A 283706-nucleotide genomic window follows, 5' to 3' on the forward strand; every position below is an offset into this window, starting at 1 on the left:
CCCTCCCGGGAGAAAAGAAGTAATACATTTCTCTTTAAAAAAGAAAAGGCCACTCAGGTAGCCACTTGCTGTCCTCTGTGATGATGTAAAGGAAGCCAGGTGATTCCCCTTCATGAGGATGGAAACAGCAGCCATGTAAGAGCGGTGTCTGTCTTCTCCCTCCGCTTTCCGCACTGAACAGCGTCTACCCTCTTATTCCGCAACCTTCATTTTATCCATCCACCTGTTATGTCTGTGGTTGACCAGCTTCGTCCCCTTCTTCTGCCATGGGTGACCCCACAGGACAAGTTACCGCTCTTCTTTGATGTTGGGCACTTTGGAAGTCCCTATATCACTTGCAGGTGGTTCTGAAATGATATAAACAGCTGTGACAGCACGAGGTGCACGGGAAATTCACACTGTTCTTTTCTCCCGCCAAGCCACGGGCAGCCTCGTTGTCCAATACAACTTATCAGCAAGTCATCAAGGGGATTAAATCACCTCATGAAGGGGCCGCAACAAACACAGCCTCCAAGGGCATGATGCGTGTGAACTGTTTTGAAAACTGCTGCTCATTTCAGAGATCTCAGATCGTCCAGCCTTTGAATCAGGAATCAGTATAACTCATGATGCTCTTCTCTTTGTAGTCTGCAGAGGACAGTTACGATACTCTCCTGGTTTGACAAAGAAATTCCCACAAGTGTGTGTGTGTCAGTGCATACAGAAAGGTCATTTAGATTAGCATATTCATATCACCATTCCCAGTATCTAAGACTTTCAAAATTCATGGCAGAGCTTAACGTTGGTTGCAGAAGGTGTAACAATTTCTACCATTTAGTTTTAATTTTTATTTATTTCATTTTAAATTTATTTTATGTTATTTACTTAATATTTAATTTATTTTAGTTACCATTTTAAGTTTTAATTATTTTTAATCTTTACCACTTAGTTTTATTTATTTTAAGATTTATTTTATGCCCAGAGAGATGGCTCAGTGCTGAAGAGCACTGACTGCTCTTCCAGAAGGTCCAGGTTCAATTCCCACCAACCATATGGTGGCTCACAATCTTCTGTAATTCCAGTTCCAGGAGATCTGACCCCCTCTCTGGCCTTTGCAAAGACCATGCATAAAAGCAGTATATAGAAACACATGTATACACATTAAAATGAAATAAAATTATTTTTTAAATTTAAGAATAATTTTATTTTTTATTTTTAAAATGTATTTATTTCTAAATGATTTGTTTATTTTTATTTTATGTGCATTGGTGTTGTGACTGCATGTCTGTCTGACTGAAGGTGTCAGCTCCCCTGGAGCTGGAGTTATAGACAGTTCTGAGCTGCCATGTAAGTACTGGGCATTGAACCCCGGTCCTCTGGAAGAGTAGCCAGTGATCTTAACCACTGAGCCATCTCTCCAGCCCCTACTTTACTATTATGAGAGCAAGTGAGCACAGAGACCACAGGCGTCAGACCTACGGGAGCTGAAGTTGCAGATGATTGCAATACATGATGTGGGTGCTGGAAAAGAAACTCAGGTTCTCTGAAGAGCAGGAAGTGCTCCCAACCTCCAAGGCATCTCTCCAACCCCTCTGCGTTTCATTGTTAGGACATTCTTTGTCAGAAGTAACATTTTTTGAGAGTGAGGATATTTTTGTTTGTTTGGAGTTTGTAACAAAATTACAGTTTTCTTTTTATTGTATTTCCTAAAGTAACAGAAGAGCCGGGGATTTGTTTTGAGACAGGGTTTCTCTGTGTAGTCCGGGCTGTCCTGGAACTCACTCTGTAGACCAGGCTGGCCTTGAACTCACAGAAACCCACTTGCCTTTATCTCTCAAGTGCTGGGATCAAAGGCATGCACCACCACCAGCACCCAGCCAGAGCATGGGATTATTTTTTAAAAGATTTATTTATTTATTATATCTAAGTACACTGTAGCTGACTTCAGACACACCAGAAGAGGGCATCAGATCTCATTACGGAAGGCTGTGAGCCACCATGTGGTTGCTGGGATTTGAACTCAGGATTTTAAGAGCAGTCAGTGCTCTTAACCGCTGCACTATCTCTCCAGCCCCGGAGCATGGGATTTTTAAGTCAGGCATGGACACAAAAAACTTTAAAAGGGCAAGAAGTTCAAAATATACAACCCGAAAGGCAAGTGAGGAGATAAGAGTGTGTCTTAGCAAAGGGCATCATGAGGCTGACAGCTCTCACCTACACTAGAAGGTGCCGTGCACACGCAGTGTGGTAATGTGCGTAAGAAGACATGCGTCTGTGGTAGCAGAGATGCCAAGGGACTGCAGAGCTCACCAGGTACCACTGTCTTCCAGAGTGGCCCACCAGCTCAGACCATCCTCCCTGGAGCAGCTCTTCCTCAAACAACATGCCATCTCTGTTTCTAGGGACAGCGATTCAGTGACACGGCCTGAGCAGCAAAGCCACAGGATGAGGTAGGCGTGGTTTGTAGAACCACGGGATGAGGTGGGCGTGGTTTGCCTCACAAAATCCCACATATGGACATGGGTGCCTGACTGGCCAGCAGCTAAGGTACCTAACAAGGCACGAGATACTGGCTAGCCTTATTTCTGCTCAGTGAACTACAGGCAAGCATTGTCCTTTAGTGGGGTCTAGTGACTCCTAGGGTTAAATTCCAACTTCTTCTTGGCCAAGTCCAAGAATTGTGGATTGTGGATTATGGCTCACTGATGATGTATGTTGCCCATTCATTATCTTAGTCTCGCTCGACATGTCAGCCGACTGAAGGACTGTGGGTCCATATTAAACTATGTCTTCTGCCTTCTCTCCCCTTTCCAGACCACCAGGGTAGTCCTAGATGCTAGAACTTTCCCACATGAAGATGATACCAGTGGGCCCGGCTAATGCCTTGATCAACCAAGAAATCTCATGGAGAAACAATCTAGTAGTTCATGGAGTGAGAAATCAGAGGAGATGGAACACACACACTCCACAGGGCATCCGATCAGTCCACAGTCAAGGCAATTAGTTTCTCAGCTTCCAAAATTAGAATTTATGCACAGAGCCTGTGGTGACCCTGGCATTTGTCATTTCTATGCCATTACTACACAGATTTACCAGAGATTGATAAATTCCAAAACTTTCCCTATCACTGGGTGTCAGGGTTCTCTAGAGTCACAGAACTTATGGAATATCTCTCTATATATTATGGGAATTTATTGGAATGAGTGTGCAACCCAACTAACCCAACAATGGGCAGCTGTGAATGGGAAGTCCAAGAATCTAGTAGGTCCCTAGTCCCTCGAGGCTAGGTGTTTGAGCTTGTCTTTTGTATAAACTGGAATCCTGAAAAAAAAAATAGGTTCTAACATTTGCGCTGGCAAGTAAGTGCAAGCAGGAAAATAAGAGTGAGTCTTTCTTCTACCAACGTCCTTATGTAGGCCTCCAGTAGAACGTATGATCTAGATTAAAGATGTGTATCAACATCCACTTGCCTCAGTCTCCTGGGATTAAAGGCATGTACTAACTTGCCTGGGCCTAAATTTTTCATGGCCACTATGTCTCAAGATCTGGATCAAAAGCATGTGTCATCCCATGTCGAGATCCCAGTCAGAAGCCTGTGTCTTCCAGCCTCAAGATCTGGATCACAGGTGTGCCCTCCATTTCTGGATTGTAGTTCATTCCAGATGTAGTCAAGTTAACAACCAAGAATAGCCATCACACCAGGGAAAGCCTCTTGCTGGGTGTCTGGTCCAGGCGACCATCTTAGTTCCCATACAGCTGTGTCCTTTGTGCTTTCCCTGTTCCCCATTCTCAAACAGGTCCCAGACAGCAGACCCAAAGAACGGCAGCACAGTGACTGACTTCATCCTCGTGGGCTTTGAGCAGAGCTCCCCTTCCACACGGGCATTGCTCTTCACCCTCTTCCTGGCTCTCTACAGCCTCGCCATGGCCATGAATGGCCTCATCATCTTCATCACATGGACTGACCCCAGGCTCAACAGCCCCATGTACTTCTTCCTTGGACACCTGTCTTTCCTGGACGTCTGCTTCATCACCACCACCATCCCGCAGATGTTGGTCCATCTGGTGACCAAGAACCACACTGTCTCCTTTGTCTCTTGCATGACCCAGATGTACTTGGTCTTTCTAGTGGGTGTGGCCGAGTGCATCCTCTTGGCTTTCATGGCCTATGATCGTTATGTTGCCATCTGCCACCCACTGAACTATACCCAGATCATGAGCCAGAAGGTGTGTGTCAGGCTGGTGTGTTCTTCCTGGATCTTTGGGATGGTCAATGGTATCTTTCTTGAGTATATATCATTCAGGAATCCCTTCTGCAAAGACAACCACATAGAGAACTTCTTCTGTGAGGCTCCCATAGTGATCGCTCTCTCCTGCGGGGACCTCAAGTTCACCATGAAGTTGATCTTTGTGGATGCCATTGTGGTGTTGCTCAGTCCCATGGTGCTCATCATCACCTCCTATGCCCGCATCCTGGCCTCCATTCTCCGCAGGGCCTCCTCCTCAAGCCATAGGAAGACCTTTTCTACTTGTGCCTCCCACCTGACTGTGGTCATCTTTTTGTACACCTCAGCCATGTTTTCTTACATGAATCCCCGCAGTACACATGGGCCTGACAAAGATAAGTCTTTCTCCCTCCTCTATACCATCATCATGCCCATGTGCAACCCCGTCATCTACAGCTTCCGCAACAAGGAAATGAAGGGGGCCATGGGGCGGGCTCTTGGGAGAGGCAGCCTGGCTTAGGCAGGATCTGCCCAGAGGAGGGTGTCTGGAGAAGTTTCCTCAGTGGGGAGAAGGCTGCTTTTCTCAGCACCTCGCTTTTCAATTCTGGAGAAGCTCTAGAAAGGAACATTTGTAATAGCCTTGCCACTAGACTGACCTAGAAGTTCTTCCTGATGTCTAAGGCTCATTTCTGACTTTATTTCCAGAATTGTTTTTCCCATGAATTTTCCTTAAGGAGGCATGAGGCTTTCCTGAATAGTTCCTCTGTGTTCCGCAAGAGTCTATGAGTATTTAACTCTATCTTGTCTGTATAATTCTTTTACATACCATCCCCTGGGGGAACTTTTTGCACATACATTAAGGAATAAGTGACTTTCCAATCTTTTAATCTGCCATATTAGACTTGGTATTGGAAACAAAGCAGGCATGTAGATTACTGGAATTGATTAGAGGGCCCTGGTAGAATTCTGTGTAACTTCAGCCATCTGAGCTTTGACAGATGCCTTGGTAGTGCATGTCACCAACTACACAGGATCTACAGGTACCTGGGAAGCAAGCCTCCAGCATACTTCTGAGGGATTATTTAACCTCTGATCAGGCCCATGAAGAATTATGTTGATTAAGTGAACTGAGGTTGGGAAATCCACACTACAAGTAGGCAGGACCATTCCTGGTTCTGTATAAAACCCAGCAAGCTAGCAGAGTAAGGTCAGTCATCCACTGTTTCCTGTGTGTAGATACATGCTCAGCTGCTTCAAGCTCCTGCCACTTTATCTTCTCTGCCAGAATGGACAGTTTGCTCTTCAACTGTAAACTGCAATAAACTCCTTTTCTTTTATTGAACTTGTTGGGATATTTTACACAGCAGTAGAACAAGAAATGAAGGTAAATAGTCAAATTGTACATTGCAGGAAGGCAGCCTCCTAGGCTGATGGTTCTGGGGAAACTGGGTGTCTACTTGTGGATATACAAAAACAAACCCCAAATGTATCAAGAACCCCAACATGAGACATGAAACTCTAAAGCTGGCTATTAGGGGGAAAGTGAGGCTATACATCAAGACACAGCTTTTCTGAGTAGAATGTCAGACAACAACCAACAAATGGGACCTTGTGTGATTGAACGGAGTCTGTAGCCAGGCAGTGGTGTCTTGACTTTAATTCCAGCACTTGGGAGGCAGAGGGAGGCAGATTCGAGGCCAGCCTGGTCTACAGAGTGAGTTCCAGGACAGCCAGGGCTACATAGAGAAACCCTGCCTTGAAAAGAAAAAGAAAAAAAGAAAAAACTATCAGTCAAGTAAGAGGTAATCTATAAAGTGTAAGAAAATCTTTCTTAGTTATACAACGAACAAAGGGTTAATGTCTGGAACATATGAAGAACTTAAAAAAAAACTAAACATCAAGAAAGCAGCTCAGTTAAAAAGTAGGCTGTAGAATTGGACAGAGAGTTCTCAAAGGAAAGTTCTAATAATTACATCCTTTCCTACTTCCCTTCCTTCCCTCCAAAGCCTCCCGTGCACCCATCTTTTGAATCCAGGGCCTTCTTTTCATTAATTGCTGCTACATATACATAAACATATTTTCTAAAATGTTCAATGTCATTTGCCAATTCGTTAGGCAAATGCAAACTAGAACTACTTTGAGATTCCACTTCACGCCAGTCAGAATGGCTGTCATCAAGAAAACAAGTGACAGTGGAGTGTGGTGGCAGTGAGTTCTAAGCCAGCCTGGTTTACCTAGTGAGTTCCAGGACAGCCAGGGCTATATAGTGAGACCCTGACTCCACAAGCAACAGGGAAAGGAAATGACCGGAAATAATTACATCCTGGGGAGATCAGACGGCTCATGGAGTAAATGAGCTTGAGATAAACTCTTTTTACTGGAAGTCAGACTGATGGGAGGAGACAACAAACTCCACAAGCTGTCTTCTGCCTTCCTTAGAGACCCTGGCCTCTGCCTTCCCTAGAGACTCTGGCCTCTGCCTTCCTTAGAGACACTGTGGTGGGTAGGTTCTTGTAAACACACACGTGCACAAGAAATAAATAAGAGTAAAAAGTGTTTAAAGAATCAAAACAAAGAATGAGATCAGCCCCTATCTTCAAATGCTGGTGAGGCTGTAGAGAAAGTGGACCCCCTGTTCGCTGTGGGACCGGAGACTGGTGCTGCCTCTAAGGAAATTGCTGCAGAGGTTTCGAAGACACCGAAAATAGAGCTAGCATATGATGCAGCTGTAACACTTCTGGTATCTACCCAAAGGGCTCTGTATCCTGAACCAGAGACTCTGTTCATAATAACCAGAAAATCCTATCAGCCTAGCTGCCCCTCACCCGAAGAGTGGATACTGAAAGTGTAGTACCTGCACACAGTGCAATTGTATTCATCTTTTTAAAAAAAAATGAAATCTGTAGGGGGGGGGGAACGGAATGAAACGGAGAAGCATTGTACTATGGTAACCGATAAACAATGAATGTTCTCAAGTCTTAGAGTCAAAGTTGTAGATTTGTGTAGTTGACTTGGAAGGCCTGTAGGGACCAGAAAGCTAGAAAGGGGCCAAAGACTGTATAATGCGAGGGGAGGGGAGGGGAGGAGAGGGGGAGGGAGGAGAGGGGAGGGGAGGGGAGGGGAGGGGAGGGGAGGGGAGGGGAGGGGAGGGGAGGGGAGGGGAGGGGAGGGGAGGGGAGCAGGGCACAATCGATGTGAAAGTAAAGGGGAGACAGGGAGATCCAAGAGTTGGCAAGTCTCAAGCAGGATGAATACAGGAAGAGAAAGAAAGGGTTAGGAGGATTAACAAAAAAAGCAAGAAGGCAAGAAAGGGTTCCCTGAGATACACTTTGTAGATCTTACTACTTTTTAAGTTAAATAAAAACATTCTTAAATGGGGGGTGGGGGGGCATGCTCAATAGCCAGTGGTATATTTTGAAACCCTGTCTCAAACAAACATAACAGAAGAGAGAGAGAGAGAGAGAGAGAGAGAGAGAGAGAGAGGAGGGTGGACTGGGTCAGGGAGATGACTCATCAAGTAAGGCCATTCCTGGATGTCATACAAATGGGAGAACCAACCCCCTGGAAGGGAGGGTCGCTAGAAGTGACCTGTGCTGCTAATCGGTCTCACCTAAGGGAAAGTAAACTTGTCCCGGACTTTAAGACTATTAGTTGGGCTGGCGAGATGGCTCAGCGGGTAAGAGCACTGACTGCTCTTCCGAAGGTCCTGAGTTCAAATCCCAGCAACCACATGGTGGCTCACAACCACCCGTAATGAGATCTGACGCCCTCTTCTGGTGTGTCTGAAGTCAGCTACAGTGTACTTATATAATAAATAAATCTTAAAAAAAAAAAACCAAACTATTAGTTTATCCACCTGGAGTCAGGTTCTTAAACCCACCCGCAGGCTGAGAGAGAGGACAGCAATCTTCCTCAAGGACAGACCTTCAATAGCTCAGGTCCTGAGAAGACCTTTCCTGGGTCATGAAACTGGCAGTAAGTTTCTAAGACTTACATACATATCAAAGGCCCAGAGAAAATTAGCAGTGGCATGTGTTCTGAAGTAAGTTCTGTAAGAAAAAAGAGGAGAGACTTACAACCCGAAGAACCCTGTCTAAAGTTATCAAACTGAGGGGACCTTCCGGGTCACCATGGAGTCTGGAGTCCTAGCTTTCTTAAGTTTGAAATCCCAATATGCAACAAAGTCTCGGTAAAGGAAAAGCAAGCCAGGAAAGGACAGGCAGAGAAAAGAGACAGTGGGCTTTTGAGTCCGTTTTTGAGAATTACATCACAACCGTGCAACAGTGGTTCTCAGCCGTCCTGATGCTGAGACACCCCCCCCAACACCGTTCCTCATGTTGTGGTGACCCCCCACACACACGTAAAATAATAAGGTTATTTTCGTGGCCACTTCATAACTGTGAGTCTGCTGCTGTTATGAATTGTAACGTAAATATCTGTGTTTTCTGATGGTCTTAGGCGACCCTGACCCACAAGTTGAGAACTGCTCCCCAACAGTCCTGAGCACTTCTAGACGATGAGATTATGAACAGGGCAGGTCAGCAAGAACTGCGTTATTAAAGGACCCGTGTAAAACACCATTGGAGCACAGATAACAACAGCTCAAGGCTATTAAATACATTGGTCCTAAGACCTTTACAGGTGAATCCCTTGATAGTAGGATTTGACGTCAAAAACGGAAGTTCCCAGTAGGTTTTTTTTTTTCCAGATTACACAGTATTTAAAGGGCGTGGCTACCATTCTCACTCCGGTGCCCTTGCCCCAGAACCTACCCCCCTCCTCTTCCGGCACGACACTGCTATTATCCTCTTGACCTCTCTCTCAAGTTAGCAGCTGTGATCACCTACAGGTGACCTGCACACTCCATTGACTTCATCACTGAAAGGGAGAGGTTTATGAGGCCCCTCTTCTTCCTAAAGACACCTAAGTAGTTAATAGGGGAAGTGGGACTAGGGCTATCCAAGGTCAAGGATTCCAAGGAGAGAAATATTTCCTTTAGTAGCTAGCATACCTGCCCCTGGGTAGTCAGTGCCCCTGAGACTGACCTCAGGTAAACTCACCAGCTACACTGCGGTAGAACTTTGTTACTGTCCTTAGCTCACCTAAGGAGGTCCGGAAGAATGCCAAGGAGGTGATGTTAGCTAAACCATGAAGAATTCGGAGGAGCTGTAAGGTGCACATCGGGAAGGGGTGCTGGCTGTTCGGACTGAAATTCCAACACCCCCTCCAAAAAAAATTGATTTCTTGCATATGTGCGTTCAACAAGCATATCAGAAGGTGGGTTGGGGGCTAGGAATTACTGAGAAATCCGACCTGGGGTGACCTAAAACTGTCCTCTCAAACCTCCCAGGTGGAACAGGTCATAAGAAGGGCTCACAAGCTACTGCCTGTGCCAGATGTCCCCTGCTGCTGCTGTGGGCTGTGGTCATCCCCGCCCCCCAGAAGAGAAGAGCTGCAAGGTCCACGCAAAACCAGGCAAATACTTAAGGGCTCCGGAAAGGCTGGATTCAAGAAGACAAGATGACTAGGTGGGCCTAGAGCAGCTCTTCTTAACCTGTGGGTCTCTAATCCTTTGGGATGCATATCAGATATCCTGCATATCAGATATTTACATTACAATTTATAACAGTAGCAAAACTTGTTATGAAGTAGCAACGAAAATAATTTTATGGTTGAGAGGGTCACCACAACATTAGGCACTGTATTAAAGGATCGCAACACTAGGAAGGTTGAAAACTACTGCATTAGAGTTAGCTCAGCCCTCTAATCCTCTGATCCTCCTCTTCTTCCCCGAGGTCCTCACATCTCCCTGCCCAGCTCCACCTGGCGGCAGCACCCAAAGACGCTGTAGGCCTTGACCTGATTAGAACCAGGCAGAACCTGCGACCAATCAGCCTTCCTCAGCCTCTCGGCGCGCCCTGTACAACCAATGAGCGCCGTCTCCTTGACCAACCCTCCCGCGCCGGATCCAGATTTGTCCACCTCTGAGAAACAAGGTCTATTTCGGGATGTGACTGCAGCGGCCGAGGTGGGCAGCTGCAGGATCCTGCCCAGGAGCTCAGGGCGTGGGATACCCATCCAACCGAGTACCCCTCCCCTTTGGCGGAGGCTGGGATGTGGGCGGAGCATAGCCGGACCCTCTACCAATCACATGAAGGCTCGGTAGCTGCCAGTCCAGTCCGAGGATGCGGAGCCTGAATCTCTCCAAGCGATAGCTCCATTTTTAGCGAATTGTGTAATGCTGGGCTGCACTTCCCGCCAGTAAACAACTGCAGTGTCCTCAGCCGCCTTATCGCCCCCTTTCAGTTAACCACCCGAGAAAACCTTCTCACCACGTACCTCGAGTCCCTGGGATCTCTGAGTTCCCACAATGTGTGTCTTCCTTATCTCTGGACTCCCGCGTTGTTTTTGAGTAATTTATTTTTCTATCTACCCAATTAAATGTTCAGCGCTTGGCGCAAGTGCTTTTGACTATACCGGGTGTTGTGACCGTATTTATTCCTCATAAAATCTAGCAAAATCCTGGTACCTTAACCAAACAGAACAGAAGGAAAGCTTCTCCAACAGGACAGGGAAGAAAGTGTTGAGAGCCTTCGCCCCACAAGTCCCCGAGTCTTGTGAAACAGTTTAGCATACAGAAAAATACGGCTTATGTGGGTCATGAAAATTAAACGCTAACTGTAACATTTGTAATACTAAATCTAAAGACCTAGATGTCTTCTGTCTGGCTCTACGACTCCTCGTCCTTGTCATCCAGCCCAGGACTTGAAAGACTGGCCTGTATAACTGTTCTCATTCATCTCTGCTTTCCATCGGGTTCGATCCATGAATGGCAAAGGCGGAACCTGAGGTTGGGTATCTAGTCTCCCCACCTCACTCCACCTCACGCCACCCGGACCCCCCCCCCCGCTTTCTCTTTAGGGGGTTTACTGATCCACACACTCCACCTGGTTCTGTCTCCCAACATCTGCAGCAGAGCTTTCACACTGCTTCTAGATTTTTGTTTTGTTTTATTTGTGTTTGTGATTTTTGTACAGCCCCCCCCCCGGCCTTTAAAAATAATTCTTCTTTAAATTATCCTACCCTAACACAAGACCCGCCTTCCTTACTAGGAAGCAGAAACAATCACCTCAAATAGGAACATCTGAAAGGGACGACAGGGTCCCAGGAGATAGATAAATCTGAGCATAATGTTCACTTGATGACCTATGAAGTGTAGATGCTTTGTAGTGCCTTAAGTTTAACGGCCTACTTCTCAAAAACTCCCTTCCCCCATAGGAGTGGACAGTTGCCATCAAGAAATTCTATATCTCGTCTACCCATCACTACAGCTGACCCTGCACTTTGCCAGGCATACAGAGACAAAAATAAATAAATAAACAAATAAATAGATAGATAGATAGATAGATAGATAGATAGATAGATAGATAGATAGATAGATAGATAAAAGGTGGTGAGCAGAGAAAGTATGTTGAAGTTAGGGGAGACAGAAATAAAAGACCATATCTCCAGAGAAAGAGCCCAAGATAATGCCCCCTCCCCCTGCTTTGTGTCAGCCTTACATGTTTGCACCTTGTGCTTGTGGAATAACTTTACACCCTACAGAAAACTCAGGAAATGTTACCACTCACCCTAACAACTATTAGCAGTCCTCTGTGGGCCCGAGCACCACACATCTCTGTATTTATTTGGAATAACGAGTTCATTTTGCTGTCAGAGTTGGGGGGCTTTTTTTCTGCAAGAATTACTCATTCTGGCCCTTCATCTTTCAGATATTGCTCTGATAGATTGTCATGTTTTATTTGCTCCTCATGAGATCAGATTAGCCATACTCTGATTCATGGCACGCACCATTATTAATGTCTGCAAGTTAAAGCTCTCTTGTTCGATTCATATCTTTTGCCTCTACTCTCATCCTTCTGCTTTTTTGGGAGGTTAGTAATTTTCTCCTGTATATATTTGTGTTTTGCACACATAGTTGCTTTGTGGAATTTTCTTTTTCCCTACTGGGGATTGAGCCCAGAGCCTTGCCCATGCTCAGCAGATGCCTACCGATGAGCCTTACCTCCATTCCTAGACACTCATTTTTCTAGTTCTCCAACGCTGCTGAGATATCTGCCCTGTCCTATGTTTATTTGAGTCACTGCGCATGGTTTTCCAGGTCCATGCACTTTGCCAGATGCTAACATTTATTCTGCCTCTCTTGGCTCACTCTCACAGTGGCATGCCAACTCCAGTGTCATCTCCGGTTCTGCTCACTAGGTTATAACTCTACGTCAGACATCCCTGCTTGATCCATTCTGGAACTGTAAAAAGATTTATCCTATATCGTGTAAAGCTCTACATAACATGTATTCTTAGATGGCTTTCCAAAGACCCTGTAGAACTGCATGTCTGACATTTGCAACTTTGCCAGCTCCTATTTTTGTGGCTTTGGTAGCTCTAAAGAGATAACGCATTGTTGGTTTAGCTCATGTTATATTATTAACTATTTTAATTGAATTTTCATATTCCTATTCGTTTTTCCTCCTTAGTAAGTTGCCAGATCATACCCTTTGTTCCTTTGTGCCAGTGGTCTGACATCCTGTTCCTATTTATTTGCAGGTGTTAATTGTATATTCTAGAATGATATTTTATTCTTGTTCATTTTAGGCAAAGCAAATATTTTTTTCTATTCGACTCTGTCATCAACCCATTTTGTACATGATGTCCTTTGAAATTCACAGATTCCAACAGGATAAATGTGTTGGATTTATTGTTTGCTATAGCTACGGAAGATGGAATGATTATTACTGCTATGATCAGAAATATTTGAGTTTGAATTTGTAGCATTTTTATCTATATAACATTAGCATATTAAAAGGTTAACTAGACCAAGTTAGCCTAGAACTCAAAGATCCTCCTGCCTCTGCCTTCCAAGTGCAGGGATTAAAGGCATGAGCCATCATACCTGACTCAACTCAATAATTCTTAAAAGGGGTGTGTGTGTGTGTGTGTGTGTGTGTGTGTGTGTGTGTGTTCCTCTAAGGAGCAAGAGTACAGTGCCCCTGAGACCAGAAGAGGGTGGCAGATACCAGAAGCTGAGTCACAGGAGGTTATGGGCCAACCAAAATGGGTTCTGGGAACTGAGCTCAACAGCTCTGGAAGAGCAGAAAGCGCTATTAACTGCTAAGCCGATTCTCTAGCCACAGTTAACTTCTTATTATTAAGCTCAGAAAAGTTGAAAATTTGTAAAAGCAGAGTCCTCATGGTACTTTTGAAAGCACTGGTGTATGGGTACCCCTCAGTTAAGTTGATTTTCTGCACATCTCTATATCTGAGTTCTTTAGGTGGGCTCCCACCAGCCATGGCACATACTCCTCCAAGAACAGTCTATTGACTAAGTGTCATCTTTGAACCTTTATTCCCATAGATTTTCCAACTACAAAGATTCTATCATCTGAGTATTGGCATTGGATTTGTTTGTTTGTTTGTTTGTTTGTTTGTTTGTTTGTTTCGCCTGATCTCCTGGGCTAGCAGGGACTCATCCACATGGTTACCTTCAAGATTCTCCTTTGAGGAACAAGCAGACCCAGAGCAGCAACTTCTGCTGTGCCCCCCCACCCTTCTATAACAGCAGTCCTCAGACTTGCTAATTCAAGGTTAACACTGGTCCCTCAAGTTGTGGTGACCTCCAGCCGTAGAGCTATTTCACTGCTACTTCATTACTGTAACTTTCCTTTTATAAATCATGATGCAAATATCTGGCATGCAGGGTATCTGATGGACTATGAAAGGGGGTCCCGACCCACAGGTTGAGAACCACTGTGCTAAGGGCTACAATTTCCATTAAATTATTTTTCCTTTTCCTGTTAGAACTTGGCTTCATGCCCATGTTTGTTCTTGAGATCTGTAATCCTGCCTATTTGTCTGTTTTCTTAGCCTCTGGCACATTTTTACAAAGATACCTCTTCCCTCTCCTTTTATTTACCAAAGTGACTCCTTTTTGAGTCAGGCTCTCTGGGACCTGAGAGTTCAGTACAGAATGCTGCCTTGCCTTCGTAATGGTTAAGCGCCACTTTGCCTTTCTTTCTTTCTCCCTTTTCTTTGGGTATTGTTTTATGACCCTCACTGTGTGGTTTTGTCATCCTCTCCAGGACCCGCTTCTTCTCAAAGTTACCAAATTCGAGGCTAAAGTTCTGTAGATTACAGTGAGCTGCTTCTGTTCCAAGAGAATACAGTCTGTGTCCTGGAGTGGGCGAGCCCTTCTCCCCTGCCAGAACTTAGCTCTGTTTCTTTGGAACAAGGGACTGCTGGCCCCTTTTGACTGCCATGTTTCAGGCAGGAGGTCAGGACGATTGTTTGTTTCTCATTTGCTTGTGATACTTTGTCTCTGTGTGTAAAATGCAAGAATTGTATTGTTTTACACAACATACTTTGTACATCTGTGCAGACACCTATGCAGCTCGTTTAGGGAAGGTTGGCTGGAGGTTTGGCCAAGACCACTCTACTTCCTTTTCCCGGAGTGGGATGCTATGCCAGCTGCTGCTTTTCTTCCCATGTTCTCCCTACTCTGAGTCTTCACAGTACTTCATTTCTATTGTACCTTCTCCTGCCTGCATGCACAGCAACTTTCCCCATATGCCAAGGACCAACCTGGAGAAGGGGTGTCTGGGAGCAGCAAAAAGAAATTACTCAAAGTCAAATTGTAACTGGTAAGTCCCATTGGACATCTAACTTACATATAAATATCTGCACAAACATCAACAAAGTTTCTTTCAGAAAAAAACTAACGATTCTTAGAGGTGACAATGTTTCAGTTCCATCCTCACCTCTGTTTCTCTTAAATTCTTTTTTTTCTTTTTTTTTTTTTTTTTTTTTTTTTTTTTTTTTGGTTTTTCGAGACAGGGTTTCTCTGTGTAGCCCTGGCTGTCCTGGAACTCACTTTGTAGACCAGGCTGGCCTCAAACTCAGAAATCTGCCTGCCTCTGCCTCCCGAGTGCTGGGATTAAAGGCGTGTGCCACCACGCCCGGCTTCTTTTTTTTTTTTTTTCAAGATTTATTTATGTATTTAATGTATTCTCCACTGCACTCTTCAGACACACCAGAAGAGGGTGTCAGACCCTGTTACAGATGGTTATAAGCCACCATGTGGTTGCTGGGAATTGAACTCAGGACCTCTGGAAGAGCAGTCAGTGCTCTTAACCACTGAGCCATCTCTCCAGCCCTCACCTCTGCTTCTCAATTGCTCCCTTTCCTTTTATTATTCAGCCAAACACTTTTTTGAACTATTATCAAGATGCCTTTATAATAAAGTAAATTTTGCTTGGTGTGATGGGGCACATACTTAATCCCAACACCCTGGAGGCAAAGACAGGTGGATCTCTGTGAGTTCGAGGTCAGACTGCTCTACGGAGTGAGATCTTTCCTCAGAAAAACAATGATAATAATGTAAATTCCACTGATACAGGAAACTGTTTTCTCTCACACATCTAAACATCTTTCAAATAGAATGTCCTATATAACCAATGGTAGTTTATAATTCCTGTCAGCTCCCAGAAGTCAGGACACAAAGACACTCCTCAAGCCTGACCTTAGCTATCATTCAAAGTGACGTGACTGGAAGCCCTCAGTTCATCAACCCTCTGGAGAAATACTAGTGCTGTTCAAACACCTACCATAAACTGTCTCTGGCAAGATCAAAGGAAGTACAGCATTAGAGATTAGGAATTGGGCCGTGGAGGGAACACCCGCAGGCAACATTTTCTTCCTAAGAAACTGCTTTGCTAAAACTCAGTATGGCATCTAATAGAAATGCATAGAAAAATACAGACAGGGACAAAAGTGATTCAGAAGTGCCAGGCTCAAGGCGAAGTAATTGTAATTCTGGAGTGACTTTTAGTTATAGTTGTGTACATGGTAGTGATAGTTTAAAGTCCCTCTTGAAAATTAGAAGTAAATGATATTTAAATAAGAATGAACCTTTAAGACCCAAGTGATAAGAACACAATGATCATTCGTGGAAGTATTCTTTCCTTTCCTTGGGGACCCTAAAATGAGGTGCCACTCACCCTACAATACCATAAAGTCCCGGAAGACACCTCAGACCCTATAAGCACGAATACACAGTCGCAGCTCTCAAGGTACCCATAAGTCTGGGAACAGATGGACAGTGTGCCTAGGGTTGAATACACGCAGGCAAGGAGTAGGAAAAGGCAATAAGGGGTGGGGGCTGGAGAGATGGCTCAGCGGTTAAGAACACTGACTGCACTTCCAGAGGTCCTGAGTTCAATTCCCAGCAACCACATGGTGGCTCAAAGCCATCTGTAATCTATTCTGATGCCCTCTTCTGGTGTTTCTGAAGACAGCAACAGTGTGCTCACATACATAAAACAAATAAATAAATCTAAAGGTTATTGTCATACTCACCACCACCCACCCGGTTGCCGCCGCCAAACACAAACAAAAAGCTCTAGACACTTAGAGGGAGGCTGAGGTCACATTTCTTCAGTCTAAAGTGGAATACTAAAGTCAGGAGCTTTACTGAGTACCGGGTAGTGGAGGCATCTCCGGGGAAAGAGAAGCAGGACACTTTGGCCACAGAGTTCACTATTCCTTTTGTTTGTTTGTTTGTGTTGTTGTTGTTGTTGTTGTTGTTTTTCAAGACAGGGTTTCTCTGTGTAGCCCTGGCTGTCCTGGAACTCACTCTGTAGACCAGGCTGGGCTCAAACTCAGAAATCCACCTGCCTCTGCCTCCCGAGTGCCGGGATTAAAGGCGTGCGCCACCACTGCCCGCTTCACTATTCCTTTTGACTTTACCCATCGACTTTACCCATTAAAAATTTTGATGAAAACGGTGAACCTTGCTCTTAGAAATAAAAGCACACATTCATAATTTAAAAAGGATTGTCTAGTATCTCTGGGGATTTTTTTCACTTTCAGGCAGCATAAGGGGCAAACGACCAGGGGAGACAGGTAATGCCAGTAACTAGGACAGAAGGCTCACTTCTGGAGATGAGGTTTGTGCCTGACTTTTCTGGAAAGGAATGGAGGCTCATCCAGGACTGAAGGAGAATTCACGTGGGAACCCTCTCCAGCATGGGTTGGAATGATCTGAGCTTCTGATGAGGTAAGACGGTCCTTAAAGAGTAGCTAGGAAAAGAAATATAGGAATGGGGTTGGGGGAGGGTATGCCCGGCCCTTGGCAGGGAGGAGCTTGACTCCTACACAGACACACACACACGCCATATTTTATATTTAATATAGGGAGCAACGGGGAGCTGTTGCAGATCATGAAGGAGAGAAACTATTCTGGTTTAGGAAGATTAATTTTCAGAGTAGGTAACTGCGGGAGGAGCGAAGTTAGTTTATGGCAGTTGCCTTTTTTTTATATATTCTTCAGATCCATTCTACTTATTCAACTCGCCACCCACCACAGAGCAGGAAGCCAAGCCTTTAGTAGGCATTTGCCAGTCCTGAAGAGAAAAAAAAGACATAAACTCCCTTTGAGGTTCCTCTTGTAATGTCTCTATTCCTCGAAAGGTGGCGCTCTGACAGCACTATTTACAGAGCTGGATTCTTTCTCTAAACACAGTGCTTCCGAGCAGAAAAGCTGTTTTTCAGGAGGAACTCACCTTCTGAGGACAATGTAGAGGAGGGGAGGAGGTGATGATAGCTAGTATGAAAGATTGATGGACAGCCCTTTTATGTCTCAGTATTCCGACCACAGTAGGCGCCCTGAATTCAGTTCTATATTACGCATTTTAATAAGGGAAGAAGTTTATGAAAAAGCTGCCTCTCGAAGCAAGACATTTTATGTCTTGCGAGATATATAGACATATATTTGAGGAGTGCCGTAGCTTAGTTCTAGGAAGGCTTCCACTCATAGACGTCAAGCAGAAAGCATAATCTGCAACACCATTGGGAGTCCATAAATCTGCGTGCTGTGTGGAAGGGCCAGTTTATGTCACAGGGAAGGAGGTCGTTCTCCAAGAGCAGAGTTTAGCTGTACCAGGTGAAAGCTGTAGCGTATTGCTATGAAACTGTATGTGCTTTGTCTTTGAGACTGGGAGCAGATCTCTAAGAGAGGCACGTTAGGTGGGCTAGAGCCGGCAGTTCCAGAAACAGTTGTGATTGGGTTGGCCCCAAACTGAAAAGTTTAACTTGAAGCCATGGAGTTTGATATTAAGTTATTTTCTCTCCATTAAAATGTGCCTTCCAGAAGGGAGGAGGGAGGATCTCAAAGTTACCCACTTCACAAGAGCCACCCGGGAAAGGTGAGATAAACAGTAGCACTTACCTTACAGGTGTATGAGAGACTCTGCCTACCAGTGGGCGGGGAGTCCCACCGATGCTGCTCTTGGGAGCAGCCACCCGTGCTGGGGTGGGCTGTTTGTGATGCCTTGGAGTTACCCATGCTTCTCTCATACTTCCTTCAATCCCAATCCCCCTATTAAACAAACCAATAAACTCACTAGTTCTTCAACCTAGACTTGGGTGAGATGGTTCCTCGGTTTGTCTTTGGTGTCCTATCTGGGGTGAACATCGACGTGCTTGTGCATTCCCGGGTGAACTAAGACATTGCTTACTTAGACTCTCGGGCATCTTTGTCAAACCTCTACTGTTAAAGACTTGGAAGCAATGGGAAGAAGGACTGTAGCACCCGATAGATGCTAATGTAATTAAAATTCATCAAGAAAGTGGTGAATAATTCCATCGAGATGGCCGTTCCAATTCCAGGCAGGAAATACTCAGGAGGCTCCAGGAGGCACGGATGCTGCAAGGGCCAGGCTCAAACGGTCTCTTCTTCATTGGTGCTTTCTGAGTTGAAACATCTCGTTACACTTTACTCAAAGACTAGTCCCATTTTACAAAAGCCTGATCCTTACTCTTAAAGACTAAGCAAAAACAATGGCCCTTTATCTCTAGAGAGAATATATATTTGCAGGCTTGTGTAATTTCCAATGTGTGTTGCTTCCTGAAAAATTCAGCAGTGAGCCCTGCCATGAACCCTGGGTGAGGAACCCCAGCTGAAACTCCCTTATCAGCAGGCTGGAGAAGAGACCTCAAAAGCCAGGGGGAAACAGAGAAGGAAGAAACAGGGGTGAAGGAGTAACCTATGCAAAATCTGTGAGATGCCGGGTGCAGATAAGAAAGGGCAGAACAATTGCTCTCTGTGGGAAGGCTTCTCTCTGGACTTGCCAGGTTGCAGGGAGTAACTTAAGGGCTGAGAACACCTGGAGGACAGTGTGCAGGGGGATAGACCTGGAATCCATGGCTAGAGGCCTCAACCAGAACTTTCTATGAAGTCTAAATGGGCGTTGCCTCAAATGACAGAGAATCTTGACCTATAGGGAACAAAAAAGAGAGCTCACCTATGGAAGAAACTGACGGGGATGCCTACAAGCCCTGGAAACTTCCTCTCCAATAGCAGATCCAAACAGCCATCTGCTCCATGCACCCAGCGCTGAGAAAGGTCTAGAACCAAAGCCTGAACTGTAATCTTTTCCATCTGAGAAGCTGAAAACTGCCCAAATGTGGTTGATTTCTTTTTCAGGATAAACTCAGGCTCTTTGAGGAGCCAAATTTAAAAAAAAAAAAAAAATTAGAGAGATGGTTTCTATCCAAGGCTTCTTTAAATCAAACTGTCTCAGCGTTAGGTCCTGGCTTTGCCACATTCCAGTCTGTGACCTTGAAGTCTTAAATCTGTTTCTGAGCTGTTATGTAAAAAGTAACAACGCTTTCTACCTCACAGAACTGCTGGGAGATAAAATCGGAGCTCAGTAACTGATCACCGCCTTGGTAATGGATGCTGAACGTTGAAACTGTAGCAGAAGCCTAAGTCCCCATCCTCAGCTGGATGCTCTAGCTGCTCCCCTGGGGGCCCAGCATTCATTACCCAAGGACTGCACACCTCACAGCTTTCTCTGGCATATTATGTATGAATACGGGGTTAGTCCACAGTCTTTCTGTCTCTACTTCTCCTTAAAATGAAAAGGTCCATGCTATCTTAAGAAGCTAACCATGCCCTTTTCCTTAATTCTGCCCTCAAGGATAAGGGTTCTTTACGTAGGAAAAGATTATATTAAAGGAGTTTACTCAAAAGGCAAAAGCAGATGGATCTCAGTGTGTCAGAGGCCAGTCTGTTCTACATAGTAAGCTCCAGGCTATCCAGGACTCTGTGGTGAGACCCCCATCTAAAGAATAACAACAGGGAAAAAGGAGGGATGGCACACAGTTGACCTGCAAAATAAAAGCTGGAGGAACGTCTTGATTATAAGCATGTGCCGCTCTCCCGGGGGACTTGAGTATCCTCAACACCCATGTCCATCAGCTCCCACCTGCCTGAATCCCAGTTTGTCACCCAAGGACTGTATACCTCAAGGCTTCCTCTGGTGTCCTCCCAAACAGTTCTCTCCTGGCTTTTCTGTGGGCACCGTTTGTGCACGTGCGTACGCAGAGGCACAAATGCACAGGCACGTCAATAATAAGCGTTTAAAACCGGGGGGTGGGGAGTTGTCCCTGGGTTCTGCTTCGCTAGAGGAGTCATCCCCACCCTACCTTCCCAGGAGAACTACCGAGAAGCTAACATTTGCACAAGACAGCCTAGGAGTCATAGTTTTATTCCTATCATATGCATTGGGAAGAGCAAGTCTTAGGAAGCCAACTCAGTGTTGGAATTAAAAACTCAAACCTGCATGGAACCCTTCAGTGCTCTTTAGCCTTCTCTGTAACAGAAGTAATTTGCATCACACATATCACACACACACACACACACACACACACACACACACACACACACACACACACACCATAGTCGGCTCTCAACCTTTGTTCTGGGGCAGCCTCAGGAAATCTCCATCTCCCGAGGGAACAGCCTCGAGATGATGTCAGTGTTGACTCCCCGGGGAGTACCTTGCCCACATCTTCCACTAGAGGCCTGAGGCAGTGCCTGTGGTTTCCTTAGTGATGTGTCACTTCACTCCAGAAACCCCGGGTAACCCCTCCAGAACAGTGACTCCCACTCCATCCCTAGAACAGGTGGCATGCCTGCTGTACCAGGCCTCTCATTCAGAAGTCACCCCCATGGCTTGCTTCACTGAAATCTCTTGCAGGTGTGGAGTGCTGGCTACCAAAACCCTTGTTAGCCGGGTATTTCCAGGCAGATCTCTGCATTTTCCAGGTCCGCTTTGGATCAAGGTCCAGGGCAGAAGGGAAAGCAGACAGAGCTGGCAAGCTTGTCCCAACCAGGACAAAGTCAGTTAACTCTTTGGGACTGGAAGCAAGAAGAGAGGAGGGAAGGCATTGGTCTCCTACCTTTTCTACTAAGCCCTGATCCACACAGCAGACCCAGAAGCCCCAGCCTTAAATCCACTTAGTACCAGTCAGCAAGAGGGGAGATGGTGCCTTTTTTATTAAGGTTGACATCAAGCAAAGCACTAAGAAAGGATACACAGAGGAGTGGGGGGCACACACAGTCACCACTTCAGAAGGTAGGAGCACATCAGTTAAGGACCCTCAGGACAGCCACATGCTCCGTGCCCTGGGTTGAGGAGTGGGGCATAAAAGGGAAAAGAGCAGAAAGCGCCATGATAGCCTGGGGCTTGCAGACGGTCTGAAGCCCTCTGAACCTAATACTAGAGCCACAAGCCCTGCCCCTGAGGGCTCACACACTACTACACAAGTAGACACACATAACACAAGACATTATGGAGGCAACACCAGAAAGCAGAGGGTGCCGACATATTGACAGGGGGGTAAAAAAAAAGGAACTGAAGTTAAGCAGGTATAGCCAGAAAAGACAGCTTGGGGCTGCAGCACCCCCTCCCCCAAGAGTTCCTCAGATGTCCCCTTAAATCTGGACAGTTGCTGAGCAGTCCTAAGTCTCTGCCTGCAACCTGAGCACTTTGTTCTCTAGGCCCAGGTAAGTGGCCAAGCAATCCCAGGTGAAGTCAGCGACTTGGCAGGCTCGGCTCTGCATGCTCAGTGCCAGAGCTTGAGCTCTTGTGTCTTCATGCACATTAGAGCCAGCTCCTCCCAGCCTAGGGGCCCTGGGAACCCAAGTACCCTGACTCCTAGGGCCACAGTTCCCTCCTCAAGCTTCCGTTACCCGGCAGCAGTTGCAGAGCGATCTGTAAGGGGGAGAGGTTTCCGCAGAGCACTGAATATCTTGGGTTTGGGGAAAAGGGTAAATTTCCTGTTGCCAGAACAGAATACCCCAATTCCTTAATTTCTAGGTAAATAGAGATTATTTGCCAAAGTCCTAGATGACTCCTTTTTCAGAATAGAAAAAGCAGAATTTTATTTACATAATTCAATGGTCCTCCTGTTTCCTAGGAAGAGGGGAAGGGGGCAAGGTAAAGGGGTGGATGAGTGTCCAGAGATGGGCACGTCCTTTCTGGGAACCTCACCTTCCTGCAGTTTGCTATGATGCCTGCTTGGGTGGAATTCGCGATGCTTCCAAAGTCCTTCACCCTACAAATCCTTCTGTGAGGGAGTCTCTCTCCCTGACCTATAAGGACCACGTTTGAAGTGAAGAACACTGCACCGCACTGTTCAGTCCCCTCCGGTTAAGAACTTGGAAACCCAAAGCCAGCGCGGGTAGTTGGTTCCCTGGTGGGGTCTCCCTCACAGAGAGGCCTCGCCCTCCAGCTGCAGCAGGGTAATGTCAGGAAGGTCGGGGGGCTCCACAAGTGGCCCATCCTCCCCAAGGAGACCAGGGCTCTCAGAGCGCTCGCAGTGACTGGTGGGTGTGGCGGGGTTAGGTGTCTCTTTCTCCTCTTCGTCCTCATCTTCATCAGGATCACGACCCAGCAAGCCGCTGTCCCCGATCCCAGGCGAAGGTGTCTCTGGTTCGTAGGGAACACTTGGGAAGCTCCCCTTGCCGCCGGCCACGCCCAAGCCTCCCTGGCGGGGCGCAGTGGTCATAATCTGGCACATGGAGACTATAGCCCGCTGGTTGGCGCACACGTCGTCCGACAGAACCTGGATGTGCGAGGCCTGCTCGTCCAGTGCCCCTCGCATGGCCCTCACGTCCTCAAACAGGGCCTGCAGCTGGGCCTTCAGGTGCTCCATCAGTTCCTTCATACCGCCGTTATACTCCCCAGAGATCACGTCCCCCACGGCGGGCACCGTGGACACCTCCAGAGGCGCTGGCATGTCGCCGCCGTCCTTGGTCATGATCTCCAGCAGACTGTCCTCCATTGAGTGGCAGAAGCGGGCGGTAGCAGCTCTGGGTCGTGTCCAGCCGGGCCTCCAGGGTGGGGGAAGGGTGTGGAGGGGGAGAGGTCCCGGGAGGGACGGGGTGGAGCCCAGGGACACCTAGGCTCCCTAGAGGGGCGGGGAGCCTACGTGAAGAGAGCGGCCCCAGGCAGAGGACACGGACAGGATCAAGGAGGATTGAGAAGAGTCGATGGAACGAAGACCCGTCTAGGGTCCCGGGACCAGGATCTTGGGGCTTACCCAGGGGGCAAAAGTGGCTTGCCCGCTCGCCTCCAGTGTGGTACCTATGTCCCCGCCGCCCTCCCGGCAATCACCGACAAAGAGTGCTCACAGGTCACAGAGGCGCTCGCAGAGGGCTCGGGGTCGAGACGGGGACCCGCAGCGCGTCAGTCTCGGGACTCCCCCAGCCATCCACCAGCAGTGCCTGCGAGTGCGGCTGGAGAGGCAGGGGCGGGTCTCCCGGCGGCACCGCGGATGCTCCCCCGTTTCCAAGGCGACGCACGGCACGTAAATGACGTGTGTCTCCATGGCAACGAGGAAGTGAGGAAGAAAGAGAACAGGGTTCCGAAACTGCAGTGGAGCTCTGTTGTATGGGCTGACGGGCGGGGCAGGGATGCTGCAGTAGCCTCAGAGAAGCTGCAAAGAGCATGTGGCTGCAATGTTTAATAGGACAGCATGAGAAAGCAGTTTGCTGCACGACCCCCACCCCCAAGCCTGAGAGAGACCGTCTGCCTGGGGGGGGGCTTTTCACCTGCTCTCCGCATTCCTTCCTTGGAGGACCTTGGGAGAGCCAGATCCTTCCTCCAGCGGCCCGCAGGACTGGGTAGCGATTGTTAATAATCCCAGGCGAGCTGGCAGCACCAGGCCTGGCGGTGCAGAGGAAGGCGAAGGGAGGCGCGACCGATCTGCTTCTCCCTTCTGCAGCAAAAACCAATTTTCCCTCCCTCCAGAAAGCTCAGGGTGAGATACAGTCTCTTATGGGACCCAGCTGTTTCTACCCAGGTTGTGGGGGGGTTATGAAAATTATGAAGCTAAGTACTTAAATTCGGAGAATGAAAACTCCATAACAACAGATCCCCCTCCCCTGCACCCTCCATCACGGAATCCCCAGCGCTTTAAATAGCGTCCGAGACGCAGAGAGCAGATGCTTGATGTATTTGTGGAATGGCTACTTAAATAAGAGCCACCAAGTACCATTCTCCTCCCCAGGATTCTCAGCCCACACATAGTGGACTTCAGAAGACCTGAATACAATTTCCTTTCAGCCCTTAATGATTGAGAGACCTCAGCTGAATCGTTTTCTTGATGGACCGAATAGTAGTGTTTCTAAATCTGAGTTAACACTGCACCGACGTGCAATTGAGTGAATTACTAGGGCCAGTGCCCCTAGTTCCCATCTTTAGATGCCCACTAACCACCCCTGTCCTTTGTGAAAACTCCTTCCCCTACTTAGAGGGTAGAGCAGGAGAGGAGGAAGAAAATTTGGTTATAATATATTTAGAGATGACGTAGGCTGGGAAGGTAGTCATCTTATAGGCTGTAACACGGTAACATCGCTTTGATAAAAGGAAGCCAAGTGATAAAAACCCCCGAGTTTAGAAGAATCTGGGAAGGAGAAATAAATGAACAGTGCTGTCTAACTATATAAAAAATTCAGTGTGGGTGAGTGTCATTGGTCACCTGTAGTTCAGTAACTGCAAGTGTTTTTGAATTTCCCTGGTTGTATGTCTTGGTGATGAAGAATGTCCAGCCAGGGAAATTCTTGAGGCACCAAAGAACAGATTCATCTATGCCTGTCTTACTGCTGCTGTTAAAATAAAAGCAAATTAAATTATCTTAAAGTGCCCAGGGTCAGAATGTTTACATAAATAACTTAAGACATATATTGGACAGATGTGAGAAATTTGATTTCCCAAAAACAAAGATGAACACACACACACACCATGCAGTATTGTTTTCTAAAAACTAATGATTAATCTTGTTTCCTTGCTCCTTCAACAAATTTGTTGTTGCGCTTGCCTCTGCCATTCTTGCCATACATGGTCAATAAACTTCAGATGATCCCTAAGCTGGCTCATGAAAGAGTAGAACACTTTTTCTTGGTATCCCTCGGCACAGAGAGTTATTCTTTGACTTTCACGGGCTCACCATAACACACGTGCACTCATGTGCAAATGTCTGCTATTTGTTTTGTTTTCAAACTACAGGAGAACTAGAAACAGAGGCAAGATGCAGCTGAGCTTACCCAGAATGACATCTAATCACACTGTAGCAAAGGTTCTCAGAGCTTTGCAGGACCAGTCCTGCTGTCGTCCCTCCCATGGGAACCTTACTACAGTAAGAAAGGACTGGCATGTTCTGCAGGCTTTCTGCCATGGGCCATTCCTCCCCATCTCTTCTGTGGCACCTCACATGAAGAATTCTATCTTGATGGTTCTCTTCCAGAGTGCTCCCTGCCTTCTACCCATGAAGACCGATCCTGTTCTCAGTGAAATACTTCCCACGTTTGCTGCCAAGATAGGCTTACGTCAGACTGAGCCCTGCTCAGTAGGAGCTGGGTTATGCCATCACACAAGGTCCTTGGCCACTATTGTTGCAGGTACTGTGTGTCAGGGCTTTCAACATCAGAATATCATGTCGCTCAGAGGCTCTGACCATGCAGCACCCAGAGAGCACAAGGGGTCTGGGCCAAGAGGGAGGGGAAGTTCTTGGAGAAGCACTGAAGATCATGGGAAGCAGGTGCAGAGGCCCAGGAGTGTGGCTGATCCAGTCCAATTCCAGGTCAGACATTTGAGAGGGTAGGTGGGAACTTGGGGAGTGGGGTGGGAACTTGGGGGTGGGGCTTGAAAATATAGGGAGGAGACATTGGTTATGTTTGATTAAGAAAAACGGATTTCATAAATTCTGCATGAAAATCAGAGATGGGAGAATACGTAGTCTTTGTATTTTAAGGGTGGTATATACAGGGAAGGTAGCCTTCATTAGCTGGTTGGGTTATAAGCTTGGGTCACTGGGATGCCAGACTCTGTGGATGAGTACCCCAGCCACACTACTAAACTATTCAGAAGATCTTGTCATAGTGCGGCCTTAGTCTCTGGGTGTCACTGTAGCTGTGATGTCCTTTTATCTCACTCTGATTAGCTTGTAGGGAGAAGAGACCTCACACTGTAAAGGTAGCCTCCATGATGTGTGCCCAGTCCTAAGTATCACATTCTTAGGAAAACTGCAATTCTGAGTAGATCTTGCTGTTTTCCTGGTCTTCACCATCTGTCTCTGTCTTATACGGCTGGTACAATAAATCTGATAAAGATGCTTTCAGGCTCGGGTGTAGAAGAATACACTAAACAACTGAAAGTCTAGCTGCTACGTGTTAGTCTAAAATCCCCAAGCAGTAATTCCCAAATATAACTTACGAAGCTGTGTTCCTTTCTCAGTATAAGACTGTACCCATTGGTCTTTTTGTCAGCTTGACACAAATTACGGACACCTGGAAAGACAGAACCTCAGTTAAGGTATGGTTGCCCCCAGACTGGAATATGGACATGTCTCCTAGACATTTTCTTGGTTGCTAATTGATGCTTAGCCCAATGTTAGTTAGGGTTTTACTGCTGTGAACAGTCACCATGACCAAGGCAACTCTTACACAGGACAACAGTTAAATGGGGTTGGCTTACAGGTTCAGAGGTTCAGTCCATTATCATCAAGGCAGGAACATGGCAGCATCCAGGCAGGCATGGATCAGGAGGAGTTGAGAGTTCTACATCTTCATCTGAAGACTGCTTGGAGAATACTGACTTCCAGGCAGCTAGGGTGGGGGTCTTAAGCCCACACCCACAGTGACACACCCACTCCAACAAGGCCATACCTCCTAATAGTGCCACTCCCTGGGCCAAGTACATACAGACCATCACACTGATGGTGGGTGGTGTTACCCTTGGCAGGTGATTCTGGGTTGTAAAAGAAAGGGACCCATGCCGGGCGGTGGTGGCGCACGCCTTTAATCCTAGCACTTGGGAGGCAGAGGCAGGCGGATTTCTGAGTTCGAGGCCAACCTGGTCTCCAGAGTGGGTTCCAGGACAGCCAGGGCTACACAGAGAAACCCTGTCTCGGAAAACCAAAATAAGAAAAGAAAAAGAAAGGGAACTGAATCCGAACATGGAAGACAGCCAGCAAGCAGCCCTCCTTCACAGCCCCACTTCAGTCCCCAAGTCCCTGTCCTGAGCTCCCTGCAATGATGGAGTGTGACCTATAAGCCAAATAACCCCACCCCCACTCCGCCCCAGGTTGGCTTTGGTCAATATTTTAGCACAGCAATGAAGAAAGCAACTAGGAGAGAAATTATTGCCAGGTGTGGGGTACTGTGGGACAAGTGAGCCCTGCGACCAAGGGAGCACTGTGATGGTCCTGACCGAGCTTTTCGGAGAGGACGGAAGAAGCATTTGCGACCAAGGGAGCACTGTGATGGTCCTGACCGAGCTTTTCGGAGAGGACGGAAGAAGCACTTGAAACTTTGGGCTGCAAAATTTATTGAGTGCTTAAAGTTTGGTGAGCTGTTCTGTGGGAAATTGGAAGTTGCTGCTAAGAGACTGCAGTTGGCAGAGGCATGGCTTGTGAAGAAGTTCCAGGGGGGAAGCAGAGACTGTCCGGGATGCTTGTGCGATGTTTGGGGTTAGTTATTGATCTGTGCAAGTGAACCCTTTGCTTTACTAGGATAATCCTTGCTGGTTGGCTGCGGCTGAAGACTCAACTATGGTTAATAAAAAATTAGTATCATTGAGGAGGAAGAATTTTCTGGGGTGGGTGTGTTCTTTCCTCCGGGTAATCACACAGAAGAATAATAATCTGTTTCTTTGGGGGCAACTGTTGTTAACAAATTACTTCTCACAGTTTCAGCCTGATTGGAAAGGAATTATACTCGTACCTGTGTGACATGGTGTGTGCACCAAAACCTTCCCTTCTCAATTGTCAGATTCTAAGGACATCTTTGTGTTCCTGAGCATTTAAAACACACACACACACACACACACAGGTCTCATTATGTACCTCAGGATGGTCTTGAACTCTTGATCTTCTTGCCTCAGTCTCCTGGGTTGCAAATGTGCACTATACTAGGCCTAATAGTGAAATGTCCTAGTTAATTAGTTAGTTAGTTAGTTAGCTAGTTAGTTAGTTAGTTAGTTATGTGGGTTTTTTTGTTTGTGTGATAAAAACAGGCCTTTATGTCCCTTGCTCACATCTCTCCCTGACTGTTCTAAAATAAAACCAAACAAGAGCTCTCCACGATGACCCAATAGATGACAGAGGATATAAAAAGCTGCGTCTCCCCAGGACTGCAGCACTGGATCTAATTAAGCACCAAACATGGGTTAGAAAAACAACTTTCCGGGGACTGAGGTTAGTTCTGAAATAGCCCAAGGTGGCCAATCTCAATAAAGCCTCTTGCGCTCCACAGACGTGGCCAGGTCTCTGAGAAGCAGAGGCAAACTTTAAATGAAATTTGCTGCTGACTGTCTGGATCAAGTGAATTAAACTGGGACCAGATTCTCCTCAGAGGGTCATCCCAAGGGCTCATCCAGCCTATCCACCATGATTGCAAGCCCACCTGCAGGTGCTTGGATCGTTAAAATCAACACCACCACCACCCCCCCCCCCCCGCCCTTTAACCAGAGGCAGAGCAGGCAATTAGCCATGACACTTCTTGGTGCGGTAGGGCAAAAAAAGTGTTCACAGTTTCACATAATCAACATTAGAATTTCTAAGGCTTGCGTTTCAATAAGATCTGTGGGACATCATGCCTCCCCCTTCCATATGTGTGGTGGTGTTAGTGTTCAGGGGACATTCTCTTTCATAGAAAAAGGTTGTGGAGAAATGTTCCAAGAAATGGAGATGGAAGGTAGAGATAACGAAACCTACAGCTATATAAATCTGAGACCCCAGATAAGGAAGACAGGAAATAACAGAGAAAACCTTCTTCATGAATTTTGAACTCTGAAGCAAGCTAGCTTTAGTCTCTCTTCCTCTGCAGAGATTCCAGCCATCAGGCAGGGTTTGTTTGTTAATTTCTTTGTTTGCTCTGAGGCAGACTTTCTCTAAATAGGACTGGCTGTCCTGAAACTCACTCTGCAGACCAGGCTGGCCTCAAACTCTCAGAGATCTGCCTGCCTCTGCCTCCCGAGTGCTGCGTTCCATCACACCTAGATTGTACTCGAGATTTTAAAGTTGACTTAGGGTTGGAAGGAAGGAGTAAAAATCCTCCCTCAAGGGGGCCCTGAAAGCCAAGAAACGGATTTGTGTCTGAGTTCTGCTAGGAAAGAAACCATCAAACACAAGCTTACCTCTGAGCTCAGCTCTGTGATATGAGCACAACCTGGCTACCTGCCGGGTAAGCATAAACCCAGACCCGAAGCTATTGTATGTTCTAGGCACAGGGAGTGAGTCGCAGACTCAACTGCTCCTCCACACTTCTCTCCCTCCAAGGTCCACAAACAGTGCCTCATTTCTTGCCTGGCTCTGTTCCTTTCTCACCACCACCGCTTCCCCCCACCCCTCCTCGCCACACAGCTCCCCCCACACACACACACACATTCCTCTCCTTTCACTAATAACAAAAGTCATACAAAAAAAAAAAAACATACACTGGGCCTCTTAACCAGTTCTGAAGACCTCCCTCGGCCTTGACCCTTTGCTGCTTTCTGCCTTGACTCTTTTCCATTCAGCAGGAAGGGAATCGTGGTCGTTTTTAAATCTGGCTTTCATCACCAGTGTCACCAGGGCCCGTGGTTTGTGTGCCTCGTTGTCCTGCTGTGTTCTATTACACAAGTTCACCGTATTGTGTTTTTTTAAATTTTTTTTTTTTGTATTTCTGAGATTGTAATCACATCCTTTCCCCCTTCCCTTTCCTCCTTCCAAAGCCTCCCATACCATACGTCTCCTTTACTCTCTTTCAAGTTCCCAGCCCTCCCTTTTTTTTTCAAATAGGTGTGTGTGTGTGTGTGTGTGTGTGTGTGTGTGTGTGTGTGTGTGTGTAAGCACGACCAGCTCAGTCTGTATACTGTTACTCATCTGTATATTTTCAGTGCTGACCATTTGGGATCAGATAACCAGACAACATGCTCTTGGTGGGGCTTCAGGGTGGGGCCGGATGGGGGCAGGGCAGGGGCGGTGAGAGAAAGGACTTCTCCCACTCTCCCACCTTGTATTTTATCCACACTCTCCTGTTAGGGAGTGCTCCTGCTGATCGGGTCTGGCTGTCACTGACAGTCCCGCTGTGAGTTATCCTGGTGTGTGTCTCCTGGTGTTTATAACACAGATTTATTCCTCTAAACTTTATGCATGGCTGGATTTGCTGAATCACAGTCTTCAGCTCTCCAGTAGTAAACGTTCTGACGATGAACCAATAGAGTGAAAGTTCTCGCAGCCCGCCCTCTTAGTTAGGGTTCCTTCGTTGACTCACTATGACCAAAGCAACTCAGGGAGGAAAGCGCTGACCCAGCTGACACCCCCATATCCCTTTTACTCATCAAAGGATGCGAATGACAGGATCTCAAACAGGGCAGGGACTTAGAGGCAAGAGCTGATGCAGAGGCCGGGGAGGGGTACTGCTTACTGGCTTGTTCCTCATAGTTTTCTCAGCCTCGATTTTTACAGAATTCAGGACCACTAACTAGCCAAGGGATGGTACCATCCATCCATAATGGACTGGGCCCTCCTCCTTACCCTCTACCTCCCCATGAATCACTAATTAAGAAAATGCCCTACAGGCTTGCCTACAGCTGGGTTTTGTTTTAAGTTTTATTTATTTTATGTATGTTGAGTACACTGTCACTGTCTTCAGACACACCGGAAGAGGGCATCAGATTCCATTACAGATGGCTGTGAGCCACCATGTAAATTGAACTCAAGACCTCTGGAAGAGCAGCCAGTGCTCTTAACCCCTGAGCCATCTCTCCAGCTACAGCTGGGTCTTATGGAGGCATTTTTCTTAATTGAGGTTCCTTCTTCTCTGATGACATGAAACTAGCCAGTTACCTGCACATTCTCCAACACTCTGTCTCGTCAGACTTAGTTATTGACTTGCTTTCTATGGAATTCCAGTTTCTCAGAACAAGACTTGTAACATAGCCATACATATTAAATATTGAGTAGTTATTAAATGTTTCTTAATTTACAAGCATAAGAATTTTATGTTTGTCTTTCTGTTACTGACGAAGAGCTTAACTCCACTACAACTGAGGGATACTTCTTGTGCAATCTTAGCCTTTTAAAACTTGTTAACACCTGAGTAAAAGCAAGCTGTTTATAACTATTCCACAGGTAACCAAAACAACTGTGTTCTGTAGATATACCTATTCAGTCTAGTTTTTAACAAATGTGTACATTATTTGTAAAACATCCTATGTCTGAGCCGCTTTCTTTACTTATATGGCAAGTATCTTACTCTACTAATTTTGTGTGCTTAGCCTTGTATGTTCTGGAGTGGTGCACATACAATTAGTTGATTTAGTTATTTTTTTATTTAGTTAGTTTTATGTGTATGAATGTTGTTCCTTCATGTACGTGTACCATGTGTGTCCCTGGTGTGCTCAGGGGTCAGAAGAAGGCATCAGAGCCCTCAGAACTGGAGCCAGTGGGTGTGAGCCACCGTGAGTGGCGGGAAGCAAGCCTGGGTCCTCGGAAAGAACATCACCAGTTCCAGAGTTGTTCTGGATCTCATGGCCTCTTCTGACCTCTGTGACTTGAGCACTGGCCACACACACGCGGTACACACACAGACGTGCAGACAAAACCCCTAAATACAAAAGATAAAATATAAAGCTAGTTTGTAAAACTAGATTTACAGATTAAAAAAAAAAGGCAATCTTGACAATAGTCATTGTGCTGGCATTTATTAGCCTGATATTAACAAAGCCTCTTCAGTACATATTAATACGGATTGCTCTTGTGCTGCATCTTCCTTCTTCCATTTGTCATGTTTATGTTTAAAGAGGGTTTTGTGATTCAGGCCAGGCCCTTTTTTTTGCCTTTTTAATATATATTATATATTTATGATTTATTTATTTTATGTATATGAACACACTGTAGCTCTCGTTCTCATCCCCACCGTGCAAGAACCCCGAGTCAGTATGCTTTCAATGGCTCCTATAACTTTTGCACCTTTGTTATCATACACATTTCATTTATGTGCCATAAAACTCCAACTAAGTCTCAATATATGGATAGCCCTGGTTGTCCTAGAACTCACTCTATAGACCAGGCTAGCCTCAGACTCACAGAGATCCACCTGCTTCTGTCTCTCAAGTGCTGGGATTACAGGCATGTACCACCACACTCAGCTAGTTTCTCTTTTAAAAAGTTAATATCTTTTCAAGAGACTAAAAAGTAAAAATATTTTTATATTTCATCAAAATGTATCACCTTTCTCCCTTTATATTGATTCAAATTTCTACACACTGTAAATTTTCTCCTGCCTAAAGAACTCCAACAGGTCTTCTTTTGTCTCTCAAGTATGTCACTTTCATTGAAAGGTTATCATTTGAGAGGAGTAGTGGTGGCACACAACTTTAATCCCAGTTCTTTAGAGACCAAGGCAGGGGGGTCTCTGAGTTGGAAGCCAGCCTGGTCTACGGAGCAACTTCCAGAACAGCCAGGGTTACACAGAGAAACCCTGTCTCAAAAGAACAAAACCAACCAACCAACCAAATAAATAAATAAATAAACAAAAATAAAAAAAGAAGAAATGTTGTTTGCTAGGAGAAACCAAGAAACTTCTGGCCTGGCCTTTTCCTTTGCATTGCATGGATTTTGTTGGTCAAGGTTCATTAAGTAGTTGTGCATCATGCACAAAGAAGAAAAAGAAGAAATTAGATAACCTGCAGGCAGAGATCAAACTTGACCTAAAGAAGTCAATGACCCCATCAGCAGGACGTAGTCTAATGATAAAGTCATCCCTTTTCCTCTGGTATCTAGTGTTAGAGGGTTGAAAGGTTAGAGGAAAGAAAAACTCACAAAGTAGCCATCACTGGCTACATAAATGCGGTATCTACAGCTACAGTTTTGTCCACACCAAAAGAAACTACACATCAGTCAACCTAATATAATTTCACTTTTTGCTTTGAATGAATTAAGTGTGTATTCATATTTTAAAGTCAAATTGCATGGCTGGGCAGTGGTGGCGCACGCCTTTAATCCCAGCACTTAGAAGGCAGAGGCAGGGGGATCTCTTAGTTTGAGATCAGCCTGATTTGCAGAGTGAGCTCCAGGATAGGCAAAGCTACACCTCCCTGCGCCCCCCCCCCCAAAAAAAAAGGAAAGGAAAAAGGAAAAGAAAAAACTGTCTCAAAAAAAAAATCAAATTGCATGAATTTTTAGACTATTTTAAAGGTCTAAATACTTGACTTTTGAAATTGTATCTTAGGCTACTTTTTCAATTATATTTGTGTCTCTTTGTTTCCAGGAGTTGCTCTGGCATTAAAGAAATTAGCCTTCCCCTGTGGTGTCTGGTGCAAATACTATGTCCATTGGAGCATTTTCCATTTGGCCTTTCTAAAAGTCCTCTGGTCATGCAAATTTTAAATTTTTGTCATAGCAGCCTTCTGCTGATTTTGGATGTAGAGTCATGGAGATGATTTGCCCAACACCCCGTGGATCATTTAGGGAGATCGACCCACATTTTCGTCTAGGACCTGGAGGGTTTTCATTCTTGCTTATACTGTTTAACTGACCTAGACAGGGTTTATCTTAGTATATGTTGTAACTATGGATTCTACTTTGCTTCTCCCACCCCAAATAGTTATTGGGGAGGACAAAGGTCCCTATGCGCAAAGATAGCACTAGGGGGACCGTGGGAATATTAAATACACCGAGTTGTCTTTTCAAGAAAAAAAAAAAAAAAGATGTGTAACCCATTTTCCTACCCAGAAGGTTGGGAATGGAGGTGGTTAATAGAGATGACCTGTGCTATCTGTAGGGCTCCCATTTGCAGGACGAGTGATGGCTAGTAGTCTAGATGACCTTTGCATTATCTGTGTGACCAGGGGCTTCCCCAAGCTCCCACAACCAGGACCAGAGGTGGTGAATAGCCCAGATGATCTCTATGCTATCTGTATGACAGAGAGCACACCAGATCCTTCCCTGGGCCTTTAAAATGACACATGCAACCTACCTATCTCCAGAACCCATCTTTATGGAGGAAGTGACATGTCCTCTGAAAAGAGCTTCTATGTAACCATTCCTCCTTGTGCATAGGGGATTTCACACCAGGAAACTCTTTTCTAGATTATACTGTACTTAAATGTGCTTACAATAAACTTCCAGGTATCAGACTCTAGAAGTTTGAACCAGCACTGGTTATCCAAGTCATGTTGAACCTGACTTCATTCTTGCCCCATGGGGATCATGGATCGTTCTTCTACCAGCCCTGGTGCGTGTGCACTCACACACATGCTTGCACACACACACACACACACACACACACACACACACACACACACACACACAAATGGTACTCAGACATCCCAAAATAATTTATTTTAAAAGCTTTCTGGTTTATATCTTTGTTACATAGTAAATGTGTACATACTTCAAACTGATATCTAAACTTTTTTTTTTACTCCGACACTGTATGTTTTCATATGAAGCAACTGTATACCCATCTAATTATGAAGGCTTAGCATATTTTAAAGATTGAGTAATACAGGCCCCTCCTCATTGCTTTTCAATCTGGTGCTTTCCTGGATATTCTTGGGGTTTGATTTGGTTTGGTTCTGGTTAATTGTTTGGTTTGGGGTGGGGTTTTTCTTTTTTCTTTTGCTTTCTCTGCAGTTTTTGTTTGTTTGTTTCTTAGACAGGGTTTCTCTGTATAGCCCTGGCTGTCCTGGAACTCACTCTGTAGACCAGGCTGGCCTCGAACTCAGAAATCCGCCTGCCTCTGCCTCCCGAGTGCTGGGATTAAAGGCCTGAGCCACCATGCCCTCCCGGCTCTCTGCAGTTTTTTGCACCTTGTATTGTCTTGTATTTTAGTGACAATGTAACATTTATATTTAATTGGAAAAGTTGAAGCTTTCCTTTGCTTTGAGATGGGGTTGGGTTCAAAAGTTCCATTGTGAATCACTTTGCTTACTTTTAGGAAGATTTTTAAAAATACGTATATTGTTGTAAGGGTTCATCACGTGTGGGAAATGATTTACCGCAGACACAAGCAGTATGGAAAAGCAAAGAGTGTTTTACTCTGCAGAAGTCCAGCATGCAGGGGTCTCCCATTCCAAGATGGAGACAGCCAAGTGAGCTCACAGACCCAATTCAAAGCACGTTAGGGGAATTCCGGGGTAGGTGACCTTTCTTTATCTTGCTCCATCTCTAGGGACATTCCAGAACCATGACGGCAGCATGGCGGCAGGAAACAGTTGCTGACCCACTGCCCTTGCTTCAGGCCAGAGGGTGGGGACACTCCTGGTGGCAGGGCAGTTTCTGATTAGTTGCCTAAAGCCTGGGTTTTTTTTCTAGTAACTGACTTGACTGGACTTGCCCAGTTCTTAGGCCTAGTCTCCTGAACTGCCATTTGAAGCCTGTCATGGAGTCAGCCCAGCATTTCTCACTGTACAGTGTTTTAATGGCTTCATTAAAACGAGAGAACCCAGCAAAATATGGTGGCATATGCCTTTAGTGCCAGCATTTGGGAAGCAGAGGCAGGCAGGTCTCTGACTTTGAAGCCAGCCTGGTCCATAGAGTGAGTTCCAGGAGAGCCAGGGCTACTTTGTTTCAAACACACACACACACACACACACACACACACACACACGATGACAGAAATCTATTTAGCTCTAAAATTATTTTGATTTGTTTTTCTGGGGGAGAAGAAAAACCTCCCACTTTTCTTAATGGGTTCTTGTAATTTTTCAAAACTTCGCTTACTTATTATCCCTCCTGAAAAGTCTTCACTGAGCTCCGGGGTGGTGCCAAGACTGTCCCCAGCTGTCTGTTTCATTACATAACACATCAATGGCACGACAGCCTCCAGTAGGCTGGTGTCTCAAGGATAAGAATCCTAGACTGCCTTCACTTGGTATGCATCAATGTCTAGTGCATTGCCCTCGGCGCGCAGTAGGAGCTTCAGTGAGAGGTGGATGAGCCCACCATGAAACAGACTTGTTTCAACCCACCAGGATCATCTCAACTCGTCTTCTTCTTACCCTAGCTTTGTAAGTGGCTCCTTAGTTTAGGCACGAGCACACAAGGGCCTGGGAAGAGAAGGGGGCATGTTGCTTATGGTCACTACCAACCCCTACTAATTGTGACATTAAAATATAGCAAATTCTCCCACATCTCCGTGGCAGCCGCCTCCAGCTCCATCATGGTTGCCTAGATTACTTGGGCTACTGTTGTCACATCTTTGATCCTTGCTCTGCTGCACATGTAAACGATTCTTCTTCAGGAAGCCAGGGTGACCCTTTAAAAATGCTGGTGTGGGGGCTGGAGAGATGGCTCAGCGGTTAAGAGCACTGACTGCTCTTCCAGAGGTCCTGAGTTCAATTCCCAGCAACCACACAGTGGCTCACAACTATCTATAACGGGATCAGATGCCCTCTTCTGGTGTGTCTGAAGACAGCTACAGTGTACTCATATACATAAAGTACATAAATCTCTTTAAAATGCTGCTGTGGTGACTCACTTACCTAAAACCCAGCAGTGGACTCCCATTCTTTGGAGACACAGGTCAGAAACTCTAACCTGTCCGCCAAGTCTCCCCCTGGACTGGAGTCTCCCTATTGTTCTTGGTATCCATTTTGGTCATCTGCTGTCCCTTCTGGCCTCTCTGCTTCAGCTTTACCTCTTGAACCTTCTCCTCGCCTTGAATCTGATTTTCCCACCCATCTTCCAGATCTGTACTCAGGGAACTGTCTCTTGACTGTAGAGGAGGTTTAATCCAGCAACATGGCTACTCTCGAAAGGGATCATATTCAAAGACCTATGTGATCCTGCTGGAATCCGCACCTTTAATCCCTCTGTCTGGGTCCAGACACACCTGTAGTACTCATCTTTAATCCCCACCCCACCCCCACCCCACCCCCATGAAGAAGGATTAGTTTGTAAAAGGAAGCAGCCCAGTTTGAAAGTGATATCTAATTGAGTGGCAGATAAAGGGACGAATCAGAGAAAGATTTGACAGACGGAGTCAGAGACAGGTATCACCCAGCTCTCCTGGGAACGGACAGGAAAGGGAGGCCACTCAGGAGCAGCCCAGAGTGAGTCAGGAGGGGAGGGTGGTCCAGTGAGTGCCCCTCAGTTCAGTTCAGGCATTGCAGTGGAGTTCCGATCAGGCATTGCAGTAGAGTTCCGATCAGGCATTGCAGTGGAGTTCCGATCAGGCATTGCAGTGGAGTTCCAATCAGGCATTGCAGTGGAGTTCAGTGCAGTGGAGTTCAGTTCCATTCAGTTGTGACTCTGCAGGTATTCAAATGGTTTTGTAGTACTTATTTCTTACATGGAACTGTAATTTCCCTGCAGTTAAGGGTATGTTCATCTTGTTCTTGGCAATATCATCAGTAATAGCATTTAATAAGTACATGTTGGAAGGACAGAAGGATAAATGAATGAATAAAATCAAGGAGTCGCCGGGCGTGGTGGCGCACGCCTTTAATCCCAGCACTCGGGAGGCAGAGGCAGGCGGATTTCTGAGTTCGAGGCCAGCCTGGTCTACAGAGTGAGTTCCAGGACAGCCAAGGCTACACAGAGAAACCCTGTCTCAAAACAAAACAAAACAAAACAAAACAAAACAAAACAAAACAAAAAAAAAATCAAGGAGTGAAGGACTGTACTAATTACTGAACTTTGGGGAAGACGCCGGAAAGAACAAACACTCTCTTTGCCCTCTAGGGGGAGACTTGTTCCTATCAGAAGTGGCAAAGGCTCCACCGAATTTACTTTTCAGGCTCCTAGAACTGCTTCAGGCAATCTGGTCTCGTCTTTACTAAGACACTCCACATTAGTCTCAACCAAATCTTCTCAAACTGTGGGTCTTGACTCCACAAGGGTGGCCCAAGACCATCAGGGACCACAGATTAGGACTGTAGCAGTAGCAAACTTACAAGTTATGAAGTAGCAATGAAATAATTGTACAATGGTGGGTCATCGCATGAGGAACTGTGTTAAAGCACTGGGAAGGTTTGGAACCACTGGTGTAAACCAGTCAACCATACCAGAAAATGGGCATCTCAACTCTCATTTTTCTTCCATAGACAAGGGGAAAAAAAATTCCTGCAAGCGTTCGTTCGCTTTGGTGTTTGCCAAATAATTAAACTGCAAGGATTATGTTCTTGGAAAAATGTAGCACATATATGTTATTTCAATATTATCATCAATGGTAATTGAGGGTTTTTTATATTTTTTATTTTTTTATTAGGTATTTATTTCATTAACATTTCCAATGCTATCCCAAAAGTCCCCCACATGCTCCCCCACGCATTCCCCCACCCACCCACTCCCACTTCTTGGCCCTGGCGTTCCCCTGTACTGAGGCAGATAAAGTTTGCACGACCAATGGGCCTCTCTTTCCACTGATGGCCCACTAGGCCATCTTCTGCTACATATGCAGCTAGAGACACGAGCTCTGGGGGGGGGGTACTGGGTAGTTCATATTGTTGTTCCACCTATAGGGTTACAGATCCCTTTAACTCCTTGGTTACTTTCTCTAGCTCCTCCATTGGGGGCCCTGTGATCCATCCAATAGCTGACTGTAAGCATCCACTTCTGTGATTGCTAAGCCGGTAATTGAGTTTTTACTGTAATTCTTCTTCAATATCCCTCAAGCATTCTTTCTCTATGAAGATCTAAGTGTTTTAAAATTATGTCTGGTAGTGGAAAATATTGGGACTCTATAGGAAAAAATAAAGGCAATTTTCATTTAAAAAAACAAACAAACAAACAAATAATTCATGACTTTTCCTGAGCTCTGGAGAAAATGAAAAGGAAAGCAAAAAGATGAAGCATTTGAAAGTTGAGAGGGTGTTTGCCTCAGGCGATGTCTGAAAGACGCCCTTGTTTAATCCTGAGGCGTCTTGGGAGCCACTCCAGCTGCACACTAATATTGCTCTGCACCAGTGGGGTAACTCAGTCTAAGCTTGAGTGCCAGCTTCTTCCAACTTCCTCTCTATTCTAGTTCCCAAATCCCCTTTTCAGTTTTTCCCTGATTTGATCTCTGAGCCTCTTTCTTTCTCAGCTTAGAGAAGACAGTCTCTCATCCCTGTCTTTGAAAGGCCACTTTTCTGTAGTTCAGATTACCTTACATTTGACATATACCTACTGTCTTAGCTGTGTTACTATCACTGTGATGGACATTGTAGTCCACAGCAGCCTGGGGAAGGTTTGTTTGACTTACATGGTCCAGTGAGGAAAGCCAAGGCAGGAACTCAAGCCTGACTGGAACCTGGAGGCAGGAGCTGACACAGAGGCTGAGGAGGGTGCTGCTTGCTGTACCTGATGTCTGGCTCAGCCTGCTTTTCTTTTGTTTTTCCATGTGACCATATTTAAGTACATGTTCAATTTTTTTCCTTGAGAATAGATTTTTTTCATATAGTATATTTTAATTACATTTTCCCCTCTCCCAACTCCTCCCCGATCCTATCTACCCACCCAACTCTCTCTCAGAAAAAAAAAAACTGAAATATATAATAATGGATAATCACAATAAATACATATGATTAAAAACAAACAAACCTGAATAGGACAAAACAAACAGGAAGAAAAAAAATCCAAAGAAAAGGCATAAGAAATTCATACAGGGACTGGAGAAGATGGCTCAACAGTTAAGAGCACCAACTGCTCTTCCAGAGATCCTGAGTTCAACTCCCAGAAACCACATGGTGGCTCACAACCATCTGTAATGGGATCTGATGCCCTCTTTTGGTGTGTCTGAAGACATACAGATGCAGAGGTGCACGCGCACACACACACACATATATTCAGACACACTGAAAACCCATAAAAACAAATTTGGAAACCATAATATATATGTAAAACATGTGTACAGTTAACAATTGAAAGCCTAGACAGAGCACTCTGACAAAACCCTCCCAAGGTATGTTGCGTTCATTTTGGCCATCTGCGGCTGAGCATGGGTCTTGCCCTTAGTGTTATTTGTACCCAATGAGACTCTATTACAGAAATCTAATTTTATCATCCCAAGTGGGTATCCTGTCCCGAGATAGCTTCTAGGTTAGGGATGGGGGCTGGTATCTACTTTCCTCCCAACACTGGAGCCCCACCTGACTTTCACAGCCCTGCGCAGGCTCAGTTCGTGCTGCCACAGTCACTGAGTTCTTAGTTGCATCCATCATCCTGTATCTAGACGTCCTCGGATCCCTGGTGTCTTCCATACCTCTTGGCTCTTTCATCTTTCTACCTTCTTTTCTGCAGTTTCCTGAGCCCTGAGGGGGAGGGATTTAGTGGAGAACATCCCATTGAGGACTGACTGAGTGTTCCAAGGTCCCTCGCTCTGCATATTGTCCAGTTGTGAATCTCTACTTTTGTTCCAATCTCCCGTAGGAGGAAGCTTCTCTGTTGATAGCCGAGGCACTGATATGTGTACGCCAGAACATTCCTTTAGCAGAACAATACATTTGGTTTTTCTCTAGGACTGTAGTATGTCTGTCTAGTCTCAGGCTCTTGGCCATGGGGTGGTACAGGGCATAGATTCCATCTTATGAAGTGGCCCTTAAATCCAATCAGATATGCATTGATCATTTCTACAACCTTTGTGTGTTGTACCAGCATGTCTTGCAGGCAGTCACCTGTTGTGTGTAGTTCCTACTACCCCGCTTTAAGCTCCGGGCGGACCTTACTACCAGCCTCACCCTCGTTCCCTCGGATCCACTGATAAAGACACACACACACACACACACACACACACACACACAAGCTTATTTTCAACCCGCCTTATTGCCTTAATTGTTGGGTGCTTCTAATCTCCCGAATCTAATGTGCCCCTCCTAATACTCTTAGCTCAGCATCCTAAATCTGCCCTCAACTTCAGTTGCTCAGTTACCATCTCTTTGTTCAGCAAACCCAAAACAGCCCTCTGCTTAGTTGTCTCTACTCTTCCACCTAGGGAAGTGGCCTGTCACACACACACACACACACACACACACACACACACCCTCCTCCAGAGATTGCACATAGCTTGTCACTTCCCCCTGTATCCCTTAGCCTGCCCATGATCCAGAAGTCCCACCTCTTTCCTTCCACCCAGTAATTGGCCCCCCTCCCTGGTATCTTTATTGATTGACCAAGAACCAATCGGGGAACAGGACTATAGCATCAGTACCACTTCCTGCATCCACCATTGCAGATGGAAGGGTTTGTAGCGGTTCTCCTTTGGTAGCACGCAGAGGACCTTCTGGTACCGTGAGCACTAGTCAGCAGGGGTGAAGGCTCTAGGTGAGAAGCAGCTAGACTTCTCTGTGTTCAGTGAGTTGAGTACCAGTCAGCAGGGGTGAAGCAGGTAGACTTCTCTGTGTTCAGTGAGTTATGTGTCTTCAGCCATAAGGAGTTGCCATCAGTTTGTAGAGAAGGATCAATGGCTTTGGTTATAGGCTGGGGGGTTGTTTCGGGGTGTTCCATGGAGCCCCTTTAGACAACAACTCAGTCAGAGGAATCCATTCCCAGCACGGGAGGGTTTCATTTGGTGGGGAAAGATGTTGGGGTTTGCTTTCTTAGAGCACCCAGGACCACCAGCCTAGGGATGGCGCTACATCTCAATCTCTAACAAAGAAACGCCCAGCCGGGAGGGCGTGGTGGCCGCGCACGCCTTTAATCCCAGCACTCGGGACGCAGTGGCAGGCGGATCTCTTGAGTTCGAGGCCAGCCTGGTCTAGAAACCCTGTCTCGAAAAACCAAAAAAAAAAAAAAGAAAAGAAAAGACAAGACAAGACAAGACAAGAAAAGAAAAGAAAATGCCTTACAAGCTTGCCCAATATCCTGACTTTCCGGAGGTGTTTTTCTCAGTTGAGTTTCAGATGACTCTAGTAGAGACCAGAGAACAGCTTTATTCAGCGTATAAAACTTATCTTCACAAATATGGCCTAAGTTTTGTGACCCTAACCCTCGGATTAGGTGTTCTCTGATCCCATTGTATGGGTCAGCAAACTGAGGCGGAGATAGAGAATGCAACTTGCTCAGAGTTGAAATGCTGGTTCCTACTGTGCTTACATGGTGTTATGTCTAAAGAATTGCATTAGCATTCAGGAGGCAAAGGCAGGAGGACCTCTGTGAGTTCAAGGTCAGCCTGGTCTACAAAATGAGTTCTAGGACAGCCAGGGCTACACAGAGAAACCCTGTCTCAAACAAAGTTACATTAAGCAACAACTCTAAACATTAAATAAGTTCAGAAAAAGGTAAACTATGCTATTGTATTACTGGGGGAAAGTTCCTTTCCCAACTAGCTAGATAGCGGGTGACACAGGGATCCCAATTTTTCACTCTATCCTGTAAATTTTGACCCATCTCTTCTCTCCCTCATGTTTAAGAGTATCTCAAATTCCTTTGGTTTCTGTTCTTTAGGTGATAAGAGCATTTGGGAAAAGTTCCTCCTTACATTTAAGTTACCTGTCTCTAGGAAGGACATGGGAAAAACTGCCACCAGCATCAGACCTGTGACCCTGAAGAAGGCGGTCTGAGACAAGGGTGTTTTTGACGAGTTTGGCCAGAGACCAGAAAACTGTTGGGAAAGGCGTTCTGCTGCCACTTAGAAGCCTGCAACGCAGAATTCCTCTCCTCCAGTTTCCTGTCAATCCAGAGGATCTGCATAAAGTCAGGAAAATAGTTGGAGACAATAAGAGAGGGTGGATGGTTTGTCTTACTCCCAAAAGGATTAACACACGTGGCTTAAAGGACAAGACATCGGATCTGTACGCTGGTTCACTCCCATGGCCTCTACACGGTCTGGATACTGACGAGCCATGTGATCGCCACTAGCAGCAGTGGGCACAACCATGACAGCATTATCAAGTTTCCAGCTCAAGTTTATGCCCTGCTCTGAAAATAGAAACACTACTTAGACTGTTCTGGCGGTTAACACCATCTACTGGGCCCTTCTAAAGGGCAGAATTGGAATTAACATGTGGGGAGAAGACCTAAAAGTCTTATGGGATACACAGCACGAAAAACACAAAGAAAAAAACAAAAACAACCCCCCCCCCAAAAAAAAAAAACCTCCTAAATTGCTTCTATTCAAACTAGAAAGGACAGAATTAAGTCAGTACAAGGAGCACATGGGGGTGAGATGCAGATGTGGAATGCACAGGTCATGGAGTGTGGTCAAAATGTGAATTTGTTCTTTTGGCTGTTAGCATCTTTTCAAATGTTTTACCTAGGAGCTAGGGTTAGGTTATCTTCTTTGGTTCCTGAACGGAAAAGTAGGTAGACCTTACTGTTTTCTCTAACAATCAATCTTTTACAGAAAATTCCTGGGATGGGGGGGGGGGGAGGAAGTCTAAATTTAGTAATTAGAATATTTCTAATCTAAAAATGTTAGTCCTATTCTCAAATCTTCATGCTAAGGTATTAATTCAAGACTGCTCTCTCCTTCCCTCAATGGGGCCCATGGCTGGTGGCCACCAGCCTTCGGCTTTCTCCTAAATTATGACATCTCCTTCCACTCACCACCAAAGCTCTCCTCCCTGTTAGCCTGCTGCTCTTTCATCTGCTTGTGTAAACGCAGGAGGAAGCAGGATGCTGGAATGCAGAGGGCTGCTCTTTGGAAGGTCAACAGATGGTAAAAGCTGATTTTTTTCCCCCTTGAGGCCTTTAACTATTCTTTGGAGATTCCCGTCAGCCCTCATAAGTAAATTTGAGAGACACGGAAGTGCTGGTCTACAATAAACTGTGAATTTTAGGCTTCCTTAGTCTGTCCCTAACTTCAGCCTTCTGGTTCCCCCATGCCTCTAGACTGCTTTTTAGGCGGTAGGCAACTCCGTGTTGCCTGCCTGTTACGTGGCCCAAATTTGGTCCAAGGAAATTCTGATAGGTTCATTCTCTGCAGCTGCGGCTCTCTCCCGCTTACAAGCATGAATGATAATGTGGTTATTGACTTGACAATATCAGGGAACACCTTTCAAACTCTCTGGTGCCAAAGAACCTCATTTGCTTGAGAAGAAGGAAATATTTGGGCGGCAGGTCAGGCGGGAGTCAACAGCACACTAGTCCCCCCTTTGAGGCTCTAACAGCTCTCTGTCTATGTGCTCTTGGTTTCGTTTTGGGCAGAACTATTCTTCACCATGCACCTTGGACATAAAAGCCTTGTTGATATGATCACCCTCTGTCTTCCAATCCTTAATGAAAAGGAACCACACTTCATCTCTGTCCCCGAAAAGCTGAGGCCCTAGGAAGTAAACGCTCAGTAAAAATCCCAACAAATCTCAAGCAAAGTCTCCAAACACCTCAAGACAACCTGGGTGGGTGGCCTATTTTATCACCACTAGCAACATGCAATCACTCACACATTTAGAAAATACTGATTTTTCTTCTCATAATCTAAAAGCTTTAGTATTTACCGCTCAATAAATTTGGGGATTGCGTTGAGGAAAGGAGAGCAATCATCAGGACATAAACTTGTCTTCTCAAAAAAAAAAAAAAAATCCCCAGTGCAACAGGAATTAGAGACATTTTTTGAATAGTTTGTCTAAAAAAGAAGAAAACTAAGAACAACATAAAATTGAAAAAAGGACAAAAACAATATTAGATTTTTTTTTTTTTTTTTGGTTTTTCGAGACAGGGTTTCTCTGTGTAGCCCTGGCTGTCCTGGAACTTACTCTGTAGACCAGGCTGGCCTCGAACTCAGAAATCTGCCTGCCTCTCCCTCCCAAGTGCTGGGATTAAAGGCGTGCGCCACCACTGCTCAGCTCAAATATTAGATTTTAAATGTGACAAGAAGTCAATGTTTTATAAATAGGTAATGTTATAAAGATTTCATGTTACTATTCTAATTTTTCTGTATGTTTGGATATTTTTGTAAAAAAAAATTAAAATTTAAAATTGAGAATCGTTATTGTCCTTATCTTTCTTCAGGAGGGAGGCACCAGAAGAAGAAGAAAAAAAAGAACAGACAATGTAGGCTTTGCAGTTTTATAATGAAGTGCTCTCAAGTTCCATTTTGTAGTATAGTACCATGATGATAGCTATATAGTGGTTTGAATTTGGGCAACTGAGAAAGCATTTGGGAAGCAAGACTTTGTTTTGTACTTAAAATCAAAATTTCTAGAAATAGAAGGATATTTAAGTATTATTACAGCCAACACTCAAGAAAGATAATACTTGGATAAATCGAGTGAAATACATCAGTCTCAAAGCCAATGCCCTAACCCTGTACTCTTCCTTATGTGCTGGGTCATTGAACTAGAGCTGGTCCAGAACCTCCGAAGAGAGGTGGCTGCCACCCTCCTGGTTACAGTACTTCGTCTTGCTAGATTCTTTGACCCTCTGCTGTGTACAGGTGCAAACCTGCTTTTGTTATGTAGTGGGTGAATTCTGAGAGAGAGAGAGAGAGAGAGAGAGAGAAGAGAGAGCACGAGCAGTGGTTCAAATAAGCTGGGCTTCCTCAGATCAAGATTGAGAGGCAAGCCGGGGCGTGGTGGCGCACGCCTTTAATCCCAGCACTCGGGAGGCGGAGGCAGGCGGATTTCTGAGTTCGAGGCCAGCCTGGTCTACAAAGTGAGCTCCAGGACAGCCAGAGCTATAAAGAGAAACCCTGTCTCGAAAAACCAAAAAAAAAAAAAAAAAAAAAAAAAAAGATTGAGAGGCAGTCACCAGCAGCTTGCTCTGTCAGTTATGTGACGCTTGTACTCTGAAATGGATGATGCTAAGCAGAGAAGACGGTGGGGATGTGGTGCCAGGACTGTTTGCAAATACAGACTCTGGGAGGCAGACTAGTGGGATGCCCTGGTCCACACAGACGCAGACTTATAAGAATAGGCTTAAAATTCGGGATTTTCCTCCACCATTGGACCAGCACACGAGGCCAGAGGCTAGGAGTGATCTAGCGATCGCGCCCACGTCCTATAAGCAGCGACAGGGGAACGCGTCCAGCTCCTTAGGAAAGTTTTAAGAACCCACCAACGTCCACAGTCTGCGCAGGCGCACTCGGCTCGCTCACACTGGCCTGCGCGCAGGCGCCCACGCACTCGGCCGGCTTGCGCTGTAAACCCCGGGGCTGATGCGAGCCGCTTCTGCTTCCGGGTCACGCCTTGACAGCGGCTTCCCGGACCGATCTGCCCCGCGGTTCGGTGAGTGCGGCCGTGAGTGCGGGACGGTGTGAAGCCAGCCCCCCTCCCCACCCCCAAGCCAGTGCTTCGCAGCCTGTGAACGCCCCTTAGCCGCCTGCCCGGCCTCTGTGCCTCCGGACCCGGCCACCGTTCCCGGTCTTTGCGGGTGGTGGGGGCGGGGGCTGGTCGGCGCCCCGGGGTGCAGGCTGAGACTCCCGGGACTCGCCCGGATTGTTGTGAGCGCCCGGGGGTCCCTGCTGCAAGGGACGCAGCAGCCCTGGCCTTTGCTGCCCTGGCCCCCGCCCCTCTCCGTCCATCTGTCCGTCCAGACCCGGCAGCTGCGAGCCTCCAGCTGTCCGCGCCCTGGGATCGGGAGCCTCCGGCCAGGCCAAGGGTCACCGCGGAGGCGAGGCCCCCTGAGCAGGGTCTGTTGAGTGTATTTGTGCATTGCTTTAAAAAAAAAAAAGTTTTCTGTACATTCCATAGGAGGGAGAAGGAAAAACAGGGCGTGGAGCAAACGAGTCACAGCTGAGGGAAGGACCCACCGGGGTCAGATTGCTGGGTTGCTGGCCTTGGGGGCCACAGGGAAGTTGATTATCTTGATCTATCCTGACAGCAGATGCTGTCCTTGCGAAAGGCACACAGTTTCACCTGGAACTTCAAGGTAGTTTAGAGTTCTTAGCCTGGAAACCTGGAACATCCGTTAAAATGAGTGCAGGGTTTAATGCCATCTGCTTAATGTACCAGGAACTTAACACAACCACATCAGGTCAAGCCTTCTGCTTTGTCCCCTCTGACCAACACCATTGCTGAAACCCGGACTATACCTTTGCGCCCAGCCCCATGCTTTTTTGTCCCCTTTGTTACAAAGTATAAGAAAAAAACAGGATTTGCCGAATTCTAAGCCATACCCACAGCCTCGCATACCTTTCAGACAGCTGTAAATGGCTACTGATTAGCAAAAAGAAACGACTAGAGTTTATACTACATTATCGAATGTATAAAGGGATAACCCATCACAAAAGCAAATATATGTCACAAAATTATCAAAAATATCTTTCAGATTTGCGCTTCTTAGTAGCTGCATGTACATATATATATGTAATATATATGTATATATATATGTAATTATATATATGTATATATATATTATATATATATATATATATATACATATATATAAACTTAGTAAGTTCTACAGTAAAGCTTTTGCTCCTGAGTCACACCCTGACAGCAACTTACCTAACCCGGGGGTTTGGTGAGTCTGATCCTGGGTGCTTGATGCTGTGATGCCAATTCAAATATGGATTTAACAAATTTATATTGAGGACCAGCATGTGCCAGGCACTACTTAAAAAACTTCCCATAACCTTTACTCTTAGGGGTGGGGTTGGTTTTTTTTTTTTTTTTTTTTTTTGTCTGAAATTTCAAGACAGGGTGTCTCTGGTTTCTCTGTATAGCCCTGGCTGTCCTGGAACTTACTTTGTAGACCAGGCTGGCCTCGAACTCAGAAATCCACCTGCTTTCGCCTCCCAAGAGCTGGGATTAAAGGCGTGTGCCACCACACTCGGCTGGGTTGATATTTGGCTGGGTTGGTATTTTAATAAGAACATAGATTCCATTTTTTTTAAAGATTTATTTATTTTATAAATGTGAGTACACTGTTTCAGTCTTCAGACACACCAGAAGAGGGCATCAGATTCCATTGCAGATGGTTGTGAGCCACTATATAGTTGCTGGGAATTGAACTCAGGACCTCTGGAAGAGCAGTCAGTGCTCTTACCCACTGAGCCATCTCTCCAGCAGAACATAGATTCCTAAGCAAATACACTGAAGGTTGGAGCTGTTTATTATACATTCTTTCCAGTTTTTTTTTTTAATTATTTATTTATTTTTAATTTTTCGAGACAGGGTTTCTCTGTATAGCCCTTGGCTGTCCTGGAACTCACTTTGTAGACCAGGCTGGCCTGGAACTCAGAAATCCGCCTGCCTCTGCCTCCCGAGTGCTGGGACTAAAGGTGTGCGCCACCACGCCTGGCTTTCTTTCCAGTTTTTGACACCACGCCGGCTTTCTTTCCAGTTTTTGATAGGTGCTTTTTTTTTTTTTTTCATAAGAATTCACCACCTCAATAGCTGTCATTTAACACATCTTTCCATAGTTAAAGCTTTTATTGTAGTTGCATCTAAATACGTTGAATTATTTATTTTCTTTCACCGCTCATCCTAGACTTTTCTACCATAATGTAGTTTCAACACATTTGCACAGCCATATTACTCAGGCATGTTGACTAGCCAGTTATTACAATGTTTTTATTGTAAATCTGCTTATTACCCAGAATCGGAAGTGTTTTTTATTGGCTTGAAGTTGTAAGGATTTGTGTTGATCCCAGAGTGGTTTTGTGCTTTTCCCCTAATCTACAATCTACAATGTTGCCTTATTTCTTGGTTTGGTTTTTTACCCTCTCTCTTTCTTTTTTTTTTTTTTTGTTTCCTGTGCGGGCGGGGGGGTGGGTGTTCCAGACAGGGTTTCTCTGTGTAGCCCTGGCTATCCTGGAACTCACTCTGTAGACCAGGTTCGCCTTGAACTCAGAGATCCGTCTGCCTCTGCCTCCCAAATGCCGGGATTAAAGGCGTGCGCCACCACTGCCTGGCTTTTTTTTCTCTTTTGAATATTTGAAAATATTTTACAGATGACTAATCATCAAGATAGGTTTATTCCATTGCCTCCCCTTCCACACAGGCATCACACATTTTCATAGTCTGTCAAGCGACCAGTATTTGTTAAATATCTCACGTTGTATGGGATGTGGTGGCTGGCTTTTCTGAGCAGAGAAGACAGAGAAACGATGATATGTGCATACGTATATTGTAAGACAAGGGTGTAAGGAACCTGAAGGTGCTACCAGTAAAAAAATAACAAAAATTCAGAGCCTTCAGAGACTCCTTGCTAGCCTTGAAGACCGTGTTGTGCTCCAGGAGGGTCTTAGAACCTGACCCCTTGGGGGGGATCTTGTCCTAGTCAAATGAGAGAGTAGAATGTGCCGGGTGTGGTGGCGCACACCTTTAATCCCAGCATTCGGGAGGCAGAGGCAGGCGGATTTCTGAGTTTGAGGCCAGCTTGGTCTACAGAGTGAGTTCCAGGACAGCCAGGGCTGCACAGAGAAACCCTGTCTCGAAAAGAGAGAGAGAGAGAGAGAGAGAGAGAGAGAGAGAGAGAGAGAGAGAGAGAGAGAGAGAGAGAGAGAAGAGAGAGAAGAAAGAGAGAGAAGAAAGAGAGAGAGAAGAATGTGGGACCCAAGGGTCAGAATGTCCCGGGTTACTTAGCATCCTAACAGTTGTTATAGTCTAGTGCCTCACTATCCCAAGAGGTGATGCTGAATAATCACTGATATGTTCTTGGAATCTGTTTTTATAGTGGGAGTCCTCAGGAAAAATTTACCCGTGTGGTAAGGAGAGGTAAAGTCAGTGGCACTGTTGGCGTCTGCTTTGTTTCAGGCAGTCCGGAGCATGTGAGCGCACTCTGAGCCCTGATGAGCTCCAGCATGTGGTATATTATGCAGAGCATTCAGAGCAAATACTCCCTCTCCGAACGCCTGATCCGAACCATCGCCGCCATCCGCTCCTTCCCACATGACAACGTAGAGGACCTCATCCGAGGGGTGAGTGGGTTGCTGCTGGCAGAGCAGGCCTCTGAGGTGGGCGGGGAGGAGGGAGGAGGGGTGGGTGGGGGGAGGGGGGGTCCCTGCTAATGCAGCCTGGGTTTAGCACATACTCTGTTCATCAGTGGTTTTAGCCTGATTCTTAAAACATGTTCTCCCCTGTTACGCTTCACCCGCTTTCTCCCTTTCACCGTCTGTCCCTTCGTAACATATGTTCTAGACCTCCCTCCTCTCAGGGTTTGTTTTGGTTTTGTAAAATCTGTGTACTTTGGAGAGAAGTAACAGGATAATGTTTTAGAACTTGTAACCATGTAGTTACCCCGCATCTCATGGATCTTTAGCTCTGTCAGTGCTTCAGAGCTGCACCCCTGCCGAGGAAGGCGTGCGCGCGTGCGCATGGCTCGCTCTCGGCGAGGCAGGGTCGGAAGACCCAGTAGTAGGAACTTCCTTGTGTTCTAATCCCAGCACTGCTGCTGAGTCACCGGGCTCTGGTTTGAAAGCCATACTTGGAATCTTCTCTATCAGACAGAACAGTGCTGAGATGCAGGCTGCCTCGGAGAGTCTGCACACAGAACATTAAGATGGCCTCATGGTTGCTGAGGGTCATTTGTTGGATTGCAAAAAAGAGCCAAAGTTCTGGCCTCAGTCTGACAGACTCATGACTTTCAGAGCATGGTGACCATAGACAGTAGGTAGATCGTCTTTTTGTCCCGGTGGCTATTTTGGCAGGCTGCATTGTAGAGAAACTTAGTGGCTTAATCTGGGGAACTGTGCGCTAACTACATGCATGCCTGGTGCCTGAGGAAGCAGTGCTGGGAATGGAACCGGGTCCTTCACAAGAACAACAAGTGCTCTTAACCACTGAGCCAACTCTCCAGCCACTGCTCCAAGGAACTTCCTCTTCTTCCTCTTCCGTATCCCTTGGGCCTCGTTACTAGAGTAATAGGTACTCATAGTTAGGTGTATTCGGGCTTAGGACTCCCCTCTCCACTCAGTCAGTTCTGTATCTTCGAACTCCTTCCCACAGGGAGCAGATGTGAACTGCACGCACGGCACGCTGAAGCCCCTGCACTGTGCCTGCATGGTGTCCGACGCCGACTGCGTAGAGCTCCTCCTGGAGAAGGGAGCAGAGGTGAGTGACAGTTTTAATGCTTCTACATTCACAAATCATAAAGACTCGGCCCTCGTGTTCTCCCTGCACCTTCCAGCTTACTTTGTAACTCATGGTGACATCAGCATTTACGTTACTAAAGCAAGGTGTCATCATGAACTCATATGATTCTAAGGATCTTGTCCCTTTGCCTTTCGTAGTTTCCCTTCACTTAAGCTGACATGGCTCCCGGAAGGCGTTTGCTTTCTTTCCTTCCCTGCCTACCTCCTGGGCTGGTTATGTTTCCATTGCCCCTCTCCTGTTGACTATCCAGTTACAGGAGTCCAGAGGCTCCTCAGCTCTGATTAATTTTAAGCCCTGTGAGACATGTGAGATTCTGTAGAGGATCGCCTCGGGGCTATCCGTTCCTCGGGATATGGTCACTTGTGGGGTGTTTTCCTTTCCCACTAGCTATTTTTAGCATAGCTCGATCTTATTGTCTTTGTAATGTGTCTTAAGATAAAAATCCAAAATTAATTTTTGAAAGTAGACTCTTGGTATTGGCATGAAGCCATAGAAGGTAAAGGATGATTAGAATAGACTCTGAGCCAGGCATTCACCTGTAATCCCAGCACGGGGAGGGCTGAGTCAGACGGACTCTAAGTTGGATGCCAACTTGGATATATAACAAGATTTTAACTGAAGCTGAAAATTCCTCATCCCCAAAAGGACTTTGGAACCAGATTTCATGGATTCCAATTCTGAGACAAGCACTTGCAGTTGTGTGACCTTGAACGTATTCCATAAACCCTTTTACCTCATCTATAAAAGGGGTGTGTAGGGCTGGCGAGATGGCTCAGTGGTTAACACCGGCTGCTCTTCCAAAGGTCCTGAGTTTAAATCCCAGCAACCACATGGTGGCTCACAACCATCCATAATGAGATCTGGCACCCTTTTCTGGAGTGTCTGAGGACATCTACAGTGTACTTACATAGAATAATAAATAAATCATAAATAAAAGGGTTGTGTAATAGGTTGAAAGTTTGGATTGCTGGATTGCAGCCGATAAGTAAATACATGGCAAATTAATGTGGCAAGTTTGTCAGTGAACAGGTCTGAAAGTGGCATATGCAGAGGTGACAAGCCATCAAGCCAGTGTGAAGTCCCAAACACACTGGACAATAAGCCGAAGAACCCAGTCCGACCATAGTACCTCCGTCCAGCCATGATTAATAGCAGTGCCCAGAGTGAAAAGTGAGGGCTAACAAAGTAAACGGTTAACTCATTACATGGTTTGCTTCTGCTTTACTGCCTTGTATGGTGTGATGGTGCGAGTAGGTGTGTGAGTAGGTGTGTGATGGTGCGAGTAGGTGTGATGGTGCGAGTAGGTGTGTGAGTAGGTGTGTGATGGTGCGAGTAGGTGTGTGAGTAGGTGTGTGATGGTGCGAGTAGGTGTGATGGTGTGAGTAGGTGTGTGATGGTGTGAGTAGGTGTGTGATGGTGCGAGTAGGTGTGTGAGTAGGTGTGTGATGGTGCGAGTAGGTGTGTGAGTAGGTGTGTGATGGTGCGAGTAGGTGTGTGAGTAGGTGTGTGATGGTGCGAGTAGGTGTGTGATGGTGTGAGTAGGTGTGTGATGGTGTGAGTAGGTGTGTGATGGTGTGAGTAGGTGTGTGATGGTGTGAGTAGGTGTGTGATGGTGTGAGTAGGTGTGGCCCCAGAGATTCTTGTGTTTGAATGCTTGGCCATGGGGAGTGACATTATTAGGAGGTGTGGCCTTGTTAGAGGAAATATGTCTCTGTGTAGGAGGGCTTTGAGGTCTCATATGTTCAAGCTAGGTTAGTATAAAACACAGTAGTCTCCTGCTGCTGCCTGTGGATCAAGATGTAGAACTCTCAGCTCCTCTAGCACCATGTCTACCTGGATGCTGCCATGCTTCCTGCCATGATGATGTACTAAACCTCTGAAATTATAAGCCAGCCCCAATTAAAGAGTTTCCTTTATGAAAGTTTCCTTGTATCTCTTCACAGCAGTGGAAACCCAAACTGAGACAGGAGTTGGTGCCAGAAACTGGGATATTGCTGAGATTAGGCCTGACCATGCTTTTGTTTGGAAGAATGTGGACTAGGAAAGCAGTGGAAAGTGTGATGGTGTCTTAATGAGCCATCCCAGTAAGATCAAGGCAAGCAGTTGTACTGAGGGTGACTTGAACTATGAGGGCTTGGCTCAAGGGGTTTCAGAGGAGAAAAGTTTTAGTGTGTGGCCTAGGGAGCGTTCTTATGATAATTTGGTGAAGACTGTGGCCTCTTTTGCCCTTGTCTGGAAGAGTCTGAGGCTAAAGTGGAGAGATTTATTTTCAAAACGGCCTAACCTCAGCATGGAAGCGTGTGGCTCTGTGGCTCGGTCCTCTGAAGAACATTTTCATGAAATGTAGCAAGCTTAGAAAAGAAAAAAAGAAAATGTGTAGTTTGAGGATTAGAAGGACACCAGGAAGTGTGATGGAGCTAAATCTTGTGTTCAAGGAGATTAATAGGTTAAAGATATCAAATGGAATTAAGGGAGTGGTGACCTTGGGACAAGATCCCACCAAGCTAAACTTCATCCTGTGAAAAGGAAAAGCTTATAGAAATCTCAACACTGGAGACAGAGGCCAGCAGATCTCCGAGTTCAAGGTCAGTCTACAGATCCAGGGTCAGTCCAGGACAGCCAAGCTGAAGGAGCTAGAAAAGAGAAAGCTGGTGACAATGTAACAGAAAAAGGGGGTCGTGTTCCAGCCCCCAGCAAAGCAGCAGAACTCGGCAGCTTTGGCAATGTGGCTCTGGGTTTAGAGTCAAGAGTAGAAGGGGTTACTGGGACAGCTGATGCTAGTTAGCTAGAAGTAAGAGATTAGTGGTGATTAAGAGACCAGCATCTCTGAGGTGAAAGTTTTTTAAAGATTTATTTATTTATGTATAAAGTATACTGTAGCTGTATAGGTGGTTGTGAACCTTCATCTGGTTGTTGGGAATTGAATTTAGGACCTCTGCTTACTCTGATCAACCCTGCACGCCCAGTCTCTGCTCTCTCTGGCCCAAAGATTTATTTATTATTATAAATAAGTACACTGGCCAGGCAGTGGTGACACACACCTTTAATCCCAGCACTTGAGAGGCAGAGGCAGGTGGATTTCTGAGTTTGAGGCCAACCGGATCTACAGAGTGAGTTCCAAGACAGACAGTCTACACAAAGAAACCCTGTCTCGGAAAAATTAACTAAATAAATAACTAAATACACTGTAATTGTCTTCAGACAGTTAAGAGATTGCATGAATCTCAGAACATACTTTGAACTTTAGACTTTTAATTTTAAACATTGCTGAGACTGTGATAGACTATGGGGACTTTGAAGTTGGGGTAAATGCATATTGCATTGTGTTATGGGTACAAGCCTATATGGGGGCCAGGGAGTGGAATGTGGTAGCTTGAATAGGTTTGGCCCCCTTAGACTCGTGCATCTGAATGCTTGACTCAGAGAGAGCGGCATTATTAGAAGGTGTGGCCTTGCTGGAGGAAGTCCATCTCTGTGTGGGTGGGCCTTGAGGGTCCATAAATGTTCAGACTATGTTTAGTATAAAGCGCAGCAGTCTCCTTCTTCTGCCTGTGCATCAAGATGTAGAACTCACAGCTCCTTCCTTCCCCAGCACCATCAGCACCATGTCTGCCTGGACATCGCCATGGTGCTTCCACCATGATAATGGACTGAAACTCTGACGCTGTGAATGAGTTCCCTTGGTCATGGCATCTCTTCACAGCCATGGAAACCCAAACTAAGACACGGGGTGTGAAGAGCATCTTAGGCCCTGTGTAAACTAGAACTTCGAGATGATGATAGTTTGACTGAGGCAGCTGCTATCCCAGCACTGCAAGTTTGTGCCCTTCCTGCCAGTGAGGTTATCTGAGTCTCTGTAGGTTAAAAGCACAACAAAGTGAAAGAACTGAGTTCTGTCGTCATTATTTTTCCTCCTGGTTTCCATTAATCACACGATAAGTGTCAGGGTAAAATAATGCTGAGTAATACTCAGAGCAGTAGTGCAGACCAGGACTTCATCCTTCCCTCCTCTTCCCTGCCCAGGGCAGCGATGCTCATAAGCAGAGAGGTGGGCACCGGTTAGCCTGATAACTGTCTGAGGTCAGACCGTTTTCTGCATCCCTCATCTCATCTTGCTCACCACTTCCCACATTATTGAGAGCATTGCATGACACAGGCGGTGGGAGAATAAGCACAGGACTCTCTGACAGCCTCTTCCTTCTCCTAGTGCCCTGCCCAGTGTAAAATAGTTCCTTCCTTTCTGCAGGTCAATGCCCTGGATGGTTACAACCGAACGGCCCTCCATTATGCAGCAGAGAAAGATGAGGCTTGTGTGGAGGTCCTACTGGAGTATGGGGCAAACCCCAATGCACTGGATGGCAACAGAGACACCCCGCTTCACTGGGCAGCCTTTAAGAACAATGCTGAGTGTGTGCGGGCTCTCCTGGAGAGCGGAGCCTCGGTCAATGCCCTGGATTACAACAATGATACGCCGCTCAGCTGGGCTGCCATGAAGGGAAATCTTGAGAGTGTCAGCATCCTTCTTGATTATGGTGCTGAGGTCAGAGTCATCAACTTAAAAGGCCAGACACCCATCTCCCGCCTGGTGGCTCTGCTAGTGAGAGGACTTGGAACAGAAAAAGAAGACTCCTGCTTTGAGCTCCTCCATAGAGCTGTTGGACAGTTTGAATTAAGGAAAAACGGCATCATGCCCCGAGAAGTGACCAAAGACCAGCAGCTGTGTGAAAAACTGACTGTGTTGTGCTCAGCACCAGGGACGCTTAAAACCCTCGCCCGCTACGCTGTGCGCCGTAGCCTCGGTCTCCAGTACCTGCCCGATGCAGTGAAGGGTCTCCCACTGCCAGTGTCTTTGAAGGACTACCTGTTACTCTTGGAGTAGCCTGGAGGAGGCATTGCTGCCGTCATGCGGACGGCTGTGGGTGAGGCTTCCTTGCCATCCTGTCTCTTTGTTGTGAACACAGAAAAGAAGGTGTTCCTGCTGTGTGGTTTCGAGATTTGAGGCGACACATAACAGTGACGTATGCATCGCCTCCCCTCCCATCCCAAGCAACCAAACCAAAAACATTTACCTCACTTGTTTGCCGTGTTATTGCTTAGTTGCTTTTTTATATTCAGCCCTGCAAAAGAAGTCTCCCCAGATCCCTCAGTCACCAGTGTAACCCCCTTTCCTAGGAAGATGTCATGTTCTTAGAGTGTACAGTTCCCTTTGGGGCCGTGGTGTAGCACGGTGACAGAGTTCCTTCTGAAAATTTCTAGTTGATGTGACAGCTAACAAATTAATACCCCCAGTTAACAAGAATTATGTTCCAAGGATGAGTGCTTGAACTCCAGGTGCGGTGTAGATGCAGAATTTGGCATTCAGGAGCACTTCCATATGGTACCCAGGGGCTAGTCATCCAGTAGTTGGGACTTCACCCAGATATCTGGCTGTTCCCCTTAAAAAGAGACACTACTTCCCAGCAGTCCCAGAATTACCAGGCCATCCTTCTAATGTGGCTCTTTCCCTGAAAAGTCCTGTGCACCAATGAGCTGAGGGAGCATCCCAGCATCCCGCACCTCGGATAAAGGTCTCTCTAGTAGGGGTGGGGGGGCGGGGGGGGGCCTCACTGCCCTTTCCACAGAGCTTCATTCCTTACGAGTTTGCAATTTTGGTTTTGTTTGTTTTGGTTTTTGTTTTTTTCCTACTCTCTTGGAACCTTTGCTTTTTTATTGAGCTATAGAAAATGGTGGGGTAAGTGGAGCTGGGGACAGAATACAAAAGGGGTTTTTTGGAACTGGCCTGCCTACCCTAAAAAGACCCATTTCTGTGAACAAAGCTCCTCTTTTTCGTGTTCTTAAACTAGATGAAGTTGGTTTTGACCTTAAGTGATCTGTATGCAAGTTGGAAAGCACTTTTTAAAAAGCTGGCTGGAGACTACACCCAAATGAATAGAACCTTCTGACGCAGCTAACTCAAAAACGTGTGCCTGCTTTTGTTCTTTCTGTTGCTGGGGTTTGCCCATTTGAAAAAAGAATAAATAAATAATTCTAAAAGCAAATTTGGCCACTTCCAGTTTCTACTTTTCCCTGCATCCCCTTCTGCCCATTTATAAGAAATTGCTGGGCTCTTTCAGCCTTTCCTTCTCCTCCCCACAAGTGATTGTGGACATGAGTGATCAGGAGAGTGAGGGCATAGTGCACAGAAAGCCTCCACTTCCCTGAGTCCCCTACCCCAGGCACAGTGTACAGAAAGCCTCCACTTCCCTGAGTCCCCTACCCCAGGCACAGTGTACAGAAAGCCTCCACTTCCCTCAGAGTCCCCTACCCCAGGGCACAGTGCACAGAAAGCCTCCACTTCCCAGAGTCCCCTACCCCAGATAAGAGAGATGCTACAAGTCGAGTCTCCAAGGCTGAGATTCAGTACTGTAGGCAGCTCCTCTTAGCCTAACAGGGAAATTAAATGCTAAAGCCCAGCTCTACCCGCCAAGACTGAATTGTTCAGAATGGAACTTGGCACTGCCATTCTGAAAGGCAGCCAGGCGCAGTCTGCTCTTGATCGTGCTTGGGAATCACAGAAGATGCCCTTTCCTTTCTCACTGTTGACACTTGGGTACTTGGGAACAAGACGTCTTGTCTGCATGGGTTCCATGTTTCTCAGTTGCTTCCTAATGACAGGAAGTAGCTAGTAATGCATCCAGCAGACACAGTCTCACCGGCCTTTGACTTTGGGAATGTACTTAGTAGGTTGTTTTTCTTCCTAGTGGTCGTTGTTTACATTTGTTTTCAGAATTCAGATTTTTTTTTTTTTTTTAATTTTTGAGGATTGGCCTGTTCCTTTTTTTTTTTTTTTTTTTTTTAGGATTTATTTATTTTATGTATATGAGTACACTGTAGCTGTACTGATGGTTGTAAGCCATCATGTGGCTGCTGGGAATGAAGGTTGCTTGCTACAGCCTAAAGGTTTATTTATTATTATATCCAAGTACTCTGTAGCTGTCTTCAGACACACCAGAAGAGGGCGTCAGATTTCATGACAGGTGGTTGTGAGCCACCATGTAGTTGCTGGGATTTGAACTCAGGACCTTTGGAAGAGCAGTCAGTGCTCTTAACCACTGAGCCATCTCTTCAGCCCTTGTTTTCAGATCTTTTTGTGATCCTAGAATACTGCTCTTTGTGAAGTGTCATTTTTCCTGACTGTCAGTGAACCCCCCTCCCCGTACCCCCTCCCCTGTTTCCTTCTAGTCTGTGTAGTTGGTCGGGCTTGGGTAGTGTGTGAGGAGCAGAATGGCTTCAAGATCAGCTTGACTGGAACTCAATATGTAGACCAGGCTGGCCTCGAACTCATAGAGATCCACCTGCTTCTGCCTCCTGAGTATTGGGATTAAAGGTGCCACCATACCTGGCTTAAAACATATGATCAGTTTGACTCCCAGGTTTGTGAGGCTCTAAAATCTAGACGGTGTCCTCATCTCTGAAGAGGGTTGTCAGCACTCCCTCCATGAAGCTGTTTTGGAGATTCAATGGTAACGTGTAGGATGCCTGGCACAGCCCTTGGTGTTTAATGTTCATTTCTCTGGCCTTTCAAGAATGCCAGTGAGCACTAACTCAGACTCTGGCAACAGCCCGTTTAGAAAAAGTACCTCAGACAGCCAGGTCCCTGTTCCAAGACTCTCAGTGTCCTTCCTGCTTCAGCAGGGAAGAAGGAGGCTGTATGGAGGAAGGAATAGGCTTATGTGCAACTGAGAGTCACAGTCTGCTGTGACTAGTCTTCACCTCAAATTACAAACAGGGCATGCTCCTGTCCACCTGGGGTGCAGATTGTAGTCCCAAGCCTGAAGCCCAACTGCAGGAAGCCCATCCTTCCGTAAAGAGGATGCAGCTTCTGTTGTGGAACAGAAGACAGATCTCAGCTAAGTGCGAGCTGACATCCTTCCGAAACATGTATTCCAACCAACACAGGTTTAGCACCAGTGTCTCTGCTCTCCTTATTTACAAAATGCTCATGTCTTCCCCTCAAAGGATCTGTCAGAATCATGCTGATTTGAGCGGAGATTGTGAGATGGCTAGGAAAAGTGAGACTGGGTAATGGGTATGTGACCAAGAAATAAACCATCACTTTGTGCTCGGAGACAGGCACATACGATAGAGGGACTAGTGGGAGAGGAAGCTGAGGGTCAGTCCCCTGTGTTCTGGGTACACCGAAGGGAGCAGCAAGTAGAAGTGCACAGGACAGTCATGAATGCTGCTCTCCAGGGAGGGACACAGGGCTGATGTCACAGTCCCCGTCGGGAGATAATAACAAGAGCGCCCAAAACACAGTGGCCAGCTGGCATTTATTAGTGTAGTTACACTTCATCACTGTGGTACAAGTAAAGGGACCTAAGACTCTTTGTTATCACAAAGAAATAAATAAAGCTTATTTTTAGGAAAACTCTTGAGTAGCTGAAATCTAGCGGTAGCACTAGAGAGACCCAGCCTGTGTGACCGATGAAGCTGGAGTGGAAGGAAGGAAGGACAGCCACCTAGGAGAGTCACTCGCCACCCCTCCTCCAGCTCCTGGCCACAGCTGATCCTGGTTGCAGGCATGGAGTACAGGGAAACCTAGAAGGGGAGAGGCTGGGCTAGAACACTGAGAAGCCATGGACTTAGATCTACCAGGGTGTGAGATGACCATGATCACGTGATCTTTCCCCCTCACTCCTAAGAGGTCTAGACAGCAGCTTCTCCAGACCGCTTCCTTGAAATGTGCTCCAGGTGGGCGTGGTCAGAGGTGTCCAGATCTATCTCATACTTGGCTAGGATTTTGAGGATTGGCCTCAGCTTCAGCCACCACTGTTCTTTGGGGATTCGGTGCCTACAGAGAAATGAAGTAATGGAGAGGTGATGTTGCTGTCCCCCAGTGAAGTTCTGCCAAAGGCCTATGGGAAGAAGGTGGGCAAAAGCAGCTGGAGTACCCAAGGTGGTACTACCCAAAGGAAAACACTGGAGACTATTAACAGGCCATGGAAAGTAGGGTTGGCAGGGAGCAGAAGGGAGAAGGCGGTTCTAGAATGTAAGAATGACTTACTCGAAATCTGTCTGGTCCTTCAGCTCAGTCACTGGCTGAAAGACCAGGGCCCTCTTACGCATCCCCAGAACGCAGCCCGAGTCAGGGGTGTTGGCAAAGATCCGTCCTGGAATAAAGGACAGTCAGTTACTCTCTCAGCTGAGGAGTGGACCTCTGGAGAGGGAGGGGGCTCACCCTCCTGCCCCACATACCATTACGATAACTCTCCTTGATTTTCCCAGACATCCAGTTCATAGCCTTAGCACCCATCTTAGTGGCAAAATTCCTGTCAAAGGGAGTTGGGCTTCCACCCTGAGGGAGAGAAAAATCAGAAAACTCAGAGGACAGGATCCTGATGAAGTACAGATGTCTAGATATGCAAAAAAGAATGGGCCTTGGGTTTACAGGACGGAAGTCAGACCATGGAAGGACACTCTGAGACACTGAAGGGACCCGAGGGGAGCTGGCCTGTGATCAAACGCAGGGACAGCAGTCAGTTAAAGGACATGGTAATCACATGGCTCTCCTCACTCCACGGGTGCCAGATCCCATTTCAGTCTGTCTGCTTGTTCCTGTGGCAGCTTGGCAGTCACCATCATCACTGATACAGAAATGTCCTCTGGAACTCAACCTAGCTGTTCCAGGGAGGACCTCAGAATAGTCTGTCAGTTTTTCTATGAACTGAGAGGAAGCAGGTGGAGAAGTAGGAGGGGGGTGGAAAAGGACATAGGAGTGTGTTTGTGTGTGTGTACATACGTATATACGTACATACGTGCATACATACGTGCATACATAGCCATCCATCCAATAACACTCTGTTTCCACAGAAGCTGCACCTTCCCTCAACCCGAGACACTGGGAATTCTTTGTGGGTAAGAGGAATGTTGGTGGTTAAGAGGCATGAGCTTGGGCCATCTGAAACTGGTACCACCCAATAAGAGGCCTCTCTCCTGAAGCCCAGCTAGTGGAGAGGGGAGCCGAAACGAACAAGTGCCTACACTCGGTCCTCAGGCTTGTGATGACAGGGGAAGGTAGCGGTAGGAAAACCATCTTAAGTAGGCACACTTGGCGCTAATCTCATGTGGTAAGTGGTGTTGAGAATGTTTTTCTCCCTGGACTCCATCTTCCTCATCAGAATCCCGGGTTCTCAACTAGAGATTCCCTGGGGGACGTGTGAGTGTCTTCAGAGGTGTTTTGTTAGCATAGACAGGGAGGTATAGCTGGCTGACCTACAGTAGGTGATGCCAAGCTCCTGCAGAGCACAGAGCTAAGAACTAACACGCCCAGTGGCTGTGACGCCAAGGTCGAGGAACTGTATCCTAAGCGAAGAGAATGGATCCCATCTCTAGGGCTGCAGATCGGTTTGAGTAAGAATGGCTGTCATCGGCTCATGTATTTGAATGCTCCACCACCGGAGAGTAGCACTATTAGAAAGGGTTACAAGGATTAGAAGGTGGGGCCTTGTTAGGGGAAGTCTGTCACAGTGGGTGGGCTCTGAGGTTTCCTAACGCCCAAGCCAGGCTTAGAGTCTCTCTCTCAGCCTGTGGACTAGGATGTAGCTCTCAACTACCACTCCAGACATGACTCGCCTGCTGTCATATGTGCAGCCATGTTCCCTGCTGTGATGATAATGGACTAAGCCTGAAAGTGCAAGCAAGCCCCTAATTAAATGCTTTCTTTTGTAAGAGTTGCCTTGGTCATTGGAGTTTCCTCACAGCAATGGGACAGTGGCTGAGACAAGTTGTGTCTAAGAAACGGTTGTTGTGATGTGATGACCCAACCTTGTTCCACAGCAACCGTGAAGTAGCTGGAGCTATCCAGTGGGAGCTCCTTGGCTGTTGGGGGCTCTGGTGACTGTCATCTCGGGCTGGGAGCTCCTTGGCTGTTGGGGGCTCTGGTGACTGTCACCTCGGGCTGTTACCTGCTGCATGTGGCCAAGCACGTTCTTCCTGCTGTCAAAGATGCCCTTCCCCTCCTCAGAGTACAGGTTGAAAATGAAGTCAGTAGTGTAGTTCTCATTGCATTTCTCATTCCTGCCAGGGAAACAGAAGCCTGGGGGTCCATCCCTCCTCCCCCAGGGAAGCCAGAAGCCTGGGGGTCCATCCCTCCTCCCCCAGGGAAGCCAGAAGCCTGGGGGTCCATCCCTCCTCCCCCAGGGAAGCCAGAAGCCTGGGGGTCCATCCCTCCTCCCCTCAGGGAAGCCAGAAGCTTGGGGGTCCATCCCTCCTTCCCCCAGGGAAGCCAGAAGCCTGGGGGTCCATCCCTCCTCCCCCAGGGAAGCCAGAAGCCTGGGGGTCCATCCCTCCTCCCCTCAGGGAAGCCAGAAGCCTGGGGGCCCATCCCTCCTCCCCCAGGGAAGCCAGAAGCCTGGGGGTCCATCCCTCCTCCCCCAGGGAAGCCAGAAGCCTGGGGGCCCATCCTTCCTCTCTGCCCTTTGCTTTCAAAAGCTGTTTTATCTCCTCCCAAGGTTCAGAGGACAGGCTGTTTCACTCCTCTCCCTTACATCAAATCCCTCAGGTTCCCAGCCATTTGAGGGACCCACAGCCTAGGCCACCCTGCCTAGTCTCTTCTAACTGGGAGCACTGTCCCGGAGCCACCCTGAGCTACCTCAGCACCAGGCCTCTCTTCACAGTTGTTTTCATCTTCTGCACCAGATGTTCAACATTCACCTGGACGGGAAAAGAAACCCCAGGCTTAGCTGGGATTGCTCAAGGTGGACAAACACCCTGCCCCTCTTCCACATCAAACCTGGGGGTGGGGGCGCGCCCACGCCAGTGTTTAAACTGGGTCTATGTCTCTTAAGAAGTTTAGTGCTGCTGAGCCAGGCAGATCTGAGAGGAAGCATCAGAGAAGCTTCCCTGGTTGTACGTTTCAGCCCCGCCCTCTCCTGCCTCTCTGCCCCCCTCCCTCAGAGCCCACTGCTGGCACGGGTGGGTCGTGTGTACATCGGTGGTTCAGCTGTTAAGGATGTACCCTCACTGAAGCTTTGAGGTGGGCAGATAAAGAATTCTACTCTCTGCCCTTGGCAAGGACTGGCCAGGGCCCTGAGCTGGGAGTTCCCCCAACTGGCTGCCAGATCTCTACTTTGTAGCTTTCCTCTCCTCCACTGAACTCAAAACAGGAAAATCAGGACCATCTGACCCTCTCTGTGAGATACGAGCTGAGTCTTGCTCAGAGTCAGAGATATTTCCCTCGGAACTGCAGTGGCATCAAGAGAAATCTGAGAAGACACCATGGATTCCTCAAACATTTAAACTTCCTGCTCTCTTAAGAGTTTTAAACCCTCTAAACCTTTCTCACCTGCAGTACGGAAACAATAGCTTTGGATGCCTGTTGTGAAGATAAAGTACAAACTCCATCAAAGGACTTAACAGCACGCTCCCATCCCATAATAGTAGCTATGCCCATGTATGTGAGACTGCTGGAGAGCACCTGTGAGGAGCCCTTGTAGTCTTTCCAGGGCTGGGCCCTTGAGCTCCAAACTCCCCATTGACTCTCATGGCTCCGGTTGCTAAAGGACGGCTCAGGAGATAGGCTAGAATGGGAGAGAGACACCTAGCAGGCTCTGGCAGCCAGCTACCTGGAGATCTCGAATGGTGAAGGGCTCCTCAAAAATGTAGGCAGCATCAGCCCCAGCGGCCAGCCCTGCCATGGTGGCCAGGTAGCCACAGTAGCCACCCATAGTCTCGATGATAAACACCCGACGTTTGGTGCCTGCTGCAGACTGCTTAATCCGGTCACAAGTCTGTAAAGACAATGGGCCGTGGGAAGACAGGGTCAGAAGTCTCATCTTTCTTCTTCAGCTTTTTTCTTTAATTCAACTCCAGAGCTATATCCCAGGCCGGTGAGAGCCCTGAGCCTCATCACGCGCCTGCATTCGGAGAGGGCACTGCATTGTAGAACTTCTCTCCTGGGGAAAAAGCTGCTCTGTCGTTAGTGCTGCTAAGAATAGGGGTATCAAACTATATCACCTCAGAGGACAAAACAAAAGGGCTCTTGGATAGCAATGATATATTTCTAGGTGGCAAGAATCCAGCACAGATGTCTGGGCTGGGCAGAGATGTGCTCAAACACTGCTATTTACTTAAAGAAAGAGGTTCGCTTTCTAGGACCAGGGCAACAATCTGGGCTGACGGAAATGGGAGGTGGCAGGCACTCACCGTGCAGATGGTGTTCAGTGCTGTGTCAGCCCCGATGCTGAAGTCTGACCCAGGGACGTTATTGGAAACCGTGGCCGGAATGACCACAAACGGGATGCAGAGCTCATCAAACTGCTTCCTGCCCTCCATCAGCTCCAAGCCCCCTGTGTAAGCCTAGAGAGAGAGCAGCAGGGGCAGATGTGAGAAGGGAGGGAGGCGGGAGGGAGAGAGGAGGAAATGCTGGGACACTCACCTCAAAGCCCCCAATGATGACAAGGCCCTGGATGTTAAACTTGGTTATGTTGGCACTGATCTGTTCCAGGTTCTTCTTGGGGAGAGTCCTGGTTGACCAGTGGCAGGGGACAGGAAATCGGGAAGGATGGAAGCAAGATGGAAGGAGTGGAAAGTTAAGAATTAGAAACTGAAGCCGGGCAGTGGTGGCGCACGCACACCTTTAATCCCAGTACTCGGGAGGCAGAGGCAGGTGGGTCTCTTGAATTCGAGGCCAGCCTGGTCGGGAGAGTGAGTTCCAGGATAGCCAGAGCTGCCCAGAGGAAGCCTTTCCCGAAAAATCAACAGAACATCAACAACAACAACAACAACAACAAGAGAACTAGAAAGTGCTCTTTCTAGTGCCTGGGCCCGTGACCTGTTCTCCCCACACTCTCACACATTCTAGAGTACACAGAAGACCTTTTAAGTGGTCAGATCTGCTACATGATGTGCGGTTGGGCTTCTCCATCCAGACTGAAGATGCTATGAGTTTAAAGAGCAGTAGACATAGGCCCTAATACAATGGGTTGATGCCCACATTCAAAAGCATCTTGATGGGGTAACTGGGACCGGGTGCTCCCACAAACCGTTTACCTTTTAGTACCAAGTTTGGAACCACCTTGACCAGTCCAGCCTCCAACATAGCTCCAGCCAGCCTCCTCAATCTGCAGGGAAAGGGATACAGCTCTGCACCATGACCAGAGCGCCAGGAAGCCCATGCGTGACTAAGGCCACTTCTTGGGCTCTGATGCTTCAGAGTTCCCCTAGGTGGGAAGGTGACCCAGACCCTGGTCTGTCCCCTGCACTGAACTTCTTCCTCCTTCTCACTCATTCAGGAATATTAAACACCTAAGACGGTGGATGCTGTGCTGAGCTCTGGGGCAAAGAAATAATAAGGTGTGATGTTTGGCAAGGTTTGTTTCAGAGTTCCTATCTTTTATCACTCACAAATTCACTATGCTCCCTGGAGAGAAGTTAGGGTGTCGAGGAAGCAGAGACGATGGACTGGCCACTCCCAAGCTGAACTGCCGTGGCCCCATACTGTGTGTGTATGTCTCCCTTGTGTTTCCGTACCTGACCTTTGGCCAGACCCTCAAAGCCATCATGTACGACCAGCACCCGGTTGCCCTGGATAAGGCCAATCCTCACGGTAGAGCGAACAGCGGCATTCATGCCAGCAGCTGGGGCCCCCACATTCATCACGGCCACTGTGTGCAACCCGCCCTGTTCAGGGAAAGAAGGAGAGGCACGCCCTCAGGGGGAAAATCACCAAGAGCAGCAGAACTCTTGAGTCCCTAGGGACACGTGTGACAATCACTTTCCCAAGGAGCTAGCACACAGCCTGCGACTTTATCCTACAGAAGCAAAATTCTTTACCACAAATCGCCATAGGCAGGCGGTGTCATCATTATGTAGCAGACAAGTGGCCCTTGTAGAATAGCACTCTCAGCATGTGGCCCTTAGACCACTTGCATCCCAGCTGACCTGGGCAGCTTACTGGACAGCGCATCCTATCACTGGTCCAGACCTCGCTTGCTGAGGGAACGGCCCAGAGATCTGCATACTTTATAAGCACCCCGGACAATTCTAATAGGTAGTAACACTGAGAACCACTCTTTCAAGGGGACAGTGCTGACGTGGGTCAGGCTGTGATTAGACCCACAGGATCAGAGCCCTCTTTACTGTTTCTTCATGCACTTTTGTCAACCCTGGACTGGGGATGAGTCTTGAGTTCCCTGGTAAAAGCATGGGACTAATATCTGGGGTGGCGGATGGAAAGACATCAAACAGGGTCAGGGCTGCAGCACTGAACAAGAGCAGGGACAAAGATGCAGCAAGGCTAAGGTTGTGTGGACCACGGGCAGCACTTCATAAAGAGAAAGTGTGGATGGGGAAGGGCAAGTTGCCAGTACCTTAGAGACTGGGGGTCTGACATGAGCTAGAAGCTTGTATACCTCCCAGTTGTTCATGAAGCTCCTATAAAAAGTACAAAGAGAACAGGGTGTCTTCAGGCCACTCCCTGTGGCAAGCAGCCATCGGAATCTGGGTCAGGAGCTGGGTCTCAATGAATTTTCACAGGGTACACCTCTAAGGAGCTAAGCAGGCACAGCGGGGACTACACAGAGGCTTGGAGGGGATGTTCATTCATTAACCACTCCCTGAGCATTCCTGCCGAGGATGCTGTGCTCAGCACAGGAGATGGCTCCTTGCTTAGCAACACCTAGAACCTAGCTGAGCTCCAAGTCTAGAAACGACAGATAAGAATAAAAGGCTCTGTCCAAGGAGAGCAGCCCTGGATGAACTGAGCCTCTTGGGCACCTTACAACTGATTTCCTTGGGGGAAGAAATCGCTGCAGACAATAATTAGGAAAAGGCAGCTCATGTTTTGGGCCTAGAGTGATAAATATTTTTGGCTTCACTGTGGCATCTGCTGTAGTTAGCCAGTCTCTGGTTATCTTCTCACCGGCCTCTCAGCTTAATGGCTTCATCAAATCTCTTCTCATCCATAGCCTTGGTCACGTCTTTGGTCTAAGGGAGGAATATGGCAACAGTCACAACTCCAAGGCACGATTCTGCGTGAACAGATCTGCTTCGATGGGATCCTGCTTATCTACACTGCACCTCTTTCAGTCCCCCAAACTCTCAGAAGCATCTTTCTTTCTTTTTAACTTTTCCTGAATAATGAACGGCAAAAGGGACTAGGTTAGAATCCTGGGCACAGCAGCGTGGTGTCCACAGGTGGCAGTGCGTCCTGTCTACACGCAGGTCCCTGCCCAGCCTTGGCACCAGGGAGGAAATGAAGAGATTCTACCAGGTAAGAAGGGTCCCTGCCACTGCTACTCAGTGATGTCCCCGCCACATGTTGCTCAATGCCTGGTGTCTACTTGGGGCTTTGGCTTCTGCTTTTTGGGGATGCAGTCTCAAACATGGCTGCAGGTCACTGGGATCCTCAAGTCTCAGAGAGAAGCGGGTCCCAAAATGAGGGAAATTCAGGCAGCCCCACCAATCAGGACAAACACCTGAGTTCAGCGGTCAGCCACTGTATCAAACTGTTAAGGAGTGGCTACCCTGGAGTAGGGAACCCAACCTTTCCGAGATACTGTGTCAGAAACATCACAGCCTCCCCCAATCTTTATCACTTTGGAGGTGAGTAGTGGTCACCCTATGTTGATTTAGAGAAACACATTTAAGGTAGATGTCATATAGACATGAGAGGTGTAGCCTGCTAGAAGTTAGTAATTAGCACTCCCCAAGTCTTAGTACTGATAGGAGGGGACACTGAATTTTTGACCCTGCGTAACTACATGAAAAGGGGGTGAGGTTGGCAGTTATATCAGAGAGTGTGTGATTCTTCCATCTTCCTTCGTAACACTTTACAGATGAGAGAGCTGATGCTGAATGAGTGGAGGTCCCAGCTCCTGGACTGAGAGGGACTGCAGTCCTCTGGGTCCTTTCCTGTATGTCTCGTATGAACCATCCTGCCTTCTCTATTGGAACCACAGATGTTGACCTCATGCCCCCCTGGAGAAGAGTGGGGTCAGCACTTACCACCTGGACGCACTCCATGAGGGGCAAACGCACAGCCTGGTTACCAGAGAGGCTCACCACACAGGCTGGGGTGTCTGGGGTCCCCTCCAAAAGTGCCATCACTGCTTCTACACCCATCCTGCTGCCCTGCGGGAGTCCATGGGACAAAGGATCTGCTTAGCTAAGGGCCAGGATGCTCAGGGCCCTCTCTGCATCCTCGGCTGAGGTCCACAGTGAGAGCTTGCACCCAGGTACTTGCTGTGCCTTGCCTCCCTGCCTGGACCTCATGTAAAGCTCGAGGCTTTCTGCCCTTTTGTCATCAGAACCCTAAGGACTGTACTTGGTTCCAGAGAAGCAAGTCCGTGCCACATTGTGATCAACAGACTGTGGGAGTTTAACAGTACCCTCTTCTGACCGCTAAGGAAGACTGCCTTTCTTCCACGTGAAGTGGACTAGTAATGACCAAACTGACTATCCAGGGCTACATCCTAGTAGCTTTGCTGATGCTTAGAGCTTGGAGGCGGTGATCCAGATTCAGGACTCGGGCTGCTAGTGCCTGCCATCATCTTTGCATGTGGGAATGGATGAAAACCACTGTGGCCTAGGCTGGAGGAGGGACAGTATGACTAATGACAAGCCTCACAGGACAGCAAGGCTGGGGCTTCTAAGGCGTGGCAACCTCAGAATCCTTGAGTGACTTACCAGGATCCGGTCAAAGGCTGATGGTGTCCCACCCCGCTGTACATGTCCCAGAACAGTGACCCTGGTGTCATATCCAAGGCGCTTCACCACCAGCTAAAAGGACAAAGAGAGAAACATAAAGGCAATGGGAGAAGATCAGCAATGGCTTCCTGAGGTAAACTACAACAAAAGTGTTTTGTCTAGCGATGGCTCCTGGCAGGAGAAAAGCAGGGACAGAAGGAGCAAGAGGAGGTGCAGGGTCACAACCCAGAAGCCACCAAAGGAGGAGCCAAAGGTGCTGGGTGTTAGGGCTGCACACTAACGTTCTTGATGTCTTCTGAGGTGATTGGCTTCCCGTTCTTGTCGATGGCACCTTCAGCAACAATGATGATGTTGAGACGAGAGCCACGGGTCCTTGTCTGGTCAAAAGCAAGAGAGAAAGTGGTTAATGGAATTAATGGAGGGGTAGAAAATAGATCACTCACAGAACAGGGTGAGGGGTTCTGCTCAAGGCAAGATAAAGTGCCAATACCTCACTGAGCCGGCGACAAAGGTGTTCTTCCCAGTCATCGTCTGGCGGACACTCAGGAATAAAAACCCAGTCGGCCCCACAGGACAGAGAGGTGACAAGGGCCAGGTATCTAGGATGAGAGCCAGAAGCAGGGACAGAAACCTTTATATTCCACAGGTAGCCTCATCACACCCACAACGATCTCCTGGCCTCCATGGTTGATGAAAGACACAGGGACCCAGCAATTCATTCTTGAGGCGGACGAGCACTAGACCTGTAGATGGGATGCTGTCCTTGGAGGTCACTACTACCTCACTGGCTTCCCAGCTCAGACTGCCCATGCTGTCATGTGGGCCTGAGCATGTGCCCACGTGCACGGATGTCATGTGGAGCATGACTTCCAGACCTACTCCAGAGGTCCCACTGGACTGACTCTCTGGGAAGAGGAAAAGGCCATCTCTAGGTCTGTGAAATTCACGGGGCAGGATGGGGATCTTACCCACAGTGGCGGCCCATCACTTCTAACACAAATGTCCTCTGGTGGCTGCAAGAGAAAGATGGGATTTACAGCCTGCATGTCCCTGTGGCCAGGACCAAGTCAAGACCATCCACACGGAGGCTCCCTGACCTCTGGGAGAAGCATTTTTGCTGCTAGCCATTCAGTAGGTTTCCTGAGAGTCTATGAAGATGTGGGAGGAGCAGTTTAACTTCATTGGGCAGTATGGAGACTCCATTCCAACAAAAAGGATGAGTCCCCAAATCAGAGCTAAGTAGAAAAGAAGCAGACACAGGACTAGGCTAAACTGGAGTACTGCAAGATCACCTGGGTAACCTTGCAGCCAGCTGTTTCCCTGTCTCCTCCACTGTCCCCCAGCCCACCTGTTTACTTCTGAGCAGTGGTGCTTAGCACCTCAGACTGTGTGCTCTCCAGATCTGCTTTAGTCTGGACAACAACCACATAAGATAGCGGTTCTCAGTCTGTGGGTCTCAGTCCCCACAGGGGTCACATATCAGATATCCTACACATCAAATATTTACATTATGACTCACAACAGTAGCAAAGTTACAGTTATGAAGTAGCAACAAAATAACTGTGTTTGGGGGTCACCACGACATGAGGAAGTGTGTTAAAGGGTCGCAGTGTCAGGAAGGCTGAGAAGCACTGATATAAGAGATCCCAGGTATTCAGGACCCCAGAGCAACATGCCTAAGGACAGGATGGAGAGTGGCAGAGGGCATGCAGGGGCAGAGCATCGTCAGTGCTCCAGGGCTGAGTCTCAGAAAAGGACGCTGTGGCTCCAGAAAAACAGTCACAGCGGCCGCAGTCAGTCAAAGGCTCTCACTGGCCTTGTCTGTTCTTGCTTCTACTTTCCTACTGCCTCCCTCCTAGCTGCTGTTACCTCTGAGCCGTGGTGGTGATGGCGTCTACGATCTCCACAATCCTGTGCAGGGCAGAGTCAGTACCAATGGTCATATCAGTGCCACAGAAGTCATTGTCGATTGAGCCAACCAGGCCCACGATGTTCAGGTAGCTGGACTTTTTAGCCTCCTCGGCTGTGATCTTCCCTGCAAGGGAAGCAAAGCGGGGCCCAGCGGGTGAGGACACACATGCACACATACACACATGCACACATGCACACATGCACACATACACACATACACACATGCACACATACACACATGCACACATGCACACATGCACACATGCACACATACACACATGCACACATGCACACATACACACATGCACACATGCACACATGCACACATACACACATACACACATACACACATACACACATACACACATGCACACATACACACATACACACATACACACATGCACACATGCACACATGCACACATGCACACATACACACATACACACATACAGAGCAGATTACTGGAGAGACTGTAAGCCGTGGTAGAAAGGAGGGCAAGGACTGTTCGTTTGTGTGTGGTTACCAAGTCTCTCTGATGGGGCGTTAAGAGTGTGCGCACAACGCATGCATGCACAGTCACCTGATAAGCAGTACGGACAATGAAATGTCTCACCGTCTTTCTGGAGATCATTCAGCAAGTCGCTCCACTCTGAACGGAAAGTGTCAGCCCCAGTGAGGCTGCCATCGCCTCCGATGACACACAGATTGGTGATCCCCCGCTTCACCAGGTTGTGGGCGGCCCGGAGTCGTCCTTCTCGCTCCCGGAAGTCCTTGCATCGGGCACTTCCAATCACCGTGCCACCCTTTAGGGGAGAGACAGGAGGTGGGCACAGTCACACTTGGGCTCAATATGCTAAGATGTCCCCATTCCAAGGCAGTGACAGAGCAATGCCGCTCCTGTAAGTTCCCTGACATCCCTAGGTCATTGTCTCTCACAAAGGAAAAGACAATGATGCTGGCTATCTGTCACACTCCCGAGGGGCCTACTGAGGTCATCTAGCTCATTGGACACTTAATCATCAAAGGGATTGTTTTCAAAGGAATTTGCGTACACATTAGCTTCACTTCTAGAATTATCTCCACCTTTCACACTGACTTCAGTCTTTCTGTTTTCCTTAGTGCCTGGCACTACTGCATTATATCCAAACTATTTTAAGGAATTCGACCCCGGTGTGCTTGGTAGGATGCCTTCCTCACCAGCACACTAGAATTCTACCTAAGATTACCCAGACACTGCCAGCTTGTGCCCCTCCGTTCCTTGGCATGTATGGGGTTAGGTGGCAGGAGCCACAATGTTCAGGTATCGGCAGAGGAAAAACGCTTTGTATGGGGGAAGTTTTGACTTCCCAGGAACTTACAGACACTCTGAGAGGTAAGTAGGTTTAAGAGTTTTCATAAACAATAGGTGCTCATGGGCATTCCTGACTCTAGGGGATCAGAGAGAATGCTCATTTATTCCCAGGCCACTTGGCACTGGGCAGTACTCCCTGTATAAAAATGTCACTAGACCAGTACATAGTAAGTGGCTTCCATGAAATCATTAGTGAATTTATGTAAAAATGTAATTTGTAAGTTTTTCACTAGACCAGCAAATGGTTATAGTTCTAAGCTAGCAGAGTGAATTACGTCTCTGAAGGACACCTGATCGACATGGAATATATCATAAAGGGATGTAGATAGCAAAAACCAACTTCCCTGGGATTCTCTGGGACTCTGCAAGACTGTCTCGATCCCTTCTCCCTTAAATAGTCTGCGATCGGGCTGGCGTGTCTCTTATCACATGAGGACTGAGTTGAAGTCTGCTTCTGGCTTCAGTCCTCTAAGGTTATTTTCAGGGCCAGACTTCCCCCATGACCCCAGAGTAGGACTTGCTTAGGATGGGCCAGCTTGCCATGACCTTTCGATAAAGGGCAAGCCATTTCAGAGCCACCTTCCCACCCCCTTCATCACTGCAAGGAGCCAGGATGATGTTTTCAAATGCAAAGAGTAAAGGGCAAATGTAAGCCCGTCTCCTGTCACCGAAACCCTTCCCACCGAACCGCGTGGCAGGGAATCTGGGACGCCAGAGCTGGATGAGGCAAGGACAGTCCAAACATAGAGCACGGGTTTTCCGGAACATACCAGCTGAAGCATCATAGACACGCTCTCCCACGTGGCCTCCCTGATGTGCTCGCCACCGTCCACCAGGCCTTGGTAACCCTGGGGGAACAGGGTACTCATTAAACCTCCATTACAGATGCCACGACTAAGACAGCTTCCCTCGGAAGAGCATCAAGACACATCCTCCCAAGAGTGACCCCTGATGCATGGCTGGATCAGTTAACTAATAAAGCAGTCCAAGAAAGGACATGTCAACTTTTTTTTTATGTTCCAGTTTCTCTCACTCTTTTCTCTCTTTTCTTTCTCTCTCTCTCTCTTTCTTTTAATATTTTTTAAAAATTTTATTTATTATTATTATTATTTATTTATTTATTTTTGTTTTTTTTTTTTTTTTTTTTTTTTTTTTTGAGACAGGACTTCTCTGTATAGCCCTGGCTGTCTTGGAACTCACTCTGCCTCAAACTCAGAAATCCACCTGCCTCTGCCTCCCAAGTGCTGGGATCAAAGGCGTGCGCCACCACTGCCTGGCTACTTTTTCTTTTGAGATAGGATCTGAGTAGCTCTGGCTGGCCTAGACCTCGATATGTAGCGTATGTAGACCAGGCTGGCCTCCAACTCAGAGACCCACCTGCATCTGCCTCCAGAGTACATGGATTAAAAACATTGGCACCATGCCTAGCTGTCTCTCATTCTTGAAATATCAAAATACCCTTCTGTCTTACTCCCTCCTTCCCCCTTTTTCTCATCTCTGAGATGATTCCCAGGAGACTGAGAACACGGCTAGTTTTGATAACCAACAGAACTTATTATAAAACTACCAAACTTGACAGAGGGCAAACAGACTGTACAGAGAAAAGAAGTGTGGACGAAGCATGAGAAGAACTGAGGAAAGAGAGCCAAGGGGAAGCCGGGACCTCAGAAAGCCAGGAGACTTCAGACACTGGGAGACTCTGCCTGCTGGGGCTCAGTCCTGAGGTACACTACACTCGCAGGAAAGACCTGCCATTTCAGCTCTTTCTGTGTGAATTCCCTCTTCTCAACAGCCCGTATGAGGACCAAGTTTGCAGAAATCTGGGTCCCAGCATTCTTGTTCAAGTCACAGTGGGAAGAAGTGACTCAGTGAGACAGAGAACCAAGGGAAAGAAACCACAGCAACGCAGTGAGGGGAAGAGAAGAAGGTGGGAGAGGAGGGAGGCGGAGAGCCAAGGAGAGAACCAACCTCATGGACAAAGAAGACGCGAGCGCCCGTGAAGATACCAACTCGGACCACAGCCCTGACGGCAGCATTCATACCTGCAAGGAGGGAGAAGAAAGATAGGGAGTGGTCACTCTGAAGAGGGGCAGCCCTGGGACCCATCGCAGTCATGTTGGGTTAGAGCCTGGAGTTGGTCCTTGGCTCACATTTGCTCTGAATCTAGAACCCTCTTCTCGCTCAAGTCTTCTGCTCTCCCCAGTTTCGGTCAAGGGGTCAAGGTCATGAGGCCAATAACCTTACCAAGTTCAGCTTTAAATCCAAGGCCCGTCATGCCCACCTCAGCACTCTAGACTGCCATTCACACCCACTATCCACTGGCCTTCCTGGGCTTCCCTTGCTTTCTGCACCTGAACAGAGGCTGGAGTGGAGCTTCAGGATGTTGTTTGTGGGGAAACTTGATTTTTCTAGGCTAAGTAATCCAATAGAATATAGTTTGGTTTTGAGTATGTTTGTTACTGGATGGTGGATTCTTTCGGGGGGGGGGAACACACACACAGACACACACGCAGAGCCACGGTATAAATCATCTACATCCCTCCATGTGCCCTACAGTTGTGATTCTCTTGCTCCCTCGGTGCCAGGGAATGTTGTAACCAGTGTGCAGAGAGAATCTGAGAGGCATGTCTTCCCCACCATCCCACATTGTTACATCACCAAGGTTCACGCTGATGCTCACGCAGCTCAGAGACAAAATAAATCCGCTTCTGTAAGTGCCGCTGCTGCCCTCCTTCAGATATGTTTGTTTCTACCTAGAGTGTATCATGTGAGTCTTAACCTCCGCGTGGTGGAAGGTCATACACCTGCGGGCGCAGGGGAAGCCGTGTGCTTGGGAACCACGGAGCACAAACCAGTGAGCGACCCAGAGCTACTTGGAACAGAGGAAGAACAGGGTCCCTTTCCTTCTCTTCCTCTCCTCCGCTCTCCTCTCCTGCAGCAAGTGCAATATCTATGATGGAGTCATCGGCTCCAAATCAGATTGCAGGTCCATTCAGCCTCTGAGCAACGATGAACAGAACGCCCGCCCATCATGTCCCTACATGGTGCTGAGCGCTGAGAATACAACAGTGGACGGTCTCGCCGGGCACTGCTGTGTCAAGACCTAACATAGTACAGTGTGGTGAAAGGATGCCCGAGGGAGAGGTATGCAAAAGCCCAGCAGGGAAAGGAATGACCCAAAAAGGCAGCATTTGTCCTGAAACCTACAGCACAATTTCCTGTTCTGTTTGTCAGGTAGAAATTGAGGAGGACTGTTCTGGGCAGGAAAAACTGCAGAAGGGGGAGTGCCAAGAAATAACTTCAGGTAATTTAGTGTTATAAAGAGTAAAAGTCAGAACAGAAAGTGATGAGAGAGAATGCCCCAGGTGGAAGGTGCCCATACGGATATAAAGAAGCCTGACTTCTATTCTGTAGGTCTGGGTTTAACTGCGGACTGTGTGCTCAGTTTCAGCAAACCCATAAGCCCCATAAAACTCTATGAAAATTACATGGTCATAACAGTTCCTTTGGGAGAAGGTCCATAGCGTTCATGATTCTTAAAGGGGTTTGTGACTCCTGTCATGCACACACACAAAAAAAAAGTCACAGATAATCAAGAATCTCTAAGAATTTCGAGGGTTGGGGGACATGATAAGATTTGCATTGAATATCAGAAGGGCTCTAGCAGCAGGGTGACAGGCAGCTGAGTAGAGGGGTTACCGGGATTAGAAGGCCTCTGACATCCTAGATAAGACATGAGGAGGCCTCAAGGGACAAGGACATGTGGGACAAAGAGATATGGACAGAAGACACTCAGAGAACAAAGAAGGGGACTTGGATCCAGTGGGCGAGGTGGTTACACTTTACACTGTGAGGAAAGCTGTGTGAGTGGGGACGGAGGCGGATGGTGAGCTGGAGTGCTGGGGCAGAGGCATGCCTTGGTTTGGGAAGAGAGATGGAGGGGATGCTGCGTTCATATTAGGATGTGTTGAAATTAAAGTTCCTGTGACATAGCCACAGCAGCTTGGGAGAGAAAGCATGTATGACAGAGACAAGGAACCGAACCGTGAGAGCGGCCATGGTTGCTAATAAACAGTAGCGAGAGAGACAAGAAGAAACGAGGCTTAGCAACAGCTGGGGAGCCAAAAGAACCATTTCCAAAAGCAGGAACACTTCTAGATGAATCTATGAACAAATCTCAGATAAGACAGGAACTTCGGGCTTGTCAACAGAGGCACTCATGAAGTCACTGAGGCCAAGTCCCGTGACATCTAAAGTCCAAGTTCATATACAGTGTTGGAATGATTTAGAACAGCAACAGCTATCTGCCGTGGGAGAAGCTTCTGAGAGGTGTGGGGACATCCAGTGTGTGAGGGAGCGTGGGAGTCAGGGCAGAGCCCTCGGTGCTTCGGAAAGATGGAGAAAGCCAGCTCAACGCAACCGCTGCAGTGTGAGACCCAGGCTTGTGTTCTAGCCCAACCAACTGCAGCCGCCGCTGGGACGCTGTGCTGAATCTGCAGCTCTGGACTCACTGCTCATCTTAGGAAAGAAAGACGTGTGGTCCGAAATGTACAGGGTGGAGCATTTTTTTTTCTGACCCCCTCCCCCCCAAGCTGAGTGGAGGTGGGAGGGGAGCAGCTGTGAGCTAAACAGGAGCTGAAGAGTCGCCCTTGGAAAGCAACAGTCATTGGTAGGCAGGGAATAGCCAAACCACTGGGAAGCAGGAAACCCCCCACCATAAGGGAAATCAGTTCTCTCATTCCCTCCTCCTGCTTCCCAACCGCAACCCTGCCAATGTCCACAGGCCATCTGGCCAGCCTCTAAATTGACAGTGCTTTCTGATGGTTTTAGGATCCCCTTTGCTCTCCTGTGCTCTAACCCGAGAGGCCTAAAAACATCAGAGTGGGAAGGAGAGTGTAAACCTGGAGGCCCCAGAAGTCTTTGGTCCCTCCTACCGAACCTTACTGCTCAGCCCAGTCTGGCCCTAACCTAGTCCTGGCCAGACTTTTCTTGGCTGTCCCATGGTTCCCTAAATAATCCTCTATGAGCAGCTGCATGACTTTATTAGAAGCAAGGTGAAGGATACGGTTACAGGGAGCATGCAAGAGATATTCCGGGGACAACCAGAAGGGGCTCTGAAGCAGCCAATGGCAGCTTCCCCCTGGGGCAGAGCCTTGGGGAGAAAGAAGAGCCTGGGTATCCACCCAGGACTAGGCAGAAGCTAGTCAAAACCTGCTCTCATGAGGATGGCCTTGCATTTCTGATCCTCTTACCTCTGCCTCCCAGCTGGGATCCCGGGCGCATACCACCACACCCCAGACATGTTTCAGGCACCCCACCATCTGAGCTATGTCTCCAACCAAATCACAAGGTTTTTGGAAGTCAGTACTGAAAAGTTTCTTCCTGGGCCTTGGAAATGTTAAAAATTATGGCAAATGTTTGTCATATGTGAATCATACTTTCTAATGGATGTATGCTAAAAATTACAAACCCTAGGACAACTATCCAGAGGGGTAACAGAATCCCGGCCTGCACTCCTTTAAAAATAGGATATGCGCACAGTTGGAGCTGTGGCCTGGAGACAGAGGGCTAGAGCAGGTGGCTGAGGTCTTTTCCAAGGCAGGAAATGCCAATGTCAGGAGGCTCAGGGAGGGAGGTTCGGGTTAGTGGGGCTGGGTCCTTTCTGGATGAGAAAATGAGAGTTTATTCCATGTAGCCCGACATTCCAGAAGTCTTGACTTTTTAGCTCAGGACTTCTAATCCCATATTTCTACTTCAAGACAGTGGTTTTGCTGAGCTCGGGGAATGAGAGCTGTGGCTCCTTCCTGTGGAGTTTATGGAGTTCGGTCTTGCTACCGTGATGCCTACAGCCCCCTGTACAGTGCCTGTGCTTTCTTGTGGGAGGCCCAGTGCTGCCCCTGGGAAAGCCACCTCTGTCCTGGGACTTCTCCTTCAGCTGAGACCTCCCAGCAGCACTGCAGACGTTCGCTCTGGCTCCTTGTCTCCTTAGAATTTCATCATCTGTCTGTGGATCCCGCTTACATGCACCTATCATATTATATGGGCTCACAGGTGACACTTATGCTAACTATCAAAAAGTCCCAGCAGCGTTGGCTCTCTTTTCCTGTCTCCCCTCCCCAGCTTCTCCTCTCCTCTCTCTCCCTCCCTTTCTCTCAAGCCCTTCTTCCCCCTCCTTCTCTCCTGAGAAGGCCGGCTTTCATTCTTTTCATATGGTTGCACGCCTTCCTTTTCAGGCTCTCTCTCTTCCTAATCTAAGAGCACAGGGCAATGGGCCACCACTCCAGAGTGTCTTGAGGATCACAGCATCGGCATGGAATTCTCCCCGGAAAGAAGCAGTAGAATTGCATTAGCAGCGCCTCTGCCCTGATCACGCAGGCTGCTGGGCCATGCCGGCCTCCCTCAGTTTCTTCACGATTAATTCTGATCGCATAATTGTTATATACATCATAATTATAATCAATAAATACGTTAATAATTTAAGATCTGGTTTTTAAATATGCTAACAGGCAATAGGGTTTGGGGAAATAACTTAGTTAAGAGCTCAGATTCCAGCACCCATGTAAATCAAAACATTGTAGCATATATCTGTAGACCTAGTGCTGGAAGTGTGTAGACAGGGGATCCCCAGAGCTGGCCAGGGGTGGAGGTGGGGAGCAGCCAGGTGAGATCTGTTTATGTAATCAGTGAGCTCCAGCTTCAGTGAGAGATGCTGTTTCAAAAACAAACAAACAAAACAAACAGGACAGAGACTGAAGAAGATGAAGACATCCAATGTCGACTTCCATTTACACACTCGCGCGCGCACACGCACACACACACAAGCACAGAACTACCAGGAGAACAAAGACTGTGTTTTCCATTGATCTACCCTTAGCACCTGTCATTCTGTTTGATCACATAGGTGCTCAGTAATTAATTTTATTTATTAGCAATCCACTTACTGAGTGTGTACTATGGCCAACCATTCTTTTTTTTTTTTTTTTTGGATTTTTGGTTTTTTCCAGACAAGGGTTTCTCTGTGTAGCCCTGGCTGTCCTGGAACTCACTCTGTAGACCAGGCTGGCCTCAAACCCAGAAATCTGCCTGCCTCTGCTTCCCAAGTACTGGGATTAGAGGCGTGCACCACCACCACTCGGCTGGCCAACCATTCTTGAAGCACTGTACTCGATTAAAGTGATCAGGTTTTTAAAAGAATTTTCTTGTGAAGTATTTCTTGGTTACTCTCACCAGGACTTATGGTTTTGCTGACTAAGCATACCCACCATGGCTAAAGCACACTGGCTGACTTTTGTTCCTGTGCCTGAGTAAGAATCCTGGTGACACAAGGGATCTCTCTCAGGTGAGAGACGGTCAGCTTCTTTACAGCAGGGTTCTGTACAAACTGAGCGCTTACTGCGAGGTCTGGAAAGCCTCGGGTCAGAAGCACCTGAAGCCTGCCATTTCTTTTCCTATCATTGTCCCCGTGGCCTGACAACCCTGCAGAGAGATTCTCCTCTACAGCATACCGTCAGCTTGAGCACGGAAAAACACGCAAGTGGGGATTTTTTTGTTGTTTCTGAGTCATCCATCCATCCCTCCCACTTAGTTTTCCCCCACATACTGTATGTTTATGGCTTCTTAAACTCTATGCAGAGAAAGGCTCTGTGGTTCCTGCCCCAGCTGCCCCACTGCGGCTGTAGTGATTCACTGATGATCTCCTTGCCTGAGTGCTTGAAAGCATCCACAGACTGCTCTCTCAACATCTTATCTCACATCCTCGCCAGTGCTGCTCAAGGACCAACAGCACTAACTTCCAGAGAAGCTTGGACAGGAAGGAGTACTAGGAAAGTTTGGGTCAACAGTAGTAGAGCAAGCAATACCTAAATCTGCTTAGAGGTTCATGTCAGAAACTAGAAAACTCAGAATTCAGGGTGAACCTTACATGAGAATAGTTCCAGCCTACAGACTTGAGAGTTGAGAAACTCAAGGGTCACAGCAACCAGGCTTCTGTCCCCTCTGCTTACCTTGGGCATCTCCACCAGAGGTCAACACGGCGATGGCCTTGCCAACCCCCAGGGTTTTGGCTGCATGATGCTCTTCATGGGTCATGATCCACTCTAGAATTCAAGACAATGGTCGATTAGGATGCACTGGATCAAGGTGCCACTGGCTCAAGAAATGTCTGTCTTAGACTGGCTCGAGCCACCCACTAATGCTGGGCTGTGCAGCCACAGACCTTTGGAAGTCTTCCAGAGGAGAGCCACACCCTCTCAGACAAGCTAACAGGTCAGAGTAATCCATCCAAGAGTGCGTAAGTCCTGGCTTATCCTGCCCTGTCCCCTCCCACCCCTTCTGGAACCTGTCTTTAGAACAGGCTTAGGTCGAGAGGAAAGGGCACTTGACCTGAGAGAAATCTGAAAGCAGGGAGCAGATCAGAGTGCGTTTTGGGGTACTCCCTTTTTATGAAATGGGGAGGCATTGTAGAGGGCATAAACCGGGTGAGGTCTGAGGTGCTGACAGAGAACTAGCAATGTGGAAGCAAAGAGTCAAATGCAGGCTGGCTCCCGGCTCAGAGGAGAACTGAGTGAACCAGGCTCGGTGACAGGAGCAGAAACTGCGGCTGGAGGCTATAAAGGTCTGCTAGAGGCAGACAAATCTCAGGCATGGCTAGGGTCTTTCTACAGTTCTGCCCATACACACACACACACATGCACACGCATACACACACACACATGCACGCGCACGCTGGTGTTATGAGGAGACCTTTATATACTGTTCATAGGATACATACATACATACATACATACATATACATACATGTCCATAAAATGCCAATATGCTCGTCACTCTCTGTTACCCAGGTTAAAACCTGTTACTTTTAAAATGTGTCTTGCCTGCCACTCAGAGTGGAAACTGCCAGTTACTAAACCCCATTATCCTTCCCTTTCCTCTCCCCTCCCCATCCCCTGTTTTCTCTCCTCGCTGCCTTCTCCCTGAGCTGTGGCAACAGCGGAGCTGGTCTCCCTTTAACACTGGAGCTTGCCCTGCCCTTCCTCACATTGTTTCCTATCTGAGGCTTTGGCCACTTTTGTGTCTACACACACCTTTGCCCAGGCTAACCCACCAATGTCCCTGTCCATTCATCCAACCAACCATACATACATGCATTCATACACACACACATACATGCATACATACATACCTCACTCCATTTCAAGCCACACCCCTCACCCTTATTAACCTACTAACTCTTAACTATCAAAGGGCCAAGAAGCCTTCTTTTTAAATCTCCTGCAAGTCACATATTGTTTGGAAATAATAATTGTTCATTTAGCATTTATATACAATTTTCATGACACTTTAATTGCTTTTTATACACTATTAGGAGGGTTGGGTTGGATCAAGGGCCAGCAAACTATATATAGTCTGTAGGACAGATTCAGCCTTTCTCACGTATTTGCATGGTAGCAAACTATATAGGGTCCTTACATCTCAAATGGTTGCAAAAATAGTTTATGACATGAAAAATTATTGAAATTCAAATTCCTGTATAGCGGGGCACAGTGGTCCTTGCCTGTAGTCTCAGCTATTCCAGAGTCTGAAGCAAGATAACTGATTGAGCTCAAGAGTTCAAGCCCAACATGGCAACACATTGCAACCCCGTATCAGAGACACAAAACACAGAAAGCAAAGGCAGAGTCCGAGCTGCCTGTTCATCCTCATTCTGCGCTCTCACACTGGGACAGAGTCTGGAGCCGTGATCTGGTGCTGTGCAAAGCCTGAAATACTGTGTCCTCTTAGTAAAGTCTCCTGACCACTGGACTGCACTGCTGTTAAGGGCACTTCCTCTACGTAGACTGAAAATTTCTCCAGGGCTGATTATTTTTAAATCTACATCCAGTGCTGAAGAAATGGCTCAGCAGTGGCTGCTTTCTCTTCCAGAAGACCTGGGTTCAATTCCCAGCACCCGCATGGCAGCTCACGACTCTCTGTTAGTCATCCGCACTGGATGCCCTCTTCTAGCATCCACAAGCATGAGGCATACATGCTGTGCACAAACATACATTCAGACAAAACTTATAGCCAAAAAGAAAAGGAAAACAAGCCCAGTTCTAGAGCCTACGCACTGAAGTCTGTGCACGCAGGAAGCTCAGTAACACTTGCTGAAAAGCATCAGTGACCCGCTGCACCACAGATGCATGAAGAGCAGGCTTGGGGGTGGGCATAGCTCCATAGTTTACTGCTAAAAGCACACTCAGGTCTGGGGATATACAACAGTTAAACAGCATTTGTACGGCCCTGGGTTGGATACATCACAGGTAAGGGAGGGAGGGAGGGAGGGAGGGAGGGAGGGAGGGAGGGAGGGAGGGAGGGAGGGAGGGAGATGGAATCAGTCTGGATGGCCATAAACAGATTAATGGGCAATGGAAATGTGGTCTATGTATGGAATGGAATTTTACTCAGCTATAAAGAAAAAAGCCTAAATTATTGCTTTTTTTTTTTTTTTTTAGAAAAATGGATGGATCTACAAAGTGTAGTATTAAGCGACCCAAACTCAGAAAGACAAAAACTACATTTCCTCTGTCTCTCATATGAAGCTCCTACCCTGTAAAGTAGACCTGTATACGCATGAACGGGAGTAAGTGTGGTTTGTAAAACCTTAAAAATTAGAGAGGAGACCAAGAGAGATGAGAATAGGTGATGAAGGATGGGGGGAAGTGACACGAAAGGAGAAGAGAACAGAGGGGTACACAGCAAAGTCAGGGGTCGCGGGGTGGGTGGGGGAGGTGAGGGAAAAGGAGGGTCTACTAAAACGAATTTTGTTCTAAAATGTCACAGAGACAACTAAGAGCTCGTATGCTAATTTGAAATAAAAAAGTAAATCAAAACACTCAGGCACATGTAGGACTTAGAAAGTGACAAACCGGGAAAGCAACATGAACACACATAAGCCTGGCATGCTAAGGTCATGATTTCTGCTGGTCGTGAGAAAGACTACATGATTGGAGAACCCAATGGGAACCCAAAATTTTGGAAAAGAAGAACAGATATCTAACTGTCCTGGCTCTTTTTCCCTGAGACTTTTTCTTTTATACCTGGAGTTTGTCACCAGATTGGTTCATCACCTGTAGAAGCCCCCAGACTTCTCCATGGCGTAGTTTCAGTGAGAGAGAAGAGTTCACCCTACCAAGGTTAGCTGGCCTGTAAACAGTGGCTCATGTTCTCCTGAGTTTATATGTCAAGAGGCACAGGACACAAAAATACATGCAGTTCGTATGCCCCCATACTTCATGGACTCGCGGTGACACGCATGTGACACAGTCACTGATGCTAAATATAAATATACAGAATCGTGTGTGTGTGTGTGAGCTCGCAGGGAGCAGGAACACAGCCTGGAAGCATCATAGGTGCACCAATTTGAACTGGATATGTGCCAGGGGAGGGGTAAGGCAACCAAATGCAACACAGCCGAGCACCCCTGGCCATGCCTCTGGGACCTGAGCATGCAAGTGCTGGGCGGTTAACCAGGGGGCTCTGCTTCTTCACGAGTGCCCAGCACCCATCCCCCTCTCGCCTGCGATTTCGGATGCCTTGTCACGTCTGGCCCTCTGTTCCTTTCCGTCCTCCCCACCGCCTGCTCCCGGCACGTTCGCTCCCACCTCACTCTTGGCTTCGCCCCTCGCTCTCCACCCAAGGCCTCCCTCTTGCCTTGTAGTTTTAGCTCTCCTCCGCCGCTGCTTTCTTGCAGATTGTCCTTGGGGAAAGGGGGAGGGGAGCTTGGCGAACACGGGGAGGAGCCAGGTGGAGGCAGCCGCGGGAGGAGGAGAGGCTTCCAAACCTCCACAGGCCGAAAATGGCAAGGAGGCTCCGCCTCCCTCTGCTTGCCTCTCTCCTCCTCTTCCTCCACCCCTTAAGAACTCTGCTGCCTTGTGGCCGCTGCTTGCATGCTTGCTTTCCGGGCACCACATCTTTATCTTGGGAGCTATCTGCTCATGTACGTGGGTGAGGTATCTTGGGAGCTATCTGCTCATGTACGTGGTGAGGGTTAGAATTGATCTAGTTGCTAATCTTGTTTCCAACTAAGCCAACTTTTTCTCTCCTGGCTTGTCTGCTATTCCTTGAATTCAAACGTGTGCCACTGTTAAAATCCAACCACAGCAATTGACCACCTCTATCGCTCTTTCAAGGAACATTTGTATCTGGAGTCTGTGTGCCAGGCTTTATCTTAAGACAGATCCCTGCCTTTAAGAAGCACAGAACACTGGTATATCTTATACAATAACCTCAAAAGTCTTTCCACATTTGCATCATTTCTCAGAGACGAAAGAGGGCGAATCCAGCTAGCATGCTACCAAGAACCAAAGAGGGAAAGGCCCCTTCTCAAGTTCGCAGCAGCAGGTTGCAAGAGTGTGGGAGGGAAAAGCTACCCTCCCAGAAGATACTTTTGCAGCAGGCGCTCTAAGGAACAGTGGGCTGGTGTTCCCTGAGCACCACCGACATCCCCAGCTCACACCCTCTGCGCTGCTGCCTCCCGTCTTGTCTTTGCCTGAGTGCTTATCCACAGTTAACTTTACTCCTGTGTCTCAGGACCGGTGGATCTCTCTACTGCCCTTTCTTTCTCTGCTAGCTTTGCCTCTGCCGTGTACATTGCGGATCTCTCTACTGCCCTTTCTTTCTCTGCTAGCTTTGCCTCTGCAGTGTACATTCCGGCTGCCAACGATGAGAATGCAAGTGAACAGGCAATGAAAACTGATACCATCGAGAAGATTAAAAGGGGAGGGGGGCAACCTATAAAACCGAAGGCAGTATTTGCAAATCATGTATCTGATAAAGGACTGGGATGTAGAAGAAAGACCCCTTAGACCTAGTAACCCCACCCTGTGCCATCAGCCTTTCTGTATCCTTTTCCCCACCCACCTCCCATCTCCTACCCTCTCTCAACCCTCATCTGAGAGTTTCTATTTGTCTTAGGTGGTGATTAACACAGCAACCACTGCTGGACAAAGTGCAACAAATAATAGAGCGCACCCCCACCCGGGAGGCCCAGGAATCATTCCCAGCGAAGGGTCAGAAAGAACGGAAGGGCCAGAGGCAGTGGGAGGCTGCAAGGAAAATTATCTTATGGGCACACCAGGGCAGCTGCAGTTATGAATCCACAGCAGTTTCGACAGCATTTACAAAACCTGTGCAAGCCAAGTCCAGACCATTCCAGCCATGGAGCAAACAGCAGTCCTTAGTTGCTGGAGGCAGGGAGAGACAGTTTTCTGAGAGTGTGGCCCCTGAGAAGCTGACTCCAGAGGAAGACCACATCCAACATTGTTTGGGCAGCACAGATTGATCTTAAAGGGTTAAAAGAATAAAAGAACACAAAACCGGGTGGGTTGCGAAGAGGAAGAGATTGGGAAAAGCATGGGGAGTGGGGATGAGTTTGATCACATAGAGTATGTACACGTAGAGGAGACTCAAACCTCTCACAGAACTAACTTTAAAAATAATAAACTTTATGCGCGAATAAAATCCTCTAACGGCTCAATAGTAAAAAAGACAATAACTGAGTTTTAAAATGGGCAAAGGATCTGGACAGATATGTTATCAAAGAGAACATACAGTTGGCAAATAAACATACGCAAAAACATTCATTTGTTCTACCACCAGGGAGCTAAGAGACTCTTACCCAACTATCAGATGGCTCAGATAGGAAGAGATGATAATATTAAATACAGTGAGACTGCAAGGCCGACCTGAACATTAGTGAACATCGTTCATTGTTGGCAGAATGCCCATTAGTTAAAGGCAACTTAACAGTTTCCAGTCACAGACATGGCCATCACATAACTCTTACTTAAATGAGTTACATCATGCCCTCACACATATGTACAGCAGCTTTGTTCACTCTTGCCCCAAAATAGAAGCAACCAAGACATCTCTCAAGGTAAATAGAAAAAAAAAAGCATGGCATGTTAATATGACAAAGCACTATTCAACAATAAGGAAAATTAATTATCAAGCCGTGAGCAGACATGGTGGAAGCCTAAATGCACCTTTCTCAGCAAATCAGGCAGTCTGAAAGTGCTACCTGCTATATAAGATTCCAGCTTTCTGGAAAAGACAAAACTATGAAGATCAGTGGTTACTTAGGGTTTGAAATAGAGAGGAGAGGAATTCGTGTAGAGCATAGACAGAGGATCTTAAAGGTGGTGTGTAGGAGGTGTGTCTGATATTTTAATTGGGAATCTTGAGTGTCAACACTAAAGGTCCTGTTTCCCAACTGGTTCTTGATTGATCAATAAAGATGCTAGCAACCAATGAACTGGGTGGAATAGGCAGGACTTCGAGTTTTCCCCCCAGGCAGGCTAGCAGACACAGGGGAGGAAAGAGAATTCACCATGCTTTGGAGGAAGAAAGAGCCATGAGCCATGCGAGATCTTGGGTGGAGTGCCCATCGACTGCTTCCCCAACTGGGCTTGGAGCAGCAGGTAGGATATTAGAAACATAATTAAGCTGAGGGCAGATTTAGGGTGCTGAGCTGGGAGTGAAAAGAAGGGTTCAATGGCTGAGGAAGGCTTAGAAGAGCTGGGCCGTTGAGCTAAAGGCTATCAAAGATAAGCTTATGTGTGGGTCTGTGGGTCTTTCATCCTGGGATCTAAGGGAACCTGGGTGGGGCTGGTAGCGTGGTTCACCCGGAGCTTAAAGCTGGGTAGTAAAAACTACATGCTATAGTGGGGAAACTCTTCAGTAATGTTGTAATGGTGGGCATATGTATGGCACTATGGATTTTTAACACTTGTAGAACTACAAAATGTGAACTGCAGACTTCAGTTAATAACATTGTATCAATATTGTTTCATCAACGGCAACAAATCTGCTGTGCTGTATCCATGCAAGATGCAAAAAAAAAAAAAAAAAAAAAAAAAAAAAAAAAACAGGAAATTGGATAGGACTCTATTTTGTTCAATTTTTTTAAAAAGAATATTTGTTCTTTCTGGGATCTTATTTATTTTATTACACCTGGAATGTAACTGAATAAATCGGTAACCCTGTAAAGCCCATAATTTATTGAACTCTTATGACACAAGCATGTTAGTTGAAAGTAAATGAAGTGAAAAAAAAGACCATGATAGTAAATAATTGATCTATCCATCCAGTCCTGCTTAGGGAGACAGGCACCAGTGGATACAACTCTTCCAGCACCAGAGAGACAGAGGAGACCACCCATTGCAAGGGGACAGCTCAATACAAACAGCTTTTCCTGCCTTTTAATTTTAAACTCCCAAGCTGAACTTTTTCCTTTTACCAAATTTTCTTTTCATCAGACAACTTTTGCATTCAAACTATGATTTCTTCCATGAATATTAACAACTTGGAAAAGGAACTTTTAGCCAGCTGTGGTTGATTTACTTAGTGGCTCAAAGTTCGAATTCATAAATTGATAGTGGACTGGCGATGGAGAAAATGGTTGGATCTAGCAGTTCTAGAGACTATGGTGTATACTCAATCTCCATCTAACTGGAGCTGAGAAGCCTTCCTGAGAGCGGAGCAGTGGGGAGGATGGCTACACTGTGGTGGCTAAGGAAGGCATCTAAACTTCGTCGTACAAGCCAGAGTGCATCAAGGAAGTGTCAACACACTAACAAGATGGATCAGAAAAGGATGCAGAAAGTGAGGTGGTGCCACAAATTCCTGAGGAAACTAAATTAAGGCCATTGTCACCAATGGAAGGGTTTAATGTACAGAAGTACGTGCTGTATCCTTCCATAAAGAAAGCTGAAGCCTTGGTTTGCACTGGAGACAAGCCCGAGGCGTGGGTCTGCTTTAGGGACTGAAGTACAAGAACTAGGCATGGTACTTCTCAAAGACTAGGTTTGGGCCAGAATATACTTCAGATTTCTTCAGCTTCTGAAAATGAAAATTCTAATTTAGGCATTAGGGTGGTGGGCCCTAGCGGGGAGAAAGGGGGGTCAGGGAGATGCTCTGGGTCATGAGGATATAGTCTCTACCTCCCAATGCCAGTCAGTGTGGTCTTCCTGTCTTTAGCATCCAGGGGAAGATGACCTGTACAAAAAATGGGCAAATGACTGATAGCGTACTTTGTGCCATGCCCCAGAAATCAGAAATTAAAGGCCTATTCTTTTTGTTTTTCACATGTGTATGCATATAGGACGGATGGATGTTCACATGCAGGTAGTCATGTGTGCATGTTCATGTAGAGGCCAGAGGTTGACATCAGACATCTTCCTCAGTTCCTTTCCACTTTATTTATTGAGGAAGGGTCTTTCACTGTACCCAGTTTGCTAATTCAGCCCATCTTGCTAGCCAGCTTGCCTTAGGTATCCAGTCTCCTCCTATCAAACTCTGGGGCTACACTCAGCTTTCCGTGTTTGCTGGGCATCTGAACTCTGGCTCATATATCCATGGCAAGTGCTTTATTCTCGGAGTCATTTCATCTCCCCCTCGCCCCAAGGCTGTTCTTTATGTTGATCCTCAGTGTGCAGGAAGACATTCAGAAGGCCCTGTTAAGCTTCTCAGAGTTCTTCTGGATTCACCTAGCTACTGGGGTATCATGTACAAGTAGACAACAGAGTTAAAAAAAAAAAATCAAGAGAAGACATTCTGAGAGACTAAGTGTAAGATGCTTAGAGAATTCTCTGGTAACTGGAGGTCAGAGCGCGCACGCGCATGTAAAGAAGCTCAAGTACTCCAACTAACTTACCTGGCTGGCGTTCTGCCCGGTGGTGTGGATAGGTAAATGAAAACGTGCAATGTGATCCATCCACAGAAACATTAGACGATGGGGTTGTTTCGTCATGATAGCCTTCGATGGCCATTGTATGTTTGCTGTGCCATTGATCAAAATACAGTGCAATGCGTGATTTTGTTTATATAAAGGATCATCTCCACTAAACATGGAAAGAAGCCTACACAACTGGTGTCATCTTAGCATGCGATGCTCCTTGCACCCAGTGACCTTCCCATTTGAGACAATGTTGAACGAGCTAGCTTTTGTCATCTGTTCACAGTCAAGAGTCATCGATGGGCAGTGGTGGTGGCGCAAGCCTTTAATCCCGGCACTTGGGAGGCAGAGGCAGGGGGATTTCTGTGAGGTTGAGAGTGGGTTCCATGACATCCACAGCTACATAGAAACCGGGTCTTAAAAATGAAGTGAGATAAAGATCCCTCACAAACCAGGGTCATCTGAGAAGAAGATACCGCATTCGAGAAATAATTCTTATTTAGTGATTGATGTGGCGAGGGCCAGTCCCAGTATGGATGGTGCCAAGCCTGACAGGTAGTTCTGTATGGTACAAGAAGGCAAGCTATGGAAAGCAAGCCAGAAGGCAGCACTCCTCCAGTTTCTGCTTCAATTCCTGCCTGAGTTCTTGCCCTGACTTCCTCTCATGATGGACTGTGCTTGCCAAATGTAAGATGAAATAAATCCTTTCCTCCTCAAGTGGCTTTGACTGCGGAGTTTCCCACAGCAACGGTAACCCTAACTAAGATCTACCCTTAGAAAATTCAAGTTCTGTGAAATTGATTCTGGAATGTTAAATCTTGACTTGTTGAGATTAAGGCAATCTTCGTAGGTCCAGAATTCCCATTTTTCTTCAACAGGAGCCTAGGTTTTTTTTGGTTCTTATACCGGCATATAAATGGGAGCTCTTGTTTCTGGTGCAGAAATTAAAAATACTTTCTTAAAGGGGAGGTGAGCCGTAGGCAGTAGTAACACTCCACACACTGGCTGTGCTCACAATGGCAAAACTTGGCATCTTGGTCTATACAGGCCACCTGTGTGTGAGTGTACTTGTCCAAAGACCAGCAGGGCAGTGGTGGGCATGAGTAATGCTGGGGTCAGACGCAGGAAGAGCTTGGTGGGGAGGTCTTCCGCAGAGAAGCTGCAGCCCGGAAGGCAGTGGGGAGAGCATCATTTCTTTGGATGCTCTCCCATTTTTGACTCAGTAGTAAATGGGGTGGTGTATGTTCTTTTATTCACCTGAAGTCATTGACATCTCCGAGGATCACTGTTTCAGTCGGCTAACTGGGGCCTAGTCCTGGAAACTTCCAGCCTCCACACAATCTAGTCCAGGCCCCGCTGTTTTCAGCCTCTGAGGTTTATTGCTGAATAAGCTCATTCTTCTTGTTCTTTCTGGACTCTGGCTGGCTGGTTCAACTCAGCTGTTCTGGCTCACACTGCTCTCCAAACTGACAACCTCTCCGCCTCTCCTGAATTGCTCTGCTTGGCCTCACGCTTGATTTGGCAATCGGTTCTAATTTTCTGGCTCCTTCTCGTTCCCTGGCTTCTTCTTGTCTTCACCTGTGTCTACTTTGTTCTCTCTCTGCAACCTGTCTCTGTACAACTCTCTAAAACTGCTTCTCCTCTCTTCTGCACTAGTCTGTGAAACTCTACCAATAAAACTGCCTCCTCTCTCTGCCCTGCCTTGGTCCCTTTCCTCTCTCTTCTCGTAAGAGTTGGGCATAACCTGTTCTGTCAAGTCTTTCTCTGATTCATCACTTTGTCTGCCACTCAATTAAGACATCACTTCCAAATATAGGTGCTTCCTTCTACAAACCAACTTTATGCTTGTCGTTTGGGATTAAAGGTGTGTACTAAGGTCGTGTCTATATTCCAGCCAGAGGGATTAAAGGTGTGTGCTAAGAGCTTAGCCACACCACTAGAAACTGGATTTTTCAGTAAATATCACAATCGCAGGGTTCACAATGTGATCAAATATCCTGCAACAAATAAGCTGCGTTACAGTCAGTGGCTACCTAGGTCAGCTGCTTACCAGTGAAGTCCCTAGGCACGGGGGAGGATTTATACTTAAGTGGGCAATTGGGTCTGCGGGACCAGAGCCTGGCCCACAAAGCTGCCCAAAAGCTTTTGTCCTGGAGGAAGCTCTATCCTGCATTCAGCTATCTTGGCTTTTGGTTTTGTGTTTCTTGCAGCTTAAACAAGTAATCAATTTTTTTCCCTAATATAATAGGAAGTCCAAAGATCGATTAAACAAATAAACAAACAAACAAACAAATAAATACTAAAGGGGTCGTGCCAACATGAAAAAGAGGCCACGGGGGAAGCCAGATCAATGGTGATGCCTCTGCAGTGCCCTCTGAGGAGTGTAAACTCATGCCCATGGTCACAAGATGGAGCTTTTAACAGCAGACACTGGACTCTTCTTGAAAGGTCAGAATAATGAGAAGGACAAAAGAAGGCAGCACGGAGGGGACCACGAGAGCATGCTCAGTGATGCCTGCCTTGGCTGTGGCAAACAAGCCTACAAACTTGTAAGAAAGTTGTGTGAGACTTTATGAGACCACAAATAAACCACACGGTTTGTATGCTGAAGAAACCCAAGGCTAGGCAAGTGTATACCTTTCACCAGAGCATTTGGGAAGCAGAGGCAGGTGGATCGCTACGAGTTCAAGGCCATCCTGATATACATGGTGAGTTGTAAGATGGCCAGGACTATATAGAGAGACCCTGTCTTGACAAAACAAAACAAAAGAGATGTCACGGTGTGCTTGGATTATATACCAGGTGTCACACAGTGCATCACACAACGATCACTATCCCACTGGGGAAGTCAGTTATCCAGAAGGAAATTGAGATGCTGCAAGAATTAAGCTATAGGAAAAATACTATGTATTCTTTTACGACGAAGGTTGCTTGTTATTTACAGAGGCACCATCTTAAGAATAAAGACTAGAGCCTTGCGGTGGTGGCGCACGCCTTTAATCCCAGCACTCGGGAGGCAGAGGCAGGCGGATTTCTGAGTTCGAGGCCAGCCTGGTCTACAGAGTGAGTTCCAGGACAGCCAGGGCTACACAGAGAAACCCTGTCTCAAAAAAACCAAAACAAACAAAAGAAAAAAGAGTGCACATGTATAAGCTGGGACCAGCTGTTATGATTTAACATTGAAAACCGCACTCTCCTGTTCCTTGGCGTTTCTCTTCTGGTGAGAATTGTCATGTGGGTGAGTGAGAGAGCTGTGGTGGCATTCTCTCACACAGGAAGGAGCGACAGTGTCACTCACACCTTCCAAAAGAACTGCATCAAGTTTGAAGAATGTATGAAGAAATGTCACCTCGAGTGACTGCTCACAACAACTCAATACTGTAGGAAAGCAGGGAGCGACAGCCGAGGTTGACAGGCGAGGCTGACATTTGCAGGTCCGTGACTGTTGTGAGGACTCTTGTGCGCTGTGGGATATTTAGCAGCACCCTGGCTAATTTTGGCATGTTACCTGCCATTCTTAACAAAAGCTTGGGGAGCAGGACTTAAGGGCAGGAAGAGAGGCCTATGTGACCCACTTCTGTGGGTGGTTGGATTTCTGTATTTCAGAAACACACGTCCACACACAAGCGTCATCATTGCACAGGGCAAGGCTGTGTACACGGATGGGCAAAGAGGTAGAGAAAACAGCAGCTGTGGCTGCTCCTCTCCTGAGTGTGAAGCAAACACATGCTCTGTTTGCCCGGGGACTGCAGTACAGCTCCTCCGTATGCAACTGAGCTTGGAACAAGGACTAGCAGGCTCTAGGATGAGTGCCTCTGACTGTTTTCCCCTCAGAAATACAGAGGCAGCAGTGGGGTTGTGAGGCAGGATTGGTGCACATTTTTGTGTTCATAGCCCTGGGTTGCCTTATATTATTTGAAGACATCACTGTTCCTTGATACCCTGTGTGCAAAGAGCAGAGCCAGGCAGTGGCAGCCACCTGAGACATGACCCTACTTTTGCTTCCCTCTAAACCAGTGCTTCTCAACTTTCCTAATGCCCTTAATACAGTTCCTCATGTTGTGCTGACCCCAACATTATTTTTGCTGCTACTTCACAACTATACTTTTGCTACTGTTATGAATCATAATGTAAATATCTGATATGCAGCACCTGTGAAAGGCCCTTTGATACTAACCCCCACTTCCCCCGCCCCAAAGGGGATGCTATCCACAGGTTGAAAAACACTGTTTGGGGCTGGTGAGATGGCTCAGTGGGTAAGAGCACTGACTGCTCTTCCAGAGGTCCTGAGTTCAAATCTCACAACCACATGGTGGCTCATAACTACCCATAATGAGATCTGATGCTCTCTTCTGGTGCGTCTGAAGACAGCTACAGTGTACTTATATATAATAATAAATCTCTGGGCCGGAGGGAGCAGGGACTGAGCGAGGGGAGTTCACCAGAGCAAGCAGAGGTCCTAAAAATTCAATTCCCAACAACCACAAGAAGGCTCACAACCATCTGTACAGCTACAGGGAACTCACATACATAAATAAAATAAATCTTAAAAAAGAAAAAAACCCCACTATTCTAACCTACCTTTTACCCAAGAGATTGAAAGAGCATTTTAAGAAGCAAGCAAATATGAGGGCTGGGGATGTACGTCAATGGTAGGCTTCCACAGCATGCACATGCACATGCTCCTGCATTTAATATCAATATCTATCATAAACAAACAACACCGCGCTAACCCTGGATCTGTGAGGGAAAGGAATCCGTAGTTACATGTTTGAGGGTTTGTTCTTGTTTTTAATGTGATCCTGTCACTGTTGATTTCCTGTGGTTAAGAAGTATTTACAGAAGTTAGAAGGTACTGCATGGTCTTGTTCTTAGAATTCCTTCGGGCAGTCTCCCCAGCACTCAGGTCTGAGCATCACACTACCTTTCCAATGAGTCAATATATTCCCAGATCAGAGCCACCTGTTCTTTCTGGAAAACGATTCTCTCTGCTCTGTCTTGTAGAATCTCTTATAAGAATCAGGGTTAGGGTTAGGGTTAGGGTTAGGGTTAGGGTTAGGGTTAGGGTTAGGGTTAGGGTTAGGGTTAGGGTTAGGGTTAGGGTTGGTGAGATGGCTCAGTGGGTAAGAGCACCCGACTGCTCTTCCGAAGGTCCAGAGTTCAAATCCCAGCAACCACATGGTGGCTCACAACCATCCGCAACGAGATCTGACTCCTTCTTCTGGTGTGTCTGAAGACAGCTACAGTGTACTTACATATAAATAAATCTTTAAAAAAAAAAAAAAGAATCACTTGTCAATAAAAAGGCCAATGGCCAATGAGCTGAGGCAGGAAATAGGTGGGCGGAGCACTGGCAGGAAGAGAGAGGATTCTGGGAAGTGATGAGACTATAAAAGGCTCAGCGTCAAGCGCAGAGAGGAGACTACAGCTGTAAATGAGTGGGTGAGTGTACTCAGGGAGCTGCTGAGGAGACAAGAAGAACGAAGCAGGCCCAGGACTTAAGAGAGGTAACTACCAAGCGGGAGACAGAATAGTGCGAATGGCTTAGATAAGTTTCTAGCTACTCGGGGAATGAGCCAAAGCTGGTGGCCTAGGCATTTAACGATAAATAATGAGTCTTAGAGTCGCCAGTCTGGGCGCAGGGCTGGGAAGGAAAACCAGAATTTAACCTTATTTTCCCACCGCCTGGCTAATGCAGTCAGCCCTTTAACCTTCCGGAGTTCAGTACCCTGGCTGACATGCTATTTGGGCTTTGCTCTCTTTGCCTGGACTCCCACTGTTCTCACTTTCTAAGCTTGTCTGATGTCTGCTTTGTCACAGACTACAGACTTCATGAAGGGGGTGCATGTTTTATTTACTTCTATTTCCAATGCTGAGTCCTGGGCGACCCTTTAATAGAGCTCCCCGCGTGGGGCTGACACCCAACCATAAAATTATTTTTGCTGTTACTTCATATCTGTACTTTTGCTACTGTTATGATTGTAAATGTCAACAAACTTTCTTGGTAGGAAGAGAAAGAAAGAAAAGAAGAAAGAAAGAAAGAAAGAAAGAAAGAAAGAAAGAAAGAAAGAAAGAAAGAAAAGACAGACAAAAGAATAAAATGGATGGTGGCAGCAATTGTGAAAGAAGGCACGGCAGCCCCGCTGAGGCTGGAAGGAACTTGATTTCCTTTCTCTCGGAGGGAAGCTGGGAAGATTAGGAGTGGCTCTCCCTTGAGGCCTTGAGGTTCAGATGAAGGAGCTGAATGTCATGATTCTGTCCCTGGGATAGGGGAGAGTGCAGACCACAGAAGTGGGTCCATTAGTCATCAGGGCAAAGGGAGCCTGAGGTGAGTATAAGGTATAGAGCAATGAGAAGGGAGAGTGGCAAAGACAAGGGCGACTAGGAGACAAACTGAATACACTCGATGGTAGATCAGGCTGCCGGCTGGTGTCAACTGCTAGCTCTGTACCAGATTAAAGGAGCACCCACAGTTGCCAAATGGGTGCCCCAAGTACTTGAATAAGTTGATGTTCTTGAGTATAAACCACTTTCCCATTAGTTTGGTTACTAAGAAAACAGCATGAGGTTTGAGATCATGTGGGACAATGGCCAGACCTATCCTGAGAGCCCCAGACCTCACATGGCACCGCTTATCCCCACATCTCTATGGGATCTCTAGAAATTCCACATGGAGAAACAGCATCACCAATCTCTCAGCTTATATGCAATTTTCTATATTGCTCCTGAGGAACAGGGAAAACATCTAGTCCGCTCCCAAGGAATAGGGAAACCATTTTCTCATCTCTTATTGAGTCTAACACAATGAGTTCAGATAGCGTGTTCTCAAAAGGTATGGATAAATATTGTCATCTATTGCATAGAGCCAGGAATAGTTAATGCAATTGTTAGCTTCTATTTAAAATTGTATTTTACTTTTATGTGTATGGGTGTTTTGCCTTCATGTATGTGTGCACCATGTGTATGCACTGCATGTGGAGGCCAGAAGAGGGCGCCAGATCGCTAGATGACTGCAGTTACAGGCTGTTGTGAGCTACCATGTGGACTGTGGATGCTGGGTATCCAACCAGGATCCTTTGGAAAAGCAGCCAGTGCTCTTAACTGATGAGCCATCTCTCTAGACCCCAATTTTTAACTTCCCAAGGAAAAGTTAATTAGCCCTGAATTCCTTCTGGAAATACATGGAAGTTGAGCTAAGACATTTCTGAATTTTAACTATTAACATAATCATGTTATATGTACATTTGTCTACAAACTTACACATACATATATACATAAACAGCAGGAGTCAGTCTTGATTAGCACAAATGTCATGATGGAATGCATTATTTTGTATTCTGACTTTAAAATACAATTTAAAAGCTCTTGGCTGAGTTGGGTGTGGTGGCGCACGCCTTTAGTCCCAACACTGGGGAGGCAGAGGCAGGCAGATTTCTGAGTTTGAGACCAGCCTGGTCTACAGAGTGAGTTTCAGGACAGCCAGGGCTACACAGAGAAACCCTGTCTTGAAAAACAAAACAAAACAAACAAAAAACAAAAACAAACCAAAAACAAACAAACAAAAGCTCTTGGCTGGCAGATTGATTTGATTGGTAAAACCTCCGGACTTGTCTGTGAGGGAACCTGCAGAGTGTTGACTAAGAAGGGGACGCTGGTCCTGTGTGTTGCTGGCACTGTCTAACAGGCTGGAATCCAGAGTGGAATGAGGGAGGAGAGCCAGAGAGAGTTCAGAAGCGCAGGCTTCCCTGTCAAGCTCCAGGATGCAGCTCTTCTTCAACCCTGCCCCCGCCCCCAGCAGAATGGCCGGAACCATCTGAAACTGGGAGTAGAAATGAACCTTTCTTCCCGTAAGCTACTCGGTGAGAGCACAGCATACTTTATAATGTATTATTTCTAATGTCACTGGCACACAGTAAAAACGAAGGAAGTATCGTCAGTGAACTGGCTCCAATATAGATGCCTTTAAGTTGAGAAGGAACATATAGATGTGTTCCTAAAATTTAATATAAAGTATTGGTGAGTTGAACCTTTATTAAATTATACAAGATAAACCTGTTATTAAATTTTTCCCAGGGTAAATTTTATAGTCTTTGGAATAATTTTTTTGTTTTGTTTTGTTTTTGTTTTTCGAGACAGAGTTTCTCTGTTTCTCTGTGTAGCCTTGGCTGTCCTGGAACTCACTTTGTAGATGAGGCTGGCCTGGAACTCAGAAATTTGCCTGCTTCTGCCTACTGAGTGCTGGGATTAAAGGCGTGCGCCACCACCACCCAACTTGGAATAATTTTGTAACATAATAATAATACCTTAATTTAATCCATTGGTGGGAGTTTCATGTTTTTCTTTATAAGGTTTACTAACAATACGGAAGTCGAACTACATAGCTTAGAGTAATGAGGGAGGCAAGTGACTTAGCGTGGCTATGGCTTGGAAGCCATGTGAGCGCATCTCTCAAAGTTTCCTGTGTTGAGATCATGGCATCCGGGGCATCATGGGCTCTGCTGGGAGGGAATGGCCTGGGCAGGAGCTAATGAGATACTGTGGGTCCCAGTCAGCTCCTGTTAAAGAAGGCTGTTATGAGACAGACAGGCTGCGCCCCGCCCTGACCCCCATCTGGCTTACTGTGTGATCCCTCCTTCTTCTTATGTTCTTGCTGTCATGTGGCTCAACCAAGGGAATCCTAAGCAGAAGCCAAACAAAAGGAGCTGCCTATTCTTGGGCTTCCAGCTTCCTAAGTTCCCTAAACCGTAAATAAAATTCATTCTCTACATTACCCCGCATTGGGTATTTTGTCACCTTGACCATCATGCTGTGAACAAACCTTTTGCTCTTCACCGAGCCTTTCCCCACCAATCCCCATTGTTTACTCACAGGCCTCACCAGTGTTAAGAATAGATACAGGTCCCACGGTGTTTGGATCATCATCCATACTGTCTAGTTTCCACTGGTCGTCTCCCTCTGACTTCGGTATGGTCATGTTGGAGGTTGAAGCTTCCCCCGCTGGGAAGCGATAACTGTGGGTCACCATCAGGGTGGGGACCAGGGAGGGCGTGCTCCTTTCTTTTCTACTTTCCCTAAGAGGCTTAGCTATTCAGAACTTCTTTTGAATAAACACTTGGCTTAAACGCGGCAAAGAAGATTAAGAGAATAGACGATTGCTCGATTCTATTCCTTTAGTGATAACAGAGGCAAAGCAGAACACGTCACTGCTGGTTAGAAAAGAGCGGAAGTTCTCTTTAAGTCCTGACTTACATGTTTTGGGGGTGCCCACTGAGTATCAACAAGGACCTCCTACTACAAGTCAGCCCAGAGAGGTTAGAATAATCTATACATTAAATAGAAACCAACTCCCTTCCCATGCTCCAGGTTCCTTGTTCTCAGCTCCCAAGTCTTCCTCCTTTGCCTGGGATGAGGATAGCATCTCCCTTATACTTGTACAAAGAAAACACCCCAACACGATGACAAAATACTTTTCCAACTAGGAATAGAAAACAAGCCCGCCGACCCCTTAAGTTTATAATTCTGCCAGAAGCTCTCATCCTGTATAGCTCTGAGAGAACTCGTCCCTTGTCACCATAGCATAATCAATGGTACCTGTGCTCTGAGTCGTCCTGACTACTTGGCGAGACTCAAACACGCACATGAAAAATCTCAGCTGAAACTCCTCTCTACGCATGGCTACTTCCTAGAAGTAAAGAAAGTTTAATCCAAATAAATAGATCCATAGAATATTTAAAGTGTCAAAGGTCAACATGGCCTAGGTATACTTAATACCACTGGGTTTTAGGACTTGGCCATATAAAAATATCAGCATATAAGGTGATATAATCGTTTATATACATAACAAGTCAGGATCCCCTGAAGAAACAAGTTTATCTCCTTATGCTTAGAGAATGGATGAGGCTGGCAGGCAGAGGCTTTTCTTTCTTCAAGAGTGAACTCAGACAGGCAGTCACCTGGGTCTAGAATACTATTCTGAAGCCTCTTTCCAAATAGGGTCTGAGCCAGAGGCGTTATTAAATTAAGAAGCTCGGTAAGTAATTTGAATGAATAAGCTAATTTTTTCCCCTCCATTATTCTGTCTTTAAAAGTCTGGCATCGATTACATGTTTAAGACCTCTGGTGAACCCCACTAGAGATCACTGTTTAAAATCATTCCAGTTATATAAGGCTAGGCGTGTTGTTACGAGTCTAAGCTAAGGTGTTCCCAAAGTTTCTTAGTCTCTGCTCTTCCCCCTAGCCCCACTTCTTGTGATCAGTCAAGCGTGACAAGATGCGCACTAATTTTCAGAAGGTAGAGGTAGAAATCATTTTAGAACTCAAAATGAGGATTTGTCGGGGAAGGCGCAGGTTTCCAAACATCTATGGCCCCAGCGAACAGCTGCCATGGAAACCTGCGCGTAAGCCAAAAAAGGTCAACGGAACCAGATGACAGCGGGTCAAGGAGCCGAGGGACAGAGAAAACCAAAGGACGGCGGGCGCACTAACAGTACTCCAAGTGCGACGAAGAGAAAAAGCCCCAGTCTGACAGGGTGACAGGGAGATGGAAATGCGAGTCAAACGCTCCCTCCGCGTCTCGGGCCTCGCCACCTCGCGCAGGCGTCCCGCGAGCCTGTAGCTCGCTCTTTGACCTCTTGTCCCACCCCCTTCCCTCCTCCGCGCCCGCCAAACGGTCTTCCGGTAGAGTAAAGAAGGTTCCGGTTCCCGCAGGTTCCCGGGCTTTGCGGTCCGCGCCCGGCCGGAAACCCCTTTGCCTAGCAGCCGGTTCCGGTTCGGTGAGTGGCGGCGGGAAACTGGGGGAGGGGTGAGGATGGAGGGAGACCGGGCCGGGAGGCTGTGTCAGGCTGGGCCCGCGGGCCTCGGCGGGGCCGAGCGGAAGGGAGGACGGCGGTGGGGACCGTGCCCTGTCTTCCGCCCCGCCCCTTGGGACCACCTCCATTCCCCCCTGCTGCCCGGTGGCGGCTGCCTGGCCCGGGTCTGGTAGTTGGGCTCACTGAGGCCGCCCTTTCAGCCCTCCGGTCTCCCGACCCACGGAGAGGCCATCTCCCCGCGGTCACGGCACGGCCTCCTCTGCACCCCACTCTACTTTTCCAAAGAGAGAAGGCCGGCTGGGATCGCGGGAGTTTCCCGCCAGAGCAGGGTCCCCGGGAGGAAGAGCTGTTCTCTACGAGGAAGTTGAGCTGTCGCTCCCACCTGCTTCGCCTCTCTTCTTCCTTGAAACCTGAATGCTACTCCTCGCCTACCGGGTCTCACGTAAAACAGTTCTCCAACTCTTTTTACCCTGTGATATTTCCCTGGGATGTGATATTGCTAGAGCCACCACCAGAGAGAAACATCTGGACCCTTCTGCACAGGTTATGAAAACCCCCTTAACTGCCGCCGTCTCCTTACCTGGCTCATCGCCTCTTGGTAATGAATTCCCTTGAACCTTTTCTTCGTATACCCTAACGTGATCTTTCTGGATATGTGCTGGCTTCCCCTTGTCTTGAGCTTGGTGATTTCTGTTTTATCAGTACCTCTACAGTTTTTCTGTTATCTTGTTGGCAATAACTTGCTCCTTTATCACTTTTAAGGCACACTTGTTAAAATTACTTAGTTCACGTGGCATACTTAATTGTATTTGGAGTGATGGTGATTCTTGCAAAATTTTGTATAGTCCTTTTATGCCCTATCAACCATTTGTTGTAGGGTTTTTCGATGTAATAGGACATTCTGGATGAAGTAAAACATGTATAAGTATTCTTCATAAAGATGATTTGTATTCACGACTTTTGCTGAAATGTGGATTACTGCCCTTGAGGTTACAGTGACACCTGTAATAGTGACCTGAACCTTCCAGTTAGACTACCTGCCCCCCCCCCCCTTTAAAGAGCTTCATTCCCTGATTTCAGTCAATTATCCAAACGGCAAACGTGGTTAGCCTATCACTCATCTGATGAATTAGGTCTGGAGAGGGAGTGGATGAGTTTTCAAACAGGTTCTGCCACTTGTGGCTAAGGTGATGTAATTTTCTTCTTCCACTGTCTTCTCTTTCTCCTACCCGTCATACTAGTTTTGCTGTCTGTGTGACTGGATCTGGCTTCCTCGCCTAGCCTGAAAACTACTAAAGGGCAAAGGCCAGAGCTTTCTTGTATTTATATCCCAGGACCCCACACTTAGTGTATGTGTGTAAGAAGTTAAGTACTGTTTAAAGGTTAGAATAGTAAGGCGCTTAAGGTTCTAATTTAACTGGGGGAGAGAGTCCACATAAAAATACTATGGTGCGGACCTGAACAGATGATGGCAAAGTGTATCATAGGTGACAGATGATGGCCAAGTGTAGACTGTGTCATAGGTGATAGATGATGGCGAAGTTTAGACTGTATCAAAGGTGACAGATGGTGGTGAAGTGTAGACTATCACAGGTATCATTGTGTTATTCGCATGCTTACTTGCACATGTTGGCTCTGGATACAGGTAAAACTGTACAGGGCTATATTTTCTAGTAGCTTCATTAGTGCGCTAAAAATTAATTTTTGTAATGAGCTCTTCCAAAGTATACAGACTTACAAATGATTTACTACTTTGTTCTATTGCAGTCAATTTCTGTCTCCCTCAGATTTACCTTTCACTGAAAGGTGTTCAGCTGCTCACTTGATTCACATTAATAAGCAGCTGCTTAGTAACATTCTGGAAATTAAATGAATGATGAATACTGGGGATGAATTATTAAAATTATCCATATATATATATGTGTGTGTGTGTGTGTGTATTTTGAAACAGGGTTTCTCTATATAACCTTGGTTATCCTGAAATTTGCTCTATAGATCAGGCTGACCTCAAACTCACGAGAGATCCACCTACTGTGTGACTCTACCACCACCCAGCAAGACAGATTTTCTTGAAATAAAAAACCTGTCATCTGTGCTTAAGTTTGATGACATCTAACGCTCTTTATTAAGGACTCATGTAGAATCTTGATTTTGTTGTTTTCTTAAATCTCTTCTTCCAACATCATTGCTAAAGAAGGTACTAGAAGCACACCAAAGAAGCAAGGTGTATTTGTAGAAAGGTATGAATATGGAGCTTTGATCATTTACATATATGAGCCAGGATCGATTACTCAAAGCTAGTTGGAAAGGTTACTTTTCAGTTGCCCTTGTGAATCTTTGAATGAATATCAAAGAATATTCAGAATATAGAAGATAGAAGCTAGAGTGCTCACTTGCTGAGGGATTCTTGGGTCCTTCCTTTTGCCCCATCTGTGTGATTTTATGCCAGTGAACTTTTGGAATTATTGAATTTCTAGCTTGTTTTCTCCTTTTACATCTCTAAAGTGAAAAAGAAATTAACTGGCATTATTCTACTGGAGACCAGATTTTTTTTCTTTCTGAGAGAATGTCTTGCTGTATAATCCAAGTGGCCTCAAACTTGGAATTTTCCTATCTCTCAAGTTGTGGATACTAGACATTTATTTATTTATCTATATATTTATTTATTTTGGTTTTTTGAGACAGGGTTTCTCTGTATAGCCCTGGCTGTCCTGGAACTCACTTTGTAGACCAGGCTGGCCTCAAACTCAGAAATCCACCTGCCTTTGCCTCCCAAGTGCTGGGATTAAAGGTGTGCGCCACCATTGCCCGGCCTTGGATACTAGACTTTTAAATTGGCATTTTTCTTATTAAGAAGGTATGCAGAATGGACTAGTCACAATTAGAAAGTGACTTTAGTTGATTGGATTTTTTTCCCCTGCCTTAATCTGAACCCTAAAGAATTCTACCTTAATGCAGGAGGAATGGCTCAGTGGTTAAGAGCTGTGGCTGCTCTTCCAGAAGACTTAAGTTCAACTCCTTTCACTCACATAGTGGCTCACAGGGGATCTGAAGCCCTCTTTTAACCCCCACAAGCACTGGGCATATGCACATGGTGCATAGACAAACATTTGGGGGAAACACTTCTACACATAAAATAAAGAAGTAAAAAAAAAGGGGGGGGGCTGGAGAGATGGCTCAGTGGTTAAGAGCAGTGACTGCTCTTCCAGAGGTCCTGAGTTCAAGTCCCAGCAACCACATGGTGGCTCACAGCCATCTGTAATGGGATCTGGCGCCCTCTTCTGGTTTGTCTGAAAACAGCTAAAGTGTACTCATAAAAATAAAAAAATAAGAAAAAGGAAGTTAAAAAAAAATTCTACCCCATTAAGGAAGAAGGGGAAAAATAGCCTGGAGAAATTCTAGGTGGAAGCTTAGAGATGTATTTGATCCTAAATCTAAGGCTTAAACCTTTTCAGGATCCTTCCTGGCAAGCCTGGGTACTCCGCTCTCAAGCAGCCTACCTTCTCACATACTCTTCATTATTGTAACCGTTAAGAACGCCTGTTGACGTCATGTAGTTTTTTTGAATACTTTGAAGATTCAGAATGGCTGTGGATTTGATAATCAACTGCTCAGTCTCCTTAAACTATGTGGATAAAAGCGGATGTATATAGTTATGCTAATTAAGTAGTTCTAAGCAGTTAGGGTTTTAACCACTCCCAACCCTCTTCTGGGGAAATTCAGTATCTGCAATTTCACTTTTTGCAATTTCAGTAATAGTCAAGTTTGATTTAAAAAAGTAAGTGAAAAATTCAGGCATGGTGGTACACACTTTTTAATCCCAGGAGATGGACATGCAGATCTCTGAGTTCAGGGTCACTCTACAAAGCAAGATCCAGGACAGCCAAACTTAGGCAGTGAAGGAGCTGGAAAACAGAAAGCTAGTGATAATGTAATAGAACAAGGGGGACATGTTCCAGGTCATGCAAGCAGCAGAACCCAGCAGCTTCAGCCATGTGGCTCTGGCTTAGAGTCCAGAATAGAAGGGAGTACTGGGACAATTAGATGGTTAGCTGGAACTAAGAAATTAGTGGTGATTAAGAAGAGACCAGCATCACTGAGGTAAAACCTGAGAAGTGTTTTCTGAAAGCACAAAGAAATTGTGTTCCAGAGATAGCCAAGGTTGCGCTTCCTGTCGCAGCTGGGCTGGATAAGATGTAAGAGTCACACAGGTGGTACTGATTTTGAGGGCATGAAGGGGTCATTAAGAACAGCTGAGGCTCTGCACTGTGAGAGGAGCTGTGGGACTCTCTACTGAGGAAAGCTGCTAACGGAGTGGAGCCAGCCTAGGAGAAAGAAGTTTGTTGCAGTCAACAAAGATGAAAAAGGAGTTGGAGATCTGAAGACTGCTTTGACACCAGACATGGAGATGCAGAGTTTGGAGTTTGCCCAGCTGTTTTCCTGTCTTGCTTTGGGGATTACAGTGAAGTGAGTGGATGAATCTAAGAAGAGGCCCTGAACTTTGGACTTTTAACATTGTTGAGACTTCTATAGACTATGGGGGCTTTTGACGTTGGACTAAATGTATTTTGCATTATGCTGTGTTTAGTTATGGCCCCCATAGATTCATATGCTTGATCAAGGTTATGGGGCCAGAGAGTGGAATGTGATGGTTTGTATATGCTTGGCCCAGGAAGTGGAACTATTAGAAGGTGTGGCCCTGTTGGAGTTGGTATGGCCTTGTTGGAGTAGGTGTGTCACTGTGGATCTGGGCTATAAGAACCCCCACCCTAGCTGCTTGAAGCCAGTATTCTGCCAGCAGCCTTCAGATGAAGTTGTAGAACTCTCAGCTTCTCCTGCACCATGCCTGCCTGGATGCTGCCGAGTTCCCACCTTGATGATAATGGACTGAACCTCTGAACCTGTAAGCCAGGCCCAATTAAATGTTGTGCTTTATAAGACTTGCCTTAGTCTTGGTGTCTGTTCATTGCAGTAAAACCCTGAGACATTCTGTTTTTATTACTATTAATCTCTTGTTCTAACTCATGAATTACACTTTTATTGAAGTGTATCTGTGTGTATAATCAGTACAACTTGTAGTTTCAGACATATATTGGAAGCCTTGGAACTTATATCCTATATGAGGGGAACTTGGGAACTTGTATGTAGATAAAGCCTTGGTTTAAGGAGGTTTAATTTGGTTTGGTTGCTTGCTTTGGCACTAAGGATTGATTGAATAAAGGACATTGTGCATGCTACACAAGGGAGCTGTATTCCAGCCATTTTCCAGCAGCTTGGTGGATGGTGCTGAGTGGAGCAGTGCTTTGTGCGACTGAAGGTGTTCCTTGATCTGTACTCAGTAAACTTGTGGGGTTTTGTTTGTCCGCTATATAAAGTTTATGGAAGATAAGTCTAGGGCCACAAAGTCTGTCACTTACCTAGAAAAACGAGTTAGGATGAGGTAGAAGAAATCGCGGTCGATTGGGGAGAATTTCTAGTTGTGATTTCACTGCAGTGACTAACTGTGATTTATACACACATGGCTCCGTCTCCTGGGGGTTGGCTCAGGCGACTTGATTCTTGCTTTGATGATTTGTGATTCTCTGGTCACCTGGAGCTGCGGTGGAGTCCAGTATAGTTTGCAGCAGTGTTTGCAAGTCCTTCTCGCCAATTTGATTTTTTTACTCCTTTTCTCAACAAGTCAGTGCCTTCACCGTTTTCCTCCACTAAGGACGTAAACGTCACTTCTGAGCAAGTCCCTGTTATATGATACTTGACCTAGATGCTTCACTGTGTAATATTTATGTTTTGTGTCTTCTTTTATAGGATTCTGTGTCTTCACTAAAGCCAGTGATGTGAAGAGACCTGAAATGGGTAAGACTAACTAAACTGGTCAGTTTGTCCTTTTACACAGTGGTTAGTTAGGTGGAGAGAGGATGCCTGCCCAGTATTTGTTCTGTTTGTGTCTTTGTGCATAGTAATAAATTACAAGATCTTAGTTCTAAGTAAACATTGCTGTATAGTTATTTACAAGATCATCTAAGATCATTTTCCTATCTAGTGTATTGAAAAAAAGAATGCCTACTAGCAGTACTTGCAATGCTTCCTATGTATCTATTCTAAGTACTGAATATAATAAATATTTATTCATTCCACTGTTTCAGCCATCTTACAAGAATACCTGATAGTGTGTACAAAATATACACAATAGTGTACCAACAAGGACAGTGAGGTACAGCTTAGGAGACCTGCTGGGAGTCACATACTCCATCCTGCAGAGTTCAGGGTCCTATTCTTTACTACTGTGTTGCACTGCCTCCTGTAGGATAAATAATTTCAGTAAGGTAATATATTATTTCATGTAGCTAGTGATAATAAAACTTTGCAATTAGAACATTTCTCACTGTTTGAGTCACAGTATTTTGTATCTGTAAAAGGAGATAGGAATAGCAGCCAATTTTGGATTACATTGAATGGCTAAACAGGACGACTAAAAACATGCATGATTCCATGAGCATTTTCTTTGCTGTTTACATTCCCCCACCACCACAGCCACGGTTACATTCCCCTACCACCACAGCCACGGTTACATTCCCCCACCACCACAGCCACGGTTACATTCCCCCACCACCACAGCCACGGTTACATTCCCCCACCACCACAGCCACGGTTACATTCCCCCACCGCCACAGCCACGGTTACATTCCCCCACCGCCACAGCCACGGTTACATTCCCCTACCGCCACAGCCACGGTTACATTCCCCTACCGCCACAGCCACGGTTACATTCCCCCACCGCCACAGCCACGGTTACATTCCCCTACCGCCACAGCCACGGTTACATTCCCCCACCGCCACAGCCACGGTTACATTCCCCTACCACCACAGCCACGGTTACATTCCCCTACCGCCACAGCCACGGTTACATTCCCCTACCACCACAGCCACGGTTACATTCCCCCACCGCCACAGCCACGGTTACATTCCCCTACCACCACAGCCACGGTTACATTCCCCTACCGCCACAGCCACGGTTACATTCCCCTACCGCCACAGCCACGGTTACATTCCCCCACCACCACAGCCATGGTTACATTCCCCCACCACCACAGCCACGGTTACATTCCCCTACCACCACAGCCACGGTTACATTCCCCTACCGCCACAGCCACGGTTACATTCCCCTACCGCCACAGCCACGGTTACATTCCCCCACCACCACAGCCATGGTTACATTCCCCCACCACCACAGCCACGGTTACATTCCCCTACCGCCACAGCCACGGTTACATTCCCCTACCGCCACAGCCACGGTTACATTCCCCCACCGCCACAGCCACGGTTACATTCCCCTACCGCCACAGCCACGGTTACATTCCCCTACCGCCACAGCCACGGTTACATTCCCCCACCACCACAGCCACGGTGTGCTCTCTCCCTCTCCTGCTCACTCGTTCCCCTGTTCTCTATGCTGTAAGCAGTGAAAGTCACTTGAGTTCTCTTAACTCTCTTGTGTTCCTGTTTCAGCGCATCCATGGTAAAATGTTTCTAAAGTAAGAATCTGCCATGGTATTATAGTCACTGAAGTGACTCTAAGAGCAATACAAGTGAATTCTTTTTACAGAGAAAAAAAGATTCAATGAATTAAGGTTTTTTTTGTTTTGTTTTAGTAATGGTTGGTATCTGGGGAGAGGGTGCATACACAGGTATGTGCAGGTATGCGTGCCTGTGGGAATCTGTGTACACGCCTGAAGAAGATTTTGAATATCCTGTCTCTCTTATTTCTTTAAGACAGGGACTTGCACTGAATTGGAAGGTTACTGACTTTGCCAGTTAGCAGTCCAGTCAGCAAGCTCCCAGGTTCTGCCTGTTTCTATTCCACAATGCTGGGGTCACAGGCGAGCACAGTCATGTCCAGTTTTTCATAGGGTGCTGGGGATGCAGACTGAGGTTCTCATACTTGTACAGCAAGCGCTCCTACCCATTGAGCCGTCACCCCCAGTCCTGGGTTCTGCATGGTGGTATAACCTCCTCCTTCCAGGCTTTAAGTAACAGGCTTCCGAGTTGTCCATGCTAATTCCAAACTCATGGGTCAAATGACCAGAATTCTACCTTTGCTTCTCCAGTAGCTGCCTTTTTACCCATCATCCTGGGTTTTTTTAATATTAAATTTCTTGTTCTTAAGACATTAAAAGTTCTCTTTGGGGGAAATTTCATTATTTTAAAAACAAAATTATAGGGCTGGTGAGCTGGCTCATTGGTTAAGAGCACTGACTGCTCTTCCGAAGGTCCCGAGTTCAAATCCCAGCAACCACATGATGGCTCACAACCACCCGTACCCGTAACACTGACTGCCTCTTCTGGAGTGTCTGAAGTCAGCTACAGTGTACTTACATATAACAATAAATCTAAAAAAGAAAAAATTAAAACAAACTATAAATCAGGCTGGATTTTATTCTTGTGTGGGTTTTGAGCTGCTTGTTAGATGCTCTCAGTCAATTCTGAATGGAGCGGTGTCTTCACACGCTAGGAAGGAGAGGTATAATCCCTCTCTGAGAACAGTGTTTTAGGGGAAAGATTGCCTCACAGGCAAGTGTTGTTGAAGGACTGTGTCTTGCTCTAATCTGACTCTTCCCCTAGATGACACAGCTGACGGGGTGAAGATGGACGCTGGGGAGGTGACCTTAGTGAACCACGGCTCCACCTTCAGAGCCCACCGCCTGCCACAGTCAGGCTTTCCAGAGGAGCAGCTTCTGCTTTCTGACCAGCAGGTTAGAATCCTCCTTCTCCTTTAAGTAACTAATTGTTTTCCTCACTATAAACGTTCATCTGAGACAGTTTGAATACCACACTAAAAACTCCAAGCATGCCAACTTTTTACAATTATAATTTTAGTGGTGGATTTCTTCTTGGATTAAAAAAGTTAAGACAAAACATGGTGTGATGGTTTGCATATGCTCGGCCCAGAGAGTGGCACTATTAGAAGGTGTGGCTCTGTTGGAGTAGGTGTGTCACTGTGGGTGTGGGCTTTAAGACCCTCATCCTAGCTGCCTGGAAGTCAGTTTTCCACTAGCAGCCTTCAGATGAAGATGTAGAACTCTCAGCTCCTCCTGTACCATGCCTGCCTGGATGCTGCCATGTTCCCACCTTGATAATAGAGTAAACCTCTGAACCTGCAAGCCAGCCCCAAATATATAATGTCCTTTATAAGACTTACCTTGGTCATGGTGTCTGTTCACAGCAGTAAAACCCTAACTAAGACAGAAATTGGTACAGAGACTAGGGTATTGCTGTGATAGGCCTGACCATGCTTTTGTTTAGAAGAATGTGGATTTTGGACTTGAATGCCATGGATGGAATACTTTAAGTGGGGCTTAATGGGCCAGTTTAGTTCAAGTATCATATAACAGGGACTTGCACAGAAGTGACGTTTACGTCCTTAGTGGAGGAAAATGGTGAAGGCACTGACTTGTTGAGAAAAGGAGTAAAAAAATCAAATTGGCGAGAAGGACTTGCAAACACTGCTGCAAACTATACTGGACTCCACCGCAGCTCCAGGTGACCAGAGAATCACAAATCATCAAAGCAAGAATCAAGTCGCCTGAGCCAACCCCCAGGAGACGGAGCCATGTGTGCATAAATCACAGTTGTCACTGCAGTGAAATCACAACTAGCATCAATTGTCCCAGTAGTTCTTTCTGTTCTGGACTCTAAAGCCAGAGCCACGTGGCCAAAGCTGCTGAGTTCTGCTGCTTGCTGAAACTGGAACATGGCCCCCTTGTTCTATTACATTATCACCAGCTTTCTGTTTTCCAACTCCTTTTTTGCCTAAGCTTGCTTGTCTTGGAACTTGCTCCCTAGACTGATTTTGAACTCAAGAGATTGGCATGCCTGTCTCCTAAACACTGGGATTAAAGGTGTGGTCTACCAAGCATGGATTTAAATTTTTCTTCACCTAGAACTTGCTCTGTTCTAGGCTGGTCTTGAACTCAGAGATCTGCTTGTCTCTGCCTCCTGGGATTAAAGGCTTGTACTACCATGCCTAGACATAAATTTAGCTGGGTGGGCTCTTGCCCCAAGATCACTACTATTTAATTGAATTAAATTCAATTTAATATCCTTGAATAAAGGATTCAGCTCCATTTCACTTCCTGGTGTCCCTTTAATGCACAAACTATATATTTTTTATTTTTCCTTTCTCAGCTTGATACATTTGTTCAAAATGCTCTTCATCAGACTTAACCAGAGAATAAAGTCTCTGTTGTGATTTTTTTGAGACTTCCTTTGTCAGTGTAATTAATCTGAGTCTCTTTACCTTAGCTTCAGGCTGAGTCTTTGAACAATGCAAAAAGCAGCCACATTCTTCACCAAAAAAATCACAAAAACAGTCTCTTGGCCACATATTAAAGTTCTTCTCCACTGAAACCTCTTGGGCCAGGAGGCCTACACAGTTCAGATGACCCTCATCACCACTGTTGTTGACACACAGATCTCTGTTCTTTTAAACTAGTTACTAAGCATAGCTTGGGGGACAGAAGTGATGAACAGCCATCCTGAGCTTGCTATGATGTAATTGGTAAAGGCTCAGAACACAACAGAGCATGGGCATTGCTTGAGAGCCAGGCCTGATGGGGAATCTTGAGCATTTATCGCTGAAACAGAAACCATATCTAAAAGCATCCCTAGCTGACTTCTATGCTGAGAAAGACACTTTGTGCCAGATGTGATGGCGTTGGGTGGATTCCTGAGACCACATGGTGAAGGAAAGAACTGACTCCTTGCTTATGCCCCAGGTGGACAATAATACATTAAATTTTAAATTAAAACAGAGAAAGTTCTCTGAGTCAGTAGGAAAACCAGGAGTAGTTTGAGTGAGAGGACTTGTTGTAGCAGGTCGGACACTCGTCCCCCACCATCATAAGGTGTCACAGAGATGCTTACAGCTTCCACTTGGATTAAGACTGCAACAGCACTCCCCACGAGAATTACTCTGATGTCCTCAAAAGCAAAAGCAAGATGACTTTCTGAGCTTCTGTAACCTTTGATATCTCCTTGTCTGATGGAATATGGTAAATGCAGACCCACCGTCCAGTGAGCGCCCTTCACGTTGTAGAACAGATCATTATTTTCCAACTTTCCACTGAAATCCCAGTAATTTCCTGAGATGTCTTTTTCTTGCTAGAATGCAGGTATTTATAATATAATTGATATATACCTATTATATTGAGTTGCAAAGTTCATCATAGTTCTGTTTAGTGATGTTTTCTTAATGTAAACTTATTCTCTTTAATTTTCAAAAATATGATTTAAGAAAACAATCTTCTGTTTTCAGAGCTTGCCTTTCAGGCAGGGGACTTTAGACGGATCTTTCACGTGTTCTACAAGAAGTGCAGCCTATCGTCCAGATTATCACTCAGGTATGGGCTCAGTACTTGGATTCAGTCACTGCATGCCCCTCCCATTTCCTCATAGCAAACACTTTGTGTTTACCATCTGTGAAAGTGAAAACATTAGCAGGTATCGGGACACGGCTCAGTGCTAGAGCGCTTGTAACTCTTGTGCTCACAGCCCTGGGTTCCCTCCTTATACTGTCCAAAAAAAAGTTGAAAGCATTGTCAAAAGCAACATGACATTTTTCCATTAAAACATCATTTTAATAAGGTGTTTATGTATATGTATTTGGTCACTATAATAGTTTGGATGTAATGTTAGTCAAATACTAATCCTTGAGTGAAAGAGTTGTTTTGCAATCTGTTCTCCTTGTCTACTATCCCATTATAGAAAATAGTATAGCTTTGCTTTGTTTTGTTTCTGTTTTGCTATGTGCATGTAATACAGAGGATATTTGTTTGGTATTGATTTAAACCACACAGCTAACTTATGTCTGTTCTTGAAACAATTAAACCTGAACATTTATTTTTGCCCGAGTCTCCTTCAGGGCAAGGAGGTATTAACCACATGTTTCTGTGTAGCACCTGCCACAGCCATGTGCTGTGCATTCAAAGACTCTGCTGTTCAGCCTGTAATCCATGACAGAAGTTAGCATTCTCTAGGTGACTCCTGTCCCTGGCCATCAGGCCTCCTTATCTAACCCCTTCCTACAGTGTAGGCTTCTGACAGTATTCTGTCTGTGACTTGGAAAACTCAATCTGTCTATTCATCTCTGAGCATTGTGACTCAGGAAGACTACAGTGACCTTCCAGGCCTTTCACTCAGCATCACTCAGAATCTCAGTTTGCCACACATGTGGGAGTAAAAGGACTACTGTAGAGCCTGCTATGTGAGACGTCTCTGTAAGGAGACGCTGTGGTAAATAGGAAATGATATGCACACAGTCATCATGATTACTTGGCTTTCTCAGGAGTCTTTGTCACCAGGATGAGCTCTCCTCCCCTAAAAAGACGTTAGTATGATGCTCTTTTAGATCTGTGTTGTATTAAGTGTGCGTTCCTCAGGTGGGCGGTACTCCACCCCGGGCACTAGATTTCCCCTCAGGCTGCACAGTGGCCTCCAAATAGTATGTGTCAAGAGTTTCAATGGTAAAAGAACTGAGAAAGTAGCTCTTTAGTCGTTATTGAAAAGGCCTTTTGGTAACAAAGAAATCTGGTGTGATAGATCATAATTAAATCTACAAAGAAGATGATTATGAGATTAATAAAATCCAATCATTAATATTTCCGTTTGAGTCGTGCTATATTTGCTTGTTATTTTATATGCTAGTTTACCATTGGATAAAATCATTCCATTGTGTTTTAAATGATTGCTTTATAGCAAACAATTGTATAGAAAATTAGACTTAAAACCCCTTGACTAAAACCCAAATATTACTTAATGCCATTCTCTTTGGCCTCTTGTGATTTTTCTCTCTATATATATTCATACACATTATATAATTTGACACATAAAATCTTTGTAACTTAAAGTTTGTATTTTTTTTGTTTTCTGTCAGTTCACAAGTTCTCCCTCATATTTATTGTTTTCTGTTAATTTTTAATCTGTGGCATTGTTATGCATAGCCATAGTCTCTTATGTGTATGTAGTTTCAAATTTCACAAAGGTCTAAAAAACTGTTTTTTAGACTTGATTTAAAAAACAAAACAAACCAATGTGAACTAGCGTGGAGAGGTTTCTGTTTGACCACACTTATTCCTGTGAATACGAGTGCAGAGTTGTTTTGCTGCATGTGCAGTGCTTGGTATAGAGTGCTCCAGATGATACTGGCCAGTGGTGTACAGAATAGCAGGTTATCTGGCTGAGGTCCCCGTCGTAACTGGGCTATGTGACTTGGGCGATGTCCAGTGCCTTAGTCTGTGTCACCACTGTGTTCCCTAGGCTTAAGTCCACTACTCCTTTGTTAGTTGCTAATAATACTTCTTAAAAGCATTCATATAGTTTTTCTCTTTAAGTTTAATTGAACCTTAATCCTGACAAAGATATATTTGAGATCACCCCACATCCTCATGTTCTTGAGTAGCAGTATTTCACCAGGTTCTTGTCTTCCTAATTAGTCACAGATTGTTGAGAGTTACACTTTCCTGTGTTTATCATCAGACCGCAAGTTGATTCTCATGCCAAAAGTTCTTCACTAAAGTTTATCTCCCACTTGAGTTTATGACCTTTTTAAGAAAGTAAAAATATTTTGTAATAGTTTTGTATACATGAGACAACTACCAGTAGATTGTGACACATACTGAGGAAGAGTACGACGCTATCCTTAGATTGAGTCTCTGTGACCGTCTATAGCTGGAATCAGGATTCAAATCTGTCTGCTCAGCTAAGTGCTTCTCTGCCTCCTTCACTCTGGCCCTTCAGTACAGGAGTTCCTACAGTTCCGCAGGGTGTGCTGACTTCCACCCACAAGATTATTTTCATTGTTACTTTGCTTTTGCTGCTGTTAGGAACTGTAATGTAGCTAGCTACCTGATACATAGGATGTTTGATATGCCACCCCAAAGGGTCCCAAGAACTGATCTCTCAGATTTCACCTAGTTATTGATTAAACAAGTTTATGACATGCCATAGACTTTACAAACAGAATTTTACATCTAATGTGCCTACACAGGGCCTGTGGTTTGATCCCCAGCACCTAACAAAACCAAAGCTACTTTTTCCCATGTACTTTAGAAACTTTTTCCTTTGCCATCCCCATTCCAGTTCATTACAGACGCTGCACAGTTTTGTCTCTGCTGTCTGCTTTGACCCTGAGCACCACCCTGCTGATGGGGCTGATGTGCATCTCTTGGTACCTGCCAGAGTCTTCTAATCGGGCATTGCTGCTGTTGGCTGCTGCTTGCTGCTTTGCCATACTCTTGTCTTCCAAGAGGAAATGAAAATGGGAAAGTCCAGATTTTGAATCTATTGGACCTAACTCTGAATAATGCCATGCAAAACTTCTTCTCAAGTGCTCGAGATTAAACTATTGTAAGGAAGTTACGTCCGAACTGCTTACAAAGCATAAATGCAGCACTTTTCTTTAAGAGCCAGCCTTATCAGGAACACAGTGGAAGAAATCTAAAGTGTTTTAATCCCAAAGAACCACAAAAAAAGATTGAGATGAAAAGAATTTTCTAATCCTTTAAGTGCATCGATATCTTTAGAAAATATGTAATTAGGTTATGCAGCTAACGTGTCGTAGATCACGTCTGTGTAGCGCTGTTTCTGCAGTGACTCATCAGCCCCGGTGCTAAGAGGGGGCAGTGGGTCACTGTCACAGTGGATGATTATCTGACACATTATTCTTTATTTTTTAGAAGGAGCTTGAGGGGAGGTGAGCAGACATCCTCTAAATAGCGGAGTCCGTTGTTGATCTTAGTAGTTTACTGTGTTCATGAAAGTACTGCCTGTTTCTGCTGAAAACTTGGAGAAAAAAGCACTCAGTCATTTCATCCTTAGAACATAACCACAGTTACGTTTTCAGGGTATTCTAGGTTTGTATGTATCATGTATGAGCACATAATAAATTACCTGGTTTCTGGCTTTCTAGCTCTAATTTCTTAGTGATGACAAAATAGTTAAATTTTACTAATAACAAACGATTTGCAGCCTCTTATTAGTCCCTTACTCCCACCAGCAATTGGAGGCTTGCTCAGTGATGTCATTGGCTGGGGCGAGACCCACCGGACGGAGCCAATGCTTTCCCCTAGCCCTGTAGAGCTGAAGCCTTGCTCTCGTGCTCTAGGAAGGCTGTGCTGACTTAACCCTGGATCTCAGATTTCACATCGATCAGGATAATTTGTATTTTTATCAGATTTCCTCCTCAAATATATGTTTTTAGTTAGATCGTTTAGCAAGCAGTGTGAAAGCCAGTTATTTCTACTGTTACATCTCTGCATTAGCAACCATTGTTTTCTGGGTTTCTTACTGAGACTCCTGTTCAGTAGCTTCATGTATCTGTCCTTAGAGTAACAATAATCACATATGTTAAGCCCACATATTTACTATAGAGGGAGAAAGTTCTAATTCATTTTGAAAATGAATTTACTTACTTTGTCAGCCTAAGTCACTGCACTGACTAGTGAATCATTTGATACTAACCGTACTGTGGGTTGCTTCTTCTCCCCCTTATGTTTACCCCAAATTCCGTTCCATGGTTTGCTTAAGGAGCCTTCTTATTGAAGGGTGTTTTATTTGGATAGAGTACTAAAAGACAAACGAGTGTATGCATGCATATGTGTGTGCGTGTGTTAAGACCATCATACTGTAGCCAAAGCTGGCCTTAAACTTGTGATTGTCCTGCCTCAGCTTCTCAAGTCCTGGGATCACAGGTGTGTATCACCATACCATGCTAAGTACTTTAAATAACATGAATGCATACTATTGTGCAAAGTCCTGTGTTAATGTTCTTTGAAAGGAGAGCTTCAGAATATTGTTAGTTAAGACAAATTCTGGGAATAGAGAATTATCACTTTTACTTATCCCACTGACGCGCCAAGGAGTTTGATAGCCTAATGTCTGAAGTTATTTTGTGGGAGCTGGTTTAACATATCTGGTCCTCCTGATAGAGAAAGGAAGGCATAGAAGTTACTCTACTCCTCGCTGTCATTGCAGTTTAGAATCTAGAGTTCATAAAGTTAAAATAATAAATGATCCTCAGTCTGACTACAGTAGCAACCACTGGATTATTGATGATCTATGTTACGATTGTGGCTTTAAGAAACTGAAGGTTGTACTAGCACCAGAGGTCTACAGTGGCTCGTTCCTGCCATAAGCCAGCCGGTGTGAGCAGCAGTTTGAGAGATTCTCTAAGTCTGGAACATGCTAATTACAAGAAGGAAGTGACACCAGCTGCTTAGTAAGCGATAACTGTTGTTCATTTGAATTACAATCTCCTTGGCCCTCCACTTGCTTTCTTACTGGTCTGGCCTACCTTCTTTCAGGCCCAGGCCTGGGAGTGCTTGCAAGATATAGTTGGGGTAAAATGTTGACTTTTGGTGGACACCACGGAGTCACATTGATGCAGATAAGGCACATGGCTGTGGCAGGATTCAGCTCCTTCATCAATTTTCAGGTTAGTATGGCTGAATCGATTATAGTTTGTAGAAGTTCCCTTACTGCAGATTTATTGGCAGTTGAGACTGGGATCTTTTCCATGAGAGGCATGGTGATATGCTACGTTACTTTGGAATGCAATGATGGAACATGGTTGCAATCATAAAGAGGCCCAGATCTAGTTATTTGTTCAACTTACTGAAACTTTGATTTTCTTTTAGATAACCCTTCCTCAGACAGTTTCCTTGGCTCAGGTGACAGAAGAACCTTTGGTCAAAGTGCAAATGGACAATGGAGAAATTCCACTCCAGCGTCAGGCTCAGCGCTACAAAAACCAAGAAATAGCCGAAGTCTTTACCTCGAAACCCGGAAGACCTCAAGGTTAGTTTTGGTCTACCTACTTCTCAGACCCTTCCTCAGATACAGGGGAAACAGCGAGAGCATAGGTGCTACATGAGAGTTTCCAGTGAGAGCCATTTCAGGGCTTCAGACCATCACAGAATATGCAAATCCGTTTCCTTTGGGCTGAATTGAGTGCTAGCAACCCCCATGGACCCACTCTGCCTCTCAGGGCCCTAGCATTTATATACGCTATGAAAACTTCCCAGGATTCCACACGTCACACAACTGCAGAAACTATCTGCAGCTGGCAAAACCATGCCTCTGCTAGAGCACAAGGCAAACCATGGTCAGCTGCTGCGAAGCAGCCCCAGATCCCACACCTGAGATTCAAAACGAAAGAACTTTCTTCTATTTCTGTGGTTTTTAAAGAAACTGAAATTGCAGAAATGTCACTACACCTGTGGGCACTGGGAATTGAACCCAGGTCCCTGGAAGAACAGCCTGTGCCCCCTCACCACTGAGCCACCTCCCCAGCCCTGCTTTTGTTATTTCTGAGAAGTAAAAGTCATCACTGTAACTTTTCTTACTCACTTCTTTTCAGTGGATTATCAAACTCCTTTGTGGGCAAGTCCAATCACCACTGCCACATGTCTGCGTATGAAAAGTCGTTTCCCATTAAGCCTGCCCCAAGTCCATCCTGGAGTGGGTCATGTCGTCGGAGTCTTTTAAGCCCTAAGAAAACTCAGAGGCGGCATTTCAGCACAGCAGAAGAGGTAAGGAAAAGCTACAGCCAGAAGCGCCCTGTCACGCAGCGAGCCTACCGTCTGCTCTCGGCTGCGTGCTCCTAAACCATTGTACTTACCTAGTCCACTCTGGTCTCCCCATCATGACTCTCTATAAAGTTTTGTTCTAAGTTCCCAAGGATTGGGAAAACATTCTTTTTCCTACTGCTTTCTGCTCCTGCTGTCTCACAACCTGCTGAACCATTCTTGTCTTCAGTAAAGCCATGAGCTTCACTCAGCAGGTTTTTTGTTTTAATAAATTTGATTTGTTAGAATATCTCTTACTAGCTACAGTTTTCATCAATTATAAAAACAAACTATAAAATAAAAAGAAATTATTTTTAGAAAGCCAGAGAGGGGCTATGGAAATAGTTTGGTCAGTGAAGTGCTTTCCACCAAAGACAGGACTGTAGGCCAGTTCCCAGCATCCACATCCAAAGCTAGGCAAGGTGCTTTCTGCTCAGAATCCCAGCGCTTGGGAGGCAGAGACAGCAGGTGTCAGGCGGGGCGGGGCGGGGCCTTAGCGCTTACTGGTCCAGTCTCCCTGGTGACTTTCAGGCCAGTGAGAGGCCCTGTTTCAAAAAGAGCTTCTCAAGGGACAGCACCCAAGGCTAACCCACGGCTCCACACGTGGGTTTGCACGTTTACACACGCACGTGCAGATTGGTTTTGTAAGTGAGTAAGTTTACTTTTCCTTCTGAGTAGGATCTTAGAGTCATGGACGTTCTCAGAAGAAGGCTGCTCTGCTGACACCTGACTTGCTCTTAGCTCTCCGTAACCGACAGGACGAGACAGTCGGCACAGCAGGAAGCCTGCATCTGTTCAGTTGCATCTTAACTCAGTATCTTGGTGATTGTAGCTGTTTGCTGTAGAGATTGGGTTTTAATGTGCTCTTTCTATTAGTATATTAAATAATTGAATTCTTTTGACCTCGTACAATAGGTAAAGGTGAGTTTATATTCATACCTTACAAATGAGAAAAGAAAGTCACCTGGCTAGTAAGTAGTACAGCAGGTCTTGACTGCAGGTCTTCTGGGGTTTCTTGTGGTATGCGTCCATTCCACAGCGTGGTGATCATTCCTGCCGAGCTTTGCCTCTGTGCACAGACTCACGAGTACCTCGGTACATGCTAGAGTTTACACAACTCGTTAGTTGAAGAAGATAGGTCATTATTTGTAAAATGGGAAATGTCTAGTAAAGATGTGCTTTTCTGAGAGTTTTAGGTCTGTACTGAACCTGAAATATCCGTGGAGCACAGAAGAAACAGGGAAGTGGTGCATTCGCTGTCATGCTGTGTAGTAGAGCTGAGCGATGAGGGCAAAGGGAAACCGACCCTGAGGGTGGTGGGGCCTGCAGGGCCTGCCCGAGCCCCGGCCAGGATTCCACCAGCGACTTCCCAACCTCATCACTTTTATTTCTCTTTCCTGTTACTACAGTAGCCGATACATACAGAGAGGGAGCCCTCACTCAGTAGCCCAGGCTAGCCTTTAGCTCATGATATAGTCCAGGCTGGCTTCAAATTCTTGATCCTTGTGCGTCATCCTCCCAAGTGTTGGCATTACAGGTCTGAGCTGCCCTCCCTGGCTTATATATTTTCCTCATTTCTGGACTTGAAGGGTTTGTGCTTATTCTCGAATGAAGCCTAGAAAGGCTGTCTAGGGATGGGGAACCCTCAGTGCAGCAGCTGAGAAGTCTGTCTCCCAGGAGCCCAGGTCTGTAAGGTCTCTGTCAGCTGTCACTCATCAACAGTCTCTTCCTGGCTTCCTTGCTTCCTGTCACCTCCACTGCCAGCCCAGGAACTTGGGCTAGCCAGGTAAGTAAGTGTTTTCTTGTCGCCACGCCAGCCCTGCAGGCCACAGGCTGAGTGAGCAGAGCCCGAGGAGCCAGAGCTCCTGCTCCTGCAGCCTAAGACTGAGGGCTGAGCTTCAGCTGGGAAGGCAGCTGCAGGGAGTGCTGGCTCAGGGTCTGTGCTCTGTGGTCCCCAGTGAGGAAGCCACTTGTAGTTGACAGTAACCCATATGACTATGACAAAATAGTAGATCAGACAGCATTGTCAGTGTTCAACAGTGTTTTATGTACTTAACTCTGGATAGTATTAGTAATGCAGAGGTAATACTTTTGTCAGTGTTCATCAGTGCTTTATGTACTTAACTCTGGATAGTATTAGTAATGCAGGGTAATACTTTTGTCAGTGTTCATCAGTGCTTTATGTACTTAACTCTGGATAGTATTAGTAATGCAGGGTAATACTTTTGTCAGTGTTCATCAGTGCTTTATGTACTTAACTCTGGATAGTATTAGTAATGCAGAGGTAATACTTTTGTCAGTGTTCATCAGTGCTTTATGTACTTAACTCTGGATAGTATTAGTAATGCAGAGGTAATACTTTTGTCAGTGTTCATCAGTGCTTTATGTACTTAACTCTGGATAGTATTAGTAATGCAGAGGTAATACTTTTGTCAGTGTTCATCAGTGTTTTATGTACTTAACTCTGGATAGTATTAGTAATGCAGAGGTAATACTTTTGTCAGTGTTCATCGGTGCTTTATGTACTTAACTCTGGATAGTATTAGTAATGCAGAGGTAATACTTTTGTCAGTGTTCATCAGTGTTTTATGTACTTAACTCTGGATAGTATTAGTAATGCAGAGGTAATACTTTTTTCAGTGTTCATCAGTGCTTTATGTACTTAACTCTGGATAGTATTAGTAATGCAGAGGTAATACTTTTGTCAGTGTTCATCAGTGTTTTATGTACTTAACTCTGGATAGTATTAGTAATGCAGAGGTAATACTTTTCTCCAGAGGAACTAGAATGTTTTAGATGCTGGTGTTTTTGGGTTTTGGTGGTGGTGCAGGGGCAGGGTATCCTCCATAACCCTGCTGTCTTAGAACTCATTCTGTAGGCCAGGCTAGCCTCAAACTCACAGAGATTCACTTTGCTTCCCTAGTACTGGGGTTAAGGCATGAGCCAACATGCCTAGCTGGAACTAGAAAGTTTTATATAGGAACTGTTAGGAACTGTTAAAAAAAAAAATACACATTTCCCCCCATAGATCATAGATCTGCTGGAATTTGCGGATGGCAGTGTTTGCTTAAGGTAACGAAGGAACATGATATAGTTACACCTAATTCAAGTTGTCTCTGAACTTCAGGACTGTAATGCTCCATAGAAAACTGATGGTTAACAATCCACCACTGCTATGCTGAGATTTCAAACAGGGCTCTTAAGACAGGGAATTTTTTTTTTTTTTTTAGATTTTATTTATTTATTATATGTAAGTACACTATAGCTGTCTTCAGACACTCCAGAAGAGGGCGCCAGATCTCATTGCGGATGGTTGTGAGCCACCATGTGGTTGCTGGGATTTGAACTCTGGACCTTCGGAAGAGCAGTCGGGTGCTCTTACCCACTGAGCCATCTCACCAGCCCCAAGACAGGGAATTTTAAAAGGACTGGAAAATGCATGAGTGAGTAGTAACTGTGATGCTAGCGATTCAAAGGCAGCACTAAGCCATGTGCTCTAGCACCTTTCCCTCTAATTGAAATGAAATACAATTGTGGTTTCTTAGTTACTTAGTTACTTTATCTCACAGCCACATCCGATCTCTGTGTTAGCTGCACAGATGCGGAGTAAGTCAAGGTCAGACATGACCGACGGCTCAGCAGGCAACAGCACCTGTGCTAAGCCCTTCGACCTGGGAGAGAGCCGACTCCCACAGGCTATCCCCCGACCTCCCATGAACCCACTTCCACACTAAATGTATGTGGAGGGAAATCTTTAAAAAACCACAAATTTTTCTTGGTAGTTAGGTGCTGCAGTGAGACACACAGTTCCCGGAGCAGCATTTTGTGGCTGGAACATCATGCTGTGTGGACTGAGGGCTCCTCCCCTCTCCTTGTTTAATGCTGTAGTAGTTTCACCAAAAACCAAACACTGGATTTAGCAGGAAAGCTTTTAACTATTTTGCTTCATGTTTATTTCTATGTAAAGCTGTTACTTTCTGCAAAATGAATGGGAGACTGAAGTTAGGATTCTAAATTACAGTAATTTATAACAATCGTTTATTAGCTTGCTAAAGTTCATTTTGTGTTCTCATGTTTACAGTCATATTTTTGGTTGAGAGCCTAGCCTTTAACGGCTGAGCCATTTCTCTAGCCCTCATGTTTAGTCTTACAACTCAGTTTTATGCTGTACTCTGACAGAAATGCTACCTATTGCAGAAGTCAGTCTCATGAGGTTATTAATAGACTTACCCTGTGTGTGATGAGCCTGGATGTAGCTGCAGGAGCTTCAGAACACTGTAACAGTCATCACGCTAGTGTTCACCCTCAGAACAACAGCTCCTCATCGCAGGGAGTGGCGCTCCCTTTAGAAGCTGCATACCATTAATCGTCCTAAACACTCCCTCAGTGACCAAGCTGCTTGAAACCAAAGTTAACCTTTTTAAAGTTATATATCCTTTAGTCTCCTTAAATTCTTCCTGTGTGATAGTTTCTGTTCTCTATAGTATGTTTTCACTGTACATAAGAATGAGATTTGCTGTAACATTTTTAATACGTGCGTATAAGTATATGATCATACAAGCTCTTAGTGACCCTCTCTTGCCTGGGTCATTTTCCTCTGTCAAATTAGCCTGTTGTCCTGAACCCTACCCTTCCCTTCCCTTCCCTTCCCTTCCCTTCCCTTTCTTTTCCTTTCCTTTCCCTTCCTTTTTTTTTTTTTTTTTTTTTTTTTTTTTTTTAGACAAGGCCCCAGTGTGTACCCCTGGCCTGCCTTACCACTGTGTAGCCCATAGTGCGCTTTATTTGTAGCAGTCCTCTTGTCTCAGACCCCAAAGTAGTGGAATTGCAGGCATAAACCACCATACCCACCCCTACTCCATATCTAAAGTCTACATGTGAGATAAAACATGATATTTATATTTCTGAATCTGCATTATTTCCCATGATAATCTCCAGTTCTGTTCATTTTTCTGCAAGCAGCTGATCACAAGTTATAGCTGAATAACAAGTCCTGTGTGTGTCAGTGTATCTGTATATTATATTTCCTTTATCTGTTACTCCATTCATGGAAACTAGGTGGATGTGTTAACTTGGCTATTATGAGGTTTGCTGCTATGAGCATGGTAATGCAGATTCCTTTCTTTAAATGTCTTATTTTGTTTTTATTTCATGCCTACAAGTAGTCTAATTGCACCACGTGCAAGTCTGGTGCCTGAGGAGTCCAGGAAAGAGAATCTAATTCTCTGGAGCTAGAGTTACAGATTGTTATGAGCCACCATGTGGGTGCTGGGAATTGAACCCACATTCTCTGGAAGAACAGAGAGTGTTCCTGAGCACTGAGTCCTCTCCCCAGCCCTAAATTTTATTGTCTGCTGATTGTCCCCCCCCCCCCCCCACACACACACACTTGGTATATACCAGAGGTAGTATAACAGAATCATACATTATTTCTATTCTTAGTTTTGTTGAGGAGCCCCCAGTGGGGATTCCCTGTAACAGCACATGAAGGGTCTTTCCCCACCCCCATCCTCCCCGATGTTACTTGTTTTCTTTTTTTTAAATTTTTAATATTTTTATTACATATTTTCCTCAGTTACATTTCCAATGCTATCCCAAAAGTCCCCCATAGCGCCCCCCACTTCCCTACCCACCCATTCCCATTCTTTTGGCCCTGGCATTCCCCTGTATTGGGGCATATAAAGTTTGCAAGTCCAATGGGCCTCTCTTTCCAGTGATGGCCGACTAGGCCATCTTTCGATACATATGTTACTTGTTTTCTGATGATGGACTTCTAACTGCAGTGAGACGGACGGGTGGACGGACGGGATCTCAGCGTAGTTTTGGTTTGCTTTTCTCTGATGTTAAAGTTGAGCGTTTTATGTATTTATTATTGTTCTTTTGAAAACTGTTGTCAGTTCATTTGCCCGATTTATAATTGGATCATTTATTCGTTCTGAGTTGTTTTGGAGGATTAAACTGTTTTCGCATCACGTCCAGGGCCTCAAGCTACTGTGGGCTATGTTTCCAGCCCAGTTTTTTTTTTTTTTTTTTTTTTTTTTTTTTTTTTTTGGTTTTTCAAGACAGGGTTTCTCTGTATAGCCCTGGCTGTCCTGGAACTCACTTTGTAGACCAGGCTGGCCTCGAACTCAGAAATCCGCCTGCCTCTGCCTCCCAAGTGCTGGGATTAAAGGCGTGCGCCACCACCGCCCGGCCAGCCCAGTTTTTTAATTCAGAATTCCTCTGGTCTTGTCAGTCTTTCATACTGTGTGATCAGTTTTGAGTTGATTTTGCATGGTGTGAGAACTAGGGACCGGGTTTCCCTCTGCTACATGTGGACCTTAGGCTTTTCCAGAGCTGTTTGTTAAAGCTGATTGTCTTTAGCGTGTTGTGTTGTGTTGTGTTTGGTCACCTTTGTTGAGAATCCAATGGCTGAAAACTGTGTGGAGTCACTTCCGAATGGCCTCTTCTGTTGGTCTGTGTCTGGTTTTCTGGTAGCACCATGCTGGTTTTATTCATATGGCTTTACTGTAATTTTACAACAGAATTTATGCTACTTTGTCTATTGAGTCTTTTTCATGTTTACATATGAATTTTAGGTCAGTCGGTTGGTTTGTCCATTTACCTTCTTTCCTTTAAGTTTTGGAAACATGGAACTCAGGCTGCATAGCCAAAGATGATCTTGGACTCCTGGTGTTCTTGCCTCCACATCCAGGAGCTGGGATGGTAGGTATGTGCCACCAGACCCAATTTAGTGTTGGGTTTTTTTCTTTTTTTCTATGTCTGTGAAGAATGCCAGTGGAATTTTGATGGCGTTTTCATTTTCTTTATAGATCACTTTCAGTAAAAGTTAATTTTACAATATTAATTCTGCTGATCCACGAACATGGGAGTTGTTGCTGTTTTCTGTGTCTTCACTTTCTTTAGTGTTGTATAGTTCTCACTGAAGATGTCTCGCCTGATTGGTTAGATTTATCCCTCCATGTTGTTCTGCGTTTGCCCTCCCTTAGGCACCCATTTGTGAATGTGAAGCTGCTGTGGAGAGAATTCTTTTCCCAAAGCTGTTGTTTATTTTGTTCTGTTTTGGTTTTACTTTTTGTTGTCAGTTTATTGCATGAAGGAATTACCAAATTAAAAGCCGGAGAGATGGCTCAACCGTTAAAGGCCAGGCTCACAACCAAAAGTATAAAAGCAGACCCCAGATGGTTACATTTTACAAGCTGTGAGGGTGTTTAAACTTATAGCAGGGACAGAAGGAAAATTCTACTCATTGCAAGGAAATCCTCAGTTAAACTTCAGAGAGCAGCCACTTAGATCCTAGCGCTTTCAGCGGAGCATCCTTAACCCAGTCTCTGAGGAACTGGAGTGCATCCATCTTTGTGCTGCTGGTCACCCAGTAACTGAACCACTTCTCCATGCTCTCGATGCTCAGTTACAACAGGCAGATTTCCCTTAGTCATCAGCCATCCCTTGACAGCACCGCCTCTTCTGCTGTTTCTCTGTGAATTCTTAGAAGGAAGCAGGTCATCACCCTTCTAGGCATCAACAAGGGAAGCCTGGGGAGCAGACAGACATAGGATTCATGTCCTGGGGGCTCTGGGAGAAGCTGTTGGGGGAAATGACTATGTTTAGTTTGTATCTTGCTACTTTGTTGAAAGTGCTTACCAACCCTCAAGGTCTGTTAATGGAGTCTTTATGGTCTTTTAAGGATAGGATCCTATCATCAGCAAGTGGGGGTAATTTGGTGACTTCCTTCTTTCCTATTTGTTTTTCTCTTTCTTTTTTTTTAAAGATTTATTTATTATTTATTATTATATGTAAGTACACTGTAGCTGTCTTCAGACACACCAGAAGAGGGCGTCAAATCTCATTGAGGATGGTTGTGAGCCACCATGTGCTTGCTGAGATTTGAACTCAGGACCTTCGGAAGAGCAGTCGGTGCTCTTAACCACTGAGACATCTCAACAGCCCCTTTTTTCCTATCTGTAATGCTTTTTTTTTTTTCTTTTCTTCTTCTTGTCTTACTGCTCTAGCTAGAAATCAGTAAGAGTGAGAACCCTTGTTTTGTTCCTGAGTTTAGAAAAAATACCTTTCGTTTTCCCCCATTCAACATATCCCATAAATACTATAGGGTATTTATACACTCTTTTTTTTTTCTTACTTTTTACTTTTTATTGATTCTTTGTGAACATCACATTATGTATCCTGGTCCCACTTATCCCCCTATCCCTTCATACCTGTCCTCTATACTTGCTACCTCCTCTGCAAGAGGAAAAAAAAATCTTATTGTGAGCTGCAGTGTATCACACTGTATCCACAGAATTCCCTTTTGTCCACACTTCTTTGCTTGCAAATGTTCATTGCAGTGACTTGTTGATCTGGTACAAGGCCTCTGGCTTCTGCTACTCACTGGGACTTCTCTCAGATCCCCTGTTGTTGCCATGGAGATCCTGCAGTTTTGGATCTGTAGGATCAGCACTGCAGTAGTTCATTGATGGGGTAGATGTTGGGGTGGACCAATTGAAAGCTCTGGATCTGACCTGAGAGGTATCAGAGATGGTCAGCCCACCAGCTCTTATGCTCTCATGCCTTCAGGAACAGCTCGCCTATGACCCCCACAACCAGAGCCAGCAACCAGAGCCTGCTGCCAAGGCAAGGTGCTGCAGCCAGTGAAGGATATGGCCAGTTCTCCCGGTCTCAAAATCCTGGAACCAACTTTACCTTGTGCCACAGATGGTGAGGGAGGAGAGGAGGGCATCTCTCCCTCCTCTGCATCACTATCTAGCAGACAAGAGGCAGGGCTGACTCTTCCACTCTGGCCCTTAGAGCCGGCTCACCTGGAACCCACACAGGCAGCTGGGTGGAGTCGGCTCTCCTGCTGTCATGTCTCTAGGGCCAGCTATCCTACAGTGCCCAGGTGAGGAGCAAGGCAAGAGACATCAACATGTCCCCATGGTGGCCCAGACCAGGGACATCTGCCTAGCCTTTGGTGGTAACAGACCTCTGCTGCTGCAGGGCCCCCAGTGTCAGCACAGCCCAGGAACCCACCCATCATGGTCATAGGTGGCATCACCAGCTACTCACATCCAGCTGTTCCGACTACCCTCAAGTCTCCAGTTCTTCCTCTCTTGGCTGTGCCTACATCCTTCTGTTTCCCTGTCTCTTCCATTTCTCCACCCCTTACTTGCTCCTCTTAGTGGCATCTGTGGTCTCTGAGTGTCTGGGGGTCAATCAGGAGTGATTATGCCCTGCTCATGCATTATGGTGCTGGGCAGGTCTCATCTCAAGCATCATCTATCCTGTCCTCACTCCCCCAGGCCTGGGGGTGGCAGACTGGTGTTCATCACAGGCTAGCTTCCTATCTGGACTCCTTGACATCAGTCTGTGGTGGTCATTTCCGGCTCATTCCTCTACTGGCCCACCCAAGTGGCCATCTGTCTAGGCTCATTCCCACCTGGGGCCCGTGGCCCCTGGCAGGGTTCTCCTAGTCTCTGGCTTGCTTCCTGTCCTGGGAGCCTGTTCAGGTCTGCCTTGTACCAGAGTGGCAGTCATCTCAGGCTGTCTCCCTGTCCAGGCCCCTGGTGCCAGTTTGGTGGCTGTCCCAGGGTCTGTGTTTTCAGGGAGTATTAAGCTTCTAATCATTCAGATGTCCACAGGTCAGAACACTGAACACAGACATGGCCCTGTCCTCTCTGCCACCTACTGACACACATGGGACACAGCAGCCACACCTGCAACACCTCTAGGCTTTATGGTATGAGGCATCTTTCCTTCAAGGCTTTTAACTTGCAGGGCGTTGAGCTTTGCCAGACTTGGTTTGCAGCTGTTGGAGTGATAGTGAGATACTGCGTCTTGCTTCTGCTTATGATTGCTTGTGTTCCTTGACTTGTGTGTCAGCCTTGCATCACTGGAATAAAACCAGGGTGTATACTGTTCCTAATGTGTTGTTGAATTTTGTTTGGAACTTATTTAGGATTTTTACATCTATGTTCATCAAAGGATTTGGTTTATTTTCGCCAAAGGCAGGTGGATCTTTGTGAGTTCAAGATTAGGCTCATCTACAAAGCAAGTTCAGGAGAGCCAGGCTCGTTCACACAGAGAAATCCTACCTCGAGAAACAAAACAAAATAGAAAAAAAATTTGGTTTATCATTTTCTTCTTGTGTCCTTATCCAGTTGTCTCAGGGTAGTAGTGGCTCTATAGAATGAGTTTGAAAGATAGCTTTCCTATTTGTGGAATAGTTTGAAGAACATTGATACTGGTTCTTAAGTCTGGAAGAATTCTTGGTCAATGTCTGGTTCTGGCTTTTCTATGTCAGGAGACTTTGATTAGTGCTTCAGTATCATTATTGATCTGTTTAGGTTATTGTTGTACTGCATTCAATTTTGTTAGGTCATATAAATATCCAAAAATGTATACATTCCTTCTGGATTTTTCCAGTTTATTGGAATGTATACATGTTTTGAAAATTTTGTTCTTTTTTTTCTTTTTGTGTATTTTGTCTTGTTTTTAGAGACAAGGTTCCTCTGTATAGCCCTGGCTGTTCTGTAACCACACTGCCCTCAAACTCAGAGGTCCACCTGCCTCTGCCTCCTGAGTGCTAGGACTGAAGGTGTGCACTACCACTGCCCACTGGAAATAGTGTTCTCTTTCTCTCCCTCTCTTCAGTGACACCCAACTGTAGTCATTCAGCATGCGCACAATTCTGATTTTCCTTTAGGTCGCTGTGGAGCTGTGCTGTCTCCATGGCAGTCCACCGTACTCACTGACGTGGGCTCTCCCAGGTAAACCCACAAGTCACCCGCACACCCAGTCTGCCTGGCTAGATCGCTCCAGGAATTCCATCTCCACCTTGTGAACACTGGAGTTGTAGGCAGGCTGCCATCTATTCCCCAATGGCATTTAGCTGGTCCTGGGGAGCCAGACCTCCGTCCTCAGGCTTTCGCAGCAAGAGCTCTGCTCTCGTCCTGGAATGGATCTCTTTATGGTTTTATTTGGGAGGAGCAGCCTTTTCTTGGAGACTCATCCTCATATCACTCAGAAGGGAAAAATCAAGCTGCCAAGACAGCAGCGACACAGAAGCAAAACAGACAAGAAACAGTGAAGGACAGTCACTTGGCCACGGACATAGGGAGAGAGGGAGGGAGGCAGCAGCAGTGTAGAATACACTGGGAACTTAAAAGTTAGTAAAGATAAAAGTGAGAAAAACTGAAGAGTTCAAACAAAGGAGTCTAGGAAAGAAAAAAGGAAGAAAGAAGCAAGGGTAAAGGAAAAGAGTAATTTACAGAAGACATTTAACATTTTCCTGCCGTCATTCCGTCAGGACCAGAGATAAGACTTGAGTCCTACTCTGTGGCCAGTAATTAAATCCTGCCGCTCCAGAACCTTATTTTACAGGATCCCGACCCCTTGGGATCTCTGTCCACTGAACACTTGCTTAGTTCTTCCTTTTGTTTTAATTGTTTAGCTGTCAACTGTCAGGAGATTGGAGTGGCCATACTTCACAATTGAAATGTCTATGACAGTGCAGCAGCAGTGAGGCTCGGGAAGGGGAACACTAGTGCCTGCTTACTTTCAGAATTGGTTACTTAGTCCATTCTGCTTTTACTAAGCCTTTACAATCACACAAGATGGTCATGCTCCTATTGAATAATGCCATACGTCCTCTAATGCATTTTGTGAAAATGAGTGCCTGAGAAACGCAACGAGGCCATGTCTGTTGGTGAACCCAGCATGGCTGTGTGTAGAGTGGATGCTTGCACTTGCAGGAGTCCTTGTCTCCCTCCCCACGTCCTCCTTTTTTCTGCTCCTTGATGTTAAGACTCCTGAGTGCACCAAGCACCTTCTTGTCTTAGGCTCGGTGTTTGTGTATACACAGCCTTCTACTCCTCATCCGCTTCCTCCCTTAGTTGAGGTTTCTGCTGAGAGGTCGTCTTAGAGAGATCGTGCCTCTTCTTGCTCTTTGCCTCCATCACTTTTATCCCCCTTGCCCTTTAAGTTCCTTCATGCCGTGAACAAGGTTTTGATTGACAGTCTTTGTAATAACTATAATATAAACTTCACAAAAGCTGGCAATGTATTTTATTCAGCTTGTGAGTCTCAAATGACTAGAGCACAGTAGATGTTCAGTTCAGTGAGTAAATTCTACAGATTATATGCTGGTTTTTTTTTGTTTTTTTTTTTAATACTAAATTGAGACTTAGAGAAAAATAAGTAAGTGAGTGGTGGAGATAGAAGCCATCTTTAGAGTCCTTGCACATGTGTAGAATAAGGAGTTGTTTGCAGGATACCTCTGATGGCACTTGGCTGTGAGCTTCTCTCCTCAGGACCTTTGTAATCGGCATCAACACTCAAGGGGTTATTGAGGATTCTAATTTACAAGTCTTATTTTTGGACTCCTTATCATCTGAGTGATTAAATAATTGCTTCTGACTTTCTGGTTTCCTAGTCAATACCTTCCCAGCACTGTTAGTCCACCATGGTCTCCATAGCATGCTATCTCTGAAAGCTGAGTCTGCTTGTCATCTCTCACGCACAGTCATTAATGCATGCTATTTCTCTATCTTCAGGACGCTAGAGCTTTGGCAGAAAATCTGAGATCTACATGCCGATCTGAGAAGTGTGTTTAAGATCTTTTCTCTCTCTCCCTTACAGACAGTTCAAGAAGAAGAGAAGGAGATCTACAGACAGCTGCTGCAGATGGTCACAGGGAAGCAGTTCTGTGTAGCTAAACCCACCACACATTTTCCGTTACACCTGTGAGTCACAAACACATCTTTCATATGAACATAACTGTACAGTTTGCTACTTGATATTGAAACCGCACTCTTCTTTCACTAGGTCTAGGTGTCTTAGTTCCAATAAGAACTCTTTGAAAGACTCGCTGTTGAGAAACGGAAACTCTTGTGCATCTCATGTCATTGGTTCTGATACGTCATCCTCTGGATCTGTCAGCATTTTAACTGCACAGGAGCAGTTGTCCCACAGTGCACATTCCCTGTCATCTGGTACCCCAGATGTTGCCTTTGGATCCAAAGACTCTGATCCTCACCATCACCTCGCTGCACCTCATCAGCCAAATAGCTTACCAGCATCAAATTCACAGCCGGAAGGTAAATAATACTGACAGCCAGGTAACTCTTCATCCGGTCTGTTGTAGGCAAGACTGTAGTACATCTAACTCAGTACAGATAGACTTGAATTCAGTACCTGGGATCCAGGTAGCTAAGCCGAGCTAACACCAAACCCACAGGTCGGATTCATTCCTCTTACTCCTTTCTCTTTCCCTCTCCCCCTCTCTTGCTCTTTAAAGGATATTCCTTTCTCCTACGCACCAATGACTTGCTATACTATTTGATTTATTTCTTAAAGGGCTCTTACTATGTATGTGCCCTGCCTGCTTGGCACTTGCCATGTGGTAGGCTGGCCTTGAACTCGTGCCAGTCCTACCCAGAGAGCTGGGATTACAGGATCCTCTGCCATGCTAGGCTAAATGTTTTAACTTCCTGAGAAGAGTCAAAGCTCACTCAGCCCAGCTGCTTCAGGGATTGCTTTTTGTTTCTCTTTATAATGCACGTGGGAGGTTCTCTGGAGTTCTGTGAACTCTCAAACATTAATCAAGTATTTATCGTTACCCCTTAATTTTGATAGATGCCTCAAAATTCAGAGTTTAAAAACATTTTGGAAACAGGAGTCTCCTGCCTGACTTTGAGCTAACCCAAGTAACCTGGCCTAAGCCTTGGTGGTGGTGAAGATTCTGTGATGTAGTTAATCCTCAGTTTTAAATATGTATTCAGATTATAATGGAAAACAAGTTTTAGATTAAGTGATTAGATAGTAGGACTCTTTGGACATACACAGCACCTGTCTCCTTTCTCAGTTCATTTGATTTTCTATTGTTTTCTATTATTATTATTATTATTATTAATTACTATTACTATACTCCTCACTTTCTGAAAATTTTTACTTGGGGATTCAACTTTTGGTGATATCACTATTTAACTACACATTATTTATATTACATTTTATGAAGTAATTTATTGAGAACTCTCTTAATTTCCAAAAATCTAAAATTAAAAAATTCTCCAACCTCAGAAATACCTATCATGTAGTGGGATTCTGAGATGGAGCTAGACTGGAACAACATGTGGCATAGCATTGGCCGTGCCCTAGTGTAAGTGAGGGCGGAGTCCCAGCACTGGAGAAGGTCAGGAGCCCTGCCCTCAGTGAGTGTCAGAGACACAGGGGGAAAAGCTGGACGTCCACATGGGGTCCATAAAGTCTGCCTGTGTCGTCGTCGTCTTCCCATGTGTTAGATCATGAACTCAAGACTTAAAAATTGTGCCATGTCTTGTTCCCTAGAGACAGGAGGAGGGGACACAGAGTAGGCACAGTCTATGGGTAGATGCTCATGGACAGAAGTGCTTGTGCCTCTGATGGCTCCTTATTTGTGAGGCACAGTGGAGCTGCTCCTCTCTCTTCCATCTTAACTGCATGCTTAGGCTGGCTGCTGTTTGCCCTGTGCTTACTGTCCTACTGTCGACGTATAACATGACACCATGTAGACGCTTCACCTTAAATGAGACGTGGTAAGTGCTCAGTTTTACCATAATGAAATGCTCTTGTGTTTCTCTATTTAGGGTCAGACTCTGTGATTTTACTTAAAGTGAAAGAATCTCAGACTCCAGCTTCCAGGTAAACTTAGGGAAAGGGTCAGTGGTCATCCCCACCCCACCCCACCCCACCCCACACCACCCACACCACACCACCCCTTTACTGACAATAACATAGTATAAACATCTCTTTCATGTGTTCTTCAAATTATTTTACTGACTTCCTGTTGCCTTTCCGTCCAACCTTCCCTCTCTTCCTTCTCTTCCTTCTTCCTTCCTTTTTTGTTTTTTTTGTTTTGTTTTGTTTTGTTTTGGGTTTTTTTGGTTTTTTTGAGACAGGGTTTCTCTGTATAGCTCTGGCTGTCCTGGAACTCACTCTGTAGACCAGGCTGGCCTCAAACTCAGAAATCCACCTGCCTCTGCCTCCCGAGTGCTGGTACTAAAGGCGTGCGCCACCACACCCGGCTCCCTCTCTTCCTTCTGTCTTGCACCATCCCAAGTAGTCCATGCTCTGCCCGCCATGCTGCAGCCACAGTTAGCTTTCTAACATTCATATCTGATCAGTAGAGAGGTTTAATAGCCACACAGCTGTTAAATGACCTGAAGGGCACCTCATTAAGCAGAATGCCTTAGTGCAATATAGAAGAACTCTTCACACACAGGACTTACATTCTTCTCTTAATGAGTCTTTACTGAGACCCTGTGGTGGTTTGGGGATTGGTAGAGACATCAGACATCAGCAGTGACTAAGACTTCCTGTTCGCAGGGAGCTGCATTTTATATAAGGTTACAGATTAGTCGTGAACAAAAGGTGGTGATTATCAGTGTTGTGAAGAAAAATGAAGTAAGAGACACTAGGGTTACTTAAGGTGGCTGGAACAAGTCTGCGATCAAATGCAGCTGATGGAAGTCAAAGATTTGTTTGGTGGCTTTATTGTTGTTTTTTTTGTTTTTTGTTTTTTTGTGGGGGTGGGAGGCATGGCTTTTTGTTTTGACTTAGTTTAGTTTGTTTTGTTTTTTGTTTTTTTTTTTTTTTCTTTTTTCCGAGCAGAGTTTCTCTGTGTAGCCTTGGCTGTCCTGGAACTCAGAGAGATTTGCCCGCCTGCCTCTTCCTCTATAGTGCTGGGATTAAAGGCATGTGCCACCACTGCCCGGCAGGAGCTATGTTTGTAAATAGGTCCTTTTGTATATCTTGATATACTAGACTTGTTTGTATGTAAATATGATGTATGTTTTTGTCTCAACATCATGGTTTCTGTGTGATGCTGGTGTGAGTCTTAAGTTTGAATGTGCTCTCCCAGCGCCAGCTTCACTTCTTCTGGAGGCAGCAGACTTCCTTCTCTGTAGGTTAGTTACTCACACCGCATACTGTCAGCATCATACTGTCAGCATCACACAGGCATACAGGGCCTCCCCTGGCAGTTTGTCTGCCCGGATGGTAACAGTAGCAGTTTCTTAGGAGAAGATTGCAGATGATAGAATGTCCTACAGCCCATGCCCTGCTTTGCAGCTCCAAAAATTACTCTAAGCTTTGGGTATTCTACAAAGTTTTCTTAATTCTTGGAGCAGAGTATATGGTTTGGATTTGTTATTTCTTGCATGGTGTTTAGAGTCAGGTCTGACTTCCGCTTGTAGCCTTTTTGGCCTTCGTGTAAACATACGTTATTCTTCTGAACCTCACTTGCCAAAAAACTGTGAGTGTTAAGACCTGACTGTTGCACCGTGTGAGGAGTGACCTACCCTAGGGCTGTGTGGCTCATTCCTGGAATTCCAGCACTTACAGGGCCAACGCAGCAGGACCAAGCTGTCCTCATCTACCTGGTGAGTTTGAACCCAGCCTAGTTCAAAGGAAGAAAAGAAAAAGAATGTATAGTTAAGGCATTGAGTGCTTACAGATGTGTTTCACTCACACACACGCACATACACACACACAGACACATACGGACAAAGCTAATATTCTCTCCCAGAGGAAGTTGGTATTAGACAAAGCATTTCTCAATTTCTCATTGATTCTTTACTAAGTCTGGCTTTACTTTATGGATAATTTCTCCTAGGAATGACTTGAAGGGCACAGTAGGAGGAGAAAAGCGCGAGCTTTTGAAGGAAGAGCTGGAGTAATGAGTAGTTTCTGTGGTTGAAGCTAAGTTGCCTTCCCAAGGCTGGGCTGGCTAGCCTTGACAGTTAGTTTCTGGCCCCTGCTTTTTCGTTAAGTTCTGACAGTGAGGACCTGCCCTGCTTTCCTGGGATGTGGCGCTCACACCTCTACTTCAGACACTCTTGATCCTTCTGCCTAGGATTCTGTCCTTTACTTGACTGCTGATTAACTCTTGCTTTTTCAAAATCTGATTCATGTGTTAGTTTTTCTAGGTGGTGTCTCTGAGCCCCAGATGACACTCGACCACAAATGTCTTTGCACTGAACCACCCAGTGATAAACTTAGTGTGGTGGATGTTTAGTGGACATCCGAGAAAGCTCAAAGCGTGCGCTTGTCGTCCAAGTGCTCGGTGCTCCTTGTTGCTTAAGGTGTTAGCACACTCAAAGGCACTTCAGCACGAGGGGAGGAGACACAGTCTTTGGAATGGGACAGAGAAGTTTCATAGTACTTGTTCCAATACAGTGTGTCCTTCTGGACCTCAGCATCGTTTTCTTTTTTGGTTTCTGGAAAGTATGAGTAATAATTTCATCTTGCATATTAAATTAATATGGAGATCTTATGAGCCTTAACAATATATAGAACCACTAGGGCTGTTTTACAAGTAGAACAGTAGGGTCAACTATGTTCAATGCTTGTAGCTCTTGCTACTGTATGTGTAATCTCTTTAGAAATGCAATTTCTCTTATGATTGTCCTTCCTGAGCCAACAGATACCTCAGTCCATTGAAGAGACGTTCTTGCCCCTACATTATTCCTTATTCAGCAGTCATGGATCTGCTCTCTAGCAGGTAGTATTCTACTTGAGGAGGTTACAGTAGTTTATAAATAGATAAAAATCTGTATTTTCGTGGAATTCATATTTTAATAAGGAGTGCAGACAAATTAATGATCTGTTAATGTGAAATCTTGGGTATTTCTTTTTACATCTTTGTATCATGTTATTTATATCTTCTTGTGTTGATTTGGTTGGTTGTGTGTGTGTGTGTATGTGTGTGTGTAAAACACACAAAAAACTATACTGCTCCTGATGATTTCTGAGGCTTTCTGTCTCTCTTGCCCTCTCAGGTGTTTATTGAGCCTAAAGTGACCAGCTCTCATTAACCTTAATTACACTGAGGGGCAGAGCAGTATTTTCTCTGCCAAGTCACAGCCTATGCATAGATGATAGGTGACTTAACTCTCAACCACACTGTGTTTTATACATCTTGAAACTGAAGCCCATAGAGGTGAAGTGACTCACTCCGAATCAGAAAACTTGCTCTGAGGACCTCAAAGGTCTCCTTTGGAAAAGAGTTCATTCTTGTATTTGTTTCTGTGATAGATCTCTTAGTTAGAGATTTGCAAAGATAAAGCACTTGAGAGGGAGGAAAGCTGTTGGAACAGTTAACATTGCTGTGACTCCCCAGTGTTCCTCATTGGGTTTGTCTACAAGAGCCTGTGGAATGGAATAGGCCTGCGATCCTTGGAGCAGAGCTGCCTGCTGTGTCTCCACCTTGGCTCATTGACACCTTAGCTAATTTGTTGTGCAATATTTTGTGGATGGATATTTTTACTATGTACTTTTATTTGATTGGATATGTATAAATGTCACTTTTATTCTTCTGTTGTCATTGTTGTCCGGGAGGCTTTCTGCTTCTGTCTGCTAACCTAGGCCTTGTCCTGGGAGCTAAGCTTCTAGCCTCCATACAATCTTATCTAGGCCTGGAATGTTTCTGCCTCTGAGACTTGCTGAATAGGCTTCCCCTTCCTAGTTCTTCCTGATCTCTGGCTGGCTGGTTCACCTCAGCTGTTCTGGCTCAAGCTCCTCTCCCACCTGACTGATTCAATTGGGCTTTTCTTTCAGCCTCCAAATTGCTCTACTTGGCCTCAGACTAACTCTAGCAGTCTTTTTTAGACTTCTGGCTCCTTCTCATTCTCTTGCTTGTTCTGTCTTCACCTCTGTCTAGCTTGTTCTCTCTTCAATCTGTCTCTGTAAGACTCTCCAGGTAAAGCTGCCTCATCCTCCCTCTGTGCTGCTCCACTCTCCCTCTCAACTCGACTGCACTGCTCCCCACGAACTCTACTGTATTCCTCTGCTGCTCTCTCCCTCCTGTATTGTCTGTGTCTCCTTTAAGTAGCTTCTCTTTCCTTTTCTCCTGAAAGTTGGGCATCTCCTATTCTGTCACATCTGTCTCTGATTCCTCCCTTTGTCTGCCACTCAGTTAGACATCACTTTCATACATGGATGCTTCCTTCTACAAACTAATTTACTTTCATTGTTTGGGATTAAAGGTGTGTGCTAAGGGCTGAGCCACACCCTAACTATAAAATATCCTGTAACAGGTTCAAATATTCTGTAACAGATATGTTTTGACTCAGACTAGGAAGTCCAAAAATTTAAAAATTTGGTTAAATCTTTTAAGAATTCTGTCAGCCTGCACCATTTGGGAACAGTAATTTTCTATCTTAATTTATCCTCTTAGAAGAGAGATTTTTTTTTAACATATATTATTCTCTCCTACAATTATCTTGAGAGCTGGGCTGAACTTCATTCTCCTCTAATCTTTAGGTCATCTTTTTAGTACATGTGTATTAATTATGTTCTTTAATTTTAATTAGATTCAATTAAAATTCAAATTACTTTGTATCAATTGAATAGCTTTTATTCCATAATTGCATAGGAGTCTTACAAACTGTTGAAATGATTATTTTTGTTTGTGAAAATATTACAATTTCCCCCTAACCTCTTCTGCTTATTTTCTTTTCCCACCTATAGCCCTACATTCTTCCAGGCAGAGCTATGGATCAAAGAATTGTAAGTTATTGTTTTTTGATACTATTTTTTCTTCTCATTTCATTTTCATTTACAAAGAAATCAAACATTCAGCGGTTTATTCTAATTGTTTTTACTCAGTAAGAAATACCTATCTGTACTTTTCAGCTATTGGGTTTTTAAGATTCTCTTAGGGTTAAAATATTAAGTTTTTTTTTCTTTCAGATTTTGTTTATTTGTATTTTATGTGTGTTTTGCCTGCATGTGTGTGCATCTTGTGCATGCAGTGCCCACAGAGACCAGAAGCAACTGTGGGCCACCATGTGGGTACTAGGAACTGAACCCAAGTCACCTGGAGTCCTTGACCATTGCGCCATCTCTCTAGCCTCAGTTAGGAGATTTCTGTTTTCATATTTGTCAACTACGTAACAGTTGTTAAAGCTAAATTGAATTGGAAAATATTCCAAAGTTATCTATGTAAAGAATAAAGTAAATGCCTTTATTATTACATACACTGTTGAGTTATTAGAGAATTTGAGAACTGAAAACATTTAGTTTCAAGTGCCAACCCTGTTCAGTTTTCTTCAGCCCTTGGTCCTTGTGAGTCTAAATACGTAATATTTAGCTGCTGTCTTGACCGTAGACTCTCTTATCCCGTGGGGCTCAGTTCTGCTTTTGGATATTTAGACCAGTCTTATTAAGAGGTACGCTTTTGAAATAGGACTATGTATTACAAATACCCACAGAAGTCACACTAATTATATTTAAATTAGTCCGGTAAAAGTGATAAATTACCGTGTTTTACTGTATCTTGAACTGTAAATGTAGTGAGGTCTGAGTGGAATTCCTCAGATGCGTGAGCTGTTCACTACTGGTTACTTGGTGTAGCAGAGACGTGCTCGGTGCTCAGACACTGATCTGACTGGGTTGCTTTTCATTTCCTAGAACCAGTGTTTATGATTCTCGAGCTCGGGAAAGATTGCGCCGGATTGAAGAACAGAAAGCATTGGCACTACAGCTTCAAAACCAGGTAAAAAAACTCTTGGAAAAGACTCAGGTTCCATTTCCAGCACTCACGTGGCAGTTCACAGCCACCAGAAACTCCAGTTGCAGGGAATCTGGCACCCTCAGAAACCAGGCACCCATTTGGTATAAATGCATACACACAGGCAAGCACTCACTTCTAAGAAATAAAAACAACCAAGGGGTGCTGGTGCATGCCCTGAGTCCAGCACTCGGGAGGCAGAGGCAGGCAGATCTTTGTGCATTTGAGCCAGCCTGGTCTACAGGGTGAGTTCCAGGACAGCCAGAAACCCTGTTTCAAAAAACCTAGATAGATAGATAGATAGATAGATAGATAGATAGATAGATGAATAAATAAGTCTTTTTTGAAGAAAATTATAAAATAAATAGCAGATCCAGGTTGAAACTGTTGGTGAGGTTGTCTCTACCTGAGTTATGCTGTTTGCTTATATAGTAGCGTAGCATTTATAAGTGGCTCTGTCCCAGAGTAGACGTCTTTGTCCCGCTTATTGTAAATTGTGTCCGCAGCGACTGCAGGAGCAGGAACACGCAGTACTTGACTCGGTAGAGCTTCACCTTCGTGTGCCTCTTGAAAAGGAGATTCCTGTCACGGCTGCCCAAGAAACCAGGAAACAAAGTCACCAACCGACTGACAGTGAAGACGAATTTCCTGAAATTACAGAGGTAAAGGAGAGACTGAAAATGTCTGCGGTGCAGCTGGGTGTGACGGCAGGCCCCTTCAACCCAGCACCCTGCAAGCAGAGGCAGGTGCAGCTCTGCATTTGAGGCCAGCCTGGTCAGCACCAGTGTTCCAGGCTACTCAGAGCTACCAAGTGAAACCCTGCCTCAAAACAAAGTTAGCTGAGGGGAGTTTCAAATGTAAGTCAGTAGAGGACCTGACATTTAGATTAATTTAGCTATACTTTTCATTGTATTGGTGTAATTATGTACCAGTGTTTATTTTTAAAGGTAATTAAAAGTTGTTCATATGGCTATGGTTGGGTTTTAGCAACTTCAGTGAGAAGGTATGTAGTAAATTTACATTTTATATTTGTTTTTAATACTTTTTTTATTTCAAAAAAAGTTTTTGTTGTTAGGTTTGGCTTGGGAGATTGTGTTCTGTTTTGATTGTAGTCAGGAGACTTGAGCCCACCATTTCCTACATGCTGACATAGGAGATAATTGGATAGTAAATTGTGAGCTACAAAGTACTATTTCTTTTTTTTTGTTTTGACTTATTTTTTAATGAGCGTACAAAGGAATAGATTTCATTATGACTTTTTTATTTATACTTTGTTTTTATAATGTTTCTTTTTAAGCAATAGTAATCTATTATGAGTGGGGGGCAGTGTATTGGGGACTTTTTGGATAGCATTGGAAATGTAATTGAGGAAATTACCTAATTAAAATAAATAAAAAAGTAATCTATTATGAAGAATTTGGAAAATACTTAGAAATCTATGTATGTTTTAAAACCTGTTCCTTAATTCATACCTCTTTGAAAAACATTATTGGACCTGGGTGCAGCTTGGTGCTAGAGTGCTGGCTTCATGTGCACAGGCTGTGGTCCTGGATCCAATGCCAGCTGCTCTGTAGCCAGTGAGCAGCACAGACATCGCATAGCCCTACTAAGTTCCATTTTTACACCTTCAAAAGGATGCTGCCTTTACTCCAGGGTGCCTTTTGTACCTTTTGTTTCTTGGGAAACCATTAGAACCAGAAACAAAACATAAACCTTTTAAGGAGCTTAGAAGATTTGAGCAAGGGTTGTATCAGTCTTCAGGAAGTGATACAAAAACAAGGATCTGAATGTTGTGTAAAAGGAAAAGCAGGGCAAGGTGGGAGGGAGGTAACCTGGAAGCAGGTGGCTACGAGTAAGCTGACTGCAGGGAACCAGTAGGCAGGTGACTCATGCGGAACACAGCCGGGGCGCTGATGAGAAACCAGTTTTTTCTGAAACTGTTATGTTTGGTCTTTTGTTTTCTTAGGAAATGGAAAAAGAAATAAAGAATGTATTTCGTAACGGTAACCAGGATGAAGTCCTCAGTGAGGCATTCCGCTTGACCATTACACGCAAAGACATTCAGACTCTAAACAATCTAAACTGGCTCAATGATGAGGTAATCTTTTGCTCACTTTGTATGCAAATAGCAAAAAGGATGAGAAAACTAAAGGAAGGCATTATCTCACTGTTCTGCAGATGAGGCTCATAGGCAGCCTCTGTAAGCAGAGGTGGTGCAGAGGAGCTTTGGCGGGATGCAGGAGGCAGTCGTCCCTCTGTGCTGTGTGCTGTCGAGACTGCTGCTTCCATGCTCTCATGCTTCATCACGCTTCAGGCCCCTGCTCTGCGGTTGGAATTTCTGAGCAGAGAGTTCCCGTCAGAGCGCACTGCTGCATGAGGGACTCCTGGATTTCTGGGAAGGGGCCAGGTTTACCTCCTTCTCATCTGCCTGCCTCAGGTTACTTACATTGGGCGTGAAAGCTTTCTGAAATAGTGCTCATTTGAATGTGGTATTTTTAAAGCTGACATCGAAAAAATTAAATTGCTTTTATGTAGTTGATATGTAGCAAGGAGGAATGACTTCACCTCCCAATTTCAATTAAATATATTAATTATGCCATGATTTTTAAATTGATCTATCCTCATCCTAAACCTTAAAAAGGCTGTTTGAGCCAGGAGTGGTGGCCACGCCTTTAATCCCAGCACTCGGGAGGCAGAGGCAGGTGGATTTCTGAGTTTGAGGCCAGCCTGGTCTACAAAGTGAGTTCCAGGACAGCCAGGGCTACACAGAGAAACCCTGTCTCAAAAAAACAAAAAAAAAGAAATGGCTGTTTGATTTGAGAACGCTTATTATTCCTTTATTCATTGTGTGCATGTGACAAGTTGAACATCCGAAAGGCAAACAAAGCATAGAAGACTAAGAAACTCCCAAGTTCATAGAACGAATACATAGCCGACCAGGGCAGTGGTGCTGACTGTAAGCCACTGCCTCAGCGTCTCCGAACTGGGTCTGTTATGGGACTAGATGTATAGCACCTAAGGCCATCCCGATGCCCGAGACGCTGAGTTTCTCTGGACCAGCCGAGCTGCTCCATTGTCAGTAGCACTGGCCAGTTTATAAGACAGACTGTGCTTGCTGGGTTTTTTTTTTGTTGTTTTGTTTTTTTCCTTAGAATGATAAGAAACACATGATTTGATATCTCTGTTAGAAATCTCACTCACATCTTTTGACCCCTCCGATAATGGAATGCTGGATTAAATGACAGTAGAGAAGAGCTCACAAAATTAAAGGGAAAACAAAAACCAATAATGAACAAAAGTATCCTCTTATACATTGTTTTTGATGTGTGATCGTTCACCATTTCTCTTCTCCTGCCAACTGCTGAAGAGAGTCATTCCACAAGGATCATAGCCTGTTTGTTATAAGTTATGCAAAACCTAGGGGGCAGCAGTGAGTCGGACATACGCTGAATTCTTGCCCTTCACTGTGGCAGATACCTCAGAGTCCGTACAGAGGCAGTATTCATCAGGGCAGACTTTCCTTTGCTGCAACCCATCAGAGGCTAGACTGTGAGCATGCAGTTAGTGGGAATTCCGAGGTTAGAGTAGATGCAGGGGAGGCGGGATTCCTTGTCTGCTGCATCCCTACCAGCTGCCTACAGTGCTGGAGGGAGGGCTTTCAAAGCCACTCAGTAAGTCACATCTTCAAGATGATAATGAGAACTAGTTTAAGAAGCACCGATTTTAGAGTATAGTATTTCTTAGGCTTAAGTAGACAACATTTGATGAACAGATACTTAAATCGTGATGTTTAATTACAAATACTTAATTCTTTTTCTTTTTCTTTTTTTTTTTTTTTTTTTGGGTTTTCGAGACAGGGTTTCTCTGTGTAGCCCTGGCTGTCCTGGAACTCACTCTGTAGCCCAGGCTGGCCTAACTCAGAAATCCGCCTGCCTCTGCCTCCCGAGTGCTGGGATTAAAGGCGTGCACCACCACGCCCGGCTTTAATTCTTTTTCATCAATTATGAATATTCAGTCTTTTACAAGTACTCATGTGCTTTTCAATTCTATTCTTCCCTCAAATACTCTTGTAAATACCCGTTTTTGTTTTGTGTGTCCTGCCAGTATTATAGGATATGTTAAAATTCTCTGCAAAATAAAGTAACTCATAAATTATTCTTACTGTTGACAAACTAATACAGGAAATGAAAAAAAATCAGATACAGTTTTTAAAGAAAGTAAAATCTTCTGTAGTCCAAAGGAAGAGGAGGAAGGGAAGTGAAAATAAAAAAAGAAAGAAAGAAAATCCAGGGCCAGCAAGGTAGCCAGGAGGCAAAGGGTTTACTGCCACGCTGCTGACCTGTGTTTGGTTCTCGAGACCACACAGTAGGAGGGAACCAACATCTGCCAGTTCTCCTGTGACCTCCGTTCATGTCCACCATGGTGCAACCATGTCTGTGCATATATATATACACATATAAATAAATAAGTGTGCTGATGAAAATGAGTAAAATCTAAAAACCCCGAATGGGGCATACATATAAAGCCATTATGCCACTTTTCCCCTGTGGCACCCACAGAGACCAGAAACGGGGTCTGGATCCCCTGAGACTGGAGCTGGAAGCTCTTGAGAGCCACCGTGTGGGGCAGGGAACTGAACTCCGCAGCCTCGGCACAGCAGCCAGTGCTCTTAACTGCTCAGCCAGCTGTCCAGCCCCCTGAACACTGCTTTGTAGATCATTAAATACATTTAGAAATACATGGAAGTAATTTAGGTATTTGTACAGATAAAACTGGTTTTGCTTCTATACAAAATGTATCAATATCTAAACATAAAAATATCTAGAAAAAAACATTTTCTTACATAGTATGAAGTATGAAGGTACCCCAGTGGTCCCCGAGAGAAGTGAGAATGTGGATGTGGAGATAGACAAAAGGTACAAAGATGACAAGACCATCAGTGAGGTCTAGGATGCTGTCAGGCAGCCTGGTGCAACTGCAGTCTCAGAAGAAAAGCAATCCACAAGGAGGGAAAGATAGAAAGAAGAAAGATGCACGTGGTCGTAGATTGAACTCAGCCATGTCAATAACCAATCAGAGTGATCTAGTCCAGCCCTCTGTGGTAGAAATACAATATGAGCCACGCATCTGACTTGAAATTGAATAGCAGAATCACTTTTAGAAGGGACTGGGGTCTAGTTCAGTGGGTACAGTACTTGCATACCTGAAGCATGGCTTTGCCCTCCAACAGCAGAAAAAAAGAAAAGTAAAAGAACTAAATAAATTATATGTAACATGTTTTGCTTAACCCATTTATATACAAAATATGTCATTTTTTGTTTGTAGTCCATATTAAAATATTAATGAGTTGTTTTACTTTCTCTTTTAAAATAGGATGTAAATTCTCTATCTTAGTTGGTGATGATCATAGCCCAAGAACCTTAACCTGGCCTAGTTTCTACCATACTGGATAGGTGTAAGTGAGAACAAGCACTGAGTAGAACCTTAACCTGGCCTAGTTGCTACCATACTGGATAGGTGTAAGTGAGAACAAGCACTGAGTAGAACCTTAACCTGGCCTAGTTGCTACCATACTGGATAGGTGTAAGTGAGAACAAGCACTGAGTAGAACCTTAACCTGGCCTAGTTGCTACCATACTGGATAGGTGTAAGTGAGAACAAGCACTGAGTAGAACCTTAACCTGGCCTAGTTGCTACCATACTGGATAGGTGTAAGTGAGAACAAGCACTGAGTAGAGCCTTAACCTGGCCTAGTTGCTACCATACTGGATAGGTGTAAGTGAGAACAAGCACTGAGTAGAGCCTTAACCTGGCCTAGTTGCTACCATACTGGATAGGTGTAAGTGAGAACAAGCACTGAGTAGAGCCTTAACCTGGCCTAGTTGCTACCATACTGGATAGGTGTAAGTGAGAACAAGCACTGAGTAGAGCCTTAACCTGGCCTAGTTGCTACCATACTGGATAGGTGTAAGTGAGAACAAGCACTGAGTAGAGGTGCCTAGACTGGAAAGGAAACTGTCTGTAAGAAGCATCCTTCACTGCACTGCTGGGGACTGAGCCCCAGACCTGTGTGTGTTAGACATGTGCTTTGTATTGAGACAGACAACCATGCAAGATCTTATTCTGAACGTGAGGAGACAGATAGGTTTACAAACTAAAGGATGAGAACAGTTGTGTCATGCAAACACTAATCAAAAAAAGTGAGTCTATTAAGAGTATACAAAGTTTATTTTGGAGTGAGGACTGTTAGCAGTGATAGTAATGTCATAGTAATAGAGAAAGCTTCACAGCCCAAATAAAATACATTTTAATAACACACTGAAAACGTGTGCAGTACAGCTGGTGGAACCGGAAGGAGGAAGACAGAAAGCTGTGTGCCCTCAGAGGCTTGAGTGCTCTCTCCCTGACACTGGTAGAGCAGACAAGTGCCCTGGTGTGAAGAGGCGTTGGGACTGCAGCCTTCCCAGTGCTCACTTGGCCTCCAAGAACCTAGTCTCCATGCATTACTAAGGACCAGTTTACATGGGTGAACTGGAGACTGGAAACTAGCCAGAAGATATGGCTGCCCCTTTTGGGCGTGTGTGTGCGCACGCGCGTACACTCTTTGCAAGCTCATACTAATTATTACCAGTTGTTTTCCAAGTAAATATTGAGATATTGAAATATGGTATTTGTAACTTCACCTGGGAAGGAAAGGCCATGGGGGCAATCACAGCAAATGTGAGAAGAGGTTGCTAAAGGGGGAATTAAGGTAGTGCGTCCATAACGGACACGTATACAGCCAAGCAGCTGGGCTACCATTCCGAAGCTTCATCTTTGAAGAAGATGCCTTTCAGCTTTCCGGCGTTGCAGTAGCCTTGTGGATTCAAACAGTATTGCCACTTGATTGGTTGTGGGAAGTAAAGTCGGGCTGTACGGAAGCACTGGGCTCCGTGGGTTTTATAGCAGGCTTGAGAGCTAGAACTGGAGCTCATACTTTTTAGTCAGGAATTCTGACTTTAGACACAGTGTTTAGTGCAAGTCCGGGCATGATTGTATTCAGTGGCAGAGCTCCTGCCTCCCAAGCACACGGCTCTGGGTTTGATCCTCAGTGCCACACACACAATAATGGTCACAGCTGGTTACTCTCCCCGTGATGCTCGGTGAGAGAGGCGACGGCCCACAAAACTTTACACTGGGACTAGGAGGTTCTTTATAGGGAAGAACTCATCTGCGTGAGAGGGAAGAGACTGGGAAGCAGAGGGGACCTGGATAAGCAAGTATGGTAGACTGCCAGCTGTGATGTTCCCATGGCAGTGGGACCATCAGAGTGAAGCTAATGTTTCCAGGGTGACGCTCAGGCTTTCTTACACATCCTCTGCAGTGTTCCCCAAACTCCCTCTGATAAACCCCAGGACCTTATGCAAGGTCATGTGGGAAATAGTAATTATTCTCCATTAGTATAGGTGTTGCCTGCCTGTCCTCTTTAAAATATATTAGCAGGAATTCTAAGTATTTGTTCTTGAAATTACACATAAGGAGACAAAGTCATGTGTACAGTGGGGAAGCCGTATTTTTACCATGATAAGGTGGTCTCTGAGCATAATAGTCACGTGCTTCTGTTTTGTTATCTTCCTGTCTCAATGTCTGCTCGGGAGTATTAGCATGCAGAAGTCTGTTGAACTTTTCTTCCTGAGACAAGCAATGTGGATCAGCGTAGCCATGGAAGAGCTGAAGGGTTAAACAACACGCTATTGCTAGGAATAGGATACTTCTGGATTTGTCTGGTTTATTGGGCAGAAAAAAAAAGAAATACCAATGATCATTTATGTCATCATGGTAACGTTCATGGAGGAAAAAACCTCAGCTCCCCAGTTTCAGTTTGAAAACACTGTAGAGTTTTCTGGGGCCAAAGAGATGGTCCTCAGACAAGGCCGCACAGACAAGCAGATGCTTGATGTTGACCAAGGCTCTTCAGGGAATAGGAAGGCAGTTTCTTAGGCACCCGCAGCCAGGGGCAGCTGTGCTCCCAGAAAAGTGGCAAGCTGACTGACCTACAGTGCTTGTCAGATGGCTTTAGTGGCAAGACAGACAGCAAGACCCTGAGCTGGGGACTTTTAGCCGAAGAGATGGCTCCGTGTTTAAGACCACTGGATGCTCTTGCAGAAGACCCAGGTTTGCCTTTCAGTATTCACATGGCAGCTTAAAATAGTCTATCTCCAGTTTCAGGGTATCCACATGCAAGTGGTACACAGACAGACATTCAGGCAAAACACTGATATGTATAGGTAAATAAATATATATTTTTTAACTTAAGAAACAGAACACTAGGGTTTTCCTTTAGAGGAGCTTCTTCCCAGCTTCAGGCTGGCAGCTCATCAAATAGAATATAAAAGGGGCAGAGACACTGTAAACAACTTTCCTGTCCTCAGACAAGGCCGCACAGACAAGCAGATGCTTGATGTTGACCAAGGCTCTTCAGGGAATAGGAAGGCATTTTCTTAGGCACCCGCAGCCAGGGGCAGCTGTGCTCCCAGAAAAGTGGCAAGCGGACTGACCTACAGTGCTTGTCAGATGGCTTTAGTGGCAAGACAGACAGCAAGACCCTGAGCTGGGGACTTTTAGCCGCTTATTTCAAAGGAGACCTGCTAGGCTAAGAGAATCATCTGTGTCCGAGAGCTCTTGCCAGTGGAGAAGGAAGGGACCTTTGTTTTCATGAACTACAGGCAACTGCTGTGGCACTGCTGCTGCCCTTTCATCCTGAGCACTGTGATCCTGTCTCTCATTTCTCTCTCCTTCGTCCCCAGCCTCCTCAGTGGGATGGCATGGAGAATTCCTTTTGTAGCTTATTTTGAGCGTGGCTGTGTCTTGCAGGACCATGGCAGTTTTCTTCACTTGAGGAGAGAACGACTTGCATCTAAACTCAGCCTGCATATCAGATTACACATCTCAGCTAATGGAAGGGGGTGTCAGGGTTACCAAACTCCATCTCCTGGGACGAGGGAAGATGGAATGGGGCCTATAGCATGCCGTAGAGCTGGCTAGTGGCTAGTGGGATGGAGGGAGACACAGCAGTGAGAAAAGATTCCCTGTTCTCCTCAGTCTAGCAGTCTTGTGTAGTTGGTGCTCTCTGGGAGGGAGGAAAAACCTGACTGTGTAAAAACTTGTCTAAGTTTCCTTCTGAAAACTAGAAAACCTATGTATAACTTGTCAACCCTTCCCCTGTCTTTTTAAACTTCAAGCTAGTGATTCCAAAAGTAATGACTGTTGGACACCTGGGAGAGAAATGCCTGCGTGGCTTTGTGCTTGACTATCCGTCTCTCTCTGCCCATGTTCTCTCTACTTTCTCTCTAGACCTCATTGCTTGATAAAGTATATACCCTACCTGCCCCTGTGAAAAGATTGACTGTGAAAAGATTACCTGCCTATATACTATAGCTTTTGGTACACTGAATATATAACTATAATATATTTATAAATATAACATGGATAACATAGTAGACTAAGTAGATCCTATCCACTTCTCTGAGAGGAAACTTACCCATTCCTTTTTGGTTAATTTTCTCTATATAGAGATTATAGTTTACTATATATAAATCTGTGTTTGCCTAGGCAGATATGCCTGCATTCATAGCTGTTTTCACAAATGGAGATACATCATTTAGGGGCATTATTGTTTGGCAGTTAAACTGAACACTTAGATTTGAAAACATGCCATCTGATTGCACCTTGATTCCTTTTCGTTATTTAAAGCTTCAGGGAATATTGCACAGAGATCAGAGCTGCAGCAGAACGGTCTTCAGGCCTGGCCCATCACCTTAGAGCCCTTAGTTTGGTTTCCCTGAAGCTGCCTCTGCATCTGTATCTATGGGCCCTTTCTCTGGTCTAGACCAGGCTCGGGTGTATTCCTGGCAGGATTCCCTGTGGACAGTGGCTCACTGCTCTGGCATCCTGGTGTGTAAATATTTGTCAAAAGACAGGGGCTTTTTCCCATTCCTCAAAAAACATTCTGAAAAATGTCCCTGTTTTCATAGTCATATTTCCAAGCTGTGGCTCAGTTAGCCCATTCATTCCTTTCAGTTGACAGACACTGGCTTGGCCTTAGCTATCCACATAAAGTAAGTATGCTGTAATTTTTGGCCTAATAACTTTTAAGCTTTAGGACCAGGACTCTGGATCTAAAGGAACCACAGACAGCATAGTTACTGTTCTAAAAGACATTGCTTTGTTGACAAAGAATTGCACATCTCTTCTATCAAACATTTTAATTTATCATACGCACACTTGATACTGAAGAAGTGATGCAGTTAACGGATGAGAAAGCTAACTACCTAGCCTCGTCATGCTAGGACTTGACGCCTGGGCTCCTAGGTGAGGTTGCTGTGCTATTGCAGGCATTTCCTAGCTTGTCTCATGGGTTTCTGGTCTTAGATTTGTGTGAAACCCAAGCAGTTTGCCGCTGCACATGGCTGAGAAGGCCTCAGATGCGGAGCTGGGTTTTCTCTTTGTGCGACTGTAATAGTTGAAGTCTTTATTCCAGCACTCAGGTCTCAGACAGGACATGTCCCACAGGTTCAAGGCTAGCTTGGGCTTTATAGTGACTTTAGGACAGTCTGCTACAGAGTGAGACCCAGTCTCAACCCAAGCAGTGAGAAGAGGAAGGCAAGAGAAAATGTCAGGAGAGAGAGGAAGGAGAAAAGGGCAGAGGGAGAATAAGACCAGAGCCCAGGATCCACTTACTCAGCACAGACACTCAGACAGCTCCCACTGCACTCCTGTTTCCTCTCTCCGATTCTCATCATCCTCCTCCCCTCCAGTTTTCTGCTAGTCTGGCTAGCAGCTGCCTATCTGCTCTGGTTTCCAGCAGTTAACTTAGTTGTGTGATACTTAAGAAGTATGATTAATAAAATCTTTATATTAAGGAAAACTGGATATTTTAAAATTATCTGTTGAAGCATTCGTTGAGTTGGTTGCCATCCATAGCATAATACATACACATATGTTAATGACATTCTGATTGTGCTAGTGTTTGGACTGTTCTAATGTTCTAATGTCTTCTTGCAGATCATCAATTTCTACATGAATATGCTAATGGAACGCAGTAAAGAGAAGGGATTTCCAAGTGTACATGCGTTTAATACCTTCTTCTTCACTAAGCTAAAAACAGCTGGTTATCAGGCAGTGAAACGCTGGACAAAGAAGGTGGATGTGTTCTCGGTTGACATTCTTCTGGTGCCCATTCACTTGGGTGTGCACTGGTGTCTAGCTGTGAGTAACTCCTTTATTTTTGATGGCATGAGAAAGAGATCTATATAGGCAGCATAGCCAGCCTAGTGGGCCATATGTTCTGTGTCTCTGCTTTGTTATGGAGGGGAGGTAGAATTTGATAGTGATGCCTTGGCTTTAGAGTACGGGATGCTTAGGTTCAGAAGTTACAGGTCATCCTACCGCCTCAGGTGAGGCAAGGAAACAAGCATGTTTGTGGTGCCACCAGCCTCAGCTTCCTACCTAGCTCTGACTTGCCTTGTGCATGTGGGGGTTTAGCATTGAACACGTCAGCTTAATGTTAATAAGCGTTATTGTATATTCTGTTTTGAATTGCATTTCAAAGATATCAATCTGGGGCTGGAGAGTGCTCAAAGGTTAAGAGCACGCACTGCTCTTCCGAAGGTCCTGAATTCAAATCCCAGCAACCACGTGGTGACTCACAACCGTCCACAACAAAATCTGACTCCCTCTTCTGGAGAGTGGGAAAACAGCTAGTGTGTATACTTACATATTATAAATAAATAAATAAATATCAATCCAAAAAAAAGGAAATAAGATAAAAACAAATGCAGAATCTTGTCACCATCTTTCTTATACTGTGGGAATGGTCTTATGATAGTTAATTTTCTGTGACTCATGCATTGTCGATCATGGAGAAAGTGGCATGCAAAAAAAGATTTTTAAGACAGTTAATAGGCTGGATAGGTGGATCACCCCAGCACCACCCTACGTAAACAGTCCCCTTGCTGTTCCCATGCTAGAATGCAGCACATTCACCACACTGCTCGCTCGCAGTCTCACAGACCAAGGCCACGGGAGGCCAGCTGATGCTGCGTGTGTGCTGACTGTGTTGTCTTGTTCCAGGTTGTAGACTTTAGAAGGAAGAGCATCACCTACTATGACTCCATGGGTGGGGTCAACAACGAGGCCTGCAGGATCCTCTTGTAAGTGCAAACTGAGGACAAAAGAAGTGTTTGTTGCTTTCTGTCTTTCCAGCAATCTGAGTGAGACCTTCGGAGACGGGATTAGTGGCATTGTCACATCAGTATAAATGCATGTTTTAAATACAATATGTATTAATGAGGACAGTTGTTGTCTTGGCACACTGAAATATAGAGTAACCATATACATAGAAATACAGTCAGCAGAACTCATATTTAATTCAGCTTTCTGAAATTTTAAACGAAAAAAATCCCACAGAGATGACTTGGCTTTTGGTCTTACTACTTAGTGGTTCCCTTGGAAATTAGAATGGGAATCTCTTACACCCATTTGTTTCTCTTTGTAAAACACCTGTGCCTTGCTCTGCAACTGATACATGGCAAGGGGGATAAGTTCCTGAACAGTGCGCATTTCCTACTTCAAAAGAGCGCTCTTGGCTAGGGAGAGGCTCAGAAGCTAACGGACTTGCTGCACAAGCATAGGATCACCAGGGCTCACATCAATGCTCTATGTGTGCGTGGTTCCCACTTAACTCCAGCCTTGGAAAGCAGAAACAAAGATCCCCAGAGCAAACTGACTAGCAAGACTAGTAGTATCAACGCACACCATACACACACGCATGCCCAGGTGTTCGTCAACACGTGCACATGCCACACACTGCACACCACACCACAGACACATGAAAATTGGGGAAGAGTCCTCTGAATTTGTACTGTTTTGTTTGTGTTTTTGAGACAGGTTTTCTCTTTGTAGCTCTGGCTGTCCTGGAACTCGTTCTGTAATAGACTAGGCCAGCCTCAAACTCAGAGATCTACCTCCCTCCCAAGGGCTGGGATTTAAGGCTTGTGTCACCACTGCCTGGTGTGAATTTGTACTTGTTAAATTGTTGGTTTGGATTGAACTTTTACCAAAAAATCCTACCCTATAAATTTTAAAATTCATACCCTGATACTGCTTGGGACATTTTAAATTACATATATACATATATGTATATGTATGTGTATATATATATAATTTAATAATAAGTTATGCATTAGGTTGATAACTGTAAAAGGACCATACAAACCAAGAAAAAATAAATATAAAAATATTTCTTAGGAAGATGAGTAGACTGAAGAATTTAGGAAGAATATTACCTATCAGGAATCTCAGAAGCAGCAGTCCTGTCCCTCCTGGCAGGTGGCAGAATGGGCTGCTTGTGGAACCTGTGAGGGTTGTCTTCTGAGGGTCGCCAGCCCCATTCCGTGGGTGGCAGCTGCCATCAAGCTGCACACAGCTCATCTCAGTCTCTTCTGATGCCTTTAGGCAATACCTAAAACAAGAAAGTGTTGACAAGAAAAGGAAAGAGTTTGACACCAACGGCTGGCAGCTCTTCAGCAAGAAGAGCCAGGTACGTTTCATGCTGATGTCATGGCCATCTTTAGAGCTGGGGTGTTTGAGGGGAAGAGGGTTCTGGTTGCTGTCTGATTCCTGTGGACTGTCTAATTCAAGTCTAGCCTGACCTCCTCAGCTTTCTCTGGTTTCTCAAGGGAGATGAATTATTTGTGGGGAAGCTCATGATGTGTTTCTTGTGCAAAACTGTTTTCTAAATGCTGAGCTGTTTGCTGAGATTTTTACTCCTTTGAGAAACACTTGTTGGCTGTTTGGTGCTTAGAAGGAGGAGCAGGTTGTACACCCTTAGGTGCCATGACAACCTGAGAGTCTCCTGTGTGACCAGTGTGAAGCTAACACACAAAGATGGAACCACAGTGCTGCATTCTTAAACCTCCCTCCCCTTAGGAGACCCAAGGCCATGTATTCAGAGTTTAGGGAAATGGTGTAAAATTGATAAAGAAGTTTGCAAAAATTTGTTGTTGTTGTTGTTCTTTTAGGAAATCCCACAGCAGATGAATGGGAGCGACTGTGGAATGTTTGCTTGCAAATATGCTGACTGCATTACCAAAGACAGACCAATCAACTTCACACAGGTGAGGCAGGCCTTCTACCTGTTCTGTGGAGCCTCTGCCCTGCCCTTTTCATACTGCAGGCTGGGTCTCATAACACTGCACAAAAGGAGAAAATGTTGGTCTACACCGCAGGTTACCATTATCACATATGACAGTGACTGAGTCTTGGGTTAGTTCTTGTCTGTCCATCTCCCCCACCCCACACCCCACCCCTCAACACACACACACCTCTAACCTTATAGGAAACACACACTGGAACCAGAGGAAGCTGCCTTCACTTCCCCTCTATTTAGCATTCAGGTTTTGGAATAGACCCAAGTAGATCTCTTTGCGTCCTTTGTTACACACCCCCTTCCCGTTGTCAGTGCCACTGGTCAGTTCTACCTCAAAGGTAGAAGGTCATTTTCCTAGACATCATCCTGAACCCAAGAGGACTGAGACCACAAGTTCCAGCTTATTCTGATAGGTTTTCTACTTTTGCTTCTGTCAGAATCAGTGTCCTGTCTAGATTTTGTCTGAACCAGGACTTCTTAAACGTTTTCCTCTTGCTGAGGCTTGATAGATGCTCAGTGGTTTAAGAGTCCTTGCTGCTCTTCCAGAGGACTGGGTTCAATTCCTAGCGCCCACATGGCCTATACAACCTTTGGTAACTAGAGTTCCAGGAGATCCACCGCCCTCTTGTGGCTTCCACAGGTACCACGGAATGCACACGGAACCCAGACACACATGCAAGGGGCATTTGTACATATAAAAATGAGTGAGTCTGAAAAAGGAACAAAACTTACTATTCGTCTTCATCCAAAAAGTTTTTACATTGCCATAGATATATACATATATTAAATAGATAAGTGAAACATATAATAAAGCAAAGACATTATTTTAAAACAGTCCTCTGGTATACATGTAATTTTACAGTTGGTTAAAGACAAAAGTGAGTTTGTACACAGATGAAATGGAAGGTTTTGGATTTGCATGCGGCCTTGAGTTTGGCTGACTCTAATGTTAACAGGATATAGCGCATCCTCGTTGTTTTCCAGAGAGGCTGACAGTTTGGTTTCGCAGTCAGCAGTGCTGGGAATGAAGTAGTACAGGATGAGAATAGCATGCATGTGGGAGTCAGACAGGTGTACGAGTCCCAAGGACCAAACGCATATCATCAAGCTTGGCAGAAGGTCTTTACTCACTGAGCTATGTCACTGGCCCAGTACAATACCACGGTAGGCCAGAGTGATAATAGGAAGGTACTAAAATTCTGGTTTCCATAATTAAGCTTTTTTGTTTCTGTCAAAGTAAAGAGTGTTATGTATAAGTAAAACGGCTGCCGTCCGTAACGTACAGTGGTCTGAAATCTGAACTGGGGTGTTTCCAGCAGCAATAGCTGGCGTTCTGTGCATCACAGATCACACAGTGCAAAGTGTGCTGTGTATACTCAGAGTCAGGCCTTCACTAAAGTCATGCACCTTGGATTCATTGAACGTTTGAGCCTGAATTAATTTCTAGACCTGCTGTGTTCAGAGACCTTTCACGGTTCTCAGATTCTTCAGAGTGTCCATATACAGTTAAAAATTCAGATGCCTGGGCCAAAGAGGTGGCCCATGGTTAAAAGCACTGACTGCTCTTCCAGAGGTCCTGAGTTCAATTCCCAGCAACCACATGGTGGCTCACAACCATCTGTAATGGAACTTGATTCTCTTTTTCTAGAGTGCATGAAAACAGAGCACTCATATACATTAAACAAATAAATCTTTTTTAAAAACAAATTCAGATGCCCATGTGAAGTCACAGTCCAGAGTTTAACCCTTGGAAAAATGTGCGCAGTGACACACACTTTTAATACCAGCACTCAGAAGCAGGCTTAGCTCTATGAGTTAGAGGGCACCGTGGCTTACATAGAGTTTTGGGCCAGTCAAGGATACATAGTGAGAGACTGTCTCAAACAAAACTAAACTAAAAATTAAGACACTGAGATTTAGAGCAAAGACATTGTTTTAAGTTCTCTTACTTCTTCTCCATTAAAGTACTTTCTTGGCCTTAGTCTCATTGTAAACATAAAAAAATCTGATAGACTCCATTCTCAAAATTCTTGGAGTCATTTGGGAATGGCCTAGAGATTCCAGGTGGTGCCCAGCGTAACCTGTTAAGGGCATAGAGCGAAAATTGTAGTAGAAAGAAGCAATAAAGGAAAAGGTGGTGTGACCAAGACAAGCAGCTTGAGAGGCCAGAGATGTCACCAAGTCTGGTAGTTGAAACCTTAAGGAGAAAGGAGTATTGTGCCCACACAAGTGAAAACTAAGAGTCTGTCTGTCCCCACAGCAACACATGCCATATTTCCGGAAGCGAATGGTCTGGGAGATCCTCCACCGGAAGCTCTTGTGAAGATTCTCAGTGAGCAGACCCTGAGCATGTGGGGACCAACCTTTGCCATGGACAGCCGGAGACCTTGGAAAGAGCTGCTCCTCCCCTCCCCTGTGGTTGTAGAGCCCTTGACCCTGGACCAGGCCAGGCGAGATGCATTCACAAGCACATCTGCCTTCCCTTTTGTAGCTCAGATCCTATTTTTGCAAAGAAACTTTGGTGCTGTGAAAGGGTGAGGGAGCATCCCTCCTGAAGAGACTGCTTTTCACTTCAGCTCTGCCGTCGTTCTTTTCCAAGGGCTCCAGCTCACTGAGTCCCTCACTAGGAGCCCAAGGAAGTCTCGGGAAGAATCTGGGTTTCCTATAAATCCTCGTTGCTAGGCCTTACCGAGGAGCAGGGAAGGGCATGGGCAGCAGGTAGCGGTAAACCACCAGCATGTAGGCACACACATCCCCAAGACGCAGTCGGGAATGGAACTGCTTAAGTCCCTCCTCCAGAACCTTCCTATTTATGTGCCCTCCATGAAACCGACTGCTTCTCCTCCAAGCTGTTTCTTCACTGGTAGCGTCATCCCATCGTAAGCACACTACACAAGCCCTGGCAGACCCTAAAGTCTCAAGCAGTCCGTTCCTTACAAGCAGGGTTGCATGTGCAAGCACGCACGTGCTGTGGGAGGGCCCACCCAGAAGTACTGAGCGCAGCAGCCGGCCCCAGCTTCACTGCTGCCTGCTTCTGACCAAGAAGGAGGACCTTGGCGGTTAGCATCACATACCAGAGTTGGATGAATACAGGTCTAGGTGGTCTGTGGCTAGTTAGTTTAAATATGTTTCTAGCCACAGAGAATTTTATATACATATATACCTATATGTGTGTATACATACATATATATATATATACACACACACATACAATGTGAAATATATATTTCACAGGGATATGTTTTTAAAAGTAAAAAAAAAAGACTGAATGTGTTTACCATTTAGTCTGTAGGTTTATTTTCATCTTTCAAATTCCAGCACACAGTGATCCCAGCAAGCCCTGTGTATCGGGCCTTTGTAGATTTCCTAAGAGTATTTTGAGACCTGGATGAATCTGGTTTAGGAATAAAGGTTATCAAGGTCAATGATGCTGTCAGCTGAAGATGGGATGAATTAGACAGATAAACTTGAGGTTTTTAAACTGCTCTTTGTTGTTGTTTGTAGCACCTCTCCCCCTGCCCATCTCAGAGCTCCTGAGGTGAGATGCTGAGGGGACACAGTGCCAGTGTCATTTTGTACTTAAGTTCCACAACAGGGACGTTTTTCTACTTTGTGTATGGTGGCCGGTAGTTTTCTATGCAGTCTTCTCCCCGCTTCCCTGCGCCCAGCCCTGCCAGCACTGTGCTCTCTCTCCTTGGGCTTATTTGGAAATTTTACTCTGTTTTATACCAATCTTGTTTAGTACATTTTTCTATGTTTTACCACAAGTCACAATTTGAAAACAACAACTATTTTTTTTACTACTCCATTGTTAAATGAATGTTACCGTCTCCACTCCAGCAGCCTGTGCCCCTCTTGCCTCCCCCTGCATGTTGGGGATGAGGGCCTCTGTCCATGTGTGTCTCCTTCTCTCGCTGCCTCTCCTTCCCCCTCTCCTCCTTTTCCTTTTCTCTTGGTTTCCCATAGGAAATAAATAGCTTTCTATATGAGTTGCGGGCCCTTTCACATTCTCTTTTAGAAAACTGGCATGCAGACTCAGCACAGGACTCAAGGATGTTGTCTGCTTCTCAGTCCTTACTGTATTTAGGTGACAGTGTGACTACTTAGTCTAAAGGCGTGCCTCTCGGGCTTTTCTCACTGTTGTCTGAGGCTCATCACAGGATGCGTTTCTGTGTTTATTGTTTGTTCCTTTAGACAATATCTGGTTTATCTTCCTCAGAGACTTTCTGTATGGACCAAAGCAACAAATATTTATTGCCATGAATACAAGAATATGAGACATGCAACAAAAGCACTTTGTAAAATATGTAGAATTGTTGAGCCCGTTTGAAGTTGGCTCCCTTCTCCAGTGCAGTTTAAATGTACCAGGTAAAAGCTAGTGATCCTAAGACCACTGTCCACCCCAGGAGCAAGAGGAATAAGTCAGACTGGGGCGGGGTGGCTTAATGGGAACCAAGGACAGACTTGTAGAGTAGACTGTTCTCAGAGTAGCTAACAGGAGCAGGCCAAGTGTCGGAAACGTCGAGAGGGAACTCTGACGACCAAGACTGAAGCTGCTTGTGTATTTCATGGGCAAGGGTATGCTACCAGTATCTTGCCTAACCTGCTTTAGTGGGTCCAGTTGATCACTTGAGACCCACTGTGACTCCCAGGAGTCCTGAGTAGGGTTCAGTGTGAGTACTTGAACATAGATAGCCTAGAGACTCGCTGTCAGTCCACTCTTCTGTGTGTGAGGAGTGTGTCCTCCTACTCTTTAGACTGCCCTCAGCACTGCTTTAGCACTTAGTGGTTCAAGGGGACAGCAGATCACCACCACCTGGTTTATACACCTATGGTATGATCAATCATTACTGGATGGAGAGAGAGAGAGAGAGAGAGAGTCCGTTAAAGAGCTGCTTTTTGTTTAAATCTTAACCTCTGATCTTTCTGTGTCATCCTTCAAGCTCTGAAAGAAGGTCAGAGTAAAAACGGCGAACATTGTGTTGTTTCATTTTGTCTTCCCTTGCCCTACCCTCATGCCCGATGCCAGGTGGAGTGAGGTGCTCTGCGTTGCTGTTGAAGGTCAGTGTCAGCACCGCCTTGGTTGTAGCATCAAGGCTGCATGAGCCTTGCTAAATGCAGCATGCCTAGATGTGCCCTGCTCTGGCCTTCTGTCTGAGCTGGGGAACGGCTGATGATGATATGATGATGCTAGAGACTGCCTTCCCCTCGACAGAGCCAGCTGCTAGGAAGGGCTAATGTGGGAGAATGGTCCCCAAGAGCACAGGCTCCATTCTGCTTAGGCATTCAGTCTAATCCTTGTCCAAGAACCCACTCAGTGTGTGTGTACCCAGGGCTGATTAGAGCTCTCCCTGGTCACTCTACCTTAAAATCTCTTGTCTGGACTTCTGTAGTCCTGATGATAGAATGGCCTAACTTCTCCCTGTTTGTCTTGTCATCTGCCTTTCTCATAAGGGGGCACAGCATGGAGATGCCAAGGCCAGGAGGCTGGGTTGGTGCTGTTTTTCTAGCCAAGAGTACAAGCATCTATATTCTCGACTGAAAAGAACAAGGCAGGGCTCGTTCTATGAAACATTTCTTAAGAATGGTGTTGTGAGGGTGTGAGAAGAATTGGTTATTTGTCATAACTTCCAAACACTGTAGGCTCAGAGCGTCGTTCCGACCCCAAACAGGGTTCTTTAACAGAAGTACCGTCCTCATCAGTAGGTCATGTTGCCATTTGGGGCTCTCGGGCTACACCCCAAGACGCTTATCGGAACATCTTTTTATTGACAGGGATATCCCTTGCACACTCAGATGATGGGTTCCTTTCTCTTTGTCTTGTAAAGGCACTGCCTTACCTGTAACTCACGGGGGATCCTCTGTCTGAAGACTTTGTAAGTGTGAGAGGTCAAGCCCTGGACTTGGGAGCCCTGGAGGGTGAGAAAGGTGGGTTAACAAAGGAAGTAAAAGCCACCTGTCCTCAGGGTCTTACAGTCTGTAAGTTTATAGTTTGCCTGATTTGGAAAGCTAAGCAAACACAGACACACCTTGTCAAGAAAGAATACGGGCTCATTAGCACATAGTTCAGAATGAAGCTGGAGTGGAGGAAAGGACTGAGGTGGAGATGTGTCAGGGATGATGTCGCCTTTATCTGTATATGTGACTCCCTAGGTTTTTTTTAAATTGATTTATTTAAAATAAATTCTGTGGATTTTGCTTCTGTGCTTTGACTGGGAACTCCCTGGACTCAATACTATATTTGTGTGTCTCTGAGACTGTCCTGTCTCCTCGTATATATAAGGGTATGAAGTATGTATGTATGTATGTGTATATATGTGTGTGTATGTATATGTATGTATATATTTTCTTAACATAGATAGTTACTCCCCCCACAAACTGTCTGCTGATCCAAACTGTACCTGTGATTGGATCCTCATTATGGCCTGGGTTTCTGAATCCACCCCTTAACCAAGAGACTGAATACTGTTCATTCATTCATTTTATTCCACATACCTGGAAGTGAAGCCTGGAACACAAATAACATGCAAATCTGTGGCTTTCTGGTGTGTTTTAAAAACTAAACCTGTCTGCAGAGGCTGCCAGGGAGCTCTCTTGAAGCCAAGTGCACCAGCCAGACTCCAACCAACTCTGCTAACTGCACCCTTGTCTCGATGCTTTCCTGCCCCCCCCATCCCCCCCCCTTCTCACCATATTACCTCTCCTAAGTGCTCACAAGAGTGAAACTAAGAGAGTATAGCAGCTCACAGCCTCACAGTGGAGAAACGCTTGTCTGTTGGGTTACGAGAGTGCATTAGAAGAGCCCAGGATGTCTCTGTACAAATTTTTGAACTCTGTGTTTTTTAGGCATGATTAAGATTTTTTTTTCCCCAAACCTCTCCTAATGGCTAGAGTGAGGAAAGAAACCTTTAAACCATATTATATGGTTTATATAAATAGTTGGCAGTTGCCTGAACCTTCTCCACCTGACACCAAACAAGGAGATTGTTCTCAGAGTAGGACCTGCATCCAACGTCCATAAAAGACATCCTCTCCCCAGCTACTCTAGTCATGGCTCTGCAGACAGTGCCAAAGGGAAGGGGAAGGGAAGGGATGGCTGCTTGCTCTGTGTACCAGGTCCTTCTCGGGCCTGGGAGAAGTGTGTGTGACCTCATCATCTGCCATGTGTGTGACCTCATCATCTGCCATGTGTGTGACCTCATCATCTGCCATGTGTGTGACCTCATCATCTGCCATGTGTGTGACCTCATCATCTGCCATGTGTGTGACCTCATCATCTGCCATGTGTGTGACCTCATCATCTGCCATGTGTGTGACCTCATCATCTGCCATGTGTGTGACCTCATCCTCTACCATGTGTGTGACCTCATCATCTGCCATGTGTGTGACCTCATCCTCTACCATGTGTGTGACCTCATCATCTACCATGTGTGTGACCTCATCCTCTACCATGTGTGTGACCTCATCCTCTGCCATGTGTGTGACCTCATCCTCTACCATGTGTGTGACCTCATCATCTACCATGTGTGTGACCTCATCCTCTACCATGTGTGTGACCTCATCCTCTACCATGTGTGTGACCTCATCCTCTGCCATGTGTGTGACTTCATCCTCTACCATGTGTGTGACCTCATCCTCTACCATGTGTGTGATCTCATCATCTACCATGTACACTTTCTGTCAGCCATTGCAGACAGTTCCCTATGTCTGCTGTGGCCTGGCAGCCCTACAGTAGGCTCAGCACCTCTCTAACAGCCCTCATCCTCCTCTTCTTCCTCCTCCTCTCCCAGGCTTCGTGGTGTTACCACCCTGGCCTCTTGCTCCTGTTTGTCTAACAGGCTGAATATTCTTTACCTCACTGCTTCCTTCTATTGTTGGAATACACAGACCCAAAGTCTGCAGCTTCCTCCCCCACATGTCTCTCCTCTGTATTTACAGCACCTGGGCATGGTGTTAGTTACTGACCTGTGCTAAGCCCTCCAGGTGTCTAGAGCAACAGAAAGACAGCCTGGTTGAAGGAATGGATGGATTGCTCTTATTGACGTCTCCAAGCTGTGTGTTGACTGGATTCGTGCCTCCTTGGCTTCTGCAGAGAATGAGGGGTCTGTCACCTTCCCCAGGTGCCACAGTTTTGTGTAATTCAGGCTGGCCTCAAATTTAAGTCGCCAAGGATGGTCTCCTGAACTCCTGATCCTGTCTCCCAAGCCTGTTTCACTACTGGCCTTTTTTTTTTTTTTTTTTTTTTGATTCATGTTTTATTATGCTTTTTAAAATTTATTTGTTTTGTCTATATACACACACACACACACATATATATACATATATACACATATATGTGTGTGTGTATGTGTATGTATGGTTATTTTGCACGCCTGTGTGTGCTTGTGTGTCTATTGCCTGCAGAAGCCAGAAGAGGGCATCAGCTCCCCTAGATCTGGAGTGACAGTCCCCTGTGAGCCACCATATGGGTGCTGGGAATCTGGGTTCCCTGGAAGAGTAGCGTAGCTAGTCTTTTAACTGCTGAGCCATCCCTCCGGCCCCGTGGGTTCGTCTTTGAGATAGTCTCACAGGATAGCCAAGGCTTTTGATCCTTCTCATTCTCCCAAACGTACGCTTTGTCTCTTGCTTTCCACCTAAGAACTTTCACCATGTTTATCTCGGAGAAAGGGCCTCACTATGTAGCTCTGGCTGATCTGGAACTCACCATGTGTACCACGCTTGCTCCAGCCTCTCTCAGCCTCCCAAGTGCTGAACTGGCCCTCATCTAAGTCTTCTTCATTCCTGTCTTCTACAGAGTGTGTCTGGGTTCAAGTTTCCTCTATACTTAGGAGCTAAAGCGATTTCCTAACAGTATTGCTAATACCCTAACAGTTACAGTTCAGGCCCTGCTCTCACTCCTACATGCCAAACACTCTGTGTACCTTGCTCACTGGTCCTCACAGCTGTGGTATCGGGGGCTCGTGTCATCGCTTCGGAAAAAGAGAGACCAGAACACAGATATGGATGACCTGCCCAAAGTCTTAAGTCATCTTCCAAGCCAAAGCAGGTAACTGCAGGCAGGGCCCTAAAAGTGCTAAGGTCTGCCACTTCCACAAAGCCATCTCATGCTCAGGAGAGAAACGCCTGACCAAAGACCTCTTGTCACTAGCTCTGTTAAGCCGAAGCCCAGGCAGAGCCTTTAATGGGGTCCACTCGGTCCTCCCCTCTGGGAAACAGCTCGGGTCTTCGCTCATGTTCTCACCTTCGTTTGGGAGGGCGAAGGGGCAGGTGTCCCTCTGCCTCCTTGGCTTCTGCAGAGAGTGAGGGTTCTGTCACCTTCCCCAGGTGCCACTGTCCTCTTCACTAGAAGTTTTCTTTGGTCTCATCTGACCCAGAAAAAGATAAGCCTAAGGATGGAAGGCCAGGAACTAAGAGTTGCCAGGTGACCCCAGCCCATCTACACTCATGGCAAGGTTTGTGCTAGGTAGGGGGACAACACCCCTCACACACAAAACAAAAAAAAAAAAACCCTGGAGACATTTCTAGTAGTCTTGTCCTGTCTTTCCACCTCTGACCCACTCATTCCTGTCAGTGTGGAGTTCCATCTGCCCTGGTTTGAGAATCCCAGGAATGTGGAACCTAGGGCCTTCCCTCTATGTTCCAGCCCCACCCCACCCCACCCCCCACGCTGAACCCCCTGGCCCTGTGAGGGAAGTTTTATTCAAGGAGCTGGGGGTGTGCGGGGAGTCCTGAGCTTCCAACTGGGAAAGAAAAGCAGTACCCGCTCAGCTCTTCCCCACCCCCACGCCCTCTACCCCTCCCCAAATCTGTTCTGCGCCTTTTCATCACAGATGGCTGGCACCCTCACTGAAGTCTCTCTTGATGGTAATTGCTCCTAATTGTTTTCCCTGGCTTACAAGGCCTTTCTTGGCTGCCCTTAGCACATGGGACTCAAGGAGGGAGGCAAGCCCCTTTGGAGCTGGAAGCCCAGCTTTCCAGATGTAACTTAGAGGGAAGGAAGGCTCACAGAGAATAGTAAGTAACCAGAAGAGAAGAGCATGGGGTGGGGGTGGGGGGGCGGGCTTTCCTTCTCTAGGAAGCTCAGTACCAGGGGTCTGTCAGAGAGGGAATGGCAGCCACTCCATAGTAGAGCTGGGGAGCTTGAGGGGTGGTGGATGTCATTGTCCCTTTCTTCTTCAGCTGGGGTACTGGTCCTGATTCACTCTCCATCCAGAAAAAGGGTCCCATGGAATCTCATGCACTGGTTAGAAAGGAGTTTGGGGGCGACAGCCAGAGAGAAGGCATAGAAATGTGGTTCAGTGTTTAGTGCAGAGCCTTTGGTGTGCCAGGCTCCTGCACTAGTTTTCTGTCCCCTGGTACATCTTGCTCTAGCACCAGCCCTAAGTGTCATACTCAGTTCCATGGCTTCTGGCAGCCTGAGCTACAACCCAGGGATCTCCTACTCCCTTCACCCTGACTGCAGCTTCTCTCGGCTGTACAGGACCTGTTCTAGTGGGCACAGCAGCCTTTATGAGAGGAATCCAGGGGGAAAGAAGTAAGGATGGAGAATGGACCAGTTTTACACAGCTGCAGACATCTAAGGTAGCCTCATAGGTGTGCCAGAAAGGGTCTGGGCTAAAAACATTCCCTTAGATTCAGGATGGAATGATCATGCTGTCTACTGAAGCCTTTCTCATGTGTGGTGGGTCAAGATATCATATAAGACTTTTATAAAAGTTTCTCTATAGGCAAGTGAATATTTGTCTGTCTGTATATGCATCCATTTACCTGTCTGTACTAACCTCTATTCAACCATTCACTCAATTGCTTCTTTAGGTCCTACTCTGTGCCAGGCTCTGGGGTGTAGGGAGGATATGGTACGGTTGCCTGTCTCCACAGGAACTTCTCCAGTTCTTTCTTCAGAAGCCAAATCTCCCTTCTGTCATGTCAGGGACCCGACTCCAACCTAGGAGGTCTTCCAGTGGATAACTAGAAGTCTCAAACCAGGGGCCATTGATAATTAGGGCCAGAATAGTGGCTGGAGGAATGAGGAAGGTACCCAGCCAGGTCACTGAGCCCATCACTGTGGTTTGGCTATGCTGGTTAAAAAAAAAAAAAATAGTAAGCTTGGACAACTGTCTTTCTGTTTCCTGTGCTCCAGGCTGTTCTCAGACAGGAGTCACTCCATTAAACAAACTACAGCCAAGGGCAACAGGGGCCTGGGCCCAGAGAGGTCTGGAAATGAGAGTGGGAACATGGAGCCCCAGACAGAACCTGAGCCTGCTTGTCCATTACAGATAAAATTGTGTGAGTGAAGCTGGCCGGCTGGAAGTATGAGCATACAGCATGAAGGCTGAGGCTGAGTTAGGAGAAAACCACCCTGGGCCTCCCAGGCACCAGGCAGCACGCACATGAGTGAGGCTGGCATGGACTTAGGAATAGCGTTCTCGTGCTGGAGCCTGTTGAAGAGATGAACAGTAGGAATAAGAAGGGATAGACAGTAACAGGACATTGGGTGGGGCGCCAACACACCCACTCTTCTGAGCTGCAGCGTCTGTGACATCCTCTCAGATTTTACTTCATTCTAAAATCAGAAGGACTGTGTGCTTTGGGCTTCCCAGGCCTCTCCCCTTTCTCCATGTGGCTGAGGTGGAGTTAATGGGACCTGCGTACACAGAGCCTCTCACAGCCTTGAGGACAGAGGCCCATTCATTCCAGGAGCTGCAAAGCACCTCTCAGGCTGGCCTGTAGTCCTAGTCCTGTGCCACTGACGTGCAAGGGAGCGACGTGCATCTCTGCACATGCAGCCTTGCCCTCAGACACACACACACAAAAGCCACACTCAAGCCCCTGGACCCCTCCCTACCACATGCCTCTTGGCTCAGGCCCTGGCTGTGCCTCTCTCGGTCAGTCTTTACCCATTGGAGTTAGCTCTGACAACCTTCTGGACCACAGGCAGCCCACCTGGGTGGTACCTGTGAAACTTCCAGGACTTGAGAGGAGAAATAGCTAAAGAACAACATGAAGGCATTACCTGCCTCAGAGTAAGGGGTACAGGTGACAGCTGTGTCACCAGCAAGCTTTGAGACCTTTCCCAAGATACTTAACCTCTCTAGGTTTCAGTCTCCTTACTGTGAGGTGGAAGAAAAGACTGAGTAAGAGGTCTTTATAAGCCCACTGGGATGATGTACAAGACAGAGTCTTTGAGTACACCCCCATCCCCACCCTACCCCCAGAAACTTAAGAACCAGGGAGCTGAGCCTGGAGAGGTAGCCCAGTGGTCAAGAGCCAAGAGCACTGGCTGTTCTTGTAGAGTGCCTGCCTAGAGTTTGATTCCCAACACCCATGTGACAGTTAACAACTAACTGTCTAACTTGATTTCCAAAAGACCCGGCACCCTTTTCTGGCTTCTGCAGGTCCTGCATGCATGTGGTGAACAGTCATATGAAGGCAAAACACTCATATGTAAAAATCTTTTTTTTTAAATATTAGTTCTGGACATTGCAAGAGTGAGCTTCTTTGTAAATGATGCAAGCATTGCTATATTCAACCCCTGCAGTCCTTCAGGGTCAGGGTCAACTTCACCCATCCCATAGTGTCTTCACGGTCTTCATTCCTATGCCTCACGCTGTGGAAACACTCCCCTGCCTCACTGTAGTGCTGTCTTCTGATGGACCACTTCCTGGATTGGGTCCATCTCTGCAGGGACGAAGGGAAGGTGGCAGATGCTGGGAAAAGTAGTATCCTGTGGACCAGAAACTGTGTGACCACACTCCACAGGCCCTCTGTGTCTGGATGTCTCCTTGCCCCTAATCCTGCCTGTGCAAGAGTGAACATGAGGATGTCCCAAACAGGAGCCTCTAATTTACCTGAGGACCTTCGTTCCCACCCCAGCACAGGATGAATTCCTACCCTGAAAGGCCCTCGGGGGCTGGAGGCGGGGAGGGGGGGGCGGGTTGTGATGGTAGGAAATGTAGACTGAATGGTCCAAAGCCAGTCTAGAAACACCTTCACACACCAGGTAAGCACAGGTGCTGCGTAGCAGCCGGGCAGTGATGGCGCACACCTTTAATTCCAGCACTCGGGAGGCAGAGCCAGGCGGATTTCTAAGTTCAAGGCCAGCCTGGTCTACAGAGTGAGTTCCAGGACAGCCAGGGCTACACAGAGAAACCCTGTCTTGAAGAAAAAAAAAAAAAAAAAAAAGAAAAGAAAAGAAAAGAAAAGAAAAGAAAAGTGCTACATAGCTAAAATATAAATGTTTAACTTCAATGTTTGGTATTCTTTAAGTGTTAGAATACATGATCATTATGGAAAAGGTTGGAAATTTAGAACTCTTCACCATTACAGCTGCTTTTTTTAAATACCAATCTTTCAAAGATTAGCACTTGTAAATGTTTTAATCCACCACTACTAAGGGTTCTGCATCGTCCCCAAATAAGAGAAACAAATTTTCCCTCTCCCATAGCCCTTGGGACTAGAACAGGCCTGTGCAGTGGAAGACCAGAGAACTCAGAGGCTTTATTTGAGCACCAGAGCTATCGGTTGCTAACTAAGGGACCCCTGGCTTGTCTTCCCTGTACCCCACTTGCTCACCTCAGCCGTAGTATTTCTAATTCTCACCCATACGGATGACATCATCAGTTTCAGATATGAGAGCACACTGACAGAAGAGGATGGAAGGAGAGTCAGAGAGTGGCCACCAGGAGACTCATGGTGTCATCTCTCTACATCATGGCCTCAAGTCCAACTCAGAGATCCTTAGGGAAGGAGACCTCAGACCCTCCATTTTGAGGCTCACAGTTAAGTGAAGGCACACTAAGTTGCTGAAATAAACACAGTTTTTTCACATGAACAACACTTTAGATTTCATTCAAGATGTATTTCTTAAAAGGATCATTGCTCTACCAACCAGCCACAGAACCAGGACCATGAGAGGCATTGACTCTTTAGAGAACCCCCACACGTAGGACTGCGCAGTCCCATGGTGTCCATGAGGACTGCCCTCTACCGTCTTCCCTCTGGCTGTGGCAAGATGAAGCTCGGGGTAGCCTGTCAGACACATGGTTGTGTCAGCCCGTGAACTGAAGGTTGACTCTCCCTGGACAGTCCCCAAGGGCTGCATATTTTTCCAGCACCTCTCACCAGCCCTGCAGATGAATCTACCTTTTCTACATGTGCCATTTGGCCGTTTCTGTTGCAGGAGGACCACAGAGTCAATGGGTTCCACTGTTCTGCCACAGTGACAAACAGCCACAGCTCTGTTCTCTCGGCCAGCCCTGGGGCCTGGAGGCCTGCCTGTGGGAATTCCAGAATGTAAGAATGTTAAAGCTGGATGAGACCACAGCCCTCACCTAGTACTGCCCAGCCATTGCACAAGGGGAAACTGAGGCCTGGGAGGCAGACAGCTTAAGGAGCATGCTTTCCTGTGTGAATCTCAGCATGCACTTCACATCTGCACTGGTGATGTCCCAAAGCCCTGGCCTGTTAGTGTCAGATGTTCAATAATAGGAAAGCTCTAACACTGGACTAAAGTCAGATTCCCACTCCCTGCAGTTTCACCTTTGTGTAGTCTCCAGAGACAGATGAGACTGGCTTCTGAATTTACATTCGTCTTGTTTGTTTTTGGTTTCTGTTTTTCTAGATCAAAATCAATTTTCTCTACATTGGAATGACACAGACAATTCCTGGCCTTTCTTAGACAGCCTATGACCACCAGACACCCTGGGTCTCATGAAGAAAAAAAAATCCAATTGACCTCCATAGTGGACGTTAATTTACAGAATTGAGAATCTGAAAGTCATGGGAGGCTCAGGACTTGATCAAGCTTAAGTTTGTTTCCAATAATTCTCTTGGTTCTGCCTGATACGTCGGCTTCCTTGCAAACCCAAAATACCCACACAAGTCCTGCACATGAAGACAGTGATCTTTCCCTCCCTGCCTTTAAACCAAGCTTTGTCCCATTCTTTGTATGGACCAGCCCAGAAGAAAAGTTTCTGGGCCAGAGAAGCGGATCAGTGTTTGAGAGCATGAGCTTCTCTGTCAGAGGACCCTGGGTCCCTTCTCCAGCACCCGTGTCAGGTGGCTCACAATTGCTATTCACTCCAGACCCAGGAGGGCCTAGCACTCTGACCTCTGCAAACACCTGCACTCACATACACTTTAAATTTGGTTTGTTTGTTTGTTTGTTTTTAAAATCCATTTCTTGTGTGGGTCTTGGAATTAGCCTAATTGACCCAGGTCAATCAAGTTCTTTATGTACACTAGGGAATTAGAGTGAACTCTATCAAAATAGCAGTCTTCTGCACAGTGGTGTTAGTGTGACCAATACTGCAGGAGCCAGCCACAGTCTCATTTACAGAGTGACCAATACTGCGGGAGCCAGCCACAGTCTCATTTACAGAGTGACCAATACTGCGGGAGCCAGCCACAGTCTCATTTACAGAGGGCATTAGTAAGTGCTAACGTAGATGGCATACAGGGTTTCAGACAGCACCTGGCACAAAGGACATGTTGCCATTTTTTTTTTTAAGATTTATTTATTATATGTAAGTACACTGTAGCTGTCCTCAGACACTCCAGAGGAGGGCGCCAGATCTTGTCACGGATGGTTGTGAGCCACCATGTGGTTGCTGGGACCTGAACTCTGGACCTTCAGAAGACCAGTCGGGTGCTCCTACCCACTGAGCCATCTCACCAGCCCCCATGTTGCCATTTTTATTAACTTAGCATTATTGGTGTCCTGAACACACAATCAGCTTTCAGTACTTTACTAAGGGCCAGCTTGGGGATATGCTTGCTGTGTACGACCTATGTGAGGAGTACAGTTTAGTATGTATGCAATACATCATGACTGTATATGATTGTATATAACTAGACCGGATTCTCAGCACTCTAAACACCTTTAAATTGCGTACGTTGAGAATCGTTGGCTTCTTTTCTAGTTGTAAAATGTCTCCCAAGTTAAGGAATTCCTCTTATTTAAGAGCTGTTTTTATTTTACATGTATAAGTGTTTTCCCTGAAGGTATGCCCATGTACTATAAATGCTCACAGAAGCCAGAAGAGAGTGTTGAATTCCCTAGAAGTGGAGTTACAGGTGGTTGTGAGCCACCATGTGATTGCTGGGAATTGAACCCAGGTCCTCTGGATTTCAGTGCTGAGCCATCTCTCCATCATCAAGGAGTTCCTTTATCTTTGGTACCCATTATCTCTATCCTCGCTCCCAGTCTCTTGTGACCATTATTCTACTTTATTTTATAATATTGACATTTTTGGCTTCCACAAATGAATGAAAATGTGGTATTTGTCTAGCTGTGCCTGGCTAATTTTAACATATAATTATCCTCAAGTTTCATCCACATTGCCACAAATGATAGGGTGTTATTCTTTTTATGGTAGACTGACATTCCACATGTGCATGTACAATGCTTGCTTCATCCATTCATCTACCCGTGGACACCCTGGCTGGCACAAGCCTACCGCAGTGGTTCAGAGTGGCCCGAGGGCCACAGTCTGCGTGATGCTTCTCTCGTGGGCCCCTGGGAATAAGTTCAGCTCTGGAGTTCTACGATCCCACGCCTGACCATGGCTTCTGCAGCCCTGGATCTCTCTCCCAGCTGCGCCAGCAGCTGTTTTATCAAGGTGGTCTTGTGGTCGCAACATTTTAAGTTTTTCCTCTCAAGATCGTTCTAAGGCATCCTGAATCCCTGCTCTGTTCCATCCTTTGATTCGTGTTCTTCCAACACCAGTCCCACAACTGTAGAGGATAAGCCTCACCCTCCTCTGAGATCCTATTCTCTCAGGGACGCAGCCTCTCACCTAGACAGAATGTTCAGGGACGTCTTCAATGGCTCCTTCAGTGGTTCCTACCAACCCCTGGTTCTGTGGGGTTGAGCACAAGTTTGAGGTATTGACACCCCATGAGCAAAGGCCCGTGAGCAAACGCCTCACATGTAGTTCACACCACAGTCTAGTCCAGATAGCTGCTCTATGGCCTCTCAGTGGCCTTGGCACAGCAACCACAGTCAATCCTACAGCTTTCTGGGCACCAGTGGTGCCTGGTTCCCAAGATTCTGGTGGCTTGCAGGTCAGTATCAGCCAACTGCCTTTAATTGGCTGTGCCTAGAGGATATTGTCCAAAAGGGGTTCTTGTTGGCACCAGATAGCTCATTAAGACTCTGTGCCTCTGATCTGCTCAATGGCTCAAGGACAAGGGAAGCTTGTCATCTGTAATTTACAGGTAAGAAGACTAGTCTAGGAAAGGTTTAGATGGCTTGCATAGGAGGAGTCAGGTAACCAGTGGGAGAGTGTGCCACCTGCAAGTCCAGGTCCTTTGCTGTTGTGCCTGGAAGAGAACCGTGAAGGTCCCATCTTGTACCTAGCCCAGGGCCTGGCCTGGCAGTTACTTGCAATGCCTGGTCTTTTCTGTCACAGTCGGAGCCACGGGGATTGGGCTGAGCAACAGAGCAGGCAGCCAGTTTATTTCCTGCCCTGCCTTTGTCCCTCAGTGATGAAAAGATGGTGGGGGTTGAGAATGGGATCAAATTCTTAGCCACATCTAGAAACGTGGCCACCTCCTCACGCTGAGTTCTCAGGCTCGGCAGCTCTCAAGTTGAGCACCTCCAGGTTTTCCTGACTTCAGACTTCCTGTTCACCTTCTGCTCCCCTCTGCTGGACCCGGTTTTCCTTTCTTCTGGGCTCTCTGTCTCAGCTTTTCTCTCACTAACGTTCCTTACCTAGGCCTCCTTCAGAGCCTCTAGACCTAGCTGGCCTGTGAGAGGCCTCCAGTACTGGGAAGAGAGGCTCCCAGTCCTCTGTGGGCCCTGCCCCTCTCACCTTAGCCGCCCCTCCTTGACAGTGGGGGCAGGGGCAGGCACAGGGCTGCAGTTAGAGCCACTTCCTCGGATACAAAAGTTTCTTTCTCCCCCTCAGAGATGAGGTTTCCAGGCAGGTTATTTTTATAGCAGGATCCTTCAGAGAAAATAAACAAAGTCACACACACCAGTCCTTCACACCCCTCCGCCCCTTCTCCAAAGAGGGGCCCAGCCTGGCAGAGCCGACATGAGGACGCCCCACTGCCCCAGAGTGGCTGTGATTCCCAGAAGTGAGGGTCCAGGCTAGAAGAAGGGTGCCTGGGCAGGCATTTGAAGTGATAAAGGCCTCTGATGCTTCCCACAGGCAGGGATCAATTAAAACTCTGGGGTCTCTCAGCATAAGGCCAGGTGTTCTATCTGAATCTGTAGGGAGAGATGGAGAGTCAGACACAATAGATGGTTTCCTAACTGCTGATCAATTTCCAGCTACGCTTGCGACTCCCAACACATTCCCCACATTCTCCATTCACTGCATACAATCAGCTGGAACTAGTCAGCACTCAGTGCCCACTGCTGTGTGCCAGGGACTGTTAGGTACTCGACAGTCGGAAATAAACAAGACATGGGCTCCAAGAGCTCCCCAGCCCGGACGAGGGACCTGGATTGCCACACCACAACAGTTTGAGGTGCATATTTTTACACTCCCTTTACAGTTGGCAAAACTGACACTTGCTGAGGTCAGGTGACCTGTCCAGGGACGTGTGTGTGTGTGTGTGTGTGTGTGTGTGTGTGTGTGCCTCTGAAGTCAAGGGCACCCAGCAGGTTTCCTGTAAGGAAGGATTTCAGCTAAGAACATAGAGCAAGAAGCCTGGGAAGGGATGTGGGGACAAAGCATAGACTGGTGTACAGACTCGTTGGCATCTCAGGCCATTCCAGAGCTAACTAAGGTGGGCACAGCATTCCAGAACCCTCCAGGGGGCAGCCAGCAGTGCCTCCTCTAACAGAGCCTCAGAAAGGAAGGTCTTTCATAACCAGGCTCACTGTAGTCTCAATGCTCCTTTATGACGAAGCCTCAGGTTAGAAAAAAAAAAAAAAACCCATAAATCATGCACATTCCCGCCAGCCATGACAAAAATACACAGCCTCGGCAGGTCCCTGCACAGCAAAGGCAAACAGATCCCTGGAGCAGCACTGGATGTCCACACAGATGGCCACTGTCCTCAGCAGAGCCCGTGCCCCAGCTCGGGGAGCCTCCCTTCTCCTGGGCAAGACAGAGAACTCCAAATTCTGGATAGTCATACTAATTCCCCTACAAGAGAAGTCGCCTCAGCCTCAGCACATGTTTGGACTGTTTATGACCAATCGTGGAATGAAGGAATGTGTTCCTTGTTTAGAAGCTCCCAGCCTCCTTGGGAGGTTGAGATCTAGAGAATTCTCCAAGAGCCCAAAATAACATGTCCAGGTATCTGTGTCCTTATCTCTGAAACAGAGCTAATAATACATATGTCACTGAAGTCCTAAGAACTCAGATAGGCAGGGGGCAAAGTCCCTGAGACCCGAACAGTTACTGCATCTGCCCTCCTCCCCAGGACTCTGGCTAAATCCTTACTCCTTTCCTCGGGCTTGGGAATGGCTATACTGAGATTCTGGGATCCAGACTCCTAAACCCTGCCCCGACTCCAAAAGCTTACACTGGGGAGGCTGCTCTGGCCTTATCTCTTAAGCATCCCAAATCAAGCAAGAGACCTGACAGCCCACTTAAGACTCAGTCTAAGCTGGAGAGCCTACCCTACAACTCTGGTTATCACCCACCCTCCTCTGGGCCTCTACTTATTTTATGTTCTCTGGGGGCTGACCTTAGTTATGGTCTAATAGCCTTTACTGCCTTGGCCCTCCAACTGGCACCCGGAGCTGCTGCTTTTCTGTCACTGCTAATGAGATTCTAACAAAGCCATGAGTAGCTGGGAAGTCAGCTAGCTACTGCTAGCAGAGACTGCTGGACTGCTGCCTAGGGGACCAAGCTCCTGTGGGAAGGAGATGTGGCAAGCAGGCAGGGAGGGAACACAGCACTCTTTGCAGAGAAGTTTATGGGGGCAGGGAGCGAGAGGTTGTCATGCCCCAATGGGACAAGACTCATTCCACCCCCATACTCTGTAGCCATTTAGATGGCAAAAACCGAAGGAGCCAAAACCAAGAAGCAGGGCTCCAGCCTCCTAGTCTAATGCCTGGTACAAGTAGAGGCTGGTAAATGCTGTAGCCCCTCCTTAGTCTGTTCAGAACACACACCCTGTCTGTCCCCAGGGATCATCTCTGTAACCCCTCTCTAATCTCCTGCACTGGGAAAGTCCATATCCACCAGCTATGCCCACTCCTGGGGAGATAGCAGTTGTTGGGGCGCGCTGACATGAGAAGACAAAGCTTGAGAAAGGGCCTTGGAGAAATAACTACCCAGAGAAGAAGAGGCTGGGGAATAGCCAGGAATAGATACTGCTCAAATTTCCAAGGGACGCAGCTCTCAGGATCTATGGAACCTTCAATCAAGAGACTCCACAAGGAACTCAGTACAGGACATACACAAGCAACCAATATATGTTTATCATATACATGCTGAGTGTCAGAAGACAACTGGAATGCTCTCGGCAAGAGCTGAGCTCAACTTTCAAGGAAGACGCACCTGTTAGTACAGATCTTGTTCTTTTCCCTGTGCCCCATGCCATTCAAGTCCCCCAACAGAGTGGGAGGCAGTAGATACCGCTGCCATCTCCTGCTCACTATGGGTGACAGTCAGGATGCAAGACTAGTCTGCAGGAGTCCCAGGACCTCACTGAAAGCTGCCTTCGGTCATGTGCTGTGCTAGCTGTCTCACCTGCAGGGAGGACACTGCTAGGCAGTTCACAACCATAGAGCAGTCTAAGCCCAGGGGAGAATGAGGACACCAAAGGAAGGAGCCCCACTGGCCTGAACAGAAAGCACCTTGGTGTGATGGAGAGGCTGGCATGGAGAGGGCATGGGACTGCTTCTGGGAGCAGGGTCTTGAGGACGAGTCCAGCGGTTGCTGACTCTTTGGTGAGGGCAGTGAGAATGAGTCTAGCCAGTGCAGACAGGTGGAGGACAGGAGAACCGTGGCCATGTGAGCCAGGATAGGTTGCTGGAACTCTTTGGACCTGGAGCATCCGTGCTGTCGGGGCATCCAGGGTAGACACTCTTTGTTCAAACCAGATTGTGTCTTGTCATCAGATCGCAACATCCAGGCAGTGTTCGGCGAGGACTGGGATCAAGTGTGGAGTCAGAGGACACTACAGACTGCTGCTGGCTTCGTAGTTTCTTTCCCCTCATATTACCTTAATCATTTGAACAGAGCCCTCCCCAAATCACCCAGCAGCCTCTGCTCTCAGGGCTTGTAATCTGCTCCTTGCTTCCCCAGGTCAAGTGACCTTACTGAAGAGACATGTCAGACATGTGCGTGCGCGTGCGTGCGTGCGTGTGTGTGTGTGTGTGTGCATGTGTGTGCGTGTGTGTGCGTGTGTGTGCATGTGTGTGTGTGTGTGTGTGTGTGTGTGTGTGTGTGTGTGTATCTGTAAACAAAGCCCAGTAGGGGCCCTCGAGTGTGAAACTAAGGGACCTAGGGAAGTGAATGAGACCTTGCAGAGAGCCCCTGGGCAGCTAGGCCGGTCTAGAGATGGTACTGTGAATGCAATTTCCAGTAACTTCATAAAAAATGTTTTTATTGTATACATATGTGTGTGCCTGACTGTATGTATTTGCAGCAGCATCTTTACAGGAGCCCGTGGAAGTCAGAGGAGGTGTCAGAGCCCTGAAAGCTAGAGTTATGAGCCACCATGTAGATGCTGGAAATCAAACCCAGGTCCTCTCCTAGAGCAGTCAGTGCTCTTAACAGCTGAGCCATCTCTCCAGCTCTTTCCAATAACTTTATAGATGCTTTCTTTTCTTTCTTTCCATTTTCTTTTTTCTTTTTCTTTTCCTTTCTTTCTTTTTGAAATAGCATTTCTTTGTGTAGCCCTGGCTATCCTAGACCTCTGTGTGTAAACCAGGCTGGCCTTGAACTCAGCAATACACCTGCCTCTACTAGGACTAAAAGCATGCACCACCATCACCTGGCTATTTTTTTCTTTTCTTTTCTTTTCTTTTCTTTTCTTTTCTTTTCTTTTCTTTTCTTTTCTTTCTTTCTTTCTTTCTTTCTTTCTTTCTTTCTTTCTTTCTTCCATCCTTCCTTCCCTCCTCCCCCTTTCCTCCTCTTCCTCCTCCTCTTCTCCTCCTCCTCCTTCTTAATAATAGATGGTTTCTTAATAAACATCAGAGCTCTCTGGACTGAGTGCAGCTCATCACTGGCATCCAGAGGCTGGAGGAGGGGTTGCTGTCTCCAGGTCACTACTCTGCACTCCCCCCACTGTGGTTCTCACACTCGCCCTTTGTCCTCTTTCCAACCCAGCATAATTAGAACAGGCCCTAACTGCCCATGCCCTGGCTCCGGTTTTGTACTAGAGTCCTTCTCTGTTTTGTCTTACTTCATCATATAAGCACTTCAACAGTAAAAATAAAAAACAAACAAGCAAATGAAAAGCAACAGCAGCAAAACAGCTGGGCAGCTGTGGTGGCTCTCGCTTTCTCACACCTGGGATCTCAGCGCTCAGGAGGCTGAGCATGAGGCTCATCACTGTGGGCCTGAGGTCAGCCTGCACTACACAGTAAGTTCCAGGATAGCCTGGGCTACACAGTGAGACACTATCTCAACAAATAGGATAGATAGATAGATAGATAGATAGATAGATAGATAGATAGATAGATAGATAGATAGATAATACATACATACATACATAGATGATAGATAGATACAAAGAAAGAAATTAAGAAAGAAAAGAAAGACAGGTTGACCATCCCTAACTCAAATTTCAAAACCAGAAGTTTACAGTGTTTCTTATACATATTAAACATGTAGCCTGAAGGCATATTCAAGTATTCTAAAATCTTGGAAAGAATAGAAACCAGAAATAATTCCGATCCCACATCAGGATGTGTCAGGAAGCATAAACATGTCAAATTGCTTAGCAATTGAGTGGAAAAGCCTGCTTAGCTGTCGGAATCCAGATTTATGGCTGTAGAGCCATGCTACTTGCACGCTGGTAAGGTCTGTATCTCTCTCTCTCTCTCTCTCTCTCTCTCTCTCTCTCTCTCTCTCTCTCTCTCTCTTCCTTTCCTGACCTCCTCCAAATTTCTTCTCAGAGCCAACAACAGCTAGTGGATCTCCTCACAAAAATACCTGGGGAAATTCCTCATGTCACCACACGTGTGGGACAGCTGCTCCTGGGTGCCTGACTTTCCTAGGAAGTGCTGATCAGCCTAGAGCCAAGCAATTTCTGTAGCCATTGAAAGCCTTTGGGATTTTTGCACTGGTTTCAGATGACTAGGATAGATAAATCACAGCCAAAGGAAGTGGTGTTTTCTGAGCCTTTCTCAGAATTTGACATCTCAAAGCCAAGCTCTAGTTGGAATGGTGATCCCAGCTTTCTTTAGGACACTTATCACAGGGCTATATGAAGTGATAATAAAGATATTTAAGACATGAGCCCAAAGTCTTTACTAGACAGAGTTTACAAGGGAGGAAATACTGTCATACTCCAAGAGACAGCAGTGGGTATGAGGCATTCTACCTGTGGCACCAGAAAATACTAGTTAGCTGTACTCGTCAGCCAGCAGGCTGCATCCAGACTGCTAGGACAACCCTCTATGACAGCACTGTCTCTTGGTGTGGAGCTTTGTGTTCGTTAGGGTCAGATGGTTTTAGACATAATTTTCAGATTCCTAACATGGAAGCGGTCTGTTGGCAGCTCTAACCCATGGGCATCAAGTATCTTATTCCTGACTCGGTGGACAGTAGAACTTGCTGTGCAAGCCTGAAGACCCGAGTTTGATCCCCAGAACCCACTGTGAAAGGAGAGAATCACTCCAGGAAGTTGTCGCTATGACTTAACACACACACACACACACACACACACACACACCTTTTAATACCTACATGACTCTTCCCCGGTGCATGTATGGGTCACTTACACACCACTTTATAGCTGCTCTCACGTTGTGTTGACTTGCAAACTATAAGCTCCAGCCTAGGGGACATCATGGAAAGGTGAAAGCCGGTGGACTACAGGCTTCAGGCTCCTGGGGTGCATGTCCCCAAGGTTGATGGGCCCTTGGCATGGGAGCACCCCACTTAACACCATCTAGAAAAAGAGAGGGCTGCATGGATGACTCAGTGGCTAAACCATGTGCCCTACAAGCATGAAGAGCTGAGTTAAACCTCACGAAGTCATATAAAGATGGCAGTTACAGCATTGCACACGTGTAATCCTAGTGTCGGAGAGGCAGAGACAGGAGGGCTCTAGGGCTCATTGGCCAGCCCGTCTAGAGGAATTGGTAGACTCCAGCTCTGCGGGAGACTTTTTCCTCAAAGGAGATAGATGGCAGTCCTGCAGATAACACCCCAAGGTTGTTCTTTTACCTCCATAGGCACTCCTACACCAGCGTGTGCCTACATCTGTGAACACACAGGCTCACACGCATGTATACCACACACACATTTTTAACACTAGGTAGGGAATCTCCGAACACACAAGCCCAAGCAAGGGCTGTTCTTTCAATGGAGAGGAGACACGCTGGAATCAGAGACGAGAACTGGTCCGGTCCCTCCCTTCGCCTGTCTGTGAAGGCTTCTCACATACCACCAGCCAACTCTCTGCCAGTCTATCCTGGGACAGAGGACGCTTGTTACCAAGCAGTTCCTTTGGGGTTGAAATTCCACTTCAGGTCTCAGCACCTACAGCCATTTTTCTTCCTTGTTTGTGTTTCCTGTGGAAAGTCTGAAGAAGAAAAAAAAAAAAAACCAGCGGAGCATCTCTCGAGGTTGCATTTGGAAGGGAGAAAATAGGCCCCTTCTCTGCTGGACAAACAGCCCAGACATTGGTGCTTTCAGAACTCAAACACAAGCTGGTTTTCAAAGCCTCCGGCTTGGCCTCCCAGGCTCCACGGAGCTGGTGAAGGGGACAAGCAAGACGCAGCCACCTGGGCTGGGGAGTTTGCTTTGGGATCAGGACTTGGAATTTGTGAATTTTTTTACTTCAAGCACAGCCAGACATGTAGCCCTCACTCTCTCCTGTGCAAGCTCACCCAGCCAGGGTGGCTTCTTCCTGGGATGGAGGGGGAGAGAGAGCCCTGGGCCTCAGGTGACCCCTTCCCTGCCTCCATATAGCCCCCAATGGGAGATTTGGCAGGAAGGCTCTCATTAGACAAAGATGGCCTCGAGGACTCTTGCTCCTCTCTCGGAGATGCAGAGGACAGAGGGTGGGTGGGGGACAGAGTAGAAGGAGTGAGTGTCTGAACTTGCAAGTTTTCCAGCTTTGGGATGTAACAGAGGAACCTCTAGGCTTCCATCTTAGGGAGCTAGCTCACTCACTGTGGGCTGGCTAGGCCTTTCAGTGCAATCAAGCGTGTTCTGACCTGGCCTGGCCCCCCTCCCTCCCTCCCCCCTCCTCCCCCATCCCTCCATCTTTCATGAGAGAACAATATAATACATTCCCAAGCACCTGTCACTCACCAGTTTTAACTCACGGCCAGAGCTGTTTAACCTACAGCTGAACTCTGCCACCCCATCTTTGCCTTCCCCTCCCTCACATATTTTGGACCAAATCCTAGAGTCACCATCATTCTCTCATAGATGCTCAGTTTTTACATTGGCATTGGGTTCAGGAACACCAGGGAATCTCTGGCCCCATGTTTTGTTTTGTTTTGTTTTGTTTTGTTTTGTTTTGTTTTGTTTTGTTTTGTGAACCTTTCTGTTATAGACCTGCCTGTAAGTTGTCAGTCCCAGCCAGGCACAGACTCCTGACACTTGCCTTCCTAGGCACACTAGAGGTTCTCCAGCTGTACCCCTGTGCTGTCGCATGGTTCCCTGGAAGGATGTGCATCTTTGGTTGTCATTTTACTGGCAATCACTGGTTACTGATTGCCTGGCAACCATCCTGGGTCCTGGTGGACCAAGGAGAAGGAGCCAAGGCCCATGGGAAATCCCAGGGACTAACAAGGGACTTAGTGCAGAAGGCAGCAGAGCAGCCCCAGAGCAGACTGCACATCGAGGGGAAAGAGCAGAGAAAGCCCAGTGACAGTTAGGAGGTTTCTTTAAGGTGCTTATAAAGTCTTTAAGATCAATCTACACAGGGCCTTGCGTCCTGGCTAGGAGCTGGAGCAAGGGACTTCCAACCTTCCTGACATCAGAAAGATATGTCTGTCCCTTTTTCTTTCTTTCTTTTTTAGGGGTGGCTTTTTGTTGTTGTTGATGTTTTGTTTGGTTTAATTTGGTTTTTCAAGACAGGACTTCTCTTTGTAGCCCCGGTTGTCCTGGAACTCATTCTGTGGACCAGGCTGGCATCAGACTCAGAGATCTGCCTGCCTCGGCCTTCTGAGTGTTGGGGCTAACGGTGTGCCACCCCACCCAGCCCTAAGCTTTTCTTCAATTCATTTTCAGAAATCAAAGCTCAGCTGAGTGAGGCCTTGCTCAGAGGTCATTACCCCCTTTATCCCACTTAGCGTCCGGCTTTTCTTTAGCCTCTTTACATTTCCTGGGGCCCCCTTTTCTCCTACAACTCTATAGTTAAGTGTTTTTCCTTGCTCGGCCTGCCCCCTTTCATTATAGATCTGCATAAGAACGGCCACTAATAACCAAGCCACACAGTCAATACTAGACAGTCTAGAAATTTCCTCCGCCAAAGCTGCTAAATCCATAACTCTTCAAAAATCTCAGGCAGATTTTTTTTTTTAAGATTATAAACTTGTGCCATTTTTTTTAAAGATTTATTTATTTATTATATATAAGTACACTGTAGCTGTCTTCAGACACTCCAGAAGAGGGCGCCAGATCTCGTTACGGATGGTTGCGAGCCACCATGTGGTTGCTGGGATTTGAACTCTGGACCTTCGGAAGAGCAGTCGGGTGCTCTTACCAACTGAGCCATCTCGCCAGCCCTTTTTTTTTTTTTTTTGAACAAAGGCAGAAAGCAGCCACATTCTTTGCCAAAAATATCACAAGGATGGTCTTTAGGCAACACACTAATATTCTCCTCTGAAACCCTTTGAACCAGGCCCCCACAGTTCAAGCCATCCTCCATCAGCAGGCAGCAGGAAAAGACACTGGGCCAGGCCTGAGCATCTGAAACCTCAAAGCCCCATCCATCCCCAGTGACAGACTTCCTCTTAACAAGACCACGCCCACTCCAACTAGACCACGCCCACTAATGGTGTCACTCTCTGTGGGTCTGTGGGGGCCATTTTTTTTTTTTTTTTTTTTTTTGGTTTTTCAAGACAGGGTTTCTCTGTGTAGTTCTGGCTGTCCTGGAACTCACTTTGTAGACCAGGCTGGCCTCGAACTCAGAAATCCGCCTGCCTCTGCCTCCCGAGTGCTGGGATTAAAGGCATGCGCCACCACGCCCGGCTTGTGGGGGCCATTTTGATTCAAACCACCAGAAAGAGCTTATGGTTTTTTTCTATTTATTTTTGAGATTGGGTCTCACTATGTATCCCTGGCTGTCCTGGAACTCACCTGCCTCTGCTTGGCATTTATGTCTGGCTCTGTTTTTCTTTTGAGAAGAGTTACCAGAGGATGAATTTTTAGATGTGTAAGAAGCACTCTTTGGAGACAATGGAGCAGCCATGAGACCTGAATACCCAACAGCTGTCCCATCCCGCTGCCCCAGACTCCAGGGCAAGCCTGCCAGATGTTCACAGAACGAGAGTTAGGACTCAGGCGCCTGGATGCATTGGGGAGAGGCAAGACAGACATGCTCCAACACAGCTTCGATGACCATAGAGGCCTTTCGAAGCAGGAACGGGAGACCTTCCTGTAATGTAATATAAATTACTGAATGTAATTTAATGTAAATGACCTAGAACAACTAGTTAAAGGAGCATAGTGACTCGGATGCACTTCTCAAGCCATAAAATACCATCAACTGTGTGCAAGTCAAAAGTTGACATTTTAGCCAGGCATGGCTGCACACACCTTGATTCCAGCATTCAGGAGGCAGAGGCAGGCAGATCTCTGAGTTGGAAGCCAGCCTGGTCTACAGAGTGAGTTCCAGGACAGCCAGGGCTACACAGAGAAATCTTATCTTAAAAATAACCCAAATTAATAAACAAAAAAATATTGAAATGTAAATACAAAACCAGAAAGAAATCCAAAGGCAAGAGAGAAAATCTTGAAAATATGCAGAAGAAGCCATAGGCCATAAAACAAAGATTATGATAAATTTGAACATTGACAATAAGGGGCATTTTAGTATACTCTGTGTGTGGAAACTTTGTAGATGTTGCATGGTCCTGCCATACAACCCTAGAGAAAGGGGGGAGGGGACAAAAAGGGGGAAGAAACAGCTGGAGCCAGCCACTGGGCCACTGGCTAGAAAAGCAGGGTGCGGCCACGCACTGGACCACCAGACAGTACAGTCATTGCAAAGTAGAAGAGGTGACCTTCAGGTCTGCTGCTGGGTTCTCCTTCCCTGTGTCCTAAGGCTGTGCTGTGCACCACAAGTTGCCCATGGGGAAGAAAACGGTGGGGAAGACACAGTGTAGCAAAGCCAGGTTTGGAAAGGCTTTGGCTGGGTTAGGGAGGAGTGGAGGCTCCCCCGTCAATGCAGGTCAGCAGCCCAGCTATAGCAGCAGCCAGGTCTACATCTTGGCTTGTGTCCCTGAATCTCAGCTCCCTGCTGCACCTCTGTCTCTGTTTTGTCGGCAGCAGCCGCACCATATTTAGAGGATAGCATGAATTTATTGAACTTTCAGATGTCTTTGCTTCTTTGACTGCACCATAACGTGCAAATAACCCGTGAATGCTCTGTGCCTTGAGTTAGAACTCTCACCTTTCTTGGAGAAGCAGGGGAGCACTTGAGGCTGATAGATGAGAAGGAGGTGGACAAGTTATCTCTCCCTCCCTTCCTCCTTCCCCCCCCCTCCCTCCCTCTCTTACTCCCTCCTCCCCATTCTGACAGAGTCTTACTCTCCAGGTTGACTTGAACTCTTGATCCTCCTGTCTCGGCCTCATGGGCGCTGGGTTTACAGCCACGTCGTCCTCCTGTACTTGGCGCACAGATTCAGTGTCATGTTATGGTTTTGCATTTATTTATGTATTGGTTTATCGGTTTGTTTGTTTACGCGGGGGGGGGGGGGTGTCTTAGGGTTTTACTGCTGTGAACAGACACCATGACCAAAGCAACTCTTATAAAAGATAACGTTTAATTGGGGCTGGCTTACAATTTCAGAGGTTCAGTGCATTATCATCAAGATGGGCGCACAGCAGCATCCAGGCAGGCATGATGCAGGAGGAGCTGAGAGTTCTACATCTTCATCTGAAGGCCTCTAGGAGGAGACTGGCTCCCATGTGGTTAGGAGGAGGATCTCATTGCCCACTCCCACAGTGACACACTTCTTCCAACAATGCCACACCGTCTAATAGTGCCAGTCCTGGGGCCAGGCATATTCAAACCACTCCACAGGGTCTTATTGTATGTTATTGATGGCTTGTTCAGGCACTCACTATGTAGACCAAACTGGCCTTCAACTCACAAAGATCTACCTGCCTCTAACTCCTGAGGATTAAAGACATGTGCCAACACACCTGACGTTTATTTAATTTTGCAGTGCTGGGAATTGAACCCAGAGCCTCCTCACGCATGCCAAACAAGAATCCCTTGACTGAGCTACCTCCTCAGAGTACACACAAATTACTGTTAATCTGTTAGCATCCGAAAGCTTAGCAAGATGAACAATATTGCACTTCAAATATATATGTTAGTGTAAGAAATCCATGGTAAAATGTCAAATTTCGATGGGTCATTATTAATGAGTTTTTCTTTGGTTTAGTACTGGCCCAAGGCGCCACCACCCCAGCCCCAGTCTCTAAGTCAAGAGGATTAAGGCGTTTCACTATCAGGGAGCCTGCTGGGCCCTGATGTTTTATGGCTTTGACATGAAGTGCCATTAAAAAGTGGGGGAACATTTAACAAAGTGCTGATTGTGGAGCCAGACAGTATCAGGATCTGGGGGTGGGGGTGGGGGTGCGTGGAGCACCACTTCACAGAAAGAAAGGAAAGCAATTGAGTTAAAGCCACGGGAAGAGATAAAGACATCGCCAGCTTTCTCGTTCTGTTTCCATCTGCATGGGAAGGAGACCATGCTCCCTGTCTTTCTTGATTCTCCTTGGAAACTGGGCTCAGACCCAGTCAGGGCACAGAGAGGCTTCCCTCAGGTGTGGCTTGTGGTCCAGGATGCTGGGAACCTGCCCGTGGAGAGCAGGGCAGCAGGGGCAGCATCTTGCACTGGTGTCTTAGGACACAACCAGCAATGGCGTGTTTTTCTCCCTTACCCCAAGACTGACAAGAGCTCAATGGCTTTCCCTCTTGTAACCTTCCTGAGGGCACATTTGCCTTGACCAAATCCTCGAAGGTGTGTATGAAACAAATGCCCCCACAAGAGCTGTGACCACAAAGCTCAAGAAACTCCACAGGCACAGTGAGACACCTACGCCATGCTAAGCTGAGGGCGGAACAGTCGGGGAATCCCATTTCCGGAGTAAAGTCCTTGTACATCTGCATCATCCGGATCAAAGATGCCCTTCCTCCGTGAACCTGTCAGTCGATGCTCCGCTGGCAACTCCAGCCCCTGGGATAGCCTCACTGCTCGCGGGACTCAGTTTCCTCAAAGCTTATTTCAGACACAAATTTCTCAAGCCCTCACCAGTTCAGAGGTGAACACTGATCCCAGTAAATATAATCCATCGCTAGAAAGCACACGCGGCGGCCTCCAAGACCCGGTTCCGATCATAGGAGAACTTGGCTCTTCAGGAAAACTCAGCTCTTCACTCGGGCCCCTTGGACTCTTGCTGAGCTGCAGGAGGAGGAGCAGGCAGGCTCCCAACCTCGGAAACAGCAGCAGCCTCCCTCCACCCTGCAAGGGAAGAATGGCTCTGTTCATGGGGACTGATGGCTTTGGGAAGCCAGGGTTCTGCAGGCCCCAGAGGGAGGAAGTGAATCAGACTTCAGTCATCCGGGCTTGTTCAGTACCCTTTCCTGGTGTGGTATTTGGACATGTTTTGTCAAAAACTAATGAACATCTCACTTAGATACTGGAAACAAACACAGTCCCCAGCCAGTTCTTACACTTGTAGAAGGATGAATAAGTTACCCTGTTGACTTCCCAACTGGCTGGAACCAACAAGTGAATTCAGAGGCAAGGGGAGAAGTCGCTGGTTCTCACAAGGACTCATCCATTCATTAGAAGAACCCCAGATGGCTGCAGGGCCCGAGGGCGGCCATTCTCAGCCTAGGACATATGCTGTGACCACCTGGGGTCCTTCGGAGATGCTTGTGCCTTGGATGGCCCATCCGAGGAATTCTGGTTCAGTGAATCTGGGGTTCCGTTACAGTATAATGATGTTAAAAGCTCTTCCAAGTGGTTCCAGCATGGAAATAACCACCCTAGACCATGCTTAAGTCTTCATGTGCAAACAGCTGCCCCCGGGATCTTGTTAAACGTACGTTCTGATTCAGCAGATCCAAAGTGGGACCAACAAGTGCCAACCATACTGAGTAGTAGGGCATCTTACATGGGTCAGGATGGCAGCTCTCAACCACGCATGGCTCCTTAAAGGTGAAGGGCAAGGAACAATAAGCCTGCTTTAGAAACTTGAGTTCTCAGGCTGGAGAGATGGCTCAGCAGTTAAGAACATTGACTGCTCTTCTGAAGGTCCTGAGTTCACATCCCAGCAACCACATGGTGGCTCACAACCATCGGTAGTGAGATCTGATTAAGAGAACTTGTGTTCTCAATGGTCTTAGCCGCATTTCAGAGGCTCAAGAACACACGTGGCTGTAGTCCATCCTACTGGGCAGCACAAAGAGATTTACGTCATCAAAAAGTTCCATCCGGCTGCCATGTTTTAGAGCAGTGACCCACCTACTCTTGATTTTTGTTTTGTTTTTCCAGGGTTTCTCTGTATAGCCCTGGCTGTCTTGGAACTCACTCTGTAGACCAGGCTGGTCTTGAACTCAGAAATCCGCCTGCCTCTGCCTTTCATGTGCTGGGATTAAAGGTGTGCACCACCACTCCCCGGCCTAAAATTGCACATATTCATGCAGAAGAACATGCATAGTGCCAGGCGCATGTGTAGAGGTCAGAAGAATCAGTTCGCTTTTCCTACCAGGTGGGCCCCAGGAATCCAACTCCAGGGCACAGGCTTTTATCCACCGAGATCTCGCCAGCCTAGCACCTCGTCTCCCAACTCCCACACAACTTGTCTCTTGGACTGTGGGCGGAAGGACTCTTGGTGCAGGGACTCTGAAATGGATCTTTTGCACTACTCCAAAGTGGCTGGGCATGTAGTAGGCGCTTAGTTAATGTTAGCTCCTGTTAGAGTGTTTGCAAAGAGTACTGTTGGGTAAACACTAGCTAATTAGCTGCCGTTTGCTTGGACATTCATTAGCATGCTAATGGAGTTGTACACAGGACCCAGCTCAGTGGCTGTCTCAGCTTTGCAATGGAGATGCGTGTCTTATCCTGGCAGGTCCTTAGCTCAGCCTACAACAATCAGGGGTGTATGTGATCTTGTCTGCCAAGGCATCCACCGGTTGTTAGTCACTAAAGGCCCAGGAGGTGGGCCGAGATGACAGTTGTAGCTAGTTGGAATATTCTGTGTACCTTGAGGCATTTCTCTTGGACCACGGGAGGAAGGAGAGAAGGCTGGCTTCGGCTCCTAGCTCATGGCTTGAGCTCCTTAGGCCAGTGAGGCAGAAGCAAGAGCCAGTGGGCCCGTGTGAGAGTGGGGCCTAAATGCAAGGAGCTGCCTGCCTGTCATAGCCACACCAGGTAGCAATCACAGCTCTGGCCAAGCAATGACACCTTTTAGCTTCCCGGTGGGTTCCTTTTAGTATTTAGTCAAGGGATTACTGAGAGCACAACAAGATCCCATTAGGGTTGTAGAGGTGAAGGGACAAAAACTGAGCTGGTGCCTCTCATCACAGAGCCCCTAGGCAACTTCATTCCATCCATGGAGGCTCTGAGCCACAGAAGAAAGCACGTTGACCAAGATTACAGGGGGAGTTAGGGTAGAAATAAAAATGGAGTTTCTTCTTCTTCTTCCTCTTCTTCTTCCTCTTCCTCCTCCTCCTCCTCCTCCTCCTCTTCTTCTTCTTCTTCTTCTTCCTCTTCCTCTTCCTCTTCCTCTTCCTCTTCCTCTTCCTCTTCTTCTTCTTCTTCTTCTTCTTCTCCTCCTCCTCCTCCTCCTCCTCCTCCTCTTCCTCCTCCTCCTCCTCTTCTTCTTTCTCACCTCCTCTCCTCTCTCTTCTCTCTCTTCTCTCTCTTCTCCTCCCTCCTCTCCTTCTGTCTCCCCCTCCTTTGAATTGTGTCCTCTAAGATTTCTTACCAAACAAAAGCCCTTGCAGGTCTCTCTTCCCCACTATGGATCGCCCCAGTTTTAACAATCCATCTTGTTTTAAGCTATCAGCCACCATTTGCTATCTTGTTCTGCAGGACAACCTTGATGGTTGTCATCCCTTCTGGGGGAAAGTCGTGTTGGAGTACTCACCAGAGAAATGGCCGTTAATGACTATATGCCTTCCCGTGAGCCTCCCGGGCACAGCAGCCTGTGGAAAGATCACACTGCTGCTTCCACACTGATCGCACAATGTCAGGAAGGCCGATACACACAGAGCACTTTGCCCTCAGCCTCATGAGAATGCATGCGGTCCAGATACAACCGGGTAAGGATTACAGGGTAAGGTCTGGTCCCCCAGGAGATGAGAAGCAAAAGCTACTGAGAAGGCTGGTTGGTGGCCCAATATTACACACAGAGGGCAGCATGCAGAGAAAGCAGGTTTCTAATGATCTTAACTCGGTTACCTCAGGCTTCTTTCGCTGCCCCACCTTCAGCTCAGAGGTCACACGTTGTCTGTGGATGGCGCTGAAGGTACTCTAGCAGAGCCAACTATGCCACCTCACAGTAAGGTATGTTGCAACCTGTCCACCTCCAAGTTAGACTCTATGTAACTATGTCCCCTCCCCTGAGAGGGCGAATGGGCTTGAGGGAGAGAGCCACTTCTAATGGTTCACCCTGGGCATCCTCACACCTGTGGGGTGGTACTCTTGCACAGTGAAGCCTGGTGTGGGGCGAGGGAGCTGACAGGAAAGAGGGCATAGACAGTAGAGGGATAGGGCACTGGGGGATTGTGACCGAAATCCTGGAGGCTGGAGGCTGGCTGAAGGTGTAGAGGACAGTGTAACAGTGGCTGCCCCAGACAGGTGCCTGGGGTAAAAACAGGCGAGGCACCCTCCGGAGTTTGGGATTCTGTGTCCTTTTCTGTGTTGTTTTTGGCCATGGAATCCACTAGAAACGTCTTCTCCAGTTTTTTAGGGACTTCCTGGAAGGCGCACCCCACCCTAGAGTGGGGTAAAGATGCTTCCTGGAGAGCTGGCCACAGTGGGTCGGAGGGTATGACAGCAGAATCTTCTCTCCTCTTCCCCCTTCCCCGGTACTCTGTGGAATAAACAAGCCTAGGCCTCATCTTGTGTCAGTCTCCCTCCCAGGGTTGATCTACCCTTTCCTACTGAAGAACGGGAACACAGACATGACCTCTCACCTACTTGTAAAGGAGGGAATATTGTGAGAGATGTCACAACGGCACCGCCTCTGAAACTGGCCTTTTTTGAACACCCTGTCTCTGTTCGTTTTCTGTTGCTATAACACAGTCCTGAGATGTTATAACAAACGCTGTTTTGACTCACAGCTCTGGAGCCTTGGAAGTTCTAGTATCTGGTACTAACAGGGTAACTGTGTATCGCTGCAGCAGGTGGTGTGAGAGAGAACGGGAAGGCTCCCTCTCTTTATGACAGCTTTCTCCTAAGGGTTGCTGCAAGGACAAACCTCATGACCTTCAGGTGAACAAGTCATGTTCAAATGGCAGGACTCTCTCTCCTAACTCCTTTCTTCTCTCCCTCTTTTCTTCTTTCTTCAGCTCCTGCCCTTGCTCTCTGACCTGCCTACTTCCAGAGCCCAGCATTTGTAACTGCCGGCCACACAAACCATATCTTCTCTCTTTTCTCTTGTCAGGGCTCCCCATGTCTACATATCTCCCAGATTTCTTGTGTGTGTGTGTGTGTGTGTGTGTGTGTGTGTACTCACGCACAGATTTGCATATAATGTGTGTAAGCATGAGTGTGGAAGCCAGGGGTTAAAGGTCAAGCAAGTGCTTTCATCCATCTTACTGTTTGAGATAGGGCAGCAGCTCGCTGTACTTGAATCTCATCAGGCTCACCAGCAGAACCTCAGAGAGCCTCCCCAATGATGAAACCACAGGTTGGCCATCCCACCGCTGCCATCCCACCCAGATTTTACAGGGCTGCTGGGGATTGAACTCAGGTCCTCGTGCTGTGCGACAGCATTTTACTAACCAAGCTGAGGGAGGCGTGTGTGTGTGTGTGTGTGTGTGTGTGTGTGTGTGTGTGTGAGAGAGAGAGAGAGAGAGAGGGAGGGGGAGGGGAAGGGGGAGGCGGAGGGGGAGGGGGAGGGGGAGGGGGAGGCGGAGGGGGAGGGGGAGGGAGAGGGAGAGGGAGAGGGAGAGGGAGAGGGAGAGGGAGAGGGAGGGGGAGGGGGAGGGGGAGGGGGAGGCGGAGGGGGAGGGGGAGAGGGAGAGGGAGAGGGAGAGGGAGAGGGAGAGGGAGAGGGAGAGGGAGAGGGAGAGGGAGAGGGAGAGGGAGAGGGAGAGAGACTAAGGCACAGCTCCACGGTACTTGCCACGTGGGGAGATGGGGAGTGGTCCTGCCACATGAGTTACTGACTCTTTGAAGGTGTCTCCTGGAGCCACCATGCTACATGGCTGCTCAAGTTTTCTGGCTCTAGGAAATGGCTGCGTTTGATGTAGAACCCATTCCTTCATCTGCAGTCTGCTGGGGGCTTCCAAGCTTCTGCATTTTTTTCCTTCTGCCCCTAGAACCCTCAAGAGCCAATGAGAGACATTCCCAAAGCCAGAAGGCTATTCTACTTCAAGAAAGTACAAGGTTTGATATGAAAGGGTTTTGTTTAAAGTACATACATACATACATACATACATACATGGGAATTTTTTTTTGGGGGGGGGGTTCGAGACAGAGTTTCTCTGTGTAGCACTGGCTGTCCTGGAACTCACTCTGTAGACCAGGTTGGTCTCGAACTCAGAAATCTACCTGCCTCTGCCTCCCAAGTGCTGGGATTAAAGGTGTGTGCCACCACTGCCCAGCAAGGAAAAATCTTTATGAATAAAAGTACAGCTTTTTTTTTCCCCCAAAGAGGAAGGCTAAAACACCAGACATCTTTTTCTTCCCATTTTTATTCTCCCAGCCCCATCCAAAGGTCTGGCTCATAAGCCATAAGTAGAAGGGGCTAAAATAGAAGTAATATAAGCCTGAGCGAGACTCAGTGGCAACCAGTGCCTTTCATGGAGTTCTCACATCTATGTGTAATTCCCTCCCTTACTTCTACTTCTCATCCCCACCTCCCCGGCCCTTGTAGTTTACACCGTTCTGGGCCCTGCCATGTCTTCTGGCTTGCTCCATTCTTCTGTGCTCTCACACAGGGCTTGATTGTATGGACACATGCATTTCCGAACCCCAGGCATCCTCAAACTCAGCTCCTTCAAGAAGCCTACTTCTGCTTATCCCTCGCTTCTTCCCTTCCTTTGTCCCCCTCCCCTCCCTTCTCTGCCTCTTGCACCTCTCTCCCTCCATCGGAACAGAGCTTGTTTCCGACATTTCACCCCCATGTTTCTCCTGCACCCCTTTGCATTTGTTCTGTGCCTCTATCTTGTGGAGAAGTCAATGTCTTGCATAAGAACTAAACTGCGTCTGCGTGGCACCGGGACAGGCTGGAGTCTGGGTGGGATTCTTAATGCTGTTTGCCTTTGAGAGCCCATAGTAGCGCATTTATGGACTTATGGAACGGAATGCACACCATAAATCTGCAAAAACCCTATCCTGGACAGCCCTGATCCTGTTACCCTGGCCCAGAAATGCCAAAAGAAAACACAAACATGCCTTGAAAGGCTGTCTGAAGGGAGCCCGACCAACAGAGGCCAAGTGTCCTGTTGGAGGAGCCAAGCCTCCCTCCCCTCCTCCCAGGCCGTGTGAAGCTTGTCATTCACCACCTGCCATATTTGGGGTGGGCTTAGCTCTTCAGAATGTGGGGCCTTCCCTACTTTATCACTGATTTTAAGTGGATTTAGGTAGAGGAAAAGAGACCTTTTCTTTACAGTATACCTATTAATATCTTTCCCAATAAGGTCGTGTCTACATAAGTCTAAATTTGGGCTGAGAATATAGCTCGGTGGTAGAGTGCTTGTCTAGTGTGTGTGAGGCCCCGAGTTCAAACCCCAGCACCACAAAAAGTCTAAATTAATATCTTCATAAAAGAGAGAAAAATAGCGGGCTGCTTATTCTGTCTATATACAACATAAAGTCATTGACTTAACTGATCCGTTTTGCCGCGTTGTCTGATTTGGGGCAGATACAGACTGTGTCTGTTTAATTGCTAACTTTCCTAACTCCTGATGTGTGAGGAAGCAGTGATGTCACAGGGGTCTCACACTCAGATCATCAGGTCCTGTCCCCTACCCAGCGAGGAAGACAAAGTTCTTTGTTCCTCTCATCGATCTGATGTTGGCATAAATGTTTTCCACGTTAAGAAAATGTATGTAAGCCAGCCATAGTGGCCCATGCTGTTAGTCACAGCAATCGGGAGGCAGAGGAGGGTGGATCTCTGAGCTCAAGGCCTGCCTGGTCTACAGAGTAAGTTCTGGGACAGCCAGGGCTACACAGAGAAACCCTGTCTCAGAAAACCAAACAGATAAACAAAATTGTGTCTCTCTCTCTCTCTCTCTCTCTCTCTTTCTGTGTGTGTGTGTGTGTGTGTGTGTGTGTGTGCACCTTAGGAATGTATATTCCTAAATACATAACTACAACCTACTCAGTCTGTGTAACGTTACTTGCATATATGTTTTCTGGGCTGAGCATTCGGTGCTGGAAAACCAATTGGCATGCCCTTCCCTAGGGAAGACTGTTTCTTCCACTCTCAGGATGCCTTAGTTTTCTGTAGTTCTCTGGGTAGGGTAGAAGTTTCCTGGGCTTCTCTCATCCCCACATCCATGTAAGATGCCCGTTGTTGTCCTTGTTCAACCCTTGTTAGGTAGCCATGCTGGTGAGACTTCATGAGTGTAACTTCTGACATTCCCAGAACACACAGTTGCATGGCAAACTCCCCGTTCCCGTGGCCCTTAGAATCTTCCTGACCCCTCTTCTGCAATGATTCCTGAGCCTTTAGGTGCGGGAGTTGTATTATAGGTTTATCCATTGGGACTAGGCTGCACAACTCCTGCCTTCTGATTGTTTGTGGTTTTCTGTAATGATCTCTGCCTGTCGCAAAGAGAAGTCTCCTTGATGGGGTGGAGGATGGGAGCTACACTTATCTGCGGGTGTAAGGACAAATATTTGGAATGTAGTTAGAAATTACGATGGTTTAGTGAAGTGGAGGTTGCAGGCTTTCCTCCAAGATCCATGATTCCATGTGGCCCGTGCAGTTAGCCTACATCTCAAGTAGCAGGCATGACTTCCTTCTTGTTAAGAGGTCTGAAGTCCGCATAGAGAGCTGCTGGTTACTGGCCAGGTATACTTGCCATCCTGCACCCTTGGGTTAGCGAGCCACACTGGCCATTGTGTTCATAGGCATTGGAGTTGAATGTAGGACTCTTGGTTGGTCCCTCCTTTGGAAATTTGTGTTGTGCCTTCTGTCACCCTGAAAGCTAGCCCTCAGGCATGAGTCCGACTTCGCCATGAGGGAGTGCAGGCAGCTATAAAGCAGATGTTCTCTGTGGCCACTGCACACAGTAGCACCAATGACCGAGGCAGTGGTGTTTTACACACTCCGTGTCAACTTCATATTGCTTCTCTATCTCAGCCCTGGCTGCTGTTTTTATCAGCATGGTCCTTCCCGCCTCCCAGTGATAGAACCTCATGATGCTCTGCAAATCCTCTACCATTGAACCACATCCCAGTTCCCTTGCTGCGCTCCTTATGTTTTCTGGAAACAGCTGCTCCATTTGTGTGCATCAAGCTAGTAACGTCAGATGACACCACCTTTGTTAACCATGAGCTATGTTAACCACAGACTGTCAGACACCCAGTAAGAAGGACGCATACGTTCCGGCCAACCAGAATGTTCCTTTCCTGTTCTTTTCAGTCCCATCTCTGTGCTGTGTAGGAGGAGACTCTAGAGCTGGCCGTGGAATTTCAGTAATTTCTATTTATTCCAGCTTCGTCCATTTCAACTCTAGATCGATTTTGCTTCAGTTAATCGCCCATTTCTGGTAATTATTACTATTTTTTTTTTCAAGACAGGGTTTCTCTGTGTAGCCCTGGCTGTCCTGGAACTCACTCTGTAGACCAGGCTGGCCTCAAACTCAGAAATCCACCTGCCTCTGCCTCCCAAGTGCTGGGATTAAAGGCATGCAACACCACTGTCCTGCCAATTTTGTTTTTAGTTGCAGGAAATGGAGAGCTGAATCGAGTTCTTTTATGCAGATATTGCATATATATATATATATACATATATGTGTGTATATGTGTGTGTGTGTACATGTTTGTCTATGTATATACATAGGCAGAAAAACAACACATTCTAAATATATTAGGAAAGGCAGCTCAGAGACCCAATGAAATCTGTAAAGATGTGTGAGAGTTACAAACTGACTTCCAGGCCAAGACTGGACACCCATGGTCCAAAGAAGACTTGGGCACTGCAGACTTAAAGCCACCTTTCTAGCAGAGACCGAGGCAGAAGGATCTAGCTCTGAACGAAAAGCCTTGAATAGCCTGGGAAGGTGTAAGAAAGACTCAAGCAGGGCTGGTGAGATGGCTCAGTGGGTAAGAGCACCCGACTGCTCTTCCGAAGGTCCAGAGTTCAAATCCCAGCAACCACATGGTGGCTCACAACCATCCGTAATGAGATCTGGCGCCCTCTTCTGGAGTGTCTGAAGACAGCTATAGTGTACTTACATATAATAAATAAATAAATCTTAAAAAAAAAAAAAGAAAGACTCAAGCAATCCCCAACCTAGACTGGCTGAAACCCAGTGGCATTTTACATTAACAAACAAACAAACAAACAAACAAACAACAAAACGCTCTCTACTTCTCCAGCCAGCATACTTGCAGGGAAATTACGTTCTACACACTCGAAGTTCTTTGTTTCCATCCTGAGAAACCCCAAAGTCTGAGGTGGTATGGTGTGCTGGGTAAGCCCCCCACCTGCAGCATTCCCTGGGAGTGCCAGTCAGGTCCATAGAGGTGACTTCTCCCAAGGACTTCCAGCTTCCCGGAGGAATGCAACACAGAAACCCAACTTCGAGACAAAGGAGTTACTGCTTAAATCAGGCCTTAATTTCCAAGTTTCACTTTGCTTAAAGTTCACGGGAGGACCATCTCACTCCTGAAGGAAAGGTGTATTTGGGGACTCATCCTCACCCTCCTTGTTCTCAAAGGAGACTTCCGGGAGCAAGGGCTAGGCTGAGCCTCCGCAGTTTGGGCTAAGGTAGGGGTTGGGGAGCAAGGAAGGTAGGTGAGGCTGGAGGTCCAGGGATAGGGGAAGACTTGGAGAATCAGGTTGGGGTGGGGGAATAATTAGGAAAACTCTGGTGCTTTCCCCGCCCCTCACAAAGCCGAGTCCAGCTGGAGCCACCTCCAGACTCTCTGGCCAGAGCCCTAGAGTGGCCAACAGTCCCTGGCCAGCGGTTGCTCTATCCAGGCTAAGGGCACCCACTCCCCTGGAGATTCCTGAACCTGGGCCAGGAAGAGCCGAACTAGACAAGCGTCTCCAATCCATCCCGTTTTGTCCCAGGGTTGTCTGCAGTCCCGTTAGTCCCTTCCCTGGCCTGTTCGCCCCTTAGACCTCCACACAGGTCTCCCTCTGTGTAGGAATGCACCAGCCGCTGTCCTAGCCACCCTTTCAGTTCCCCCTTCTACCTAGGCCTTTTCTAGCTAGTTGGATGGGGGATGGGTTAGGGAGGCTGTGGTCCCGAGACTCCAGGTGGGAGCTCACTGGGCAGGTACTCCGCAAAGGAGCTGTAAGGCAGGTCTGGAAAACTGTCCCCCAGATTTAGGATTCTGGACAACGACCATCTGCTCATGCTTTGGTCCCCCACGCACCTCCCCGCCTCCTAAATTCCCCATCCCCACCTTTCTTGCTCCTTTCTGTTGCTTCGTCCTCCCTGCCTTGGGTCTAAAACTCCAGGCTTATGCCTCTGCAAACAACCCCCTCCCTTCTAACCCCAGCAGAACTCCGAGGAAAGGGGCCCGATGCCCCCCCCCTTCTCGCCTGTGGTTAGAGGGGGCAGTGTGGCAGTCCCAAGTGGGGGCGACCGGAGGCTGTCTCGGTGCCCCGCCCGATCAGGCCACTGGGCACATCGGGGGCGGGAAGCTGGGCTCACGAAAGGGGCGACTGGCCTTGGCAGGTGTGGGCTCTGGTCCGGCCTGGGCGGGCTCCGGGGGCGGGGTCTCAGGTTACAGCCCCGCGGGGGGCTGGGGGGCGGCCCGCGGTTTGGGCCGGTTTGCCAGCCTTTGGAGCGACCGGGAGCATATAACTGGAGCCTCTGCTGGGGGAAGACGCAGAGCGCCGCTGGGCTGCCGGGTCTCCTGCCTCCTCCTGCTCCTAGGGCCTCCTGCATGAGGGCGCGGTAGAGACCCGGACCCGCTCCGTGCTCTGCCGCCTCGCTGCGCTTCGCCCCGGCCAGGCTCTGCCAGGCCTCGCGGTGAGCCATGATCCGCCTCGGGGCTCCCCAGTCGCTGGTGCTGCTGACGCTGCTCATCGCCGCGGTCCTACGGTGTCAGGGCCAGGATGCCCGTAAGTTGCCCGCCGCCCCTGCCTACTTCCCTAACTTGCGACCCTTTTCCTCCTACTCCCTCCCCCAAGTCCTGGTCCGGGTTAGGGCGCTAAGTCCTAAGCGCAGAGTATACAGGACTACACCGATCCTAATTCTGCTAGTAAGGACCTCTGTCGCAGCATCTTCAGTGAGAGTCACGATTGGAGACATTCTCAGGTCCCTGCGTTAAGCAAGGATATGAACTTGCAAAGCGTCGTATGCAACAGGTTTGAACACAGACGTAACGCATCCCCTTCCACCAGCTTTGATCAGGAGGTTTCGAGCTCAATAAAAGAAGTCCCACACTTAAAAGTAGGAGAGAAATCGAGAGACGCCTACGGGTTGATTTATCAGCCTAGTCTAGGGGTTAGACGCTGCAGAGCTCAAAGGGGCGCTAGACAAAGAACTAACTCTGACCCTGATGGATTGAAATCTGAGGCCACAAAGAAAAAGCGGCTCCCGGCGACTTCAGCGCAGCTCTCCAGTCCCCTCCGCTATCAGGCTGGCCCACCGAAAGGTGCAGCCGGGCAGCCCTTCTTTGAAACTCGGCTCTCCCCTTGCCTCCGTTGGGCTGCAGGAATTTGACATCTGAAAAACGTTGACACTGCAAACAGACCTGCTTTCCAAATGTGTCCCCAAGAGCACCCACACACACACACACACACACACTGTATACCCTACAATGAGTTACTTTACAGCGTGTGTAACCGTGGATGGATATGGGGTCAGGCTAGTGTCCTGAGTATGGCTAGAGGTGGCAGCTGTATAGCCTCGGTCCAAGGGCGGTTCCCGCACCTTTCCATCTCCTCCCTGGGTAAGATCCACTGTCTGGGATTATATTCAGGACAACCGAAGCCTGGAAAGTGTATTAGGTAGAGAATTTTCTTCCACGTGTTTGGGCACGTTTCCGACGGGTAGAGTTCCAGCCCTGTCTTTCTCTGTATGTTACAGACTGTTAATCAATCGCAGGTGAAACTGTTTGGACAGTAGGTGGGGATCAAAGACTCTCTGCCCGTGAGACTCTGTGCTCTTTCCCCTGCCACCAGGCTGTCTCTAGAGATGCTTTGGAAGGAGGCGGGCCCGGGCGGACTTTTTGCTCTTTAGCTTGGCGGACGCGGCGGGGGGGCAGGGCTAGAGCGGGGAGCGCTGCCGCGAGAAGCCCGGGATAGCACTTTCCGACCCCGCCGCGCAGAGTGGCAGGGTGGCGAGCTAAGCCAGAGTCCTGCGCTCGAGCTCTGGGGGCGGGGGGTAGGGGCATCGAAGTGTTTGTATGTGGTCTGAGATAGGCCTGACTGTATTTTTTGTCCTAAACTTTCAAGCACACACACCACAAAGCTGCGGTCTTGACCGGTGTTCTTTATGGAGCGCAGTGGCGTGAACTGAGCGTCTTAATGCTTTCTCGAATTCTTCATCTGATAGCAGAGGCGCTCGCTTAAGTGGCAAAGAGCTCTCTCTCACTGCTGCAACCTTTTTGACAGAGTGAATTCCACAGCTTTGTATGAGTGTGGGTGGGTGGGGGAAGGTTGTCTAAAACTTTCGGTCTCTTACGATTCTGCATCTGACCATGCCCCCCCCCCCAAAATCGTTGGTTTTACACCCCAGCTTGCCTCACCAATGGCAAGACACCCCCACACTCTAGCCTTGGATCCACAGGACCCAAAGACCTGGCGTGGGGCAAGGCGTAGCCTGTGTGGACGTTAGGAATGTCAGAAACCTAGAGTCCACCACGCTCCTCCTCTCCGTCTTTCCACGAGTTTGGGAAACTTGTTGGCCGCGAAGACATTGACCCACATCTGCATTTCTCAGCCCTAGCTTCCAAAAGTGCTGCTGGTTCGGGAGGGGAGACCTCAGTCCTCCTTTGTGAGACTTGTTTGCGTTGGGGGATTGGCAGCGATGGCTTCCAGATGGGCTGAAACCCTGCCCGTATTTATTTAAACTGGTTCCTCGTGGAGAGCTGTGAATCGGGCTCTGTATGCGCTCGAGAAAAGCCCCATTCATGAGAGGCAAGGCCCAGTGGGTCCCCCGACTCCCCGACCCCCCTCTCCCACAATGCACAGCCTCCCCCCCTCATCCCTCCCCCCCCCGCCCCCCCCCCGGCCCCGTGCCCGCCTGCCGCCACCTCCCGGGCTCCGGCCCCGCGCACAGCGGAGACGAAGCAAAACAGTTCCCCGAAAGAGGTAGCTTTTTAATTGGCCGGCCACAAAGAATCACTTATGCCGCACGGCGGTAACGAGGGGAACCGGATCGGGCGGCCAGGATGCTATCTGTAGCCCCTTTCGTGCCACAATTAGGGTGGTGCTGGCTTCCTCAGACCGCACCTAGGCGATCTGGTTACTGCGTTGGCTCCTTTCTTGGGCAGTCATTTAATCCTACATTTTACTCCACGGATGTCTGTCTGTCTGCTGGAGGGTTGTGTCCGGAGCCCCAGCCACAAAGAGTCAGCCAGCAGCTCTCACACCCGGCTGGACCCGCCCCGCCTTTGGCCCGCGCGGCCCTAGGGCGCCCTTCCTGGGGAACCCGATCAGCTTTCACGACGCACCCTCCCCAGGATTTTCTCGGGTTGCCCTAGGCAGTCTTGGGCGATAGAGTGCCATTTCTTAGTCAAGACAGGACATCATTAGCCTTTCCTCACCTCCAGCGATATTAGCGCCGCCGGGGGTGGGGAAAGTGGGATTGGAGCCTGAGGCGGAGGAGCAGGAAGTATCCCAGCAGCTTCGACCTTTTTTCCCCTGGGATTCCTTCAGCTTCTCCTTGATTGTCTTATCTAAAGGCTAGATAGATGGATTTCTTCCAGTGGAAAAGAAAAGGGAGATTTTGATCTTTGGATTCTCGCCCTCCTTGAAGAGCAGAGGGCAGGCCCGTTTCTCCCCACGCCCACTGGGTTTGTGGCTCTTCGCTATTATTCACCCTCAGCTTTTGCCACTGCTTTTGAGATTTTGATGAGAAAAACAGCGCCGGGCGCTGCCTAGCACGTGGTGCGGGCTCTTCAGTCCCTGGCGCTCTCTTGTCAGCACCGTTCTCATGTGCAGGGCGAATTCCAGACGGCAGGGCGCTGGTGGAGAGGGTCCAGCCCGAGCTACTTCTTAGCATTCTTGGAGAATGCAGGTCTAGACTGGTCAGTCTTAGCCACGACTAGGCATTGAGAATCTTCTGCCACCCATATTGTGGCTGCCATCTTCAGTCAGAGGCAAGCCTTCTGGCAGGAGTGTCCCAGCCCGAGGGCTCGGCCTGCCTTTCAGATTATTATGTATTGCTTGTGTCTTCTAACGTTTGTAGGTAGAATTCTCCGCGCTTTCTCTGATTCTTAGCTGTCTCTGTATTTAGAAAATCTTGTTATTCCTAGAGGATGACAAAAAGGATGTCTTTGCTCTGCAGTTAGAGTGTCTCGCCATTTTTTTTTCTGTATTCGCCATCTTTACTGCCCCAGGGTTCCCGCTCAGAGCATCATCTCCCCCTATCACTCAGTTTCACCAACTACCCTTCCCTATCTCCATCCCCCCTCCCCCAATGCTGGGAAGAAGAGACATAGTAGAGTAACAGCCCTCCTTTATCTCGGATTCATGACTCCCACTCCACCCAACATACCAGTCTTGCACAGTGCAAAACATTATAGGTACTGTAGAATACATAGAAAGACAAATTATGTTTTTCAAAACTACTGTGTAAATTCAGTCTGTCTGGTGTGGTCTGCCACCTTACCCCCACCACTCCCTAGCATTTGCATTAATTGTGTCAAGTTTATTACAACCTCTTTCTCTTTCTCTCTGGCTCTTCCCCCCTCCTGCTTGGCACGCCGCCCCTCCCACCCCACTTGGTGCAGAGGAGGCTGGCAGCTGTCTGCAGAATGGGCAGAGGTATAAAGATAAGGATGTATGGAAGCCCTCATCTTGCCGCATCTGTGTGTGTGACACTGGGAATGTCCTCTGCGATGACATAATCTGTGAAGACCCAGACTGCCTCAACCCCGAGATCCCCTTCGGAGAGTGCTGTCCCATCTGCCCAGCTGACCTCGCCACTGCCAGTGGTCGTAATTTATTTATTTATTATTCAACATAAATAAATTACTCGGAGACACAGCAAATGCCTTTCCGTGGGTTTTGGCCTTCTCTTTGAAGCCAAGAAGCTGCTAATCAATCTATTTGATCCCACCAGCAGGGGCACAAAGGCAAGGCCACTTCTCAGTTCCACCAGGTTGAAGCCTGGTGAGCCTGAATCACTACAGAGACCCTCCCTCACCTAACACCCCAGGAGGATGCGAACAGAAACACAGTTATGCTTTCACAAAAGTTTCCCCTCCTGAGTCATGTCGGCTAATTAATTTAAGAAAAGCCAAAGGGGTAGCTGGGCTCTGGGATTTGAAAGGATGATCATGCCCCTGCAAGCTGCTGTGGTTACCCACTCCCAGCTAGAACCAGGGCTAACAAAGAAGAGTACAGCTGACCCCTTACCAGCACCCACACCCACGCAAGCGTCCCATCTCCCTACGGAGAGCGTGGGGGTGCACGCACAGGCTCATGGTTCCCTTCCTACACCTATGGAGAACAGGGCTGAACTGGAATGAGAAGTCGCCTTTCCTGCATGCTTCCCCTACACTGTTGCCTGGTATGGCGCAGACTCTCAGAGGGAGTCGGAGGCGCCCATACCGGTGCGGTGTGAGGACCCAGTGGAGCTTGCTGCTGTGGCGGGGGAGGGGCGTATGGGTCTGGGATGGCCCTGGCTGCAATGCTCTTTGTAACACCTGTGTCCTGCTCTCTTTTGTGCTTACGTCAAGGAGACTCCACGCTAATGTAAGGCTGGCTTCCTTAGACTCTTCTTTGGGAGGGCTCGGGTTGGGAAGGACTGCCTGACCTCTGGGTCTTCTGCGCTTTGCCCCCCCCCCCGTTGCCTCCTCCCCTGCTCTCTGCCATATTCCTGTACACTGTGCATGCTTCTTGACTAATGAGGTTAGAAGCACCTCTGTCCCTTCTAAGTCCCCAGCCACAAAAGGGCTCCGTGATCCTAACCCCACCACAGAGGGATTCCGGGGACAAACAGAAGGATGCACTTCCTTCCTCGGTTGTGGCCTTTTCCTTTCTGATCCTCCGAAGAGAGTTTGAGTGTCAAATTATCATCCCTGTCTCACTTCTCCTTCTCTGTCTTCCCTTGCAGGAAAATTAGGGCCAAAGGTAAGGCACCCCATTTTTAATTTAATTTAATTAATCTAATTACATTCTCACTCCCTGCCCATGCGATTGTATGTATGAGCGTGGACACACGCATGCTATGGCGCATGGGTGGCGGCCCGAGGAAAACATTGAAGACTTGGGTCTCTCTTCCCACCATAGGGCATTAGGCCAGCTCCGTCAGAGCCTTAGCCACTGGGCCATTTCACTGGTCCATGTTTTGCTTTCATGTGTCATGTCCTTCTTCAGAGGCACTGAGATGCTAATCTGGTCTGTGCCTCTTCTTTAGACCTCAGAAGATGTCCATCTGAGAGTCTAGGGTTGTGGGGTGGGGTTCTGTGTGGGAGCTCAGCGGGCTTGCTCAGCCTTCACCTGTCAATGTTTGTGATGCAGGGGCAGAAAGGAGAACCTGGAGACATCAAAGATGTAAGTACAAATTATCCCCACTGTGACCCGTCCCCACCACAAGTCACCTCAACCACAACCCGTGCACCTGCTGTCCCAAATGCACCCCTCTAACCAGTGGGCTCATGACTCTCTCTGACACAGATCATAGGACCCAAAGGACCTCCTGGCCCTCAGGTAAGAAAAGGAGAGATCTCTTTTTCCATTCTTCTCTGACTGCCCCTGACCCATCATGACCTCTAGTTTCATGTCAACACACCTTGCCCCTCACCTTCAGGGACCTGCCGGTGAACAAGGACCCAGAGGTGATCGTGGTGACAAGGGAGAAAAGGTGAGCAGACAGCAACAAATACTGATGTCTGTGTCCCCTGGGTCGTCTAAAGACCTGGCTACCTCCCAAGTGCTACCCAGGGCAGATGGTTCCAAAGGAAGCGGTGCTCCACTGATAACTTTTTTTCTCTTCCTGTCAAGGGTGCACCTGGACCCCGTGGCAGAGATGGAGAACCTGGTACCCCTGGAAATCCTGGCCCCGCTGGCCCTCCAGGTCCCCCTGGTCCCCCTGGCCTTAGCGCAGGAGTAAGTGTCCTTAGTTCTCCTTTCTCCAGGCTGACCCTCCAGAACTGTGGCTTCTAAATTGCTACTCTCTTACCTGGCAGCCTCCCAGAGCCAGCCAGCAGTACGCACATAGCCTGTTCACGGCCTGTAATTAAGGAGGATCGTGTATGAGGCTCCAGGCTCTGGGGGCTAAGGGCTGACTTTCTTTCACTCACTGGGTCTCTGTAAAGCAGGCCTTCAGCTATCTGGCTTCCTGGCACCCCACCATGCGGTTAATTCTTGGGGGAGGGTGTAGGGGTGCCCGCAAAGAATGACTGGGCACTTGTATTTCTCTGGAAGAGCAGTGACCACTGTCCTTGGAAGACATTTGTCCATAGCCCTTGCCAAGTACATTGCAAGCAACCATTCATTCTTATGAAAGAGCCCCACTGAGCGAAGGTGTGTGGCTACTGTCGTGTTTGGAATCACACCAGTCAACAAATTATATGACTGCCCACTTTGTAGGTGTGCCATTTGGAGGTCTGCTGTGTTTTAAATCCTTCAACTTAAACGGGTTCACAGACGCCTACTATAACCCTTCCCGAAATACCTCAAGACCAGATTTCAGCCCTTTGCCAGACATCAACATCGGAGAGAACAAAGGATGCCTTTTAAAGGCGATGTTTTACTTATGAATGTTTCAGAATATGAACGTTTATAAGGCAGAGCGTGAGGGACCGGGACCACCACAAATAACACTTGACTTCCCAAGGAAGTGATTCTACCACTGTCGCAAGGGCACACTCCCAAAACTTTGTCAGACCCCTTTGGCAATTCTGACTGGCTAGTCCCTAATAACTAGAGACTAGGTAGAGCTCCGAGCAATTAGGAATGACACCAGGGCCTCTTAGCCCCCTAACACGGCTCTGTTGCTTTGCAGAACTTCGCGGCCCAGATGGCTGGAGGGTTTGACGAGAAGGCTGGTGGTGCCCAGATGGGAGTCATGCAAGGCCCCATGGTAGGACTCCAGTTCTGTGCTTCCCGGACGGGAGGAGGGCACCTTTCGCAAAGCCAGAGACCCAGCAACCTCTGCCTTCGCGGATGATTTAGGGCATCTCATTTCCATCAGCCATGGGAAAACCTCTCATTTAACCCCGGGGGAGTTTGGTTTTTAATGGTGATGGATGCCAGTCTGGATGATGCTCTAGTGTGTCTAGGAGGAAGGGGGATGGAGTGATGCACAGAGCCGATGTATTAGGGGGCTGTTTGCCACTGCTCTTGGAAGGAGAACTGAAGAATGCAGACAGCAGCTACTGTTCTTCAGCATCCACCAGGCTTCCAGCAGGAAATCTCACCCTGCAGCGATGGCTTGGCACATGCTAAATGAAATTCAGACTTTAGTAAACATGGCCGCCATCCAGGAGGGAGCAAGGCCAGCGTCTCGGTCCAAATGGGGCCTATAAATAAAGATAGATGGTTGAGTGGGGAGTGGGAAAGAAGAGGGAGCAGCCGCCGGAGTCCCTTTGCCCCTCCCCCTCCTATTCCCGTACTATCTTCTTGTCCCTCTCCTGGCTGCTGGTCAGTAGAAGATGGAATCCTAGAAGCCAATGATAAAGCAGGCCAGTAAGCATCTCGTTTTTCTGTTCCAATGCAGGGCCCCATGGGACCCCGTGGACCCCCAGGCCCTGCCGGTGCCCCCGTAAGTGTTCAGTCTTTTCCTCTTGGGGGCGCTTTAGATGCTCATCATCCACATGACGGCGGCACAGATCGGGGGTCAACATGGTGTCCTTATTTCCCCTTTTAGGGCCCTCAAGGATTTCAAGGCAATCCTGGTGAACCTGGCGAGCCTGGTGTCTCTGTGAGTACCACAGGTTACCCTCTCCCAGGAGGTTCTGGGGACAATCTTCTCCTACCCAAGCTACTGTCTGCTCCCAGGCTTTGCCAGCTCTTTCCCACAATGGGAGTGCCTACCCATGGGGCACACCTGCAGAGAATCAATATGGCAGGAACTCCATCGTGACACTTCCCCTTAGGGGTCACCAGCCTGCACAGTCCCCTCCTCCCACCATGATCTACTTTACAGTTTTGTGACTACCTTTTTGTCTCTCTTCCTTGTAGAGTAACTAGCTTCCAAAGCGACCGCCTCGAGTTGTGTTTCCCTTCCAACCATGTCTTGAATTCTCTATTTGTAGGGTCCCATGGGTCCCCGAGGTCCTCCTGGCCCTGCTGGAAAACCTGGTGACGACGTGAGTAGACCCAAGAAGCCCCAGACCCAGAGAGAGGATGTGCTGGGGTTTGGGGTAGAGAGACGTCCTGAGGAACCAGGCTAGCCAGTCCTAAATTCCAGCTATCTACCACCCACATATCCTTTATTTGCAACTCAGCTTGCCAGATCCCTGGGGATCCCTTTAGATCCCACAAGAAGGAGAGTAATTAAAACATCATTAACTTCAGGAAGAGAAATGAGAAAGGAGAGAGCCAGCTGGGATGGGAGGACTCAAAGCACAGCAGTATAGAGAAGAAAAACAAAGCAAGAGTCGGTCAACAAACAGGCTACCATCATCTCAATTGTAAATGAGGTAGACAAACTCAGCCTGAGCCAGAATGTCTACAGAGGAGGGGGACATTAAAAAATAGAGAGAAGAGCTGGCTTTCTTGAGCTATTTTTATGACTGGCAGCACACAGCAAGGCCTCTGGAGGTCAGGGCATACAGGCCAGTCCACAGGGCTCTGGAGAGGGGACCGGACGCTTGCTGGGGACAGTGGAGTGAGGGCCCAGGAACTTGCCAAGGAATAAACCACAGAGGCATTCTGGGTCACAGGCATCTCCAGGGAGGGGGTGGTCAAGGTGGGCAGATAGCCAGATGCCCAGCCGTGGAGTGATTTGTTCCGGGCCCACTACGTATGCTCAAGAGACTGCCAAGAAAAATGAGATATCTCTCTTTCTGTTCAGGGTGAAGCTGGGAAGCCCGGAAAGTCTGGGGAAAGAGGCCTCCCTGGCCCTCAGGTAAAGCTTCATCTTCCCCGCTCTCACAGGCTTTTCCAGTCTCCCTCCTGAGTCCATACGGCTCACTTGGCTTGGTTAGCTCACGGTACTAATGGTACCTGCGTACGTAATGCCTTCACGCTGGATACCGTGTTTGTATGACCACAAGGTGATGCTCTGGGTTCGGCTGAAGGAGCTGTGGACACGCCTGGATGCCTGTTTCTGTAGGCCTAAGGGAGCTGGACTTGCAGGCGATCCAGCAGCGTTCACCCAATCTCTTCTTTCCTCTGAGTACCTCCTCTTTGTATTGCAGGGTGCTCGTGGATTCCCGGGAACCCCGGGTCTCCCCGGTGTCAAGGGTCACAGAGTGAGTATCATGGGTTAGAATGCTCGGGGGTTATGCACACTATTTCCTGTGTGGGCTCCCAGACATATGATGGAACCCTCGTCCTGTTTCCCAGGGTTACCCAGGCCTTGACGGTGCTAAGGGAGAAGCTGGTGCTCCGGGTGTGAAGGTAAAGGGGCCACAAAACACACAGGGGGTGGCGGGAGAGGACAGCTGTCCAGTCAAGGCGGCACTAATGGGGTTGGGAGTTAGAACATAGCTGGGAACACCCAGTCTACATCTTGGTACATGAGCAGCAGGCCTTAGAGTTTGGGGACATCGTCTCTCCCCGGACTGAAATTGATATGTCTCAGGCCTAATTGAGCCATCCAGACCTATCCATGACTCACCTAGGAAGTTTCTGGAAGCCAAGACTCCAAACACTGACCCTATATGTCTCTTTCTCCAGGGTGAGAGTGGTTCCCCTGGTGAGAACGGATCCCCGGGCCCAATGGTGAGTATGAGAGTCACCCCTGGGGAAGCCACCCCACACTCTGTAGTAACACCTGTCAGACAGCTACCCTGCAAACAGCAGCATTTCCTCCTTCATGCACTCATGCAAAGCTGTTCGCGCAGATTTATCCGATTATGAGCCAACCCAACCTGCAGCGTAGATTGTTCAGCATTTCACGCGCCCTTCCTCGAAGCAGGAACTGTTAGGCACGCTTAAAGCACCTTCCAGTTACTCTTAAAAAAATCTGTTTGTCTTCAATGATTTGGGTGACTCATCTGTTTTGAGAACTGAGCTGCATTCTCCATAGGAAGGGGCAGGAACACAGAGGGGTCTCCCTGAAGGAACCCCTGTGTCCTGGAAGCAGGACCTAGGGTCAAGATGGGGCCACCGTGGGTGGGAAGAAGTCGTGACGCAGACCAATATTATGCCAACTCACACTTTAACCACGCTGGTGTGTGTTGCAGGGTCCCCGTGGCCTGCCTGGCGAGAGAGGACGGACTGGCCCTGCTGGTGCTGCTGTGAGTAACACCCAAAGCCCGATGCCACCACTCGCTCAACACTTTATAGCTTACAAGTAAATTTCTCTTGACTCTCAAATCAACTCAGTGGTAACCCCAGCCAGGAGGGACATACCTATCTATGATCATAGTACCCGAGAAGCTGAGTACCTGAGGGGAATCATAAGTTCAAGGCCAGCCCGGGCCACACATAAGACCTTTCTCCACACTCCACCCCCCAACACCTAAGAAACAACAAAATCCAACTTGGTGAGGACTAGGGCGCATCATCGTTCCAGAACTTTCTATCCTGAGGTTTCCTACTCCCAATCTTCAGGTGGGGTGGGGCCTGCAGGGTGGAAGGAGAGCATACTATAGGAGAGTATGCTGATGAGAGTCCTCTTCCGGAGCCGGGATCCTTCAGGTCACCCCTTCTTCCGGAGTCGGGATCCTTCAGGTCACCCCTTCAATAGCCTCTGCTCCTTCCTGAGCCGTGCACGTTAGAGTTCAGGATCAGGCTTAGATGGTGCCAGCCCTCTATGCTATACACTCTGCTCTCTCTCTCTCTCTCTCTCTCTCTCTCTCTCTCTCTCTCTCTCTCTCTCTCTCGATTCCCATGGCAGCACCCTTGATGCGGTTCTGAGTAATGTCGAGATAGGACACCAGCGGTAGCCACCTCCTGACCCTTGGTTTAGAACCTGGCTTGCTTCTCTTTGTCTAATCTTCCCCCTCATTCTGTGAACTTGAATCTCTCGTTCCCATTTTAGAGAAGAGGGAACTGAGTCCCCGAGAAGAATAACTAGCTTAAGACAGACTGGGTACCGAGGGCCCAGAACCATGAGCTAGAGGACTGGCAGGCAGTGGAGGGCATAGGTGCCAGCGAGAGGCCGTTAGCTTGGCTCCCCAAGCAATAGAGAAGCCTTGTAGGTGCTTGGTCAGGCGAGTGATGTGATGAACGGCGCGCTTAAGAAAGATTCCGGCTTTCTATTGGTCTGCAACCCAGCCAACCAAGCTTTACGGCTTTCTATTGGTCTACACCCAGCCAACCAAGCTCAGAGGTCCCTCCTCCTAGGTCCTTGCAGGGCAACTGTGAGCAGCTGCTTTCCAGACCATGCATCTAGGCGGGAAAGTTCCCTCAGCAGCAGGTCTGCGAAACCAGCAGCCTGCACCCGCACTGCCAACCAGAGCTGGCCAAAGGCCTCGCCCCAGGGGCGCTTTGTTTGAAAGGAAGGAAGCTCTGGGCCTGCTGCTTCTGCAGAGTCGGGAGACCCCGGCCTGGGGATTTTAATGAGGCTCAAACCCAGACTGGCTCACTCACTGCCTCTCGCATTGTCTCTCCTTCTTCCCAGACACAAGCCCCAGTTCTTGGTTTTCCTTGGTGGTCTCGTCCACAAAGCAGTGGCAGCGCTGTTAGGAGATTCTGCTTAGAATGTTCTCTACATATGTGTTGGGCTTTTTTGGGGGGGGGCAGGGCTCCCCACTCTGCCTTGCTGTTTGCCGCGAGGACTCCCAAAGGCCTCCTGAGCCTAGAAGTTGTCCATGTAGGCCTCAGACACAGGCAGCTCAGACTGGGCCCTCTCCCCCTGCCTTGCTCTCTGCTGACTCCTGGAGGGAAGGTACTGTAGGGTTTCCCCAGTAACAGAGTTTTTCAGGGCGCTTGGGTCAGGAGAGCAGGCTTTGAATTCTCTCTTCCTTCCATTGAGTCTTGCTGTCTCGCCATGCCCCTCCCCCTGGCTGCCAGGCTAAAGGCTCTGTGAAGAGAGATGGCTCCCACCAGGAAGGAGACTGAGCACCACAGAGCATCCTTCCCTCGTGCTTCTGAGAGACAGAGACGTGCAGAAAGTCCCCCCTTAGCTCTGTGGTTCTCAACCTGTGGGTTGTGACTCCCCTGGCTGACCGCTATCTCCAAAAATACTTATATTATGATTCATAACAGTGGCCAAATTACAGTCGTGAAGGAGCAATGAAAATAATTTTATGATTGTGGCTTGCCACAACGTGAGGAATTGTATCAAAGGGTCACAGCGTTGGGAAAGTTGAGAACCACTGGCTTAGCCTTTTGGGTCTGGCAGGGACCCGGTCCGAGACCTGGTTGTGCCTAACATAGCGGTTCTTGGAGTTAGAGTACAAATTCTCAAGGGCACTGGAGAAAAATAAAGAGATGTTTTCACCCCAAACCAGTGGAACTCTCGGTAGCTCAAGTCTTTTAGAGAAGGGACAACCTCCATCCCCACCCCCACCCCCGCAAAGCCTCTGAGATAGGAGCTCAGGCGTGGTTGTAGACAGGGTCTGTCTTCATCGTGGGTCAGGTTCCCGGTCAGCAGGGAACATTGTGGGGATATTTGTGCTGTCCTGAAGAGCAGCTGACTGGGAGGGACCAGAGGGTACCTTGAGTTCACAGAGGAGAGAAGACGTTGCTTCTGCTAAACCCAGGATACCCAGCGCAGGGGCAGGCTCCTCCTTCCTTCTGTCCGGTTCCTTTTGCTCAGCCCACAGGATTTTTGAATGATCATTCAGCTTCAAGTCGGGAATACCGGGGACCTAACTGAAGTTTTAGAAGTGACAGGTCTGCTGGGAAGTTGCCCAAGCTTCCTTACCCACGAGGGCCAGCGCCCTGTGGCCCTCTCTCTGTCTGTCTGTCTGTCCCCTTGTACAGATATCCCAGGAAGGTTCCTCTGCTGCAGACACACACCTTGTTCATGCTCAGCCTGGGACACCCCAACACTGTTAATTGGCTCCTTTGTGTTGTTGTTGTTCACAGGGTGCTCGGGGTAACGATGGCCAGCCAGGCCCCGCTGGACCTCCGGTAAGTTGCTGTCCTTCTTAAGCAGGTGACAGTAGCTGTGCAGCCCTGAGGTCTGTGGGGTTGCCCCTGCACTTGGTGGCAGGGAGGAGGTGGCTCATCCCGTGAGCATGCTGTTGACACTGCAGCCTGACATCCCCTGCTGCCCCTAGCAGTCTCCTCTTTTAAGGAGAGAGGTCAAAGCCCCGTGGCTTCTCATAGACTCAGAAACTCTCCAAGAGGAGCAGGGTGTCTCTCTGGAGGTCTCTGGGGACAGCAGCCGTGGCAGTTTCTTCTAGCCACAGGGGTGGAATGAGTGGGAGGTGGAGCATCTCTCTTTGAGGCCTGGACAGAGTTCACTGACACCCAGCGCTCACCCTCTGCCCCCTTCTTCTCCCCAGGGTCCTGTGGGTCCCGCAGGTGGTCCTGGCTTCCCTGGTGCTCCTGGTGCCAAGGTGAGTGATCTGCTGGTCAAGCTGAGAATCTCAGAGGGTCAGGACACTCACTCTTCCTGTGGTCTTTGCTAAGGAAGGGTCCCTTTGCCACACATCCCCTCCCCCTAGCCTCTCTGTGTGTTTCCAGCATCTCTCGCTGACACAGAGTAAGGTTTGGTCATAGAGGCTGAAGTCCACCTAGTAGTCAAAGATGGGAAACCCCCGAGACCCCAGAGAGAAGAAGACTAAGGGAGGGATGGAAGAAGAAAACAAGCCTGGGGGTGGGCAGAAGCTGAGGTACACAGAAGGAGCTTAAAGGGATAGAGGGGGAGGGGCAGAGGCGGGGCAACTCTTCTGTGCATCCCCTGCCCCTTTCTTATTTCTACTTCACTTGGGGTGCTGGGCTGTTGTTAACCTGGTCCTTCCAAGGATTAATAGAGGCCAGCGGGAGGCCAGCCAGCTGGGGGGGGGGGAGCCCCTGTGGCCCAGAAGGGATTCCAGTGTGAACGTCCCTGAGAGTGAATAAGGAGCCTCCCTGTGTCACTGGCATCAGGTTGCTTTTCTACGCCTGGGGGTTTCCATGGCAACCAGACAGTGTCTGAGGCCCCTGGGAGCCCCGTGAAGGAGACCCATTGTGAAGAGGGACAGAGGAAGGTGAGGGGGGCCTGACCTTTAGAAAATAATAATTACCAAAGTGAAGTAAGAATGCCAGTGTGGAGAAACCTGAGGAGGCTCTGACCTCTCTCCAGGTCAGCAGCCGTCCCCGGCGGAGGCTCCAGTCCAGAGAGCCAGATCACGGAGCTGTGACTTTTAGGAAAAAGAAAGAAGAAAAATAAGAGAGGGAGAGAAAGAGAGAGAGAGAGAGAGAGAGAGAGAGAGAGAGAGAGAGAGAGAGAGAGAGAGAGAAAGAGAGAGAGAGAGAGAAAGAGAGAGAGAGAGAATTTTTACATGGGGGCTTCCAGTTAACTTAAAGAAAAGTAGAGCCTGTCCCAGCTTGCTTTCGGCCCTGGCTTCCTGGCACTTCAAACAGGCTGAGGCTCAAGCCTGGAGCAGCTCTGATCACCCAGCAGCCATAAACAAAGCCACTTCTGAGCTGAGGCTCTGGAGGAGACAGAGTCACCCTTCTGGCTTCTGTTCCTCCGTCAAAGAGAAAACAAAAGGAGGGGGAGGGGGTGGAGGCCCATCTGTCCGTCATCCGGTGGCCCTAAGATGGCTGGTCTCCTAACCCAGGCTTTTCTGCTGGGCTGAAGGGCCAACAAGCTGCTTGCTGCTGGAACGCAGTAGGCATCTGTCTGTGCAGCTGTGTGCAGGGTCACAGGGCAGGGGTGAGGTGCACGGTAGAGGAGGCAGGGGTGGGATATCAGCTCTTCATGCTGCTTGGTCAGGTGGGAACAGAAAAGACAGACCCCCATGCATGTGCAACTCACTCAGAGGCGTGTGAGCACACGCTCACAGGAGTGTGAGCACACACAAGAGTCAAGCACACTGGGCCGTGAAGTGCTGCCACCGCCCCCCCCCCCACCCACCCACTTCAGCCTCCCACTCTCTTCCCAGGGAGAAGCTGGTCCCACAGGTGCTCGCGGTCCTGAAGGTGCTCAAGGTTCTCGTGGCGAGCCTGGCAATCCTGGGTCCCCTGGGCCCGCGGGTGCTTCTGTAAGTTCATCTCTTTGGCCTGGAAGGCATGGCATGTGTGGCCTTGTCACAAATGTACATGTCACCTAGAGTCCCAGTCACTGGGACCACTAAATGTTCATGCTGGCCAAACACCTCCCCCTGACATCCACGACTGTGTCCCTTCACCCGTAGTCCACCCCATGAGACAGGCAGGAGGGATGCCCCTGAAGCAGACAGCACTTGTCCCTGACCCCTAGACTGGGGCCCGATGGGCGGAACGGTTGGGTTGTTTCTTTGCTGTTTATTTCACTGCTATACCATCTTCTTGTCAGGGTAACCCAGGGACTGATGGTATTCCTGGAGCCAAAGGGTCTGCTGTAAGTATTGGCCCTGGGCTGTGTTCCCAGGGCGGCTTAGTCCCTCCTCATCCTCCTCACCCTCATCCTCCTCACGCGCCTCTCTTCTGCTCATGCTGACAGGGTGCTCCTGGAATTGCTGGTGCCCCTGGCTTCCCTGGGCCCCGTGGCCCTCCCGGTCCTCAAGGTGCAACTGGTCCTCTTGGCCCCAAAGGTCAGGCGGTAAGAGCCCAAAATGATTGACAGGTCCTACCTACAGGCTCCTCTTTTCTGTGCCCTCCTGCTCACCGCAGGAGGCTTCTCGGGGTGGGGGTGGGGGTGGGGAGCAGACTCTTTGGAGAGAAGCCAGGGCTAGCACATTTCTTTCTCTCATGTAGGGTGAGCCTGGCATTGCTGGCTTCAAAGGTGAACAAGGCCCCAAGGGAGAGACTGTGAGTATCTGCCCTCAAGACTTTGTTTTCTTTGCTGTAGCTCTGCCCACAGATCACCCTTCTGCCCCCGCTGTGCCCCCTCCCCACGGCCACTTCCCATCCCAGGCCCTCTCCTGCTGTCCCTGGAGAAGGGAGTGAAGTAGGGGTAGAGAAGACCCTGACACAGCCTCCTCTCCTGGTTCGAATAGCTTGAGTTCCAAGCCATCTTCCTCTTGGGCTGTTTCTGGCCCCCGGCCCCACGGCTGACCCTTTTACCCACTTGGCCAAGCCCCGAAACATTCCCAAGGCCCCTTCCTCTGCACACCAGGCCAGTGCTTTCCCCAAGGTTAGGTGGAAACCTCATCCCACTCCTCTTGTGCTTGTCTTCAGGGACCTGCTGGGCCCCAGGGAGCCCCTGGCCCTGCTGGTGAAGAAGGCAAACGAGGTGCTCGAGGAGAGCCTGGTGGTGCTGGACCAATCGGACCCCCTGGAGAGAGAGTAAGTAGGCAGGGGAGCTCCGGCTCACAGGCCCACTGCTCTGTGGCTCATCCTTTCTTCCACACCCAGTGACTTTTCTGGATAATGTGGTTCTTCTCTTCCCCATCCAACACCAGGGTCACAGCATCCTCATGCTGTCTGAACCCTCTGTCCCAAGGGTGGCATAAAACAGTAGCTTCTTCCCAGAGAGGTGGGAGCAGGCCCTGGGCAGATGTTAGGTTCTCTGACTCGCGGGCGGTGTCTACCGCCCCACAGTCACTGTAGTGGAAGGTGGAGGGGACAGACCCCTGTATCCTGGTGGGACTCCTTCCAGGCATGCTGGTGAAAAGCCATCCTCATCCCCTGCCTCTTCCCTTCTCCCTAGGGTGCTCCTGGCAACCGTGGATTCCCAGGTCAAGATGGTCTGGCAGGTCCCAAGGTGAGTGGAGGAGGAGGGGCTTGGTCCCTGCCTGTTTCCCTAGTTACAGAGCATCCCATGGACTTCCTGTCTCCTCTGGTGTAGGGCGCCCCTGGAGAGCGAGGGCCCAGTGGCTTGGCTGGTCCCAAGGGAGCCAACGGTGACCCGGGTCGTCCTGGAGAACCTGGTCTTCCTGGAGCCAGGGTAAGGTGGATGCCACACAGATCCCCCACACCCTTCCCACCTGCATCCTCTAAGCTGTGCTGGCTGAATTGGAAGATTTGGGGCCTGTCCCCCGAATAACCTTGGTCTCTTCTCTCTCCCTAACCAAGGGTCTTACCGGTCGCCCTGGTGATGCTGGTCCTCAAGGCAAAGTTGGTCCTTCTGTAAGTCTATTAGCCTGAGTGAGGTTCCTGGGAGGATAAATAAGGGATTATCGTCCAGGAGATGGTGGGAAGACAGAAGGGAGTTTGGATGAGGGCAGTCTAGGACTTTGTACATTTTGTGAAGGGGTAAGAGACACATGGTAGGTTTTATGGCCAGGTGCAACCTGTACTCTGAGCTCTGAAAATCACACACACACACACACACACACACACACACACACACACACACACACAGTATTTGGACATTTTCCAAGAGGAGTGATGACAAAGATTAGAAGTTCAGGAGAGACTTCTGAGCCAGGAACATCTACCCATAGCTGGGTCTGTGTGCGGGGTTGGTCAACCCTAGATGCATGTGTATGGCTGGTACCTTGTTCCCTGCCTGCCACACAGCACACACTTAGTAAATAGTGATGGGGAGATACAGCCAGAGGGACTATGTCCTGAGAATGGATCCTGTCTTTCAGGGAGCCCCTGGTGAAGACGGTCGCCCCGGACCTCCTGGTCCTCAGGGAGCTCGTGGGCAGCCTGGCGTCATGGGTTTCCCTGGCCCCAAAGGTGCCAACGTAAGTGACAGTTTGCTCTCTCATCTCCTTCGTCTTTCCCTATATCCTTCAGAGAAGAAGCTGGGTCCTGAGCAGAGTTAACCCAGGGTGGGTGACCAGTGGCCTCTCAATGTCATTAAGCTCTGTCCTCCATGTCCTGCAAGGAATGCATGTGACCTGGGGTAAACTTGGGTACCTTAAAGCCCTAAGATATCAGCACTGGAACATTACCCATAGAGCCTTGTGCCCCGGAGGCCAGTGACTATAAAAGAAGGGGCTGATGTTCAATGGTACCTTCTCTTGTGCACCACACTGAGGCTTCAGGCCTCAGGCTCTCTAGCCTACTACCTCACTCTATCCTAAATCACCAACTCATGGTCTTCTCTTCCCTCCCTTCAGGGCGAGCCTGGCAAAGCTGGTGAGAAGGGTCTGGCTGGTGCTCCTGGTCTGAGAGTAAGTGTCCTCCCCACTACCTATGGCTTGGTATTGGTGCAGTGTTAGTGTTGGTGGAATTCCTCACAGAAGCAACGGGGGGGGGGGGGACCGTTCAGACGTGCACTTCAGATCCTTGGTTACCAAGAGTTGATTCTGTGGATGAGCACATGTTAGGTTGTGCCAGGATCCACCCAGACAGTATGGCTGCTGGTGAGTTTCAGAGGCAAGGCTGAGGTATAGAGGAAGATGTCTATGTGGAGAAAGACTGAGGCAAATGGTGGATGCACCAAGGAAGTTTAGGGAAGGGTGAACGCAGAGAGCCGTTGCAGACCTTGTTGATCTAAAAACCCCTGACCGAAGGAAAACTACATCTGCTGGTCTCAGGTGACACCACAGACATAAGTCATTACAACTCCTCTTCCTCTGCCCTCCCTGTAGGGTCTTCCTGGAAAAGACGGTGAGACGGGAGCCGCAGGACCCCCCGGCCCCAGTGTAAGTACCTGCTGCTAAAACGAGGGACCTTGGATCCATTTAGTAGTAGAGGTGACAGATGTGGATCTGGGCTGAACTATCCCCAGATGAGAGGACATGCCTAGTGGAGGGAAGTGTGGGTAGATGATGGAGAGCAAGAGGCCTGCCACATGTTGGTTGGTCAGGGTAGGAAGGCTTCTGAGCCTAAGGTTCTCGGAGTTCCTGGCTTGGCTCACCTTTTCATTCTTCTGCAGGGACCTGCTGGTGAACGAGGCGAGCAGGGCGCTCCTGGACCATCAGGCTTCCAGGTAGGTGGCTGGACCAGACTCTCTATGCAATCCCCTCCTATGCCTCGAGCTCTCTAGGCAGGCACTAAGGGTGGCAAGCCCACTCCTCTCATGGGGTATCAGAGGGCGTGGCTCTCCGTGCCTGGCCTTAATAGCTCTCTCCTTTGGGTCTGCCTTGTGCTGCGCCCTCCTGGAGGCTGAGGCACCAGACAACCTTCTTTGCTAATCCGTATCCCTCTGGCTTCCAGGGACTTCCTGGCCCTCCCGGTCCCCCAGGTGAAGGTGGAAAGCAAGGTGACCAGGTGAGTAGGGATCTCTGTGACCTTGTTTGGCTGATGTATAGGAGACAAGGGAAATGGAGTGAACGGAGAGCCCTGTGGAGCCTGGGAATGCCCCAGACATGATTCCCTGCTCTTCACGGATAAGTCTGAGCCCAGTCCTCCTGTGGACATGCTCAGCCACCATGGGAGGCACGCTCTTGAGTCCAGAGGGAGCAGGCAGCCTTCACTCTTACATCCTTTTTTTTATTCTCTAGGGTATTCCTGGTGAAGCTGGAGCTCCTGGCCTTGTGGGTCCTCGGGTGAGTGTCCTGTTACCCGGCACTGGTATATCCTTGGGCCTGCCTTCATTCAGTTTGGCCCATGTCTCCCAGCACTGCAGCCCGCCTTGGGTTCTTGGGGACCCATACCTCTCCCCGTGGCCCCCTCCCCTGTCTCATCGTCTCCATCACTTTTGCCTGATTTCTGCCTGATGTCTCTTCCACAGGGCGAGCGAGGTTTCCCAGGTGAACGTGGCTCTCCCGGTGCTCAGGGCCTCCAGGGTCTCCGAGGCCTCCCCGGCACTCCTGGTACTGATGGTCCCAAAGTAAGTGAGGCCAAGTCCCGCAGGTGTCTTCTGCCCAGCACTAGGGAAGCTCACTAAGGGGTGAGAGGGAGGAGAGGGGGCAGGAGAGATGGTGGCTAGGAGGAACTTGCGGGAGGTGGCACTGGGAAGGGGATTTAAGGGGGAAGAGGGGTTTGGGATCCTGGCTTCCCAGGCTGTATACACTGGGGCAGAGAGAGAGAGAGAGAGAGAGAGAGAGAGAGAGAGAGAGAGAGAGGAGATGCTGTTCCCTACAGAGTCCTCTTGTCTGTCATCCTAGGGTTCACCTGGCCCAGATGGCCCCCCTGGGGCTCAGGGGCCTCCAGGTCTACAGGGAATGCCTGGCGAGAGAGGAGCCGCTGGCATCGCTGGGCCCAAGGGAGACAGAGTAAGTGATGGGTGTCTCTCCCCAACGCCACAACCACCAGGCTTTATACTCTGTCCTTGTACTTCTTAAGATGAGGATCATGGCCATTCTTTGAGAAACTAGGAACCCCTACCCCGCAACCAACCAACCAACCAACCAACCAACCGCTCTGCCATCATGACCTCCTTCTCCCTGTTTTCTCACCCATTACCCCTTGTCACCAGCCCAAAGCCCACAGAAAAGACTTCCTAGGCAGGGACAGGATACCAGAGCCTTAGCCAGGCGGGGATGAACTGGCAGTCGCTCCTGACGTACCCACTAAGGTACCCGGTATTCTCTCCTGCAGGGCGATGTTGGTGAGAAAGGCCCAGAGGGAGCTCCTGGGAAGGATGGCGGCCGAGTAAGTAGCTGTTGCTTATAGGACTCAGGAGCTGGGAGACAGACACAGGTGTTCCCACTACCTTTCACACTCAGAAGAGGGGCTGGAAGACTAAAGGGGCTTTCCCTTTAGAGCTGGGGCCCAGACATCAGTGGCAGCTCTCAGACCATGGGAGGGTACACCAAAGTCTATTGGGTATGGGGCTCCCAGAATCCCCGAGGAACCCCATGATGCTGGCCTGACTCTTTATCTCCATCTTTCTCCCTCCAGGGTCTGACTGGGCCAATCGGACCCCCAGGCCCAGCAGGGGCCAACGGCGAGAAGGTGAGTTGCGGCTAGCCTTTGTCCCTCTGTCTGTCTGACCTTCGTCCCTCTGTCCACCTCCCCAGAATGTCTTCCCCTTACCTCCTGCCAGACAGTCAAATTTCACTCATTGGCCATTGCTACGATGGTGGTAGAAGCATAGGGTGGAGGTCCAGTTAGCGTGTGACTTGTGTGGCAGTTGGCCTGGTAGAAGGGTGCCATTGGCCGAGGCCTTGAAGAGACAGATGGGACAACTGGGACTGGGAAGAAACCTAATCTAGAATGGGGTCTAGGGACCCAGAGTCCTCTTCCCAACATCATGGCTTCCTGGTACACTTGGGTCCTCGGGCCCACTCTAATCCCTACCTTCTCAACTCCTAGGGAGAAGTCGGACCTCCCGGCCCGTCAGGAAGTACTGGAGCTCGAGGTGCCCCGGTGAGTGTGCCTCTCTAAATCAGGCTTTCCCTGGCCCCAGGAGTGAGGAAGCCAGCCATGCCTTTCAGGTTAGGGGTGGGAGGAGAGAAGGCATGAAAGGCAGAGGTCACAGGCCCAGGCATGACCAGTGCCCTGGCTCCCTGGGACCTAGGTCACTCAGATGCCTCCTCTCTGGGAGGGGTTGAGCATGAGGCTGGGCTGGGTAGTGGGTTTCCAGTCTGAGGAGAGCACAGAGGCAGGCGATGGACATGACACTTCCTGGTCATCTTACAGGGTGAACGCGGAGAGACTGGGCCACCTGGACCTGCTGGATTTGCTGGCCCTCCTGTGAGTATCTCTGTCTACCTTACTCCCACCCATTGCATGCAGTCTGACTCCACACCCAGAACTCAAGGGCACCTTCTGGTGGGAGAGAGGAGGGGGCGCCAGAGGGCAGTAAAGGGAGAAATGGACTTTCTTCACAGTTCTATGGCAACAGAACAGCCCAGTCTTAAACCCAATTTTTAGGCCAGGGTAAATGCGTACACGTGTATTCCCAGAACCTCTTGGCAGGACCTGGGGTGATCAGCTTGCCTCTCCTTCATCTGTCTCTTCTTCCTATTACAGGGTGCTGATGGCCAGCCTGGTGCCAAGGGTGATCAAGGAGAAGCCGGACAGAAAGGAGATGCTGGTGCCCCCGGCCCACAAGGCCCCTCGGGAGCCCCTGGGCCACAGGTGAGTATTGTTGAGCTCATGAGGCAGAGCCTGCCAGGACAGGAGGAGGGCCCTGGTAGGTCATGCAGGCAGAGTCTAATTGGGAGCCTTGTGGGCACCTCAGCTGTGCAGGGAGAATGGTGCGTGGGGCATGCAGGTTGGGTATTAGGTCCTCAGCACTGAGTATAGGCTGTGTCCACTGACCTCAGATGGCCAGGACAGGCAGTTGGTATCCTGGGGCAGCAGAGAGAGTGGGTTTCCCAGGAGGGGAGACTTTGGGATTGTCTTTGTAGAAGGCTTGCAGAGTCCAGCCCTAGAGTCTCCCGGTGGTGATGCACACAGATCTGCCTACAATAGCTTTTGTCTGGGGTCCTAGTGCTGGGAAGCGGTGCTCTGATAGCCCGGCTCTTAGGGGTCCTGCGCTAAGGTTCAGACAGATGCTTACCACTCTCCTCAGGTCCACCAGACCTCATTGTCACCTTCCTTTCACAGGGTCCTACTGGAGTGACTGGTCCTAAGGGAGCCCGAGGTGCCCAAGGTCCCCCGGTGAGTAAATCCCATGTAAAAAGGCTTTGGGCCATGATTTCTGCAGTGGGTTAGTTAAGTTCCGGATTTTCCACCTTCTTTGTGCCCAGCCTTTAACATGCCCAGTCTAAGCCCACACGACTACAGCCTGGCAGGAGAGGCGGCATCTAACTCTGCTGTGTGCACACAGTCATTTTAGAGTCCTCAGCCCTCAGGTCTGCCACTCAGCTCCCTGAAGGCTAGCCACACCTCTCAACCCCGACCCCATGCCTGACTATGTGGCCAGGTGCAGCGTTCACTCTTTTCAAGTGACTCCCTACTTTGTAGTCCTCAGCCTTTCTTGATTCCCCAGCTCTGAAACAAGCTCTCTAGTCCTACCAACTTGATTCTGCTCTCTGCTGAGAACATGAGGTATCCAGGGCCTTTCTCTCACCCACCGCTCTGTGTCCACAGGGAGCCACCGGATTCCCTGGAGCTGCTGGCCGAGTTGGACCCCCAGGTGCTAATGTGAGTACCGTGCCAGGTTACTTCTGGCGTGGGAGACCCAGATAGGGTCAGAGGCATTTGGAACAACCCTCCAAACATAGGGGTCAAAAGAGCTCCAGTATGGCCCTGACTTTTCTCCATTCCTACCAAATTGACCATTGGTAGCTGGGAGCAATGGGGCTTCCTGGCTGGTTTGGACTTGGCATGATGCCCTGCACCTGGGACACATTTCCTAAACCTGTTCAGTGCATCTAGATCTACACTCTGTAAAAGAAGCCCATGAGCCCCAGACCAGATAATGGCAGGCTGGGGGAGGGGGGGACTTCAGTGTGAGAAGAGATAAGGAAAAATTCCATCCATCAACACTGAGAGTGGAGGAGGGGCTGCTGCGTGAACAGCAGACTCAGGTCAGAGGGTCAAGGTTGGAGCTGTTTCTGGAAGGGATCTGTCATAGAGGATGAAGCTGACCCAGCAGGAAAAGCTCCACGCGGATGGAGAAAGACTAAGCAAGGACCATGGAGCCACAGCTAGCTGCCCAGAGCTTTACACAGGGGTGGACCGTGTGGAATGCCTTGGCCCCCAAGGCCACAGTGGCCTCGGTAACTTGGAGGAGGAGGACGGCAAGTTACCACTTTCTGTATTTGTTCCTCCTAGGGCAATCCTGGACCCGCCGGTCCCCCTGGTCCTGCTGGAAAAGATGGTCCCAAAGGTGTTCGAGGAGACAGTGGCCCCCCTGGCAGAGCTGGTGACCCCGGTCTTCAAGGTCCCGCAGGAGCTCCTGGCGAGAAAGGAGAACCTGGAGATGATGGTCCCTCTGTACGTCCCCTGCTAGGCCTATGAGTGTCTCCTGAGCTCTAAGCACTGGGAGGAGGGTGCAGGGCTGTGGGGGATTGTAGGAAGGGAGCCGCACAGAATGGACTCAACGGATGGGAAGAGTCACTGCCAGGCCAAGCCCTGTGTCAGCTCTTTCTTCTTCTCCTAGGGTCTTGATGGTCCTCCAGGTCCCCAGGGGCTGGCTGGTCAAAGGGGCATTGTTGGTCTGCCTGGTCAGCGTGGTGAGAGAGGATTCCCTGGCCTTCCCGGCCCATCGGTGAGTGAAGGATGCTTTTCAGGCTCAAAACTCTTAACTGGGTGTTCTTGCTGCAGTGGTACCCTCGGTCTTCCTTTAGCTCAGCACCCTTGGGAACATCCCTTTGTCGGCTGATTCCTCTAAAGAGGGTTGGGTGGAGCCCTGGCAGGGATGTTTAGCATGTGCATTCATGGTCCTTGTCTCACTCCTTTCAGGGTGAGCCCGGCAAGCAGGGTGCACCTGGCGCGTCTGGAGACAGAGGTCCTCCTGGTCCTGTGGGGCCTCCTGGCCTGACAGGGCCTGCAGGTGAACCTGGACGAGAGGTGAGCCCTAGGGCTTGGTGTGGCAGGATGATCTTGAGGGAAGGACACCCAGAGAGACCAGGGCTGGGTGTACAAGGAGGAGGGTGGGTGGAAGCTTGGTGGACGTGTTAGCCCCGAAGTCTCAGTTGGGCAGAAGTGCACAGGTCAACACTTCAGACCAGAGTGGGAGAGTAAACAGAGAGTGGCTCTAAGTGAATCCTCATGTCCCCTTGTCCAGGGCAGCCCTGGTGCTGATGGACCCCCTGGAAGAGATGGTGCAGCTGGCGTCAAGGTGAGTGACTGGCGTCTGTTCTGGGATGGGGGTTCCGGGAACTGTGCTGGGCCTAATGAGCCACTCTAGAAACAAAGTATCTCTGCCTGCCTCTTCTGAAACATTCTTTGCTGAATCTGATACTTTGCTCCTATAGGGAGATCGTGGTGAGACTGGAGCACTGGGTGCCCCTGGAGCTCCTGGGCCCCCAGGCTCTCCTGGTCCTGCTGGCCCAACTGGCAAACAAGGAGACAGAGGAGAGGCTGTGAGTATCCTGAGTTCAGGAGTGAAGAGGGTGACCAAATGGTAGAGGGTGTTCCATGTTTGCTTTTTCCTGTTTTGAGTATCCAGAGGTAGCCCCTGGGTCTGGGGCCTCCGGGGCCTGAGGCAGATGTAGACAAGGGGTTTCATGTCCTGACACTTCATTCCCTGACACTTTTCTCGATCTCCCCTCACAGGGTGCACAAGGTCCTATGGGTCCCTCAGGACCTGCTGGAGCCCGTGGGATTGCAGTAAGTATTGGAAGATCCTGTGTGGAGTCCTCCTTGGAAAAGAGACACCAGGTCTCAAATGAGACACATACTGGACCAGACTTGACCAAATCCGTGACTTTCTCATTCATAGGGCCCTCAAGGCCCCCGAGGTGACAAAGGAGAATCTGGAGAGCAGGGCGAGAGGGGACTGAAGGGACACCGAGGTTTCACTGGACTTCAGGGTCTGCCTGGCCCTCCGGTGGGTGTCACTGCATGTCATTTGTCCACGAGGGGGCTGCCCAAGACCTCCTACTTTTCAGACCCCCTGAGCTTCTCCTGCTACCCAAAAGGCTTAGCATCTTTCTCAGAAGCCACTGGAATTTCTTAGTGGGGGGGGGAGGGGCACGTGACTGCTTCCCAGTCTGAAGGAGATGTATTTCTATACCCAGCTGTGTTGACCTCCGCTGTTTTCTTCTTTTCCACAGGGTCCTTCTGGAGATCAGGGTGCTTCTGGCCCTGCTGGTCCTTCTGGCCCTAGAGTAAGTGAGATGGTTTCAGGGGGTGGAATGAGCTTTTCTGCTGGGTGGGCCAAGGCCTCAGCCAGGAGATGGATGGATATGAGCATTGATTCTTCAGGGCACCTTGGACTTAGCAGTCCTCTCAGGAGGTAGCCCGAGAAAAGCGGGACTCTCTTGCACTGGCTGTGGCCTAAACATCTGAGGTCACACTGGCTGGAAGACAAGCCTGATAAAATAAGATTTTTATAAACATGACTTAGGAGGGACATAAAACTAACCTGCTAGTCATTTGGCTAAATGGAGTTGCATTTAGGGAGTGTGGCTGAGCAATGCAGGGATCAGAGGCAGAATGGTATGACCAGCACCACGGGGCTGGCCACCCACCTAGCCATAGCTGCTCCACTACACTACTCGGAGGCTGTTTTCCTACCATTTCCTCTCTCTTGGCTTGTAGGGTCCACCTGGCCCTGTTGGTCCCTCTGGCAAAGATGGCTCTAATGGAATCCCTGGCCCAATTGGGCCTCCAGGTCCCCGTGGACGCTCAGGAGAAACAGGCCCTGTTGTAAGTGTCCTGACCCCACCCCACCCTCCCCCCTTCCACCATCGGAGGTATACCCAGCATTTTATAGGGCCTTTGGAATATCAGCCGGCAACTAATGGGGAAGCCTGTAATCCTACAGGCTGAGGGCCAGTTGAGAGTCACAGGGCTCATGAGGGGTTCTGGGAAACAGAAGAAGCAGGGAGGCAGTGGGGAAGCTGCTGTGGTTTTCTTGGTCCTGTTGTCCTCTGTCCCCACCAGATGAACAAGAAGAGGACTAGCATAGTCCCAGAAGATGGGCACAGAGGAGGGCCTTGTCCCATGATTCCTGGCTGACATCTCTATTTACTGCTTCAGGGTCCCCCTGGAAGCCCTGGTCCTCCTGGCCCTCCAGGTCCTCCTGGTCCTGGCATCGATATGTCAGCCTTTGCTGGCTTAGGGCAGAGAGAGAAGGGCCCCGACCCCATGCAGTACATGCGGGCTGATGAGGCAGACACTACCTTGAGACAGCACGATGTAGAGGTGGACGCTACACTCAAGTCACTGAACAACCAGATTGAGAGCATCCGCAGCCCTGACGGCTCCCGCAAGAACCCTGCTCGCACCTGCCAAGACCTGAAACTCTGCCACCCCGAGTGGAAGAGCGGTGAGCCTGGAGGGCAGGACCCCTCCCCCAGAGAGGAGAGAGCCAGCCCACCAGTATGGCCACCTTCAGCAGCCAGGAAGACACACCCCATTTTACCTTAGTGCAAAGCGGGGTCAGACCTGGAAGGTTCTGGTAAAGGACCAAGGATAGAAGTGACTGTCCAGCAGGGGAGCTCTGCCTCTCCCTTTTTCCTTGGACCCCTCTTTAGCATTAGATTTTCCATGCAGATTTCTTTGTCCCCATGCCCTTCTGTCTGGCCCCCACTTAGGCCACATGTAAGCCTCCCCTGACTTGTTTCCCAGTAGGCTGTATTGCCTCTAACAGGCAGCCTGGCCCTCATGGGATGCTGCCTCTTTTTCCTGCAGGAGACTACTGGATTGATCCCAACCAGGGCTGCACCTTGGACGCCATGAAAGTTTTCTGCAACATGGAGACTGGCGAGACTTGCGTCTACCCCAACCCAGCGACTGTCCCTCGGAAGAACTGGTGGAGCAGCAAGAGCAAGGAGAAGAAACACATCTGGTTTGGAGAGACCATGAACGGTGGCTTCCACGTGAGTGCCCGGTGGCCTAGGCTCAGCTGGCCCCTCCTGAGTGCTCTTCTCTCTCCTCTGATTCTTTAGCTCCTTTTCAGCATCCTCTGCCGGTGTCCCTTTGGGCTTTAGAAGAAAGAAAGAGGAGAAAGTATTTTCCCCATTAGAGCGAGAGAAGATGTCCTCTGAGCTTGCTCCACACCTGCCCCAGGGCCCCTCTGATGCTCTGAGCCCCCATCAGATGAATGTACTGTTAGCCTCTGATCTCAGCAGATGCTAGGCCCCTGGTCTCACAACCCTCGCCCCTCTGCCCCACAGTTCAGCTATGGCGATGGAAACCTGGCTCCCAACACCGCTAACGTCCAGATGACTTTCCTCCGTCTACTGTCCACTGAGGGCTCCCAGAACATCACCTACCACTGTAAGAACAGCATCGCCTACCTGGACGAAGCGGCTGGCAACCTCAAGAAGGCCTTGCTCATCCAGGGCTCCAATGATGTAGAGATGAGGGCCGAGGGCAACAGCAGGTTCACATACACTGCCCTGAAGGATGGCTGCACGGTGAGTGGGGCTGAGGTCAGCCTGTGACAAATGTCATGTTCCTGTAGTGGCGGGACTCATCAGAGGCTTGAGTCATGGGGGCAGGTGGGAGACAAGCTGAGAGGCAGGGATGGGAGAGGAGCGCATACTGTACTGGCTTGTCCACTTCCTCATTCAGAGGCAATAAAGATGCTGGCAAGCTCACTAACTCTTATAGAAGTATTCATAGAAACTAGCATAGGAGAGGAGAGGCTATCCTAGGCGGGAAGCCCTCTGTGGGAAAGAGGAAGACAAGTAGAGGAGGGCTCTACCATCAAGGGGATAATTGAAGAGGAGAGGGCTTGGGCAAATGGAGAGAAGTTCTAGCGAGCCACCCGGTGTCGTCCCTACCTTGTGACTGCTTAGTTTGGGGGTGCTAGGTAGCCAGTCCTTGCTGTAAGGCATCGCCCAAATGACACCTCCCCTTTTCTGCCTAGAAACACACTGGTAAGTGGGGCAAGACCGTCATCGAGTACCGATCACAGAAGACCTCCCGCCTTCCCATTATTGACATCGCACCCATGGACATTGGAGGGGCTGAACAGGAATTTGGTGTGGACATAGGGCCTGTCTGCTTCTTGTAAAACCCCCGAACCCTGAAACAACACAATCCATTGCGAACCCAAAGGACCCAAACACTTTCCAACCGCAGTCACTCCAGGATCTGCACTGAATGGCTGACCTGACCTGATGATACCCAACCGTCCTCCCCTCACAGCCCGGACTGTGCTCCCCTTTCTAAGAGACCTGAACTGGGCAGACTGCAAAATAAAATCTCGGTGTTCTATTTATTTATTGTCTTCCTGTAAGACCTCTGGGTCCAGGCGGAGACAGGAACTATCTGGTGTGAGTCAGACGCCCCCCGAGTGACTGTTCCCAGCCCAGCCAGAAGACCCCTACAGGTGCTGGGCACAGGGACTGCGTGTCCTACACAATGGTGCTATTCTGTGTCAAACACCTCTGTATTTTTTAAAACATCAATTGATATTAAAAACCAAAAAAAAAATCATTGGAAAGGACATGGTGACTTGTGTTTTGTTCTTTGTTTTGTTCTTCTGGTTGTATTTACTAGTCCCTGGTCCTATAAGGCATGCCCAAATACGGTCCCAGGACTGTCAGTGGACCTTACAATCCAGGATGCTAAAGTCACACTGCCTGGTTTGGTGATGTCACTCACACACACAAAAGACCTGCCTCTCTTGTAAACTTGGGCACTTTGTGGAATCCAGACGACCAGAAACCAAACAGTATCAGTTAGCCTCGTGCTACGGAAGTGAAACACCTGACATAGGTTACATAATCAGGAAAGCAAGGTTTATTTTGTCTCATGGTTTTGAGGGCTGAAATGATGAGCAGAAGGGGATCAGAAAATGGCTCCTGTTTGGGAGTTTTCACAAAATTAGGTAGTTGTATTGACTTGGACCTTAGGGGACGGCAGCAAGTCACAGCAGGAGCACAGGTCAAAGCTCATGCCCTAAGCTAGGAAGAAGAGGAGGAGGGAGAGACCGGTGTCCTACAGACCCTTCTGAGAATCTGTCCCCGTGACCTGAGGACCACCCCTAGGCCCTACCTCTCCAGGTTCCACCACCTAAGAGCATCACCCTGGGAGCAAGCCTCCGCACACACACCTTTGAGGGACACTGCACTCAGACATTGGATCCATTGTTTGGGAAGTCTGAGGAACCAGAGGGAGGACCTTGTTCGTGAGAATATTCACGGAGCGCACCTCTCCAGCAGGCTGGAGAAAAACAGGGCGCGCTGAGATCCTAGTGTGGGGGAGTTGGAGGATGCTCCTTGTGGAAAGTAGGGTGGAAAGGAGAAAGAAAGGGGAGGGGAGTAAGTCCCCAGGGGTCATTGATACAAGCAACCTAGATGATTCTCTGCATCTTTCTGCAAGCTTCTGAGGCAAGGAGACAGGAAAGTAAGGCTCCGCCCCCTGTCTCCCTTACCCCTCCCCCTGCTTCCCTTACCATGCCTTTGCTTCCTTTGTCCCATCTCCATTCTTCATTCCCTAGACATGAGTTCAAAGCCTCTCCCAACCTTCTCCGGAAGGTCTCTGTAGGACCTTCTCCGTATTCCAGATGAGGAATGGAAAGTCTTCCCTATCCCTATGGCCGAGTACCCTCTTTTCCCCAATGCCTTGGCTGTGAAATGGGCGTGTCGTTCCCTTCTCCACTAGAGGCATACAGTGGTGGGGATGTGCGAACTGAGAAGGGAGATACACTCCATGACAGCTGTATTTTGTGAAACGAATTTCAAAAGATACCTGGTTCATCACCTAAGCAAGACAGTCACGCTTTCCTCTGACCCCTTCCCCATTCTGCTCCCTTCTTTTAAAGTTGGAATCTTTTCTTTTATAGAAATTAGAAAAATAAATAAAAAGAATTGGGGGGAGATAATTTGCATTAATATTCAAAGTGTGATGTAAAATTAATTAAATGAAGTGCTAGTACCAGGGCGAGCTCGTGACGAGCAAGGAAATAAAATGGTATGGTGTTTAAAAAACACAGGATTGATGCCGGGAGGATAGCTCAATGGTAGAGAGTGTCCCTACACGGGCAAGCCCTCTGGTTTGAGTCCCAATGCCATATACATCCACCCATATAATTATAACTACTTTGTAAGGAAAAAGATGCAACCTCTATCTATGGATTGCTGGTGACATCAAGGGGGAGGCTCACCCACCAGGTGGGCATGTGTGAGGCTTAGACGGCTGGCAGAGCAGAAGAGCTGCTGACTTCACATCTAACCTGTCAATCAATCTAATTCGAGGATCAGAACTCCCAGGGTCGTTCCACCACTCTCGACAGGGCGGTGACTGCTCTGAATAAAACATCCAGCAGCCCCTGACCCTGGTTCAGAGCTCTGTGGGAAGCCATAGGGTACCTGGGTAATTCCTTGTAGCCTATCCACTTCCTGCTCAGGAAAACTAGACAAGATTGGAACTGCTTCTCAATGAGTGGTTAGTGAGGAGCAGCAGAAGAGGCTTAAAGGAGAGTCCAGGGAACAGGCCAACTCCACCCTGAGAGGAATGTGGAGCCAACCAGGATTACCAATAAATCCTGGATTCCTGATGCCCCCAGGAAAGCAGGAGGTCTCTCCAGGCAGAATAACACATCAGGTAAATTCCTGAGCCAGCAGGACAGAGCGGAGAGGCCCTCCAACCACCAGGGCTCCATCAGGTTACATTTCCATCTTGCAATTCTTTTCCCTGGAAGCATCTCCCTTTAAAGGACTTTGGATTAGGAGCCAGATGTCCGAGCTCTGGCTAAGACTTACTTTCAAGTTCCTCGTTTGCTCAGTAAAGCACTGGACACTTCCTGAGAGAGTGTCCCCTCTAAACAACTGGAGGAACATGGTATTTTCAAGGCAGTGGGAAAATCTTATAAAGAAAAAGAGAGGTTATTCCGCCCAGAGGAAACAATCTGTGGCTTGTTGATTTATGCAGAACTCTCTCTTTAAAACAAAAAAAGACTTGTTTGTTTATTACATGTAAGTACACTGTTGCTGACTTCAGACACACCAGAAGAGGCAGTCAGATCTCATTACAGGTGGTTGTGAGCCACCATGTGGTGGCTGGAATTTGAACTCAGGACCTTTGGAAGCGCAGTCAGTGCTCTTAACTGCTGAGCCATCTCACCAGCCCTATGCAGAACTCTTAACAAGCAGGCAGATTCTTTAAATGGCTTGTTGCATACTTAGAATCCCTAGGATACTTGACAGAGACCTTGAAAGGTCGTATGGGGGCGGAGTAACTAGAAAGGGGTGGGGTAACTAGAAAGGGGCGGGGTAACTAGAAAAGGGGTGGGGTAATTAGAAAGGGGCGCGGTAACTAGAAAGGCAGAATAACCCCTGGAGATAAACTGTGGCCTATCTGGGGCCTGACAAGCATAAGTGGCTTGTGACAGTCAGAAATCCCTACCCGTGACTGGACAAAATGTGTCAAAATTGCAATCTGCGCATATGGTGTGATCGGTGCACATAATGGCCCTCGATGCTTTGGGGAGGGTGTAGATTTATCAATGGAAATTTGATACATACATAGTACATAGTAGATCTTCTGGCACAGCCTTGTGAGGGAGAGAGAGTGAGAGAGAGAGAGAGCACGAGCAAGAGCTAGAGCAATAGAGCAGTGCAGGCAGTGCTGCAGGGAAGCCAGGTGCTTGACCTCCAAGGGCAAACACCTCAAACCCCAGAAGCCACATTTAAAAATCTGAACGGGCCAGAGAGATGGAGCAATGGGCTGGTGTTCCCGAGGACCCATGTGCGTTCAAGTCCCAGCACCCACACAGCGCCTCACAATCACCTGTCACGCCAGCTGTAAGGGACCCTCTAGGACACGGAATACATGTGGTGTCAGGCAAAATACTCATGCACATAAAATAAAAAACAAAGACCAGGCATGGTGGTGCTGGAGGAGACCGGCAGATCCAGAGTCCCCTGGCCACCCAGCCTGTCCACCTCATGAGCACCAAGGACAATGCCTGAAGAATGACACATGAGGTTGTCCTTTGGCTTCCTCATGCATAACACCTATGTGTGTGTGTGTACAGGCATGCACACACACAGAGACAGGGTGGGGGGGAGAGACAGGCCATGCTAAACCATGCAGGGCATCCTAAAGTGAAGTTTAGGATGCTGTCCTAGTCAGGGTTTCTATTCCTGCACAAAACCTCATGACCAAGAAGCAAGTTGGGGAGGAAAGGGTTTATTCAGCTTACATTTCCACATTGCTGTTCATCACCAAAGGAAGTCAGGACTGGAACTCAAGCAGGTCAGGAAGCAGGAGCTGATGCAGAGGCCATGGAGGGATGTTAATTACTGGCTTGCTTCCCCTGGCTTGCTCATCCTGCTCTCTTATAGAACCCAAGACTACCAGCCCAGAGATGGTCCCACCCACAAGGGGTCCTCCCTGCTTGATCACTAATTGAGAAAATGCCTTACAGCTGGATCTCATGGAGGCACTTCCCCAACTGAAGCTCCTTTCTCTGTGATAACTCCAGCCTGTGTCAAGTTGACACAAAACCAGCCAGTATCAATGCTAAGAATGTAAGTAGATCTGAGAATTCACAGCATGAGATCAGAATGCTAAATGTGATTTAAAAGCTTCAACTGCTCTTGTTTGGTATTAACTGGGTTTTACAGTAATATCAAGCAGCAGGTGTGACTGAGGCACAGGTTGCAAAAATGATCCAGTACTAAATAACAAAAACGAGTAGCCTTCGCAAAACTGTAGAGAAAATGTTTCAGAGGCTATTTTTTTTTTATATATATAAGTGAGAAAAACCAGGGGCTGGGTAGATGGCTCAGTTGGCAAAGAGCCTGTCACAGAAGCATGAGAACATGAGTTCAGGTCCCCGTCACTGTGTGAAGACTGGGCACGGTGGTGTCCATCTATAACCCAGCACTGGGAAGTGGAGACAGGTGGGCCCTGGAGCTTTCTGGCCAGGCGCTAGACAACTGGTGACTTCCAGGGTCAGTGAGAACCCCTGTCTTAGAAAATAAGGTGGCAAGCAACTGAGGAAGACATCCAACATCCCCATCCCATGGCCTCTCTGTGCATGTACAGACACACAGACAGACAGACAGAGACATAACCTAGAAAGGGAAATGGGTAAACTGGAGAATTCAGTGCTAGCATTTTCTTATATGCTGGGTTTTGTTAAGAATGTCATTTTTAGTATGTGCTTGATCGGTACCTGTCATTGTCGTCGGTATGTGGACACGCCAGCAACCCAATTAGCCCAGTTATAGTGCTAAGCCCTGCTTTGGGTAACTAGATCATGGCTATCAGCGGACTAGTTATGACCTCTTAGTTTGAAGACTCATAGGGTGAAGTCATTAGACAAATACTGGAAATGAAGCCAAGCAAATGGGGGCAAGACCTAGGATTAAGCTTCGTCATCGTCACCTGCTGCTTTGCTGGTATGCAGTGGGAGGCTGAAGCCCATCTCAGCTGAGCACTGGACCTGACCACTTCTGGCGAGGTTAGAGTGCAGAGGAGGCTGGTAGAGGTTATTGCCCCCATCCCCCAAACAGTTTCCTTCCTCGGGCATCTCTGCCTGTCCTTTCCAGCCTCCAGAGGGCACTGTGCGCTCTGCTTCCGAACTGAGACCTGCTGCCCGGCACACAGGTTGGTGAGGCTGCTGAGGCTGCTCGGAAGGTGCTCCTTGGGGGCAAAGAAGACACAGTTGGGGTACCCTGCCTGTTCTTCCCTCAACACCCCCTGAGGTATCCCCCCTTAGGAAGCAGCTCTTCTAAGTTTCTCTCACAGGTGCCTACAAAAGCATACAGGCAACCAGAGACAGTGCAGATCAATCAAAAGCAGGGTTTATTTTTCTATCAAATTCCCAATCCATATCCAGCCAGTGGATCAAAGGTCCGTCAAGCCCTTCGATAGACCCTTGCGGGGGAGACTGTAATCACTTTGTATGGCGGGAGGGGGAGGCATTAGGGAACAGATGCAGAGGCAGCCACTGAGGGCTCCTCACGGGTGGGTGTCCCGGACACCACACCCATACCTCTGCAGCTGCACTAGCAACCCTACCTTCATGTTACTCTGGTCTGAAAACCTAGAACCCTGGTTCATCTCAACTTATAACGACTCAAGAGCAGCCAGAACATCTGAATCCAATTCTTCAACCCGCAGTTGAGTGCTAACTATTTGCTAGGCACAGACTAGGCACTGGACAGCGGTTTCGTTGGAAGGGGCGGCTTTCCCCTAAGTGCGGGAGGATGCTTTCTGTGGGCTGAGAGAGCAGTTTCTTCTTCCTCCTCCTCCACTTATGCCATGTGGTAAGTGGGCCAGCCATAGGGACAGACGGTAGGCTTCCTTCTACAGGTGTGGCCCCCGAGGAACCAAGAACAGGCTCTGAGCAGCTGTGGAATTCACCCCACAATCCACATAGTGCTGTGTCTCCAAGGTGCTCTGGGATATGTGGCCAATGTATGAAATCTTCACAGAAGTCCTAGCAAAAAAACAAAACAATGAAGAGACTTAAAAAAAACAGGAAATAGTACCCAGCGAATTTCTTACAAGTTGAGGGCTCCAGGCTCCTATCTTTGTGGTTATGTAACCTGGAGGCCAGAGGACCTTTCTGGTTATTCCAAAAACCTTGTCCTGAAGTGACCTTCTGGACTGTTTCTTAAGCAGGGATGCTACGACACAGAAGCCCACAGAGGGGCTTCTGGCGCCATCTGGGCACCTTTGGGTCATCACAACAGAGTGGAACTGAGGCGAGTGCTCCCAGCAGCAAGCAGAGGCGAGGGGGGCCACTCCGAAGCATCCACAGTCACTGACGACAGAGAACTCACTGGCGACAAAGCTGAGAGTCCTCACTCAAATCCCCAGATTTCCAACGTCTGTACTAGAGTCCGTCATCTCTACAGTGAACAGCCTCAGTCCCAACACTCATGGCTGACCCCTGAGGGTGAATGCTTGGTACTTACACCGCGAGAAAGCTAGGCTGGTCCTTACTCAGGATCACTCGTTTAGTGAAACTAGATCCCATTTCATACAGAGTATCTCTTTTAACTTTTTAGAAAATAGCTATTTCATGTGTTTAGGTGTTTCTCCCTGCATGTGGGTCTGTACGCAATGTGTCTGTGTGGTACCCACAGAGGCTAGAAGAACACATTGATCCCCTGAAACTGGAGTTACAGACAACTGTGAGCTGACATGTGAATGCTAGGAATCAAGCCGGGGGTCCTCTAGAAAAGCAACCAGAGCTCTTAACCATCTCTCCAAACAGTATGTTTAAGTCTTCAGTGGGAATCTGGCAGCCTGTGCAGGGGTTCCACCCCAAGAGAACACCAAGGGTCTCCTGAGGCTGAGCCACAGGGCAGGTGAGGGGGTCTCCTGTCAACCATGTGGCTCCAGCGAGTGTGGGAAGCTCACGGGCGGCCCAGGCTCAAAGCGAAAGGCCAGCAGGAGGGAGGGCAGAGGACCTACCTCATGAAGATCACAATGTTGTGTACCCGGATGGCAGGGAGTGTGCAGTAGAAGCTGTGGGATGCAAACACAGACACAGGACACGGTCACCTGATTGACAAGGGAGCAGCAGCACAAGAAAGGTGCCATCTCCCAGGAGACTTAGAGGGCAGTGTGGAGTTACACTGTCAAACTATGTGGGGCACCTTCTCTTTCCCATGCCTGCCCTTCAAACCAAAATGCTGCCAAGGACCACTGGTTCAGAGCCCCACAAGGTGTCATCCGCAGCCCTCCACACCACGCCCCTGCTTTTCAAAGCTGTTGTCTGTTTACACGCTGGGGTTTGAGGCTGTTTCTAGTGGTTAATACTCTTTAGAAAGCTCAGAACTTTAGTCATGTCACAATGACATCTCCTCTCAAAACCCCTGCAGAAAGCCAAAGCTAGGGAGTCCACAGGCCAAATCTGGGGCTCACGGCAGAGCCAGGGACACAGTCAATCAAGGAGGACTCTGACTATCTCCAGGCAGATAGTGTAATAGAGAGAACTCTGTCCTTACTACACGTAGGAAGACGGTCCTCCCACCTCAGCCTTCACGGTAAAATTCACCTGAAAATTAAACAAGACCCTCGTCAGCCTGTGACAGGCAAGCTTCTCACAACAGTATTAATGGGATCAACCCACAGATGCTGGCCATTCTTCCATCACATACAAAGCATCCCAGGAGCTTGAAATCAAAACCTTGGGGCCCTTCCCCTAGGGGCCTCAGGCTTTAGGCTATGGTCCCACCTCCTCTTAATTTGGTGACTCTCTTTCTCTCACCAATTCTTTCACTGTCCAAGCCAATCCTGTCCCTTCCCAACTGTCCATCATTACAGGTCTTCGGTGGGCAGAAGAGAGGAATGGGAAGGAACTTCAGCATCCATCCCCGCAGCATCCTTACAGCATTCCCACAGCATCCTCACAGCATCCTCACAGCATCCCCACAGCATCCTCACAGCATCCCCACAGCATCCTCACAGCACCAGCTCTCTTCCTTAGCATGTGGGCAGAGGCCCATCAACAACGACATACCAGGTGCTCACTCCTAGGGGCAATGAGTGAGACATTCGTGGTTGTGTACGAGCCGACCACAGCCTTCATGTACTGGACCTGGCTGAACAGGTTGGTGACCGCCACAGGATAGAAATTGGAGTTCCTGATCTTCAGGGTGGCCTGGGAAGGGCAAGGGAGAAAGCGCCAGGTAAGTGTCCCGGTCCAAGGCTGGCAAGTATACAGGCCAGGAAGGGAGGCCCTCCATCTTACCGTGACATCGAGGACCACAAGGGAGTCCTGTTCATTAAACGTGACTTGTGTCACTTTGATGCCGTTATCGTCCACAAGGACCGAGTGCGGAAACAGAAAGAAGAACACCAGGCCAGACGCCAGGAGACACAGCAGGATTGACAGGAGGACATACTGTTTTCTGCAAACGACAGCACAGGGCCCACCATGGTCAGTCAGATACCAGATACCAGAGCCTAAATGGTCCTGATTGACACAATACTGATGCAGTGAAAGGAAGCGAACAGAATCAGGAAGCACAGTCTGGGCGCAGAGCAACGGGGCAAGAAAAGGCCCTTCAGCCCTTCTGAACGCCATTCGCGCTCCAAAGAGAAACCGACGCTTTTATCTCCTAAACACCGCTCATCTCCCAGGATGGCCTCTTTCCCCAATCCCTTCCTCTCAGTTGACCCTTAAGACTTTTCTAGCTTCACGTTTCTTTGCCCAGACTGTAACACAAGACAGGGACATTTCACTTAAGCAAAAGTTCTAGGGGAAATGGGGAGGGCTAGGCTATAGTTCAGTGGAAGAGTGCTTGTCTAGTAAGCGAGAGGGCCTGGGTTCAAGTCTTAGTATCACCAATAAATAAATAAATAAATAAATAAATAAATAAATAAATAAGGAGGTAATAATCATAAATAAATGGATAAAGAAAATAAGGAAACAGGGCAGATATAAGAACAGACATCTTTCTCAAGTATTAATTGGTATTCTTTCATAGAGAGGGGTCGGGAACAGAAGAAGGTATTGGCAGATGAGAGCCAGCCAACTCACGTTCTCTGAGGACGTAGCCTCTGGTCACTGTGGGGGATCAAAGCCACCAACTCATTGACTTGCTCTAGAAAAGCAGCAAAGACAGAACTCATTCTGTAAATCCCACGTATGGGTGGCCCTTCTTGTCACATTTCACTGCCAACTGGCACAGCTGAGATTCATCTGGGATTAGACACTAAAACGTACATTTTTGGTTGGATGAAGGAATGGGTAAATGTAGAAATAGGAAAAGACAAGCTGGAGGGGAGGGGGGAGGGGAAGAAACAGATTAGCCTACAGAAAATGCCACAGACTATAAAACTTCTACCAGCGCTGTGGGGCTGCTGCACTGAGGCTGGGGGGCTCTTGCCTTCGCTGTCTTTGACGAAGTCTTGGAACATCTCAAAGCCATTGTCACTTTTCACTTGGAGCTTTGCTTGTTTGCAAGGTTCTTAAAAGCTCTAATCTCTGTGACTCCCCCCAACACCTAGGGTCAATTTAGTGGCAGCTGTTGCTACAGATAATCCAGGACCCACTCCTGAGCCCACCCCCTGGTATTCTGCTGACCCCTGGCTACTGCTCATGGTGCCTTTGTTTGTAAAGGATCTGCTAGAATATCTCCTTCACAATGCTGTGGCTATCCTTATGAGCAAGAACGACAGAGAAACATCTCTGTCAACAGATCCCACAGCAGAGAAATAAATATTCCAAACCAGAGAGGGGCTGGGAATCTGGAGTGGCCTAGGAAGATGTCTCAGTGGATACAGATGGGATTAGGTTGGCCCACGGGGAGTGTCTTTGAGTGATTTTCTTAACTGGGTTTACTGAAATAGGAAGACCCTCCCTAAATGTGGGTGGCACCCATTTCATAGGCTGTATCTCTAAATGAATAGGGAAGGGGAAACCAGGTACGAGCACTCCTCGCTCGCTGTTTCCTGTGACTATAAGGTGACATAAGCGATTTTAAATTGCTGCTGTTGTATAACTTGTCCTCAGTGATGGAGCTGTGACCTGGAGCTGTGAATCAGAATAAACCTTCATCCCCCAAATTGCCATTGTCAGAGTATTTTATCAGAGCAACCAGAAAAGAAACTAAGGCATTACTAAAGGAGTAGAAATGAAGAAGATAAAGGGTTCTAAGTGTAAGATTAAAAAAACAAAAACAAAAACAAAAACCTGGAGTCTGTCCATTTATCAGGGCAGCGGAGCTGGCTATAATTCAGGGCGGACTATGACTATGGAGGGCTGGCTGGAGCAGATGCCAGAGCGCTTTAGGTGATGGCCGATGGTCTCACCTGCTGGGATGTAGCCTGCTCCCTGGCAGGTGTGACAGGTGATGCTATTTCTCCCAGTGAACTCCACATAGGGAAACTGAGCGATGGCTTCCTCCTGATCTCTATCAGCCAGCAAGTCCTCCGGGTTGTCATCCTTCTTTCGCTGACAAAATGTGAGGGCAGAGGAGTGGTGAGACCCCATGTGTCATCTCCTATATGGGGAGGGGGGGTGGGAGTGGAGGTGGTGAGCGCGGTGGTTAGTGTCCATGTGGGGCCGCTCTAGGGGTAAAAAAAAAAAAAATCACTTCTGCATGAAGTGCAAAATACTGAGCGAGAGGCTGTTGTTCTAAGTGTGTGCCTGTGTGCGCAACACCGGCAGTTCCTACTGCGGCCCACATTTTGCAGCTGTGTCCCGTGTCGTGTCCGGCCTCTCCTCCCCCTGGAATTGGACGGCCCTCGCTGGATTAAGCTCTCTGCTCGGAAGACCCCATCTCCCCTCGTGCTCCCCCACCCCACCCCGCCGCTTCCTCCCCACTGTTTGCAAACTCAAAAGGCAAACAGGCTGCACCTCGGGCAAACAAACAACAGGCACCAGATTAATTAAAGGCCTCAGCGATCCCCATCCTCCACTCCCAGCCGAGGAGGCGGGCTCAGGTGACACCCCCGCACAGAAAAAAAAAGCCACGTTCCGAACGCGTTCGGGCCTCCGAGGCTCGGGAACGCGGGCGCCCCCGGACCTGTGGCGCACCAACTCCTGGCAGTTACTCCCGGGACCACTCCTCCCTCCACCTGCCCGCTCCAGCGAGTCCTCCGCGCGCCTCCGCCCGTGCGCACGCGCAGAACCGCGAGCCCGCCGGAGGACCCTGGGCGAGCGCCTGCGCCTGCGCCCTGAGCTCCAGCGCGTCCCTCCCGCCGCGCAGCGGCAGCGCACCTAGACACCGGTAGGGGGCGACAGAGGACCGCGGAGGTGCTCGGAGACAGAACGTCGCTCCTCTGTAGCCCCAGATCTGAGCTTCCGGATCAGAGCGCTTCTGTGCGAGAGGAGGACGGCCAAAGCCATTCTCTCCGCACAGGGACTCGGGGTGTAAAGAAACCCAAAACCCAGAACCTGTACTAGGTCCCGGCAGAGGATCTGAATGCCTAAAGAGCTTATGGAGAAACACTGTGACAAGGGGCCTGATTGGAGGCAGCTTCCATCGGAGTCCTGCTGGCTAGTCAAAAGAATGAAGCCCAAAGCTAAGTTTTGCAAGGTGATCATCCTATTTCAGGACCACTATCCACAAAAAACGTGAGATGGACATAAAGGGTTTGAGAGCTCCTCCGAAAGCTAAAGTGCCACAGAAGCGAAATGAAACTGGCGAAGAGGGCTAAAGAGCCCTGTGTGATGGTGCACGGGGCTTCCAGCATCTGAGAGACAGCAGGATTGCCACAAATTCAAATTAGCCTAGAACGTGAGTTTGAGGCCAGCCAGCAAAGTGAGACCCTGTTTTAAGAACAGCAAGAGGGCTGGTGAGATGGCTCAGTGGGTAAGAGCACCCGACTGCTCTTCCGAAGGTCCAGAGTTCAAATCCCAGCAACCACATGGTGGCTCACAACCATCCGTAACGAGATCTGGTGCCTTCTTCTGGAGTGTCTGAAGACAGCTACAGTGTACTTACATATAATAAATAAATAAATCTTAAAAAAAAAAAAAAAAAAAAAAAAAGAACAGCAAGAGAAGACTTATTTTATTTAAATGACGACCCTGTAGCCGTCTTCAGACACACCAGAAGAGGGCATCAGATCTCATTACAGATGGTTGTGAGCCACCATGTGGTTGCTTGGAATTAAACTGAGGACCTCTGGAAGAGCAGCCAGTGCTCTTAACTGCGGAGCCATCTCTCCAACCCGAGAAGGCTTATTTTGATGTTCTATAACTGGAAGGACCCATGTGAGCAGAAAGAGGTTGGCCATCTGCTACCTCTCTGTTTCCGTGTTGGATGGGCCTTATAATTGTCTAGACTCTATCTAACTGCCGGCCAACGTTAGCTCATTGAACCTTAAGATGAAACCAAGAGCAACCACCCGGCTTTCACCTTCTTCCCGCAACTATTTCCTGAAATGTTTTTACACAACTCTTTCTGTGACATTTTCAAACTACTTCTCTGTTTCTCCCCCACCCCTTTTAGATTTATTTATTTATTTATTTATTTATTTATTTATTTATTTATTTATTTATTTATGTGAGTACACTGTAGCTGTCTTCAGACACACCAGAAGAGGGCATGGAATCCCAGATGGTTGTGAACCGCCGTGTGGTTGCTGGGAATTGAACTCAGGACCTCTGGAAGAGCAGTCAATGTCTTAACAGCTGAGCCATCTCTCCAGCCCTACTTCTATGTCTCTTAATTAAATAACTCTGATGATATTGGGAGAAATAAAGGCTAAGCTAAAAACATATTGTTTGGTTCCCATTTGCAGTTAATGAACGCTGTGATACTGTTCTGGCCAGTTTGGGGGAAGGTTGTAGATTTTTTTTCTAGTAAAAATTCTGTGTCTCCTTAAAGTAGATAGAGACTCAGCTGATCCTCTCACTCTTCCTGTCTGGACCATGAGCCTGGTATTAGAGATTAAAATAGCCATGTTGTGACCAAGAGGCCATGAGGAACTCTGGACAGAAGGATAAAAGAAATATGGTCCCTGATAGAATTCTGATCTTCCTAGACTTCATGTCCTCACAGTGAGACACAATCCTAATAAATATAGGCACAGCACAAATAAACAGGAAAGACTTGGTCTTGGCTTTGGAGTTTTTGTTTGGATGGTTTGATTTGGTTGTTTTTTGTTTTGTTTTTGTTCTTAAATTTTTTATTATTTAAATGCATTTTATACATCAAACATATTAATATTATGGAGTATTTTGAGAATCAAATAATACATAAAAATTTGTTCAGCTTTTACATTCACATCCTAAAATATCATTAATGAATATTTAATACTATCCATAACTGAGGATCCTATATCTAACATTGAATACTAAAAATTGTTTCAAAACATACAAAATATTCTATTGTAATTAAGCATAGTAAAAGAGCATAAAATATTAAAAATGAGTCATTAAGGAATATATTCAAAAGCCCTTATATGATACCATCTGACATAGTGAGAGAGTATTTAAAACGCATTATATATTATATCTGTGTACATTGTCTAACAATCAATTTACTTTAAAAGATTATCAGAGTTTCTAGGAGAGAAATTATTTTATCAGTAAGTATATTTTTAAATTTTCAAAATAGCAAAAACTTTTTGAAGTTCTAACAGTGAGAAAAATTATCAATAATATTTCCATGATGTTTGTAGAACATGATTTTAATATTTTCAACTGTTAATATTCAACAAACAGTAATTATTTTAAGATATATTTCATTGTTATGTCTCCCTTTCATTTCTGATTTTGTTAATTTGGATACTGTCTCTGTGCCCTCTGGCTAGTCTGGTTACGGGTTTACCCATCTTTTTGATTTTCTCAAAGAACCAGCTGATGGTTTTGTTGATCCTTTGTATGGTTCTTTTTGTTTCTATTTGTTTGATTTCAGTCCTGAGTTTGATTATTTCCTGCCATCTACTCCTATTGGGTGAATTTGCTTCTTTTTGTTCTAGAGTTTTCAGGTGTGCTGTCAAGCTGCTAGTGTAAGCTCTCTCCAGTTTCCTTTTGGAGGCACTTAGAACTATGAATTTTCCTTGTACCACTGCTTTCTTTACATACGTTTACATAAGTGTTACATAAGTTTTGGTATGATGTGTCTTCATTTTCATTAAATTCTAAAAAGCCTTTAATTTCTTTCTTTATTTCTTCCTTGAACAAGTTATCATTGAGTAGAGCATTGTTCAGCTTCCATGTGTACGTGTGCTTTCTGTTGTGTTTGTTGGTATTTAAGAGAGCCTTAGTCCGTGGTGATATTATAGGGTACATGGGATTATTTCAGTCTTCTTGTATCTGTTGAGACCTGTTCTGTGGCTAATTATATGGACAATTTTGGAGAAGGTACCATGAGGTGCTGAAAAGAAGGTATATTCTTTTTGCTTTAGGATGAAATGTTCTATAAATATCTGTTAGATCCTTTTGATTCATAACTTCTGTTAGCTTCACTGTGTCTCTGTTTAGTTTCTGTTTCCATGATCTGTCCATTGCTGAGAGTAGGGTGTTGAGGTCTCCCACTATTATTGTGTGGGGTGCAATGTGCTTTGAGCTTTATAGTAAAGTTTCTTTTATGAATGTGGGTGCCCTTGCATTTGGAGCATAGATGTTCAGAGTTGAGAGTTCGTTCCTCTTGGTAGACTTTTTTTCCTTTGACCAGTATGAAGTGTTCTTTCTTATCTTTTTTGATGACTTTTGGTTGAAAGTTGATTTTATTCGATATTAGAATGGCTTCTCTAGCTTGTTTCTTTGGACCATTTGCTTGGAAAATAGTTTTTCCAGCCTTTACTCTGAGGTAGTGTCTGTCTTTGTCACTAATGTGTGTTTCCCATATGCAGCAAAATGCTGGGTCCTGTTTACATATCCAGTCTGTTAGTTGATGTCTTTTTTGGGGAGTTGAGTCCATTGATGTTAAGAGATATTAAGGATTAGTCGATGTCTGTTTTGGGGAGTTGAGTCCATTGATGTTAAGAGATATTAAGGATTAGTCGATGTCTGTTTTGGGGAGTTGAGTCCATTGATGTTAAGAGATATTAAGGATTAGTCGATGTCTGTTTTGGGGAGTTGAGTCCATTGATGTTAAGAGATATTAAGGATTAGTCGATGTCTGTTTGGGGAGTTGAGTCCATTGATGTTAAGAGATATTAAGGATTAGTCGATGTCTGTTTTGGGGAGTTGAGTCCATTGATGTTAAGAGATATTAAGGAAGAGTGATTGTTACTTCCTGTTATTTTTGTTGTTAGAAGTGGGATTATGTTTGTGTGGCTATCTTCTTTTGGGTTTGTTGAAAAATTACGTTCTTGTTTTTTCTAGGGTGTAGTTTCCCCCCTTGTGTTGGTGTTTTCCATCTATTATCCTTTGTAAGGCTGGATTTATGGAAAGATATTGTGTAAATTTGGTTTTGTTATCTTGGTATCTCTGTCTATGGTAATTGAGAGTTTTGCTGGGTATAGTAGCCTGGGCTGGCATTTGTGTTTTCTTAGGGTCTGTATGACATCTGCCCAGGATCTTCTAGCTTTCATAGTCTCTGGTGAGAAGTCTGGTGAAATTCTGATAGGTCTGCCTTCATATGTTACTTGACCTTTTTCCCTTACTGCTTTTTTTTTTTTTTTTTTTTTTTTTTTTTTTTTTTTTTTTTTTTTGAGACAGGGTTTCTCTGTATAGCCCTGGCTGTCCTAGAACTCACTTTGTAGACCAGGCTGGCCTCGAACTCAGAAATCCACCTGCCTCTGCCTCCCGAGTGCTGGGATTAAAGGCGTGCGCCATCACGCCCGGCTTCCCTTACTGCTTTTAATATTCTTTCTTTGTTTAGTGCATTTGGTGTTTTGATTATTATGTGTGGGGAGGAATTTCTTTTCTGGTCCAGTCTATTTGGAGTTCTCTAGGCTTCTTGTATGTTCATGGGCATCTCTTTCTCTAGGTTAGGGAAGTTTTCTTCTATAATTTTGTTGAAGATATTTACTGGCCCTTTAAGTTGGGAATATTAGCTCTCTTCTATACCTATTATCCTTAGGTTTGGTCTTCTCATTGTGTCCTGGATTTGGATTAGGAGCTTTTGGATTAGGAGTTTTGGGTTAGGAGCTTTTTGCTTTTTGCATTTTCTTTGACTGTTGTGTCAATGTTTTCTATGGTATCTTCTGCACCTGAGATTCTCTCTTCTATCTCTTGTATTCTGTTGATGATGCTTGCATCTATGACTACTGTTATCTTTCCTAGGTTTTCTAACTCCAGGGTTGTCTCCCTTTGTGATTTCTTTATTGTTTCTATTTCCATTTTTAAATCTTGGATGGTTTTGTTCATTTCCTTTGCCTGTTTGACTGTGTTTTCTTGTAATTCTTTAAGGTATTTTTGTGTTTCCTCTTTAAGGGCTTCTAGCTGTTTACCTGTGTTCTCTTGTATTTCTTTAAGGGAGTTATTTATGTCCTTAAAGTCCTCTATCACCATCATGAGAAATGATTTTAGGTCTGAATTTTGCTTTTTCTGGTGTGATGGTGTATCCAGGACTTGATATGGTGGGAGAATTGGGATCTAATGATGCCAAGTAACCTTGGTTTCTGTCGCTTATGTTCTTACGCTTGCCTCCCACCTTCTGGTTATCTCTAGTGCTACCTGCTCTCACTATATCTGACTAGAGCCTGCCCTCCTTGTGATCCTGGTTGTGTCAGAGCTGTCTCTGTGATCCTGTGATTCTGGGATCCTGGGATCCTGGGATCCTGAGATCCTGGGTATGTCAGAGCCCTGGGATCCCGGGATCCTATGATCCTGGGGGTGTTAGAGTGCCTGGAGTGGAGCTTCCTCTGGGTGTTGTGGGATTAGCTGCGGAGTTCAGGTCCTGGTTGGTTTTTTTCAGACACGGTCTCTCTGTGTATATAGCCCTGGAACTCACTCTGTAGACCAGGCTGGCCTCTGCCTCCCAAATGCTGGGATTAAAAGCATGTCACTATGTCCAGTGAAAGACTTGGTTTCAATTTGTACAGTCTGCCTTAGCCTCAAGGTATAGGCCGTGTAATTTCTATGTTCTGGCAGCTTCAGCTTTTAGAACAACGGCCCTTCAAGAGAGGGGGACCGAAACCTGTCAGAGCCCCGCCCTGGCTAGGCTTTCCTGCATGAAGATGCTCCTGGCAAGTAACTCACCTGTAGAATGGCCTTGTTCTCTGCCAAGGGATCAAGTGCGGTCTCTCAAAAGTCCGCCCTCAGAAAGGTGTCACCGCATGTTGCAGCCTCTACTGGACACCCTGAGGGTGCTACCATGCAAATAAACCTGACATCCTCACCATGGATAAGTGGTATGGTGGGAGTTGGGAGACAGAGAAACAGTCAGCAGCCACTGGACCTGCTAGCTGAAGAAGAGAGAGCAGCCACTGGACCTGCTAGCTGAAGAAGAGAGAGCAGCCACTGGACCTGCTAGCTGAAGAAGAGAGAGCAGCCACTGGACCTGCTAGCTGAAGAAGAGCAGCCACTGGACCTGCTAGCTGAAGAAGAGAGAGCAGCCACTGGACCTGCTAGCTGAAGAAGAGAGAGCAGCCACTGGACCTGCTAGCTGAAGAAGAGCAGCCACTGGACCTGCTAGCTGAAGAAGCAGCTGTTGGGGTTGGTCTGGTGGGGCTAGGTATTCAGATGCTAAAAACTGGCCCTTGAGACCTGTTTGTCCCCACTAGGGGATCCTCATGTACTATCCTCACAATGCTATATCACTAGATATGTAAAATCTATGTAAAATCCCAGGCCGAGGCTTCTTTCCTGCCTTTGGTTATTGAGCCCCAGATGAAAGACAACATACCTTTACATTCACAGTCAGCCTTTATCACACAATAGCTGGGCAGCTGCCTACCCTCTGTGCAGTTAGAACCTACTTTCCTTCTTTTTTTTTTTTTTGAATTAAAAAAATATTATTAAATGTAAGTTCACTGTAGCTGTCTTTCAGACACACCCGAAAAGGGCATCCGATCCCATTACAGATGCTTGTGAGCCACCATGTGGTTGCTGGGATTTGAACTCAGGACCTCCGGAAGAGCAGTCAAAGAGATGGCTCTTAACCACTGAGCCATCTCTCCAGCCCACCTACTTTCCTCTTGTTATTTCCTCTAAGTTATTACTTACTGTTTATTATATTCCATCTGGGCTGCCCTTAACTCTAATGGCGCAGCCCACAAGGCCATGTTTTAAACCATGGCGGCTTCTCCTCCTTCTCCTTCCTCTCTTCCAGCTTGTTCTTCTTTTTCCTCTTCTCTAAAACCTAGACCCCCCCCCCCCCTATGTCTCTTCTGCCCAGCAACTGGCTGATGGCAACTTTATTTACCAATCACAATTAACTGAAGGCAAAAGTCACTCTCTCCTCTTTGGGGCAACCGGTTTTGGGGTCCCAAATAAGCGTTAGCATACAAGCAGCATCAGGCCAACCCATTACAATAAAAGGCTAAAGCCTGTTACTGGGCAGTAGATAGAGGTATGTCGGGATTTCAGTTACCTCTCTGGGGGTCTCAGGTAGAGATGGGAGGAACAGAAGAAAGGACAGAAGCAGCCGCCATGAGAGAAGATGGACCATGAGTACGTGGCCAGGAGAAACAGCAAGCAACAAGGAACATGTATCTGGGATGTGAGTTAGAACAGCTCCCAAATCTGCCCAATCTAGGCAGACAGCTTGTAAAGAAAACACCTGGATTGTGTGTCTTTTCTATGGGCTAGCTAGAATTTACAATTCATTCACAGGAAGACTAGAATAAATACTGAGGGCTGGGGGTTTCTTCAAAGGCTGGGAGCACAAAGCCTGTGGTCAGGAAAAGGCAGGGGTTAGGGTGGTGGGCCAAGAACGGGAACCTGGAACATCACCAGTGGAACTCCGAGGCTCTCTGACAGTCTGCTCCTGAAGATGTGGCTTGGACGGAGAGACCACACACCTGGGCCAATGCTCGGAAGCCAGCTGTGTAGCAGACCCTTTGTGAGTCCTTGCACAACTCCCCAGCCTGGAGGCTGGCCAGCGTGGCCTGCGGGATCATTCCTGAGTCTTCTGAGAGGCTTAATTGGCTAGTACATTCCAGAGGAGACAGCCTTCATCTCTCACTGGTGTCTGGCTTCCAGCTTTGTCTCAATAGCCCAGTTATTAGCAGTGGGGTTACGGTAGACGTGAGCTCACTGGGGGCTCTCTGGGTGGCCAGGGCGGGGGGGGGGGGGGCGCCGGAGCATCTCCACACTCCCATCCTCCTCAGGTTTCTCCACAGCCATCCACGTGCTAGCCCCACGGACTGAGGATGGTGAGGTCCAGAGAGTAATCCTCATCCTAGAGAGCCTAGAGGTCAGGGAGGAGCCTGCTCATCACAGAATCCCTCCCACTCTTATGTGGATGCTGTGGAATTCTAAGCCCTTAACAGTCCCCTGCCCTGATGGGGACTAAGGACCCACACTTAGAAATGCGCTTCAGGGTACTTCATTCTGCCCCTCTTGTTTATCCACAGATGAGAAATGTATGTAAGACCAGATGACACTCAGCAAGTATAAAACACAGGGACCCGCTGCTTCCTGGTTGCTGGCCATTACAGAAAGCTCTGCCTGCTCGCACATGCTCAGAGAGCAGAGCCTTAGCCCCACGCTGGAACCGCTGGAGATTCAGCTGAAGGGGCACAAAATCCTTTTGCAGTTGTTTGAATTGTCAGTTTCTCAAGTGCACCTGAGCTCTCACAGCCCTCAGCTCTGGTGTCCCCAAAGTGAAGGCCATAGGGCAGTTCTTTAAGGGAAGGGAAGGAGGGGGATATAGAAGGGGGGAGGAGGTAGAGGAGAGGGAGGGAGGGGAGGGAGACAAGAAGGAGGGGGATGGAGACAAGAAGGAGGGGGGAGGGGGAGGGAGGGGGTGCAGGGAGGGAGGAGGGAGGGGAGAGGAGAGGGAGGGAGGGGGAGGGAGACAAGAAGGAGGGGGGAGGGGGAGGGAGGGGGTGCAGGGAGGGAGGAGGGAGAGGAGAGGGAGGGGAGGGAGAGGGAGGAAAGGGAAGGGGGAACAAGAAGAGACAGAGGGAGCAAGGAGGAGGGGGAGGAGAGGAGAGGGAAGGAGGTAGGGCCAAGGAAGGGAGGAGGGAAGAGAGAGAGAGAGAGAGAGAGAGAGAGAGAGAGAGAGAGAGAGAGAGAGAGAATGAGAGAATCTTCTACACTTAGGAACTCTGCAGCCATAGAACCCAGGGCAGGGAGCATCTGTTCTGTCTGTTTTCCCTGGGGAGGTAAACAAGATACAGGGAAGCCACGGCCCCAGCTGAGCTGGCAGGGACAGAGTCCCATCAAGGAACAGACAACACTTTCCAGACCCCTTCACCCACCGAAGCCAAGCACCCAGTCAGTCTGCCAAACCAGGTTCCTCAGCCCCTTGAGTGGAATGGGCAGAGCTGAGTACAGGGCTGGGAAGGAGGCCCCAGGTGCACGTGGTGGCACAGCCCTAGCTCAGGGGTGCGCCCTGTGTGGCCTAGCTGCAGGTGAGCGCTATGGATTCCGCCACAACCTCAGGGACCCAGAAGAAATCCTAGTTAACTAAAAGTCCAATTCAGAGCCATCCCCCAAGTGGCTAGCCTGGGCTTTAAACTCCTTGACTATTTAAGGCCAACTCTCCCTTCCCAAGGTCTCCCAAATTCTGGGACATGCTCTTTAGAGCCCAGGAGGCAGGTCAAGGAAGGACTTCTCTTGTTTTTACCGTGGTACACCGAACTTTCAGCATCCCACAGGTCTCTCTACTCAGAGCCCAAGGATCTTCTCCCCAGCAGGCGGAGCTGATACTGGGCCCGGTGCGCACCTGATGTCTGGCGTGGTCTAGTCACTCCCCTGGGAAGCCCTGCCCCCTCCCCACAGTGATGCTGAAGCTGCAACCTTCACTGTGGCACGTGATGCCCAGCCTGTCCACGCCTCATCTATGCTCCCCATGCTTTGCTTTGGCTGCCCGGCAGGCAGCATCCACGAGCACCGAATACCCTCCGTCCCTGTAATCTGCTAGAAAAGAAACATTCGTGGAAAACATTTTAAGGGATTGGATTCAAGAAATTAAACCCTACCTCACACCAATCAAAGAAATCCAAAGGGCAGAGGAGACAAACCTCACGCAAGACCCGAGCTGTGACATCTTACGACTTTCTAGCTAGTTGACCAAGGGGACAGCTAGCAGATCTACAAATGTGAACTATACCCAGGGCAAGGGAGGTGCCGCCACTATGTGGTGCTTGGCGGAGGGGCCAGGGCTTAGCTTTAGGACCTTTTATTGCTGGCAATGAGGACCAAAATCTCTAAGGAGAATTGTGAGCAAATTAATCACATGACCTTAACTGCTGTCCCTTCCCCTCCTTCTAGATGCTAGTCAGGATTCCCCGGCGTGCGGGACTTCACAGCTGGCACTCTGGGGTAAGGTGTGGGGAAAAAAAAAGGCTGCCCACACTGGTGAATTTTGGGGACTATGCCTGAGGGCCAGAGGCCCTCCAGAGAGGGAAAAAAAGCCAGGCATTTGGCTAGCTAATTTTCCTAGTATTTCCTATCCCAGAATTCCTTTTCTCACGGAGACAAACACAGTACTAGAAGCCCATCTGAGAGTCACCCAAAACGTGCAGTGAACCCCTAAATGTGTTGACTTCTGTCCAGCATAGTGAACTTCCAGGCTCAGTCAGCAAAGCTCTTGCGCCCTCCCCCCCCCCCACAACTCCGACCACCTTTTCCTGAGAGCAGCCAGGCAAACTGGATACACTCTGAGAAAGTGGACAGAGGAGGAGGAGGCAGTGGCAAACCCAGGAGTGTGACGAGGCGTGCAGAAGCTGGAGCAGTAACTAGAGATGAAGGGCGGTGACCAACTGCGGGAGGATTTTGTAAAGGAGAGTCCCTGTCTCATCCTCAGGTGTCCTCCACCCCTTCGTTCCACAGTGTGTGGTGGCTATCGGCTCCTTTGCATCCTTTGCCTAGGCCCTGGGCAAGTGTCAGAGCCTTCTTGGCTCGATAATCTCTGACGTGACTAACTGTGCTAATTTAGTGGGCATTATGGGTCAGGCGCTGAGACAGGCGCTCCAACATGTCATCTTGTTCCATCTTTCCCTGGGTGGCCTCTTTCCATCTAACAGACATGTGCGCATGGTTCCCAGAGTGATGGGGCCACTCCAGCACACACGATTGTCATATAAGGACCACAGCATCTCCAGCCTGTTTTCATTCCCTTCCCCTTTGTCCCGGGGGTCTGGTGGTCTAGTCTAGTGTCCTTTTGTAACAAGGAAATCTGATCATCTCCTCCTTCTCCATATTAAAGCCTTTGGTGGCCCCTCCCAGCCCCAGTGTGAATCCAAACCCTACAGAGCCTGAGGTGGTTTCCTCCTACTCTGCCCTCTTCCCACTCACCACACACTCCAACCCCACAGCTTCCTGAACATGCCTGGGGCCAAATATTCTCTCCTCCAGGTCACCCTACCTCACCTCAACTGCCTAATTTCCCTATAGACCCCACACTCCAATGTTCTTTACGCAGCTGTCAAAGCACAGCCCCCGTGGTTGTCCAAATGTACCCCCTGCCCTCTTCCACATACATGCATGCTCACACTCTGCACACGCGCACACAGAGCGCACACACAGAAACATTCCCACTGTGCTCACACCAGGCACTGCCCAGTTAAGGGTTGCTGTTGTGACGTCTGGTCTGTCTGTGTTGGACCCTGTCCCTCTAGCTCCCGTGTCACTTGGTTAGCCAGCCAGGGTGTGTGTCCTGTTGGACTGGAAACTCTTTGAGGTCAGAGATGATTCCCAGAAGAGCCTGCCAGAGAATAGGACTGGGTAAGTCAGCGCTCATTGAGAGAGAGAGACAGAACCTTGGAACACGGACAGTGACACACTTAAACACGGTGTCCCCATCACATGTCATGTTCCTGGGACCCACTGAACAGTAATTGAATGAAAGATAGCCAAATCAAGAAGGGACAGGACTGAGGGCAGAGGGCAGTCCTGGAAGATTGATTGGACTCAAGACTGCCGCGCAAAGGAGCATACGCCGTTCCTTGTTCCATCCACCAGAGGGCGCAGGAGGCTAGCAGACAGCGCCTCGTCTCGAGCCGCAGACTCTTCTCTCAAAACCCTCAAGAGGATTGAGTACCCCTCCTCAGAAGGGTTTGGGGAAGCGGCATAGTGAGGGCGAGGAAGCCCACACAACACAGACTTTCCTGCAGCAGCGGGTCAGGGGCTGGCCTGATCTGTTCTGGCACAGTGGGGCAGGAAGGGATTTTGGTGCCTCTGGCAAAACCACCTTGTTATAGGTAGAATCTTGAAGCCAGAGGCTACCGCTGAGGTCTAGTCAGCCCAGGACCGGGAAAGGGCTTGAATTCCTTTACCCATGAGGTCATGAGCCATGGAGAGGTTATTTGCACAAAGCTTGGACTCCTACCACACACACACACACCTTCAACCGTGAGCTAGTTAAGGCCAACCCTGCCTGGGAGCCCTGACTCTCGATCTGAGCACCCTCTGTACCCAGCCTTGTGTTGGGCCCTGGGACCCAGTGGGGCACAGCACAATCCTTGCCCCCCAGGCAACAGACAGAACTCTGCCAGTGTTAGAATTGCAGGCTCAAGAGCTTGGAGACGCAGACATGAGTGCTGGCCCAGAAAACCCCAGCAGCTGCCAGGCCCTCACTGTCCTTAACCCTTTCCATGCCTCAGTAGGCTCTTGAGGAGCACTGCTGAAATCATAAAGTAAGTTAACCCACGGAAGCCTTTCAGGGCCGTGCCTGTCATTCAGTGGATATTAAATAAAGGTCAATTATTTTTATTCTGCCAAGTCTCGGCCAACAGGCCCTTAGAAGCTTCCGTCTAAAGGTATCACAAGGAGCTAGCTAACAGGTTAGTGTCTTGACATTTCTGCCATCGTTTTGGTGTTCGTCTTGGGCATCCATTTACCAGGGCGTTTGTAGCTAGCTCTCAGGTGTGCAAAAGGACACTGTTCATCCTGTGCTCCCGGAGCGTCCGGATCTGAAAGGGTTTGTGTCCAGAGGGGCTAGGGACCCCAGAAAGGTCACAGAGACAGAAGAGGAAGGCAGAGAGGGAAAGTTTCTAACCCCCTGGCCCAGGATACTCTCCCAAGTCCTGAGGGTTAGAGTGGTGTGGCTATCCTGCTGGCCCAACCATCCTAAACGAGACAAGTTGAGGCTGTAGGAGATGAAAAGAGCCCAGGACACCAGAGGTAGAGTTAAATCCCAGGGCTGTACTGCCATGGCTGGGTACCACCTGCCTGAGCATCTTTCTCAGATGAGTATCACGTATGGGTTCCGCACAGCTGGGAGGATTTCTCGTGCTGGATGCCAGTCATCGGATGATAGCCCTATGGGTTCCGTCTCTGCTTCATCTCCCTAAATCTGCCTGTGAGCGGAGGGTCAAAAGGCTCACTGCGTTTCCAAATGTGGCTGTTGTCTTCTCTACAAAATCCTAGGGAATGATGCTGACCCTCTCCCAGGAACCATCTCACTCTGAAATCTCAGGCTGTTTATACAGGAGGCTCTCGGTCTGTGCAGGGGTTGGGGATCAGGATTGGAGATCGCAAAACCTAAGGATGTTCCCGTCCCTTATGTGAAACGGTGCGGCCACTGCAAATAGCCCACGCATATCCCGCGCGCATGTAACTATCTCTATATTATATGGTATATAATATATAACGAAATATAAGTGATTGTTCTACTGTATTGTTTGGGGAATAATAACAAGAACTTTGTTTCAAATGTGGTCGGTCCTCACAAGGTTTTGCTCCTGTGTTGTGCGTTGGTGTCCATGCACATGGGTGGGTGTGTTTGTGAATGACAGAGGGAGAAGTTGGTGTCTTTCTCTGTCATTCTCCCAGGTCATCTTTAGAGATAGCGTCTCCATTGAACTTGTAGCTCACTGATTGGCTGGACTGGCTGGCCAGTGAGCTCCAAGGGTTTGCCTGTCTCCGCCACACTAGGGGTTAAAATGAACCATTATGTTTAGAAGTGCCTAGGCCAGGGTCTCCTGGGCATGCAACTCAGCCTAACTTTTTGTTTTTGTTTGGTTTTTCGAGACAGGGTTTCTCTGTGTAGCCCTGGCTGTCCTGGAACTCACTCTGTAGACCAGGCTGGCCTCGAACTCAGAAATCCACCTGCCTCTGCCTCCCGAGTGCTGGGATTAAAGGCGTGCGCCACCACGCCCAGCTCCAGCCTAACTTTCTTGTTAAGCTCATTACTTTTTTATTCAGCTGGCTTGTCCTCCTTGGTCTGGTCACAGGGCCTGGTACATGGATGGCATCTTTACTGGCTAATTGTGGAAGTAGGGATGGCTCTCTTGTCCTCTGCCCTGGCCTGGATGCTTCCTGCACAGCCCTACAGGACGCCTGTCTCCAAGGCAGAGGCTGGTCCTCCCACAGACAGCCGAAGCCCATATGTAACTTTCCCTGGCGGCTCCCACGTCCCTAACTTTAGGGTTTGTTTCCAGCTGCGGTTAGGTTTTTCTGTTTGAGAAATATTTTAAGCAGCTGGTGGGGAAGGGATGGAGAGGTGGGGAGGGAAAATAAATGAGCGTGTGAAAGGAAGATTGTCTGCATGGCGTGAGCTGCCCCTGCCCACAGCTCGGTCTCCGGTGGCAAAGGGAGAAAGACTCTGTGCCCTCGGCAAGCGCTTTGTAGGAATGCTTTCACCAAGGGCTTGAATCTTGAGTGTGTGAGAAATTAACACACAGGAGAAAGGTAGACGAGACTGAGGTTAGACACCAGGAAGAACTTCCGACTGTCAGAATAGAGTCCTCAAACCACGGGTATTTTACCCAAGACACTGTCTTTCTTTAGAACCCAACTTCCTTCTCCACCTGCATTCTGTAAAGGTCCAGACAGCCCCCTCCCCAGCCCTCCTCCTCATGCACCTTATAACATAAGACTTCCCCTTCCTCCCCATCCTCCTGCCCTCAGGCCCATCTGCTTCCTCTTCCCTCTTTACCCTGCTCTCCACTGCAGCCCTGGACTCTGGGGTTGTCTGAGGAGACCTCAGTCACTTCTCAGAGTCAGACTTCCTGAGCAGCCAATGGCACAGGCCAAGGACCTGGATCAGAAGCCTTGGCCACCCTACAGGAAGAGGGTAGGTCCACTGCCCTTTGATGGCTGGGATGGATGGCAGAGACAGAGCCCCACAGAAAACCCAGGACGGGAGAGAAATTAAATCACACACAGAGTTAAACAGAAGCCGAGTCAGAGAGAAACCGAGGGAAAGTCAGCCGTGCAGGAGGGAGTGGACAGTCACCAAGCAGGCCCTGGCTGGCCCACATGGACATTCCTGTGGCCTCTGATGGCAGGGTGGGCTCAGTCCTGAGGGCTCCCTGGTGCCAGTGTGGGGCCCCCAGCATGGGGGCTTGGGCCAGGGTGGTAGGAGGGCCTGCCCTCCACAGCTTGGTTCTTCGAGCAGTGCCTCCACTTGGCTGGGGAGAGCCTTTATGCAGGCCTAGCTTAGAAGCGGTGAGAAGCTGTGAATGGTGAGAGCTCCTTACAGTCTAGGGGAACCTAGTAGGGGAAGGCTGGCTCTAGGAGGAGGCTGAGAATCTCTGTCTGGGGACCCCTGGCAAGCAAGAGGGGAGGCCCGTGCAGTCAGAAGTGCTGGTGCTGAAGGGGGCGACAGCACTGGAGAGTCTGGGGTGGTGGCGTGTGTGTGTGTGTGTGTGTGTGTGTGTGTGTGTGTGTGTGTGTGTGCGTGTATGTCAAAGAGGCTGCCCAGGTCAGACAGTGGGCCGCAGGGCAACCTAAGCTTAGCAAGTCAGGTTTGCAGAGCAAGAGGGCTTGCTCTGCCAGCAGCCTGTCCTGGGGACAAGCTGTGGGGAAATTTGAGGGGATTAGCAGCCTTCCTTGGCCCTTCTCCTAAGCGACCTACAGCCTCAGGCCTTGCTGCATTGCTGGGTAAGCCCCGCAAGGGAACCGGCAGCCTCTGAGTCTGTAACATCTCTTGCTACACAGTGGGTTCAAGCCACACAGCCCTGCTGCTCTCAGCCCTAGGAAGCAGGGAGAAAAGCAAGCATCCTAGAGGCTCCCTGCAGGGAGCAGGCGTGGGACTGTGTGCTTCCTGACACCAATCTGCATTTCTCCTTCACACTGTCTTCTCTCACTGTGAAGCAGCGCCCATGTGTAATAAACCTCTATGTACAGGTTAATGAAGCATCACAAATGAAACCCTATGTTCTACTATTCAGGCCAAGATTGGCCATTGCCTCTCACCAGAAGTCCCTGTGTGTTCCCTTGATCTTATCCCACCCGCTGGTACTCTGGTTTGAGAGCCTCATTTTCTTGTTTATCTTCCAAAGCACTTAGGGTGTCTTAGATAATATCGTCTTCGGGTTTCACAATGGCCTTATTATTCCCATTTTATAGATGAGAACACTGAGGCTTAAGAGAGAGGGAAATAACTAGCCCTAGGCTGGCTAACAAGTAGCAGGTCCTAGTGAGCACTGGCTGGTGTCAAGCGGGTCCTTGGTCAGACAAGAGTCTACAGCACACTTGCACACAGGCACCCTTAGCTCATCTAGAACTTCCAACTCTCCTGCGTTGTGGGAACCTCGTAATAAAGGACGGACGTCTAGGGAAGATAAGGTGGAGGATAGGAAGAAGGAGAAGATGGAGCTGGTCAGGATGGGACTAGTAGGTGAGAATGCTTTGAATCTGGGGGGGGCACATCTGAGAATGTCTCAGACTATGGACATGCATTGAACTATGGGTGAGGACTGTGGGTATGTACTCAGCACCCAGGACTGTGGGTATGTACTGAGTACCCCAGGACTGTGGGTATGTACTGAGTACCCCAGGACTGTGGGTATGTACTGAGCACCCTGAACTGTGGGTATGTATTCAGCACCCAGGACTGTGGGTATGTACTGAGCACCCAGGACTGTGGGTATGTACTGAGCACCCAGGACTGTAGGTATGTTCTCAGAACCCAGGACTGTGGGTATGTACTGAGTACCCCAGGACTGTGGGTATGTACTGAGAACTCAGTACGGTGGGCATCTCCATCACAGCAGTTTATAACACTTGGGCATGCATACCCAAATATAGTACTCCCAGGGTTATTTATTCATCTATTTGTTTTTTGAAGACAGAGAGTCTCTGTGTACCCCTGGCCATCCTGACACTTAGTCTGTAGACCAGGCTGGCCTCAAACTCACACGGATCCTCCTACCGCTGCCTCCTGAGTGGTGGCTTCAAAGGCTTGCGCCACCACACTCAGCGGAGTGACGGTCTCTTCAACAGAAGGATACAATAGTGTATGCGTCAGTCTTCAGTTTGTCCTGCTTAGACCTTGTTGGATCTCCTAAGGAAGAAAGCGTTTGTCTCACGCGGGACAGCGAACGACTGTCACTAATGGATATGCCTTGTGTGCTCTTTGTGGGCAGGGTATGGCCTCCTCCCTGGGTTGGACCTACCCTAGCTTCCCAGCAAGGGACCTGGAAGAAGAAAATTGACCCCAGAGTGTCAACCCCACCCCAGAAGCAGCCATGTTCTAGCTGCCCTTTGACCTCTTACAGAGATTCCTGCTCGGCCTTGCTTAATACCCCTACAACTCCACCTACCCAAGGTCCACACCTCCACCTGTCCTGGGTCTTCTGTTCCCTTCCATCTCTCCTCTTGAACTTTGACCTCTGAACCCTGCTGCCTGTCTGGGGTCTTCTTGGTGGCCTCCCCGGCCCATGGATCCCAACTTCAGAGAGACAGTAGGAATTGGGGCTGAATGAGCCTGAACTCTATGCTCAGAGTCCAGGGAGCACACCTCCTCTCAAGCCGACCCGGGGAGGCAGGCATTGCCACGCGCAGGTGACGATTTCCTGTTTCCCAGAGGCACCCAGAGGAACGGGGATGGTGCCAGGTAGGTATGGTGCCCCTGCCCCCATGCCAATGTCATGGAAAATCTGAAGCCTTGATCTTTGTTCTTGATTGCTCCTCTCCAGATTTTTACAACTGGAAACTTTCTCGGCATCTTTGTTCCCATCAGCTCGGGAGGGAGGAGGGGAAGGGGAGGAGGGAGGAGGGAGGAGGGAGGAGGGAGGAGGCTGAATCAGCAGCTGGAGAAGGAACTTGGTACTTCCTTGGACCAACATGACCCCTTCGCTCTCAAACATCTACACTCAGGCCGTGCACCCACCAGCAGCCTGCACTTCTCTGCCAGGGGCCCCCGGGGCAGGGATGGGTCCGGTCTACCCGCCCTGTTCTTCCTCCACAAGCTGGCTCCTCTTGCCCTGGGTTGACCCCCAGTAACCAGGGCTGCTGCCTGTCCCTCTAACACCTGGTGACAATGGGTGCCCAACCCTTCTCCTCCCTCTGGGCAGTTCTGGCTTCTGTTTACCACAGGATTCGGTTGAAAGTTTATGGCTAGGAAGCCACTTTGTGAGGGTACCGGCTCCCTCTGCCGCTTTCCTGTTTTTTCCTTCATGGTCAGCTTTCATGGAAACTTCTTGGGTCAGTGGCTCTCACCTTCCTTTCCTGCCCAGGAAGGGAAGGCTAGTGCCCCTCCCCTGGGCTGGCACCTTCTTTCTCTCACCGTCCTGCTAGGGAGGAGAGGGTAGCTCAGGTTGAACCCAGAGCAGGGCTTGCTGTTCCTCCTGCCATTACCTGCCTACGTGCAACAATAATACATAGAATAAAGTACATTTTAAAAGTTCTAAAAGAACACTGACATTTTGGGGAGGAAGGACCTGTAATCTAGAAATCTAGAGCACAGTGTGTGTGTGTGTGTGTGTGTGTGTGTGTGTGTGTGCTTTGGGGCAGGTGTGCTTTAAGCCAGCAAACCTCGGGAGAGGGAATCTGGAGAAGCCAGGTCATCAGGGCCTGCTGTCTAGGGCTGGAAGTGAGGGAGATGGTCCCTCGGGTGTGGCCCCAGTGGGGAAGGAAGTCTAGCAATTGGGAAGTTCCCTCTGGATCCCCGTGCATAGGCCTGGCCCAGCTCTCTGGGGCAAGGTGGGGCCCTGCTCTGCCATCCACCTGCCTGGGTGTTATGGGTTTGGCGGCAGTTGGAGCAAGCTGTAGCTATAAGGGAGAAGAGATGGATCTTGCTGTGGTCAGTGATATTTTCCGTCCAAGGGGGGATCATGTCCAGAGCTCCACGGCTTGAGGACAGAGACAAGCATCACTCATCTTTGTTGCATAGCACATAACCCTGTTCTAGGGCATCCCATAAGCCTGCATTGAAATGAACTACAGCCAATAAAAGACCATAGAGAGGAAGGCATCTGGCTGGCTTCCTCGGTGACCTTGGAAGGACAGGAACCCTGGTGCCACAATGGTCCCACCATCAAGCTTCCTGCTTCATACCCAGGTCTGTGGTTCTGAGTTCTGGCTTTTCCCGGACAACGTGATGCACCTACGGTAATCATGACTGCTGGCTAGTGGAAGGGCATGCCGTGAATGGCCCTGCTTGGCCTAGCTGAGCAAGTCTCTACCCCCAACATCCGATCTACCTCTCTACCTAAGCGGGACAGATTATTTTCATTGCTGCAAATCCTGCCAGTGCCTTGCCCTCTTCTGCAGAAGTTACTCAGTTACAGCTTCAATTTTCTATTTCCAGAGCAAAGGCAGGGTCCAACTCCAGGTGCTTCCCCTCCCTCTAGCCTGGGGAGGGGCGGGGCTGAGGGCGGGGTCCTAGTCCAGGTCCAAAGTGAACAGGGCATGCAAAGGAGAGGGTTAGCTCTGTTTTCTTTTATGTCACCAATCGCTGCTATCTCCCGACCCTTCTCCAGCAGCACGCGGGAAGCTCTGCCTTTTGTTTTCAAAATCATCCCCCTCCAAGGCTTCTCCCAGTGGAGAGGACCTTCATTATTTTCCTTGTTCGCCGCCATCTTTCCCGACTCCGTGCTGGATTCTGTTCCCAGGAACCACACCAAAGCCCTACTGCACTGTTTGAATTAAGTTCACCTACCCCAAGAGTACGTCTCTGCCTCACCTGAGCCTTCTCAACACAGCTCCAAACTATCCCCTGTCCTGAGGCCTCTCCTCCCCCGGCTTGACACTCCAGCTTAAATGTGGCCCTCTCAGAGTGTACCCCGCCTGTGAGATGTGCGGGAAATGTGATGCTTCATCATCTTTGACAATTTGACTGGACCTCTGGGTGTGTCTGCGAAGATGCTCGTCCAGAGGCTTAATTGTAGTGGGAAGTGGTACCATCCCATAGGCTGAGGCCCTGGAGAGAGGAAAAAGGAGAAAGCCAGCTGAGCGCTAACATTCATTTCTCTCTACTGCTTCCGGATTGAAGTCACACACGTGATTAGTGACTCCTCACCTTCCGTCCATGCTGGAGTCTGTCTCCTCCAACTGTGGGGCAAGAGAAATGGCGCCTGCCTTAAGCTCAGCGGTTCTCGGCCTTCCTAATGCTGCAACCCTTTAAAACAGCTTCTCTTGCTGTAGTGACCCCCACAAAACTTCACGTGAGTCTGGATCAGCTGACGTCATTCTGCCAATCAGCCAGAGTCTTCGGAAGCAGTGCGAAAGCCACCAGCACACCACCAGGAGGATTTTTTTTTTTTTTTTTTTTTTTGGTTTTTTGTTTTTGTTTTTGTTTTTGATTGGTTGGTTTTTGGTGCATTTCTCTCCGTGGAGTCCTGACAAATGGAACTCAACAACACACGTAAGACGAACCAATTCATGTGTGTAGTTAGTGAAGAATCCTTCATCATGTGTCCTTTCACGTGCTTGCTTTAGCAGAGCATCCTTTCACCTGTGCCTACTTCAGCAAAACACCATCCAGCACAGCTGACTCTCCAAAGAAACCAGAAGTTTCCACTTCACTTAACCTAAATGCAGCTGTGATGTCAGCCCAGATAAAAGGATATGGATGATGGAAACTGAGTTTTGCCTGCTTGCCCTCACTCTTGCAGGCAAGTTCATCCACTCTGTTGGTGCAGCATCTTTCATTGATGTTAGAACCAGCTTCCTCGGCCTTCTGACAGAGACTGAAAACCAGCAGCTCTCCATGTCTTCAGCACCAGAGTAGTACGGCTGAGACATCCAGCCTCATGACTGAACGACTACTGCATTCTCAGCCTTTCCTGTATGAGGCAGCCATTGTTGGATTGTGTAAGCTAATCTAATAAAGCCCCTTTTAACACACACACACACACAAACACCCTGTCTTAGTAGTCTATTTCAGTGAAGAGACACCATGAGCACAGCAACTCCTAAAGAAGAAAGCATTTGCGTCCTGTTTCAGATGTTTAGTCTGTTATCAACATGGTGGGAAGCATGGCAGCACACAGGTAGACATGGTGCTGGACAAGGAACTGAGAGCTCTATACCTAGATCCACGAGCAACAGGGAGGGAGGGAGGGAGAGAGAGAGAGAGAGAGAGAGAGAGAGAGAGAGAGAGAGAGAGAGAGAAACTGTGTCTGGCTCAGGCTTCTGAAATCTCAAAGTCCCCCTATCCCCCATGACCCACTGCCTCTGAAAAGGCCACACCCACTCCAATAAGACCACACCTCATAACCCTTTTAAACAGTGACCAACCAATCAGATCTTTGAGCCTGTGGGCCATTCTTATTCAAACCACCACACACACTTCACACACACTCACTTTCATTCATTCATTCATTCATTCATTCATTCTAGCATTCTGTTCCTTCAGAAACCCCTCGTATGGTCAAGAAAAGTCCCAATACCTTCTGGTGGATCTTTTTATTATAAGGATGATATTATGGCACCAGCCTTGAACACTTTGTTGAACAGATACCATGACAGCCATTCAGTTAGAGACAGCAGCCCATAAGTGGGATGGGCTTTGGTTGAAATGAAAAGATGGCCAGGATAGGAACTGGTAGAAGAAGCCATTCATGGAAGAAGGTTTAGGCACAGGTAGAGAAGAGTGTGGTGGGAACATACAAAGAGAGAACAGGTGTCATACTTTCAAGGACAAAGATTCTAATACTCGACAGTTTGAGCTGTTCTGTGCAGCCAGGAACTACCCTCGGCTGCTTCCAGATCTGCAGTCACCCACGGTCAGTAGACATCCGTTCGCCCCAGTTAATGATGCTTCAAAGATATTAGCAAGGAGTAGGGATGAATCACACGTCTGAAACAAAGCAAGCACAGAATGGAGACAGCCGCAAGAGGCAAGACACGTGGAAGAGAAGTTTTCATGAAAGCAGAAAGCTGCAACCAGAAATAAATACTAGTGACATAGCCCAGCTCTGGTCCCATCAGACATTCCTAGGGATATTGTGGGGGAAATGGATTTACTACACATATTAAATATTGTACATACTAAAGTATGTGCTCACACACAAGCATTTATTTCTGCCATATAAGACACGAACAATACAGATGTTTGACAAGTGTCTGCTTAACTCTATAAATTAAGACACACAATGTAGTAAATAAATACTTTAAAAATCCCAGCACGGGATTTCTTCCCACCTTAGACCCTTTATGTTCCTGGATGAAAGACACACACAGGGGCTGGTGAGATGGCTCAGTGGGTAAGAGCACCCGACTGCTCTTCCGAAGGTTCAGAGTTCAAATCCCAGCAACCACATGGTGGCTCACAACCATCCACAACGAGATCTGGCGCCCTCCCGAGTGTCTGAAGACAGCTACAGTGTACTTATATATAATAAATAAATCTTTAAAAAAAAAAAAAAGAAAGACACACACAGCCTTTACATTTTTAAGTATGCCTTAAGCAGCACAAGAGCTGGGCAGCTGGCTACCCTCCATGCTGTTATAATCTACCTTCCTATCAATAACCCAAGTTTTTACTTACTATGTTTCATCTGGGCTGCTCTTAGCTCCAACCAGGCAGCCCTCTGGGCCATATTCTCTTGACCCCTAGCCCATGGCAGGTCTCTTTCTCCTGCATATTCTTCTTCTATCCCATTGCGCAATTCTCCTCTCCTGGCTTTTCTCTTCCTCATGGTCCTAAGCCTGGGACACCACCTATGTCTCTTCTGCCCAGCTATTGGCTATCAGCATCTTTAATCACCAATCAGAATTAACTTGGGGGCAGGGTGCAGATTCTCTCATCTTTGGGGGCAAACAGTTTTGGGGTCCCAGCATTAGAATACAAACAGCATTAGGCCAACTCACCACAACCCAGTGCAGAATATGTAGGAGGAGAAATCTACTGCAGGCTCGCACTACTTAGCTTGGCCATCTAGACTTAGAAAACCAACCTGAAAATGGCTGAAGCCCTGGACTCGTGCTGGATCAGCACACCTTATGATGTTCCCTTCCTTACACATAAGTATCACTCCATACCTTACTATTAAGCCTATCTCCCCACATATTATTACACCTAATAGATATTTGTAGCCAACTCAGTGATTGTCCTCAGATTATCCGACTCACATCTCTCATATGGGGCTGGTTACGATGTGACCTCACCACGGAGACAGAGGACGGAAAGGCAGGTCTGCTAGAAAAGGCATTTGTCTTCCTGTGTGCTCCGAAAGTGTGACTGTGTTTGCTCTCAGGCTGAATTGCAACACCAAGGAATGTCTGCTTGTAGGCTGAGTCCCACACAGAAAGCAGAAACATAACCAACAAGAAGTCAGGTACAAACCCTGTGAGAAGACGACTTGGGGATTAGCTTTGAGCATCTGTCATTTACACAGTGATGAAGTAGGCTAGGCTCTCTTGGGAGGCTCCACCCAGCTCTAGCATGCTGGGATCCCTGGACATGGCACTCAGGTAGATCAATGGGTGCTAGTGCGTAGAGGCCTGAGTGGAGCAGATACTACTTCTCAAACATCAATCTGATGTAAGACACAGCTTCACGGGACTCTTACTAAAATGCAGACTCTGGTTCACATGGCATAAGAGTATCTCTTTCTCACAACCTCCCAGGACAGGCCAGGGTTGCTGATCCATCCATCAATCGTACCTTAAGAAGCAAAAGCTGGAAGCATGGTGAACCTAGAGGTAGAAGTCCCCAGTCTGGCCACCGTTTACCTTTTCCGGGCTGCACTCCATTGTTTAGCAAAATAGAAACAGTTTTAAATACACAGTTACCAGTGGCTATCACAAGGCTCTTGGGAAACATTGTATCTGAAAATCTTGGTGCTCTGGGCTTTTATGTATCTGTTAGGGTTGTTTTGGGGGGTGCTGGGTTTCACCCTTAAATGCTCGCACGGAGTATGGCTGCCCTGACAGGAGGGTGGGGCTGATGGCATGATAGCAGCTTGCATCCTTGCATTTGTTCGAAGGATGCACGTGGGAAGCAGTTTCCGGGAAGCTGTTATTTGCAGAGCCAAATGCTCTGTGTCTCTCCCTCCACCCTCTGATTGCTAGTCTGCCCATGCCCCTGGCCTTGGCCCAGAGATGCCACATGGCTCCCAGCTGTGCTGGGACAGCAAGACACATTCCTTCCTCTCCCAACTGTGGGCTTTCCCTTTTGCTCACCACAGGCCCAGGGCTGGAAGCCTGCAGTGAGCAGTTTTCCCCTTGGCTTTTTGTCCTAGGACGTCCAGTGCCCTCTTACCCTCATGCTCCAGTGCCCTCAGCCCGGTCAACCCCGCCCCATCAAATCCCTATTTTAGGAATACAAACCCATGCATGTGAACTCATGCAGGGAGTAGTCTCAGCTTAGTGAGCCAAGCCAAGATGAGAGCCCAACTACAGAGACCTGCTTGGCTCTAAAGAACAGCATTTTGGAGGGTCCAAGAGCTTTACGAAGCCCTGGACATTTCTTTTCTCTGTTGGCCTTTCCAAGCTTGGTTGATTCCCTAGCTCACCTCAACCTGCTTGGGAGTGTTTGTAAAAACTTGGACAAAATCTCTTGATTTTCATGGGCTGGGGTGAAACCCAGGCACGTCTGCCTTTATTGGCCACTTAGAAGTTTGAGCACGGCCATCATCATCTGCAATCTGCTTTGTGTGAGACAACCGCAGTGGGTGGTGATGCTCATGTGTTGGACAGAGAGCTCCTCTATGACTGAGAGACATACTGCTCCAGTCCCATCAGATGTTCCTACACACACCGAGGGGAAATGGATTTATATCCATATTAAATATTTTACATACTGTAATATGTAGATACTGGGCAGTGACCACTCTTCCCTCTGTAGCTATAGTCCCCTCCACCTTCTCTCTTATTCAAGCAAGTCTTGCCCAAATAAGGAGGATTCTGGTGTGCTCTGATTATCATTTGTAACTGTTCTTACGTTTCAGACCTGTACTGGCTAGTTTTGTGTCAACTTGACACAGCTGGAGTTATCACAGAGAAAGGAGCTTCAGTTGAGGAAGTACCTCCATGAGATCCAACTGTAAGGCATTTTCTCAATTAGTGATCAAGGGGGAAAGGCCCCTTGTAGGTGGGACCATCTCTGGGCTGGTAGTCTTGGTCCTATAAGAGAGCAGGCTGAGCAAGCCAGGGGAGGCAAGCCAGTAAAGAACATCCCTCCATGGCTTCTGCATCAGCTCCTGCTTTCTGACCTGCTTGAGTTCCAGTCCTGACTTCCTTTGGAGATGAACAGCAGTATGAAAGTGTAAGCCGAATAAACCCTTTCCTCCCTAACTTGCTTCTTGGTCATGATGTTTGTGCAGGACTAGAAACCCTGACTAAGACAGGTCCTTTACAAACTTGAGTAACACATCTCAGTGCACAGTTCGTGGGCTCCAGTCTTAGGACTGTGGACTGCCTGCTCAAGAAGGGGATCTGCCTTTCTGAGACAAACTTTCTGAATGACTGCTGTGGGCCAGGCTGTGGCCTTGGAAGCTCTAAGGGCAAGCAAGATAGATACCTGGTGCAGCACCAGGAAAGGCAGCTGGGTCCTGTGATGGCCCTCCTTGGCTGAGTGAGTGTCTTCCCTCCTTGGCTGAGAGGGTGTCTCCCTCCAGTGGTCGCCCTCCTTTGGCTGAGTCTCACCCTTCACTTCTTCCTTTTCCTTCCTAGATAAGCCTTGCTGCTTTTTAAAGTTTATCCCAGAACCCAGATTTGAAGTTTCTCAATTATTATATCTTTCCTGATTTGTCAAGATACATTAGCATTCATTCGTATTTATAATTAAATATTTAAATGCATTTAAGTAGTTCTCATCATAACTACATTTTAAAACTTTTTATTTTATTTTTATTTATTTAGATTTATTTTATTATTATTTTACATGTATTTGTTTTGCACCACATAGCAGGTTTGCACCTGACATCCAAGGGGTTGAGCTTCCATGTGGGCACTGGGAATCGAACCTGAGCCCCTTGCAAGAACAAATGCTTTTTTTTTTTTTTTTGGTTTTTCGAGACAGGGTTTCTCTGTTTAGCCCTGGCTGTCATAGAACTCGCTTTGTAGACCAGGCTGGCCTCGAACTCAGAAATCCGCCTGCCTCTGCCTCCCAAGTGCTGGGATTAAAGGCTTGCGCCACCACCGCCCAGCGAACAAATGCTCTTAACTACTGAGCCAACTCTTTAAAAAAAATTTATTTATTTATTATGTATATAGTAGTTTGCCTGCATGTATGTTTGCAGGCCTGAAGAGGGCATCAGATATCATTATATATGGTTGTGAGCCACCATGTGGTTGCTGGGAATTGAACTCGGGACCTCTGGAAGAGCAGTGCTCTTAACCACTGAGCCATCTCTCCAGCCCAAGTTTCCTTAGCTAACTCTTGAGCTCTATAACTACAATTTTATATTTGTGTGTGTGCATGCATGCATGTATAAGTGTGTGTGTGTGTGTGCGTGTGTGTGTGTGTGTGTGATACAGGGTCTTGTTCTACAGACCAGACTTGCCTAAAGCTAACTGTTAACTCAGGTCAGCCTCACTCTCACACCCTCTGACACAGCCTCCCTGGAGCTGGAGCCACCATCATTCCACACCATGTCTCGCTCATGGTTACTTTGATACACACTTTGTCATGTGTTCTCGGAAAGAATGTGCCTCCTGTGGTTTGTGGTGCAGAGTTTCATACACTTCAAACTAGCACCTGCTAGTCATTTCCACTAAAAGGATGTATATTATAACTAAATCTTTATGGTTTTGTGCTTCTAAAAAGAATGAATTTCCCAGCCGGGCGGTGGTGGTGCATGCCTTTAATCCCAGCACTCGGGAGGCAGAGGCAGGTGGATTTCTGAGTTCCAGGCCAGCCTGGTCTACAGAGTGAGTTCCAGGACAGCCAGGGCTATACAGAGAAACCCTGTCTTGAAAAAACAAACAGGTTCCAGCGGACGCTTACCCTGATCTCGGCTCTAACACCATCCACTGCCGTCTTACCGCCCACCATGGCCCTCCTGCACTCCAGCCGCATCCTCTCGGGAATGGCTGCTGCCTTTCACCCAGGCCTAGCTGCTGCAGCCTCTGCCAGAGCCAGCTCCTGGTGGACCCATGTCGAAATGGGGCCTCCAGATCCCATCCTGGGCGTTACCGAAGCCTTCAAGAGAGACACCAACAGCAAGAAGATGAACCTGGGAGTTGGTGCCTACCGGGATGATAACGGAAAGCCTTACGTGCTCCCCAGTGTCCGGAAGGCAGAGGCCCAGATTGCTGCAAAAAATTTGGACAAAGAATACCTGCCCATTGGGGGACTGGCTGAATTCTGTAAGGCTTCTGCAGAACTGGCCCTGGGCGAGAACAACGAAGTGTTGAAAAGCGGCCGGTTCGTCACTGTGCAGACCATTTCCGGGACTGGAGCCTTAAGGGTTGGAGCCAGTTTTCTGCAAAGGTTTTTTAAGTTCAGCCGAGATGTCTTTCTGCCCAAACCATCCTGGGGAAATCACACGCCCATCTTCAGGGATGCCGGCATGCAGCTCCAAGGTTACCGCTACTATGACCCCAAGACTTGCGGCTTTGACTTCTCCGGAGCCCTAGAAGACATATCAAAAATCCCAGAGCAGAGTGTCCTCCTCCTGCATGCCTGCGCTCACAACCCCACCGGCGTGGACCCGCGTCCAGAGCAGTGGAAGGAGATAGCGTCCGTGGTGAAGAAAAAGAATCTCTTTGCATTCTTTGACATGGCCTACCAAGGTTTTGCCAACGGTGATGGTGATAAGGATGCCTGGGCCGTGCGGCACTTCATCGAGCAGGGCATCAATGTCTGCCTCTGCCAATCGTATGCCAAGAACATGGGCCTGTACGGTGAGCGTGTGGGAGCCTTCACGGTGGTCTGCAAAGATGCAGAAGAAGCCAAAAGGGTGGAGTCACAGCTGAAGATCTTGATCCGTCCTCTGTATTCCAACCCACCTCTCAATGGGGCCCGGATCGCAGCAACCATCCTGACTTCTCCAGACTTGCGGAAGCAATGGTTGCAGGAGGTGAAAGGCATGGCTGACCGCATCATCAGCATGAGGACCCAGCTGGTCTCCAATCTGAAGAAAGAGGGCTCTTCCCACAACTGGCAGCACATCACCGACCAGATTGGCATGTTCTGTTTCACCGGCCTAAAGCCGGAGCAGGTGGAGCGGCTGACCAAGGAGTTCTCGGTCTACATGACAAAGGATGGCCGAATCTCCGTGGCAGGGGTCACCTCTGGCAATGTGGGCTACCTTGCCCATGCCATTCACCAGGTCACCAAGTAATTCCCAGGTGCGAAGGAACAGAGACCACTTTCCCGACAGCCTTTGCACTCGTGAGCATCACGTGCAGGGTGAGGGAGGGTGGGTGGTGGTGAATAGATCTGGTTTCCAACCACGGTGCATAACTCAGCGACTGAACTCGTTCCTCGGAAGAGAGGTAGGGCGGAGGCTTCCTCGGCTGGTATCTGGAACTTCGTCGGCTCTAAACCAAACTCCCTCATCCTCTTGTCTCCAGCTTTTCTGAAAGTTTACACACACAAGAAAAATCACAGCACCAAACACCTGTCAGCCATGGCACTGGAATAGGTCAGACGCTTTACCTAAAGCCTCAGGTGATATCAGGGGCTCCCCCATGGACCCCGGTAGAGCCTCCCGTAATAGAGGCTGTAAGAGAAAAATAACTAGTTCTGTCATTAACAGTTGTCCTCAAGTTCGTCCTCCTGGTGTGGAGCAAACTGTGTCAGCAGACCACATTACAGAAATTATGCTTTACAAAAACCAACAGGTCTGTTGCCACTTCAACAGGGACAGTAGAAGATATAGTGTCGTGTCCGCCTGCCCCTTGTCATTGCTGTTCTAGAGCCTAGAGTCTCATCCAGTTCTACTACGAATGTCAGCCTCAGCCTATCGGGAGTTACGTAAGAATGGAGAGCATAGTTTTTCTGCTCATGCATAGCCTCCTCTCTCATCAAAGAGCCGTGGAGAGAGGGACCCTGCCCTTGATTTCAGAGTCCTCTTCAGTCATTGATTGATTGGCTCCTACTGGGATGGGGCCTCTGCCCAGCTGGACCTCTCCATCCATCCTGGCTGCACAGCCCGTCTCTTCACATGAGTCAGACGTGCAGGGTAGGATCAGAAGGAGATACTCTGGGGTTTGTGTGCTGCCAGCCCGGCTCAGACTCCGCCCTTGGGAAAGATAACCACCATCTGCTCTAATCATGTAGACGTACTGCCGCCTGGTTTCTCTGTTACAATAAAATTACTATAGACCCAAAAAAAAAAAGAAAAAACAAACAAACAAACAAAACAAAACAAAACAAGAATGAATTTCCCTGTTAATATGTCAAATATTGCTACATGTATTGTACAATGTAGATTGTTAGTATGTCTCAAAATGCTACATGTATTTAGTGTAAGCATCTCCCTGATCTGATGTCCTAAAGTAATGATCCTTTTTCGCTTGATAATGCTTGCAGGAGCTTTGCTATTCCATCTTTTTGCTATAAATGTGGTCTGATATTATGATTATACCAACTTTCTTTTTGCATAGTTTTAATACTAGTGTTTTTGTGGTGTATGAATTATTGACAAAGCATAGATGGACTTTTACAATACACACACACACACACACTCTTCCCACAATTTCTATGCTGTCCATCATAAGCTATCTCTGAGAGATATTCACATTCTAAAATAGTCCATTTGCCAGAGGCAGTGGTGTGCATTGCACAAATCAAACCTGGGAGTCTCTACTCTTTAGTTGGTTTTGCATTACATGCATTCCCTTTCGTGAGAGCTTGTCTGGAGGTTCTAGCAGGAGAGTGCAGCTACTGAACACCCTCAACTGGAGCCTTCCTCCTCATATAAGGCTGCCCTCTTCTACCTGAGCACACAGCTTTTGGGAGAGAGGCACAGCTAGCTCTAGGTGGGGAAGTTTCACCACCTACCCAGCCAGATCAACCAAAACCACCCTGGGGCCCAATGGAGTGACAAATGTCATAGCCAGATGGCCCTGACCTCCCACATTTCCTTTCTTAATATCCTCTGAGTTTTAAGCAGGAGGGGTCCAAAGAATGGAGGGTGTCACCACCATCCCCAGGAAAATGAACATGGATAATCTCACGATTTTCCCCAAGTCCTGGCTTTGGAACTTGCCTTCTCCTCCATCACAAGTGCAGGCCCCCGGTCTGTCATTTGCATTTCTCTACCTTGAATCTGTCTGTGAACCTCTGCTCCCCACTTCTGGGCTCACACCAGCAGGTAAGAGGAGCACACAAGGAGTTGACTCAACTTTGTCATCAACACAATGAGACCCATCAGCATCTGGAGTTAAGCCTCTGTCTGTCTGTCCAAATTGCCTTCTGTCTGTCTGTCCTGTGTGCAGTTGAAGCTTTTCCTATCTACAACCCTCTCCCCCTGCACGTACAGACATACAGGCACACACAGAGATACACACACACAGACACAGACACGGACATACATACACAGACAAACAGACAGACAAACCCACAGACACACACACAGAGACACAGACACACACAGAGACACAGACAGACACAAAGACACAGACAGACACAAAGACACACACAGACACACACTGACACACACAGACACACACTGACACACAGACACAGACACAAACACAGACACAGGTGTGTCCACAATTCCTATGCTGCCCATCAAATTCTATCACTGCGGGATATTTTAAAGAATCCATGTGCCAGAGGTAGTGTTGTACATTCTGATTCCCAGAACTGGGGAGGCTGAGACTGAAGGATTGCAAGTTCAAGGCCAACCTGGGTTACATCAGGAAACCCCACCTAAATAGAAAAACAAAGCAAAACCTAAAAAGAAGCACTCATGGTATATGGTAGGCCTTGAAATCTCATGCTTTCTCCCAGTCCAGCCTGAGGTTAGACCTCACCATGAGGTTCTGGGGAGGAGAAAGCACTTCTGAAATTCCTAGCACAGTCGCTGGGGATTGGAAATCACATATGTGGCCTTGATCTGGGAGGAGCAGAAGCTCAAAGTCCCGGAAAGGCCGAGGCTAGACCGGGCCCCAGGCTTCTGCAAGAAATGCAGTGTGGGTATGTCCACAGAGGGCACGCTAGGCTTCCTAAACACAGGACTCCACCGCCCATCCTGACAGCTACTCTGCCCTGGGCCCTGTCACTGGGAGCCTTCTTGGAGTATAATCAAGTATCAGGTACCTTTCAGGGACCCGAAGAAACATGAGCATCAAATGGGACCTGCGGAGGCAGTGACAGGCAGGTGTGACTAAGGGGGCTGTAGCTGGTCTTTGCTATTTTGTGGGTTCTTCTTTTTCCCACCCTTCATTCCCCCACCAAGTTTCTCCCCCCCCCCCCAACACGAGGTGGGAGAGACGAAAGGCTGGGGTGGGGGTGCAGATAGAGACCCTTGAATCTAATTTCTTTCCTTTTTGTTTCTTCTTTGAGCATGACTGCTAACAAACCACAACCAACCCCCACCCCTCCACCCACACCCCCACCCCTCTGCCCCCCAACAACAACCCACAATCACCAACTCCAGACCCTCAGGGCTCTAGCATGTATATATCCTCTGAAAAGTTCCCAGAATTCCAAATGTCACACAACTGCAGAAACTATCTGATAAAACCACGCCTCTGCTAGAGCACGAGGCAAATCATAGTCAGCTGCGGACAGTCCAAAGCAGCCCCACATCCCCACGCCTGGGATTAAAACAAAAGCACATTCTATAATATTTCTGTGTTTTTTAGGAAACTGAAATTCTGGAGTTGTTGCTACCACGGGGCTTTGTGATGTTTTTTGGAATCATGACTATCTTTCCAGATCTTTCTGAGCTGGAGGCCGCTGGAGACTGGCTCGGAGGAGACCCTGCGTGGTAGAGGTGACTCCGGTTGCTTGAAACCTTTCCCGATTGTGGGGCATGGCAGAAAAGAGCAGATTTGCTTGTTCCATTAGAACCTATGCTCAGAAACCAAACAGCCCCCATCTGAAAAATAATATGCCCATGGACATCATGACCCAAGCTGCTGCCTTGAAGCAATTTCTAGACTCCAGCCTATGGCCAATCATCCTAGTTTTGGGCTCTCCAAGTCACCGGTGAGCAGCAGATTCTGTGTGGGTGGACACATCTAAGCAACACGTCCCTCATCTTAAATCACAGGTCCCCGGGTGATGACGGAGAGCACGGGGGGTTCTGCAGACCATTCATCTGAAACAGCAGCGAAGCACTGTCTGCTCTTCAGGTCCCTTTGTCCTTTATTTTAGCTCGCAACACCCTGTCCTTAGTGGAGGGTGATATATGGCTGAATCTCAAGACCCTTTATGTCCGACCGTCTCTGCATGCTGCAGAATACAATCTAGACCTTTCACTAGCCACACTGACGTAATCCATGTCACTCATTGCTTGACCACGAACTAGAACTAGTTGACACGGGACTAGAGCCTCGTGGCGATCCCAAGCGCTCTCTGCCCCTTTTTTTTTTACTTGCCGCAGCCCTATCTCCTCGGGCGGGAGTAGGGAGCCGAGTCATCGGGAGCGAGCGAGGGTGCACAGAGTTCTCCCGAGCACCAGGCAGCAGCAATGCTCAGCTTAGGTAAACAGCTATGGAAGAAAGTCTCACAGCAGGGCTGTGTGGGTGGGTTCCTTCCTGCCAGCACCAGCAGTTAGAGTAATTGGGCCCATTACTGATTACTGCCATGGCAGGTGAGCTGTGTAATTGCGCCCTCCCGCCCGCCCGGGGTGGGGTGGGAGGCAGACCTGAACCTACCCAATCGAGTTTAGGAAACTGAAAGCCGATGGCTCTCCTGCACCTGGTGCCTCAGGGTGGCAGCGTCTGTACCAGGAGCTCCTGGAGCCGGGTTTAGGACGAGGATGGAGGTGCTGACGTGCAATGGGAAGCCCACACTTTGGGTTACTTGACTACAGTGGGTTCCTAAGCTGACTGGAACGCTAACAAATTCTAGGGCAAGCCTGCAGTGTCTCCAGACATCAAACCAGAGAGGATCTAAGGGCGGCTGCCTATCTGCACTTAGGCCCCAATCCCTCACTGCCCTTTCCTGCCTACATGAATGGTACAAAGAGCTGACTGAAGGCTCCATGCTATGCTCACAGGCTCATGGGAATTCATGATGGAACCAGACAGCTTGGGCTGATGTCAATGTAGCCTGTGGGCTTGGGAGGACAACAGAGTCTACAGGGTCTTGAGTTCAGCATGCCCCCACCTACCTACCCACACACCACACACACTGGCCACATTGACTTGGGTCTTTCAGCCCATCTTGGCCTGGTTTTCCTGTGGAGACTAGAGAGCCTTACTGTGCAATTTTGGGGACAAATCTTTTTCGGGGGGCGGGTTGTTCCTCTAGGTCAAGAGGGGGTGTAGGCCACAGGGTACCGTAAACAAGCTCAGTCTCTGGGAAGAACTATCCTTACCAGTGGTGTGAGGTTGAAGGCGAGGGCCCAGAATTCTGGGCCAGGCCACATAGAATCGTCTGGAGGAAGGAGAGGCTGGCCTTCAGCCAAAAGACGTGACCCCCAGCTTTTGTCTGGGATTTAATTGGCTTTCTTGCTCCTGATTGCTGATATGGTCCTTAAAGTCTCACAAGCTGGGGAATCCTCATCCCGGGATTCTCAGGGCTGGGGCCGATGTGGGCTTAGGCTATAGGTGAACAGTAAACTTGCCTCTTTGAGCCTGAGAGGAGACAGATGTTCTCCTGTGTTGGGACCAGAGTCACTCAAAGACGGCATCTGTCCTCATGATTAGTTTTCCCCAGGATTCACGTCTCAGAATCTGATTGTCCTCGAGCTTCCCTGAGATCCTTTAAGGCTAAGGAGGATATTTTAGGAGAAGAATGTCCTTACTTAAGGCTGGAAAAAAAAATCCAGCGTGATTCTTGCTGTCCTAGTAAATTTATCAATCCCCTATAATTTCCTTGACCCAAAAGATAACACGCTGTGCTCTTAAAGAAAGATCCAACCACATCCTTCCCCGACACAGTCTCTTTCCTGTCCCTCTCCGAACCCAGCCTCACATCCCTGGCAGCAGTGGCTGGGCAGCCCAAAATTCAAGCCAGGGTTTCCATTATGCTGAGTGTGTAGACCGTGCTCCCATCTCTGGGAAGCCCCTAACATTCCCGGGCTAGATGCTTCCACAATGACATGTGATAGCTCTGAGTTCATTTTCCCAGTCATTCTCCTGTCTCAGGAGGGTCCTTGAGCTGAGGGGTCGGTACGTGACCCTTGATATGGAGAAATCCTTTACCTAAGCATTTTGGCCCCTTTTCAGTGCTCACCAGCATGGGGACAGCCGTGGTGAAAGTTCCAGGCTTATACATGGTCCTTGCTGAGGCCGCTGAGGCCGCGTCTGGAGACTTCACAGCAAAGTGAATCTGCCTCTTGAACACTGGCTATTCTGAGTATCGTTTGTGCCTCCCTGAGATCCACTCTCCACCTTTTGCTGCCCTGTTTGAGGTGAAGCAGGTGCCCCGAGCTGGGCTGGATCCCCTTGAGCTGGGTAAGCGGCTTCAGTGGGTCTAGGAGAGAAAGGCCCCAGAATGGGATCTGAGAGCAGATGCGGAGAGCGAGCAAGCGGACAACCATCTACCTTGCTCCTCCTGCTTCATGGCCATTCCCCATGCAACTCCAGTCCCTGATGGTACCATGGTCTCCATGCTTCTAGAACCCGCTGGGCTCTGGCTTCCTGTCCCTTCCTCACCCGCCAGCATGTGGTCAAAATGGCAGACACTTCATGTGGCTCCCACAGTCCATTTTCATCCCTGTAAATTCCCTGAATGCTTCTGTCAATGGATGAGAGGTGGAGGCAGGAGGATGAAGAGTTCAAGTTCCTCCTTGGCTAAAGGTGAGCTCAAGGCTAATCTGAGTTACATGAGACCCTGCCTCAAAAAAAAAATTGGCATGGTGTTATACATCTGTGATCCCAGGATTCAGGAGACTAAGACAAAATGATCAAAAGTTCAACATCACTGGTGCGTGCTTTTAATTCCAGCAGCAGAGAGGCAGAGACTCTGTTAGTTCAAGGCTACCCTGGTTTACATAGAAAGATCCAGGCCAGCCAAGGCTACATAGTGAGACCATGTCTTAACAAAAGAATAAAAAATCATCATCATCAACATCACCACCATCATCTTCATCATCTTCATCATCAGACTCACTTGAGCTGACATTGAAGGCCAGCCTGAGCTACAGAAGAAGGGTCTGTCTCAGAACCAAACAAAAGGATCAAGCTTGAATTCTTTGGCATGTATGAAAACTCAACGACTTTCCCAAGCTCAGATTTGTTGGGTTTCTATGCCAATGGCTCCACACTCATGCTCTCCCAAGTTACAGAACATCTTGCCGTTCCCAAGGTCCCTGAGTTCTTCATATCACCGGGTTCATGCTCGTCTGCTGAGCGGAGAACCCTCCTGCCTTGGTCTCTGCTCTGTGTTCACGGAACAACACTCAAGAGTTATCTTATTGTCCTGGACTTCAGAAGCCTCAGCAGTTGCCTGGGGTTCTTTGTGTAGCTCTCACCAAGCCAAAAAATTAAAATACAAAAAAAAAATCAATGTGGCAGGTGGACTCTTATCTGAAGGCTCTGGGACAAGATCTGCCTTCCTGCTTACTTGAGCTGGTGGCAGGGTTCAGGTGAAGTCCCTGCTTCCTTGCTGGCTGGCAGCCAGCTTTCTCTCCTCAGACCTTAAGAAAAGCCAGCTTCTTTCCCACAAATGACTCACTGGGCTGTCCTCATGTTCCCACTCTCTCTGGCTTACTCCTCTCTCATGAGCTAGGTAAAAAGCTCTGCTTTGGAAAGTCTCACGTGATTAGATGATAGGGAATGTCCCTTTGGGTGTGCGACCTCGAGGGTAGCCCTAGAGGGTGAGAGTTGAGAGAACCACCTTGCTCTTGCTTAGCATACACACTGTCCTGTGGTCAGATGTTACCATCTCTGTGAAACCTTCCCGAGAGTTCACTTGGGTGTGACTGCGTTCTTCGCACCTCACTGATGGTTTATTGGAAGTTTGTTTTATGGTATTAATGAGCTCTTGGGATAAGCTGTGTCTTACCCCTGGGTCTACAGTTGTATGTGCTCAATAAACAAAAAAGGAAGAAAGGGAGGGTGGGTCAGAGGAAAGGCTAGAAGAGAGAATGGAGGGAAGAGGAAGAATTCAAAGTCTCTCTGTGTGTTTGTGTGTGCATGTGTGGTGTGATGTGGTATGTGTGTGTGTGTGTGTTCCCACATGTATGTGTGGGTATGCTTGCCTCTGTATGTGTATGTGTGTATGTTTTCTTACATGTGTGAATGGATATGCTTGCCTGTGTATATATGTGTGTGTTCTCACATGTATGTTGGGTATGCTTGCCTGTGTGACCAGAGGTCAACATCCAATGTCTTCCTTGATTTTTGAGACAGGTCTCTCCCTGAATCCGAGCTGGAGCTTATTGTATGAGTCATAAGGATCCACCATCTCCTCCCTCCAGGGTTGGGGGTGTAGATGCCCCCAGATGTTTACAAGGGGTTCTCTGGATCCAACCTCAGGTGCTCATGCTTGCACAGCAGGTGTTTCGCTGATTGATGTATCTTCCCAGACCTGACTATTAACCCTTAGCCTGGTTCAAGGGATCACACTTCTATAAAGCTACTGAAGAGTCCTGCTCATGGCTTCCATACAGCTTCATCAACATCATCACCACCACCATCGTCATCACCATCATCGCCACGATCCTCAGCCCTCTCCTCCTCTTGCTTCAATTCCCAGTCTGCTTTCTCTTTCCTTCTTCAAGGCTTATTTGGAACATTTTCAGCAAGAGATCATGTTCTACATCTTCAGTTCTTGGCCAAGTGAATGATCTAGTCACAGGAAGAAACCCTCAAGAGCGCCCGTCCTTCATAGTCAAGATGGGCAGTCATTCCCTCACTCACAGGAACAAGACCAGAAAGGACCAGTCCTGGAAAATGTGGGAGTGTTTCCCGTTTTAGATAGGAAGTGGGTGGCAGCTCTGGGCATCATCAGGCTTTGAGAGGGCTGAGGGAAGTCCAGCCTCTTCCTCACTGGGACACCAGACGGTTCCTCGGGGCTTCCCACCTTTGGCTTTTAGTCCACTGGCTGAGGAGTGGGTGCAGCTGATCCTCTTTCTTTCTCAGGAAGGCCTGCTTACCTGTGTACCTCTGGGAAAGCCAGTGGCCCCAAGCCCAATGGTGTGCGCAGCCCCTCAGCCCCTAGCCCAGCTTGCTAGAGACAAAAGTGAAAGCCGCCTTCTACACATTTGTCCCCTGACAAGTTCCCTCAACTTTTCCCACTGTTGACATCTTCTACAGACCCTTGCAGAAGACAATTTCCATGGTGCCTGCATTTTAAGTGCAATCGCAGTGCTTCGGAAGCTAGCACACAGTTTAATTGGGGCCTCATTGCTGTAAAGAGCACCTCTCTTTCCTACGAACGATCAAGCCAGTTTAGGAGCATTTAGCAAAACTATTCTCAAGTAAATTATTGAACTTGTTGGCAGTTCATCCTAGAAGGAGATGAGGCGTTAGCTACTTTAACTCCTCCAGACAGTCTTCCTCTCTTCCTCCCTCCACCTGCGAGCACACACGCTTTCTCCTTTCTCCTGCCTGTTTCAGAAGACATTCGGCAAGTCCAGTCCGAGCTCCTCCCCCACACCCCTATACACCCTCCCCCACACCCCCATACACCCTCCCCCACACCCCCATACACCCTCCCCCACACCCCCATACACCCTCTCCCACACCCCATACACCCTCCCCCACACCCCCATACACCCTCCCCCACACCCCCATACACTCTCCCCCACACCCCCATACACCCTCCCCCACACCCCCAGTAGATAGCCAGTGAACAAAACAACCTCCTTGGCATTGTCCCAACCTGCCCTAGCTTTGGCCTTTAATGGATACAGTAAGATGACAATTACTGAGTCATTCCTATAGGGGACCGCCACAGTGCCCAGGCACAGGAACCCTGGCTAGTTACAAAATAACATTCCGGGTAGTTAAATTGTAATTTGCCTGTTAGGATGAACTTTGGAACATTTATTGAGGTTGTATACTGTGTGTGTGTGTGTGTGTGTGTGTGTGTGTGTGTGTGTGTGTATGTGTTTATCGATGGCAATAACTTTTCTGTTTATAAGGAAGCCTCAACAGACAGGACTAAATCCAGTGAGTAGAACAGGTGGTCTAAAAAAGACTTTAATTCAGAGACATCCTGTGAGCAACTCTCTTCTCAATTAGGGCAGAGGTCTCTGTCTCCTTGTTCCTGCGCACTCCTAGGATCGTTTCCATGTCACACATCTTTAGCCTACGCTCCGGACTCTCTCCTCTCACTACCCTGACTTCTGGGCAGCATCTAGGATCACTTAACTGAACACCTGAAGCTAGTGTCTCTGGAAGTATGGGAACTGTAAAGTTTCCCACTGGATGCTTCAATTGGAAAATACTGCAGTCGGTTTGGAAAACGCTGTTCAACTCTTTCCTCCAGTTGGAGAGACGTAGTAGATCCGCACATTGAAGGTGCCAAGACGTCCTCTATTTAGCGCAACCTAGCTCACTGACATGTCTACTGAGTTCCTAGCACGTGACGTGTAATTCTAAGAATCAGAGCATTGTGAATAAATAGAATCGATATCTGGTGTTCAGTTGTAATTAGAAGAGTCCCCAAGTAAAATGATTGACATAAAGAGTGATAGATATGGTGGGACTGGAGTAATAGCTCAGGCCTTAAGAGCGCTGGCTTTGGGGGCTGGAGAGATGGCTCAGAGGTAAAGAGCTCTGGCTTCGGAAGCTGGAGAGATGGCTCAGAGGTTAAGAGCTCTAGCTACCTTTCCAGAGGACCTCTGTTAGATTCCCAGCACCTGGGTGACATCTCACAAGTCTCTGTAACTCCAGTTCCAGGGAACCAGACAACTCCTTCCGGCCTTCACGGAAGCCAGGTCAGCACGTGGGGTACAGGCATACAAGCAGGCAAAGTGTCCATACGCGTAAAATACAATAGCAAAATTATATAAATAATAAATGGGCCCTGACTGCTTCCTTCCCCGGATTATTGGTCTCCTTGGGGGGATTTTTGCATCCCAGTACCTTGCAACCCTAACGAGAACCTCAGGCTTCAGCTAGCAGGTGGGAGAGTTCTTCTGCCTCAGATTTTTATTTTGAGTTATGCAACCTGCCTCGAGTCGATGGTCTCCTCCCACGTTTGTAAAGGTTATTGGTGTAGACTGTTTTTTATATGTTTTAGGTATGTTACGGCCCATCTGCATCTGGACTGTTGGATTTTTTTTTTTTATTACTTCCTAGAAAGTTTGAAAATCATGGGACTGAATGACAGATGGTCAATAAAATGAAGATCCGTTTATGTGGCTTAAAGGCGTGATGGCTCCAAAGGAGTCCTTTCCCATTTATCACTGGCAGAAAGGACAAATGGCTAGAGGTGGCAGCGACTTGCAGGCCCAAGCGCATGCTGGCCTCCAGGTTCCCTCAGTATCGCGAGTACCTGTTACACATTTCAGACATCATGCTGACATCCTGCCCCCTCCCCATTGTCCCCAGCTTCTCCTTATAACCCTGCTATAAGTTCAGCTATGAAATCTCTGCCTCCTCTCCCATTCTCTCCCTCTCCCTCTCCTCTCATGGCCGAATCCAGTCTGCTGGCCATGTTCGGTCTCCTACTTTCTCCCCCTGCTCTGGACTCCTCCAGATGCCCCTGGCTGTGCTCCCCCTCATATGGACAATAGAAACCTTCCCTTTAACCTCACCTTGGAGTGGTCAGGTCCTCAATTTATATACAAGGTAACTGTCTTCGGCAACCGTTCTACAGATAAAGGGTAGTGTTTATTTAGGGAGGAAATGGGCAGGGCCCTGGTAAAAAGACTTGAAATTTTAAATCAGGAAGAGGCACAGGACTAGCAGAGGAAGATGGTACTGGGCGCCATTGTGGGAAATGGGATAGAGTGTTCTGACCTCTCCGGAGCCAGTCAGGACACAGGCAGGTCTTCCTCTGTCTGAGGAGATCTTCGGTTAATTTCCTGAAATCTCACTTTCATTTAAGCAGTGGAACTGAAAGTAAGAGGGTAAGAAACTTGGGGAGAGGCCCGTTCCAGAGTCTAGGAACGTTAAGAAATGGTTTCATTAGTGTGGCAAACTCAGCTATCAGTCAGTATGAAGAAAAAAAAAAAAAAAACAGTTCACAAGGGCACCCTACATTCCCACCTTCTGATACTTTCTGTGCGTAGTGTGCTCATTACTATTTATTTATGTATCGAGATGGACTCTCACTATGTATTTAAGACTGACCTCAAACTCACAATCCTCCTGCCTCAACTTCCCAAATGCGATATTTTACTGTTTATGGGCTAGGCAGATGGTTCATCAGATCAAGCCCTTGCCACACAAGTTGGAGAATGTGGGTTCGAATCCCTAGAACCCCTATATATGCCAAGCAGCTGTGGCAGCCACCTGTAATCTCAGCACTCAGCAGGCAGAGGCAAGCTGAACTCTGTGAGTTCAAGGACAGCCTGGTCTACATAGTGAGTTCCAGGACAGCTTTGTGAGACACTCTTAAAAAAAAAAAAACACATACACACACACACACACACACACATATATATATATATATATATATATATATATATATATACATATACATACACATACACACACACACACACATATATATATATGCTGGTGGATTTAGTTGACTAATATTTTGCTTAATATGTTCCTTAATTAAAAGTAAAAGGAAGGTGGTCTCAGGTATTTGCTGTAATTTACTGTATACATTACTTTCTGTGCTCGCGTGTGAGGTAAGCTCCCATCCCGCTTCTCCCGTTTATTGCAGCCAATGCTGTGGTGACCAGGTGTGACTGGAAGGCGTGTTCCTCCGCTCCCACATCTGCCTCTCTCTCCTAGGCTCCAACTTCAAGGCCTGGTGCTCAAGGGTTTGGAAACCTAGAGGTTCAAGACAATTAATAGCCCACAAGGCAACTCTTGGCCAAGGAGGGACAGAAACCTGGTTCCTGCTCTCCTCGCTCATCCCCTGGCACACAGGATCCAGGGGAATGCTCTATCCAGATGGCTTGACCTACATTGTGTTGTCCACTTTCATTCTCCTTCCCCCTATAAAACACTTTACTTTCCCAAATGAATCGCCTACGCCCAAGCCTTTGACTCTAGGCTCTGCTGTCTGAAGCACCAGTTATAGCCTTACCTTTTATTGAGCTATTTGGTCTGATGGTCTCTTTTCCAGAAAGTTTGACAAGCTAGCCCAATTTTGTCTCCAGCAGACATGACACCTTTCAGACTGCTGTTTCTTAGTCAGCTTTTAAAAAGAAAATTCATTTCCAAGAACGTAGCCACTTCTAAAATGTCTCAGCATCAAGTTGTTTATTCTAGTTTTTCGACCATTAAATTTCTACAGCATCTTTAGCTAGATCCGTTCACGCACCTAAACGGTTACTTGTCTCTTCTTTCTTCCTGTGTTAAGCCTTGACATAGGCTCAGCTATATTATTAAAGATTCAACTTTTTTTTACATTTCTGCATTACATAGTTTAAATTTTTAAAAATTTATGGTCTGTTAACTTAATTTCTTGCTCTTTAAAAAGAACTCATAAAAAAAACCCAAAGCAACAACAACAAAAGGCTGGGCAGTGGTGGCATACGCCTTTAATCCCAGCACTCGGGAGGCAGAGGCAGGTGGATTTCTGAGTTCAAGGCCAGCCTGGTCTACAGAGTGAGTTCCAGGACAGCCAGGGCTACACAGAGAAACCCTGTCTCAAAAAACAAAAACAAAAACAAAAAAAACTCATTACTTTCTCCTTCCTTATTACACAGGACACTCATCATACTAGTTTTGAAATTTGAAAATATTTTTTTTGTTTTTGTTTTTTGTTTTTGTTTTCCCACATCCCATCATTAATCAGGAGCATACACCACAGGCTTACCCACAGGGCTATCTGGTGGGGGCTATCTTTTCAGTTGGGGTTCCCTCTTTAAAACAACTCTAACTTATGCCAAGTTGGCATAAAAGTAGCCAGCACATCACTTCATGGGTTGTCACAAGAGTGTGGCGATCTGTAAAGCACATGAAATAACTCCTACCATGGAGGGCCTGCCAAGCAGCTCTCAGCATTATAAATTATCATGCAAGTACTATGTTAGTTGCATTGACAAGTTTCAATGTTTCATGTGTACTTACTAGTTCTACATGTTTTCTTTTTTACACAGTAGTTTATTTTTCAAAAGTGGGTTTCAGGGGACTGGTGAGATGGCTCAGTGGGTAAGAGCACCCGACTGCTCTTCTGAAGGTCCGGAGTTCAAATCCCAGCAACCACATGGTGGCTCACAACCATCTGTAACAAAGATCTGATGCCCTCTTCTGGAGTGTCTGAAGACAGCTACAGTGTACTTACATATAATAAATAAATAAATCTTTAAAAAAAAGTGGGTTTCAAAACTTCACTTTGTAGAGCACTTTCTTGCATGCTTTGATATCGACTACTATGGAGTTCATGGCTATTCTTCCCCCCACCCCCTTCCTTTCCTGGGCCAGTCGGAGGCCAGAAGTTAGTCAAGATCATGTGACTTGTTTTGACCATTAAATATAGTGGACTTTTAAAACACGGTGATTAGGACTGAAAAGATAGCTCAGCAGTTGAGAGCATTTGCTGCTCTTGCAGAGGACCCAGGTTCAGTTCTCAGCTCTCAGAGTTCTGTAACTCCAGTCCCAAGGGATCTGGTGACTTCTGACATCCCCGGGCACCAGGCACACATGTGGTGCACATGCACCCATGCAGCGAAGCACTCACATAAAATAAAAATAAGTAAGTCATGCCAAGCCGGACAAAATACAGTTCAGAGCAACTTAGAACCTTGGCCCTTACAGCTAGCTGTTGACGGCTTGCCAGGGTGTCTGTTGACACCTTGAACAAACACATACAATAAAAGAAGAAACTTCTGTTAGGTCAAAAGTTCCAAGGTAGTTTTGCTGTCCTTGTTGTTACTCTTAGAGCTTTTTGTTTCGTTCTGATTTATTTTTCATAATGTATATGTGCTGAGAAGGGGTTGGGTGTGTGCACTTGTGTGCAGTGGCCACAGGGGCCATTGGTATCAGGTCCCCTTGAGCCAGAGTTACAAGTGGTTGTGAGCCACCAATGCATGTGCTGGAACTAAACTCAAGTCTTCTGCAAGAGCAGCCTGTTCTCTTACATGCTGAGCCATCCCTCCCGATGGTTTGCTGTTGTGAAGGTGTATCCTGTATCCTAGGTCCACCTCTAGCTCCTTATGTAGCTGCGAAAGACCTTGAACTTTATGTGTGGTGGGATGGAGGGTGTGTGTGTGTGTGTGTGTGTGTGTGTGTGTGTGTGTGTATGTATACACAAATCAAAGCCAGGGGAGAACACAGACTGTTCTGTCTTATTCCCATCTCCCACTGAACCTGGAGCTAGGATGGCAGCCAGCAAGCTCCAGCTATCCTCCTGTCTCCAACCTTCCCCCCACCCCCCACCTCCAGTGCACGATGCTAGAGGGTATCGGTGCTTCCAGGCGCTGAGATTTCAAGTCAGATTTTTAAGCTTGCACAATAAGCACTTTTCCTCACCGAGCCATCTTCCCAGACTCGACCTTGAGCCTCCTGTCTCTGTCTCCTGAGTGCTGGATTACCAGCATGTCCTACTATGCCCAGGTTAAATTGTTCAATTTGGTGTTGCCAGAGCAACCTCCCCTATCTTGCTTGATCTTGCTTCTTCTTAGTTGGATTGTGGTCAGAGAATGCAATTAGCATGAAAGTGATTCTTTGAATATTGAGACTAGGCTTTGGCCCTAACATGGCCAGTTTTCATAAACATCCTACCAGTGTTCAAAAACAATACTTCGTCTCTTAATTACTGGGTGGAACATTCTGTACTTGGAACTTAATTCACGTTTGTTCGTTGTCGTCTCTGTCTTCACTTATTTCAAATTTTATTTTTTATTTCGTTGTATTTATATGTCTGGGTGAGTGTATACACAGAGTCCGGAAGAGAGTGTGTGGGACCTCTTAGACCTGGAGTCACAGGCGGGTGTGAGCTGCATGATTTTGGTGCTGGGGTCTGAACTTCAGTGCTCAGGGTTGAACAGCCAATGTCCTTAACCACTGAGCCACCTCTGTGCCATCCTCTCTTGTTCTTCTGCCCACCCAGTCTCCCTGGCGTTGAGACGTTTCTCAGTGTGACTGTGAACCTTTCATCTTTTGAACCTGTCCTTTGGCTGCCCGTGTCTGTGGCTCTGTCATTGCCTGCACACAAGCTTAGAACCATTTGAGAATCCTGGCAGACTTTCCGCAGGCATCTGAAACCTTAAGTCACTCTCCTTCTTTCCCTAGGATGTCTACTGAGTGATGAACCACTGTGGTTGTCGGTGCGTGTCAACGCTGCCTTTGCCTCTACATCTGACGATGGCTGAAGAGTCAGTCTCAAGCCCCGGGCAGGTGACATGGTAGGTGACGTTTCTCTCATGGCTTTCGGTGACTTTCCTGGGTGTGAACTTTAAAACACAGTTCTCCTGACATCCACTGGGCTTCTTGCTTCCGCAGTGCTGGACCCACCGTAGCCATTGTCTCTTTGCATATGATCTGGACTTTCTAGAACCCAGCTGTCCTGACTGAGCACAACACACTTCCCTCACTCTCTCCATCATATCCAGGTCACGGGGGTGGAGTGGGGGTGGGGGTGGTGGGTGGGGGTGGGGGTGGATGGCTATAACGTCCAGTTCACTCATTTCTCCTCTCAGTTATTGCCAAACTGCCACTTAATCTACCCAAAGAGTTTTAAGATTCAATACAGTATTTTCTTTTCTTTCTAGAAATTCATTGGGGTTTCCCCACCCTGATTCTTCATATTTAGAGTTTCCTTTTACCTGACCTTTTGTTATTGTTGTTGTTTGTTTATCTTTTACTTCTTTAAACCAATTAAACCTACTTTATAAGGTGACTGCAAATTTTACTATCCGAAGTTCTTGGAGCTATTTCTGCCGTGGTTTGTGTCCCTGTGTGTTCTGGGACTTTGACATTGACAGCATCTGAGAGCTGGAAAGAGGCTGGGGACTCTGCAGTGATAGCTCTGTTGGATTACATCGTTAGCAGCATGGAATCACTGTGTATTCATTTATTTCATTCATTCGTTTGTTTGTTTGTTTGTTTGTTTGTGACAGTTTTCCTTCGGGTAGCCCTGGCTGTCCCGGAACTCACTCTGTAGACCAGGCTTGGCCTCAAACTCAGAAATCCACCTGCCTCTGCCTCCCGAATGCTGGGATTAAAGGTGTGGGCCACTGCTGTCCAGCCCTTATATTTATTCTTTAGGGGGACACTCTTAAGGATTTAATCCAGCACTTAATGTACATGAGGCAAGCCTTCTACTACTGAACTAATCCCCATCTTCTGTCTGTTTGTTTGTTTGTTTGTTGTTTGTTTGTTTGGAGTCTGAGTCTCACTCCATTGTCATACTGACCTTGAACCCACTCTGTAACCCAGGCTGACTCTGAACTTTGACCCTTCCACCTCAGCCTCCGCAGCTGGGTCACCTAACTGGGCCACTAGGACTGGCTTCTAGGCTCACTTAAAATATATCATGTATGAAAGTTTGAGACTCAGGAAGCCTGTGATTTTGAACCATAAACCCCAAGAAGCCCTGGGTTTTGATTATAAATTTACTATTTAGACTAGTCAAAGCCAGCTTCCCCATGGCTGTAGAGGCTCACTGCCCATTCTCCTCACTGACAGCTGGCAGGCACACTTGGAGGGCTCCCTCTTTACACAAGACAGCTCTTGAGTTTTGTTTCCTACCACCATGTCTTGTGAAGCCATTAAAACGAAAACTCGAAGATAATAATTTTTGTTTTTCGAGGCAGGGTTTCTCTGTGTAGCCCTGGCTGTCCTGGAACTCACTCTGTAGACCAGCTGGCCTTGAAATCAGAAATCTGCCTGCCTCTGCCTCCCAAGTGCTGGGATTAAAGGTGCGCGCCACCACCACCCGGCAGATATTTATTTATTTATCTATTTATTTTACAGGACTAAAGACCCAACCACAGCCTCCTGCATGCTAGGCAAACTTTAACCACTGAGTAACACCACTCGCCCTTTTAATTGACTTGTTAATCTGTTCGGACATGGGCTTTCGCTAAGTTGTCTGGTTGGTCTTGACTTAGGACCTACCCTGCCTCTGTCTCCAAAATACCTGGGATCACAGGCTCCCTTTATTTTGATCTCTGTGGATGTCTTTCTTCAGTGCCAATTTGGTGATTAACTTAGGATTTTAGAAGATTGTTGTCCCAACTGGGAAGTGTCTAACCCTTTCATCGACGAGAAACGAACTACCTTTTTCAACCTTGGCACAGTCCCTCCCAAAGGCTCTGTCCTTAATGGGTACGTGATGTTTGAAAGAAGAAAAAAACACAGCAATAAATTTTTAATTGCTGGGGATCAAATGTCAATCAATCATCTAATGGAGTAAGATAACAAGCGATCCCAGGAGGGACTGTGACCAACCACAACGCAGGGATTGTGTCTAGTCACATGGGGAGTTTTGAAGAGGAAGTAAGTGGTCTGTAAACTCGAAAGGAGCCTTCTTACTGTTGGGCCCGAGTGCGTTGGCCCAACCTGCAGGAGATGCAGTATCAGTTCAAAGTCTAAGATCCAAGGAATCAGGGGAAAGGTGGTGGGTAGGATGACAGAGACTCGCTGGGTTCTGTCTTGCCCAACACGGAGGACAGCATTAACTCAACTCAATTATCTTAAGAAAACACAAGGGGTTTGGTTTTGTTTTTCCGTGTTTTACTTTTGCCTTTGAGATTCCCCTCTAATTCCCACTATGATGAAGCAATACATTTCTGGGTGCAAAAATAGCATCAAGGATTCAGTTGTTGTGGCCCATGGTTCTTGGTTGGGCATCCTGTTCATAACATCCATCTCAGCTCTTTAAGAACCCATAGCGTACGTTTTCCTGTCTAGAAACCTTGGTTGCTAGTCATGTATGAAGCCCTCTCTGCACACACAGCACTGCACCAGGTTCTGAGAGCAGACAAAACCATGGTTCTTTCTCCCAAAGGAATTCCTGGTCCCAGTGTAGCTACCCTGTTTATTGCCTGCTGGTTATGTTTATAGGAGCGAATCTCTCATCTCTTCACATCGAGTCACTCTGAGCGCCGCCGGTTTCCCGTCTGCAAAAGGAACACGATAAAGAACACGGTGAAGGTGGACTCTCAAGAACGTCACCGGAACTAGGTTTTAAATGGACTTTTTCTTGAGTTATAGCACGCATAGAGGCAAGGCCACCAGTCTCGGGTGAAGAATGTAGTGAGCTCTCATAAAGAAAATGCATACAATTAATTGCTACCCAGGTCAATAAATAGCCAGGTCCCATAGCAAGGAAGCCCCTGACTATCTTGTCCTAGGTCAAGACCGCCAACCTCCTTGCCAAGGTATCTCCCATGGGGAACCAACCACAGAGCCAGCTGGGGAGAACTGCCCAGAGTGCTGCCCACGTGTGGCTTAGGAGGAGTGCAATCTGACTGTCTGAGGCTTGGGCAGCCTAGTGTTGTTGCATGAGTGAAAATTAAACTCAGAAATGGAAGACACTCACACCAGCAGAGGATCAAGACCATTTAGAATCTAGGCTGGTCAGGCTGGTCTGAAACATACTAGGTAGCCTAGTCTGGACTCAAACTCAAGATCTTTTACCTTAAACTCCCAAGCCTGATGTCCCGAGTTTGATTGCCAGAGCTTATGATAGAAGGAGAGAACTCATTCCGAAAATCATCCCATGACCTCTGCATGTGAGCTGTGGTATGCACCTCTCTCCACTCACACGCACACACACCACAGACATAATCGTTACAAATAGAATTAAATTTAAAATTAATTCAAGCACTCCTGAGGCAGGGACAGGCAGATCTCTGTGAGTTTGAGGCTAGCCTCATCTATGTAATGAGTTCCAGGGCAATCAGGACTATATATAGACACTCTGTATCAAAATAAAAATATTTATTTTCAATAATAATAATAACTTATTACATATCTCATATTTACATAATTTGTATGTATGCATTATTATTATTTTTAAAAGCATATCATCTTAGCACTTGGGAGTTTAAGGTCAAAGATTTTGAGTTTGAGTCCAGACTGAGCTACCTAGTAAGTTTCAGGATTCAGTTAAGAATCCAGCCTGGATTCTATATAAAAGCCAACATCCTATAAAGGTCAAAGAAATATGCAGTTGAGACTCCAGAGACCAGCACCACTTTAAGGGCTTTGCCAATGACTGCAATCAGCAGCCCTGTGACTAGAATGTACTCTTATTCCACTGATGGTATATCACATGCTCAGAGAGATCCAGCGATTGCCCCAAGTTACTCAGCCAACAAGAGACACACAACCCAACATGCCTCTCCCTACACTCTCTATTCTTGGAACCTTATAGAAGGGTGTCAGAGAGCTCTTTAGGCATACAGAGTCCACAGATATAAAGTCCAGTATTTTCCAAAGTTAAAACTCTTTCAAACCGAGCAGTAGTGGCGCACGCCTTTAATCCCAGCACTTGGGAGGCAGAGGCAGGTGGATTTCTGAGTTCAAGGCCAGCCTGGTCTACAGAGTGAGTTCCAGGACAGCCAGGACTACACAGAGAAACCCTGTCTCAAAAAACAAAACAAAACAGAAAACAAAACAAAACAAAACAAAACAAAACAAAACAAAACAAAAAAAACCCAACCAACCAAACCTCTTTCAAAGTCAACTGATAATGGCCCAAACCAAAGACTACAGTTAAGGCATCCTATGTATAGAAGCTTTAACTTTCAGAGAGAGAATGTTCATGAAGGGGGTGGAAGACAGTATGTCTAACTCCCTTTCCCAAAACCAGTGTCTCCATCGCCCCAAGAAGCAGCACAGAGCCAAGGGGCAGAGCAGTGTAAAAGTCAGACAGCAGACTCATCTGATAAGTCACTGCTTGATAACTCGCTAAGCCTAAAGCTTCGGCAGCACGTCTAACACGTGGAGACTTCTGGATCCAGACACCACCTCTCTCCTTTCTAAAGCAATGGTCCCTAAGAGAAGATGCTCTGTGTGCGCCCCTATGCACAGAGAGGCAATAGTCTGACTTTTTTAAAAATTGTTTTTGAGTTTTCCTTGTTGGTTTGTTTAAGACAGGGTTTGTGTGACCTGAGCTGTCTTCAACTCTCTGAGTATGGCCTCGAACTCCTGCTGCTTCGTATCCTGCATCCCGAATCCCTGGAAAATAAATCACCAGGAAAAAAAAGAAGAAATCAAGTTTTAATATGTTGGTAATGTTAGAGAGGCATCAATACCATCTTCTGGCCCTCTTACCCAGGAACCAAGCGTCAAATCTGCTCCGTGAAATATCTCGGTGCAGAGTAGATGCCAGAGGAGTCAGGACAAAGGTCAGAAAGCATCGAGGATACCATTTGAAGTTTGAG

The 283706-nt window shown here is 47.6% G+C and overlaps 7 protein-coding genes, 1 non-coding gene and 1 pseudogene across 25 annotated transcripts; 5 read left to right on the forward strand and 4 right to left on the reverse strand.

The window, feature by feature from the left end:
* Positions 1 to 2173: 2173 nt before the first annotated feature.
* Positions 2174 to 4725, forward strand: LOC110309987 (olfactory receptor 10AD1-like). Its single transcript, XM_085831913.1, has 2 exons — positions 2174 to 2205; positions 3777 to 4725. Exons 1-2 carry the CDS (start codon positions 2174 to 2176, stop codon positions 4723 to 4725), a joined length of 981 nt encoding a protein of 326 aa, XP_085688039.1.
* Positions 4726 to 21584: 16859 nt separating this feature from the next.
* Ccdc184 (coiled-coil domain containing 184) lies at positions 21585 to 24129 on the reverse strand. The gene has a single exon (XM_021183918.3). The coding sequence runs from the start codon at positions 23385 to 23387 to the stop codon at positions 22812 to 22814; it is 576 nt and encodes a 191-aa protein (XP_021039577.1). The 5' UTR covers positions 23388 to 24129; the 3' UTR covers positions 21585 to 22811.
* A 1936-nt stretch (positions 24130 to 26065) lies between these two features.
* Asb8 (ankyrin repeat and SOCS box containing 8) lies at positions 26066 to 57525 on the forward strand. Of its 10 annotated transcripts, none has more exons than XM_021183201.2 (5): positions 26123 to 26186; positions 26840 to 26917; positions 50150 to 50313; positions 51341 to 51445; positions 55734 to 57525. In XM_021183201.2, the coding sequence occupies exons 3-5, from the start codon at positions 50185 to 50187 to the stop codon at positions 56364 to 56366; spliced, it is 867 nt and encodes a 288-aa protein (XP_021038860.1). In that variant the 5' UTR covers positions 26123 to 26186; positions 26840 to 26917; positions 50150 to 50184; the 3' UTR covers positions 56367 to 57525. The 10 variants fall into 10 exon arrangements, with proteins under 10 accessions (XP_021038865.1, XP_021038860.1, XP_085687714.1 ...); XM_085831588.1 differs by having other exon boundaries at positions 50154 to 50313; XM_021183200.3 differs by having other exon boundaries at positions 26167 to 26186; positions 26872 to 26917.
* A 2255-nt stretch (positions 57526 to 59780) lies between these two features.
* Pfkm (phosphofructokinase, muscle) lies at positions 59781 to 98830 on the reverse strand. Of its 3 annotated transcripts, XM_029469609.2 has the most exons (24): positions 98740 to 98830; positions 98026 to 98145; positions 80441 to 80533; positions 74406 to 74479; positions 73208 to 73285; positions 71700 to 71889; positions 71045 to 71210; positions 70144 to 70188; positions 69666 to 69774; positions 69457 to 69552; positions 69155 to 69247; positions 68474 to 68599; positions 67389 to 67453; positions 66838 to 66901; positions 65999 to 66148; positions 65519 to 65589; positions 64905 to 64992; positions 64673 to 64825; positions 64093 to 64257; positions 63120 to 63181; positions 62434 to 62545; positions 60725 to 60824; positions 60534 to 60639; positions 59781 to 60320 (listed from the first exon to the last, which is right to left on the reverse strand). In XM_029469609.2, the coding sequence occupies exons 1-24, from the start codon at positions 98819 to 98821 to the stop codon at positions 60176 to 60178; spliced, it is 2553 nt and encodes an 850-aa protein (XP_029325469.1). In that variant the 5' UTR covers positions 98822 to 98830; the 3' UTR covers positions 59781 to 60175. The 3 variants fall into 3 exon arrangements, with proteins under 3 accessions (XP_029325469.1, XP_021039494.1, XP_085687737.1); XM_021183835.3 differs by lacking the exons at positions 98026 to 98145; positions 98740 to 98830 and adding an exon at positions 84126 to 84227; XM_085831611.1 differs by lacking the exons at positions 98026 to 98145; positions 98740 to 98830 and adding an exon at positions 84077 to 84095.
* Positions 98831 to 99620: 790 nt separating this feature from the next.
* Positions 99621 to 156104, forward strand: Senp1 (SUMO specific peptidase 1). 4 transcript variants are annotated; one of them, XM_029469610.2, is made up of 19 exons: positions 99621 to 99920; positions 105762 to 105809; positions 108576 to 108706; positions 111268 to 111352; positions 116645 to 116804; positions 117367 to 117538; positions 130205 to 130308; positions 130391 to 130662; positions 132190 to 132244; positions 135027 to 135104; positions 137072 to 137110; positions 138014 to 138098; positions 138620 to 138775; positions 140080 to 140211; positions 149157 to 149360; positions 150225 to 150304; positions 151608 to 151692; positions 152174 to 152269; positions 154562 to 156104. In XM_029469610.2, exons 2-19 carry the CDS (start codon positions 105806 to 105808, stop codon positions 154622 to 154624), a joined length of 2001 nt encoding a protein of 666 aa, XP_029325470.1. In that variant the 5' UTR covers positions 99621 to 99920; positions 105762 to 105805; the 3' UTR covers positions 154625 to 156104. The 4 variants fall into 4 exon arrangements, with proteins under 4 accessions (XP_029325470.1, XP_021039495.1, XP_021039496.1 ...); XM_021183836.3 differs by lacking the exon at positions 99621 to 99920 and adding an exon at positions 99935 to 100554; XM_021183837.3 differs by lacking the exons at positions 99621 to 99920; positions 135027 to 135104 and adding an exon at positions 99935 to 100554.
* On the reverse strand, positions 127173 to 127298 carry LOC115029477 (small nucleolar RNA SNORA17). Its single transcript, XR_003835052.1, has one exon. It is a non-coding gene; the product is annotated as a small nucleolar RNA SNORA17 (small nucleolar RNA).
* A 37877-nt stretch (positions 156105 to 193981) lies between the features above and the next one.
* Col2a1 (collagen type II alpha 1 chain) lies at positions 193982 to 222684 on the forward strand. Of its 2 annotated transcripts, XM_021182829.2 has the most exons (54): positions 193982 to 194066; positions 197906 to 198109; positions 199234 to 199250; positions 199641 to 199673; positions 199797 to 199829; positions 199930 to 199983; positions 200124 to 200228; positions 201127 to 201204; positions 201841 to 201885; positions 201991 to 202044; positions 202379 to 202432; positions 203140 to 203193; positions 203486 to 203539; positions 203634 to 203687; positions 203967 to 204011; positions 204476 to 204529; positions 207270 to 207314; positions 207692 to 207745; positions 209279 to 209377; positions 209671 to 209715; positions 209818 to 209916; positions 210072 to 210125; positions 210495 to 210602; positions 210967 to 211020; positions 211105 to 211203; positions 211332 to 211385; positions 211853 to 211951; positions 212330 to 212383; positions 212804 to 212857; positions 213091 to 213144; positions 213372 to 213425; positions 213659 to 213703; positions 213889 to 213987; positions 214265 to 214372; positions 214698 to 214751; positions 215001 to 215054; positions 215415 to 215468; positions 215742 to 215795; positions 216075 to 216182; positions 216654 to 216707; positions 217140 to 217193; positions 217827 to 217988; positions 218155 to 218262; positions 218457 to 218564; positions 218782 to 218835; positions 218972 to 219079; positions 219273 to 219326; positions 219439 to 219546; positions 219773 to 219826; positions 220260 to 220367; positions 220701 to 220989; positions 221355 to 221542; positions 221840 to 222082; positions 222538 to 222684. In XM_021182829.2, exons 1-54 carry the CDS (start codon positions 193982 to 193984, stop codon positions 222682 to 222684), a joined length of 4464 nt encoding a protein of 1487 aa, XP_021038488.1. The 2 variants fall into 2 exon arrangements, with proteins under 2 accessions (XP_021038488.1, XP_021038489.1); XM_021182830.2 differs by lacking the exon at positions 197906 to 198109.
* Positions 222685 to 228414: 5730 nt separating this feature from the next.
* Positions 228415 to 234227, reverse strand: Tmem106c (transmembrane protein 106C). 3 transcript variants are annotated; one of them, XM_021183652.3, is made up of 8 exons: positions 234116 to 234227; positions 233400 to 233590; positions 232126 to 232189; positions 231334 to 231493; positions 231103 to 231243; positions 230588 to 230637; positions 230052 to 230105; positions 228415 to 229068 (listed from the first exon to the last, which is right to left on the reverse strand). In XM_021183652.3, exons 2-8 carry the CDS (start codon positions 233578 to 233580, stop codon positions 228936 to 228938), a joined length of 783 nt encoding a protein of 260 aa, XP_021039311.1. In that variant the 5' UTR covers positions 233581 to 233590; positions 234116 to 234227; the 3' UTR covers positions 228415 to 228935. The 3 variants fall into 3 exon arrangements, with proteins under 3 accessions (XP_021039311.1, XP_085687731.1, XP_029325285.1); XM_085831605.1 differs by having other exon boundaries at positions 234127 to 234186; XM_029469425.2 differs by lacking the exon at positions 234116 to 234227 and adding an exon at positions 233947 to 234058.
* Positions 234228 to 261156: 26929 nt separating this feature from the next.
* On the forward strand, positions 261157 to 262762 carry LOC147000708 (aspartate aminotransferase, mitochondrial pseudogene; annotated as a pseudogene).
* The last annotated feature ends 20944 nt before the right edge of the window (positions 262763 to 283706 follow it).

This window comes from Mus caroli, unplaced genomic scaffold (genome assembly GCF_978045245.1).
Source record: "Mus caroli unplaced genomic scaffold, Mus_caroli_1 scaffold_16, whole genome shotgun sequence".
NCBI classification, from domain to species: Eukaryota; Metazoa; Chordata; class Mammalia; order Rodentia; family Muridae; genus Mus; species Mus caroli.

Bases quoted from the DNA above. Each gene is read 5' to 3' on its own strand.
- Ccdc184 (XM_021183918.3), bottom strand. From the start codon at position 23,387: ATGGAGGACAGTCTGCTGGAGATCATGACCAAGGACGGCGGCGACATG.
- Tmem106c (XM_021183652.3), bottom strand. From the start codon at position 233,580: ATGGGGTCTCACCACTCCTCTGCCCTCACATTTTGTCAGCGAAAGAAG. The intron at 232,190-233,399 runs GTGAGACCATCG...CTGCTTTTCTAG, and splicing joins AGCAGGCTACATCCCAGCAG to AGCAAGTCAATGAGTTGGTG. The intron at 231,494-232,125 runs GTGAGTTGGCTG...TGTCGTTTGCAG, and splicing joins AGGCTACGTCCTCAGAGAAC to AAAACAGTATGTCCTCCTGT.
- Asb8 (XM_021183206.2), top strand. From the start codon at position 50,185: ATGAGCTCCAGCATGTGGTATATTATGCAGAGCATTCAGAGCAAATAC. The intron at 50,314-51,340 runs GTGAGTGGGTTG...TCCTTCCCACAG, and splicing joins TAGAGGACCTCATCCGAGGG to GGAGCAGATGTGAACTGCAC. The intron at 51,446-55,733 runs GTGAGTGACAGT...TCCTTTCTGCAG, and splicing joins TCCTGGAGAAGGGAGCAGAG to GTCAATGCCCTGGATGGTTA.
- Col2a1 (XM_021182829.2), top strand. From the start codon at position 193,982: ATGATCCGCCTCGGGGCTCCCCAGTCGCTGGTGCTGCTGACGCTGCTC. The intron at 211,386-211,852 runs GTAAGTCTATTA...CCTGTCTTTCAG, and splicing joins AAGGCAAAGTTGGTCCTTCT to GGAGCCCCTGGTGAAGACGG. The intron at 216,708-217,139 runs GTGAGTAAATCC...CTGTGTCCACAG, and splicing joins GAGGTGCCCAAGGTCCCCCG to GGAGCCACCGGATTCCCTGG.
- LOC110309987 (XM_085831913.1), top strand. From the start codon at position 2,174: ATGAGGCTGACAGCTCTCACCTACACTAGAAG. The intron at 2,206-3,776 runs GTGCCGTGCACA...ATTCTCAAACAG, and splicing joins GCTCTCACCTACACTAGAAG to GTCCCAGACAGCAGACCCAA.
- Pfkm (XM_029469609.2), bottom strand. From the start codon at position 98,821: ATGCGTAGAGAGGAGTTTCAGCTGAGATTTTTCATGTGCGTGTTTGAG. The intron at 69,553-69,665 runs GTATTGGCACTT...GCTTTTGACCAG, and splicing joins TTTGTCGCCGGCTCAGTGAG to ACAAGGACCCGTGGCTCTCG. The intron at 60,321-60,533 runs GTAAGTCATTCT...ATTTCTCTGTAG, and splicing joins AAGGACCAGACAGATTTCGA to GCACCGAATCCCCAAAGAAC.
- Senp1 (XM_021183836.3), top strand. From the start codon at position 100,371: ATGCTACTCCTCGCCTACCGGGTCTCACGTAAAACAGTTCTCCAACTC. The intron at 138,776-140,079 runs GTAAAGGAGAGA...TTGTTTTCTTAG, and splicing joins AATTTCCTGAAATTACAGAG to GAAATGGAAAAAGAAATAAA. The intron at 152,270-154,561 runs GTGAGGCAGGCC...CTGTCCCCACAG, and splicing joins GACCAATCAACTTCACACAG to CAACACATGCCATATTTCCG.